Source organism: Apteryx mantelli, chromosome 21 (assembly GCF_036417845.1).
Source record: "Apteryx mantelli isolate bAptMan1 chromosome 21, bAptMan1.hap1, whole genome shotgun sequence".
Taxonomy (NCBI): domain Eukaryota; kingdom Metazoa; phylum Chordata; class Aves; order Apterygiformes; family Apterygidae; genus Apteryx; species Apteryx mantelli.
The window spans coordinates 2,770,269-3,006,256 of NC_089998.1; the positions used below are offsets into that span (position 1 = coordinate 2,770,269).

A 235,988-nucleotide genomic window follows, 5' to 3' on the forward strand; every position below is an offset into this window, starting at 1 on the left:
TCACTACCGCTGATCCCCTTCCTTCCCTGCTTCCCATGGCCATTTCCCCGCCGCTGCTCGCCCCCTGCCCCCCAGGCGCCGCCGCTGAGGGAAACCACCGCCCGGGCCGCCGCTGCCGCCATCGCCTCAGGGCCGCCCGGCTGCTCCGCGCGCGGGGAGAACGCGGGGGGAGGGGCAGCGGGGCGCCAACGGCTCTAACGGTTCCAACGGCTCCGGCCCAACGGCTGCCCGCGCGCCGCGCCGCGCTTCACCGCCCCCTTAGGGCAGAGCCACGACGGCGGCGCCGCGCCCGCCCCGGGCCGAGGGGGGCCGGGCCCGGCGGGGCGGGACAGCCAGGCTGGTGGCAGCCCTCGCTCGGCGGCGGGTGCTCTGAGGGGACAGCGGCAGCAGCCATGGCCGATAAAGAAGCAGGGATCGCGCCCAGGGCCCGCCGGGGGCCCAACGGCCACGACGGTAAGGGAGCAGCGGGGGGCGCGGGCGCCTCTGCCCGCCCGTCACGCGCGGCGGCAGGGAGCGGAGCGGCGCCGGCCCGGTCCGGTCCGGTCCTTCCCGCGGGGCCGCCGCCCGTGAGGCGGGCAGCCCTGCGCGGGGGCGGCGGCGCGGAGCCGGGCTCGGGGGCTCGCTGCTGCCGGGCGGCGCCGGCCCCTCGGCCCCGCTCACCGGCCGTCGGGGCTCCCGGCGCGCTGGCAGGCGGCTTTCTGCGCGCCCCCCCCCTTTTTTTTCCCTCTTCCCTGTCGCAGGGCGAAGTTTTCTGGTCCTTGAGCAAAGTTAACCCGGCAGAAAGAGCGAGAGCGGTTCCGCCTCGCCTGCCGAGCAGCCGCGTCCTCCCCCGAGGCCCGCAGCGAGCCCGCGGCAGGTCGCCGCTGCCCCGGGCCCCCCGCTCGCCCTCGGGCCGGGCGAAGCCCTGCGCTGGGCTGGGCTGGGGAAGCGGGGCCCGGCCACACGGGTGGTTGGAATCCCGTAACTTTCTGGTGTTGCCTGATAGATAGCGCCGCGGTTTCCTGTTTCAGAGCTAGCAGGAAAAGAAAGCGTAAGAGCAGCAACGTAATTTTGTTGTGCTTGTGTAACTTTGGGAATCGTTTTTTGTTTGGTTTGTTCTCCTCTGTGCAGTGACTCATGTGGATCACTATGATGCAGAACTAAACAAATAATTAAGAGCCTAGTCAACAGAAGTAACCCCGGAGGAACGGTATCTGTAAACGAGAACAGAAAGAGTTTGACGACTGATTGTTTACACCATTAGTGCCTTCGACTTGAGCAAAGTGTTAGATAGGTGTGACTGGAGGAAAAGATTATATTATTATTTTTCTCAAGTTGGGCAGTGAAGCTGTAGTTGGCTTTTACTTCTTAGATCTGTAGCAGTCGTTACGCTAGGCAGAAGTTAGTCTAGTGTTTATTGGCTTTTTGGTTAATAGATGTAAATGTAGTATCAGTCGAGAAGATTTGCAGAAGTGCACTAAAATAATGTAACTATTAGTTTCAACTTCAGTCATCACTCGAAGCTGCAGCATTTTTCTGTTTAATATGTGATATTCAGAAACAGATTACAGAAAAGCAATGATTTATTTTGCCTTTTGTCAGTTGCAACTGGAGAAGGAAATGTTTATGTAAGATTGCTTTATCTACAAAGGGTAATCTACTGATATTTATACAACTCAGATCTGTTTGGGCCCCATGCCAAACGGCACATGCTTAGTTCTGGTATCCTTGGAAAGGATCTACATTTCATTCTATAAGTATGTTAGTTATTAATATCTAGCAGTGGTCTCTCTGATCCTAACCTTCTTATCTGTGACTCTGCAAGCTTACATACTACTCGTCGTACTTTTTCTGTAGTTATTGTGTGATTTGTGTTGTTTTGGCAGCTAAAGCTGCTTGGCAATTATTTTTGACATAATAAAGTATCTACACCCTAAACAGGCATTAGACACAATAATTTGATTAATCAGACATCATAACTTTGGACATCTCCCATGTGAAATGCTTTGAGATACTCTGAAGAAACATTGAGTTCTCATCAAAAGTAGTATTCTGTACTAATATGACAGTTATTCAACTGTTTGCTAATAATTGCATCATTCTCTAACTGTCCTGGATTGGAGCTAGTGGCATGAAAGTGGAGATTTGTCCCTGCTACTGTCAGCCTTGTATTCAGTCCAGTCTAATCTCCCATATGTGTTTTGTTTTTATATCTGGTGGGTTATGCATGGTAGCGGAGGAAGGTTCTTTCCCACTGCAGCACCTAGGAGAAGAACATTCTTGCTATTGACAGTGAAGTATTTGTTCAGATTGTCTAATCTAACCTAGAAAAAACGATCTGTGAGTGAAGGATATGCCACACCTAAAGCAGTAATAAGATAACTTCCTGTTTATCTCAGCCCCCAGCACTAGGTGTTTGTTATAAATTGTTAATATTGTTGAATGAGCCAAGTGATAATTTCTTGCTAAAATAACAGCAACTGTTCCAGTCAGCCTTAAAGATGTCCAAGGCTAATTCAATTAAAATGTTTTTGATGTTCTCTCTCCTTGTGGTTTATTTTTTAAAGACAGACAGAATTTATTCTCCACAGACTCTCCACAAATAAAATTTCTCTGATTAAGTTCCAGCTGTGAGTTGTGAATCACAGAATGGTTGAGGTTGGAAGGGACCTCTGGAGATCATCTAGCCCAAGCCCCCTGCTCAAGCAGGGTCACCTAGAGCACATTGCACAGGATCGCGTCCAGGTGGGCTTTGAATATCTCCAGAGAAGGAGACTCCACAACCTCTCTGGGCAACCTGTTCCAGTGCTCTGTCACCCTCACAGAAAAGTTTTTCCCCATATTCAGAGGGAACTTTCTGTGTTTCGGTTTGTGCCCGTTGCCTCGCGTCCTGTCGCTGGGCACCACTGAAAAGAGTCTGGCTCCATCCTCTTGACACCCTCCCTTTAGATATTTGTGCACATTAATAAGATCTCCTCTCAGCCTTCTCTTCTCCAGGCTAAACAGGCCCAGCTCTCTCAGCCTTTCCTCATAAGAGAGATGCTCCAGTCCCCTAATCATCTTCGTAGCCCTCCACTGGACTCTCTCCAGTAGCTCCATGTCTCTCTTACATTGCGGAGCCCAGAATTGGATGTGTTAATAGTAAAGAGCAAGAACATTGCTAGAGGGTGAGAAAAGTGGGGAGTGGATGAATTTAAGCTTTGGAGTATATGACGGTGTTTAGCACTTTAGAGAATCAAGCTAGAGATAACTGAAGTTGAGAAGCCAGAGTTACTACTAGTTAAAAAACAGACTTCCTGCTCTTGGTGCCTCATCACCATCTGCTGCATGGAGAATTGCTACCACAACTTACTTTACAGAGCGGTTGCAAGGCTTAATTATGTTAATAGTTGCTTTGAAAACTTAGCTGTCCTTGATAGCTATAATAGCTAAGAGAAGTTATTAAGCATTTGTATTTATTAGAATAAAGTATTAGAATACTAATACTATTTATAGTCAAATAATTTTGATTTCTTCTTAGGCTCATCTTATTACTCATCTTCCTTTGTTGGTATGGCTACTTCAAATGCACATTTTCAGATTCAGAATCAGGGTTTTTTTTTATATTTAACTTAAAATCTCTCACTGTTATGGAAAAATTTTGATTTCATTCCACATATGCTGCCTTTAGCATACTATTCTGACAGCCAGTTATTATGCATATATCTGCTCAGTCAATCTTAAACTTGACATTGTTTCTAAGAGAAAAGATGAAAGCTGTGAATTGCTTGAGAGTAGAAACAATTCTTGCCCATTTTCAGAGGCCTAGGTCATCGCTGAATGACATCATATTTTGCAATTCTCTAAATTCTTTTTAAAATAAACTTAAAGCCTCTTAAGGAAACTAAACGTATGTAAATCTAAAACAAATTACCATTTCTGGAACTTTGAATATCAACATGGTAGTGTTGGGTAAATCTGTACCCTTATTTTGTAACTAAATTGACTTTTATTGAACTAAGTGAGTTCTAGGGTGTGGAGTTTTTTCCATTCTTTTTATTCTAGTAGTTAGAAAATTTTTTTGAACACTGGATCTCCAGACCTGAAGGGATCCTCTTCGTCTGTTAATGTCAAGTGATCCAAATTCATGTTGTACTGCTGTCCCTGCATGTGCATATGGCAGTGATGATGCCAGAGAGGATGACTGAGTTGTTGGAGGAATTAAACATAGGAGATCCGTCTTGTATGAAACAAACATTCCTTCCTATAAAGGAAGGAAATAAACTAGGAAATACTAGTGAAATTTTCTTTTAAAAATACATAAATTTCATAATATTCCAGGAGATGTGACAAGCAGGAATGCTAAAGAAGTGATTGTGGTACTGTGCAGAAAGCTTGAAGTTGCTCAAGAATTTTTGCATTTTTGCATTTTTGATAGGTTACCCTGATTTGCTTACCAGCAGCCTGCTGTAAGTTTAAGCTGTGTGTGTGGTGTGTGTGTGTGTGTGTGTGTGTGTGTGTGTTTGTTCGTTTATTTTACCTACGAGAAAATTCTAGTGGGATGGTTGGAGATGGTGGAGTTGAGCTTGTTCTGAGGTAAATGGAGCTTTGAGCATCTTTTCAGGACTGACATAATTAGTAGGAATGGAGCTGACTTTCATTAAAGGATGTAATTTCTTAATATACATGATTCCTGTGATAAATAGTTCTATGATTAATAGTAACTGCTGTAATGCAATCATTGATTTATTTTTTTGCTTTCGTTATTGCATTTTTGAGACCCTGTCTCTGAAAGTTGCAGTGCCTCTAAAATCAGGAACAGCTTCAACAGCAATAGGAATGGTGAAAACACAGTGCAATCTGCATATTTGTAACATCATCTGTGGTTTGGATGGTGTCTTTTTGAAGCCATTATCTTATGTCTTCTCATTGTTTTTTTCAGCAGCTGCATACGTTATAGTATATTAATATTTAAATATATATCAGCAATTATTGTTAATGATCATGCATCTGTTGTATGAATGAGATTTTGCTTTTTTTTTTTCTTGGGAGGAGTAAATTGGATTTCCTCTTTTTGAGTTTGATTATCAAAAATGTCACATGGAGAGTCTGGCTGAGGGAGAAGCAAAGCACAGTTCTCTAGAGTCTCCACATTCAACTCGCTACAAAAGCAATTTTCCTTATTTTCATTCTAGCTCTCCTGAGCTCATCTTGAATACTACAGAAACGGACAAGAAATTAAAGGCGGACCTTTTCGTTCATGCTTTGCCTCTGGATCACAAAATATGCTGCAAGTCTGTTCTCAGTAGTTCCCTAGTTGTTTGGGGGTTTAATAAAAGGAATATCTCTTAGAGCTGTTGTTTGCCAAGATCTGCCAAAAACAAAGATACTACATTTTTCCTCTGTTAAAAGATGCACAATATGAGGGGTGAAAGAGAGCTGGGAGGAGGTCTGCAGTAGCCAGCACTTAAGTACTGTGTAAACACTGAGTGGACAGGGATATGTATAATCCACAAGAGGTGCAGCGGAGGCTGTGTATTATACCTGCACTGTCTTTGCATTTATTTGCGAGGCTCACTTCAGTGCTGTTGAACTGGCTGCTGTTAGGGTCCAGTATCAATGAACCTGGCCAAGAGGTCTGATAAGAATGGCCAGTTGTTATAGAAGTTACTGAAAGAGATGTTCAAATTTGCAGTAATAAAAAAGCTCATTTCATATAGTTCAAGCATGTTTCTTGTATTCCATATGTGTTTTTTGAGAGAGCATCTCTAACATATCTTGTGAGTTATACTGTTTAATGGGAGAGTTATTGTTGCTAAATAAAGTGTGCATTTATTTGAAATTTTGACAATTTACGTTATTTGAGGTTTAACTTCCACCTTCATCTTCATCAGGGAATCGGATGTGTAAATAATACTTTTTAATGCTATAGCTCTACTAAGAGCAGAGAAATTGGTGGTGTTGAAGCCTTGACATTGAATTGTAGAGTGGATCTTTAACTCCTTTAGCTTTACAAAAGTTAGTGAAAGAGAGAGGGAGACTTTTCTTCCTTATCTGTGTACATTGTGAATACTTTTTATGATATTAGGTGGACTAATATCTTCTTGCAAAATGAAAAGAATGTGTTCTCCTCAGTAATGAGCCTACAAGTGTTGCTTAATGCTGGCAGTTGCTTAATACCGATATGTATGGGTATTACATTTCCTTGACTTTCACGGAAGACCTGGCTATTTGGTATTCCATTATGTAGCAGTAACTTTATGTGGCAATATCCTGAGTTAACTTTCCATAGAGAAACTTTAAAATGCTCTGATATGACACATTCTTGAGGGTTATTATAGTGAAGGATACAAATTACAGAAAAGATAGCCAACTGCCTTCAAAAGTCTTGAATAACTTTATGAAGTTCAAGATACCATGTGAGTCAAAACTTACTCTTCTCCTCCCTCTCCAAATTCACCCTTTCTTGAAAGGCTAGGCCCTCTAAGGCTCACCATCTGTGGAAAAGAGGACTGGAAGTTGGAATATTCGTTCCTAGTCCTCTTGCTGACTTTTATTACTTTAGTCAAATATCCTGGATGGAAATTTGCAAAGTATATACTATTACTTGCTTTCAAGGTTAGCAATATCTAGTGACTCAACTTTTGCCTCCCTCTTTATCCAAGGCATATATGCTCTTGCTCAATTCAGTTGTGGGTGCCCAGCCCCCCAGAATGCTCACTCATGTATTTGGAGCTGTTAAAATCAATGGATATTTTTCAAAATTGAGATTTTGCTCTACTATAAAAGGGGTTCTACTTAAAATAACTGTTAGGGTGAAGACTCAGAGACTTGTTTTGGCCTATATTGTTGTACAAATAATAAATGAATTATAAATGTCTAGTGAATGTAGAACACAGTCCATTATGTAACTCCAGGTGAAGCTGAACTGAAACTTGTAGATTCTTTAATGCAGTTTCTATTTTAAAGAAGTTACTGTACGCAGTTCACTAGATAATAAGGCTCCTGTCCTTTAAGTATTTGTGATGTTGATCAAGTTAAGGTAATGACTGTGTATTTGCAGTTCAGCAAAATCAGGAAGTGTGATCATAAAGAGACATTCTTTCATCTAAATGTGAAAATTGTGTTCTCCTAAGCTTTGCAGATGCTTCTTGGCATTTTGAGCTTTTTTTTTTTTTTTTAAGGATGGAGTGAAGAAAGATGGGTTTCAGTATCACTTTTCTAATCTCCCTACTAGGAATGAGATAATTGTGAGTGTTGTTTCAGTCTGGGATCTCCCTGCTTGACAGCGGGCTCTTGGCAGCTTGTTGGGAGTCTTAGCTGGCAGGATAAGAAACTTCCTTTTGCCTTATGAATGCTCGATGGCATGTCTGTATTTTCTCATGACACTCTGCTTTTTTCTAGCCCTGTAGTATTTGAAACCACTAGCTCTTGGGTTTTGTTGCTTCTGAAAATATCTTCATTTGGTATAGGTAAGAAATATCATTTAATGACAGAAAACTATTGCTTGCTACTAAGCATTCCAAGAAATTCTTATTATAGAGATCTTATTATAGAGGCCTTATTTTTGTGGCCAGCTAATCTTGTGCTGCATCTTATCTTGCTTCCTAGATAAAGCAGAATTGGGAATGGTGATTTTTCTCAGATCTTTCTATGACAGTTGGAACAGAAATCAAATTTTATGTGTACTATCACTAGAGTTTGATAGGCCATAGGGTATTTCCATCTTGCGCGTTATTTAGTAAATGTTGCTCTGACTTCTTTATACAGTGTGTTTAGAAAGAACAGGATTTCTACTATTGCTTATTGATCATTCTGCTGGAGAAAATTGGGGAAAAGGAGGTATTTGAGAGTCTGTGTATTTAAACCTGTTAGCTACAGGTGTGGCTATGAAAAAGCATACCGCAATTCTGCGTGAATATTATTTGGACCACATTCTGCCTTCAGCAACTTCTAGAGACTTCAGTGGAAACAAAGCAGAATTTGTCTTGTAATTTGACTTCTGACCTAACCTAGTGAGTTTGGCCAGAGTAGTAGTCCTAACAATGACTTATTTCAAGGGATATTCAACTTAGAAAAAGCAACTACATTGGTATATTTAACAGGAATGCTTAGTTTTAAAATCTTAATTTCTGCTTTTCTCTTCCAGATGACTCTAATACTGGCCTTGGTTTGTGTGGATGGATTCTGGTGATCGTTTCACTTTTTTTCACTATTATTACATTTCCTGTATCAATCTGGATGTGCATAAAGGTAATTGTTCACTGGCATGTTGGATTAAAACTAAACAATGCAGGATGCTTCTTAGTGGTTATTACTGTTCACCATCTTATTTATTTTTTTAAATACAAGTGAATCTAACTCTGTTCTTTCTTGGACTGTAGCAGAGAGTATATAGCAGTCCCAAACATTTCAGTGCATTAATCTTCAAACCAAAACCAAAAGTGTTATTACAGTATTTTAGTCATAATGATGTTTACACTGGCATCTTTACTGCTACACGGTTTTTATTAGTATATAAACTAGTTTGGAAGATCAGAATAATTGCAAGAACTAGTTATTAATCTTGGAGGACTGATTCTTGGGGGGGGAGGGTGTGTGTGTGTGTGTGTAAACATAAGGTATATAATATAAACATGTAAGTATATGTATGTGTGTTTGTGTGACAGATTCTTAGAAGAATGTGTCATCTGTAATCAACTTGAGCTTGATATTTTCCAGTTTTCAGAATGGAGGAAATAACTCCTGCTTTGTTTCAGCTAATATAACCCATCAGAATTAGAGCTGGAAAATCTCTGCTGGATCACATCCACTGCAATTTGTCATCTTGTTGCCAGGACATTCCTGATGGCTGTTTTTAGCGTTCGGTCCTGCCAAGATGAAGCTGCTGCTGCTTCTGTTCTTGACAGATGGTGCCTCAGTCCGAAGAATATTTTTTGGGGAAAATTCTCTTTACTGTTGCTTTTTTTTTTTTGTTTGCTTTTGACAATAGAGTTTAGGCTAAAATTCTCAGAAGCATCCAAAGTAGAAATGAAATATAATGCATGTTACATATGAGACTTGAGACTTTTTAGACTATTATATAGGTAGTTTGGAATCCATAATATGGCTTCTGGGCTTATGAAAACCCCTGCATGATATCTGACTTTTATTACAGATTATAAAGGAATATGAGCGAGCCATCATTTTCAGACTTGGACGCATCTTAAAAGGGGGAGCAAAGGGACCAGGTAGGTCCTGTACAGCATTCTTAATACTTGTTCTAATTAAGTGATTGGCAAAATAATAGCTGTGTAAAGATATTGTATTTAGACTAGTGAATGTATTTCTCAAGAATTTTGTAACTCCCAGTGAGAAGATACTATTGCTTTATATGGAGAAGATAGTAAACTAGTTGTCTGTGAGTCTTACCCAAATCTCCTTAGTTAATGCTTATTCTTGAGGTAGATTCAAAAGTGCAGAATGTGAAAAGAAAAATAATGACATCAAATGTGCCATTTTTAAAAAGAAGCTTAGTGCTTCAGTTAAAGTCCAAGTGGTTTGAAAGTCTCACTGTTCTTCAAAAGAAATAGAAGCCATTGTGTGATAGTTTTGAAAACTTGCCTTTGTATATTGGAAATTCTGATGAGGTCCGAAAGAATGTTACTTTCAGCTGTTGTTCCTGCAGCGCAAAGTAACTGAAAGGGGCAGTAAATTCTTCCATCATTTTCCTCAAAATTTTGGAATGTTTTCACATTGCTGTAGTGTTGAAGAAATACAGTGATACACCAGAACAAAAAGAGGTTGATAGTTCTGCCTGCCAGAATTAGGCGCCACCAGTTACTATGTGGGAGCTGATTTTCAAAATTAACTATAACACAGTTCTGGTTTTTCCTCAAATATTATAGCTCCCTAAATAAGTTAGACCTGAATAAAACACTTTCTCAGCAACAGTCTTAAATCTTATCCCAATGTGAAAGCCATTAAGACACATGCTGCTGAGCTTATGGCAGAGAGACCTATACAGCTGCAGTGGTTGGATTTAAGCTTACTTCAGTAGCAAGTTTTGTTTATCTTAATGAACCATTGTCACAGCCTGTTGGATGGATTTCGTGTACAGGTTTGTTCTTTATCCTGCCCTGCACAGACAGCTTCATCAAAGTGGATATGAGGACCATCTCTTTTGATATTCCACCCCAAGAGGTAAGTTTGCACTTGCCTTTGTATCTTCTAAAGCGTTTGCAGAATTTCTTGTATGTTCTTCTTCCTCTCCCCCTCTCAGTATTGGGTAGCATGTCGTTTTCATGTAGATTTCTTGCTTTCTATTTGTACAGGTTCAATGTATTGTGAAGAATATAACCTGTATTATGGTTCAATAAGACAAGATCCCTGAAGGAAAACAAATTATGTTGTCCTTTAAGGAACAAATAAGATAATACTGTCTAAAATTTGGAATGGGAGTGATTTGGAATCAAGTCTGCTGGACTTCATGCTTGATTCTGTCATTGTTTCTGTGAAATCTGGAAAAGAAGCAGTGATCTTTCTTATGTCAATTTATCTAGATATATAAACTAGCTAAAATAATGGGATGAAATTATTACCAAATGCTATTAATAGAAACGCATGTTAATGGCCCACTGTCTTACAGTTTACATGGGTTTAGTGTACATGCTTCTTCTGTGTCCTACTATGCACAGGAACGTTATGAAGGTATACTCCATCTAACATCCTCTGTTTTAGTTTGGAGGTCCTAAAGAAATACAGAAAAGGATTACCAATATTTCTAGTCTGTTTTTCTTGGAAACTAGTTTTTTAGCAGAATTTCTGAACGGCCTTAAGCTAGTTGAATTAAATGATGCCAACTCAACAGATAATAAAAAACAGCCTTCTAAAAAATAAGTTCTTGAACAATTGTGTGTTGATGACTATAACTGTATCCCCCATGTATCTAGTGCAAAAAGACAAAGCTGCTTGATGCAACCTGTCTGGTGCATCTGTTTCCTGTCATATTTGCCAGTCAGTTTATGGCTCATCATTAGCTGCAGATTTAGACAAATGGTAACTGTCATAGTATGGTCGAAAGGGTAATTGGTAGAAACCTAATCACTGGGAGACATAATGTGATTGCAGCTGCTGGTGTACCATTAGTGAACCCATCAGTTCTACAGTCTTTCTTTTGACTTGATTAAATTATACATATGGGTTTAGGTTTGTTTGTTGTTCAATAGGTAAAAGCAAAAATATATTTTTATTTGTACAATATGATTTCCAGCTTTCGCTCTTGTGAAAAGCCTGCTAAAACCAATAGGTTGGGGAAGCACAAAGCAAATAAGTCTTGAAGGTCAAGTAGCTCACATCCCTCTGTCTTGCCAAATACCTTTTTCACAAAATCTTCTGACATGGGATTAGGACACCTCTTCCCAGGGTCATATGGCATATTTTGGGACTTTTTTTTTTTTTTTTTTTTAAGTTAAGTCAAAAATATTAGTGATAGCTTCTTTCTAGTGTACCCTTCTTCTTCAGTCACTTTGCCTCTAAACATTCAAGAATATCTGTCTTTATCTTTGTAAGCGCATCTTCTGCTTAACATACAAGAGTTAAATTCAGTAAATCCCTTGAATCTAGCCCTGAGGTTGTTCACAAGTTGGATTTCCTTTGCAACTTGTCTAAGAAATCACCATATATTCAATTAATAGCATATAGTGACATTTAAATCAGAAGTATCTCAAAGAAGGACAATAAGCTCCTAGATCATAACAGAGATGTTTCTAATTAAACGCACAAGTAAGGCTGATACCCAGGCAGCTGAACTATACCAGACCTTTGGCTGGCAAAACCAATTTTGTAAATAGCTAAGTTATATTTCAGTGAAACCTTCCAGTCTTTTCTAGAATATCTCATGTGGGTGGCTCTTTATTTCTCTAAACTTCAAGGAGAAGTGAGAAGTGTTCTTGGTGCTAACAGTTTTTTTTTTTTTTTAATCTTTTGTTATAGCTAAAGCTTGTTATTAGTTTAGCTGACTTTTTACGTAATGCCATTTCATGCTTTTCCATATCTGAGGATGTACAGTGTTAAGGCTCTTAACTTGATGAACACTAGTATACTTCACACTTTGGGAAATATTTAAAAATTATATAAGCAGTTGAGGCTCAAGGCAGCAAAAGGACTTTTGCAAAGATACTAGTTAGATTGCTATATGAGCAGTTCCAGTTTTATGTTGTTTTTTATTGGAATGTAAAACAGTAGAAAAAACACAAAACCTCTTCAGCCAGCCAGTCAGGAAAGGTGCATCTCAGTAGCAAGCTGGACCTTCTTCTAATCCTAATCTTTCAAGGTGTCATGAAAGTAAATCTGCAAAATGTTTGTTTTTTGTTTTTTGTTTTTTAAGTTAAGATGTGGTCTTTATAAATGGATTCATGCAGCTGAGTGCTTCTTGCTTTATTTGGGTTGCTGTATCACACAGGATATAATTATCTGTGGATTGTAGTAAGCTTCCGACTGTAATATCCTGTAGTAATAAGAAAGGATTAGATGTTTTTATTCTGTACCTGCAAGCACTGTTCTTCTGAAATTGGGAAAGTACTTGCCAGATTTCAGTATTTCAGGGCATTAATTAGTCACAAGCTGGGAATTGAGCAGAAATCTCTGCGGTATAGCATTATATAGCAAGATCCCTTTTATAAAGTTTTTGCAATTCTAAAAAGCAACTTGCACAGCTACTGCTGTGGTAGAGTCTCTGGCACAGATCATTCCCATGTTACAGAATAAACAGCAACCGAGAACTGCCTCCAGTGACATTGGCACCTGCGGTATGGGAAACTCCTATCTGTGGCACTTCTTTGGAAGTGCAGCTGAAATACACTTCCTCTTTCCTCACCTGCTTTTTAAATAGGTTGCCTGTTTTGCTCTTGTTTTATAAACTGACACACCCAGACAGACACATCTTGTGTCACCAATAGTCTTGTGACTGAAGTTAAATGGAAGTGAGAATCTCAGGTGTCCTGTATTTGCAATGGTATTCATATTATTAGCCTTCTTTCTCTGTAGAAAACATTGAATTAGCCTTTCTTCAATGTTTCTACTGTGCATTTTTAACTAGGGAATGTCATTTAGCCCATTTTGAATGGAATGGTCCCATATCTCTGCATTTAAACAAAATAATTTTTGGTGTGTTAGTCCTTTCAATTTTTTTAACATTCTTGGAGCTTGGTCCTTAATTATGCAACCCTCTTGAATTCCTGTGCAGTCAACTTGCCCCTTAGATATCTGTCATTAGAAGCCTCACTGAAATGGACTATTTTTTTGCTACTTGGTTATGATACACTAACCTGTAATTATGAAGCTAGCAAAGTTTCCCAGATGAAAGACCATGTGTGATTTGGTGTGAATAATTTCTGAAGGTTTTTTTTCTTTTGTCACTTGCATGAATTGCAAATCCCTCTGTGAATTTGAAGTGAGTTATATATATCATATTATGGCAATGCTAATGGAATTTATTTTGCAATGAGAAGTGTTATTATCCCATATTTAGTCCTACTTTGTTTTTTTTTTCCAAGACAGTTGCTTTACCCTGGTAAAATTAGGACTGTGTCTACTGAGACAAGCATGTCACTATCATTAGATTCAATAATCATTCTGCTTAATTATTATATGCTTTCCTTACTGCTTTTTAGATCTTGACCAAGGACTCCGTGACCGTTAATGTAGATGGAGTGGTTTATTACAGAGTCCAGAATGCCACCCTTGCTGTAGCAAACATAACAAATGCTGACTCCGCCACTCGCCTGCTAGCACAGACTACTCTGAGGAATGTTCTGGGGACCAAAAACCTTTCTCAGATTCTCTCCGATCGTGAAGAAATTGCACACAGCATGCAGGTACGAGGAACCTTACCTTAGCAATCCACTGAATCATTAAGTTAAGCAGCATTCCCATGGGTAACTTACAGATCAGGACTTGGCGTATCACTTAGAAGCTAAAACAAGTTGGGGTGTGGAGCTTTAGGAAAAAAAGCTATTGAGAGCTATTGGAATGACATTCAATATAATAAACATAAGTGAATAGAGCAATTATGTACCAGTGAGACAAATAAGTGGGAAGAGGGATACAGGAGAGGAAGGCTTTCCTGGATCATTAAGTCAATACTCTGCTGTTGAAGGCAATGATGCTACAGAGTCCCTTTCTAATCAAGCTCTGTTTTAAAGTGTCAGTTTACAACAGTCATGCTTTGATAATTATAAAAGCGTAGTGCAAATATTAAAGCCCTTACATAGAGAATCCAAGAATTGTAAGGTAACTCACTTGTTTAGTCCTTCTTCAAATTTGGACATTTGTTTGCAGCTAGGTGAATGGTTTAATTTAATTGTCCTGCCTTAAATAGGCCACACTTGATGAGGCAACAGATGACTGGGGCATTAAGGTGGAACGTGTGGAAATCAAGGATGTGAAATTACCTGTCCAGCTGCAGAGAGCAATGGCTGCAGAAGCAGAAGCTGCCCGGGAGGCAAGAGCTAAGGTAATAACTTCAACATGTGGGGGTGGTATTTTTTTAACTTTTTTTTTTTCTTTCCCTCCCCCCCCTTCATGAATAATTTCATGTGGTGGTATTAAGGATAAAGATTCTCAGCCAGATTGTGTTGTGGTCAATAGGAATGCAGGACAAGATTTTCATGGATTTGTGTCTGGGTACTTGCTCGCTTTTATTTTGGATCACGCAGTTGGGCTTTCCTTAAGAAATTTAGATTCCTAAATTTTTACCCTGCTCCAAGAGCAAATCATAAACAGAATAATTTTGGGATTATTAGCTGGAGCCTGCAGTGAATTAAGAGCTAAACTATTTCCAGCTTTTCTTCTGACTTTACCTGACTTTAGGTAAGTACCTTGTTTTCTATTTCTGCATCTGAGAAGTAAAACAGAGGTAATACGTGGTTTCATCACCCTTCAGCTGACCAATGGCCAGTTTGGTCATGATACTGTTTTTCTCTTCTGGGGTGGGAGTGGGTGATGCTAAATACTCAAGACTAGGAGTAAAAATCCTCAGGAATAGTTCGAGCTATATTTTCTAGGACTAGCAAGGTAGCTTTCTCAGTTAAGGTGTTTTATGCCTTTGAATTTGTCTCCTCTGGTGGCTTGTTAATCCTATCTTGAAAGCTTATTTTGAATTCCACAGATGCAGCTATAGTGTCTGTTAAAATGCTAGTTGTCCAAAAAACCCTGGTAAATATTCTGTTTTTTTGGTAGACTAAGCTGATAAATTAGGATTTCTGGTAGATATTAATGATCTATTTTGAGGTTTCTGTCTGCAGAAAAATGGAATTTGCATTGTAAATATTAAAAATTTGTTTTGGCAAAGGGAGATTTATTATAGCTCATTTAATGCTGTGAAAAATTCATCTGATTTTATGATGTAACATAATCTCACCTACAAACACGTGTGTGATTTTATATATACACACACATAGATATCTAAGACTGATTTTTATGTCTTCTACTTAATTATAAGTTTCACTAACTAACATAATTTTAGGTTCTAAACATAAAATTTGTTTTATATTTTCATAGAAAAACAATATAAGCACTAAACTGAATTTCATTAGACTGAGGGGCTAGTGATTATGAACTTTGGGGTCCACCTAGGAAAAGGTCTTTAAGCCTATGTTAATGCTCCAAATACAAACTTCTGTGTCTTTTTTTTTTTTTTTTTTGAAGCTTAATTATTTTATGATTTTTTTCTTACAATTTATCCCGCTAGTTAAAAGAATATTGAGCCCTTGCAATAGAACTCTGTAGGGGAACGTTGCACTTGCCTCACTGATACCAGTACAATACTGCCTGTTAAAATAGTGCTACCTTTCTATCCAGGCTTACTTTATAGATACCCTAGAAACTATCTGTGTTGTCCTAACGTGGAAGGGCCCTACACATGAAAGAAATTAATGACCACAAATCTGTCCCTGCTCTAATGAGTTCATAATTTAAGAGTAAGGGAATAAAAAGGGATTTCCCAGTAAGAAATACAATGTTCATTTGTTGATTTTTTTTTTTTTAAGCTCTTCCTAGAGACAAAAAAAAAGCGTAACTTTGAGTAAAAAGTATTTGCAGGTATATATGGGGAATACCTTCTGTTTGTGAGAGGCAGTGCTGGAGGAATCACAAAAGCAGTTTTTTGAAAACAGAGTGAATGAGTCTTGAAAATGCAGTAAGTGAGTGAATTATGATGCCAGCTTTTGTAAACTGGCATCCTGATGCTGAATGTGAGGGAAAAATAGGTATACAGGGCCTTGAAAGCAAATAGAAGTAGCTTATATCTGAGTGAGAGAAAAGGCAGAACCAGTGAAAGGATATAGTAAAGGGAAGTCTCTTGATCAAAGTAGCGAGTGATATTTTTGGTTTATGACTTAAGACTGAAGGCATCAGAGAAACAGTTTACCATTGTGCCAGATATCTTCTATTTCATTCATTTTGTTTGACAGGTAATTGCAGCTGAGGGTGAAATGAATGCTTCCAGGGCCCTGAAAGAGGCATCCATGGTTATTACAGAGTCGCCTGCTGCTCTTCAGCTTCGTTATTTGCAGACCTTGACCACCATTGCTGCAGAAAAGAACTCCACCATCGTCTTTCCATTGCCCATAGATATGCTGCAGGGCGTTATAGGTGTAAATCGCTAGATAGATTGGAAAGAAGTGTTTTGTTCCCCCCACCCCACCCCGGCAGAGAGTGTCTGCAAAACTGAATTGTCTGCGTATTAAAGCTTAAGGCATTGTTAGCATAAATGGGTTTTCCGAGATAGATACCTTTTTGTTCTAGCGAGTGTATGATGAGGAAATTTGTATCTAATGTTTGTTAATATGGACAATCAAAATATTTAAAATTCAAATCTATCGGAATTAGTACAAGCAGATTGTGATCTTAACATGTGGTCATACTGTCCTGGATGACAAACCTATAATCTGTAACCTCCTATTTTCAAATAGTATATACAGCCACTTGGGTCAAGGATGAGGAGATGATCCAACATTTGGGAAGAGGTTACTTTCAAAAGCCATGCATACTCTGAGAGAAGTATTTCTTGTAATAAAAGGACCTGTGGCCCTGTAAGGGAAGGGGAACAGCCCCAACTATATTCTCTTGGATTGTAGCTACATGAGATGGAGTCTTCTGATCATTGTCATACGGATTGGTCCTTTAGCTTACACTAAGAAAATAACAAAAGTTGATGTTGAAGTGGGTACTAGCTACTTCTGAAAATCGGGCTCACAGCTTCCTAAAATGGTTTCCCATTTACAAGAAATAGTTATTAGCCAACATTACTGAACTGTAACTTTTCATCTCTGTTCTGAAGCACAGGGATGGCATGGACATGCTGTAGTTATGGATACAATATGCTTGCAGTCACTGATGTGCTATCCTGTTGTCATGGTGGTTTGTCCATATAGATTTGTGCCTCTTTAAAGCACTGAAAAGTCTCTGGGTATGCCTTTACTTGTACATCTTCTCTTTTAAATATGTTTTTTCTAAAAAAGAGAAAAGGGGACCAGAGTAATGACCCTTGTAAATAGGCTTCCTTTCTTAATTTTAGTCTTGCTTGAAAGACTACAGTTGAAATTCTCTATCAGAGTCTAAAAACTGGCAAATAAGAAATGTCTGAAATTAGTTGGAGGGGTGGTTAACAGAAGATGCTGTACTGCTTATTTATCTGTTCTAACAGATTGGGAATTATTTACGTGTTGATGCTGCTTCTCAGCACACTTGCGTTATTGGTTGTGATGCTAGGGATTTATACTTTGGTTTTACCAAAAATAGATAACTTCTCAGTTTCCATAGTCTTGATGTGCATCTCTGTTAAACTGCTGTCATACTCTGCATCTGTTTAGCAGACAAAATTACAGACTAAAGTGAGATAAGAACCAGAGTCCACACTGAGGGAAGGCTCAGGCTACCAGCATTGAGTGGGAGATGAGAATGAAAATGAAAAACCAAGACAGGTAATTAAGTGTCCTTGTTCTCACACTGGCCAGCATAAAGTTTGTATCTTGTTTTTAATCACCTCTCTGCCATGATCAGTTCTGTATTTACAGCTGTTATTTTTAGTAACCACAAGGTCCGTTTAAATGTATCTATCTTGATTAAAAGTGGCAAACTGACCCCAGATTTAGAAAAAAGATGCCTGAACACTGTAAGAGCCTGAGCTAATTGCTGCTGCTTCTTGTTTATCTGTGTGCTGTGAATTGATTTTATTTTTCTCTGCATCATAAAAGCAATACACCAGTCTGCATATGTGTGTCAGTATTTTAGTTAATATAAGTTTAGATTTTTTTTAAGGGGGAAAAATATGGCTAACCAAGGTGTAGTAACTAGTGTTTCTGTATTCACTCACTTGCAAAGGGAAACAAAGTAACAGCTTGACATTAATCCACAGGGACGAGAAGAGAATCTGTAACTCCCACTGCTGCTTTTGTAGCCGCCCATGTGAATTCTTGTTGACAACAGTGGCACACTTTTTGTTCTCATCTTGAATTAAAAAAAAAAAAAAAAAAAAAAAGCTCTTTACTATTGACTGACTTGCTGAAGAACTGGAACAGTGTTAATTTATCAGGGTCTCAAGTGCTTCTGATAATTTTGAGGTGGAAAAAAAAGCAAAAACAGAACCTAAAAACCAGAAGTATCCTTTCTGTGAACATTTGGTAGAAAGTACATTTTCAAAAATGGCACAAAGAAGGTACAGGTTTTTCTTAAGGTGTATTTGTTTCAAGAAACTTAAATTCTGGATCAATAGCTTTTATTTAACCTTTCCTCCTAGTAACAAAACCCAACATTTTTAGTCTTCACATATTCCATACAAGCTTTATTGTATTAAATATAATCAAAGCAAGGAGGGGGCAGTATGACTGGTCATGATTGTTTTTGGTAATTATTGCACAGCTAATTGGCTATTAAAATCACTGCCTTGTTAACGTGCATCCTGCAGGAGGAAGTAGCTCTTGAAGGCATTGAAGGCACTAGACTTGCTCTATTAAAAAAAAAAATTCACAAAACAACTGCCTTTTTACTTAGACGTCCACATCTGCCATTGCTCTCTGTAGAGGATCAACAGACCAGTAGTCATCATCCCAGCCCAGGAACCAGCCAGAGAAGGTGGGAGGCTCAAACCCTTGCTTAATGAGCGTGACTGGAGTTCTCTTATCTCGGCTGGCAGGATCAGTCTCAATGTACCGTTTAGCTGTAAATATACAAGGAGAAGGAAATCCCCTTGAGAACAATTCTTATGAAGCAACAGCTGAAAAACAATTATAGCTAAATGCATGCAGGAGATATCATTTCAGATCGTTCCTTTTGAAAAAATAAAACTTTCATTCTATGGTTTTATCTACATCTATTAAAAGACTGGTGCTGGTAGCTAGAAAGCTTACAATAAGACTATAAAATATTCTTTTCACATGCAAATTACATGAAAATATTTCTAATGACCATTACAATTTAAGCAGTAAAATGCCATCATATATGGTCAGAGGCAAAGTGAGCATTTAATTCATATCAGAGATTGAACTTTCCAGGATCAGTCCCCTGCCCCCTACAACACACACTGATGTAAGGAGACAGTGGCAATCTCTACCTGCTTACACACACAAGGATGCTTTTCCCTGTTGAGAGTTGAGCACAGTGTGTCTGACAACTGCACCTCTTTCTGCTGATCCTAGGGATCCTCCTTTCTAGACATATCTCATCTCTTTGGCTCATCGCAACATTTAATTTTACACTGTAATTAAGAGACGTTTCTCAGTGTATGAAACTGCCTGCCTTATGATCAGATGGTAGGAAAAGAAAAAAGAGGTTTATTTCAGAGAGGAAAATGTAATGGCATTACCAGATGCTAAGGCCTCAGTCTTTTCCTCTTCCTGGGCATCCTTTCCAATCCATACAAAGACCTATAGATAAAAAGTCATATGAATTGTTTCAGCAACAATTTCTATATGAAAGAAAGCATAAGTTAGGCAGAGGCTCAGTAAGCAAAGACAAGTATGATACAAAACTAGAATATTTGTACTGGTGTGCCTGCATTATTGATCAACTTATCATTGAATTAAGTGACTAGAGCTACTGGTAGCCAACAAGAAGCTTTTTGACTGCAGTTTATCTGCGTTAAATTCTAGATAAATGAACAAATTATATATTATTACAAATTACATATTATATTACAAATTATATATTAATATTATATATTAGGAAGAACTAGCTGATCTTTGAACATCATTTTTACATTTTTACATACATACATAAAAAATACAAAATTTTAAGTTACCTTTCAGCTGATTATGCACAGCCACTAATAAGCCCTCTGTTTTCAGTAATAGAAGATGTGTCATTATCTTAAGCTATTGAATCCCAACAACGGTTGTCAACTGTCTACAGACAGGACAGGACAAGGAGGCTGCTGTTAAGTTTACAGACATGGAGAGTACATAAAATACACAAAAGTCGGTTTTCTTCAGCCTATAAGCTAACCAAAAGAAGTGACAGGACACCAACTCTTTTCTCAAGTGTTGGTTGCGAGTTCTCTTTAATGTCGTTAGTGAGGTGATTTGTTCTCAGGCCTGAAGATGAAAGGATGCTAAGATGCAGTAATGCTTCTAGCTATTGTAATTTGGGTCTCTAGAGCCAACTATTGCTTATTCCTTGCTTCCCTCTTCTTTAGGTAAGTGTGACATACCTGGTCCCATGTGTCAAGGATCATAACATCATCTGTAGCAAGGTCATCCTGAATCAGATCTCCAGGAACTTCTTCAATCTGGAAAACAAGGTTAAAAGATGAGCACATACTCCAAGCACTATTTTACCTCAGCAGGGGAAATGCGATTCACACAGGTTCTAGTATCGCCTCCTGTGAATCTCATTAGTCTTTCACTCATGCACAAGACATTTAATGCTGCCTCTTCTTGAAAGATATCTGAGTCAAAATTAGAGTTTGAATGCTAGTTGTTAATGAAGGGAGGACCAGCTTGATGTTGCAGAAAGTTGTGTTGCTAACAGTGCCATAGAGCTAGCTGATATCTCTAAAATAAAAAATAAAAAAATGGTGCTGATGTTTCCTTCTAGAGGAAACACTGCAACAGAAGATAAGGTGTAACTGCCTACTGGTTGGCTCAGGAGCAGACTGGGACTGAGTTGCTCCCAGCCTTGTCAGATGGATGGCGAATTAATTAACTATCTATCTTCCCAGACACTCACAATGAAGCGCCCACTCTTGTTGGAGCATGCAAAAAGACGAGGGGGGTGAGCATCCATCTTCTTGTCCTTGAGCCGGGGAGAGGTACGGTAAGCAGTTTTTCCACCCAAAGCTGCCCAGAAATTATCTGCAAAAGAGAACAAGATACTGATGATCCAACTATACATGGAATCCAAAGTAGCAGTATGGCTTGGATAGGACCCGAAGGCTCCACACAGCAGAATGGTCTGTGTCATGCAGTTCTCTGTCTTAAGTTAGAAAGTATGGAGGGCCTATAAACATGAGGGTGCTGTTAAGCCTAATGAAGATAGTTTGGAGGAGCTGTTCTGTGCCTATGTCCACATTTCCTTGTTCTGGGAGATAAAAGAAAATATCCATAAAACAATCACTGATAAAGTGCAGCTATATGAAAATAATCTCAAACTCAGTCGTGCTTTCCTCACCTGGCTCTCTGCCCTCAGAAATCTGTACTGGGCGAGCTCCCAGAATCTTCAGCAGCTCTTGTGCTCCTGATTTTTCAGCATTGCTGGCTCCTTGGCCAACCCAAAGGTAAGCAGTAGAAGGAGTTTTCAGGACAAAGGCATCATTGGAGTTCAGCTCATTGGCAGCAGGATCCAGCTGAAAAGAAAGAACATTGCATGTGTCAGGTGTAACCATCCTCTACACAGAGCTCATTATTTCAAAATAATAATCAGTACCTACTGTTGAATAGATTTCAAACAAGATATTCAGTGCAAGCATGTAAAGTTACATGAGATGTTGTATATTTGTGTGTGTAATGAACAAGGACTAATCATATGAGAAAAGTAAATAAATGCATGTTCCTCTAATCTACACATACATATGACATATGGTGAGAATACCTGGGGCTGTCATTTTGCCAGATCTTAATGGTTATGACAGGAGATTTAAGAACTTGCTGGGGAGACCTTTGTAGAGCAATATTATCCCTGCCACTGAGGTTGATAAATTACTAATTAACATAATTTCCCCTACGTCAGCAAAGATATGCTATCATGAAGCTAGAAAATTAGGACGTTAGTGCAGACATAAAACAGTGCTCCTTGTCTCGCCTATCACTATTGACCAGGATTTCTTTATCTATTTTTTGTTACTATGTGTTTTTGTTTATTTTTAAGACACAGGGCAAAAGTTCTATTTGCATATAAGGTATTTAGCACTTTCTATCTTTCACTTGTAGCAGTGCTGTCACTTACACTTAGAACAGGTCCCGAAATTCCACACCAGATCTTGATTGTTTTCAACAGTGTTTTAAAAGTATCACTGTATACAGGGCACAACATTTATTGGGGACTTAAGAGAAAAGGGCTTAAATATAATCAAGGTGACACTAATAAACCAATGAAAACATAGTGATTACCACTATTAATCCATGGGAAAAGGGGAAGCTCTTAACAGTTTATAAAAGTTTCAAAGTGTGTTTCAGTTTACATCAGAAAGTGGAATTTGGCCTTTGTTCTATTCAAAGGGATCGTGTTCCTACCACCACCTATGCATACAACATGAAATTTGGCCCTCTTCCCACATACCTCTACTGCTCTGGTAGCTCCTGAGGTGCTGGATCGGACCTGGAACAGCCGTGTTTCTGCAGGTGCTGTCTGGCCTCCTTCCCTAGAGGTTCCACCCTTATAAACAATCAAGGGCTTTCCACCAAACATGCTCATCAGATGAGGTGGCTCTTTTCCTTGCACTACTCGTTTCTAAAGACAAAAAAACGCCTCACTGTCAGTTTTAAGCTGATAAAGGCTAGCACAAGATCTGCTGGAAATAGCCTTTACCACCATCTTTCCAGCTGGAATCTTCATACAGCACCTAGCTGGTCATGGCAGCTTAGTTATTACTTCCCACACAAAAACAGACTAGTGTTTAAACTGAGCTCTCAAAATTGCCATTTCATTTTAACTGAAGAGTGATGCATTGGCTTAGCGGCCAGCAAGTAACAGTCATAATATCCTCCTGTCACACACTGGCCACTTTCAAAGCCTTCTTGCAGAATAGCTAGAGCGTAGGTTTGGCACACAGCCTCTCCCCAACACCTCCACTGCAGCTGGCTGCTACCCCTATACGGCTGGGTTTGTCCACTACCATTTGGTATCATATAGCATACAAAGTGGATCCTAAACATCCTTTCCTTCTGATATGGTGGATGTCAGGATAGATCATGCATTTTGGTATGTTATTCATTTTTCTAAGAATTACAAATGCATCCTCTTCCATTTGCTAAAATGCATTGACCTTTCTCACTGTTTCTCAGCCCTTTAACCCTTTCAATGTCAGACCCTTTCTGGTTTCATTTTAGAAAATCTAACTGAAATATTTCATTCTCAGGAACTATTTGCTTGTTTCTCACTCCTCCCTCAAATGCCAAAGGCTTTCTAAGTCACATGCCTTTTCTCTCACTCCAATTTTAAATTAAGAATAAAAATAGACATCTTAGTTGATTCCAGGAGTTTGCAGTCTGCATCAATCCAGCTGCCCCTGCAAAGGGGAACTAAATATATCCAAGGTGTTTCCTCTCCTTTCTCCTAGCAAGCTCTGTTGGCTGACAACAATTTGCACTAATTGGTATAAAATGGTGATTGTTAACTCCTGAGCATTTGTAATGGTAGGTCACAGAAGGCCCACAACCACTTGTGAGGTATATGAAAGCAATGCATATCTAATTTATTCACACTGTTTTTATTTACCTGCACAGGGCTGCCTCCCAGCTCCTCATCCAGCTGTACTGTGAGGAATGCAGAGGTTGTAATTTCGTCTTGGGTGGAATCAGCACCCTGCCTGAAAGACAAGGCAAAATTTTAGAATCTTATTTTCAATATTTTTTCCTCACACCTTACAGAGATCAAGAAAATAAAGTAAGGAAAACCTTGATGTTACTAAATCTCTGCAGCATTGTACTGTCAGCATGATGGAGAAATCCACTATCTTATACAGTAACACAGTGATTAGAGGAGGAGATAGGGATGTTTTCCAGATAATAAGCACAGATTTCTTAGTATCTTCGTGCCTATCTCACATTAGTACTGTTAGCAGGAACTACATATGCAGCCCCTACGCAGACTGCACTCTTTTTTTGTTTCAGTTACACAGCTTGCCTGTGCCCTCTCTGCTTGCTGAAGAGCGTGACTGGAAGAAGACCACTGAGAGATTGCCTGCTGGAAGAGTCCCCTTAAAGGGTAGGATCTGGACACTAACAGTCACAAGCCATCAACTGAGGGGCAGAGTACCAAAAGTCAGATACAGTGTTCTCAAAGGATGTAGCAACTTTGCAAAAAGAACCAGAGCTTGGTCCAAAGACAAGAGTAAACAGTATTTAAAAATAATACTAATAATGCTAGCATAGTAACTCCCCACATTGTGCCACTTCAAACAAAACATTCCAGACCTTGGGCAGTGTTTTGTTTGCAAGAGAAGATTATCCAGGGTGAAATCTTATTCCCTGAGGATCCCCCATAAGTGGGAACCATCAGTGATCCATTCTCAAATAATTGGACTCTAGCCCCAGTGGGTGGTGGCCTTGCACCAGGAAAACTTTCTTACCAAGTGTAGATAATCTGTCCCTGTTTTCCAGCATGCTGGTAATTGTACAAGATAATATAGCTATCCCCGCCGTAGAACTGGCCATACTTCGACGGATCCACTGGCACTTTCTCTGAGCCTTCTATTCTCCAGATCTAGAAAAGGAGCAGCAAAGGAGAGGTGCAGAAATATCCTGAGTGAAGCGTGACAGAATAAGCAGTAAACAGAGCTCGTGTTCCGTTTTCTTCTCACATTCAGCCTCCTAAACTCGCAGTCCTACGGCACCACCTGCTGGGGAAATCTGGTAAAAAAATGGCGTTCCCACCCACCAACTACTTCCACAAACCTGGCAGCCAGGCCTGGAAGCAAGGCAAACTTAGCTGTTCTGTTGCTAGCTCCCAGACCTTGACCAGATTGATCAGAAGGGTCAGAATCATTGGAGAAAATGTGAGTCAGACTGCTAGCACTGCCAGCACTCATGCCAGTTTTTGTATCCGACATGATCATTTCAACTTCTCTCAGTTGGGCAGCCAGGAAGCTGTCAGCCTTACTAGGGACTTCTGAAAAGCCTAATGATACCTAGGGCCCCTATGGGCTAGGGGGATGAGACCCAGTACTCAGCCCTTTCAAATCCACCTCCAGCACAGCTTCTACGCACAAAGGCGTACATACAGGTGCACGAGACAGATGCTCTGAGACAATCATCCCCACATGCACAATGGCAAAAGCCGGAATATTGGGGAGGAGGAAGACTGAGAAAAATAAGTGGGGATCCACACTGTTTGGTGAAGCATCATCCCAGGACAATTTTAGGGTTAAGATAACAGTTCATCTACACCACTTGGCTGTAGGGCTCTCAAGAACCTGCTGGTGTTTCTGGTGTTAAAAAATATCCCATAGTTTATAAAACTGTAGCATTGATGAGTCTCAGGCCTCCATCTATCTCAGTGTTCTTGCAGGAATGCCATCAGGTAGTGAAGACATTTCTGGAACCCCTCCCAGAAGGATTCTGACACTGCTCAGCACAAGGGCAGGTAGCATTTGTAGGTGCCTGGAATTCAATTTGCTTACAAGTGATAATATAAAAGCAAAATGCCTTGTCTTGGGAGTACTGTTAAATTTGGAACACTCCTGGAACTGTTCTAACAGCTACAGTGTGGGTAAACCCAAGCGGTTCCCCAAGACATCATTGCTTCTGTGCTTTCTCCCTGACACCCCTTTACCTGTTTCCTGCCAGAGCCATCATCCTCCATTCCGTGCTGGGCAGCCATGGCTTTGGAGGTGTGCAGAGTGGCAGCATCGAAAGGTACCTTCTCAATCTTGGCAACGCGACCAGAAATGTAAGCCTGCCCCAGTCCTTCCGTCTGGTCCTTGTCCCGCCAGTTCTTGAAGAATTGCTTAAACAAAGGTGTCTCACCACTCTCAGGGAGGACTTGGACCTGAAACAAATGAGACAACCTATCAGGAACAGCCTTAACCCACATCATACATGGTTTGAGCTCTGGCTGCTCCTTGCCGTAGCATAAACTCTGGTTTCAGGCTGACAGAGAATTGCCTGGAACAACTCTTCAGAAGCTGCAGCAGTGAAGCGTTTGGTACCAAAAAGCAGTATTAACAGCAATGTCGAAGTGACTGGTGGGAAACACACCAAATGGGGCATGCAGGTCTTACTGGTGCCATGATGAGAGACACAGCAACCAATAGTTCCTCCAGCTATTACCATACGCAGCAGATCTTTACCAAGAGAAAAGATACATCACAAACCATATGTCTTCTGCTGCTTTAGAAGGGGTCTTTTGCTCCAAGCCAGTGTTATTCAACCTTTCTTAAGCCTTTCTGTAACTACACCTGAAAGGTCTATACCATTACAATCAACAACAGGGATCTCAGAATAGGCTATGGGATACAGACTCTGTCTAAGGTGAGTTTTGAGCAAGGCTGAAGAGGAGTTAAGCTCTTAGAATCATTGTCCCAAGAACAACAAAGGCAAGTTTCTTCATGCCCTCTCTTTTTCACTGTTTGGGGAGAAGTCATGGAAAAGGTAAAAAAATGTCTGAGAGAAAGAAATGTTACATATTAGTTGTGTTGGGATAAAATTACAAGAGGCAACGGGCACAAACTGAAACACAGGAAGTTCCATCTGAATCTAAGGAAAAACTTTTTTACTGTGAGGGTGCCAGAGCACTGGAACAGATTGCCCAGAGAAGTTGTGGAGTCTCCATCCTTGCAGATATTCAAAAACCATCTGAACATGGTCCTGGGCAGCCTGCTGTAGGTGACCCTGCTTGAGCAGGGTGCTTGGACTAGATGTTCTCTTCCAACCTCAAGCATTCTGTGAAATGCTCTTAGCCCAGGAGCTATACTGTTTAAAATGACCCTGCAGGAGAGCAGATCTTCCAAAACAGGAGCTGCTTGAAAGACTGCTAGGGACACTTCACAGTAGCTGTGCTCTTCAGTAAGTGGCCTGTGTGGCACAAAAGTGTTTTTAGTGATGTTTGGGGGTTGGTCATAGGTGGGCTGCACTTCCTTACCTGGGTATGTTTAGGATAACCCATTTTTTCAATGAACTCTGAAGCGGTTTTCAGGGCTGCCTTCTTCTCTTCAGAGTTGGCACTCTTTCCTTTAATGAAAGCAGAGAGAGAAGAGATCAACTTTTTAAAAGTTCCGTGTACCCAGAGGAGAAAGTGTCCCAGGCACTTCTACCTGTTGTTACAGTAGAAGGGTCCAGTCTTCCAGCTAGAAGATGATGCCAAATAGCAAATGACAATTTATTACTTGGATGCTCATCTGTGATGGCCATGAGAGCACAACTGCCTTTCTACTTACAACACAAATTTAATTTCTTCGCCCCAGGGAAGCAGTGGGAGAAAGCATTCCTGAGATCGTTAATGCTGTCTGTACTTACTTAGAAAAGCACCACCACCACCACCAAATACACCCTCCCCTACCCTGCTTGAAGGAAACAGGGATCAGTAATTGCATTTAGATCCTATGCATACATAACCGCCTTCACCTCCATCTCTGCGCTACCTTTCCAAACAAAGATCTTTCCATCTGTGCCATGGTCCAGAATGAAGCAGTCATCTGTATTCAGGGCTGCCTGAGAGAAGGGGTTCTCATCTGCCACCAGAGAGACTGCCATGTTCCCTGCCCCATTGGAGACCTGCAATAACACAGTACAGAGGTCAGATCAGGCATCATCTGTCCCCCTCCCACTCCACGGCAATAGTTCAAAACTCAGGGAGCAGAAGGAAAATCAACTTGAATGCATTGGCTGCTTTGAGCACTATTGTTTTCCAGACAGGATTCTTTGACACAGCAACAGTATGACAAAAACAGAACATCTACTATGGGGATTTCAAGAACTTCTAGCAAAGCAGATACTGCTGGGACCCAAGAAGGGTTGATCCAAAATAGTAATACCCTTGCTGCAAAAGTAGCCAAGAAATATCTTCTAAAGCAAAGCAACTGCACCCCAAACTGGAAAAGACTGCCTTGGTAAAACTATGACTAGGTCTCCCTGTATAAAGTGGGTTTAATGGTCTGAGTTCTGAACTTACTGATGGATAAAGGTCTACATCACAAACCACCTCAGCAGACATTCACTAAATCATTAGTAGAGACTGCTGTAGGAAAAGTTGCTCCTAAGACGACTTGGACATCCTCCTGCACTCATACTAGTTGGTGGCAAACATTACCTCGCAAACCATTGCTTCATCATGCTCACTGGATGCAGAAAGGGGTAGAGTCTGGCCCCAGGCTCACTGCTTCTAATTTATTCCTGTCATCTTCCTAACACAAAGCCTGATAACAAAACAGAAGACTCCCTTTCTTCATTTGTTTCACACTATTCCATTCCCTCAAAAATTCCTGAAAGTCCCAGCTGTCTTGCTGGAGTCAGCAATGCTGATAAAGACAACAGAAAGCATGTGGGTATGCAGTGTAAGTAACCAAGGCTCATATATAAAACTTAGTAAGAAACTAACAGTAGAACTAGGCTGAAGCAGGACTCAGATCAGATCAGCTCTTCTCCAATCCAGGTCCATCTAACTGTGCAAGGATCACCACCCTCCACAAGGTTATTTGTCAGGGTCCATCTGTTTCTCGTTACCTTATAGAGCTTAGCCAGCTTTCTATTGGCTGTATCAGTTTTGGTTTCATCAGAAACTCCCGGTGGCAAACTGGGCTTTGGTCCCAGAACCTGTGAGAGAGAGAGAAACAACATTGCTAGCTGATCCACAAGAATCTCTGTTCCTCAGATGCTCCAACCACAAGGAACATGTAGAAGAAACTTTCATATCAACAACAGCAAAAATAACACACACTGATCTCCCAATGATGCAGAGGCCCAAGCCTGCATCACTCTGAATTGAGCGTGTTTATGCTACTAACACTTGATATGTAAAGATACCCTGTACTGAGTCTGTCTACCCATCCCAACTCTTCTTCCACATACCACCCTTCCTATCCAGCAGAGAAATGGATGAAGTGAATAACCTGAAGCATTTCCTCCCGCTCTGATCCATCCTCTACAACATAGACTTTGGCCCGGCCGCTCCGCTCGTTGTCCCGAATTCCCTTGGCCAGCACAGTGGCCTTCAGCCGTTCATGGCGGTTGCTGTCGGAGCCACACCACTGATAGATGTCCTGGGGGGAAAGACAAAGACCATGCAGCGGCAGAGTGTCAGAGCCTAACAGCCCCCAAACTGGATGAGATGGCTGTATGGCCAGGCCTGAAAGATGTTAAAATACTGGCTGAACAATATTTCAGAATACTCAACACTTGACATCACTTCAGTTTTTCTTCGCACACTGATTTAATCAGACCTCTCTCCCAGCCCTGAAAGTTCACTAAACCTGTCTTTTACATGGTACTTACACTACCAAGGTCAAGGATGAAGCAGTCCCCAGTGTTGAAGCTCTCCCAGGTCACAGGGACCTCAGTTGCTCGGACTGTTCGCCTGCCTTTGACTTGAAGAAGCCTCTGGACAGTTACTTCATTGGGAACCACATGCCTGAAGCCAGAAGCCACACCACCAGCCTAAGGGAAGAAGAAGAAAATCAGTTCACACTTGTGCTTTTACTCCAGAAAAAAAAGAAAATCCTACTAACTTGCTATCTGTGAGCAGTTTTTGCCTCTCTCAGGAAAGAGGGTTACCAGTAGCTTCCAGAGGGAGCTAGTTTGCCCCAGTCTGAGCTTTCATATATTAATATATCCATCACTCTTCAAATTCCTGTGGTATCTATTCTATGGGATACTGATACGACACAGTTGGAGATCTCCAGATTCAAAGAGGATGATGATAAGTTGAGGTATTTGTAGGGTTTTGACTGCTGAGGTGAGGGGTGTATTTCCATGCGTATCTTGTCCTGCCTACCAGAAATTATCCCAGTCTCAGTATTCACTTTCCTGCTGATAAAGAGATACTTGCAAATTCCTTGTCAACTTAGGCAACGGGACTAATTTCAGTTATTCCCCCAAAAGCACTACATGTAAGTATTTTGCAAGAATTTGTCTTGATATCACTTTCCTTGTGCCACTGGATTTCTAACAAACATAACTATTCTTGACTATAAGTTTCTACTTCTTCTATTCCATTTTACTGCAATGGGATGAAAGAGTAATTCCCACAGCTATTCTCCTATTTTACTGAAATATTATGAATGCCAAGGAGGTGGGCTGAGCACAGAAAAAGAGACTGGAAAGGTCAAACTCTGTTAGGTAAGTGGGGAGAAATTATTAAATTACTGGGTAGGCGTTTCCCATTAACTCAGATTGCTGTTTCTTAAATTAATTCCAGACATCTTGAGACTGTTCTTTCCTCTACTTCTCAAAGGAAAACAAAACCTCAATTTCTAAAATTTCCTGGGGCTTTACTTGTGTATTATTAATTCAGCCAAAGCTATCCCCCTGGGATCTGCTGTTCTCCACCCTGTCAGTTCCAACACTGAAAACATCTGGTTGAGAGTGGGGTTTTTTTTTAGCAACTATCAAAATGGCAACTCTTCTTCTCCTGAGAAGAGGACAGGATGTCATTTCTTGCAGACTTGATTCAGTCTGGCAGTATAAAGACCCAGTGATTGCCTACCTTGTACTTGACGCCAGATTTGAAGTACCCCAGGAAAGTTGAGGACTCATGGCCTTGCACTTCGCGATGCTGGACAGCCTTCCCTTGAAGGTAGTCATCCATCTGGACAGTGAATATGGCAGCTGCCCCACGTTCATCTTGAGAGCTTTCATCTCCTAAGAAATGAAAAGGCAACAGCTTGGAGACAATGGGGGGTTTCTGCCTCTATGTTCAACCATGCAAAAGTACTAGGGAGAAAGGAGATCGCTGGAAAGCTTAGTTTACAGAAGGGTCTGCAAATTTTTCTATTAATGACCCCAAATAGCAGTACAAACTATGTATTTTTCTGGCAGGCTCATTATACCATCATAACTGCTGCAGTCCCGAGGAACCACTGCTTTACAGCTATGTCTTTGACAGGCATCATGAACTCTCCCACTGCCATTTCTTCTTGTCCTAGGAGAAAACCTGCTAGCAGCCAAATGCACGGACAGATGAAGCGGCAGCAAGGTGTTGTCATCAGGCTTTATGAGGGCTGTAGAGATTAGTAGGGCACCAGTTCCACAGCAGTTTGCCTCTCAGGTCTACCAGGCACTCTTTCTGGGGAAAAGCTACTGACACATAGCAGACACGACAAAACATCATACTTGTATCCTACATAGCTTTGACAATGATATGTTCCATGAGTCTTGGTTTTGCAAGATGTGGAGAAAGCCTTACCGTGTTACTCAGTGACATTTACTGAGAAGGCCAATTAGCAGGTCTAAACTTCAGGGGAAAAAAATCCACTCTGAGACAGGAGGATAATTACTGACTACTGATCTTTCAATAGAAAGATTTCAGTAGTCTCTTTCATCTGAGACCTCATCTTCTCTGTGGACCTGACAGTGTCTCTGGAGAATAGGGACTTCTGTCATCTTGACCAGAAAAGCCCTTCTTTCAGTGACGCAATACAACTTCTAGGTACAGAGATGGCTGCACTTACGATTGCAGAAACCACTTCAAATATTTAAGGTGAGTAGCACCATATTCACATAAAATTTCATTCTTTCTGTAGTCTCTTATTTCCTCTGGTAACCCTTACTGGACAATGCTACACTAGTGAGAGGAACAGAGTTCACTTTGGGCTCCTGGTTCAGCAAGGGAACTCCCATCAGACCTTACCTAACCAGAAATGCAAGTCGTACTGGAGGTTCCCATTCCGCTGTTTGATGGTATTCAGCACAAGATAGGAATCTCCTGTGAAGAAGTCTCCATACAGATTTTTTGGCACTGGTACCAAATCAAATTTCTCAATCCTCCAGATCTGAAGGCCAGGTTCCTTCCCAGCCTTCAAAAACTCGGCGTGTTCCACCATGCTGACAGGCTAGAGGTAAGACAGAGAATGTTGTTCAATACGCACAGTACACGGGAAGCCCTTGTTTAGATTATATTGCCTCTGATCTCTTAACTATTGTTCCAGGCAACAAGTGGAAAGTTTCCTATTTTCTCTTGCACTGAACTTTCCAAAATCTCTCAAATGATCACTGTTGAACTTCTGTTCAACTCTGCTTCCTGACTTACTCCTGACTTATTCCTTCCTAGACTTTCTTTTCTCCACTCTTTGTCAGTAAGTCTACCTCTATTGATTTTACTCTGTGTATTACATTTTCCTTCTTTTCTAATCTATTGCTTTTTAATAGGGCATATAAATAATAGACAAATTCCCTTGCTGGCTATTCTTTTCTCTAAATGTTGCATGAGTTCCAAGAATCTAGGAAATAAACATACTCCCTTTAACTATATATGTTGTATACCTAGCACAATCATTATTTAATGTTTCCTAAAACCCGGATAATCTTATCTGTCTCTCTCTGGAAAATGTTGTGAATATCATCACAGAGTTAGATTAACATGTTTCTTATAACTCTTCTGTTTATAATCCTGGGAGACATTACTTCAGTACTTCTACATAACTGTTCTCTTCTAGGAATTACACTAATATGGATAACATCCTGTCTTGAAGGACATTGCAATTTTGGTTTAAAACATATATTTTCATACTAATGCCGCATATTAACAATATGCTATCTATTCTTTTAACAAATGTCATGGGCAGTTTTATATAACTATACTTTAAAAGAATTCAGTCTGGTAACACTGAAAAGAAATAAAACACTTCTGTAGTATTGGCAAAGGGAGTTTGTCCACATATTATAGCATGCCTTTGAGTCATACCAGATAACAGGAAGGAAAAAATTAAAATGTTATTTTAGAAGCATCCAGTATTTTGACAAAGAAGATAGTTCATAGTAGCTGATGGAGAGAAGTACAATATGCTCGGCTTTCAAGGCAGAAATAAAGAATGTTACAAACTAGAAAGCAAAATAGCAAGTTAGCTACCAAACTGATCCCTAAACTGAAATCTGGTATCAAACAGATAAAGATGGAAAACAATGAACTTACTGTTTTGATTCCTGACAGCCTGACTTAATTTCTCCCAAATTCCCACCATAAATTTGGACAAACTCCTTACAAAGAGTTAGAAAAGAGTGTGACTCTTACAAGTAAAAACAAAAGTTTTTCAATGTTTATTTGTGATGTTATTCACTTACCACAGCTGAAAGCACAACAGCTGCTGTAACGATATATCCAAGCCCTGCAACAGACACGGAGCTAACACAGTTCAGCTTCAGAGCCATTGTGCAAAAAATGGTGAGAAATATATAATTGAAGTTTTGTTTGCACTGCAACTTAAATAGCATTTCTAACAGCAAATGGGCTTCTCCCTTCTTCTGCAGAAGCTGTAGGGAGTCCTTCCTTCCTTCTCTTGCTGTTAATGAAGATGCACTGCAGAAACCAGTCTTTTATCACATGCAAACACACCCACCCCCTCAGCAAAATAGGGGCGTAACATGTTTGTGCACACGGTCCTCTTGGAAGCCTCAGATACTAATTCTGCCATTTACAGAGGCTTAATCCCGACAGGCAATAATTCAGGACAATATGGTATCCATTACAGCTGACAGTGCAATTATGTTCAAACAAGCCAAATATCTAGTCATAAGGCCAAAAACAGAGGGAGAAATTAAGAGACATCAGCAACAGAGGCAACATTTTATCAGCTGAAAACTGCAGATAAGTGGAAAGCTGATGAGATGCAGAGGAACAGAAAGGCTGTTCCAGACGGCAAGGAATTCAGAGAAAAAGAGTTTGGCAATGAGAAAAAGAATAGAGAAGAACTAAAAGGATACAACAATACAACATAATCTATACAATACAATCTGAGGATGGAAGGAATATGCCCTCATCTCTCTGAACTCGTCAAGAGCAGCAAGAAGCAAACCTCACTATGTGCTTTGTGTGTCTTGCACCTGGATAACATCTCCACATAAGCTTGTATCAGAGCAGAGGGATTTGAGACAGACCAATGTATTTCAGCTCATGTGTTACCAAGAGAGCATTAGTAAGGCTAATAGGTAGGTGAAAGAACAAGAGCTAATTCAGTAATTTCACAACCCAGTGTTACCGGGCTGCAGCAAGACCTTGTGACATGACTCTAACAGCCATCAAATCCATTCGGTTCAATGGAATTACAACAGGATGGCTGATAGTAGCATGCTGATGATCTGCCACGAGCAACAGAGCCTGTAAAGAGCTTGCTCTGTCCCATCTCCATGCACTTCAGCAAGTGAATCTATCGCATTTTCCAAGGGTTTGGAGTAAACTGTGCAGAACAAGTTATATACCACGTTCCACTGTGGCACCTCACAAACAGATAGCCTTACACTCTTACCAGACAACGGAATTGCTCCTAGAGGTGCAAGCAGCAGATGCCTCTAATACCATGCCTGCCAAACACTGCCCAAGAGATTGCTGAGTCTTGGTTCAGACTTGCTCTATGGTGTGGGGCTCGTATATTCTAGAAGGTCAGACAAGAGTACCAGGAGGAATGTGACTAATGCCTGCACGTATTTGCATTGCTGGTTTCCCTTTTGCTCTTAACGCACATTGGAAAGAACTACTGACGGTCTGAGCTTCCTGCTTTCAAAATCTCTCAAAAGATGCTTAAATAAGGGGCCAAACCCTTCACCCACTTAAGACCATAACAAAGCTTCCACAAGGGAAAGATCAGACCCTTTTTTCTGTGCTTTCTCCCCTCTCCACGAGAATATTTTCTTTCTTTCATTGTCTCTCACTAGGACATACTGTTTCTTCCTGTTGTCCAAGCTCATGCATTTTGTTTTGAAATTTCATCTTGGCAAACTCTGTTCTAGTTAATGTACCTTTGACAAATTTCACTGCAAGTTCTCAAACTGCAAATAAATAATAAAAACAATGTCTTTGTCTTACTGGTATTTCTGATCTCTGCAAAGGAAGTTCAGAGAGTCATAGGTCTGAAAAGCAGTAAAAAATTTTGGAACCCTAACTGTGCACTGGGTCAGTTCTAGCAGTCCTCGGAAATCAGCTGTGAATGACTTCTGCAGCTGTAGTATACACAAACCAAGATCACTGGATTGCATAACATTATAAAGAGACAGGTCTCTTCCCAATGGAAAAATACTTTCGACTTTTTATTAATAAATATCTGTATAGTGCCAAACTTTGCAAAATTCACAGAGTGGGGGTGAAGACCTAGGATAACCTTCCCTGTTAGCATCCCATTTTAGAGTAACTTCAAATCCACAGATACATGCTCATAAGCATGTACGGTATTTCAGAAGAAATTGGATTTGGTCTTCTAATTAACTTGACATTTTGTAAGTTTTGCCTTCAATCCAAGCTTGCAATGTCCATTAGTTGCAGAATATAAATACAGGCAAAAGAAGGAAAGAGGCCTATGATGAATAAGTTGTTATATTATAGTATTCTTTGGTAACGATTCAGCTAAAGCATGTCAGGAGGGAGTAAGTGTAATATACTCCCACAGCTGGCATGGTCTATTACTGCTGTCAGCAAATGTTGTATTGTTAAATCAAGCCACAGAAATCTGTGCTCTGGATGTTTTATTGATGGCATACGCCAGATGTGATTACAAGGACCATACTGAAAAGGATGTCCTGTTGGAGATCATGGGAAAAAGGCAAATTTCAAGCTGATGTTAATAGAACTGTCCAGCTTAGTCATAGAAATGGTGCTATGCAGAGCCAACATCTTATGCAAAGGAAAGTTATTTAAGGAAAAGAAGAAAAGGCCTTGGAAAACAGGATTTCAGTGCAGATGGATCATCTGAAAGAAACTTGGCTGTATAGCAGTAAAAACAAGAATTTAAGAAAAAAAGTCCAATGTTTTGAGCAAACAGTGGAAGGCAACAACTTATTATGGTATCCAGATGTGTGGTTAACACAATCATGACAAGCCGATCTGAAAACACCTTATAATGGACATTAGCCTGTAGAAATAATTACAGGGATACACCCCCTACTTAGAATACACAACATGTCAGACATGATATGCAAGGGAAGCTGACAATGTGCAAGGGACTCTGGTTGTCTCATAGACCATTGGCAGAATTTACATACAGGTTTTTCAAGAAAGTACTAGATGATCCTCCTGAGGCTGGAAGCTGTTTGCTTCAGAGAAAAGGCCAGAAGAGTCAGAGAGACTTTCTGTTCTCTGGTCTCTCTGCTCAGCCAATGTGGTATTGCTGCCTTGCTGTATATCTTCTCTATTCTGGTGCTTTTAAAAGCCCTGGTAGAAGCCCCAGCAGATGCTTCTGCCGCCTCCTGTCTGAGACTTGGTAGTTTTCTCTCCCCGTATCCAATCCAAAATATCTTTCTTATTTCCACCCTGTCATCTGTAATAAACACTTCTCTTTGCCTCCCTCCTTAAATACTTCCATTTATGTTCTTTATATTTACCTATATGGCTGTGCCACCTGCTCTCCTGTCACAGAGCCACTCTACACAAGAGTTGTACTCTCCCCTCATAAACTGTTATCAGCACTTTCACCATTTGTCTTTACTCTTCTCTCAATTTGTTTCTGATAAGAAGGTGCCCAGTTTTGTACCTGATCAGGTGTGGCCCCACCTGAACTACAAAGAAAGAACCTGCCGTGTTCCATTTCCAGACATATCTGTGGACACAGAGCCCAGAGTCACTTACTCTTTCTGTTCCATCACACTGCAAAGTGAATTAGAAGGAACAACTAATGTCTAGTTCTCCACACCAAATATACTGTCACATCTTTGCACCTATCGCCATCTAAAGCTTCTAATAATGCCATCTAAAGTATCTTTTTAGGAGGCAATATCATCCAATACCAACAGAAAAGAAGAGAAAAATCTTTCTTCTATTAGGCTCCAGACTGATTCCTACTCAACCTCAAACATTCAGAGCAGCTTACCAAAGCCGAAGGAATGCATGCATTCTACCAGAACATCCTCAGATTTCTGACACTGCCAGAGCATTTCAGACCACAAAATGTACAAACCAGTATTGATAATATTTTAACATTTTTTTTATTAAAAATACATTAAAACAAGATTAAATACCCTGGAATGGATATAAATATTTATTAGCCATTTTATCTGGATGACATAGCAAATATTAGCATACAGCACTTTCCTTACAACACTTTGGACTCTGATGTCTCTAAGACTACAAAGAGAGTATATATATTTTAACCCATTCAATGAAGCTTCTGGATGCTTTTTCTGGATACTTACTGAAGATGTGCAATTGGAAAAGAAGAGGTGGAAAACTACTCATAAAAAGTGGATGAAAAACAAAACAATTGCAGTGGTTCATTTAAATAGATACATCTGAAAAAAGGCCTATGTGTTGAGGAGGAAAAAGATATTTTAAGCGAATCTCTACATGAAACAGAGAAATCTCTAAATGAAACAGACCCAGAGGTCTGATAATGTCACTAACAGCATCCTGATTTAAAGAAAGGGTGTGTTAGGGGGAGGAGGGCTTATTTTTGTTTGCCTGACAATGCACTGGAGAGAGAACTCAGTCTCCTTTACATTCAAAAAACCTGCTATACAATATTTTACTCTCCTTGTAGCTTTTATTCAGTAACTGACCACTTATGAGAGAAAAAATAAACATACATTTTCTTTGAGGATCTTTGGAGTTACAGTTAAACTGTGGCAATGCACATGTGTATATACCCACAGATATAGTACGGGCTTATCCACACAGGGCTTCTCAGGAAAGCTTGGCTGAATTAAATGAGACTGCGAAATAAATGGTTGTAGGACAAATCACCATATGGTTGTTCTCATTTACGACTCAAGTGTCCTTAGTTCACGATAGGTTCAGTTAATTTGTCTTAGCTTGCTACATAAACAAAGCCCACACAGGAAGGTCTGCAGCCAACTAGTATTACACCATGGAGTATCTAAAACACCTGCCGCTTACTTCTGGAACCATTTCTAGATGACAAAAGCTGTACTTTTTATTTTAATGGATTATACTTACAGAGCATCAAATAACTTTTTCAAATAAGGACTGAATTTCTAAAATATGGGGTGAAAAGCAAACCTTAGTATAGACTCTATCCAAACAGCGTTCATGCTGCAAAAATGCCTCTTGTGCACCAATCCTTCTTGTACCCTGGAGGCAAACGGTTGCATTTCCACCCAGCTAATTCTCTCTTCCCATCTGTTTCAGAGCAGGCCTAAATTTACAGCCCTTGATTTGCACTGTCCTGCCCTGGGCACAGGACAGAACTGCATATTCCCGGGTGTCCCGCTTCAAGGGGCTCCATGGGGCACATGCTCCTTGGGGCCCGACGCGCCACAGCTGCCCCAGGGAAGGCCTGGCTTCACTGCCTCCTCGTCCCCTCACCCGCAGCACCGGGAGTGCTCGGGTGCCAGCTCCAATGCCTGGGACAAGCTTTCCCCCTCACTCTATCACCGATAATACATAGTCACTATTCGCCAAAAATTGTCTGCAGAATACAGATTGCTCCAAAGGAATAATAGATCTCCTCAGGAAAAAAGAGACTCCATCGCCTGATAGTATCCAAGACCTCCTCTATCAAGCACCAGGAGGATAAGTAAGTTGCCACTGTATTACTGCTGCAACAACAGGAAAACCATAAGTCGCTGTGGTTTGCAAAGGGCAAAGTTAGACCATCCTACTACCACGATCAGCCCCAATGAAATCAACAGGTTGTACTTGTGGCAGTAACACACCCAGCCTAAGAGCTGTACACTCCAGACCGCTGCTCAAAATAATGCCAAAAAAGAGGTCAAGCATATCACAAATCAAGGAATTTGTTTGCTTTGGGTTTATCTATTTCTACACTTTGAAGTGAATCTACATTTTTTGACCCTAAGTTTTATGTAATTAAACATTATTTGAGTCTTAACTGGTAAACCTGTGGCACATGGAAAGTATGCCACCTAAGCAGACATTTCTTTCTTTCTCCAATCTTTTGTAGACCCATAAAAATTCTGATGAATTTACATAGATTGTGAGAATGAATATTACAGAATCATTCAAGTTCTGATACTAAAAAAATCGAGATGTAACATTGCATAAAATAGAGGTGGAAAGATAGTTCAGCACAGTGTTAACAGCTGATGGCAGTGCATACTGAAAAAGGAAATACTTCTCTGTTTCTTACAGCCTCCTTGCCAAAATAGTATATAATATGACTAACTCTTCAGTGAGCCACTGAAAATAAATTCCACTTTGTTGCCAAGGTGACAGGCATTGACAAATACCTAAAATGACAGACAAGATCAGACTTCAGTCTCCAGACAGCCCTGAATTCATATACACATAAAACTAAAGAAAAGCCCCTTTCCTTGTATCCCCCGAAGAAGCTAGTAAACAAAGTGTCTTTGGGATGAGAAAAATTGGCATGGAAAAGCCTCCTCCTACACTAAACATGGTGACCCCATAAGCTATTTCAGCTTTCTCTGTCTAGGAGGAACAGTATAGTTAATGGTATTCCTAGCAGCCACATCTTAACAGATGCAACCAGCCACAAATCCAAAAAATTCAAACTGGCATTGTCCCTTTAGCAGCTTCCTCCTTGATTTAAAATAGGTATCTGATTTCAAGAATAACTCAGATCAACAGTCCTGGACACAAAGTACACTATGTATTCAAAAATTCAAATTCCTTTATAAATTAAATTATTCATGAATTAAAATCACTTTAGCAAATTAAAACACTCAGATGACATAAGTATTGTTCACTTTTTCCAGCTGTTTGTTTGCGTTATAACTCAGGTCTGCTCTGTTCTGATCTCTCTACCACTGGTCATTTGAATATGATCCACTTAGTAAACACTGAGGATTCAGTCCAATGCACCAAGGGTGAAAACTTCAACACAAATCCTGACTTTCTCCTCGGTTCCAGTGATGTAAATCAGGAAGATTACTTCTTGTATGGGAGAAACTCTTGGATAACATATAGGTTTCCCATCTGATCAAAACATACGCAGCCGAGAATCTGCTGATACAATCAACTGTTTAAAAGCCCCCCCTTAAGAGCATACGTGAGAGCTGAATCATGCACTTAAATACACACAGTGTAAGATAAGTAGGGATCAGCAGAAACCACTGACTACTTTCCTTCAGTTGTGAGCAAAAATGAATCCTGAATTATATTCAAATACAAATCATTGTTCAGTGCTGAAAATATGTCTTAAAGGAGTGTTTGTGTAACCCATGAGACATAATCCAGGACATTAAAATCTGACTACCACGACATATTATGTTCCATAGAGACATCTGGTGGTGACAGCCAAAACACATTAATGCAGGCAGTGAAGACATGCTTGTGGTCAGCTGTAGGGAAAAGACACAGATGTTCTTCCTTCAGCCACCAGGTCCTGTGTATGTACAAGGAAAATGATCTGCAACTTCATGCAAACTACTTTTCCCTTGAGAACTAGCCAATATATTCCTCAGCAGTATGTAAGTCTGTTCAATACATTATCCTTGACCGAAAGAAGAACAGAGTAATACACTACAACTGGAGGAGAAGGGCTGGAAAACAAAAGCGAGGGGCCTAGAACAAGTCCAAAAGGAAGCACAAAACACAGCCTTGCACTGTAAGTTTAGCATCAGATGCAACATTTACTATTGAAGGTGTCCAGGTGGAAGGACTTACTACAAACCATTGCTATGCATATACCAAAGATAAGAGAAGTACATGCAAATAGTAGGGTTGCATTAAAAATACTTGTGATTAAATGCACATAGATGAAATTTTGTCTTATGCTACACTGATGTAGCATAGCACGTCCGAGTCCTACAGCAAGACCACAACGGGGCCTGTGCCTGGCCCTGCTGCAGCAGAAGCAGAAGATCCCTAGGTTTAGTGCACAGAAACTCACTGTATCAGTGAGCTCCTGGTTTCCAAATCAGCTCCACACCAGCTCAATTTATCTTTCCATTTCTTAACAACCTTCACCCAAGACATGAAGCCACTTGGAACTAACAGAAATTAGTTCACTTAATAGATTCATTCAAAACCAAAATGTTTCTTCTAGTTCAGGAAGAATGATCAGAATATGAGACATGGCTAAGAATTACAACCACTGTAGGCTTTTGATACCTGCATTCGCCTGCGGACAGGCAAAAGAGACGGACCTACTGCTATGATCAAAAAATTCCTCCAGTCCTACACCCAGCATGCACAAGCACAGGCAACACCTGCATCCTCCACCATCCCCCTTCTCAAGGGCACCAAAAAGAAACAGGACTCACGTACTTCATATGAAGAGATTTTCTTCAGAAGACTCACAAATACCTATTCCTGAGTAAATCTATGTGAAGACATACAGAGCTATTAGAGTTTCCCTTCTAAGTTTGCTATCAGTTCTCCTCTCATAACAAATGCAGATGTGGTCACTGCATTAATAACTCAGGCTTGAAGGGACAGAATTTCCCATAAACACTGTTTTTGGCTTGAAAACCAGCCTGCCACAATCTCTGCCCGAGGACCAAGGCCTCAGCAGCAGAATGCCGAGCTTCCGTCTCGACTGCATACAGCCACAGGAGGGCAATGCTATAAACAGACATGCCAAAATATTCCCTTCTTCCTCATAGCAAAGTGTTCACAGTTTTCCCTCTGGCAATTTACAGAGGTATTTTACTTTATTTTTTAACAGGCTTCAGACTTTTGGTGTTGAGGAACCACAAGCGTTCTCAGAGCAGACAGCCTGAGAGAAGGCAAAGTCCTAATGGTGATAGCTCTCAGCATGGCAAGCTTCATCCAGCCTGAAAGATTCTGGGATGATTCATTTCCTCCAGTGTTTTAAGGATGCTGTTTTGAATTGTAGCTGTATTTTTGCTGCGTGTGGAAACATTCAGTAAATAACATATGTTTAAACTTTGTTTTTGGATGGTGTCCCACTGACTGACTGGCTCCTAATACAGACAAACGGTTCTTTCTCCCTCTCTCCCGATTGTGCTGAGAGACCAGCTGAGATCAGCTTCAATTCTTTAGGTTCTCAATGGGAGATGAATGGTGGGCAAAAGAGCAGAAGAGGAAGAGAAAGATCAAAAACCCAACACAGCCTATAATCAGAAAAGAACACTTTGAAATGGGTAAAAGAAAAAAGAAAATAATTTTCTTCAGAGTCCATACTATCGAATCCTTCCACCCAGTCACCCTCATGTCCTAAATTTTGATTAAAAAGCTGATAACCTGGTTTGAATATCCTGCCTGAGGATGAAGTTACTAGCTATGTCACAGTTCACACCGAAATGAAAAAGAGTTATTCTCCAGAGAGAAGTGTGAACAGGCAAAACTCTGTTAAATACCCAGCAAATCAACCACTCCAACACCTCCAACATCATTGCACTCTGTTGAATACCAGTGATCCAACATGGCTATTCTAGTCTGGCCTTTTCGGGTCGTTTCATGAAGCTCTCCTGAGTGCCAAGCACTACAAGGCAGCCCAGAAAGAAGCACTTAGAGCTCTACTTAACAAATGTCAGAGCTCTATTTAACCTGGCAAATGCGTGGTCAGTGGATAATCAGGGATATGTATCTGGCAGTCTTGCTGATAGTTCACACAGGTTACTGTTAAAAGCTGCTACTTCCTTTTCCTAATTTTTCTGACCATACTTTCCTTCACTGAGCAGGTGCGAAATACTGAATGTTGACATTTTTGGAACACTGCCTGATCTAATTTCATCTATGATGGGATTTAACAGTGGTACATTATCAAAGCAGTTCCCTTCCAGTGGCCTAGATACACACCTGGATCAGCAGAATAAGTACCAAATGGCAAGCAGGCCGTGTCCAGCAGGATTCACAACTTTGAGTGGGTCTGTACAGTGACGGACATAATGGGACCTGTGTTACTGTAAGGGAAACATTAACTGCTGTGCTCAGTAAAGCACCAACAGTGTAGCCATGTCTGGAGGGTATGAACCAACATATTGGTATGTGTAAAAAAAAAAAACAAAAACCTGAGTGACCTAGCAGTGTGCCAAACAGCTATTAAGAGGCCTGATAAATCTGCTCTGGCAATCAGTGTAGTTCTGCTATCAGAGGACTGAGACCATATGATGTAGTGAAAGTATTATAAATTTGCCAGCATCCATGACCTTCTGGGAAGCAGAGACAAAGCAGAAGCATATTCTCTGAAATCCAGGCCTGTTGAGTATGCAGTCTGTTCAGATGCTTTTACCACCAGTTCATTTACTTTTATTTTTCTTATTAAACAAACAAACAAACAAACACCTTTCCTCGCCCATCTTTTCTAGGCCTGTAGCCCTGAGCAGACAAATAACCAGAGCAGTCCAAGCGGATGCCACAAACCATGTGGCATGGTCTCACCCTCCATTTTTACTTTTTTTCTATCCTTTTTCTTCAAAACGCTTCACTAAAGACAGTCTTCTACTTGGCAGTCTCTCTAGGAAGACAGGAGACCTTTCTATTGAACAAGCCCACAAAGGCTATGCAGTCTGCCTCTTTGCTTAGCAGCAACCTGATTACCCCTGTTTTGGATACAGAGGCAGGGGACAACCAGCTGTGACCTATTTCTACTGTGACAGTATTCTTCAGGGTAAATCCCCGCAGGATGCTCCTATGAGACAAGTTCTTGAAGGATGTGAGACAGAGTAGGCTCTGAATGAAACCCCGTTCTGGACTTCGGCTTGGGTATAGTTAATGACACAGGCAGCAGTGCAGGTTAAAAGCAGCAAGCGTTTATTTTCACGTATTTGCATTAAGGTGTTGTTTCTATGTGGACAGGTACAACCTAATTCTTATGTAGCAATTTCAAAGGAAACAAAAAGGAAGTACTTCTCTGCAGGCATAAAATTAAATTAATTTTCAGATGGTGCTATGGAGAACAAAACTACAAGTAGGATCAGAAAGATTAGAAAAATTCATGGGGGATGGGTTAATTCGTGGCTATTAAACATGATAATCTGAATGCCACCTTCAATTCAGGAAATCCCTAATCACGACAGTTCCCAACTGCCAAAAGCCGTAAGGATAGACCCAGGAAAAATCACCCATGCAAATTTTGTTCTCTTCTTTTGTCTAAACATCTGTTACGAGCTGCTGTCAGAGAAAAGGTACAGATGAACCAGTGTGACAGCTTCTCTGCTCCTGTGCCCTGAGCGCTGTATTCACCTATATTAGCTTTTTACTTTAGCATTGTTCTGTGGAGCCTCCTGCAGAAAAATACTTCAACAAAACCTGGCAGGCTCAACAGCTGCGCACCATCCCCACCTAGGGAGTTTCTGTCTGATATTGACAGAGTAGTTCAAGCATGGCTTGTAGCCAACAACTCGGGCAATTATACTGCTTTTACAGGAAAAGAATTAATCATGCAGAGCATTTCTTTCCAATTCTCTCAGTCGTCTTAGTGTCTGAAGTGATTAATTAATGATTAAGAGATTGAGAAGACCAGGACTTTAAGTAATGATGTGAGAAGCAGAAAAAATGACATAACAGAGATGCACAGAGCAATAAGCACAAAAAAATGATAACTAAGGTTTGTTTGTTTTTTTGTAATACAAAACATCAGTGTCCTTTGAAAGGTATTGCAGAAGTCATCTTTTGAGGCTCGAGTTTAAAAGGATTCAAAAGGGACTGCATATGAAATAAAAATATATGCAATTTTGTTTGCAGCTTAAATTTTTAGAAAGGCTATCAAATATCTGGTTTAGAGCATCAGTCAACCACTAATCAACAGAAATAATAATACATAACTTGTTACTGAAAAATTGCCCACATCAGAATTTTCTGCCTTTTCATGAAAAGCATTTGATAGCAATCAGGCAGAGACGTATTCAGAACTAGATTATTTACATGGCAATTCCTAGAGTGCTGTAAAAGCGAACAAAAAGCAAGAGCAGCTGCTTCTTCCTAGACAGTAGTTAGTTATTGTGCCCAAGCTACTTTATATCAGTGTTTAGCAGTGATCTGCTTTACTGCAATCAGTCTGCAACTTATTCACTTCAGCTCATATGAAAGAAAAAAACTGTTTCTTTAGGTTTAAGGATTCCAAAGCAAGACTGGAAATCTGTTGGCTTGTGGAGCTGTATATTTCTATCCAACATCCTCTTTCACAGCACTGCTACTGAGTAGCAACACCAATGTCTGAGCTCTGGAATTAAACTGGAAGGCTTGTATTTTGAATGCCAGTAAAAAGCAGATACAAATCCTGAACACTGAATACATCACAGTGCTATTTTAAGAATGATTTTGTTCTCACCAGGACTCTGTAAAACAACCAGACTACAAAAAAGTTATTTTATATCTGAACTTGGGGGGAAAAAAAGCACTGGCTCAGCACAGGTCTTTGAAAAAAAAATAGCTGTTGCTTCTGTGGGAAGATCTTACCATTCTCTTACCTTATCTCTTTCACAGAAGCAGCATCCACCTTAGTGACACTGCTGGCCACAGTGCTAACTCAAGAAGTGGCTGAAGCACTTCCTCACAAAAGCATATAAAGTGTCTACAAAAACAGCCTTGCAATGGAACATGTCAGGCAGTTGCCCTTTCAGCTGGAGCTGGCAGCAACCTCCCTCTTTGTAACATTATCACAAAACCAGTTTGCAGAATGCTATCTCATATCCCATGCTTTAGTGATGAAAAGAGAACATTCAAAAACTGGTTGGATTTGTGCCTGTAAAACCAAAGTTGAAACTAACAGTAGCATTTTTGCTTTGTCGCCATTTAGAAATGGCAAAGATTGATGGCTGGTTCAATTCTTCTCTATTTTCCCCTAAGTACTGGAATTCCAACAGGCTGGAAAAAATATCTAGTCTCTTGAGGACAGGAGACATTCTCCTGGGGACATTGCTGGTACTTAGTTTCCTCTAAAATGAATTGGTATCTAAACACTCAGACATCCACTGGAAAAATCTCTCCTGGTAATTTACATACATACCTATGTGATCGATGAAATGTAACTACAATTCCACACCCTGTCTCCATGCAGAATTCTAGTGAAAGCCATGGAGACCGGCTTCTCACCACTCCCACAAGTCAGCCCTGTGATGGGGCCCATCAGTGGTAATGCTGCCACTCAGTATTGGTGCGTAAGTGCAGAGGGAAGCATTCTCATTATGCGCTTGGAGATGAAAAGCCGAGCCCAATCCAGAGCATAAGACCATACCTAGCTCATGTACCACAGCGCTGTCAGGAAGGCAGCTGGAACGCCAGCAGCAGCCGTCCTGCGGAGCGGATGTTAAACTGGGCTGACTTCTGCTTCGTTCTGGTAGCTGTATGGGTTAAAATTAGATCTCTCACACTGTAGTGGGGACTAGGGAATTAATCTTATCCATGAGAAAGTTTAAGAAACTGGTTGTAATATCCAAGGTTGTGTGAGATCCTGGGTACTTGGATACCACTTCATTTGCCCGGACAAATGTTACAAAGAGAGCATATTAACTCAGTGTTTTGTAAAACAACTCGAGAAACCTAAAGGATGAAAGACGCTAAAGAAGTCTCCCCCCCCCCCATTCTATTTCAGAGTAGAAATACCCTAAGCTGAGCCATGCCATACCCCAGCAAAGGAATCTTTTTTGCCAATAAACTTGCATCATGCAGAAAGTTGGTAATGGAAAATTGAAAGAATTGTAATGATCAGTAAGAAAAATAAGAGACTTAATAAGAGACTTAAGGAAAAATGATGCTAGTATCATCCTTGTTAGCAAAGTTGGATTTTTCACATCCAAAAGCAAATAACATTCAAAATAGTTTTATTCAAAGAGGATCTACTTACTAATGAGGCCTCCTTGAAACAAGTCATCCCCATAACTTTTTTTTTAAACACTCTTCCTAGGAAACATTTTAAATACGTTTTAAATGTCTACATTTTTTGAATTTCTATTCAAACAGAGCTTTCAAACATTCTTACTTCAGGCAAAGAACAAAATAAACAAAACCCCCACTGTTCGCATCACATAATGACTCATACTATTTTTACCAGTGTTCGGCACACATCCTAAGTTAGCTGTAAAGCAGAGAAAGACAAGCCATTGCCAGCTGCTCTCCTCTGCACCTCCACTTCTGCCTTCCTCACAGGTTTCTCACAGTTAACTTCTCAAGAACAGCAGTGGGATGCAGCGGAGCGCAGACTCATCTGGGTTTTCTGCGTCCAATTATTTTGTGGTATTTTTACCCCGTGCAGCAAGACATTCTTCTTTGGGGTGTGCTAACAACATACTCTCTGATTTCATGAGACAACTTAGAAAATACAGTCAAACTCTTTGAAGGCCAGTAACTATTACATAGAGGCATCACAAAATATATGGTATTATGTTACCAAAAGTCACAATGCCAGATCAAATGCCAGGGTCGCTGCTGTAATCGCATATGCCACAATGAAATACATAGAGCCCGAACTTAAATGTGAGGCCGTTTCACTTGCCCCGGCGCTTTTTTTCTTATTACCAGGCTTCCAAAAGCTAGAGATTCGCAACCAGCCTAAAGCAACGTCCCCCACAGCTTTCGGCGCGCACCGAAAAGCGCCGAGCACCCTCCCGCGGAGCTGCCCGCCCCGGCCCGGCCCGCCCCGGCCCCGGGGCTGCGGGCGCCCCCGCGCCGCCCGCGCCCCCGCGGAGCGGGATTTCGCGGCCTCCCCCCCCTTCCCCCCGGAACCGGCGCGGACGCGGGGAGGAGAAAACCGGGGCGAGCCCCGCGCCCCCGCGGCGCTCCCCGCCCGGCCCTACCTGGCGCTGGCGCTGGCGCTGGCGGGCGGGAGGCAGCTGGCGGGAGCGGCGCCGGGAGCAGCGCCGAGCCGGGCCGGGCAGGGCAGGGCAGGGCAGGGCAGGGCAGAGCCGCGCCGTCCCGCCGGCCCCGCGGGGGCGGGCCGCGCCGCTCCCCCGCCACAGTGCCGCGGCGGGCCGCCAGGGGGCGCGGCGGCCGTTAGCGGCTCCGCGCGGCGGCCGTTAACGGCTCCCGGCTCCGCGCGGCGGCCGTTAGCGGCTCCCCGCCGCCGTGGCGCTGGGGCCCCCGGTGACACCCGCCGGGGTCCCGAACCGCCCTCGGCCTCCATTTTGTCTCACGTACTTCGCCTCCGTCTCCCGCGCGGCACGTCCTCCCCACTCCGTTACCGGGATGTTCCCGCTGGCTCCTCCGGGCCTTCCCGCCTGAGTCAGAGGCCTCTGCCGCAACTGATCCTTCCCCCGTCGGGGTGACTAGGAGGAGAAGTGGCTCCTACATTCCCCTTTTTCGCACGTCACGGGCGCATCGCCCCGAGGCGAGGGCGGCACGGGCCGGGCTGCCAGTTCCGAGGAACGATAACGGGCAAATCTGGGTAAAGCTGGGTGCTCCCACACCTGAGGCGTCTGATCTCCCTCGGGGCCGGCTGCGCTGTGCCTCCCCTCTGCTGCCGAAGGAACAAGGCCGCATTGAGCCTGGCGAACAAAGCCGCCCTTCACGTCCTCGCCGTGGGAGGCTCGGCGGCCGCGGGGCCCTGCAGCGAGGCGGGAGCGCTGCATTCGCGGCCCCAAACTGCGCCTAGAAGTGGAAAGGCCAGGAGAGAAACCAACAGACACATGAAGGCAAAGGAAGCGCTGCGAGGCCGGGGCTTTGCAGGAGCCTCCCGCTGAGCCGCTCGGAGCCACGTCTGTGACATTCGGCTGTGTGTACACATGGGGTCAAAGCCCCTTTGTCCCTGTGGCAGGACTGTTGCAGGATGATAAAGCAACTTGTCTCTCCACTCCGGTTCACCTCGCTTCAGCCCTCGACTGCCACAATCTCTCCCAACTCATCTTTTCCCCACGTTTCTTTCATAGCTTTACTTCAGTGTGTGAAGATACGCTGAGGTTCATTCTCTTCTCTGAATATATTTTTTTCCTGGCTTTATCCATATCTCATGAAATACACCCAAATCATTTTGCTTGCTTTTTTTGATTTAGCTGGGTTTTTGCCTTTGGTGCAGACAACTTTGCACTAATGGGCAAATGTTTTCCTGTTTCTCAATATACTACTCTAAGCTCTTCTAAATGGGTTACACATCTTCCCACCTCTTCAACCAATTCCAGATATTGTTTTAAAGATTAATTTGCTGTATGAATTTTCCTGTTTGCTTTTATATACCTTCACCTAAGTATTGGTATGTCTATACATGAGCATGCATAGAAGAACCTTGTAGTACAGTCTTCATATAGATCACACAGTCATTAATCAAACATCATTCTATGATCCAGTGGTTTAATAATGTCATAATAAGTTCTGTTGTGTGGTCTGAGATGCTTTATTACATGTGCACAGCACAGGATCCTTCCTGAGTGCCATGGTGGGAGGGAGGACCAGCAGGACTGTTAGGGCCAGAGCTGGCAATTGCCTTGAAAGACGGCTGCCACATCCTTCCTGCGATCTATTCACAGAAACCCACTTCCTCCTGCAAGTTCTCTAAGACATGCTATATACATATGTATATATATGCATATGTCTATACCTAGATGTCTTTTGGCTCTGGGTCATGTGAAGATAAATTTTTTAGGATTGCTTGCTCCAGTGTACCCCAGAATAGCTTCTCTGCAAGAGTGAGTGCCCCTGGGCATAGTGTATATATGAAGCTGGTATACAAATTGTGATTATTTGGGGGAAGAGGTGGGTAGCAGAAGTCATAATTATTGATTAGACAACCCATTTAAGCTCCTAAGAAGTTTAACATGGTGATTAACTTCTGAAGTGTATCAGTAGCAGATGAGGTATAACTGTACACACATGAAGACATTGACTTAACAACTCTCATACTTTGGTATGTATCATGCATGGCAGATTCATTCCTCTCATGGGTGTGTTGAAGCTCTAGAAAGGAACACGATCCTTAAAATTAATTTACTGTTAGCCAGCTTTTCATGAAACATTGAACCAGTAACATGTATGAGGGCTACTAATATATTTTCAACATCACTCAGAAATGATTTAAATTTGTAACTTACTGCGTTTCTATGTAGTTTTTCCTAGCTGCTCCAAGTGAGTTGTGGTAAATCTGACACAGGCAGGCAGACAGGCCGCAGATGGCTGTTGTTTTTCTTTCTCTCTCTAAATCTTGTCATCAGAGAACTGTCTTGTATTCCTGATAGAAGCATTGTGCTGACACAGTGCCACCCTGGTATTGGTATTTACAAAAACAGTTTATATTCTATCAACGATGCCTTCACTTGCTGCTGGAATTGCAAAGAAATGTAACAATGACATGGTTACTCATGAAAGCCAATAGTCAATGTTTTTGCTCTGTCATCACTGCAACTAAAGAAAAAGATTGCTTTATCATTTTGTTTTATAAGAACATTATTATACAGAATATTTTCCATGGGCTAAAAACTACCTAACTTTTTGATTCTACTATCCAGTAGAATTGTGCATAACCAGGGCAGTAGAAAACATTTTGTTAAATCAGGAACATATGTTACAAAGAGATAATAACACTGTTACACAGTCACGCAGATTCTCTTTCCATAACTGGAAATACCTACTTGATGTCCTACATCATGTTCATCTCAAGCAAAGATAGTATTTAATGCTATAAAGAGATAGGCTTCTCCTTAGAGCTAATAACTATGGGAAGTTCTGCTATTTCAAAATGTGTTTTCATTCCAAATATAAATGCTTAATTCTGTTTTTAATTAAAAATAGAGACATACAATAATATATATGAAAGGAATTTTTAATGTAATTGTTATACAACTATACCAAAATCCTTTGTCAGTCAGATATGGTAAGGGTTAAATGATTCAACCTTTTCAAAACACTCCTTTATTTTTTTGGGGGGGAGGGAGAAATGTGTTGTCAAAATTGACATGTTCCCATGGAAATTTTAGGCCCCAGTTTCCACAACAAACATGTTCCACTGGAAATGCAGCCACAACTGTGTTGTTGAACATACCAGCAAGTGAGCTGGCATGTTAAAACAGTTGAGGTAGTTGCTTTTTAGGAAGAAACCTCCCTCACTACAGAAAGGGTGAGATGTGGAATTATATTTGTATCAAAGATAGAATCAAGATGGCATATTGTTATCAGGAAGAGGCTTAGGATTCACAGTGAAAGAGAGGGGTACAAACTTTGTGAGACAAACTATTATCATTTGCCAGCCTTAAATTCTGCATCTGCAAAGTACTACATAACTGTCCTTCATCAAGAAAATACTTTGAAATCAGTGCGCAAATATCTATAGATATTCATTCTCAGCTTCAATCATTGCTTTCCACTCATAAGAAACTCTACATGGATCTTATCTTGATTTGTGCAAGACAATTGACTCATACCTTCTTTCACCATTGTTAAGATTGGGCCTGGAGGTATGTTGTCATACCAGCCGGAAAACCACACAACTTGCGTGCCTTTGAAAGGATGATGCTGGTATTTTGCAAGCAGTTGTATGCTGAAATGATGTTTTTTGGTGGCAAGATATAAACTACTTGCTAAATGACACATAGAAGCCTGAATGCAGTGTTGAGGATTAAGCTAAAAGAGGAGTGAACCAGCAATCAGAGATTAAATGTGATCTCCAAAATAAGTCAAATAAAGCCAATGCAGCTCAGCTTTATCTTTAGTCGAGATAAAGGGAGTCATGCTGAACACTGATGCTGTCAGCTGAAGTCATTGCTATATGTACCTGAAAGCCATGCTTAAAAGTTAGTGTTGAAAGAAAGAATGGAGGGCAAAGGTGTATATTTCTATTTCATACTTCCATTGACTGTCTTCAGTGGAAGTACATTATCAGAGAGAAGTTAGCTGACTTGCACCTACTTATACCAGAATTACTTTTGGCCCAAATGTTCTTAAACTATTATGAACTTTAATTTGAAGCTTTGAGATTGTATAAGAGCACATGAATACATGATTTTTAGGCTACCTATTTTCCAAGGGATGAAGGAACTAAAAAAAGTTAAAGAAGGAACTAAAAAAACTTGACCACAAAGACATTTCTACAGACACCACAAAGCTGAAATGGTAAGATATGAAAGAAGAAGGTAGCAACTTAAAATTAGAATGCAAGAAAACACCAATTAGTCATTTCAGACCAGTCTAGTGTTAAATGATCAATTCTCACAGAATAATAACTAACTACTTCAAAATAGTTCCTGAAATATCCCATGTTTCTTCTTCTTTTTCTACTTACCTACATAAAATGCACAAAACCAGAAAAAGAAGTTGGGGTTGGGGTTGAGGAAGAAGAAGAAAGAGAGAGAAACCACGTCTGAACAAATATATCTTACTTCAGCTGCTTTTTTATTGACTGTGTTTGTGAAGTGATAGTTTGAATTCTGACAATCTGGTCATTTTTGATGCTGGTTAACTTAGATTATTTCTAGCTTTTGCTGGCTGCTGCTTCCATGTTGCCCTACAAATGCCAGCATTGTTTGTTTTCTGTAGTTGTGCTTTATGGATCGTTTCTATTATAACAAGATTTCTAGCGCACTGTGCAATGTAATGTTTCCTGCAGGATAAGCAAACTTGTGTTAGTAACAGCAATATTGAGAACCTGGCTTATGACTTCACAGCAGCTGTTGTGACTGCAAATAAGGAACTAGTGACTAATTGTTTGACATCTCCTTCTATTCCAAGTTGCTGAGCTTTTCTGCCATGTCAGTATTCCACCCCCTAATTTTTCCATGCAAACAGCACAGTGGAAGTTCTACTTCCCCTGTGATTTCAAAGTCTGTGTATTTTTCCACACTGTTGTTTTCTGCATTTCTATGTTGTTGTCACCTCTTAGTGTTTTCAGATGCTGATGAGTGTGTGAATACTTCTGGGTGGCAATGGAAAGAAAAATGCTCACTGGTTTAGCAGAGCTTTGCTGTTACATTTATGCACATGCAGTCTAAGCAGTCAAGGAATTCTAGGTCTGTAGAACCAGGAAATAACTGAGTAAATTCCCTGCCTCACAGGGGCATGAACAGATCTTGTTCATGAAGTTTTTCAAGCTTCTTTTATGAACAGTGTTATAGGTTTTTGTGGTATTGTTCTTAATGCTTTTGCTATTTTCTTCATGAAAATCAGGCTGAATAAGGAAACCAAAAATTGTCTGAGATGCAATGATATCTGTTTAAAGCAACAGTATACCAAAGTGGGAATGTACTCATGTTTTGAACAGGGAGTTAGAAGTCAGAAATCCTGTCTCCTATTTTCATCTATTGGTTATGTTTCTGTTCTACGTCAAGGCCCCACAGTCACTCTGTTTTTCAGTTTCTCTATTTTACCATGGTGATTATAATACTTTTATTCTTCATAGGAATGTTGTGAGGATTATGTTTTGTTTTGAAAGCACTTAGAGAGCCTTGGAATTATATAACAATAAACCCTATTATTAGCAGAACTATTAATCATAGCATAGTAGGTAGATCCAATACACTTTATTATATCAAAGGTAGAGAACTTTGAAATAAAAGAAGTAATACTACGTTTTCAGAGAGTGTGTACAGCAATACTAGGAAATGAACTGACTGCAGGATTGAAATGTTACACTGCTGACAGTTTGTACCAGTAGGAATATGACATTCAGAAGAGCTTTGCAGAAAGAAATCAGTTGTTTAGCCTATTTTAAAGCAGTTTAAAGCAAAGGGGTCATTAAATGTTACTCTTAGGAACAGCAATAAACAGATACTGCAGTTCCCTTCTGCTCTGAAAGCTCACAATATGTTTTCTTAATTTTTCATTATCCATTGGTCCTTGGGCTAAACTATTTTAAAGGGAAGCGTTGGAGTCCTGAAAAAAGGTATGCTGACTCTTTTACTGCAATCTCAGAAAGGTGTGCAAAGTAAGCTGTTCAGTGCACCTCCAGTTGTTAAAAAATGTGGATGTCTGCATTTACTGGGGCCAACTTTATGGAATCAAAAGAGCTACATTTTGCTCCTGGTGATTTTGTGGGTAGCACAGTCATGCTAGGTCACTGACAGCAGACTTTGGCAAGAATTGAATAGATTGTGGGGGACTAAAACTCCTCAACCTGGAGGTGGCTTTGTCCAAGTGGAGTAGCTAAAGTAAGCCTCTCACTGCTGTCCTTGGTAAAAAAAAGTATTTGGGATAAAAAATGACTGTTACTCTCTGTACTGTTCAATTCCATGTTCTTCACAAATGCTAACATGTAATTTAATTATTATTTAAAAAATATTTTACATGGATACATTTTAAAACAAGGAGCAGCTATTACAGATCATTGTATATAATTTATTTGAAAAGAACAGAATCCTGAAATGTTCTACCAACTGTATTAACTATGAGCCTTTAATTTTCCTGGGTTTGTGGTAAAAAAAAATCCAAGAGCAATGCTCATGTGACCAGAGAATTTGGATGCAGTTCTTTCTTGTCAGAGACTTCAGAAAGAGACACTTAGGAAAGGATTTTCAAGAGCAGGCTGTATTGACCTAACAGAAATCCACAGAGAAGGGTGGGACAATATGCAGTGTTCCATCTCTAGCAATTTGGTATTGTTACCAATTTAGTGGGTTTTAATTACTGTTGTTAGGTTCTGCCCAGATGTTCAGAATGAATACGCTGAAGTCAGCCTTTTCTCAATAACTGTTGTTGAAATACTGCTGCAAGCTTTCAAGCATACAGAAGAATAAAAGAAGAAATACAGATGCTTATTACCCAATCTTCTATGTCTTGCTAAAATCTTTTTTGTGCTTTAAACTTTATAAGAATATTTGATAAAAGCACACAAAACAATTCAAAAACACAACCTTTAAAGCAAATCTGTACTGCATTTTACCTCATTTGAAAAATGATGACAGTTTTATATAAAATATGTTTGGGAGTAAATCACAGTGGTTCGAGTTTCAAATAAGAAAGACTGGTCTTGCTCATAGTTAGATAATGGCTTCTAATTTTCTTGCAAATAAGAAATAACAATGATTATATTCCAAAAGTGTTTTTCATTCTGTTCAGGATTAAAGCATGTCTCCATAACCCAGTCTTCAGATTTGAGTAATCTGGAGAGCTGTTGAGTAATCCTGAATATGTTGTATCTGCGGCCACTATAGGGGAGAAGTGTTTGTCCTGTTAAGAGTCACAGAAGAGGTGCAATGTTCTCTTTCTATAGTACGCAAGCAGTTTTGAACTCTGCAATGGTGTTAGTAGACTATAGGAAAGCCAGGGACACTCTTTGCAGTAACTTCAAGTATTTTTTTTACTCCTAGAGAGAACAGTTTCGAATTTTCACAGGAAAAGCAGATAAAACTCAAATAGGCTACTTACACCATCTCTAACTTTGTAGGCTTCATAATCTGTCATCCTTACTAGGGTATCTCTTATGAAGGCAGCTGTCATGAACTCCCTTTTGTAAAAAACAGAAAAGCTAACATTGTTCAACTAATTCTACCAAGAAGGAAACATAAATAAAATGTAGTGAATGGATTTTTATATGATATTTTAAGAATTTATTCTATATTTTTTAAAGTTGTTAAGGAAATGTTCTAGTATCTGTGCTAATATAATATTTGGGGAAAATACCAAATGCATAAAGGAACTGTAGACCAGACTGTAACTGGGTCAAAATATTCAGATCATTTTCCTTTGAAGACTCCCTCTTGTGGAAATCATTCGTACTGACTTGTCTTGACCTATTTTTCTAGTAAAAATCACTCTGCATAAGGTATTGCAAAACTTTAAAATGTTTCTGTTGCACAGTGTTTTCTATTTAAAAGTTAAAATCCTGACAACAACAACTGTGAAGAAAAAATTTTAACTGACAGTAGTCATACAACTATAATAGCTTGATTTTATATCTTTCTCAGGATCCTTGCTTTTTATTATTCTTAGATATCATGTACTTATTTTTTCGTGTAGATGTAGCCAGAAAAAGAAACAGGTTGTTTTTCCTGTAAGTTTTTCAGCCTGGTGAGAGCCTTCTGCCCAAATGATCTGGAGTTTAGCATTCCACTGTCTCTCTGGTAGGGGCTGGGTATTTATTAGGGAACAAATGATTCACCGAAAGCAGATACTTCAGAAAGCAAAGAATTCCCTATATATTGCTACATGGAGAAAATGGAACTAATAATGTCATAGTAGTTAGAGATGGAAAATGTCCATTCTGGAAACATATTTCCATAGGAACATCAATATCACTGGCATGGACAGAAACTGTTCCATGCTGTTTTATGTGAGAGTGCAATTTGCATCTTGGACACTGAGACACAACGGAAGTTGATGCTTTCCACGATGCATGAAATCCTTTAGTAATCTGTTAGGGGAGGAAATTAGTTTATTTAAATTCAGTGTCAAATATATATTTGGGCAGGAAGAACCATTAGCTCTTTTCAATTGCACTTAAGCCTTAATCAACTTTCAATTCTAAAATGAGTAAGTAGAATCCCTCCACTGGCTTTAATTGAAGCTCTTTGCTTTTGTTGCACTGAGGCTGACAAAGCATCCTGTTCATTTTCAAAACTGTAAATCATGCACTGAAAACATGCTGTGCGGCTGCCCTCTAGCAGCTCTTGTAATAATTTCTCTTTAAATAGAGTTGTAACCAGCTTTAACAGGTTTTCTAGGCCCTAAAGCTTTCCAAAAATACAATTTCAAAGGAGTTTCAATTAAACACAATGTAGAATAAAACTGAAAGTCTGGAAATTAGTCTGAAATACTGTTAGTCTTGATTTTGAATGTCTGAGGTTAAGTGTTTCTGTAATTTCTGTGTTCATATAAGTTTGTATGTTGAGCTGAGAATGTGGGTAAGTTTATTGAATTGAAGATGCACAGAATCCTTTGTAATGTTACTTTTATCTCATTTTTTCATCTCAGGAAACATGGATATTGTAATGCTCTCTAGCTAATGTGTTAAATATTTTGGAGTCTTTACGCTTTACTAATGGTCTTGGTTCCAGGATAAGACATTACCTAAAGCTTATTTATCTCAAAATTATACTTATTGGCTCTATCATTGGTGGAAATACACTGCAAGCACTTTTCTTTTGCTTTGTTCTACGAGCTTGAACTTTTACAAAAGTGTTAATCCTCAACATGACTGAGGAAAAAAAAACAAGAGTGAAGGTCTTTGTACTGCTTGCTTTGGGCACAGCTTGTGTTCCGAGGAAAGAACCTGATTTGTGCTTGTAGGTCAGACAGAAAAATAAATGTAGTAATTCGGAGGCAGTTACAATCGTGGCTTTAAAGTGGGAACACCAAGGGCCAAAGGGCACTATGATCTCCTGTCTGGTGGGGGGCTTACAGGAGTATCGCTTTTCCACAGTGGAAAACTGGAAAAGCTGAGATTTTCTTCAGTGTTAACACTTGTTCGCTCACCATTTGCACGTACAGTAGATCTAAGCAGCGTGTTTATTGCAGTCTGCATAAAAAAGGTGTTTTCATTTGTATCCCAGCTCATTTTTATTCAGTCATTTGTAATCTGTATTTTATTCGGTTAATTGTAATCTGTATTAGAACATAAAGCTGCATTACTATGCAGAGCTTTTTTTTTCGAGCGTTTTCTTTTGAGCGTATCGACGTTTTATCATCGATGTTGGCACTTTCACAACATACCGTATCCGGGAGGCCTGGACGTGGCAGTACCTTTGCCAGACCGAGGCTCCCTCCTGTTCTCTCACGTTTGTACAGGGTGAACGCGCGGGTCGCGCCACACGCCCGAACCCAAGCACAGCAGGACGCCGGGCGTCACCGGAGCGTACCTGGACTCAGGGCTGATTTTTACGGTGTTCCTCGGCCTCCCGGCCTATGTGTTTTTCTCGTAGCCCGCATTAATTTGGGGAGGGGGGAACGACACCCGCTAGGCACTCCTGCGGCAGGACCTCTCCTTGTGAGGCGGCGTCGCCGCCCGTTTCTCCGCTCGGGACGCTCACGGCAGCGCCTGGCGGGGCCGCAGCGCCCACGGCGCCTTCCTGAGGCGAGCGGAGGGGGGGGGGGGCGGGGCGGGGCCGCCGCCGTGAGGAGATCGCGCGCGACACCGCCCCGCCCGCCGCTTTCCCGCCCGCCCCTCGGCGCGCGCCAGAGAGGGCGCGCGGGCGGGGCGGGGCGGGGCGGCGAGGTCGCGCGCGCGCGCGCGCGCGGCCGCCTCGCCCCGAGGCCCGCCCCGCAGGGCGGCGGGGAGGCGGGCCCCGTCGGGCGCGCGGCCTCGGCGATTGGCTGCGGCGTGGGCTCTCGCGCCCACCTTTGTGCGGCCCCGGCGCCCGTCGAGAGTGGGAGGGGAAACCCCGTGCGAGGGGCGCCGCCATCTTGGATAAGGGGGGTGATGGGGGCGCAGTGGAGCCAGCGAAGCTGAGCCGAGCCGAGCCGAGCCGAGGCGGAGGGAGCCCGGAGAGAGGCGGAGACCCGGCCCGGCCGCTGCCCAGCCCGAAGCGGAGCGCTTGCAGGGCCCACACGGGGGGACCGGGCTGCCGCCGACAGAGCCAAGCTGCACAGCCACCCGCTCCCCGAGCCCAGGTGAGGAGGAGCCGGGGAGGGGCGCCCCCCCCCCCCCGCCCGGCCGGGCCTAGCGCGCTAGGCCCCGCGGCGGCGCCCGGCCGCCGGCGGGTTCCGCTCCCGACGGCGCCGCCCGGGCCCTCCCGGCGCTCGGCGGCGCCCTGCCGCAGCGGGGCCGGGGCAGGTTCCCTTCCGCCTCCCGGCCCGGGCGGGGGCCCTTCTTCCTGCCGCGGCCCGGGGCCTGGGCCTAGTCGGGGCCGTGCCCCCCGCGCCGCTGCCCGGCCCTCGCCCCCCGCCGCCGCGCCGGTAGGCGGAAAGGGGCCGCGGAGGGCGAGGCGGGCTGGGCAGCAGCTAGGCCTTGCTGCGCCGGTGCTGCTGGTCGCCGCCGCCTCCCCTTCCTCCTCTGCACTGCCCTGCCCGCTCCCCGCGGAGCACGCCGCCGCCGGCACCTGTGCACGGGCGGGGTGCGAGCGCGCCTCGCCCGCTGCAGTTGCACACAGGTGGCTCACGGTGTGCGTGTGTTATGCTGCGTCTGTGCCTGGTGTTACCTGCGCTCCGTGCTGACCCAGGCTGTCGTGAAGTTGGAGAGAAAAATAACTTCCATTAAAAAAAAAAAAAAAAAAGCAGCAAATCTTTGCCACTTCCTATTTGAGGAAGTGACAGAAGCGTTCTGGACTTGTTCTCTATTTTTCTTTTGTTAGTGTCTATTCTGTCCAAACGGAAAAATTGTCTTTTTTTTCCCCTCTTTCTTTCTGCCTAGCTGTGTATTGCCTATTTGCAGTACATTCTTAAGGATTCTGTGACACCCGTGGGTAGTTTTGTCTAGAATTGAAAATGTACTGGCTTCATCCTTGCAGTAAACCTAGGAAAAGGTGTCTGCGTTGGGGTCTTTCTGGCTACGGGTCTATTGCTCTTCAGGTTATTTAATGTGGACTGTGTTTTCTAGGTCCCCAAAAGGAATTGAATCTCTGAAGGAGAAAGGTGCTCTACAAATGTTTTCACAGATGTAGAAGTGCCTTTTTATGAACAAGATAGATTTCTGACTTGTGGGTTGAAATTACTCAAGTAGTCTTTGTCCTAAAATCAAACTCTTTCAATACCTAAAAGTTCTTGTATGGGATGCGTTTCTTTTGGGATCTGTTTCTATCTCAGTTTGGACTGAGGGCCTGTTGTACTTGGGCATTACTCGGGCATGAGCAAGAAAATCCCCCTCTGGAAGACTTCATACCTAAAGATCATACAGTTGAATATGGCTTAAAAAGGAAGTTGCTAGCTTCCTGTAGGATTTGAACCTGTCCTAGATCTGAGTTGTAGGAAGAAGCTTCTCTTTTCTCTTTCCATTTTGAGAGTTGCAAGAAAAAAAGATTATTGTGAAGGACAGCAGTCTGAAGACAAACCTGTTATACTGGAGGTACTAGGATTAAAAATGCAAAAAAAACTTTAAAATTACTTTCTTATTCCTATGTGTCTAATGGAATCTACTTATGACTGTTTCTCATTTTGCTATTTTTTTTTCCTGGAACAAAGGAAGTAGACCTTACTTAATTTTGTTCAAAAATGTACTTTTCCGAGCTGATGACTCTAAATAGTTTCATGTATTTCTGTATTGATTTATTAAACTGACAACAGAACTCTTCTAGCTTCCATATATACTGTCTCTAAGCTTATCTGATACCTGAAACTTAGTTCTTCTACAGCCTCAGACACATGATGCAGGCTGAACTAGACTTCCTTTTATAGGAAGAGGAAGGTGGGTAAATGAGAATATGTGAATGGATAAAGAACTCCTATGACTAAGAGAATGGACATCAGAGAGAGTGCTCTCATTGAGCACAGGTATGTCATATTTAATTTAGCTGTCGTGCTAGGTGTGGTTAGTAAGAAATGAGAGGTGTGTTTGTATATAAATACAAGAAGTTTCAGAAACAAAATGGAGCTTGATAGAGCAGGATGTAAAACCATTAAAAGGATAATGAACACAATGGGAGTATGACTGGATAACTGCTGAGGGAAATCAAAAGGTGAAGATGGTATGATATGTAGCCTTTTTTTTTTTTTTTTTTTAAAGTCAACATTCTCATATAGGAAGGGTGGTAAAACACTGTGGAATTTCTGGAAACACTTAATAGACCTCAGTCTGAGTTGGGGTGTTTACATGATTAAAGAGTATAGCAAATGCACTTCAAGAACAGCTTGAAATAAGGGTATGTACAGGTGCATGCTTGTTTGTTTAAGCCCAGTAGCATGAAAGCCTTGTGCTTTTTCAGAGAAAGAATAACTGAATGTGGAGATGATGGGGAAAACGCAGAGTGATCTTCAAAAGCGGATCATAAGAAGTTTGCCTGGCTGGTATCTCTGATTGTCACTAGTCATTTTACTTCCTACATGATGATCAGTTCAGCAAGTTTTACTGTCTTGTGCTGTACCGGGTGATTTATTGAAGCCCAAATGAGAAAACTAAATCAGAGAGGATGACTTCAGAAGAACTGAAGAATGAGTAAGGAACTGGCCAGCAAGAAGTAATGGTGTCAGATGTGAAGGGGAAAGTATTGGGCTGCTAACAAGCTTCTAATTAGATTCCTCAAGGATCAATCTTAGAGGACTCTTAAAAACAAGCTCCCCCCCCCCCCCAAAAAAAAAAAAAACAAACCTGGGGGAGGCTGTGGGGCTGCGCTCTCAGAGAGCTGATATATTATATAGAAAGACTTAAATGTCCTTGCCATGTGGAAGTAATAGAACCACAATGAGATTTAATGGTACTAGACCTTATAGCTTGATATGAACAACAGACTTGTGGGAATTCATTGCTTGGATGTATTAATTGATAACAAAATGGTTATTACCTTCTAGTGTGGTATGGCTTTACAGGAGGCCTTAACTGACGGAATTTTAGGCTCTATTTCTAGTAGCCTAACTGGTACCTTTAGAATACTGCATTCAGTTTTGTGCACTTGACAGAGGTCCCATCAGGGAAACGGTGCAGTTATCAGTTGAAGCCATTCTCCTACCTCTTCCCAGCCTCTGCCCTTGCTTTATTAATTTCTTCTTAGTCTTCATTGTTAATTAATGTCTATGTAAATATGAAGGAAAGAGAAGGAAGGTTATGCCCTGGGAAAGAAGATAACTACCCATTCATTTCTCTTAGGGACTTAGAAGCCCTTTTAAATAGTAGTAGTGGTTGTATACAGTTCTCCTTGTAACTGAATGTAATATTGTTCCAGATGAAAAAACTAACAGCTCTTAAATTGTTTCAGATTACAAAAGGGATGATATGGTAGTATTACCCGTTATAGAAGGGAATTGGACTTGATCTGTGGGAGTCTTTCCCATTGCATATCCTTGCTGAATGACTAATAAGATACCTGGATGGTTAGATGAAATGCAAAACATCTTTTGCTTCAGACTAGCTGTAAACAGTGGTTCTCTGGCTGGTGAGTGGTAAGTTTAAGGGGAACACATAATAATTGGCCTATCCTGAGTTTGAAGCTGGTAGCCATTTTTAAAGGTATCATCTCTGCGTGGGTTGGCCAGCTAAAGGTATGTAGCACATGTAGCATCTACTAAAACCTGTGCATACAGGTTCTAGTCTCTTCTAGTAGCATAGCTTTATGTTGAGCAAGAAACAATTATGAAAATTCTCTGTGTAATTATGATATCAGTGAAGAATTAAAATTGACTATGTCCTTGAGTTCAGCTAGAAGGAACTTCACAGGTCTCATCAAAGCTGGTATGGATGTGATGTTTGCAATTATGTTGTCTTGATAATGAATTTTACCACAGTGCACCTAGAACATCCTTATTTCTGTTATATACAAATAGGTGCTGATACTTGAAATAAGGCTTCAGTAAAATCAAAATACAGATGTAGTGCTTGTTGATTAGAGGAGGAAATACAGAAGATGTCACTAATATCTCATTAAGTTTTTTACCTTAAAGACTCTAGGGGAGAAGTTGGTATATGGAAAATGGATGTGGTGGCACTATTCACTGTAAAATTTCTAATCATAACTGCAGTGCAGAAACTAATTGTACAGGTTTTGAAACTAGCAAAGGTCTGTGTATAGTGAAGAATGATTCCCTCTGGCTAGCTGCCATCCTGAAATAATACTCTAATCCCTGGGGAAGTGTTTCCTCTGAAAAGAGAGCTAGAACTTGTTCTAAGTTGGCAGAATTTACCATGAGGAAGATGGCTGTGTATACCAGACTTCTTTTACTTTCTGTTACCAGTAAATTCATGGTTGGTTAACTTTGTTGTCATACTGGATAATGTCAGTGGTGGCTGAAGGTAAGTTGTGTATGCTTGTGTGCAACCTTTCCAGTCCTGCACTCTTCCCCGCCCCAAACTCCAGTATTGGACATGAAGATCCCGTATGCCTGTAACAGAAGGCTGTGAGCTGGGGGTAGAACTCCATTCTCTCCAGATGGCTGACACTATCAACATATATTAGCTACATAATAATGCAAGGGGTTAATAGTCTGTGATTAATGAATGCTGTTAAGCACTATTCTTGCCTAGCCTTCCTGCTTTCATCTGTAGATTGCTGAGATTGTAAGCTTTCCAAGACTGAATTCTCACCATGTCTTCAGTGTTTAGTTTGTCTCATTTATTTTTACTCCTACATCACAGAGCTGTTCTGATCCACCTGTGTCTGTTTTTAGAACCTGAGTGTCTTGCAGCAGGGGTTGTCATTCATGTCCACTTACTGGAATACTGAAAGGATGTAAAATGTTGAAACATGTAACTAGTAGGGAGATTCTGTTCTGTTAGGGAGATAAAAATGTTGCTAGCTGCAAGGTGGAATGATTTAAGCCCAGATGACTCCCTTAGAGCCTAGAACTCTCATTTAATTTGTTCATTTCTGTTGCATGATTTCTCTTTAAACAGGAAAAACCTGGAGTACTCAAATCTGGAATCTGAGTGTTAAAAGGGTGTGTGTGTTTAAAAGGTCTTCTCCAGAAGAGAATTCTCCAGAAGAGGGAACCTTCAATAATAATTTGGAGTATTTCAGAATCTTCTCTATATCGTGACCCTTAGAATAGATGTGCTGTAGCATAGCTTTACTTTTCAATTTGTTTACCTCTAAAAGCTGTGTTTAAATCTAGTATCCATGTTTGTGGAAGCATCTACCATATGCAATAACTTCTCAAGCAACTGTTTGTGACTTGAGACAAAGGTCTAGACTCACGATATGGGTGTGTTTCTGTATCATTATTGCTACTAATAATCTGTTAGTTGGTGTGTTAGCAAGCTGTGGAGAGAGCACTAGTTTTATGTGCTCGCAGTGGGGTCTCTAGTATCTTTTTCCTTTATTATGGGCCTAATGTTATTTTAAGCACAGTCTGTCAAGTAAACAGAACTGTATACTTGGGAGTAAAGACTGTGCTAAGAGACTTGTAGCAAATTCAGTTTGTAATATAACCGTTTCAGAGTTCAATTCGTCCATACTGAAAAATTCTTCCCCGTCTTCCAACAATGCTGCTTAGAAATTTAGGCAGTAAGAGATGCTTCCCTAAAGAACTTTTTTTTTATATATATATACACTAGTATTGTAAAGTCAGGTACTCAGAAAACATGAGACTCCTTTGAGTACTTCTGAGTATTTAGCATTTCTTAGCCAACTGGAATTGTGAGGGGAGAGACGGAAACCTAAGTTTCTACGGTGCAAATTTTATAGCCACAGGAGTACTTCTGTATCTTGGAGTTCACAGTGCTGAATTTTTTTTGAAGACCTATGTGAGTTACTAGATACTACCATCTTGAGAATAAAGCGAAGATCTTCCAAACTAGATGTGTATTAGGGCTTTTAGTGAAAATTACCCACCTGCTTTCAGTGAAAGTTAGTGCAGTTGATGCTATCCTCCTGAAGTACTTGCAAATATAAACTGTCCTATTTAAGCCATTTTTTTAAATCTCTACTTACATCATAATCTTCTGGTTTAACCTTTTCTGCTATCAAACAGCTTTGAGCCATAAACATAGTTCATCTAGCTTTTCTTAGGTTACTCTTAACTTGCTTTCTGTAAGTACTAGTGCATTGGATCAGAAGATGCTAGCAACCTGAATGTTACTGCTATTGGGACATGCTGGAGAAGAAGAACATAATGCATGAAGATGTATTCAGAAGACTTGAAGTATTGGGTGTTTCTGCAAATATACATTAATAGTAAACTCTGAAGAGCAATTACTTACCCTTATTTGCCAGTGTTGAAAATAGTCAGTGCATGTATTGAAGCTGGAAGATCTGCCACCTATATAGAAAATAGGACAGTAAAGTTGATGCTTGCCTGATGGCAGATAAAGGGCAGTGCATGTTCAGTCACACAGTTGAATTCCCACTCAAAATAGTGGTAAGACATGCTCTGTCTGTGGAGCAGTTATTTGTCAGGGACTGAGGATGACAAAAGCTGCATGGAATGGCTGCCTTAGACTCCCCTCTATTGCTCTAGAGGGGTTCCCTCCGAGATCTTCCTGATAAAAGGGCTGCTTTTGGTACCAGTGCAGCACTTAGTGGTGGAATTCTTGTATGTGTTGGCAAAATAGAATTAATCTCTAAAACTGTCTTTGGTTTACTAACTTGGTTAAAACTTGGTTTAATAGAGTGGTGTGTGTGTATATATAGGATTTAGTGTAGACATTTTGCTTACTGCTTGGGATAGAAGGATTTGATAGTTTCCATGTCTTAAGCAAATCATGAAGGAAAGGCAAGGTGCAGATCACTGACTGGCACACAGTAAACCCGTCTTACATGCCTGTTTGAGTTGTGCTCTTCTCCCCAAGGTCTAGATAAAAGTGTTTGCTTTAAAACTCAGTTCTGTGAACCACTGGCTGCTGGCAGTGTACCATGAATGAGATTTTTTTTGTTGTCAGTCACCTTCTTTCTTATGACTAGAGTTGACTATTATGGATTAATCTGGGTTGAAGAAACACTGCTTTGCTTTTGAGAAAGTTCCAGATTCATAAGCTTTCCTCTATTTTTATTTCTTGACAATGCTAGTTTCACTTGTCATGTGGCTAATGTGACTGAATGAATCTGTATTCCTTGGGTAGAGCCATCTTCTATAAAGAAGTGCCATGTTTTTTAATGGCTGGCTATCTGCTGAGCAGGAAAGGATATGGTGAATTCCTGATGCAAATCTTCAGTTTGCTTAACTGATCTTATAGTATGTAGTTTAACTTAACCTGGGATGTAAGCAGGCACTCTACATCCTTTTCATTAACTTGCAGTATCTGTGCAATACAGCCTTGTAATCCTCTTGACTGATGTATCAGTTGGTATGTCAACTATTACTCCTTGCAGGTTTAAACAGCTGAAATTGGTTCCAATTCTTCCTGTGTATAGGAAAGCATGTGAAAATTCTGAAATATTGGAAGTATTTACCCCAATATAATTTTGACAATATTGCATGAATACACTATAAAGCATAGATTAGTGAATAAATCTTATCAAATCAGTGAGGTGTATTCAGGGGAAAAAAAAGATGGAGAAACTGCTAAGCCTTGCTGTAATGCTACTAAACTGACAAAGCCACAGAAATATACTTGCCCACGTTGTCAGAAAACTGACAAGCCATAAGTCAGATGTTCGGGAAGGCAGTCAATAAGTTCAGACTCCATGTATGGCTAATTCAGCATTCCTGTGCTGTCGTTTTAAGTAGTTCTCAGCTGTTTGATGCAAACTGCACTGTCTGTTCCTTTTGCAAGTTTCAAATGAAGTGTGTGGTAATAGTTCCAAGTTCCTGGTTTAGTTAGACCTCTGAAATCTGACTCCAAAAGAAAAAAAAAAAATCTTATTTTCAGTTCACGTACCAGCTATTTTGCTAGCAAGTATGCTTGTCTGTTCTTTGACTGTGTACAAAGTGAGAAGCTACTGGAGCTTTTTAATAGGTTGAAGCTTTCCCTGATAAGAATGAATGAGTATCAGTATGACTCAGAGGATGTTTCTACTTACAGAGCTCTTATTGACAGAGGTTCAGAGCAAATGATATGGGATCTTTGGTGAATATCTCTGGTCACAAATTCAGTGACTGAAGGGAAATAAAACTGTGAAGGAAAGGATAGTTGGGGGGGGGGGAGGAGGGGAAATGCTCCCCCCCCTTTCTTTTTCTTATATGAACTAAATTGGATATATTTGGATGGTTGAGTGAATAAGTACCAGTTCTGATATATGTTGTTTCTCTCTTCATTTTAGTGCCACAATGGCAACTGCACCTTACAACTACTCCTACATCTTTAAGTACATCATTATTGGTAAGTATGAACTGGAAAACGTTTGCCTCAGCAGCACACATACCTATTTATGTCAGTAGCTGTATCCATGACAGCCTGCCTGCAGACCCTGTGGCTCAGCTGTTGTTGACTTCCTGTTACATGTTACTTGTTACATAGCAGTGATTTTTATTTCCCCCCCCCCCCCCAGTACAGTTACTTGTCGAGCCTCAGTTCCTCACCGATCAGCACACTTGCTCTAAAAGCTTTAGCAACTGACAATACAAAGGCAATAAGCTCTTGTGTGCTGCTTCGTAATTCTGTAGATCATTGGTGGCAGGTGGACTGGGAGTGGGGCAAATACCAAGGCCTTTGTAAGGTTCACCTTAATATAGTTATTACTTTTTTTTTTTTAACATACTGCAGTATTCTTGAACATCTTCACTGTCAGGGCCATAACATTTAGCCTTTTGCATAGCGTTAGGAAAACCTGCATGCTAAAAATTGGTGCATGCAGTCCCTTTCTCCCTAAACATAACCTTTACATTTGGGAAAACTGCGAAATCTGTGGGAAGTGTATGCGTGGGGGAACTATTACAAGGATGGCAATTTGGATGTTACTGTTGTATTGATTTGGATTTGCTGTAGCAATACTACTGCTGTTGCGTTGTTAACCTCAAAGGTCTTATAATCCATGCTCATGCAAGTATTAACTGGAATCAGTTGCTTTAGACAGGCTTTTAAACTTCTGTCAGGCTATATTTTTGTGTTTAAAAGTTGCTTTTATCTGCAATTTCCTTGGCTGATTAGAGAGTCAGGGGCTTGACTGGGTTTAATACTATCCTAGCAGAACTGGTCTTGTTAATTATTTAATTCCTAATGATCTTGTGTAGGTGTCAGTGGTCTGCAGTCTTATTCTAATGGTGTATAAGTCAGGCTGCTATGAGGGCCTCAGCCTGTGGAAAATCTGGTACTTGGAAGATCCTGCTATTTCTCACTGTTAGCACTGTTTAAGTGACTCAGTGGAAGTGAGATAATTTCTAGGTGTGTTCTGGTTGTTTGTCAGTATCCTGAAGTCCTTGCCAGCAATTGCAAGTAACACAGGAGCAGGGCAAGCCCTTGAATGTGTGTTTAACTTTGCTATTCTTCTGGAAATGGCCAGAAAATACATTAAGGTTACACTTTGGTTTCTAGCAGGCCAACTTTTCATGACCTTGTGGAAGAATAGTTGTAAAGTCAACAGTGCAGTTTATCTTTTGTGTTTTGCCTACAGTCCTTGCTTGCAGCTCTTTACCTGTAATCAAAGCTATATTGCAAAAATTGATAAGCCTAAGGACTGTAACTAGGTATAGGACATCACCTAATAGACCTGGGCCTGGGATGACTGCCTGTCTTGGTAGCATTTGTTGTGTGGGATTGTTAATGAGAAGATGTGCTTGCTGCAACACTTCTGTGAAGTCAATCATAACTATTCTTTCTATAACAGGGGACATGGGTGTAGGAAAGTCCTGCTTGCTTCATCAATTTACAGAAAAGAAATGTGAGTATTTCAGTTCACAAAGTTTATAAACTGATATGCTTCATCCTGCTTTTTGCCTTCTGCTTCTGTCGTGCGTGATCTTGAAGTGGTGTCTTTCATCTATATAGGGTTGTGGTGTACTTGCTTAGATTCTTGTTTTGGCACCTGCAGATATACAAACAAAACTGCTAATGTAGTAATGGGAAAGACTGCAGCTTCAGTCAGAGTCCTACCTGCGATAAGTGGGAAGGCTGTCCCCCTTGTTGCAGCTTTCTTCTGGGAATTGTGATGTGAAACAGCGAAATGTCTTGGCTAAAACTTGCATGCTTTTTAATATTGGTGTAGTTTGGACACAAACGTTTGGGGACTTTTAATGCTTTTAAACACTTGAAAAGGAAAAAAAGAGAAACAAACCAGGACTGATTGTTCTTTGACTCCCCGTTGTTTGCAGACTTGAGCAGCACTGAAGTTTTTCATAGCTTCTGTGACTCGTAACACTTAGACTACCCCTGGGTGATAGGCTTTAAGGCTTAAGCGTTCTGTCTTGACGCCAATATTCTTTGCATGTATGCCATCATCACTAAATAAGAACTAGCTTGAACTCTCTGTACTAATGCACATTGCATTGGAGTTTGCAGTGGCTGGTAAGAGCTCCTAAGTCTTTGCTTATTGCTCGCGCTCAGCGGGTATGTCTCTTAAGTATGTATTGGTACAAAGTTAAAGCCTTTACCCTGTGCTACTCTAGATGCAGTAGTAAGTGGGTACAAGCTACAGTTCAAGTATTCCCATTTTCTAATATTCCTATTTTCCAGTAAAAATTGGATACTTAACTGTTGCTTTTAAACAAAACCAAGTACCAAGCAATTGTTTAAAAGCTCCTTTGCATATGGCAAAGTTCTTGAAGAGGCTGTGTCTTGTTTTTAAAGTTCATGAGAAGTCCATTAATATTGAGCAGAAAGACTACAACAGAATGAAACTAATGTTAAATACCTGTACGATGAGACTATTACTGACTCTGGGCAACTCAAATAGATGCTCACTCTTTCTGTATTTTCTTGAGCTCTCCTAAGAATGAATTTATGGTAATTAGGAAGGTGCCATTTTGTTGTAATTTGCTATACTTATGGCTACTCATGAAACTGGCTTTTTCTTGTGGATAGTCAGGTTGTTTCAGTTGGGTAATAGCATGGATACTTGTTTTTTGAAGTTGTGTTATGGACTCTTTAACTGTGTCTTAGTAATTGTCTAAAAATTATCTTTTTTTACTACATTAAAATAGTTAACAGTTTCTGCAAAGGTAGACAGAGAATCAGCTGACTTGCTGCCTTCTGAGTTATATGGCCAAACAGCATCAGTAGTACCTGCATCAGAGAAGGCAAGGAATTTTATAACTCTGTTCTTAAACTAACGGCAATTCTGGAAGTAATCCATTTTATTCCTGGTTAAGTGATGCAATTTGGGTACTGTAACTGTAAAATGCTTTCTTAGCAGCTGAAAATATAGTCAAGATCACTGAAAGCTGGTGGTATTAAGATCTTTGCAGAAGGGAGACCTCATACTAGAAAGATCTAAACATACGTTTGTCTTTCATGACAGTTATGGCGGACTGTCCCCACACAATTGGTGTTGAATTTGGCACAAGAATAATTGAAGTTAGTGGCCAAAAAATTAAACTACAGATTTGGGATACAGCAGGACAAGAGCGATTCAGGGCTGTCACGCGAAGCTACTACAGAGGAGCAGCAGGGGCTCTCATGGTCTATGACATTACCAGGTAAGGTGCCGTTGACTGTTGCATCTTGTATCTTAGCTGCACGTGTACTTGACAAGCTGTGTGGATGCTGCAGCCTTGTACATAGCTGTCTTAAGTCTGTCCCCCAGACTTGTGTTTAACTGACTCAATGTCTGGATGGATTTGCATCCTGTTGTGCAAAATTTACCACACTTCATTTGAATAAATTAAAAAGTTAAAAAACTGAAAATGAAACATACAGAGTTTGAAGTGAGCTGCTCTTCTTGGAAGACTTCACTGCTGACAGACCTGAGAATCTTGCCATTTCAGGCCTTGACTGCTTGTGCTGAAGTTGTTTAAAGAACTGAATTCACCTTTAAAACATACCTTTTAGTACATGGATTTTTCTCTCCCTTGTGATGGAGAGAGGGAATGGATACTGCTGCTTACTTGGCAGGAATATTTTTAGTAGGCATAAAATAGAATATTATTTTTATTGTAGTGGGCTATACAAACATGCTTAATGGACTTTGTATATGTGAGAGAATTGGAAAACTCGCCAGTGAAGTGGCCTAGAAGTCAGACTTTTCAAACAAAAGGAGACTGCTTAGAAGCTATTCAGTTTCTCTTTTATAAGAGAAAAGTAATTATTCTTTTAGCAGCATCTTTAATCAGATGTGCAACATGAAATACTTCTGCTTTCAGATGTCTCCAGTCTTCTTCTGGGGCTGTTCTTGATGTTCTTTATGCACCTCTTGGTTTCTGTGTATGTGGGTATATCTCCCATTTGCTTAAATCTTGAGTAAAGCACAAATAATATTATGTGTTGTTTGTTACCTAAGTGGTATTCCACTGTACAGTGTTCCCTAAGAGTATTTGACAGGAAATCCTTTAATGTGTTTTATACAGCACCATGTAAATGTTGTCCTTGTGAAGAAAGCAATACTCCTCTGTACTGGAAGTGTGATTGGGTCTGTCTTTTCACCATGTTTTTGTGTTGTAAGGTGTATTCTCTGGATTGAAAGTTGACTTGTTGAAGTCTTGGTCTGAGTCCAAACAAGACGATACTGCTTTGTCTTGCTTGAGGTTGGGGAGACAAGCAGGGATGATGGATGTTAGTATTTCTAATGGCTGCTAACCATACTATTGGCACTTACATATTAAAACAAAACAAAAAAACCCACAAATCCATGTAGCTAAGACTCTACTCACTTAATTTTTTGCAGAAGAAGTACATATAATCACTTAAGCAGCTGGCTGACAGATGCAAGGAATCTCACCAATCCAAATACTGTAAGTCAGACTTTCTTTGCCTTGAAAGCAAGTTTTTCTTATCCCAAAGCAAGAAGTAGAAGGTTTAGGCCAAAGCATCTGCAGTGTGCTGGTGGCAACATTCTTTAAAAGAAGCCATCTCTTTTTCTAAACTACTTGGCTCTGAGATATCCTTAAGTCCTCACCTTTTGCAGCACATCAGTGAGTTCTTCTCTTTTCCTTCACACTTTTGCTGCAGTTGCGGTAGACTCCTGTGTTGGAAAGCAGAGGTTTCTGCCAAAAGGATTGCTCTCTCTTACCTTCTGGGGCCTATTTTCAGCAGTTGGAGGCAAAATTGTGGTTAACTCTGAACAAACCTTAACTTTGTTACTATCTCTTCTTGCCTTGTGGTGGTAACTAGGTGAAATACTAACTCCTCTTCTTAATTTGGAATAAATTAGATCTCAAGCAAAAGCTGTCCAGGTGTTCTGGAGGCATGGTGGGGGAGGAGGATCCTCTGTGTCTCTTTGAAAACCAGTGAAACTGTTGGTCTTTTGTATAGTTGGTCTCTTCTAAATACCCATAAAATACTTTAGAACCAAGATCATGGGAAGATTCTGCTATGATAAAAGGAAACTTGTAAAGATTCTAGCTGGATTAGCAGATGGCTAAACAAATACAGGAAACAGTTCTGAGCACAGCTTTCATGAACTTAAGAGTAGAACTACTGCCTTTTAGGACTTCATCTCATGAGAACAACCTGACAAATTTTATGTACCTGCTGAAGACTTTATTCCTGACTTTACAGAGGGGGCATCGCTATAGCAATGCTTTCCTGAAGATGCATATATATATATATATATATATATATATATATAAAATATATATTTTTTTTTTTTTGCAGGTTTTTTTCTCACCTCTTAATATAGAGGGTGGTAATGAAAAAGCTAGTAAGGCTCTTTTCTGGACTAATTTTCTCTCTTCTGAACCAGGTGATAATCCTCATAGGAAATAAAGCAGATCTGGAAGCACAGAGAGATGTTACATATGAAGAAGCCAAACAATTTGCTGAAGAAAATGGTGTGTTTTTTCTCTTGAGCTGTTACATTTCCTACAAGATAGCGATGTTAAAGTGAACCCTCAGCATTGATAGCTGCAAGTTTACACTTCCAAAGTAATGTAATTAAATATACAAACTTCTACTGTGCCTCAGATAGTCTGGCTTAATTCTAACTGTGCATAGTTCTAGAAATCAGCTTGCATATTGATGCTTTAACTTAATCATAAAATATTATTCAGTACTAAAATAGTCTTTTGCATGTAATCTAAAGACCAAAACATGACTGATTCATGGCTATTCAAAGTATTGTGTTAACTGACTGCTACGCTTCTGTTTCTAAACAGGTTTATTGTTCCTTGAAGCAAGTGCAAAAACGTAAGTGACTTGTCTAGAGGAATGTTTTAGATGGTATCTGTTTGAGTGGAATATATTTCTTACAACTAAATACTGCCATAGGGTTCAGGTATAGCAGGACTCTACAAGTGAAGAGGAAAAAAATATATTTTTAAGCCCTCGTAGAGGGTAAAGCATGCTTAGCGGTTTCAATTCCTGTTGGCTTTGACTTAAAGTTAACTCGGTAACATACTGAATTTCAGGCAAAGACTTGAACTGATTTAGTTTACGGCCTTGTGTCTGCCTAGAGTGTGGATGTAGGTAACTGGTTCCCCAAGCAGACTGAGTGTGTTACTTCCTTGGGATGTTTCAAGCTGTTCTGTAGCAGACATCTCATTCCTTGGGTCACCAAGAGGAATCATTGCACCCTATCTGCAGCAGGCTATGTTGGTTGCAGAGGCTAACACAGAACACAAGGGATTAGATCTCCTATGATCCTAGTAGGTGTGGTTCCAATTGGCACCTGTTTTAATGGAATTCTTAAATTTTTACTAAAGATTTCTTACAAACCTAGTAAGACTTTTGTGAGTCTGTCTTTCTGAGCTCTTCATAGCTGGAATCTGCCACCTCATCAGTAAGAATAATAATCCTGGACTGTGTTGTTTCAACCAGCTGTTGCTGAAATTGCCAGGAATCTGCTTGACTTCTCCACAGCTTCCCACCAACAACTGGGGAGGCTGTTTTCCAACTTGGGATTCTTGCCCAACTTGGGTTATCAGTTTGCTTGCAACACCCTGATACAAAACTAGAATCCTGCTAAAATATGTAATGAACAGTGTACTTCTAGTACTGTAAAACACTGTTCCAAACATCAATCCTTAAACAGTAGCTGTTCTGCCCAACTCCTTGCTAGTTTGACTGGATCTGCTGCTCCAAAGACCAAGTATGTAAATCTGATGGGGGGGGAGGCACTGCATGTTTAATGCAGGTGGCTCATTACATGCTGCAAAACTTCTAGAGAGCTCCGCTGTCTTTTAGCCTCTTTGAAAATGGCTCTGCGTAGGTAGCTCAGTGTCTTAGCTTATTTTTGAGACTGAATGTTTTGATGGGCAGTGGTATTAATGGCTAGGCCTAATAAATATAATGGCTAGGGAGTGAATTGCCATATCAAAAGCTGCTCTGGGGAAAGGTTATCAGACTGTCTGGTTAGCGTGCTATAAACTCCTCATGCATGTAAGAGAACAGGGCACCAATGGCTTTAAACCCGGTGACCCGTCCAATCTCAGCCGGGGTATCTAGCCAGCTGCCTCTGTAGCCTGCACTGCTTTCCTAAAGCACAGCCGAAATAACTGCCACTGCTCTCTTCATAGTGGAGAGAACGTGGAGGATGCATTCCTGGAGGCTGCCAAGAAAATATACCAGAATATCCAAGATGGAAGCCTGGATCTGAATGCTGCAGAGTCGGGCGTACAGCACAAACCGTCAGCCCCGCAGGGGGGGCGGCTAACCAGCGAACCCCAGCCCCAGAGAGAAGGCTGTGGCTGCTAGTGACCTCTGTTTCGTGGCTCCATTTCTGACGTTTCACCTCTCTGTTGGAAGCAGTGCTTTTGACTGCTTCACTGTCTTCTGTACATCTTATTGGGTTTAATTAAAACTCTGAGAAAACAATTTAACACAGTACTAAACTGCTAAACGACTTTAGATGTAATCAGGTTATCAAAGGCAAGTAGAGTAATAAAATCTCTCCTGCATGGTAAATCTAGAAGTTTTTTTTTCTTGATTGTCCTTGTGATAGTGTCACCAATACATAATTTAAACTGAGCACTGATGCTGGATTCTTGATTTTACACTTTTGCAGGGCTTTGTCTTGTACGGTTTAATTTTATGGTTCTTCAGCCTTTCTTCCCCACCTCTAACTGTTTAGAGCTGTCCATAGTAAAGGATAAGTTTTGCTGTGAAATGCCTTCCGATGGTAGAAAGGGGCTCTGTAACAATGTGCTTTTGTTGAAAGCATTCCCTGTGGTGTGTGTGTTGGGGGTAGGGGGTGGGCTGGTGCAGGAGTGTACAACTTACTTCCATCTTAGCCTAGCACAGGGAAACAATCCATTCATTCTTGTGCTCATAGCTTTACATCATTTTTTGCCACTTTTAATCCTTTACATTTTGTTAACAGAACGTAAATATGTATAAAATTTGAAGGAACTGAGCTAACAGTTAAATACATCCTGTGTATATGATTTTAATGAAGAAAATGATTACTGGCATTAGAACAGTATGTAAGAAAATATCAGTTTGTACAGTATGGACTTATATGTGACAACATTGCCCCATTAGTACTACAAAAATAGATGTAACTGCAGATCACTAACATAGGCTTAACTCCTTGGTGTTGACAGTGGACATTGTGCTGGGGGAACTCTAATCCCAAAGCAGAAATTAACACTAGTGGAATATGTCTTTCATCTTTGCACTGTGGTATATCTATGCCATTTTATTAATCCTGTTCTGTGCAATCAGCAGTGTGCTAACCTGCTTCTCTCTTCCGTAAGCATTTTGCATTATTGGGCTTCATTACCTGCCTTGCATTGTATCAAAGGCTGGTTCTCTTGCACATCTTATGCTTTTATACCTGTAACTCTTTGAATGGTCAGATACTGAACTGGACAGTCAACAAAATACGTGCTCTCTAGGGATTTTTAACTACTTCTGTATTTTTTTAACAATACAGTGTGAGGTTTTTCTTTTTTTTAAGACTTAGCTTTCCTCTTAAAGACTCAGAATATATCCTTCATGTGATGATACAAGGTATAATCCTGCTTGTATAAAGAGATTTCAAGTGGTGACCATGCACATGTGGATTCTGTTAAAGTACATGAGGGGGTTTCTATTTTGTTTGAAATTCAAATGTGTGCTCTACATGCAGTACCATACTTTACATGAAGCTTCACTTGGAAAACATCAAATGTGCTTTAAAATTTTAAGGGGGCAAGTGCTTAACAGTGATCAAATGTCTGACTTCTAGTCTTACTGCAGTGTTTAAAATACAAGGTAGTCTTAAAATCCCTGTCTAGACACTAAAACTCTACAATGTTCAGACTTGTAAGTAAACAGTGGTACCAGAGTATTGTACAGTCAATGTTAAATAAAAGCCAAAACTGGAATGTGCAAACAATAGGATTTGAGTAACTTGTACACGGTCCCTTTGTTTTGTCTGGTTAGTCTTTCTTTTTTTTTTTTTTAACTAATAGAGTGGTATGTTCAAGATCTATAGCTAATGCATCCTGCTTAAAAGAAGGTTGCACCACAAAGGGTTTGCCCAGGGACCATGACCTGCTGCTGAAATGAAATTTGGGTACAGCAAATGTTTTAATGACTACAGCTTGTTAAGGTGCAATACCTTTATTCCCAGAATAAGTTACAGTAGGTCTTATTGTTTCTGTCACAGAAAGGATTTGTTTGGACTGCTGTACTCATTTGATGTAACAATGCTATTAATCTAAATATTTGTAAATAAAGTACCTGTATCTAGATAAATTAGTGGGTTGTGTTATTTGCTCTCAGAATTGATCTGCTTGTACTCCTCTGGACCTGTTTACGTGTGCTGTGCTAGCTCCTTGGAGCTGTTCAGTGTGGACTGCTGCAGTTCACTTTCAAAGTCCTAGGCTGTTTTTCATCTACCACGTAGCTCCTAACTCCCCAAAGCTGCCTTTTCCACTTGCCTGCAGTAAGGCCTCTGGTTCTTGAGAAAAGCACCTTGCTAAATGGGTGAGTATGAGCTAGTGCCTAAAATTATGCAAGAAGCCCTTGTAGTGATGGTAACTGCTTTAAATACATGTGCTAACTTTTAAGAAGGAATTCTTAAATGATGACAACTTCACAGCTTTTTTTTCTTTTTCTTCTTCCCCCCCCTTTTTTCTTTTTGCCAGTCTCTCCTACAACCTGACTGTACCTTTTTTCTGAAAAAGGCAGGTATGTTAAGATCTAGCATGCCAGCTTCAAGTCCAAAACAAATTTCCAGAGAGATACTGTTGCATTTATTACTCCTGGTGAACTTTAACATATGTTGTGATACTTGCTGCATATCAAAAGTTATATTTTAATAGTTTAGATGAAAGGGACAGATTTAACACACTTTTAAAGAATATAAATGGAAAGGGGATAAGAGTTTTGGGAAAAACAGTCATTCTAGGTCCCTGCTCTCAGGCTGCAAGAGGCTTCTCTGGGAGGGTGGAATATGTTCTTCAGCACAGGCCTGCTTTGCCTGAAGGGGCCCTTGAGTAACTGCTAATGTGTCTTGCAGTCTTAGGGATTTACTGCTCCCTTACAAAGGGATAGTTCCAGTGCAAGTTTATTACAAAATTGGGAAGATCAGTAAGTATAACTATATACTGCAGACAAACAAGACAAGAAGCATCAGAACCAAAGCTTAACCAAACGCTTACAAACATTAGCCAGAAATTGTTACAGCTGAGTACATGTCAATGTTTTGACAAGTCTCACTTACTGCAAAGGGGAGGTACTGGAGTCAGAGCTTGCTACGGGATGAGGATGCTGTAGCCCTATAGGCTCACCCAGCAGTGAACCTTGAGAACAACATTTAGAAAAAAAAAAAGCCTCAGTCCCTGAGGTTTATTTAAGAAAATACTGTAAAATAATTGTATTTAAAACATTCATGCATTTGACAACAGGTAAGGGGCAACTTCATCCTTATTACAAGTTTTCTTTACAAAGTGAAAACTGACAAAAAATATGAACATTTAAATAGCAATAGTAGTTACTGGGGGTATTCTGAACTCCCTCTTTTAAAATAGTTAAAAGATTTTTCTTATATACATAAAGCTCAGTTAGTTAATCATATAGAAACTTCACAGTACTGAGTAGATCCTGTAGCCAGCTGTTTGTTATTGTTGGCAAAAAAGTGAGGTAGAAGTCTTCAAGGTGGTAGAAGGATGGCACAACTCCAAGGAGTACAGCTGCACGTGCAGCTCAGCACTTGTCTGAAAAACAGAGTAGTAATGGTTTGCCACAGAAGGGGAAGTTCAGTGTAGTGTGACCTGGTCTGGTTACTGCATGACACCAGCTTTTACATCGCAGTAGCAGCACTTAAAAATGCACAGAGACTTTGCATGCCTTCTGCACTACCAAATCCCTGCTGGCTGGCAGGTGCCTGGAGACCACTATGGATGGGCTTAAAGCTTTTCTTCTCTCTACTGAACACTAATGTATAGCAGCTCTTGCTAAAATATTTTAATCATTAGAAAAGAGCCATTAGCATAAAATCCCAGGCTTGCATGCCTGCCTCTTCTCACTTAGTAGCTGTAACCTGAAAGTTAGTTGCCACCCTGCATGTTTATTAAAATCAGAAAAATGGTACTGAAAAGATTTTGCATAGCAATGGCATAACATTATAAATCAGAGCAGTAATTTCTGTATGTCATTTGAAAGCTTAGAAGCAGCTCTCACACAAAACTTATTTTTAAATAATACACATTGAAGAGCCAGAATAACTTGAAAAGGCAGGACACAAATGAAACACTTTCTTTAGACAAAGTGGTTCTGTACCTGCTCCTGTCCCTGGGCTGACACCACATATAATCCACAAGCCTCACAGTTAAAGGCATATTTACAAATCAGTACAAAGTTCAAACCAGGATGAAGTCTGAGTAACAGATACTTAAGTATGTCTCTTACCTCTGTGCTCTACTGAGAAATTTCTTGTGAGTAAGATTGCAACGTTTGAGATGCCACTGAAATACCTGCTCGCCTACTATGAGAGTGAATAAGTCCTGTCAGAGCAGCCTAGAAAAAGCCATAATAAAGTCTGAGTAGTATGTTAATGTCTTCAATCAGCCAAATCCGTTTTTTTTTTTTTTTTTTTTTAAATTTGGACTTACCTAAAGGGAAGTTTAAAACTAACCTTTGAAAAAAATTACTATTTTCAGACAAAAGTTAGCTAACAGTCTGGTAAAGTAAATGAAGTGGTAAAGTAAATGAAGTGTACAGCATAATTTCCCCACTGTTAGCAACCCCCTGCAGTAGATACAGTTGCCTCAAACATTTAAGTATACGAGTGAAACACTATTAGTGAGCTAAAATATATTGTTAATTCAAAATCAGAATTTGTGTACACAGAGTATTTACCTGTGTTTTTGTTAAATTCAGAGCATCATGAAGAGAGAGACTTGATGAGCTTTGGGCTAGAAACAGCGAATCTGAAGAAGTACTGCTGACTAGGTCATCCAGTGCATCAACTTGTCTCTTCAAGCTATGAAGGGTGCCTTCTGTTTGCCGTTTTCCTCTGATTAATACTTCTACTTGCTTGGACATGCATTGCCGGAGTTGAGCCTAAATAAATTGTGGGTTCTATTTATATCCATCTAACATTATTTTAAAGACTATTTAAAAAAAAAAGTCTGATGACTTTAGAAGTCAAGCCCTAAGGGATTTAGTGTTAGATGCTCTTGTAAAACCACAACAAACTGGTAATGGTTTTGCAAATTAATTCTTTAAATAGTTCCTCTTCTGAAGTCAGAAATAGGCTGTATTTTTAAAGCCTTTAACATTACTGCTTGAATAAAGAGCAACAGATGTGCTCTAACTAAACTTAGCTGTCATCTCTACTTATAAGGATCATGGGTGCTCCTGAATTATAGTCTTGTCATGTTGCTAATATACTGTAATATATAAATGAGGGAATCTTGTTGGAATACTCATATAAAACCCATTTATGATGAACCGTTATCTTGATAGCGCCTGCAGTTTCTACACTTTCTTTTACCACCTAACAGAAAAGACCAAAGATACTCTGCAGCTAGTCATGATGTACAAAGTGGATACTCAAGAGCTGGAGAAGATTCTTCCACACTCCTGTGTTGTTTAAATTCTTTTTTAGAAGGGATCTAGTGGACACATTAGTATGACTGGGAAGAAAGATATGCCACCTTCAACCGATCTTCATGATGCCGCAGTTTTTCTCGGAGAGCTTCTCCACGCCACTGTTCATCCTTTTGAAAACAAAAGCACATTCAGCAATTGAGCAGCATTGCAAAGGATACTAATACTGACATGTCCAGTTGTAGCAGCAGTAGCAGCTACTTTTTAAAAGCATTTTACCATTAAGAAGACTTTAGAAAAATCCAGCTTTTCTTCCAGTGAGAGCAGTCTTTTGTCAGTAGCTGCAAATGGAGCAGTCTCATCTGATTCATCATGCAGACTTTCCCTTACTTCAAAAGTTGCTTCCAGATTTTCCAAGAGTTCTGGAGATGATGGGCTTAAAGATTTAAGCCCTGTACTAATTTCATCTTTAATCTCCAATTTAAGCATCTTTGCTGCATCCTTTATTTCCCTTTGTCTGTTTTTCAGGTCTTCTTGAGTTTTAACCTACACAGTAAAACACAATCTCACCGCTTTGCTATCATACTACAAATAGATCAAGGCAGAGGGATTTTCCTGTATTACTGAACAAGGCTTATTACTGAAATGTTTACATTTGGACCGTTACAATCAAGAATCACAGAACCTCTGAGCAGATGCATTCCCAATTCTGGTTTACTTTGTTTGCCTACAAAGCCCCTCTAGTATTAATAGAAGCAACTATGTAAGTTACCAAGAAGAAACTTTTTAACTCAAAACAAACTTATTCATACTCTGAGCCTGCAGAACCTTCCTGGAAGGCTTTGTAGCTGCTAACAACATTCTTCTCTGAAGAACCTTGTAAAATTAAAGGAATAGGAGGATTCAAACAATACGGAGTCACCTGTCAATTTAAAGTAACAAAACAAGAGAATGCTGACCCAGGTTGCCACTAACAAGTTAAGTACACAGTGAGTAGCTTTGAACTTAGATAACATTTAGTGATTTGCATAAACTATGACTCTAGTTATGCTAAGTTCCTATGAGCAAAGCTTAATGTAAAAAGGAGCCAGACTCCTAATTAATTCTTGACTCAGGCACTGCCTAAACTGAGCTGACAAGCAGATGCTAATTAGCAAATGCACTCATTTGCTAATTATCTTGGGAGTATCCAAATTCAATGGGCTCTAATAAATAGCTAGGATCCCCTCCCCCCCCGCTAAAACACACTGTCTGTTTTTACTGATTTTACTGGGGGAGAGGGGTTGATCTCCTCTATTTGAATTGGCCTAAACAGTGCCTGCAATTCCCCATCAAGTGATGGGAAAGTAACCATTCAGCTCTGCCTTGGCCTCTGAGATCTGGAAAATGAAATATTGCTTTAGAGCTTGACAGCCCTCGCTCAGAACTCAGCACACGACTGATTTGGGTTGGTTTGTTCATTTTTAAAACAGATTACTGAGCTGCCTGATCATTAACAAACCCTAACTTCCAGATCTGGAAAACTGCATGGCAATTGTAAATAGGTGCATTTCTGCCAATTGTGATACAATGAACTGAAGGAGATTCAAAACTAACACAGTATAAACCTGCCCAGAAGATGTACTTTCCCTTAAACCAACCTGTATTTGGCTTCTCAGTTATACCTGTGTTTGGAGATCCATATAGTCCCGTTGGATCTGGCCAAGCTCCTTAATGAGGCGTTTTGCTTGTTCATGGTTATTGTGTGCTACTTGTTCAACAGTTGCTATATCACTCTGCAAACAATTATTTTCATGCATTTTTTCCTAGGAAAATTGCAGAAAGATTGCCTTTTACTGTGAGCACCCACTTCAGAACAGGAATCCAGAGAATCCACATAGAACACAATTTCTTCAAGTTAAAACACACAACAACAGTATTAAATAGGAGTAACTAGGCATGTATTCTGAAACACACTTTAGAAATACCGGAGTTTGGTTGCTTCAAATTGTGTCTTGGAATTAATGCATTACTTTTGTTCCCCTGGCAATAAGAGTGGTGTTCTATCATTTTGCCATTAAAAATGAACAAATAAATAAATAAGAGACAGGACTTGCATGCAGTTCTTTTTCCAGCTGGGTCCTCTGCATTTTGATTGCTTCTTTCAGACTCAAGATTTGCTTTTGTGCTTTTTTCCTCTCTGATTCTAGCTGATCTTGGAGATGTTTTAGCTCAGACTTTGAAAGTTCCAGTTCTTTTTGAAGAGATGCAATTTCTCTATTTTTTTGTTGTAATTGTAGTTCTTTTTCTGAGACCTGATATTCTGCAATTGATTTTTTTAAAACAACTCTGGTTAGCAGAAATGTAAATATCTTGTCATATTTCATACACATTAGGTATTTTCAAAAACTTTAGTCTTCTGCTGAGCAACAGTTTGTAAAAACCATTGGGACACCGTGGAAAGGGAAGGAACAATCAGTTCACTATAGAATTTCAGTTATTTGAGTAAATCAATTTAAGGATCAAGACTCATTCCAGGTGCTCAATTAAAAACTAAGCAAGATTAACACAAACACTTCTGTTGGCTTTATTAGACTTAGGACCCATATGTGGTAACAATAACTATTTGTGTAATATATCTTACTGCTTTTTCTGACTGTTTCTTCAAGTGTTGCACACCAGGACTCCTCCTTTTCCAGCTTCCTGATCTTTTCTTCTGCCAGTCTTACTTTTGCTATTGCCTGTTCTAATTTCTTTTGTTGATCTGTTAGCTCCTTTTCCAATAGTAGTTTCTGATCTTGCAGTTTAGCAGTACATTCTTCCAGTTTTTTTCCTTCATACTCTGAATCTTGCTTGAGGCGATGAAGAATCTGCTCCCCCCCCAAAAACAACAAAAACCCACCACTTCAAGTTTTACCTAGTAGCAGCTCAATGAGAACAAATACTATCACCAAAAGACATTAGAGAGAAGTTAAAGCAGCAGAAATCTAAAAAGGAACTCAAATATCTTGATACTGAAAAATAAATAAATAAATCACTTTCTACATGCTTATCAATTTTTCTTTTTCTATATTTTTTTAATATAGTTCCCTCACTTTTTCCCTTGGTCAACACTTTGTGGAAACTGCTCAGCCAGCATAAGTTAGTTTTACTACTGAAATATATGATTAAACCCCGATTTTCATGAACACCTGATGGACTTGCCTAGAAATATAGTAGTAGGGAAAAAAAACAAACCAACAAACTAGCTGCAAAGAGTGATACACTCAAAAACAAAAGGAAACTTCAAAAAAAAACCCCTAAAATTGTTCTGTTTAGTTTTTGAATACTGAAATAATGCTGGAGTTAAATTTCAATTAGTTTCGCTTTCAATCCATTTTATCATTTCAGGTACACTACACAGTTCACTCATTTCCTGAGAGAAATCAAAAGTATGGAAAGAGGTTCTCTGAACTATATCCAGCTGTTGGCAGCTGACAAACTGAAAGTACAGAGAAATATTTGTACTAGCCCATTTCCTCACCCCCATCAGCCACACCAGCAGCCAAGATGCAACATTGCACAGTTGTGCTGTGCGAATTCTACACTAGCCCTTCTTGCACGCTGAGTGATCACTGCTGATTTTACAGCAGTTTTGTTACCGTTTCGGTATAAGATGGCCCTGCCAAGAAGCAAACCAACCAAACAAAAAACCCCAAACAGTTCTTTGTTGTGACATGCTAATTTTCAATTAAATATTCCTGAATGTTGAAGCTTTTCTTCTACCGCATTCCTCTAAAAATGAGGCTTCATGTTTCTTAAAGCACGAGTATATTATTCATAAACTCTCACCCAAAACTTTTTTGCCTACATTAATTTTCAGAAGTAAAGCAAAAGCAAGACAAGTCTGCAGACTCATTACCGCTTCTTGTTTGGCTAGTTCTGTCTCTTTCTCTTGAATCTCTTCCTGAAGCTGCTGCAATTGGTTCTCCCTCTTTTTCTGTCTCTCTTGGCAATCCTTACGTTTCTTTAAGCATTCCAGGATTTCTTCTTTCAGGGTTGCCTGCTCTCTAAGCAGCTCATCCTGATGCCTTGTATTATTTTTCAAATCCTGCAATATAAAATATATATTGAGTGACAAAACTAGCTGGTAAAAATAACAGTTCTCACCCCTATTCATATTGAATATTACCTTCTACTTAAACCAGCCATTGAAGAAATTAACACAGTAGGAGCTATCAAATAAAAAGCTACAAGATACCAAAGTAAAGGCTGTGCTTCCCCCCGCCCTCCAAGAACAATCCACATACAGGGTGGTTTTGCCCTTCCAGGATTCCTGGCATGAATTCCTCTACCACCACAGAGAGAAGAAAAAAAAAACCAAAACACAAAAACACCCCCTCAAACTCAGAAATAATACTCTGAATAGGAGCATCCATGACAGTTTGCCACTTCCCTCCACGTTTAAAAACAGAAAACCCAAAACAGAACTCATCTGAGTAAATGTCTACTGTACTTCACACTACTCCAAATTCAGGAAGAGGAAATAAACTTGCTATTGTTGATTAGCTCTGCAAATGTCCAATTCTGAGCTAGTATGCCTGGATGAAGAAGAGGTGATGTACTAGCACATGTAAATAGGCAAACTGCTGAGATAAAAATCATCCCTTCTTTTTGTGTTTCAGTCTACTCACTACATTAAAACAAGCATGTATTTCACCAAAACTAACCTGTTCTACCAGTTGAAGTTGTTGTCTGGAGTCATTTAATTCTCCTTTTGCAGCTTCCAATTCTTCCTTTTTTTCTAGAAAAATATTTATTTAGTGAAAGACAGCTGCAACCAGCCACATGTGAAATAACGATGCAAATATAATTCTTGCTTTTCACAAATAAACAATAGAAAAACAGTTTCAACTTGACTTGCTAAATACTGTCTGTCTTTAGATATTTGAGCATATCAGATCATTTAACTTCATGCAGGACAGTTATATACACTGTGACTTTTAATACAAATTGTTTTAAAATTATTATATCTTAAAGATATTAAAAATGATCTTTACCTTGAAGATGCTTCTTTATTACAACGATGTCTTCATTCAGTGATTTTTTGTGCTTGTTTAGTAGATCTATCTCCTGCTGCAGTTTTTTTATATCCATTTCCATTTTCTCTATATTGGACAATGCAGTTCTGCTGCTGTCTTCAGTAGCAGTCAAATCTCTAAAATGTGAATGCATATTCTCACTTTGTTGAAAATATTTGATGAGGATGCTTTAAAAACAACTACATTACAGTAATTTTTTGAGTTCAAGGAGATGCTATCTAGTAGTCATGAGAACAAGAAAGTTGTCCCATTCCAAGACTTAACATTTTGCTTCTCATAATATCTCTTATTGCATTGTCACAGTATTATAAATACTGTTGTGTTTATCAATTTCAGTTGCTAAATATCTTCTGTAAGTCCACTGTATAAGTGCTTAAAAGAAAATCTCCACAGGATATAAAAATACAGTATATTCCATATGATTGGGCACCACAAAGTTACAAATGTATTTTTATGGTAATTATGGTAATAAATAGACATTCAAGGCACTTCTGATCTTTGAAGTATGTGCGTGTGTGTGCACATCTATATATAGGTATACACACACACACACACGTATACACACCCCTACCTTCTAGTTTGTGACAACTTGTTTTCCAGACTCTGACAGCCTTCCTCAAGCTTTTGCTTTTCTTTATTCAAAGATTCAATGTTATTTTGCAGAGTGTGCATTTGAGAAACCAGGTGTTCATTTTCTTGACGGTCTTTCTCAAGTCGTTGTTTCTGCCAATCTACTTCCCCTTGCTGACGCTGAAATAATCTCTGAAGATTCTCCAGTTCTAGTTTTTCCTGTGAAAGAAGACAGTGTGTACAACAGATTTACACGGTCAAAAAGTAGAACGAGTTATTAACATCTTTAGATGCAGCAGTATAAATACCTTTCATTCACAAAGATCATAACGGGTACTACATAGCTTGCATATAACCAAACAGTTATCCCCTGTTACAACGCAGTAAAAAGTGCTAGAAATATGAATGCATTTATGATAAAGGTTCAGGCAGCAACCAGATACAAGCATGAAGCCTGGAAGATGAGGATTCAATTTCTTGTTACATCATAGCTTAACCTGTTGTTTTTTTCCCCCATCCACAAAAAAAGTAGCACATCCCTTCATCACACAGATTTTGAAAGACTCACTACATTAAGGGCTTTGAGATGTTCAGATAATGCATTAAGGAAACTACTTTAGGAGTGGTTATAGAAAGCACTAAACACATTAACTAGCTCCTTTTCACCGACCTTAACAGAAAGAGTGCAGAGAGAAGAGGTAGTCAGCTTACATGCTCTTCTAAATAGTCTCCTAGCAAAAGCATGGTAGGTTTTCTGGAGCTCACATATCTGAGTAAAGGAGGGTTTATCCTGGGCTCTTTGACCTAACAGTCCTTTAGTTCTTATGAGGCTGCTGAAGCGATTATGCTGATCTCTCTGCCTACATGTAGTAAAGTTGAGTGTCTGTTTTTACTTATCAAAAGGAGAAGAGACTATTGAGCTGAAATGTCTTTTTAGTAACAAGAAGGTCATCCAGCTGAGTCAACAAGTTGTCTTCTGGACTTACTATTTGTGTGAGGACAAGATGGAGTCTAGAATCTTTTATCTGGATTTTTAACATTCAGAAAGCAATATTCATCAGCCACAGATGAACCTTTCTGTCTGTGTTTTCCACCCTCCCTCCCTTATATGTACACAAAACCCCTATCAGTTTAAAGGACCTCAGCAGACATAAGACATTTCCATGATAAACTGAAATCAGACGGGAAAATGACTGATTTAAAAGTGTAGGGACTTTGTTACCACATCTTAATAGAATCACAGAAAATGCAGAGATCTCTTCTTCCAGTTAATATACTAACTATAAAAGAAATACTTACTTCTAGAACTGCAACCTGAATCTTTTCTAGTTCATTGATCTTTTGGTCATGTTGTAGTTTCAGACCTTGAAGTTCATTATTTTCAAGCTGCAGCATTTCCAGAACATGTTTCAGTTCTAATAAGAAGAAAGAAACCCAAAGCTATTATTACAAGCACATGAAATGCTTTCTAGTTGCCCCCCCCAAAAAAAAGGGGGGGGGGGAAATACAGATATTATCCCTGTAAGAGTGCCTCATGTTCTCAATTGCTGTGTGTCAGACGCACCAGGTGTTGTATCTAATGTTCTACTAGCAAGTTGCAGGTCCCTATGTCTCCTGCTCTTCCTGTTTCCTAGGCAGTCAGATATTCTGTCCCAAAACATGAAATTAAGTATTTCCAGAGAAAGTAAGTTGCAAGCTGCAGAAGATAATATTTTCCACCATCAGACAGGATATAATTCTTGGAAGGAGATTCCTCTGTATCCCCTTGCACCCAGAAGGTTAATTCTTCTGTGACTGGCACACCTGGCTAATGTCTTCTAACCACATAGCGCTAGAGTGTGCACCTAACTGAGCAGTTAGTTCCTACTGCTGATTTGTTTATGTTTCTCGGTGGGATGAAAAACTGCAGTCACAAATACAAAGCAGCGTGGAACACTGCCTCAGCACAAGCAAGAAGAACCAGTCAGCTCTGTGCGAGCTGTGAGAGTCCCAGCGATCACTCTTGCTCTGCAGTCATTCACAATATTTAAAAAGCGGTGAGGAAAGGCAGGCTGCAAAGACATGTAATGAAGAGTTTAAAGTGTCTTTCTTTTTGATCTGCACAGAATAATATATAAAAAAGCCATGATGTACCCATCTTATGCTTGGTAATTTGCCCAAATATTCCTTGAAGATTCTCCTCTTCTTTCCCAATATCCTTCTTTATGAAGGAAAGCTGTGCTCTTTTCTCATTAATCTGGACGTCCAGTTCTTTCCTCTCGACGTTCAGCTCTTCCAGAAGAGATCTTATTTCCTGTGTAAATATGCCAGTGTTGCAACAAATGCCATTATTTTCAGTCTGGTAAATACAGTTTTTCTTTAAACCTAAGTTCTAAAAATTTGTAGAATTAAAAAAAAAAAATCCACTATTGTCAACACTCTGATCAGTTTCATTCAAGGATTTATAGTTACAGTTAATTGTGTAAACAAAGTGATACAATATTTAGTTTAAAGCCTTTTATGTTGACAACCTAAAATAGTAAGCTAGTAAAGATTTTGATCTACAAGCCTGACTATGATGACATCCCTTCAAGTGAACCATAGCTAGGCCTTAAAAGAGAATGCCAGACAGTAAGAAAAAAGCAGTTAATCTTGATTCTTCATTTTTATTTCAGTGCTGAGAGTCTGGATCAAGTAAAAGCCTTCTTCCACAGCAAAGTGAGTAGATTCTCTTTTGAAGAAGTAAATGAGAATGAAGGAGAGAGACAGCTGACTTGTGCCACTTCTGTTGTGTCTTACGCAAACTGATCAAACTGATTTTCTTTAAAAGCTGCTTGTCTCAGCAACAGTAAGTCATAACTACATTCATCAGAGACTTCTACTTAATATAATTTAGTTCTCAAGTGCTCAAGGGGCCAATTCTGTAAGTATCACTGAAACTAGAGAGTTCTATTTCTTATATCTGCATCTGGTCAAGCTCTTGGGCACACCAAAGACTTTAGACTTGCTTGATCTCCTTTTTCAGTGGGTTTTAAGAGAGGTGGCAGAAAGCAAAACTGATTTTATAAAAACCTTGTGGGATCTTTTTGATACTTCTCTTCCATTCTTTTTGTTATTTTTAACAGAGGTATAATGAACCAAAAATTCATTTGGAAAAGTTACTCTTATTTGGCGTCGTTTTTCATTTGCTTCAGTCTCCCCATCTCGAAGAGCTTCTCTGAGGTCACCTTTCTTTTGAGAAATACAATCCTGAAGGACATTCAGCTCCTCTTTTCTTTGACTCAGCTGTTGCTCCAGAAGCAGCAGCTCTTGTTGCTGAGCAGTAATCTACAATGTAGAAATTTAACATAACAAGCATCAGAAGTCTTTTTCTGTAGCTACACAAGAGAAAAAACAAACAAAAGCACACACACATAAAACCCAAACCTCCCCTGCAACTATCCCACTGCCAAAGAGATTCCTGGTTAAAAAAAAAAAAAAAAGAAAAAAAAAAAAGTATTTGGTGTCACACATAAGGAACCCACCAGAGCAATGAACTTCAGTAGCTAGGCCTGTATAATAAGCCCAGCACTACAGACCAAGTTCTGACCTGGACCCTGCAGCCCTGTATCTCAAAGTGTTAAGTTTTTGACTCTGAAATGCAGCAAGAATTGTCAAGAGAACTCTGCAATAATATTTGTTATGCAGAAATGCTGCCAAGGCCGAGATCATACTTTTTACAAGACAAAACAAGGAGAAGCCAAATTACAGAGAGTAAAATAAACCTATGAATTAAATTCTTCAGACAAGGCAGTCCAGAACATAAGACTCTTCTCAGCATGTGATTAGGTCAAAACCAACAAAACTGAAAGTCTTGAGTTAATCAAATATGCCTTACCTGATCTTTCAGTCTTTCCAGTTCAATTTTCTTGCCTTGAAGAATGTTTTCTGCTTCCTTAAGGATTTGGAGGTGATGTTCTTCGTTACCTTCTGCAACTTGAATATCTCCTTGAAGCTTCTGAAGACTAGCAGTGAAGATAAAAACATGGTTCAGAAGAAACAAGAATACCTTAGGCAGTAACTTAATATTACATAAACTAAGATGTCCTCCTCCAGTAAGTGCTTAAGGTAAATTAAAAATAAATACTTACCTTTCAGTCAGCATTTCTATCTTCTGGTTTAATGACTGGAACTCGGAATCTCTTGCAGACACCACTTTGTTGATTTCCTTCAAGATACCTTCTTGTTCAATCTTATGCTGTTCTAAATCCCTTGTATCCGCCTGCAATAATCTAAAGAAGCATCTATGGCTTTTCAGATCAACATTTTTACAGCTCTTCCTCTCTGAAAGCAGTATCTTGGTATTTGAAAGCATGCTGCTTTTCTCCTCAACCCCATTCAATACAAATTCACAAAAGAGCCCCAAAACAGTGTACCTTAATTGCTGATCTGCTTTCACAAGTTTAATGGCCACTTCCCGAGCCCTTTGCTCTAGCTCCTCTGCCTCAGTTTCAGTACGGGACAAATGCTGTTTGGCACGATTGTACTTCTGAATAGTGTCTTTGGTCTAGGGCAAAAATTGAAGATTATTGAAACAACAGATTCCCATCAATCCTCTTACTCTTTCTATATCTATAACCTGCGGGTTAGCTGTCCAAAGACGACCTCCTCCCAGCTTGAATTCAATAGCTGCTTGAATATTCCAGCTGAGCCCTCTCTCTGCATACTAATGAGTTGGAACCTTTTCTTCTCTCCTCCCCTGGAACAGAAAAGGCTCCTTCTCTTTGGCAAGGATTGAAGCATTTCCTTCCAGCACAGGTCATTCAAGTGCTTATTTTCAAAGAAGGGTATTTAAAAGGAGGGGGGAAAAAAAAAGGTATGGGAGACACTTATCCAAAGAAAATGAACTTGTGTACTGGCATGACTGAAATTAAGAAGTGACAGGGAAAGTAGTTTTACTATACACAAAGTGTATTTTTTAATTCTTCACAAAAACATGCAACTCCTAGAACTTAAAATGATCTCCACCTGCCTTTCCCCTTAAAAACATGCATTTCCTCTGCCTAAAACAATCTTTATGTAACACAGAAATCCTTCTGCACTCAGAGTTATGGCATTACTTACCTTTCCCCGTGTGCTCTCAAGTTCTATTTCAGCTTCTGCAAGTAGCCTGTCTGCTTCTCTAAGTTCTGCTCGTCGTTTCAAAAGTGTCTTCTCTATACATTCAATTTCATTTGCAATATCTTCATGATGCTTAAGAGATTTTTCTAACTGTAGTTCTGCTATTAGATTGTCAGTATGCCCTTCAATAAAGTCCCTAGTAAGTCAGGAGGGGAAAGAAAAAAAAGAAAAAAGAAAAAAAAGAAAAACCCACAACACCAACAGAATTAAAATACAAAATGCTAGAGACCTAGGAGTCTCTTAAAGCTATAATAGTCTGTTACATATACTATACAAATGTGAACATTAACTGTACAGGTATCAAAACTGACTGTTACTGGAAAAAAGTTATTAAGAATTTCCACATGCTTGTTTTAAATGCAATCTAGTACAATATTCTTACTTCCGTTTGTTATGTTTCTGAGCTGCTCTTCGTAGCTCTGCTACTTCATGTTCCAGCTCTTCTCTTTCATGCACCAGATCTTCAATATTCTGATGTAATTTTTCCACCTCTTTCCTACGTTTGTGATCAGCTTCCCCTGACCATTTATCTCCATATTTCCGAGACTTTAAATGATACACAATGTCTTCTAGCCTCGAGACTTCATTCTCCTACATACAGAAAATACAATAGTTAAATCAAGACCAGTTTTCCACCTCAGTTCTCCAAAACAGCATATTTCAGACAAAACAGCAGCTACAGCTAGCAAAGACTGGACCATTAAAGATAGAGCATTCTCATTAGCAAGCACTCAGATCCAGGATCTTGCTAGAAGAGACTTTTTCATAACTAGATTAAGATTCCGCATAATCCTAAATTTGACTTCTTTGGGAGATTTTTTTTGTCTCCTTACATGGAGTCTGTGAAAGTGAGGATGTTTTCTGAGAAAGCACATTGTTAAAAAGTGTTCCTCACTCATTCATAAGTCAACTGCCTATGGCTAAATCTGCAGCCTACAGCTCTGTATCTTACCAATTCATGATGTTCAGGCACATTGCAGTGAAGCACTCCAACAGGAATGAGTGGGACAGAGAAATTAGCAGGAAGAGGGCCATAAACAACCTGGGCTCCCACAGGAGGTGGGCCATAGATAACTGTTCCAGGAGCAACTGAGCCTCCATTTGCTGGTGCAGAAGGAGGAGGGCCATAAACCACAGTTCCCTGAGGTACAGGGGCACCATCTGGAAGGACTGTGTAAATAACAGTACCAGGTGGTGGTACAAAGGGAGGGTCTTTTGGAACATGAATTTCCTCATTTTCTCCACCATCATCTTTCTCTCTTCTATCTTTAGGCAAAAAAAGAAAAAGAAAGTTACTTTTTCACTTTTTAAATAAAAGATATTCTTAAAATGCACATTTCAAAATAAAACACATTCTCTTAACTATGTAATGTACAAAAATGTAACAAACATTGCTTAAAATAAATGAGTTCAAGAGTAATAAACATTTATGATTCACTCAGGTATACCAGGAAAATTCACTGTGAACTCTACTCAAATCTATGTTTAGTATGTTCCTAAACATTCTGAGACCATGAGACTGATTTACCTTTAGCAGAATTTGTTTTGTACAACCTAGTTCTGACTGGTGAATAAATCCAACAGCCTCTTGGACTAGGCACGTCTTCCCTCCTGACTTGCTTGTCCTGAACATGCCCTCTTTTGGGTGGGGATGTGCCAGAACACAGTAAACCAACTCCAGAATCTTTTGTGCTGTGAGAAGCAGGAGTTGAGGCCTAAAGAAAAGAGAATGTGCATTAATATGAGATCCTGTATTCTAGAAACAACAAAGTAAATGAATTGTTCTAGACATTCCAAACACTGATTTTTCAAGAACAGGCTAGTCATACTGTGCCTTCTCTCATTCCCAAGCATTATGCTGCATTAAAAAGATCACTACATATACATTAACAATTTTTCTCTTAAGTCCAGACAAACACTGTTTTGAAAGGACTCTTTGGAAATCCCATATCATCAAGCAATACATAGTAACCTTTATAGAATGTTTGACCTGTGTGATGGAGAAATAAAAAATAAAAAAAGTGTGAGAACTTTTATCACATAGGACTCTTTTTTGGCCTATTACAATGCCTATTGTCTATGTTAGGGAAGAAAGAGCGATCAAAAATACAGATTTATTGAACGCAAACAACATATTTCCCCTTGCTGTCCCCTTTTTTACTTAAACTTTTTCCTAAATGATTTTACAATACTTCATTTTGTGTAGTTTCTCCAATTTGTATCTATACTAGATTTTTATTACTATAGGACTCTGCAAAGGCTTTATCAGAGAACATATTTGTACTTGTATTGTTTCAGTATTTCCTCTTCGTCTATGCCAGCCAACATTTTCTCTTTAGTTCCCCCAAATCTAGCAAGTTTACAATGTATTTTCCCATATCAAATTCCTCTCCACATAATAGGATTTTGATTTCTCACCTGTGATGATGGCATGTAATACCAGTATCCCCTTCTTTTGAATGGTTCTGTTATACTAGTGATGTAATCATTCTGGTAAGAAAGCACATTTCTGAGTGCTGCAATTTCATCTTGTAAGTCATCAATTTCATCCTTGTTACCTGTAAATTAAGTACATGGTTTTATAAGCACATATAGGAAATAATTAAGTCATAAATACTGCCTTTGCCTTTAATTAAAAAGGCAATTTAAAGCTTTTCCTCATTGCTATATTGTTAATCTGAAATAATACAAAAAATATATATATAAAGGGAAAAACACGCTCAGTTCATACTACAGATAACTGATGCTTGGTTTTTTTCCCTTATTTTTGAACAGCTCTCCGACAATGGTTGAGAGCAGTTGGAAAGTACACAGTACTAAACTGCTAAACAACTTTACATGTAGAACCCCAAGATGTACAGGAACTGTACCGGAAGGTAGAATTCCTAGAATAAACTGTTATCAGAGCTCTGAACAGCTTCTTAAAGTTAGGAAGCAAACAGTGAGAAATATGGTGAAGACAGTGAATTCTTCTATATCTATGCTTAACTGCAAGAAACAGAGATAGAAGAGGCACGTTACCTGTTCTGATGTTGTCCAACAATCGTCTTAAACGGTCAATTTCTGCTTTCTGTTGCTTCATAGCTCCATTTAATTTATCAATTTCAAACTTCTCAGAGCTTGACTCAACAGTCTTATCACCAGCTTTCCCCATTTCATGCTGAAACTATTTAAAATTAAGTTTAAAATCAAAGCACTTCAGTGAAAATCAGACTATGCTAGAACTTTTTCCAAACAGGCCTATCCATTACTACAAAAATGCTTATTAGCAAAAAAGCACATAACTGTTTTAACAAAATTGTTCTCCCCACCCCTTCAAATGACTGAATCTTACAGATGCATCCACAAAAAGATATTTATAAGTCAACAGGTGATAATTTTACTTAAAAGCAGCTGCCCTAGTCAGCAAGAGGTTTTTGTTTTGTTCTTTGAGGGGAGGGAGACATCGTGACTTGTAAAAACCTGAGAAAATGGGGGACAAAAACCCTAGGCATTTAAATTGTCAAATTTGGCAGTTTCAGAAAGCCACTGAAGCACTGTCCCTAAGTATTTTATCTCTAAATATTTTAATCCTTCTCTTATAACGTGGAGCAAACATCGCCACAACTTACTTGTTCTTCCTTGTCTTTTAGAAGTTGTTGTAACAATTCTATTTCTGCTTCTGCTCGGGCAAGATCTCGAGCTGCCTGAGCTGCCTGAATATAGAACTCTTCAGCTTCCTCAAATTCCTATAAATGAAATTTTAATTTGGGCTTTAGTTTGCAAGAGTACTTCACAGGCTTGCAGATGTCTCATGCAGCTTTGTGAAAAACAGACTAATAAGAAGCATCAGCACTAGCCTGTTCTGGGATTAGAGAAACTGGTAAAAGAATACATACCATTTACAAAAGATATTGTTCCTCCTTTAAGCTTTATAGTATTTCTAGAGAGTATATGTCTGTATATAGCCAAAAGTGGTTCCCAGTTTTAAAACTATAAGTGTTAAGAACAAAATTCTATGTTTCCTTCTTTTGCTTTTCTCTGTCTTAGGTAACAATAAATTATTTACTCTGTTTTCAACTGATAAAAGATTAAACTTGCCTCTCCCCTGCCTTCTAAAACACAGTAAGACAGTCCAAACCCAAGTTTTTTCAGACTCTTATCTATATATTTCAAAATGAGACATCCTCCAAAGCAAAAGCTCCTGGGTAGCAAGACAGTTCAGAATAAAGATTTAAAGTTGAATTTAAAAGGCAATACCAGGACTGCCCTCATTACAATGGTCATTAGAAAGCACTGCTTAACTAAAACAAGCAATTAATTATCAATCTGTTGATTTACCTCAGCTCGCTCCTGATTAATTCTGAGAACAGTACCATGAAGAGCCTTTAGCTGATTTTTAGTGATGGAGAGCTCTGTGGCTGCCAGTTTATCTGAAGTTATGATCGCTCTCTTTAATTTCTTCAGTTCTTTGTCTAGATTGACAAATTGCATTTCTGCCCTGGCATCATCTATTTTTTTCTGAAACCAGGAAAACAATAGGTTTTATGATAGGTTTTAAGTAAAAAACAACATAAGAGGAAGACTTACTCTTGGTATGACTTTTTCCAAACATTCTATCTTGTTTTGAATTGTGTGCATAAAGAGTCAGAAAATCCAAAATCAAGATGACCAATAAAATTTAGGGGGGGGGGGGAGTTATATTTAACCTTTTGAGTTCTTTCTGTATTTGATCTAGGTCTTCGAAAGCAAAATAATTTAAAAGCTTTAGAATCTTCTTCTCCTGAGCAATCAAATGCAGTGTATGATCTTGTTCTTACTCGTTCCTACCTTTTTCTCTAAGTCTTCCAGTTGGGCAAGAATAGTCTCTTTTTCCTCATCTGCCTCCTGGAGCTGTTGATCAGCAAGGCCCTGAATTTCTTCCATGCTCTTTATTTTTTCATGTAAATGTTGAATTTCATTCTCCAACTGATGGACCTTGTTCTCATTCTGCCTGTTTTCGGATTTAACCTGTAATTGAAATAAATTACAATGAACAGCCTGAAAAGTGCAATTATCAGTATACCTGGTACCAAAAGAGAAGGGAAAAAGAAATTTTGCCACTGTAACGATTATATTTTATAAGTGTCCAAGTTATTTTGGTAATAATATGCATCATGAATTTCTGAGGTTTCTGGCTGTATTTATTTTTCTATCTATATTTAGGCTCTCTTCATTGCCTGTGAGACATATAATTGAGTCAAAGTTCTAATTCACCAAATAATCAGGCAGAAATCATAAGAACTATTAAAAAAAAATTCACGACTCCACAGTTGTTACATAAATACCAGTAAGTGGGTCTCTCCTCGTTATCCTACAGCCCAAATTGAAGACTTCTTCTGGAAGTTTTAATGCACATAGAACTTTTCTCCTCCAAGCAGGATTCTTGTGCAAGCTTTATATAACAAAAGGCCCAAAAGGCCATGAAAGGTTACAAAGGAGCATATGACATATGCATCAAAATATCTGATTTAAACCACAGTCTAAGTATAAACATGCATTTTAATTTTTTGTCTTAAAAACACTGTCGGAAGCCTGTGAAGACAACAATAAGACTTATCAAAAGAAAGTGAGAATGACCCATGTATTTCACCACTTTGGCCAGAATTTCACAGTATACACAGTGTGGAAGTCATCAATTATTTGTCCTCCTTTTTCAAAAGCTTTTGCTTGTTTATAATAGTTTCTTTATCATGAAGCTACTATACGATATACACTTGTGCACAACCAAAAAAAAAAAAAAAAAAAAATCAAAACTCTAATGCTAATTATTGTTCCTGTTCTAATCACAAGTAATAGTGTCCTGCTCTGAAGCAAGGTGTCAAACCAATTTCTGACAAGCAAATGTGTTCTATTTTGCTTGCTTTTAGTAAGATTATACTTCTCTGAAAGATGGAGGGAAGCAAAGCTACATATGATGTAAAACTCAACCCTCAGATTACAAGTTACGTTTTTTGACTAAGCTGAAGTTGTCTTACTCTTGTTTTTGTAGTTTTGTTACGTGCCTGTCTATATTTTTCCTGTACATCTTCCAGCTTATCCTGTTGAGATGCCATTTCTTCCTGCAATTGTCTCTCTCTTGCCCATGCTTTCTCTCTTTCTCTCTGTGCATCAGCAAGGATGTTATTAAATTCCTTCTGCAAATTTGCAAGGCTTTTCCCTAAAACATCAGCTGAATTATGACATCTGAAAGAAAATCAATCCAGATTGCAAGACAGAAAATAGTGATAACAGTAAATAAAATAATGAAACCTGATACGTTAGTACAAGGGTTTAAGACATTCAGTATAAATGAGCTCAGGTGCAGCACTGAACAGTTTACACTGCACAGACAGGCCTCTCCCCAGCTCTGCTTATTCCATTCTTTGTCTTTGTTTATTCCCATTCTTTGTCTTTCTTTGTTTATTCCCATTCTTTGTGGCTGGAGGAAAAAAAAAAAAAAAAAAGCAAGCCCTGTCCCTGGTAGTGAAACCCAAGAGAAATGTATATTTCTCTCAATAATATAATTAGTGAGCTCAGGTGATGCTCTCCTAATTAACCACACAGTGCTAGAGGTCATGTTTGAGCTGCCCCAGGCTGCACTCAGTGGGACGCAGCACACATACACTATTACTTTTATGTACTTACTGAATTCATGTGCACAAATCCAATACTGTTTGTAAGGTTTTTACTCACTTAATCTCTCCAACTCCCATCTGAAGCTTTTGTTTGAGTTCATTTATACGAGCTAGGACTTCCTCAGGATGAATTAAGTTACCAACTGCATGGTTTAGCTGATTTTGTAGATCTTTAAGCTGTTGTTTGAGGAGATTATTGTCTCCCTAAAAAAACAAAACAAAAAACACCCCCCACAGATTTCAGTGTTAAAAATCCCATAAGAGTCCAACAAGCATTTTTCCAGTGTAAACGTACAAAAAAACCAGTATCAGTAACAAAACAGGAACACCCCAAATCGTCTTTGCTTTACTGTTTCCTCTGTGCTGAAAAGTATTTAAATGCCAGTCAGAAATGACCTTACCTTTTTCTTACATTAGTTAAAGAATGTCTTTATATACGCAAAGCCCATTGACATACACAAGCCTGTCACACTATCCATCCGTTACAGAACTGAGCAATCAGGGACACTGCACCAGCCACTAGCCCAACAAGTCATACTTGTCCTGGCTCTATTAATCTTGAATTCTTTTCTGCACATTGGCAAGTTTCAGCAAAAACGATAGTGCTAATGTCTGGCGAAGATCCTTTATAGGCTGGTGGTAAGGGCATCCTCTCATAAGGGGAGTACATGAGATGGGAAGAATGGATTTGACATCCAAAGAAGGACTGAAACCAGACTTCCAACAATGAGGGAAACTGCTCTAACCATTCAGATGCTTTACGGAAGGGGCTCCTCTACCAGTCATATTGTGAAGATCCTGATCCCAGTGTATTAAACTTGCCTAGAGAAATCCTGTTGACTGACCCTCTCAGAAGATGTAGGAAGAAGAACACTCAGTTTCTAATCCCAAGGTAAGGCACTGATCTGTGACAATTATCAAGTAAAGGTTTTTCTGTATACATATGCAGTTCAAATGTCCAAAGAGTTTAAGAAGCACAAGCTGTGTTGCCTGCTGTACTTGGGTGCCATTACTGTTTCATGGCAACCGAGCAAGATCTCAGGACCACAGCTTTAAAGAGATAAAATAGAAGTTTGTTTTAGGCATTGAACCAGTTTTTGGTTTTACACCCAAATAATTTTCTTACTGACAAGCACTGGATGAGGTTTGTGGGAAATTAAGATATAATTAAATGATTTATCAATTCCTCTGCAATATAACTGAGCAGCTCTGAAGTTATTTCAAAGGTCAGTCCAAATGTATAATATAGACAGATAAATGACAATGGTGTAGGGTCCCTGAACAAGAAAATTAAAATAAGTAAGAGTCATAAATACTACTGAGTATCAAAACAAGATTCAAAAGGAACCCTGCAAAGTCTTTATTCCTAAGAGGAGTAGAGAAATGTACCACATATCAAAAAGGCAACAAATACTTAACCTGCAATTGTTTGAACTGAGAAAGGAGTTTATAATTTTCTTGTTCCTTTTCTTCTGCTATTTGTGCTTTGGTCAGAGCATTCTCTAATGCTTGCCTTTCTTTTTCAAGTTCAGCTTGTAGGGCTGATCGTTCCATCTAAATACACAGAAAGATTTCAGATTAACCCTTTCTCCCCAATTCTCGCCCCAACCCCACCCCATCACTCCCCAGAAAACAGCTGTATTTCTTAAAATAACAACATGATAACTCCCCTTTAAAAAGCACCTGCCCAAAAACAATCAAAAACCCCGAACCTCCAGCACCAAAAAACATAACAGCAGTATTCCTGAAAACACCACCATCGCCAGGACTGGTGTTACACATTCTAATCTAGGCCCCTAGCGTGAACACATCCCACCCGTTATGGAACCTGACAGACCTTTAGTCAGTGTTTTACACAGAACTTCCAAGTTTTCCCTGACACACCAGAACTGAAAGACATGGGGGGCTGGGGAGAGGGGAAGGGGTAGAGAGAGAACACCACACTTTACAATTTTGCATTTTCTACTGCAATCCGGAACCCGTAGTTGGAATAAATCTCTCAGAAGAACCACCACCTTCATTTCTGATGAACAGATGAACAAATGGAAGCTGAACCAAAATAGTAGTTATTGTACATCACCACTGCACCTCAATCCAAATAAGGATCCCCAGCAGTAGGATGAAATGGGAAGGCACAAATTAAAAACATACATTGTTTTTCCCCAGCAGAAGGCTACTGCTTTATGTACAAAATAAAAGATTTGCTATAAACCTCAATTTCTAGTACAAAAAGCAACAAATACAAACTTTGTCTTTCTCCTGCTACTTTTCATAGGACTGTTTGTGTCACTCTTTTGATGTGTGTGCAATTTTCTCTTTCCAGAAACATGCTGATAATTATTTTTGTTTAAATAGGGTGAATATGCTCTACAGAGAGCCCTCAAATGAACTGTACCTTGGTTTGAATCTGAAGTTATAAATCCTAGTGAACTGATACCACCTTCCATTTTGGGCACATCTAAACCATCAACTATTTGTAAGTCAATGTTGGAGATGCTGTGTGGAGGAAAGCTTTTTTCTGCCCCCCCCACCCCCTTCCAGCTTGATTATCCCTTTGACAGCATAGAAGTCCTGTTCTTACCTGGCTAAGTTGCTTTAGTCTTTCCAATTCTTCCTTTTGCTGATTGGCTTCAGTGTCTCTGTCTCTTAACTGGGCTTCCAGTTCAGCCTCATAGGCACTGATGTCCCCTTGTGCATCTCTAAGCGATTCATTTATTTCTCGTTGCTCTTGGAGTGCACCTTCCAGCATTGCAATTTCCTAAAATTTTACATTCATTTCAGAAACATAAACACAGGACAGCCAGGATTTCTTAGAGTACATTGCCTTTCTTCCTCTATTACTCAGGAACTGATAGTTAATGTGGCAGCTGGTGGATCAAAATCAAGACACTATTCCTAATCACCAACCATAAAAGCTTTGAGCTAGTTAGAACAAACATATACTAAGGTCAGGTCAATGATGCTATTGTGACAGACTTTCCAGAAAATTTACACACAGATTAGCAAGATGTAACCTAGAGTGATATACATTTGTCTCTGATTTAAGGTTTAATTAAAACTCATCAGTATAATAAGACAGCTCTTTAAACAACTGGATGACAGGAGAGATGCAAGCAATAATATGCACATGCTGGACTAGTCACTAATTGTCACTAATGCAATTCACTAAGACACTGACTGCAAATCCATTTTTAGTCAGTCCTGAAAGGTAATGCCTGCCCTTCTAAGAGATCTTCCATGAAGTACACATTTACTGTATGCTTCTGGTTTTAAAGGCCAAATTCTGTTCTTAACAGGCATGGGAACATCTGACTGAAGTTATCATATCAGAAAATAATTTTGTCCAAGGAACTGTGGTCTGCCATTCCCGGTTCTGTCATTTACTTATATTTTCAAATTTATTCTTAAGTATCTGAATTTGGGAAGAAACATAGCATTAAGCCTTACTTTTCTCATATTTTCTGCATCCATGGCAACTATTTCCAGGTTGTTTCTTTCCTCCTCTAGCTCTGCCAATCTTTGTAGCAAAGATTCCTTATCCTTCTGCAACTCCTTACATTCATGACTGGCCTGTTTTGCCTGACCCTTCACACTTTCAAGGTATTCTTGTAATCCAACGATAATACCTTCTAAATCCCTTTTGAGTGCTTCATTTGTTGCTATTTGACCTGCAGAATGCAAAATAAATTCAACATAGTCAATAATTTACAACTATTTACAAGACAAACAAAATTGCCATTATCAATCTTCTTTAAACTGTTCTACTGAAATATGCGATAAACACAAGTAACTAGTATTCAACTAAAAAAAAAATATATCTGTACCGTGTTTTAAAGACTAGAACATAGGATTTGCTTATTACCATACTGACCTGACCACTGGAAAACTTCAGCAGTGCTAGATATTAAATAGGTGTAGGAAGTCTCTCAATTAATATTATTTCCATAATTTCTCCATAAAAAATGTCACCCTCCCCACCTCCAGTTCTTTGTTCCCTGTGCATCTCTCCCTCCCAACCCACCAAAAAAGATGACATTTGCTACCCTTGCACCTAAATCAATTTTGTTTCAATTGTTTTAAAAGCTAAATATACAGAGGGTGGACCTGGAATATTTACTTTCACATAAAATTCAGATGTATGGTAAGTTTATAGATAATAAAGTCAATGAACTAAATTTCTTAAGTCAGTTTTGAAAACTTAAAGATGACTAAACTGATGCATGTAAAAGACACCTCTATGCAGGCTAAAATGATATGAGTGAATCTCTTAACAATCAGCTTGAGTGCTAGCTGTGTAACTATTCTTTAGTATTTCTGATACGGACATGAACACATTTCAGACTACCACCTGAAGTAGAAGTGAAAAGTAGACATCATAATGGCATTAGACTATTAATACTTCACTCATACAGTAAAGAGCAGAATAGCCCTCTCCTCTGTTGTAGTAACAAAATTGCAGACCAGAAGGATATGTTAAATAACCAAAACGCCACTCAGCTCAGACTTGATTAAGGGCCTTCACATCCTGACTTTCTGATCCCCCACAGCAACAAAGCAGTCCTTTAATCAAAGCAGTTGGGTTTTTTTTGTTGTCGTTTTTAACTAACACATCACCCTCCCCCAATCATTCACAGTGAGGTGAACATACTAGAAAAATCACTCAAGATTACTGTACCTTTTTCCTTTTAGATCATCTAGGAATAGTTTTCAACTTTTTCCTGCACATTTTGTGCATCATTTAAGCAAATATACACAAAGTTGGATCTTCAATTCAATCGTGATGTTATCCAAAATACAAGAAATACTCCAAGACGAAAAGAAAAAATTACCATCAGTGAGCTGTTGCTCCAAGTCCTTGATTTCCTCAGTTTCCTTAGCAATCCTAGAAAGCATTTCATCCAAGCGACTCTCCAGCTGTTCATAATGTTTGTTCATTATATCAAGCTGCTGTTCTTTGCTTGTTTTTTGAGCTTTCATGTGTGCCTGTAAATTACAGTTGGAAAGGCAAAGTGGGAAAATGTCAATACGGATTAAAAACAAGTCAACTCAGTATTTTATCTCTGTTCTCCTGCTCTGCCTCACTACTGGCAGTACAAGTCACAAGTGCGGCGCACACCTTGTTGTGCTTGGCTTTTGTTTTTTTTTCTCCCCCTCATTACCACCCCACAAAGAATCCCAGATAGGTAAGCAATCTGCGTGAAAAACAATCATTAGAAACTTCTCCCTCTTGCCAGGGAAGATGAAAGCCCACGTTCATAAATTGGTTCTCACAGCTACTGCTTTTCTTCCTGACCTATTATTTCCTCTTTCAGTCAAGAATGAACATGATTTCCCCCAGAAGCTTTAATGCTGTCATCCTGCATTGTTTTCACCGCAGACCATGCTTCAGGACTTCTCAGGTCACCACCCAGGGAAAAATACCCCAGATAACCACAAAGTCAGGCCAATGTCATAACTAGTATTTACTTAAAGCAGAATTATTTTTGTATTTATTAGAAACCCACTGTGCCCACAGCTCACAGACTTTGGTCAGGATTTCACATGTTTACTAAGAATTTAGCTGATTGTTTCAATTGTATACAAAACCAGATTATCAACACAGTATAGGGCTACCTGTTTCTCACCAGTATGAAATTACTCACAAACAACTCAAATGACAAAAACTTGGAAACATACATAGTTTACACTGTCGCGATGAAAAATAAATAAATTTAACTACTCAAAAAAAACAAAAAAAAACAAAACAAAAAAAACTTCACAAATCAAGCTAATACTAGAAAATTTAAATTATAAGTTCTCAGAAAAATCACTAGTAAAGTTGCTTCTGTAACAAAAGTCTAAAAATACGTAGCTTCCTGTATTTTTAGCATATTAAAATAAAAAGTTATCTTTAAAATTCATACTAATACAATTCAGTTGTCACCTGTTAAAGACAAACTAACATCCGGCTTTCAAAAGTGTAATTTCAACAAGTAAAATCCAAGTACTGTGCTGCTGCTGAGTCATTTTGCTGCAGCTGCTGAATGTCACAAGAGTACTGTTTAAAAAAAACCCAAACACTTACAGCTTTGCCTTTGTCTTTTCTTCCTCGGATACTATATGCAAAACGTCCCACCCCCGATCAAGAATTCATTTAAATAAAGAACAGATATCTTCAGAATAGAAAGCAATAAAGCCTCATCTTCTGCCTTCTCCGAACACTTCTGTTTCCCCAACAGCAGGTTAGTTAAGACACAGCTGGAAAGCGCAGAAGGCGGCAGGCAGGCAGGCAGGCAGGCAGGCAGGCAGGCAGGGAGCCTCCCCGCAGCGGCCGCCGCTGACTGTTACCAGCTCCGGAGGCGATTGGCCCCGGCCGCCGCTTCCTGTGTTGTGATTTAAAGCGCGGAGGCAGCCGCGGGGACGGCGGGCCGCTCCCTCCAAAGGCCCGTCCGCTACCGGGAATCCTGCCTAACACACGCACGCGCCTTCTATTACTTAGCTGCTACTATATAAAAATGCCCCCTTGTCCCCCCTTTAAAAAAAAAAAAAGTGTTTCAGATCTTTACTACATCTCTCAGCACATGAATAAATGAAGTACAGAAAAACTTAAGATTTCATTTTACTTACATGTCTTGGATCTCTAGGATTTACCGAAGCAAGAGAACTCTGCAAGTCTTCAAGCTCTTTCTCTTTTTTCCCTATTTCTCTTTTCTCTTTCTCTATCTGTTTTTCCAGTTCTAAAGCTTCCTTGCGTAGCTGATGCAAGATTTGTATCTTGTTACTCAATTGCTGCTCAAGATCTTCCTTCTTGGCCTCTGATATCTGCAGGTTGGGTAAAATAGATATATTGGAAATATACAGCCAATTGAGAACATTTTTTAAAAAATTAAATCAGACTGCTGGTTTAGCAGGTTGTCTAAAAATATCTGTTGATTGTTCTGAATCCTGAGGGTTTTCTTTAGATAACAAAAACTCATAGGACTTTCTCAAAATGAACTGCAAAATAGAAAAGAAGTCAGCTTATGGCAACTGACAATTATATAACATTAGTCTGCCAAACCAGGAAACCCCAGAATCCATCACCTTGAAATATTTCATTTTTAAACAGGCTTTTGAAATCTCTTGTATAATTCCTTCTTGCAGTCCTAAGAAGGAAACCCGGAATGTCTTTTTTTCCCTTTCACTCCTTAGGTTGAGGTATGGAAGATTTTTAAGCAAGTTTAAAGACTAGGAATAGCAATAATTTATGATAATAGTTGAAGCAATGGAAGATACGATTTTAGTTTAAGGCTGATGGATTAATATAAATTATTGATTATACAGTATCAACGTTGATTATACAGCCGTTACACTACCAAACGTACACAGTATGAGTTCCCCTGAACGATCTTTTCTGATAAATCAGCATATATTCAACCCATACAAGTATACTGAAATGTCACGGCAAAACATCCTTTCTCATGAACGCTGACTTCAGGTCCTCAGCATTGCTTATGCTGTTGTTGCAATGTTATTTTATTTCTTTCTGCTCCCTCTAGTAAGCTTTTGAGAAGCTGTAAGATCACTGATTATTGGAACTGAGAAGGGGAAGTTAGGATTCAAATCAATGTCTCTTGCTGCGTAATGCAGTGACCCTTAACTGTCTACTTACTGCAATAGTCATACAGGTATCCTTTGAAAATGTGTTGGAGCAAGTTAACAATCAGTATCATCATCACCATCACACGAAACATGTAACAATGCAACTTACTATACTACAAGTCTCGTGGCTTTTACAAACAAATCACCCAAAAACTCTAATATTTTTTTCATGCATGACAAATGGATTTACATGCATATGATGGGCCCTTAAAAATAAATAATTAAATAAATAAATCACTTAGCGCTCTTCTTCACATACTTTTTTCTGAGCCAGAGCATCTTCCACTTGTTGCAGTTCCTCTGTTACTTTCAAAACTTGTTGCTCTGCATTTGTTATTGCACTTTGCAGTTCTTCTAATCTTCCTTGTGCTACAGACAAATAAAAATCAAAATACATTTTTATATTCCATGTAACACTGATACACATTTTCTTTCAATACTTTAACTAGAATGCATCTTCCTAAAACGATGACCATCAGAACTAATATATTCTGATGTCTCCAATGTATGCCCAATAAGCTTTTTTGTGGGTTGTATCCAATAAATTAAAGTATCATTGATAGGAGATTTCCCTAGCATTCTCTTTTCAATATAAAAATGTAATCCTTTTTTACTGAATTATCTTAAAATAACAACAAAGAGCAATTGTAACAATTTTGCATCAAATGCATCAAATACAGAGCTTAGAAGTTACAGCCTTTAATATACTTTTGGTATTCGCATGTCAAATATTTGTCAAGAGTTTCATCAGTGAAAGAAACATTGATGCACATATTTTATTTGATAAATTTAACATTTTACCTGAATTAATCTTTTTTTCTTTATCCTTCAGTTGTTCCTCTAGAGTTTGAAGCTGCAATTTTAGCTGGGGGTTCCTATATAAATCGTCTTCATCTAGTTGCATTTTTCCAATCTTCATCTGCTGAGCTTTATTACCAATAAAACTCTCTCTTATAAACATATTTCTTTTGTATCTGGCCTTACCAATATATGGACTTTCACCAGGTACATCATCAAGTTCAACATCCTGAAATGTATGAAGCAATGTTAGAAACATGGCTGCAGTCAACTCGGAAGATACATTTAACTCTCTTAATAAGCGTACAAAGGAAAAATCAGCTTGAAATCAGAATAATTTAAAAAAAGAAAAAAAAACAAGACTATGCTTGACTTTTTTGGCCTTGAACACTCTTGTGATTTTACAATGGAAATAAAAACAAACAGTCTAATGATACTGACAGCCACATTAGCAATTGGGGTATGATCAGTTTGCTAAATGCAAACAGGTATTTGACTGGAGGAGTTTTTCTTAATACTGCTGTAGACTTAACACTAATCTAGGTTATCCTTATACCACTCTACTAGCTGTACTTAAACTTACTCAAATATAATTTTTTTAAAAAACATTCACAGTTAATGATCACTGATCTTTACATACTTTTATTGTGCAGACTTCATTCAGGCATCTCTAAGAAGGTAATTTCAATATTGCAAGTACAACAGAGGCTAGCTCTATTGGTTAGCAAGAAGAAAAAAAAAAAGCCAGAAGTAAGGACAATCATGTGCTTCGTTCTTGATAGGAATGAAATGTTTATTCACTGGCTCTGCTCAGTTAAAGCTTATACATATATAGGTATCCATACTAATATTCAAGCATTAAATGTCACTTAGATTTAACAAATTATTCATTTTAACCTTCAGTAAGAAAATATGTTCAAGTTATGTAACTTGTGATTTTAAATAGAAATTTTCACATTTTATAACTAATAACTCTTTGCAAAGCAGTGTCTATCAAATTTATGGAAAATAAATTTCATAGTTTTTCTAAGTTGAAAAGCAAGAAAAACAAAAACTAAAAGAATTTTATTTTAAAATCATTACCTCTGATGGAAAATAACTTAATGGCTCAAATTTTGCATCAATCTTATAAAATGCCAGTTCCTGCTCCAATTCATACTGTTTCTGGCAAGCTCGTGTAAGCTCCATTGTTTTCTGCTTTAGCTAATAAACCAGTAAACAAAGTGAGTTGCACTCATGCAAAAGTCATCATTATCACATACATTTCAATACAGTAGAAAGTAAGGCACAGACATTAACTTTGAAACATTAAAGGACAGAAAAAAAAAATCTAAAAGCTAAGATTCTGTATTTTGGGCCAAAAATATAACAAAGCACAACCTCATTATGAGATAAATTATGATGAACAAGAGCAGACAAGAACCCCACAATTAACATAACACAAAAGATCACATGAAAGGCCTTTTAAATTTTTATCTTATACAAACACAGTTTCTGAGGCATCCCAAGTTTGAAAATAAATTTGTCCGTAACTTAGGAAAGAAAGTAATTTCAGTACAATTAATCCTTTAACAAAATCCACACCACATTATGAATATAATTGCTGCTACCAACAGGCAATGGTAACCAACTCTTAAACTCTTTGTTTGTAAGAGAAATTATCTCGACTGTGAAAAGTGTCTAAAGTCTATGCACTTCATTGTAGCTTAACCCTATGCTGGTTGTGTGGTTTTTTTTTTTTTTTTTTTTTTTAAACAAAGCTCCATCATGTGATTTTTTTTTTTAAATCACCTTTTCATGCTGAATATCTGAGGGAGAACATGCAGCAAAACTCCAATAGACAGTGGAATGCAGACTAATGGAGAGAAAAAAAAAAAGTGGAATAGACTGGAATACAGGAAAGGCTTAAAGAAAGACTTAAAACAAAATCAAAATATGTAGTGCCATGCAAAAATGAATGGTGTTTAAGAACAACAAAAAAAAAAACTTTGAGAAAACAGCATCCAGAAAACTCAGTGAATAAACAGTCTCAACAGAACAGTTTATGTAAGTGTTCTTAATCTATTAAACATGCAAAGAAATCCTAGAAATAAAAATAACCCTGCAGTCCAGGAGCACAGGGGGACTACCTTTAGTGAGGAATAAAGGCTCTGCAGAAAGGGAACTGTGACAAACCAAGATACCAGCTAAAGGAAGAAAGAAGCAAGCAAAGTTTGTCATCCAAAGGACAAGAGCGGGTTAAGTTGCAAAACATATACTGCTAAATCTCACTATACTGAAAACTAGATTTCAGAAATAGGCTGCTGGTTAGTAAGCATATTCACAGAAGAAACAGCTGTAGGAATAGTAGCTGTAGAGAATGCTAAGGATCATGTTGCAGAAGACAAGTCTAACAAGTAAGATATGAGGGGTATCACTGGCCTATAACTATTCAAACACCAAGTATGCATACACTTATTTAATTTTCCCCCTTGCTGCAGCAGCACTTCAAAGTCTGAACAATTCAGGAGCTTCAGTACACTGGCAATTTAGCAGCTACAAAATACTTAATCTTTCATCAACTGACAAAGCTTTAAACAAACAAACAAAAAAGACTAGAGACAAACATAAGTTACTAAAAATTATGTATTACAAGGATGATAGTAACTGCTGGTTCAGTATACTTACTTTTTTCCCCACAGAAAAAATATTAAAGAACTACTGGTGAAGGAATAATTCCTCTGGACAAAGTTGAAATGTCCTAAGCTTTGTGTCTTCCAAAATACTGATCTCTCAAATTTAAGCACAAAATCTCCAGTCATTTAAACTCTCCCATTGATAGCACTGTCTCTGATAACAAAACTAATCCTAGTATTTCCTTAGTGCAAGTGATTATCTTACCAACTCATTTTTGGTGTCTAGGTCCCTCTGTAGATCTTCATAGCTTTGTTTCTGTTGCAAAGTCTTTTCTTTTAATGATTTATTCACCTCATCTTGATGGTGAAGCTGCTCAAGCACTTTGGACTGTTTAACTTTAAGGTTCTCCATCTCCTTTACTGTGTTTTCCAACTCTTTTTCTAATTTTTCTATTTCTTCTGAAAAACAAAGTAATAGAAACATCCATATAGAAATCTTACCCATCTAAACTTAAATTTGGCGTCATTAATTATTGTTCTAGTATATTATTATTACCTAGATTAAACCTCTCTAGAGCTTCCTCCCTGTCATGATTTGTCACTGGCTGTCCCTCCAAGTTTTCCAGTGCTCGCAAGTGGAATATGGTGTACAAGCGATAGTGAGGCAGACTTGCAACCGGGTTATCAGCAAGGAATAGAGAAGTCAGATCTTGTAGAGGCTTTAGTTTAGCAATATCATGGAGCTAAATCAAAGACAAATGGTACAACAGTTAGACAACCTTCCAAGAACAATTAAACGCCCATTACTGAATTTCTGATTGTATAAAATATTTTACATTAGAGTCATATCAAAAGGTTTATTTTAATATTTATGCTAAATTAGAACCTCTAAAAACCTACCAAAATACACAGTACTATGGCTAAACTAGCTTTCTGAAATCAAATTGTTTCTTCTAGGAAAAAATACCAATGCAAAGAGAACAAACTTCATCAAGTTTGACCTTGGAAATTCCAAGATGGGAAGGGCTCTGGATATATATATATAAAACCTTAAATTCCCACAGACTAGTTCATAAGAAAAGGCAGCCCTTGTCATGAGGAGAACTCAAAGCTGGATCATCTCTCCTCCTAGTAGCCTGACTCCTTCAGGAATTGTACTATTAAGTGACTTCATTTCATAGATGCCCCTTTTGTAGCTACAAAACACAGAAATTAACCTGGGCCACAGAGGTAAATCTAATCAGGTCCTAAACACAAAATATAAGCAAATAGATTATTAGGGTCCCCAAAACATGTAATTAACTTATCATAAGGGAGAGCACTGAAAACATGCAAAAATCTTCATGCTTTCATTAAGTTTTTCCTAAGTTTGCAAAGTCTTTACTTTCCTGGTGAACTAACATAGGTTTATGCTTTGAATACCTGTCACAAAAGGGAGTTTTCCTGATAGAAAACTTTGTTAGACTCACAACAGCTGTATTTCAACACAAACTCTCTGGAAGGACATTTGGTAATTATTCACAATAAGCCTGCCATGTAAATTTATAAGTTCACCTCAGTGAAAAGATTTTGAACAATTACTGTTTCTAGCTATAATCACTTACCGATGATACTTTATTCTGTTCCAAATTAAGGATGCGCAGGGATCTCAATTTCTTCCCTACCCACAAAGGAATATGCTCAATCTCATTCCCTGCAAGGTTCAGCTTTTGTAGATTCTGCATATGTTCTATGCCTTCAATTTTACTGAAAATAAGAAGAGAAACATAACTCATTATGAAGCAAATCAATTTTACAGTGCAACTGAGGCACTATGGGCAAATTACAATAAAACCTGTCTCAACTACTTACCATCCAAGAAACAAGCAAAAAATAGTTTACTGCAATGGACTCACAATTCAAAAGAAAATTACACCAGATTTACTTTCAAGCATTACATTATGACAAAAACAAACAAACAAACAATAATTTTACAGCAAGACTCTGCTGTTTACTGTGGCAAAACCTTTACTTTTGCATCCTTTCATTTTAATACTGTAATTATTTTAGAAGTGTGGTAGTTTCATTCTAATATACAAATTTGGTCCTTTTCTCCTTAGTTACTGAAAACTCAGAGGACATAGCAAAACCACAATAAAGATGTCTATTTTTTCATACAAACACAAGAATCAACTGTAAACTGATAATGTGCAGAACTACATTTTTTAGTGTTTTCATTAAAATACTGAATACCTAATGAGGAAAACATACTAGGCTTCAGTTTGCCTCAGGGGTTATCTAAAGATATGATTATTCTAACAAAGTACCATAGAATGTGCCCTGGTGGCCATATTATTTTTTGAGTAGAAACAAATTGTATATAACTAGAGTCTGAAAACATACAGCATTAGCAAAAGCAAAAGCTACTCTGACCTTTTCAATTCCTGTTAAGAGAGGAAGTTGCGTGAATGCAATGTGTAAAAATGCTAGTGTCTTGCACACTTCCTATCATTAACTTCTTTACTGAAGTTGTGGCTTCTCTACTGCAAAGTCAGTCTCACATAAAAGGATCAGACATGACAAATAGAAAAATTAAAGGAAACAAAGCATTTTACTATTGCTTGAACCACTATTTTTCAGCATTTTTACACTACTCAGATAAGATACCCAACTCTCAAAACAATCAAAGTGAAAAAGCAATTCAGCAAGTTTACTGCCTGCCTGATCAGGCCCATTCATACAGCTCTTTCAGTCTTCTCTTCTAAAGGAAGAATTCTTGTATTACTTGCAACAATATGCAATAACAATTTAACTAAATAGCTAATGCATTTAATTAGGTTACTGTACAATCTTAATTCAGTATCTGGAACTTGCATTTCTGGCTTTGTTTCCCAGGAACACAAGTTTATTATAATCAGGCACTGCAGCCCTGACACACTGACAGCACTTCCCAGACTGATTTGCTCCTTTGGATTCCCTTTTGAGGATATTTAATAAGAGCTTGTGCTCTTTAATAGGAGCTCACCAAAGCCTGTTAGTCATGACATAAAAGTGATGGCAAATCCAGCTTCATTATTGTTCACACTTGTGGGAGATCTCACTTAATAAGAGAATGTCAGCTTCAGCTTTATAGTATCTGGGCTTATCAAAAGTATTCACGTTTCTGCTTACCTGATTTTGTTGTAAGACAAATTCAGTTCACGCAACTTCAACAGTTTATCTAACTTCTCAATCTTCTCTATTTGGTTGTTACTGATATTCAGTGTCTCTAGTTTAGAGCACTTTTCCAAATTTTCAATGTACTAAGGAACAGAAAAGCTATTGCTTAGCATTGCAACTTTATTGTTTTTTAATGAGAAAGGCAATTTCTATTTTTAACAACCACACATGAATTTAAAAAAACCCAAATATATATATATTTTTATCACAAGGTTTCACTGTTGATTCTAAAACTCTGCTTTTGGTAGATTCTAGACTTGCAGTGGACCAGCCTCATCTACCAAAAAAAAAAAAAAAAAAAAAAAAAAGCCAGCACCACCCAAAAGCTGAAAATTAAACAAACAGATGGCATTCTAAACTTTATTCTAATAAAAGTTTCATTTTTGTACAAGCCCCCACTCATGTTATGTAATTTTTAGTTTTACAAAAGTTGCTTGTAGAATTGGGTTAAGATAATTAGAATATAGCAGTTTACACCCACTTTAAAACAAATCTTACTTTAAAAAATTGAAATATATTTTAACTTTGGTTAATTACCAGTTATTTTCAATAACTTACCTTAAATTTCTTGTCCCCATCCTTTGTAAAAGAAAGATTCAATGAGCTTATACATGCCAAATTTTCCTGTTTTGATAGACCTTTTATAAGGGATTCTGTAATGTACCTAACTCCTGGATTAACACCACTTTCATCTGAAATTAAACAGAGAAACTGCCTTTAGTAGTGAAAGAATCAATGACCTTTATTTTATTTTTTTTGCATTGCACTGAATACAGGGAAAACTTTGAAAATTATTCCCCAACACAGGCTCTGAGAAGCAGCAGCACACCAGAAGCATTTCCAGGAACTGACATGGCAGAGTAAGTGGGTATTATCCTTCTGAAAAAGGCACAGTATGCATCTTCTTGAGCCAGTCTTCTCTCCTGGTGCAGAATATAAGGAGTAAAAGTCTCATTATTCTACACAGCTTTCTTTACTATCATTTCCACATCTTGAGTACCAAGAGATAAAAGCAAATTCCTCAAGTTTCTTTCCAACAGGTCATACATCTTTAAATTATGGAGATCACAGAAGATTGGCTTTTTATGCTTTTAGTATGTACTTTAATACCAGCAGTTATTTATACAATACCTTCATGAAACTGATTCTCAAAAGCAGCTTCTATATTTCTTGCTGTAATATGTTCTTGATGTCTCCGCTCCCTGCTTTTGTGAGTAGATGGAGATGCCTGTCGACTAAGAGGTGATGGTGATCTGGTACTTGAGCTGACAGTAGACATCGGACTAGGTGTCCGAGAGGCCAACATCTGCGTTTCCTTACATAATGCTTTGTGTGCTGAGCCTTTCTTCATTGCAAAAGGTACAGGCTATCATATGACCAATATCTGTAAGAACAGAAATAAACATTTGAGATTTTCAAAGTCTATACATAAACCTAACTCCTAACAGTTTGCATGCCAACATAGGTCATGTTGATTAAGGACTTCAGATGCTTGTTATTTCAGTATCTTTATGTTTAACTACATGGTTTATCACTTCAGATGGTACATAGTTCGGGGCACCACAGAAGCAATATATTAAAAGTTATTTTTTGACATAAGAATATATTTCTAGCAATGATCTGTTGCCAAAAAAAAAACACATTTAAGACAATTCTCTACTGGGTGATAGCTTCCAGTTTTCATGGACTAAAACATATTAGGACGGATGAACACTAGGAATTGGCTGAACTATTTTGCAGCACATCTTGGTAACTGTTCTGCAATTTATGGCTTAGACAAACTCTTTTCCTGTTCATAAGGACTCGGATCCAAACTCTGCTTTTACTAAAGCTAAAAATCACCAACTTTGCAGCTAAGAGAAGATACAAGCAAAAAAAGAAAGCAAAAGAAAAGTCAACTGGTATTTCTTCAACGTCCCCCTTTTTGCAAACAAGTTGTTCCACAACTGGCTGGGAAATTCCAGAGTTCCAGAGAATTTTAATACAAACTTCCCCCAAAGAATAATGCATTTCCCTAGAGGGTAAGCGTAGAAAGACCATGTTCTCATTCTGTACACAAAAACCCTTGTAGTAACCGTCTTCCAGGGACTGATTTTTACTAAAACCTAAACCAGTAGGCAGCAGCATATTTTGAGTCATTCTTCAAGATAAAAACATCTGCTTTTAATGGATTTTTTTTTTGATAGACAGTGCAATCGCTCACGTGGCACGAAGCTGAAATGATTTTCTTCATTAAAATGAAATTGCAACCATCTTAAAAAAAAAAAAAAAAAGAGAGAGACCGAGAAAGAGAATACCACTCTGGTCTCTCTCCATATTTAGAGACGCAACTTCTCTCATTCAGAGGCCGGAAAGTGAGATTTGTAGGGGGAGGCGAGGGGGAAGGTGGTGATGAACTAATGCAAAACCATTTTGGGACGTTTCTTAATGAGCTAAGGAAGGCAGCTGGGCATTTTAAAGCTATTTCCTGAGAAGAAATTGTGCTTTTATATGCAAAGGCACAATACAATTCTCAAGGGGGCGGGGGGGAAGGTAATTTGGCCGTGGCGGTGCGCCCGGGGTGTACCCCAGGCCGGGCAGGGGGAGCCGGGGCCGCGGTGCTGCCAGCCCCGACCGTTAACGGCCGCGCACCCGCGGGCGCCACAGCGGGGCCGCCGGCCCCGCCCCGCCCTGCCGCACCTGACGGGATGGCGACCCCCCGGCGGGGCGCGGGGCTCCGCTTCTCGGGGCCGGGCTGAATGGCGGGGCGCGGGGCAGCGCCCGCGGCGAGGAGCGGCCGTACGCGCTGAGGGGAGATCCCGGTAGCCGCTTACCGCGGTTCCCCTCAGGCCTCCGCTTTGATTACCTGCGTTGACATGGTAACGCCGTGTCACGGCTTCCGCCTCGCCGCCGCCAGAACGGACCGGGCTCCCGGCGACCCCCCGTGAAAGCCCCGGCTGGCGGCGCCCCCCTCTCCCGCCTTCCCTCCCTCCGCCGGGCGACCGCCGCCTCCTCCACGCGCGAGGTCTGAGGTGCTGCGGCTCCTTTAAGAGTCCAGCGCGAGGAGTTCCTCCGCCGCCGCCATTTTGTTTGGTTGTTGGCAGGCGGTGGGTGAGCCGGCCGGGGGGGGGGGGGGGGAGAGACCCAGAAGAGGCCACGCCCCCTCCCAACGGCCGCTTTCCCGCCGTTGGCGGCGCCTTCTGTGCGCGCGGTCGCCACCCCCTAAGGCTCTGCGCGGGCCCCTCGGTCCCTGTGGTGCTCGGCTCCGCCCGCGGCCGCCCGGCGGCGGGAGAACGGCGGGGGCTGGGACCGGAGCCGTGTGGGGCTGGAGCCGCTCTGGTGCAGCGCTCGCGGAGGTGACGCCGCCATCCCTGCGCGGGCCCTAGGCCCGTTCCGCTCGCAGAACAGATTCGCCTGATTTTAATGACGTCATTTCGTCCTTACTTTCCTGCGAGCTCTGCTAACTCACACCGCTACCAAGGGGAGATGAAAATTAGGCCCAGAGGCAGGGGTTTTTTTTGCCTTACTCACCTGTTTGCGCATACTGTGGTTTGGAGGAGATGGAAAAGCATTGTCCTCAGATGTGAAAGTGTGGATTCTTTGAGCTTTTGTCCAGAAATTTGCTTAATAAAAAGCTTTAATCACTATATGAAAGCATTTTACAAGAGTAGGGTTTTTTTTTGTCCATACTTTGTATGTATCTATCACATTTTAACCTGACTCCGTAAAACTGTCCTTAGACTGGTCTTTGTAAATAACATTGGGGATACATAGCATATTTGATCATGACAAGTTCAATGCAGTGGGCATAAATAAATTACCACTATTTTCATAAAAATAAACTCTTCCAACTTTTTTTTTTTATATATGCTAGTTTCAAATCTATGCAGCTAGGTGTGAGATGTAGGGTAGAAAGTTCAGTAGGCCAAAACAGGAAAAGAATTTAGGGCAGGGCTATAACTTGTAATTATAATTAGGTTAACAAAATTTTGGAATATTGTTAAACCTTTAAAATGTTTTCCAGTGTTCTTTATTGTTTCCTTAGTCACCCATGTAAATTCATTGTATGAATTCTCATAGTTTGGTATTGAATAATAGGTGTTTGGGCCATTATTTTTAATAGTATTCAGCAACGTACATTTTATAAGACTTCATTCTATATATTGTTGCTTCCCATGTAGTTTATTACCTATGTTTATTGAGAAGCCTACGTTGGCCTTTTTATAATTTAATTTTATATTGATCAGAAATGTTTTTGTAAATGTCTTTTCCCGTAAAGGTTGACTAGAGTATTTGTTTAAACTTGAAAGGTCTTGCACAACTTTAGTTTAACTATTTATAAATTTATTTGTTGAGGTACTATGCTTAGATATCAGGCATGCAAAGGTTCTGCTGCCAATGTTCCTTTTGCAAATGCTATTTAAAATAGTACATGTTATAGATATATAACTTTCATATTACAGTTTTATTTGTAATGTAAGTACTCAGAAAGTTGGCATAATCAGGAATGTAAATGACTAAAAGATATTTGCAGGTGAAGAATTATTTCAAAACAAAAAAAGGAAACTTCCGATCTAAAAAACATATTGTATTTGATATGGTTTGTTTTTTTTTCCTTAAAATCAAAAGCTTTGGTAAAATATTTTCTGAAGGAAAGATTGAATCTGTATTTTTTTAGCTACCTCTGAAAAGGATTTTATGTGTAGCTATAAAACAGAGAAGATTTGGAATGATATCATTGGGATTGCTTTGTACATATTAAAAAATTTAAATTCTAAATTCAAAAATTAATTCCTAAATTTACCTGTTCTGGATTCTCTGAAAGTTAATGAGTTGGGAGAGTGAAGTCACATTGTAATAAAACAAGATCTGCGATTAATTATTAACTATTAGTGAAATGTATTGGTGATATTTCCGTTCATCTGCAGTAAAAGCCAAATTCAATTTAATACATATTCACTAGCATTTATGGTTTGCTATTTGTGACGCTATGGCTATTTTAATATTTCTTTTTGTTTTGCTATTTTCTGGAACAAGTTTTAGTCAAGAGAAAACGTAAGTAAAATAAATATAGTATTTACTGGAAATGTTACTTGATTGTCAGCCACTATTTTAGGTAAATGGATACAGAATTTAAGCAGAGCCAATACAAAAGGCACTATGCAAATCTGATCTGTTTTCACACATAAAATTCTCAGTGGTGTATGTGGAACTTTGGTTTAATAAGGAACTGATGCTTCCGTAATCAATATATTTGCAGCCAAAGAAAGATAGCTTCATCTCATTTTGTGCCATGGATTCTGCATGTATCAACAAGATAAACTTGCAGAAAAATTAGGAAGTAAAGCTGATATTCGCTGTTTTTTTCTGTGGACACATACTTTGCTACGGGTTTGATGAAAGCTCTTATTTAAATATAGTTTTTCAGATTCTACTTAGTGGCACTTTTTTGGATTCTTATATCTATCAACAATAATATATAGAAAGCAGTCAATCAAAAGTGCCTTTGGAATTTCAGAAAAAGAAGATGCACATATACTGAACATTTTATTCAACATAACATACATATTTTTAGTCAGGTTTATTAAGCATTCAGGTACTAAAGCCTGGTCTGTAGCTTTGATGGAATAATGCATGCTTCAGTTTATAAAGTACTAAAGAAATGAGAGTAATCCTGTGAAAATTTATTCACAATTGCCTTTATTGTGAGTTGCTCCATTGATTTCAGTAAGAGCTTTGATGGTGGGAAAATTACACAAATGTACTACTATTTGGAGGATTAGCATTTCAGGGTTTAATTTGGCAAAAGGAGTAATTATTTCCATGTGAATAGCCTGTCATATTATGTATGCCTGTATGTGTCTGCAGAATCAAATCCATAAACATTAGCCTACCTAAGCTGTTATTTAGTAATGTTATGTTACAGTGTTCATAAAAACTGTTCCAATTAGGACTATATCGTTTTTAACTAGTGAGCTAGTATAACTAGACCAGATCTTTATCTTGTTTGCTTTAATAGTGTGTACATAAGTCAATTATAAATGGAAGTAATAAATACAAAAGAAAAAATATAGTTCCATTACCCTTTTACTATTTTATATTTTGTATGCAGATATGTCCTTACAGCACCAAAGGTCTTCCGAATTGGGGCATCTGAAAAAGTCGTAGTTCAGGCTTTTGGTTATGAGAAGGAATTTCCTGTCATTATTGCCATAAGAAGTTTTCCAGATAAGCTTGTTGATTATTCCTCTGGCCACGTTTCTTTAACTCCAGCCAAAAAATTCCAAGATGCTGTAACTTTAACAGTAAGGAATTCAGCCTTTTCTCATTTTGTTTTTATTGTTGCCATTTGGTCATAAGCATCAAAAAAACCATGGTGATGAGTCTCCAGTTATTTAAACTGGGAAGAGAACCCTGGGCCCTGATTCCTCAGTCTGCCACATGTAGTTTATTTCACTATAGTTTGTCTGAGATTGAAACGACATTGGATAAAATTAGTGTAATGGAGCGGCAACAAAGCTAAACATATAATTAAACTATTTTAGAAACATTATTATATTCACTTAACTTGTACAACTTGATGTTGTAATTTGATAATAATTAGCAACAGGATCGTAATTCCTATTCAGATACTCTTCTCAGCAAGAAATACTAGAGGAAAAGTACTTGAAAAACATTTTAATATTCCTTAAAATTCTGTATGTTTCGTCTCCACCAGCTTCAACCAGCAGATTTACCAAGAACAGCAAATTCAGTCCAATATGTTTATTTGGAAGCTGTTTCTCCACATTTTACAAGATTAAAAAAAATTCCAGTTTCCTATGAGAATGGATTTCTCTTTATTCAGACTGACAAACCTGTTTATACTCCCAATCAATCAGGTAAAATAATTCTTATTTCTATTGGCTGTTGGTTAATTTTTTAAATCTGTTGACATTGCTGAGGGGTTAGGATTTAAATGTACTTTAAACTTTGGTCATGTTGTATTGTCATTGGTTGCAATTTCATTTTTTTAATCAGTGGGATAATATTTTGAATTATTTTATCATTTTATAGAAATTAATCACTTCTCCCAGCATCCTCTCATCTCAGTCCCTGCCTTCTACAGCATAAATTGTTAATCTGAGGCACAAAGAGTGAAAGATTTTGATGGGAAGATGCCAAAAACATTCCTGAAGAAATAATGATGAGTCATTGGTTTAATGTATATTGAGCTCTCTTCCCATGAAAGTGATATGCTGGAATTGTGATGGTAAAAATTTATTTTGCACTGTGATGATTCAATCTGAAAGAGTGTTGGTGCAGGGTTTTTTTTGTTGTTGCCAGCGTCAATAGATGTTTATTGTTCAGACACCATGCTAACAAAAGGTCAAGAGCATTCTATAGATCCTAAAGGCTTAAGAAACTAGTATGGATAAAAGTGTTGGGGTTTTTTTTGTCTTTGTAAAAGTGTGACTTTGAAATTTATTGTAATGATTCTTACAGTGAAAGTCAGAGTTTACTCTTTGAATGAAGAACTGCAGCCAGCTCGGCGAGAAACTGTCCTAACTTTCGTGGTATGTTATAATTGATTTTAATATCGACATTCTATAGATCATGAAAACAATATACACAGTTTGTTAGTAAATCAATATTGCAGTGGATGTTTAATAAAACTATTAGATAGCTGCTTTTGCTGCTAACCAGACATCTTTTAAAAGATCTAAAAATGACTTTCCATGGTTGGGTAGAGCTTTCCAAGTTCCAGCTCACAAGTTGCTACAGAATGGGAAAAATATGAATTACCTTTTATATCTAGGGAAAGGATTTGTGAGGGAATTTTAATCATATATGGTTTACATGTTGTTATTTATTTCATTTAAGGTATAAAAACAAAGTGGTTCCTTTACTGTATTTTTTAGCCTTAATGATAAAGTTGTTATTGCAGTTACTTTCTAGCAATGTTAAGCACTGTGTAGTAACTGCTTTTAATTATTGGAACCTCAGTAAAATGTTTTATCAGAATTTCAGGGTCTGAATTGTTTCTAAAAATGTTTGGTTTGGTGCTGTGAAATGGGCAAAACTCTTAGGAAAAAAAAATATTTTTGTTGCCAGGCTATGACTAAAATCATTAAATAAAGATTTTCCTTTTAATAAGAATGATCTGTAACTTCTGATTCTTTTCTGTTATGATTTAAAGGATCCTGATGGAGTAAAAGTGGATATTACAGAAGAAGATGATTTTACTGGAATAGTTTCTTTTCCTGACTTCAAGATTCCTTCTAATCCTAAGTAGATTTATTTAGTGCTTTTTGTGAATAATTAAGATAACACTACCTTTTCTTAAAGGCTGTCAGAGTGTCTTTTGCTGGTACACAGAATATGCATAACTTATTTGAAACTTTGAGATTTCTAGCATTTGGCATAATGTGCAACCACAGTACAGATAAGGAACTTATGATCAGGTGTTCTCCTTTCAGTTGACTTCCAAACCAACATTTGTGTCCTAGAGCCAAACAGGAAGCTTACTGCCTGTATTTTCAAATATATGGAATGTTCTCACAATAATGAGAGAAAGTGAGGAGATGTAGTAAGTGATAAAACTGAAATTAGAGAACAGTTAGTGATGGGTTTGTCATACTCAACTGAAGGAGGAAAACTAAAAAAATAAAGAAACCTTTCTTCTGTAGAGATGGAAACAGTGTGAAAGATGTATTTATTTCAAGGAATGAAAACTTCTGTATTCATACAAATCACCAGCATTTTTCCAGTAATGGCAGCATACAAAATAAATGTGTCTTCAGTTCTCCTTTTAGCCTTGAGAGGGTGCTGAAGATTCACTGGCGTGGCAGAAGGACACTAGCAGGCATTTAAAAATGCTTTTTGACTGATATGCTTTCCATTAGGAAATTGAACAATAGTTCGATTCGTGTAAGAATTAATTTTGTATCCCTATTGAACCTGAGTGTCTTTTAACAGTAAACTTACATAATTTTAATTGTAGTGCCATAAAGCCAAAAGATTGTAGGAACTGGCTTTCTATAAATTATGTGATTTGCAGTCATGTCTCAGTGCTCCAGTCAAAGAGAAGGACCCTGATGGAAGTCTGCATGAGTCCTTAGGAGCATTGTCTTGACTAATACATATTACAAATATATTTTCAGTGTAGATAGGTGTACCTGCTCTCTCAGTCAAGATCTGATTGCTTGTAGGTTAACATAGTCTTCACTCAGGATGACCTTTCTGGTAGATTCAGTCACTGTAAACCAGTTGTTTTAGGCCAGAGTACAAAGTTTTGTTAGTAGAGCTTTGTTGGTTTGCTTTACATCATTTGAGATGGTAGTGCACTAGGGGACTCACTTTCTTTGTAAGCACAAGATACTGCATGTGAAAAATAGAACTTTGTCTATGCAAGAGGTTAACTAACATGCTTAAAATATCCTTTTTTATAGTAGAGCTATGTCAAGTTACTGTACGTTCTTTGATCCAGCTTGAACTCTAAATGTTTCTTTATCACAAACTTGTTTGCTTTTTTTTGTAGAATTTCTAAATTGTTTATAAATGTGCTAACTGCATCGAGTTAACTGGCTGGTATTTAACCAAATGATTGGCAATTGCTCATATCTTGGGGCCTGGGAAGAAGAATGTACTTTTCATTTACATTGAATGAGTGTTACTGTGTTAAAAAAACTGGCAAAGATGAAATGGGTGTAGTATGTAAATTAAAGCAAGCTGGATCAATTTTCTTTGAGTGGTAAGACAGTGATATAGACATTTAGCGAAGCTCTGCACATGTAAGTTGTATGGGTTTAAATAAAGCAATTTGAAATGAAACAAATGCCTTTTGAGTGCTTCTAGTGGCAGAGAAAAATCATCCAAATTATGTTAAATAGTGTAGGTGATGCACAGTAACCCTGCTGACTGCATTGAAACAGACTTGGAACCCCAAATGAGCATTTGTTTCATCTCAGGGGTGACAGCAGGCAGGTGAAAGATTATAGCAAATAACTTTTTAAGGATCCCAGTTACATTTGCAGTCTTCAGAATGAGTTTATGCTTGGAACCGTTAAACAAAAAATTCTGATGTTAGGCACAATATAAATAATGACATATTCTTTTCAAATTTATATCAACCCTTTAAAATAATTCTCAGACCATTTAATTTAAAATAACAAGCTAGCAGAATCTTCTAAAAATAGACATGAACGTGTATGAAAACTTGGTGCAGACTTTTTGTCTCTATTAACATGAAATATTGTTAAGTAGCTTAATTTTCGATCTTCAAAAGTAATATTGTGATTGTCGACCTTTTGTAGGTATGGAATTTGGAAGATTGAAGCCAAGTACAAGAAGAATTTCATAACCTCAGCTGTTGCAAAATTTGAAGTTAAGGAATATGGTAATGTGTGCACACAATATAGGATAGTTATGCTACGGAAATGTAGTTAATATACGCAGAAATGCCTGAGCTAGCACGTGGCCTTTTGGTACAACCATGAGATGCAGTGTAGTGCCATGTGGCAATGTCGGTTCAAGTTAATTAGTTATATCGGTATTAGACTGTATTAATACAACTTGCCTCTAAATAGAGTTGTTATTCTGTATGCTTGGTCATCTTGACACGGCCGCACTGTTGGAAAATCTGGAGCAGGGTTGACTGCAGATAGCTCAGCTGGTCAGCTTTATGACTTGTGCTTCGCTGTGGACAAACTGACAGTTTTATTTTGGGGCTGTGATATGTAATTCCAGTCACTTGCAACTGACATGATGCTTTGAAGCATATACAGTGGCATCTTTCTGAGTAGCTGCAGCTTAACATTTTAAAATATATCTAAATTGCTTTATTTTCTACTCAATTTTTAGCAATGCCAAGCTTTTCTGTCATCATAGAGCCAGAAAATAACTTCATTAGCTCTGAGAAATTTGAGAACTTCAGGATTACTGTGAGAGCTAGGTAAGAAGATTTGGATTTGATTTCTAGCTGTGTGCATCTTCTTCTTTTACCTCAAGAGCAATTCTCCTGTGTCCAGTTTTCCTCTTTTACTTTGTCAAGAAGCCCTATCATCGCAATCCTTTCTGCTTTGTAAGAGAACTAAGTGAACCTTTTCTTTTTAAATTCTTACCAAGATGATTTTTTTTTTTAAACAGAAGTGTTTGAAGCTACGTAGAATTTCGCTTTCTGTTCCTTGCCTAGGAAATGACTCCCCTTTGGAAATGAGTGCTTTGCTGTAGCCATTAGAATGGCCATGTTAAAAGTGTTTCTATTGTTCTTTTGTTCCCAGCTATTTTTATAATAAAAAGATTCCAAGTGGTGATGTTTTTGTTCGTTTTGGAATAATTGAAGAAACTGGGAAAAAAATGATGCCTCGTGCTATGCATGTAACTAAGGTAAGAAAAAACAAGCCCAATTTCTTTAGGCTTTGTATACTCAGTTCAGAATTGATCCAATTCCACTGAAGTTTTCCCATCAAGTTCAATGACAATGCATTCGAGCTTGTAGTTTGCATTGACAGCAATTGATTTTTACTCGCATAAGCAAAAGAAATCAAACACAGGATAAATGTCATAACACTGAATCATGGTAGTAGACAGACAGTTCGAAATTAGATTGATGTATTATGGGGGGGGTCTGTTCTCCACCAGTTCTCTTTCTCTCATTTAACCTGGCCTCTTTGGTTTAGTCATTGAAGAATGATAAAAGGCATTATCTTTCCTGAATTAGCAAAGATACATCTGTGTTGTTTCTATCTCTTGTTGGGCCTGTATGCAGAACGTGCAACGTATGGCATTGGTTGATTAATTATCAATAGTTCTAGGGAACAACGAATTCTTCTTTATTACAACATCTCTGCCTTTGGGTTCCTCTGAAAATAGATATCAAACAGAAACACATTTAAGATAGAATTTACTTACAGTATATTTATAGATTATTTCTAAATTATTGACTGTAAATTAATTATTTTTATTTCATTTCCAGATTGTAAATGGAGTTGCTGAAATCAATTTTAACAGTAAAAAAGCAGTTAGTTTTATAGGGTTTCAAAGTCTAGAAGAGCTGGATGGGTCACGCTTATATATTGTAGCATCAGTGCTGGAGTCTATGGGTAAGTTGCCTTTTAGCTGATTTTTTGAACATGCATGCACATGTAAACAAAACTGGAAAAACAAAACTATATAGGTAACGTTCTTAGTATCAGACTTCCTTTAGTATTCAGAAATCCTTTTTCCAAAAGCTTATAGGGAAGAAGAGCCCATTCATCAGTGTTAAAATTTTTAAGGGTTAAACTTATTTGCTCTTTGTTTTCACGCTGTTAAGAGTTGAATCTTTAGGTGCAAAGACTTCACTATAGCAAAGAGATTATTATTGTATTTATATTATATTACATATAAGTATGTTAATTCTTATTATATAATATATTATATATATTATATATAGTATATATAAAGCATATAAATATTATATATAATTTATCTTTATGTTATCATTATATTAATATTTTCAACTTGCCCTCTGAAGGTAAGTGGAGAAAATACAGGCCCTAGGATGTAATTCTTAAAGGGTCATAATATTTCATTAGGTGGCCTTAGTGGTGAAGCAGAGTTTGATGAAGTCAAGTATGCTGTATCTCCTTACAAACTGAACTTGATTGCCACTCCTCTCTTTGTGAAGCCTGGACTTCCATTCTTCATTAAGGTTAGCTAACATAAGCAATATCGTTGCATGTTATAACATATAACCTATAATGCAGAAGATTTGTTTTTCTTTGCATATGTTACCAAAGGTCTGTCTGCCTACCCTTAACATGCTTTTAATTTGACCTATTTTTTCATTTGCTATTGTTGAAGAAGTTTAGCAGCTAGAGGAAATGTTACTAACAGTGGTATCCTTTATCATATTTTTGCTTGAAAAATGCTGTCATTCACATAAGAAATTTTCTGTATTCCAATGAACAGGTGCAGGTGAAAGATACAGTAGATCACTTTGTTGGAAACCTCCCCATAACTGTCACTGCAAAATCATTTAGCGAGCAAATGGATGAGACTGAGCTGATACCTGAGGGTTCAGAGTCTGGGAGAACAAAAACAAGTGTGAATGATGGAACTGCTTTATTTGTTGTTAATATCCCATCTGATAACAAAATATTAGAGTTTCAAGTGAGTTAAATTCTCCCATTAATTTATTTCTTAAATGGTTTAATTGTGTAATTGTGTAATTTGTAATTTTTGGGAAGATTTTGCACTCAAAAATTTGTAGTTTCTAAACTTAGAGATTGATCAAAGTTATGAAATATAAGTGCTATAATGAAACATTACTTGTATATTAAATTGTTCTAAAACTATTTTTTTGCTGAGAATAAGAAAAAAGCAAATTAAGTGTATATCCTGATTTGTCACATTATTTCTTAATATTTTTAAATACAAAGTCTAAATGAATCGTGTAAGAATGAAATCTCTGAAAGTGCTTTTCTCACTATGTAGAGAGGTATATTATTGACCTTGTCTGCTCTATTTATTTATGTTCAATTTCTATACTAACATTTTAATTTGATTTGATGTTATAGATCTTTCTATTAAAGAAAACATGAAAGCCTTGAGCTGGCTTTTATTTTATTAATCCCTCTGAATAATATATTACAGAACATTTTTAATATTGTGCTAATTTGTTTTTGAAATATAATTTTGTACTTAAACTGTTCAGAAGTCAGGACACCCAGTTTTTGTTTCCTCTTTAACTACAAAACTTTTCCTGGTATTCATATCTATTTAGGTTAGAACTGCAGATCCAAATCTTTCAGATGAAAACCAAGCAACTAAAACCTATGAAGCAAAAACTTATTCATCATTAAGTCAGAGTTATCTGTATATTGACTGGGCTTCAAACCACAAAATACTGCAAGTAGGCGATTTCATAAATATTAATATATACCCACGTAGTCACTATATTCATAAAATACATCGCTACAGCTATTTGGTAAGTAACAGATGTTTCCATATGAAATATTGTATCGTGATTTAATAAATGGTCTAGGATGAAGAACCTCTACAATCAAAAGCTGTCCTCAGCATTAAATACATGCAGTTCAGACAACTATTGAGATTTTGTATACTGCTTTTGTCATATAAAATGATGACATGAGTAATTACTTAAAAAGCAGGGAAAAAAAGAGAGTGAGAGAGAAATCAGTCTTTATGTGAAAATATTCATCAGCCCTGTATTAATTAATTGTTACCAGTGCTTCTTTTTAGGGGATGAAGGAGAGAGTCCCCTTCCCTTGAACTAGACACACTAATCCCAGATGCATTTTTGTGGGTACTGAATTATATCTAAACACAAAATAGTTATTGCATGTAAGAAATACATTCAGTATAAAATTTAGCTTTTTTATTCTTCATCTTTCTGTCATAGATCATGTCAAAAGGGAAGATAGTAAGCTTTGGAACTCAAGAGAGAATTAAGGATTTGGAATATGAGCATCTAAGTTTTCAGATAACCCAAGAAATGGTTCCTTCAGCCCGTCTTATTGTTTACTATATTGTCATGGGAGAAGAAACTGCAGAGTTAGTAGCTGATTCAGTTTGGCTGAATGTGGAACAGAAATGTGGGAATAGTCTTGATGTGAGTAGTAAAATACACCCTAAAACTTGTAGGTGTACACTCATTTTATGATGAGATTTTTACTTGGAATTACTCAAGTTCTTTAACATTTCCGCACACATTAAGGTATCCACCTTCAGATGCATTTGTTTTGGAACAGGGTGCTTTTAAAATGACCAATATTTGTTTTCAATTTATAGATTAAGCTGCTGTCGAGCAAACAGATACTGAAGCCAGGAGAAGTTGCATCACTTAACATGAAAACACAATTCAGTTCCTTTGTTGCTTTGTCATCTATTGACAAAGCAGTGTATGGAGTCACAGGAAGAGGAAAGAGAGCTATGGAAAAGGTTAAGTAGTAGCCACAAAAGAAAAATAAATTGCTATTTGTGTCATGTTCATATTCAAATTGCTATTATGGTTCATGCATTCAATAAGCCTGAAAATAGGAAAAAGAGCAATTCAGTTCAGAGTAAAAATTGCTGTTTTAAATCTGACAGTTAAGAAACAATAAAAAGAATTCATTTGCGATGTTTTGTTTTCCAGTAAAAGTAAGTTGTGGTTTTGAAGCCAGATCTGAGCTGTCTCACCAGAACCATTCAGACTTGGCCAATATTAGGCTACTGTATTAGAGAGCTCCTTGTTCAAAGAAGCATGGTGCTTATTAGTACATCCTATAATCTTTTCAGGTTATATTTTTAAGGCATACTGGTAGAAAGGTATGGCAAAAGCTGTTATGTTCAGTGGGTTATAGAGGTTTTCAGTCTTTGCAGAATTTAACATAAATGTGTGTAGGTGTGTAAAGTATGAATATCATCTGTCACTGAAAGGTTTTCACTCTTGTGATAAAATGTTGCAGTTCTCAATAATTCTGATCAGATACAATATATATAGGAGAAAAATAGGAAAGTCCAACCTTGTATCGTTTGAATCTGTTTTATAGCACTATTCAATGCTAGATAAAGATACCTGAGTTAGTTTTAAACAAGCTAGTTTGAGTATTAGATGTGTTATAGCCACATGAGTGAAGCATTTCTGCCTGATTCAACAACATGACTTGTTAGCTCAGCTTTGTGCCACAGTGTCTGTGTTGGTTCTGGTGCTTGAGTTAGCTGAAGTATCACTAAATGGTACATTTTGGTGTGTTTGTGAAGACATCTTCTAGACAAAAATGGCCTTTTTGCAAAGCTGTAATTCTCTCATTCATCATATAATGTCATCCACATTTTTAATTAGCTGGTGATGTACTTTTTCCTCAGATAATGCTACATTTAGAAAAGAGTGACCTTGGATGTGGTGCTGGAGGAGGACGGAACAACGTTGATGTATTTCGAATGGCTGGGCTTACATTTTTAACTAATGCAAATGCTGATGATTCAAATGAAGCAGGTATATTATATACTTTTTAAACATGAAATTGTGGATTTTCTTTTCTGAAGTGTTCTGTTGTGGCTCACAGCTATGGTATTGGAACCTAATAAAATTATTAGAGAACACATATACTAAGAAATATGATTTTGAGGGAGGAAAACATCCTGGCTTGTGGATCAGTTATTGTAATTGAAATGAGCATAGTTTTTTTATAATTAAAATAGCAAATGAAAAATAACTTCCATATAGAATTGATTTTATACAATTATTTTAAAGTTATGCTATTACAAAAATATTACTGCTTTTGTATTTTTTTTTAACAGATGAAACTTGCAATGAAATTTTGAGAACCAAACGGTCTGATTTCAAGGAACGGATACTTCAGGAAGGTGCTTAAGACTTCTATTTAAATATATAATTATGAAAAAAGATCATGTTCCTTAGAAATCAAGATTCTAGGCGTTTACTTACTACTTCTAATTATTACTGCATTCAGTTAATGTAGGGGATAGAGAGTGTTTGACAAATATGGACAAATAAATATTGACAAATATGGAAGATGACATTGTAGAGGACCTCATCTATAAAAGCCTCTTAGCCATATGCTTAGTTTGAAGTTGCTGAGGTTTAAGCATATGCTTAAAATTTAGCATAATTTTAAATTCTTTTCTTCTTCTGAAGAGGCACAGCCCAAAAACTTAATACTACCATGTGGCAGTCTTTCCCAGTAACAGCCTGCCAGGGACCAAGCCTGTTAGAAGAACTTTTGTCTTTTAAGTCTTGAAGTGTAATAAAGCTCCTTTTTCTCTTATCTGTTTTATGTTTTTAATTCAGAATAGTGATTTAGACAGTTAAGGATGTGTCACCAGTATTTTAAAATTGGCAAGTTTATGTTTATCCTCAAATCTATGCCTTCATTGAAAGTCTGCAAGTTTTAAAAATAATTTCAGTATAACCAGTTAAAATTCATTTTAAAGTAAAAACTTCATCTCAAGGAAGGGATTAGGTGATTTATTTTTTATTATTTCAGCATCCAAATATAAACATCCAGAAATTCGAAAATGTTGTATGGCTGGAGTAAAAGCATATCCAGTCAGTGAGACTTGCAGTGATAGAGCTCGACGAATTCGGAGTAGTGAAAAGTGCATTTCGGCATTCAGAGATTGCTGTGAATTTGCAAACAAACTGCGGGAGGCAGAGCCTAATAAGCTCCTGATATTGGCAAGAATGCGTAAGTGCCAGAGTTTTAACTCTTGGGTGGACATGTGATGAAATACCTTGTGTAGAATATGAAAAGACGCAGTGTTGACAGCTTTATTAATCTGTTAACCCCTCTGTATTATGTCAGAGTTATTCCAGAAGGAATTTTGCCAGTCTCCAAAGATCTTGGCTGAATACCCCTGAGTGGGGTAGGAGAGCAATTCTTTATTTTGTTAGGGGTGCACTGGAGAGCTATATTTCATCCATACTTAAAACAAGCAGATATACAATAAGGAAGCATCACTGTCTATGAAGGCAATGCTAAACTTCAATACTGTGCAGAGGCTAAACTTGAATCCTGTTCCCAGGCCCAAAACAGCCAAATGGGTTTCTCAGGATCACTGGGAGCACAAAATTTCTCATCTCCCATTCTCTCCCTATAATTACTAGTTCACAAGTTATGTGAATACTCATCCATTAGCCAGACAGCATATGTAAATGGCTGAGATTGGAATGATCTTTTTTGTTGATTTTTGTTGAGGGTATTTAGCTACTTTTTTCTTTAATTAGGAATAACCTAAGGCAAATGGGCAGGATATAGTATCACAAAAAGAAAGGATGATGATTTTGAAGCCTTTGGCAGAAGGCTTTTGGCAGGTTTTTTACTTGCTTTTTTTATCTTAAGATTTTGAGGCTGTATTGGAATTGGATGAAGCAGACATACGAAGTTATTTCCCTGAAAGCTGGTTATGGGAAGTTCATCAAGTTTCTCCAAGGTACTGCTTTCTCAATCAGTTACTAACATTTGACTAAATCATCAGTTTTTTAGAAAGCAAATGCTAAAATTGAGGTAACCTGGGTAACCTTAATTGTACCCCTTGTGACATGCGCTAAAATGCAGTCTCGTACAGGTACGCTCTTTATGCCATGTTGTCCTGTATGCAGGAAAAGCTGTCTGGTGCTTCTAAGTCACTTTTCCTTTCACTTTTGACCTTGCTAAACACCAGCTTCTGTAAAGTCAGCCAAAAACAAAGTTATGCAAACAAAAATCCAGAGGTTCTGTTCTCTAAATATGCTATGTCATCGCTTGTCTCGTCTGAGTCTGTCTTAGATACGGGAGTTGCTCTGGGCACGTACTGTCTTTCTCTTGATTGGTTGTTGGTGTTAACAAATGACTATTGATAATGTATAAATGTGCTAACTGTAAAAGAAAAAAAACACTTCTAAACACAGGTCAAAGACTCTGTCTATCACTCTGCCTGATTCACTGACTACCTGGGAAGTACAAGGTGTTGGCATATCTGATAAAGGTAGGTACTGTAAACAAATCAGGTTGTAGACAAAGAATTAGGGAGCTTTTCTGTTTGGATTTTGCAGATATTCCCTTTTCCTTTGCCATGTATGTTCTAAAATATATTTTTTTGATTTTTTTGGTTGTTAATCAGGAAAAGAAAACATCAGAATATATTTTTATGGAAGGGAAATTACTTTACTTGTTATGAATGTAAGAATGGCTGTACTGGGCAAAACAAAAGTCTGTCTAGCCTGGTATTTTGTCTTTGATAGTGGCCCATAATAGATGACTAGAAGGAGGAGAAGAATAGCACAAATACTCAGTGACTCTTCCCTAGCACTACTTTACAGCGTCTTACTATCAATAGCTTAGGGACTTGAGGAACGGAAGAAACAATTTCTGATAGATATGGTAGTCCAAACAGAAGAGTTGCTTCTAGGTTTAGGAAGGAGCAGAAGCCCAATGGACCGGCATGTCTGCAAGTACGTTAGAAGAGTGGCAGATAGCAACTTGGAACAGAATGCAAGAGCCTGGTCGCTTTTGAAAAAGCCAAACAATTTCAAAGTACCTTTTGAAAACTGATAAGCCATCAATAAAGGCAGCAAGGATATGAAGAGTTTTTCAAACTTGTTTATCGGAAGAGTGGATAAGATAGTGTGCTTTTATGTTTTTCATTTTCTTAGGTATATGTGTTGCAGAGCCCCTGGAAGTGCATGTTTTAAAAGATATCTTCTTGAGCATTTATGTTCCTTATTCTGTGGTGCGAGGAGAACAAATTGAGTTAAAAGGATCAGTTTATAACTATGGAGATTCTGTAATTAAGGTAATTTGTGGTATTAGCGAGTTCTGTAGAAATAGTAACGTAATTAACTGAAAAGGTATTTTCTCTGTGAGCATTCAGTATAAATGGATCAGATTTTCAGATATTTCAGCCAGCTTTAGTCTACCTACCTATGTAACAATGAAGAGCAATCATTAAAACTTTCACCTCCAGCCATGCTGCTGATTACAATGCTGTTATGCTCTTGCCTAGCAACTTTGAACCTGATGCAATAGTAGTAGTGAAAAGGTAAGATACAATTTTTCTATTCCAAATGTTAGGACAGCATGTCAAATAAATGATGGGATTTTGGGAATGACCTGCTCCAGAACTAGTAGATTACATTATCTATGGATTTAATAAGAAAGCAGTATTTCTAGGGAAATGCATTCAAACAGAAGGGTGAAAAATAATTATTGAAATTTTTCAAAGAAAAGCATGCAAAGGTGTCTATATGACGACTAGTACAGTGGTTCCTTGGTTTTGCTAGTGAACATTTGTTAGTGTGTCTCTAGTGCCAGTAATAGTAATTCCAAAGTTAGTAACACTGGCCCACTGTAAACAGAAAAAAAGTATTACAGTAATAGAATGTTCATTATAATAGTTCAATGGATTCAATATTTCTCTGGTGTGGTACATGTCATGGAAGTGAACATTTTTAATCTTTCAATATTTCAGGTCTGTGTTAAAATAGCAGCTGGAGATGGAATCTGTTCTTTTGGAGATACTGCAACTACTGGAGTGATGATACGCAATTGTAATTTTAAGTATCTACATGGTGGTTCATCATTACCAGTTACATTCAGAATACTTCCTTTGGAATTAGGTCTTCATACTATCAACTTTACACTGCTGAGCGCCCGGAGTAGTGAAACTGTAGTTAAAACATTACGTGTAATGGTAAGGAGAAAAAATCAAAATGTTTAGAATGTTTTTGAATTTCATATTGATTCAGTCACAAGAAGTACAAAATATATGAAATCAAAATATAAATATTGCTATATCTTAATATTATCAGATTCCCAGATATCACATAATATCATTGACTTCGTTAGGAGATATGCAGTGAAAAAATGCATGATTGGATATTTAAGTGCTTATATTTTTAACCCTTGCATATAAGAATTTTCAGAATTTTTTATATATATATATATACACTTAATAAGCAAATAAAATACTGTATTCTAAGTTACTCTGAGTTTCCAACTGCTTAAACTTACTTCATGGAAAGATGTATTTTTTATAATTTTATATTTTTTGTAACTTTATATTTTTGTAAATTTATATTTTCCTAAGTTTTATATAAATCTTTTGTTAAATTTTATTTTAAGATTTTGGGAGCTATAGTACTAGCTAAATGTACATAGAATAGAAGCAGAAGAGTAAAATAAAAGTCAACCATAGAAAAAGATGTATATGGCTAAGATACTATAAACTGTTGTTTCAGCTAATATGTTTGATTAAACGAAAGTGTTTCCATTTTCTGCTTACTTCTTCCTTTTTAATGATTTTAGCCAGAAGGCATTAAGAGAGAAGTTCATGCCGGTTTTACTTTGGATCCACAAGGTGTTTATGGTATGAGAACTGATTATACGTGTACCTCATCTGCTTTGTTTATGTTTTCATTTTGTTGCTTCATGCAGTTATGACAATCAACTTTTCAGTAATAACAAAAAGCAGCAGTTCTCCTTCCTGACATGTCCTTTCATATGTCCTTTCCATGGATTTCTTGTCCTTTCATAGACTAACAAATCCATGTCAAAATAGCTAGTCTTTCAAAAATAGTTCAATTCAATTCTTAAAGGAACCTTTGTATGTATCTTTTAATATGGTACGAAGATGTAGTTTTCTCAGTGAGCCTGAAAACCAATTAGCCAGTCAATTTTAAATAGAATATGTTCTCATTTAACCAGAGACAAATCTGAAACCACAAACTCTAGGTCAAGATCATATATTCTCTTAACAACAACAACAACAACAACAACAACAACAACAAAGATAGATTAATAAGTGTTTGGATCTGATTTTTTTCAATAGTTGATATTGTTTGCATGTATATTTGGACATATTTCTGTATTTCAGTTGTGATCTTTAAATCTGGCTATTACATCTGAATCCTGTATTGATTTAGATCATGCCATATGCTGTATGTGCATTTTCCATTATAGGTTTAATCAAGAGACGACAAGAATTTCGATACAAAATCCCACTAAATCTGGTGCCTAAAACAAAAATTGATAGAAGTGTCAGTGTAAAAGGTAAATTGAATTGAAACTTTTAGCCTACTGCATATTTACTCTTTCTATACTTGTTCTTTTGCTCCTATTTCTTATTCCTTTGATTAAATTTGTCTGAATTTATTCCTAGGTTCTCCTTCTGTTGAGGTAAGACTCTAGAGATGACTTTTTCTTTAGAAGTTTAAATAACTAAATCTGAAGTTATTGTTCTTAAATATCAGTCTGATTCTGCCCTTGGATTCACTTTGAGTCACCCATTTAAATCTTTTTTTTTTTCCTTTCTTTCCACAGGGCATCTTATGGGTGAAGTGTTTGCCACAGTCCTCAGTCCTAGTGGTCTCGGTTTTCTTGCTAACCTGCCAAAGGGCAGTGCAGAGGCAGAGCTTATGAGTATTGCCCCAGTATTTTATGTGTTTCACTACCTGGAACAATCAAATAACTGGCATTTACTGGGTCCTAAAACCTTAGCTTCAAGAACTGAAATGAGGAGGAAGATGAAAGAAGGTAGAAAAATATATCTTCTTCTCTTGTTAAAGAGTTGTAGAGATGCATAGACTTTGCTGATAGAGGAAGATAATATATCTGAGTGAGCAAATATGATTTTAATATTAATCTTTTTTCATAACCACTAAGTCTGCCTAATATATTCCTTAGGAATTGTAAGCATCTTGTCATTCAGAAATTCTGACTTCTCATATAGCATGTGGAAGAACGGGCAAGCTAGCACATGGTGAGTTTAAAAGATCTTTTTATTAGAATGGATTGAAAAAACTTGATTCAGTTCTTTGCTTTCTTCTCATAACTGATTTTTAAAGGGTGATACTTTATAGTAAGCATGACAGGTGGGCTTGATGGTAGGTTTAAATGGTGCTTACAACTTTGAATAGCATCTTTTGATTCCTTGGTTTCACTTGCCAAATCCTTTATATGGGTCCACAGTACACACAGTTACTACCAAGTTGCACCAATGGTTAGGAGCAGACGTACCTGAGATGATCTCTAGGATTTTGCTCAGTTCTGAAACCTCTTCTTCTGGCTTGGAATTGTACAAAAGGACTATGTAGACCTTGGTTCCCTACAGAAGTCAGAAACCTGAGGAAAGGTCACACCCTGCATTTGAAGAATGAAAGCAAAGAGTAGGGATGTGGGCAGGGGGAAAAAGGTGATAGCCCTTGTTCACACAAATATGATATTTAGGAAATATCAAATAGGGAGGGGCTAATATTGTTTGTATAAAACAGAACTTGCCATTGCAAATGAGTAAAAATACCTAGTCGCTGTCTTGCTGTTCACAATGGCCAGTGCAACTGACTCATAAAAGGAAGGAATGAGATGCTCCAAGGCATCTTCCTTAAATTCTGTGCATAAAAAAATGAAATATTTCAGGCATATATCCTGAAACATGAGATTTGATCAACTTTATTTTAAATGCCTAGCTTAAAATTAATTATGAGTAATTATTGCATGTTAGTTATGTTAAATTAAAAATTCATCTACAATATTTCTTTCATGTGTGCAGGGGGTGGTACAGCTAAATCATAAGTAGTGCAAATCTGTGTCTAAGTATTCTCTAGAAATGTTGTTATTGTAAGGTTAAAAAAAAATTATATCTACTAGTCAAAAGAAATATATTCTGTTTGATTTCCTTGGCAGGTTGTCAGCTTTTGCTTTAAGGATTTTTGGACAAGTTAATCAATATATAAGTCTTGATCAAATTTCTGTTTGTAATTCACTTCTGTGGCTGATTGATAACTGTCAAATGCCAGATGGGTCATTCAATGAATTTTCAACTTATCAACCAGTGAAACTACAGGTATGGAAACTGAATGTTTTATGTGTGTATACACGAAAAGCTGAAGTTACCAGGAGGTACTGTGTTTTAGGAATGCAAGATATTTTGGGCTTCATTTTACCAGAACATCTACGCAAGACAATTTTGCTAATTTCCTGTAAAGTCATTTAAGAACAGCATAATCTTACATACTTTTCTGTCTTCCCACTAAAAATAGCTACTTGCCACTTCTTAGAATTTAGAAAAAATAAATACGTAGGTTGATTTTTTACAATATAATAATCTTTGCTTGCCAGTAACTTTTTTTTATATTTTGGTCTATTTTTACCAATAAGCTAATACTTTCAAAAGAGCCAACGTATTTTCAGGTAAAATCAAATTGATGTTTGTTACAGGAATTTCTATTCATTTCCTCACCTAAACGGTAAAAAGTTGTTTTTATTTGAAAGAACTGTTTTTTCTATTTAATTACATTTATGTATTTGATTTTGTAGGGTACTTTACCTACAGAAGCTAAAGAAAAATCTTTATATCTCACAGCATTTTCTGTTGTTGGAATTGAGAAGACAATTAAAATATGTCCTACTCAGGTAAATATTATTTTTATTTTTGCCGACAGTCATATTCTGGGATTCTCATTTGTTCTGGTTCTATTAACATTAGACCAGAGAATCAAGAGGCTTTTTTCAGTGTCAGATGTTAGGATTTATTTGCTTTACTAGTCTTTGGCTTTCAAAATAAATAAAAGAACAATAGCAAAATTCTGGAGTAGTTCATTCTGGAATTTATTGTAGAAGATACTGTATGTGCCTATATTGTCTTGATAGATGTATTTCTTTAAAAATATGTGAGTAACACGTGTAAATTGTAGACTGTTCATCTTGTCAGAGAATCCACGATGCTAGAAATAGAGCAGTAGATTATTTGTTGAGAAATGTGCAATCTGCTGAAAGCCCCTTTACGATGGCAATAACTACGTACGCTTTAGCTCTTGTGGACTTGAACCATCACTCTGCACAGTCAGCGTTCTCTGCACTGAAGAAGGAAGCGTTTGTCATAGGTACAACTTATTCCAATCTATTTTCAGATTATTTGAAAATTTTTTATTTTAAAATACTAATATAGCTATCTAATTTCTGTTTCATAGGAATTCTGTATGGGGATTTAGGTTAATAGTGTGACTGAAATATTTTAATCATTTTTATGCATATGATAGAAGGGATGTTTTACTTGAACAGGAGAAAGTAAGGTAGAGCTTTTCAGAACAGGTTATCTTCAACACCAAGAGATCTGATTTCAAAGGCGTGATTTCAGTCCACTAAAAATTGCTCATCTTAATGGTTTTACTTTTAGCTTGTGGTAATGTTTACTGACTGCAAGCATAATAAATATTCTGCTTGTCTTTGACCAAGAACAATAGAACTAAACCCCATCACTTTCAGTCACAGTAAAAATGACAATACAGGATGAGCTGTTACTTTTTCTATTAATTGTTTTTTTACCGTTTCATTCATGCAGCTTTCCCAACCCACTGTTAGTGCCTAAGGTGCAAACCAAATTATTTCAGTCCCCTTTTCATTTATTACTCCATATATCAGCTCAATGGTATTGTGATCAGATGCTCTTCCTCTTCTACATATTTCTGCTTAGACCTGATTTTGGGCCTTCCTCCTTTGCTAATACTAGTTTTTTGGTTTGGGTTTTTTTACAATGACTTCATCTGAAGTCTGTGGGCTAACGTCTGGACTAGATGGACAAAATATGTCTGGTCTTCCCTTCTGATTCTGATGAAACCGAATTGCTAAATGATGACTCCCAAAATCAGTTAATTAGTAATGGGATCCTACCATCAGATGCTCGTTTTTCATAGCTGTGTGTTTTTAAAAAAATGTTTAGTTCGCTGTCCAAAAGTTAACCCGATCTATAGGTCTTGCAGCCAAATGGTACCACTGGGATACTGATTTGTCACTGGTTGCTGAATGTCTTCACAGCCTCTTGTGAATGCTCTTCCTTTTTAGTGCTTTTTGTCACAAGCCAGAACCTCACAGTGTTCTCTCCCAGATAACTATTTCTTCTGGAATAGAATAGCTTTGTTCTGTCTCTGTCAAAAGTGGCTTTTTAAAAAAAGAAATTTCTTTATTTTCTTGGTTTGGCTTCCCAACTCTATCAGTGTTTAGGACCAGCAACTATCTGGAAATGCATCAGGTCTGTTTATCATCAGTTTCTAGAATAAATATCTGACTTACAAGCGTAAGCAAAGCACATCTTCATCTCCTGATAAAAGCAGGAAGAGTTCCTCCTTTTCTCCTTGACCTGTGTAGACAATAGTCCATCTTGTTTAGCCTGGATAGAGGTTATTGTCTTTCAATAAGAAACCTTTCTTTTATACTTTTGTAGGTGATCCACCTATTTATCGTTTTTGGAAAGATACTTTCAAAACGTTAGGCCAAGACACTCCACACGCTGTTACTGCACAAATGGTTGAAACTACTGCATATGCCTTGCTTACCACTTTGTTGAGCGGGGACAAAAACTATGCTAATCCAATTGTCAAATGGTTGTCTGAAGAACAAAGATATGGTGGAGGATTTCATTCGACTCAGGTAAGCTTTTAAGTATTTTGTTCCCACTCCTCAAATATAAAATTCTGAGAAGGCTTAAGAGAGTAATATCATTAGATGACCAAATTGGCAACTTGGATGTCCTGCATATAGGACTGGTATCAAATAACTCTGTTACCATGATTTTCTTTGTCTGTGGGAAACGTGACTTCTTTGCATGAAGTCCATTATAAATAGAAATCTGCAAGCTGATTCCACTGACTTCAAATATGCTGAATGTAAAGAATCATACCAGGAAAAGTGTTTTCCCCAAGTTTGTTATAAAACAGAATATTTCATTTCACAACATTGTTGTTTTCCGCAAAAATGGAACGCAGTGTTAGAAAGTACACGTTTTTCATTGTAAAAACTGTTAGTATACATGAGTAGATGAAAACAGTCAAGTGAAATTTGCCAGATTTCTAATATGCTTTCTGTAAACTAGTCATACTATATAAAATACTCTAATTCATGCAATGTCCCCACTTTTTTCAAGCTATAAAAATAAATCTATTAAAGAGAAACTGATGAATGCTTTGTTTGTTTATTACTCTTTGCTTACTTCTTTTTTAGTACTTGTATACATATTTTAAAATTGTCCAAGCATGCCTAGCAGTGTAGTATTAAATACCTTACCATGGTTTTAAGTGTATCACTGAGAAACTGCTAAGCTGATTAGATAGTAATGGTTATTGCTATGTGTCCTCCTGGTTAAGTGGCAGAAAATAAATTGCTTTTTAATAAATTATTACTTTTATTTTTAATTCCTGAAAGTAATTCTTTATAACTGATTTCTGACAGGATACAATTAATGCCCTTGAGGCCTTGACTGAATATTCACTTCTTGTCAAACGGCTTAATTTGGACATGAGTGTTAAGGTAGCATACAAAAACTATGGAGATCTTCATCTGTTTAAACTGACAGAAGATAATTTCGTGGGAAGAACTGTGACAGTGAGTGAATAATATTGCTTTTGAAAAGCGAAAGCAGAGTTCTTAGTAACTTGTTAAACAATTCTTTGAACTTTGAAATCGCTACTAAACCAGCTTTTTTGTTTTAATAAATGGGGATTGATTTGGTACAGCAAATGTTTGAGGACTTTGTTATTTAAAAATCCCATTCTGCTAATCTTAATACATTTGAATGCTCTCATTTAAATTTATTATCTCTGATTGTTCCTCTGAAGTTTTTTGTAGAAGCTGTTTGTAGTATCAGGCTTTAATTTGTATTAAAAATGTAGAAAAGACAAGTGGATCATCTGACTTGAATTCTTGTTACTAATAGTCCTATCTTTATTATTATAACTATTTTTATTTGACATCAATCCTTTAGGTACCTTTGGATGATGACATATATGTAAGCGCTGGCAGCAGCACTGGCTTAGCTACAGTAAATGTAAGTGTGCAGCCGTTTTTTTAAATGAAGTCTATGGTTTGTTAAAATGAATATTGAAAAGGAAACTGATATTTCTCATAAGGTATTCCTTTTGTTGCCCTTACCTTTAGACTGAAGTAATAGGTGTCATTTTGACTATATTCTGAATTAAATATGATTTATGGCTAATAATATAAGTTGTAAAGTTCATTCCTTTTTATCACAGGTTTTCTATTCCATAAATCTAAATAAGTGATCAACCTAATTTTAAAGACTGCTCACCAATTTTGAGTGCCTCTGCTTAGACAGCCAAACAGGGAAATCCCAAGTTAGTGACCAGTTTTGAAAAACTGCTTACTTCTCTGTTATTCTACTGTTTATATTTTGTTTATTAAGCGATGTCATTAAGGCATTGTTCTCTTACAGTATTTAAAGAAATAATTATTGTGTGTCTAAGTATTAAGTTGTCTCCATGGTATGTTTTCTTCTAATCTTTCACAGCTTCTTCTAGCATTGAACTTAACATCTAAAATTTAAATATTCTTGTGTACTAGTGTTTGCACTCATAAAATATCAGGAATTGTTGGATAATATTTTCAGTCTTCTAATCAGCCAGAGTGGTGGGCTTTTACTTAAGAATTCCATGTTTGCTTCTGTGCTGATCGTTTATTGTTCTGCTTTGTGTCATTCAAAATAATCATGCTGTACAGACTTGTTTTCACTTCTATCATATTCTCCTAATTCCATATTCTCAATTTGAATTTTTATGCCAGTTTTGAGGATTGTACACTGAGTGTTTTTATTTTTGTGTATTTTATTTCCATGTGTGTAGGTGAGGACAGTATATAATAAAATCGGTACTTCTGAAGAGTCATGTAACTTTGAATTGAAGATTGTTCCAAAGAAAGATGATGGTAAAGGGTCCAAATGATTTTAAATACTATTACTTAAGTCAGTGCAGGAAAAAAAACCTCACTTTGTTTAATAAAATGTTTCTTATTAAGAAGAAACTGTAAGAAATTCTTCCACTTTATAAATACAAAACTGGGAAAGAAATTGCTAAAAGACTTTCTTAGCCCTTCTTGAAACTATTGTCTGTCTTTCTGTGAAGAGAATTACTTTTTAATGTCTTTCTGTCAGTTGAATTTTTACATGTTTTTGGAAGAACCTTTGCAATTGGGGAGGGGGAACAAAAACTTCTTGCAGAAAAAAGTATTATGGGGTGGGGGAGGGAGTCTGTTTGGGGTGATTTCTGCAAGCTGCTGAGAGTTCTAGTCCAGATAAAACAAGGTACATAAGGCACATTTCCCCTGAAGTAGTTTCAGTAACATCAGTACCTGATAAAGCACATTAAGCATTAAAGCTGACATTTCACCTGAATTACAAAAGAACTGTAGTGCTGCTTGTTTGTGGCTAGGCAGTGAGTTCCTGGGAAAAACAGCTATCAAAACTAAGGAAGAATTCTCTTTCAATTATGAAAACGCTTTATAAGAATTTTGGGCTGCTGCTTCTGAGGAGTTATAAAATTACTTATTTGATTCTACTTGGTATGAAAAGGTTACAGAAGAGGAGATGGTGAGCCACTTGGGCGCTTAGAGGCTTGTGCAAAGTAAGTACAGCTGATTTTTTTTTTTTTACCCCTCTCCAGTGACTGAGCCTGTTTTGCATGTCAAGATTTCATTTAAATTAGATGCTGATTCTAAGTGTTCTGGATTTCCTAACCATGCCATTCAACATTCCTCCTTACAAAGGTGGAATTCCCAGTTGACCTGTTAAGGAATTGGAGCAGTGCCAGGGGGAATGCATTATTGCCCTCTGTGTGCATAATGAGAATATTACAAATGCTTTCTGGTCTTTTAATTTTTTCTTAATTATTGTCTTAATATTATATTGACTGACACTTTTGTATTGAATTTCTTTTATTTTTAAGAGATTAAAGTGTTTTTATTTGCCATCACTCATTTGTTAATAATTGCATCTAGTCTTGTGTTCTTGTTTTTTTCCTTTTTCTTCCCTTTTATATATGTGTATGAACAAAATTAGGGTCAAAGGTCCTGACTTCTTTGGGGGAGAGTTTTTCTTTAATTTATATCTGGGTACTCCTGGAACATAAGTATTAACAACACCTCCTTTATGCATTAGATTGCTATAAATCTGAAATAATTCATGGGAAATGTTTAGCTTAATTATGGGTTTACAATGGTCTAAATGTTGGTAAAAATTTTCCTCAGGATTTTCTGGGATCATGTTTCTGAAGATTGCTTTTAAATTTCAGTTATATTTAACTGCTTTTTAATTACAGTTATATGTAATTCATTTTACTTTTAATGTATTTTAGGTACAAGCCCACCATGAGAGAGCCACAGTCGGGGTCTGCACATGCTGTGATGGATATAGGTTTAGTTAGTGGACTGGAAGCAAATACAGAAGACTTATCTACTGTAAATATTAAAGAACATTTTTCTTTTTTGCATTTTTCTGACAAGACTATAATATTTCCTGTTCTTCCTCTTTCTCTCTTAGAGTAATGGTGCAAATCTGTCTTGTTATATCCTCATTGCTTCTAAACACTTCTCATACTAATGAGAATAGTCTGCCTAATTCTAGATGATGGGATTTGGATAGGAATCAGATCACCTCGTTTTAGCTGATCGGAAGCCAGACATCTAGTTAAAGCTTTCCTTTAGCCTCCCTCTGTAGTGAGTGGAGAGTGAAGAGCAGCTAGAGAATGGTTGCTTTCTGTGTTGGGACAGTGTGAATCAACTTCTGGAGATGCTGTTATCTGATAACTATAGAGGGAACACTGTTAGTCTATGCACCTAACTATTAATTGTCTGAAGTTTGTGAAATGAATCTTTGCTTTAGTTCTTGTGTTAGTCAGGCTCCTACTGAAAAATGTGAGTTTTATTTAGAGGCAATCAGAGTTATACTTCTGGATACTGGGCCTGGACTCAAGTTTGCCTTTAAAGATAATTGGCTTTTTAATTCTTTATTATCTTCATGCAATGAGTAAAAGGAAAATTTCCTTAAAAAAACAGGATAGGGTATGAACATTATAAAGAGGCAACACTAAAAATTTTGAGATTTTAATCTCAAAATCATGTTAAAACTGCTGAATACAAAACCTTAGAGATCATCCAAAAATTTTTACCTGTTGCATAAAAGTATTTCTCTGTTTTTCTCCCCTACAGCTTGCAAGTGGAGTTGATCAGTTGATAGCAGATTATGAGATTAAAGATGGGCATGTTGTTCTGCAGATAGACTCTGTATGTTATCCTTTCCATAACTATAAGCGCTACTTGGTCTCTTTGGAATCACCCTGTTTCCTTTTGGGCTCCTTCATTCATGTATCTGTTCAATAGGTGCCAGCTAATAATTTCCTCTGTGTTGGGTTCAGAATAAGTGAGCTTTTCCATGCTGGAATGATAAATCCTGCCACATTCACTGTCTATGAATATCATGCACCAGGTATGTGTTCCAGGTCTTGAAATTCATGATTTTTTTTTTTTTAAACTCTTTCTTCCTAATAAAAAACTCCATTGCTCCTTCTTCCACAGCTTTTTAAACCATGTTATTTTAATCTTAAGGAACTTCTGATTTACAAAGTTTCAGTGCTGTCTTCTTGGAATTTGATTTTTTTTTTTTAGTAAGAATTTAATATTCCTTTTTTGATCTTCTAGATAAACAGTGCACTGTATTATATAACCCGTATGGAGATGAAAAACTTGTGAGATTGTGTGAAGGAGATGAATGTAAATGCATGGAAGGTAAACTTTCTTTTTAAGATGTTTTCCCATTCCATTTGGTGGGAGAATGCAGTTTAATGCTTTGGACAAAAGCATGCTAATCCCAAGGAATAATCCTCATAAGAACACACCTGTTGCCCTATAAAAAAATTTATTACATTTTAAAAATTAAAAAAGATGTGTGCAGTTTAACCATGCATGTGTGACTAGATTAAGTTCAGGCAACTAAGGGTGTTATTTTGGCTTCTAAATATTCATTGTTGCAGCATGCAATCCCATCATTCCTGTGTTTCTCAGTTACAGCAGATTATCCCAGACAAGTAGAGGTTCATGATGTTTTACATGAGGACATATGATGATATTGTCTTAATACTGTCTCTCTTCTCTCTCAATGTAGCTGAGTGTAGTCGGGTACAAAAGAGACTAAATCTGTCAATAACTGCTGATAAACGGCGAGAAGCTGCATGCCACGATGACATTGCATATGGTAATATTTGAATTGGCACTACCTGTTTCTTATGTTCACACTTAAATGCTTGCTGCCTTTTTTTTTTTTTTTTTTTTTTACTGCTGTAAAACATTTTGCTCCAATTATTCCTTTAATGATTAAGATTGACTAGGCTTGACAGTGACATACAGTGTATGAAGTGACGTATTGGGGTAGAGAAGAATAAGTGCTGCCCATACCCTTTGCTGAACAAAAGTCACGTAACCAGGATTAGTGCACCACTGAGCGTGAGTTGGAGTTCTGCTAATAAGCGCTGTGTTTCTCTTACTTGGCACCATTCTAACGCAATCATGTGGCTTTGGGATCAGAGGAAGCTGTGTGCAACCAGATTAGAGCATGGGCAGAGCTTGTTAACATTTCTTAGCCATATACTGTATAGCCACGACCATAGTTTTCCCAGCAATTAATACTGTAAAGGGACATTATATTCTCCACCTGAGCATCTGTAGGGCATTTAGTTAGATGTATTGCAGAGAAAAACAATTAAAAAAAAGTTTTTCTGTTATTTTGCAGTTTATAAAGTGAGCATCTTGTCTCGCAGTGAAGAAGGTTATTTTGTTAAGTATTCTGCAGCTCTTCTAGATCTCTATAAAAGAGGTGAGTGTCCTTACTTTAATCCATGTAATTATTGCATTTACATTAAGAGCTGTCTGGTTGAGAACATTGAAGCAGCTGACAAAAACCAACAGTCAAACCTGGTCATTTCATGCAAGTGGAAAACCTTAGTACATTTGAGAATTCCTTTGGGAAGTGGTCTAAAAAAAGGCAGTCTTTGTTCAGTGTTTTTCAACAGCTTTTCTACATGATAGCTTTTGTTAACAAAACTAACCAGTAATCAGTTAAATGTCTGTTATGTGACAAAACAAGGTGAACGCATTCCATAATTCAGTTGTGAATTGTTGCTTAAATCTGTCCCATTCATTCCCCAGGGGACCCTCCCTTACTGTATATATAGTGATTGAAGTGGGACAGTATGCAGGGATATGCCTTGCCTTCACTCTTCTCAGATTTTTGTAGGTTGGACATATCTCTGCCCAGTGGAGAAAGGACTCCATTTGGAATGCTCTTGAGCACTCAGTATCTTATCTCTGGGAAAGGTAGCTGCTCACAGGCCATGCAGAACCAAAGCTGATATTCACCCATTTTTCCTCTGAATTTGATCACTGCATATGCCCTTATAATTATTTAGTGTGTACGAGGCTTATTTGCCATTCAGATTTCATTTCAAAATTCTTCAATACTAATTTCAAACAGCTGGAAACATATGTTTATCTTATCAAAATTTCCTGTTATTTAACTAGTAGCAAATGGATCACTTGGCTCTATTGTACTGTAGAACATGTTAGTTTTTTATGTACAATATATATAAGTGACTGGAAATTCTCTTTGTGGAATTTTCCAATTCTTGACATTCTACTTTATTCTACTGCAGGGAAGGCTTTTGCTCAAAAAAATAATGAAATAACCTTTGTTAAAAAGAAGACCTGTAGTGATGTTGAATTGAGCCCTGGAATGCAGTATTTGATCATGGGAAAAGAAGCCTTAAAGATAAATGTTGGTTATAATTTCAAGTAAGCGGATTATCATCAGAATATACTGAGTTTTAATCCTAATCTTAAAGTGTGCTAATTCTGATGTAATTATGTAATAGGTTAATTTTTAGTTTGACCAGGACTTGTTATCCAATGTGAGTTTTCAGCTGTGTAAATTTAAAACAGGATGATGAAGACAAAACAAGCTATTTCCTACTGTAATTTTTTTGTTTGGTGTTTTCCTCCCCAGATCTTATCAGTGAGTGAGCATTTTCTGTTGTCTTTTTAGATTCCAGTACCCTTTGGACTCCAGCACTTGGATTGAATGGTGGCCTTCAAATATAGCCTGTACCTTTTGTCAAGAGTTTTTAAATACAATGGAAGATTTTGCTGAAGATCTCATCATCAATGGCTGTTGATTTACTTAGAGAATTTTTAAATAAAAAGTATAGATCAAATTTCATTTGGTGGGGGGGAACTCAGTTCTTTAGTAATTCTTTCCAGAATTTAATATTCATAGCTAGTTCATCTTGGAAAATGCTTTTAGCTTGTATTTTTTATCCACTTTTTTATAAAATAAGAATGTTCAGATTATGATTTTTTAAGCTTGGATAGGAGAGTAATGCAGAATACTGCAAAGACATTTGAAGTCAGATGATGTGAAATGAAATGACCGTAAAAACAAACATGGGCGTACGGTACTGCCTTGTGCCAGAATAACACTTAGAAGCATTGAAATCCAATGTCTTATAAAAACATAACCCTTCCTTCAACAAAAAAATAAAACGAAAAATGAAATTATTTATCAGATAGTTTTGTTCCAACTTTAATTGCCAGGTAAATTGATTAAAAATGAGTGATGTATCTGTTTTACATTTGGAATGAAACAATATTTCTTGCTGATTTATTTGCTTAGGTTTTACAGCAAATCCTACCACAATAGCATCCAAGTATTTAGGATGAAGGGCTTGTCCAGCCCCATTTTCTTTATAATGAATATTTTCAAAGTTCAATTTCCAGCTAAAGTACCAAACTGTGAAAGACAACTCATAAAGCTATTTAGATTGTGCCAAGAGCCATACTGAAGCCAGGTAGTCCTTACTCCTTTGTGCTTTTTCAGCTCCCATAGTTCCTTATACCTTAGAACTGCGGGTGACAGAGTCTTGCTCTCTTTATCTAAGCTAGTATCCAGGTATCTATCATAACATTGTGAGTGACATTTTTCATTCACCATGTGGCTGGAATAGCAGATTTTTAAATTAAATAATCCTAAAGCTTTACTAAATTAATAAATCGTAGTTTCTTCCAGTTTGTATACTGGCAATATATGAAGAATCACTTCATCAGCCACTGAAAGGTAACCATCTGTTGTCTGAAATGCGAAGATTTGTTTTAACAGTGCACTGAAACACCACAAAGCATCTCAAAAACTCCTTCTACCCCCCCCACAATTGAAACAAAATATATCAGAAATGTACAGTTCATATTCTGTATGTTGAAACTGTTAGGGGCAACTTAACACTTTTTAAAAATAAACAAAATGAATTTATGATGTTAAAATCAGGAAGACCTTAAATACATCTGGCTGCATTTCAGTTATGAAGTGATTCTTGTCGGCACTGAGGATACTGTCATTTGTAAAGCATTTGGCAGGGAAAGTTTTCCATACAAGTAGAACTGTTAATAAGAAGCTTTTTAAAATCCTATTGGTGTGTGCGACAGAAAACTTTCATGAGAAATTTGTTGAATCTGCGCAGCCAGTTATTATTTACTTGTAAAGTGTCAAAAGTGTATTCAGAGGAATTCATAGTTTTATTTTCCTAAGGAATCTATTCCTTTTTCCGAAGAATTTGAACATACCATAACATTTTCTATGATGAGGCAAAAAGCATTTTTTCTGAAGTGCTGACTGGGTGTGCTGCAAGAACAAAGCTATTTTTCATGATAACCATGATATTTTACAAATAATAAACTCCCGTAATACTCATCTGAAACTTAGGAAGAAATACAGGAAGATCTTAAGGGGTATATTAGTTTAATTCGGAATTTTTAACCAAATCAGCCAAATTACATGTATTAACACGAGCTGGGCAGTCTACTACCTTGTCTTTCTTGCTTATGTTAGCTAGAAGAGCATAGATTTTTATGTTTATATATGTCATTTTCAAATGAAGCCTGGTATGCTGAGAAAATAAATGTTCCTGCTTTATAAGAGGTATGTTTTCATTGGTAGCAATATTCAAAATACAGCAGTAATTATTGTGCACTTTGCATGCTCACAAGAGTGTAAGTGCAGATGATGTATTTCTCTGCAAAACCTATCAAGAAATTTGATCTTTTCTTGATTCTTAGATTTCAAAAATAGAGATCATCCCCCCTTGCAGCCGATACAATCATTATTATGAGAAAATCCTCTTAAAATAATGTAAAAATTATTAGTCTAAGGATTCAAATAAGGTAGTGTTAAACCAAGGCAAAAAAAGAAAACAGTCATGCTACTACAGTGAAAAAAAACAAGCATGTGATATAGGGGAATCCCACTTCGAGAGAGATTAAATTTAGTGTTTCCCCTTGCTGATGATGTGCTGAGAATTTCAGTCGTTAACCACTTTGGTAAGTCCTCTGTCCATACACTGTTAATTGTTATTTGTTACATGAAATATTTTGAAAATTTTAAATACTTTTGATGTTTTTGCTTTTGCTGTTTCTTCTGATAGATAGTGTTGGTATCTCTTCTATCTTTGTAGAGAGAAAAAAAGACTTAAAACTAGTAGTATGTTTCTCACTGCTTGTATTTAAAAAAGACCATGCTTTGGATATTAATACTGTAGTCTAGCTAGCTAGCTAAAAACAGTTTAAACAATTGTGATAGAATAAATAAGAACAGTATAGCTTAAATCACAACAATATTCAGAACTCGTGTAGTACTAAGTTTTGTTCATAATCTTAGTAGAATAGACTTGATGTTAGTGTAAAGAATGCCCAAATATGTCTGTGCCATTGAATTTTGTGTGAAAGCTTCCTTTCCAGAGAGATAGTGCTGTTTACTCTTAAATTTTAAAACACATTTCTTTGTTTTTGAAGATCCTTTTGTCAGGAGGAATGACTCCCCTTTTTATTTAGGCATCAGTATTGCTTACAGAGTATGAAGGGATATACATCGCTCTTGAAACACTCCTAGTTTGCCAATTTGCCACTGTGACAAAAACAGTAGAGGGAGCACAAGAACATCATTTTCGTATAGGTCCTATAAAAATAAGAATTAGTACTTTTAACAAAAATATTTTTCAAAGACATTTTTAAATGGTCAGCTACTAAACATGCTGTACTCATTTCCTAGTGGATGAAAAAGAGAAATGTATTTTGGTGGATAGTGCCACAATTTTAATTTCACTTCTGCTGGTAAAATTTTTTTCTCCATCCCACCCAAATTCCTTTTTAGTCAATAAAATTCACCCGTAAGACAGGAAACCCCCCTTCAGCACTGACGTTCTCAGGCAAATTATAGATTTACCAGAGCTGATCCCATGGTGAGGGCTGTGTGATAAAGTGGCGTGTGCATGCCTGTCACTCGCGTAGGGTAGCGCGTGGGATGCAAAGTCTCTTCTGCTCAGTCCGGACTTCTGAGCATAAGAATGGCTGCAAATAGCGACACAGCTCTTGGGTCAGGATGCAGCACTTGCTTTAAGGATAGTAGAGTTACCCCATTCCTACCCCCGATAAATGCGGCCTTTGAGCACGGTGAATGGGAAATGTACTTCAGTGCTGCTTCCTGCTTTTTGCTGAGATAATGTAGTTTAAATGCAGTTTAAAACCACAGAAATCAGGAAATTCGGAGTTCAGCCTGAGAAAGCCCTCATTTTCTTGAACCATGTACGTGGTTGCAGGTACTGAGCAGGACTGAAGCTACAAGTTAAAACACATTATATCAAATAGGAGATTTTTAGTTTTAGAATTTCTTAAGCTTAGTGATTTTTAGCATAGACACTGGATGATATTTCAACAGACTAAGTTGCTCTGCGGTTTGATTTTATACAGTCAGCTCACTTCTAAATCTACCACTGTGTACATTGTGCTGGTAACAGCAGTGTGAATTTCTCAGACATGTTAGTCATGCAGTAAAAGAAACTGATCTAGAGAGACAGATAGGAATGCTTAGCGTAATCCCTTTGCATGAAGGGTTATTGGTACAAAATATGTGCAGAAGCAGGCCAGAGAAACATGTAAACTGATATAACCTGTATTAAATAGATACAGGAACAGAAATTAGGGAAATGAAAAACAATAAAGCAAAATCTAGAGCTGTAGAGGGACCACTCGTTTCTAAACCCAGAAGAGCCACATCATAGTAGCCTTCAGTTTGTGATGCTGTCATTTCACTTTTACTGCTACTTCATCCTGCACCTTCTGTCTTGAAATCTCTGTTTCTCCTGTAAACCTGTAACACTGGGGGATTTACACAGAACAAGAATTCTGAGGCAGCTTCCCTGGGACTGTATTTTTGGGGGCAACATATGGAAAGATGCTTATTAGGGAATGTCAATTACTGCCTTTTTCTTCTTTAATTTGGTTTCTGTTTTCACAACTCGAATTTGTGTGGTTTGAGAATGAAGGAGTCCTTGTTATTTTCCAACCTTCCTCTCATTGGTTTGGACTCTTACCACAGTCCTCAAATTTTTGATCGGTCCTTAAGTATGCTATTAGTGCATGTTGATTGACTGGCAGTTTATGTTAGTGTATTTTCAATGCTAAAGGAACTGCCTCCCATGCTGATGTATTTTTTTTTTTCTGCTTTTTTTTTTTTCAGGATTATCTCAGAGTTTGCAGTTTAACTGCACTTCTGAAAGCAAACAATAATGATGGCTTTAGTCTAAACTGTTCAGTTTATCTTCATAAGAGAACATACTACAGCATCTCTGTGCTTGGGAGATCTGGTGTCAAGCATTGGTTCAGGAGCCATGAATAGCCCACATGCTTCAGAAGAAGCTCGGGAAAAGCATGTGAATAACGCTGCTTCCATATATCTCTGTCCCCTGTGTAAGATGTTTCTGCGGAGTCCAGCACAGGTGCCATGTGGGCACACTTACTGCAAGGCCTGTGTTGCCTGGTTATTAAGGTAATCCGATGATACAAAATAGTGATATTAGATACTGTCAGTATTGATCAGTTACTGTTCTGGCAGACAAAACTGAGCTGTGCCTACATGTGATGTTTACACAATATTTGCAAAACTGGCTTTGCTGAAGTGGCTCTAACTTTATGGCTAGTGGCTCTTCGCACTGCAGTAGTCACCTTATCCTCAGTCCCAGGGGAGGAGGCAGAGATTAATAAAATGTGAAGAGAGTCTTGCTGTTCTGCTACTACAGATAATCTTTGTATGCTGGTATATATTTATGTTTGTTGAGTTTTGTAAATAAATGCAGCTAGTTCACATGCTGTCTATGAAAGAAAGGACTTTATTCCCCAGGTTTTCCTTTTGTATCCTTTTTAGAATTCCTGCAGGTATTCCATTGCTTTTTCATTACACTAACTGATGCTATTTTTATGCTTTGCTTTCTTGTAAAACAAAACAAAACAAATAACATGTGTGCCATTCCTTATTTGTATTTTAAGACATAGTAGACTAAATCAATGCCTACTGTAACTTAGGTAGATTTATAACAAATGTTACTTTGGCACTTGATGACTGAACTCAACAGTTAAAAAGTTTGCCTTGCCTCCAGGAAAGTGGCAGATGAAGGGCCAAATTTCCTTCTCACAGCTGCTGGCACAAATCTGCTTAGTTTTCAGTAAAACTGAGAAGAGAGTTTGGTCCAAAGTACAAAGTTGCACACATTTTTATTTTTATTGACTAGTTGCCCAAGAGCAGTACATCCAAGAACTTTAAAATTACTGTTTCCCCTCTCTCTTAGGAATATCCTTGATCCAGAGTGTTTAATTTGTGGAAAGAAGATAGTCACAGATGATGCAATTTTTAATTTTGGCTCTGTGAGTAATTTTCTTTTTAATCCTCCAAACTTTTCAAAGAAGCATGAGAAGATAACACTGTATCCAATAATAACTGGATAGGATGTCAAATTGCAGTGAGAAGTATGCTTAAATGCTTGGTGAGGTTTTGCAGGCAGTCTACCTATAAATATTTCTTTCTTTCTTCTGAACTACTCAGTATTGTTATATGAGAGTTACTGTGCATTACAAGACCTACTTTTCTCCTCAAAGTGGTACATCTTCGCATAAACACCTCTTCTGTTTCTCACGTCTGATTGTGAACTCGGACATACTGACTCAGCCATCCCTGCTAACACGGAGCCTGAGGATTTGTTTGAAGTGCAGTGATGTCATTGTATGGAAAAGATCAAATTGTATTCAAATGTCATTATGGCCATGGGTCACACTACTAAGATATCAGTTAATAAAAAGAATTCTTGTTCTTGTTGTATGGAGTAGCTAAGATGGGCTTTAGGAGTGGTGAGACAAATTCACCATTGTAGCAGAAGCTTTATAAATGTATCTATGCATATATGTATTATTATCGAAGCAGTCATGTAGGAACGTAAGTAATAATTATTAGGAATTATACATTTATATAAATGTGGTACATTGCACAGTCAGGTCAGCTAGACCCCGTATAATAAATATTAAGACCTTTTGACAAAGTTAATTTATAAAACAAAGTCGAAACATCCCACAATCAAAAATTAAGCATGAGGCAATCTGGAATATTATATCCATGGCTCTACCACAGACTGTTCTTCTAAACTTAAAGTTGATTTAAAATCTCCCTGTCCATTTCCAGTTTTGTGAAATATTTTCCTATTTCACAGTCTGTAAAGTGGATAATGGATGTAATCTTTGGGATTATCCCCCACAGCAAAGGCAGTATGATGGTTTCATTAACATTAACTTGAGATAATTACATAAATTCCTAAGAAAGTATAAATAATCTCTTTTTTTTAAACCTTAGAAGATTCCCTTTATTTTATTTATATCAGCATGTCCTACTGCTGCAGCAAAAATATTTACAGAATATTTGCATTATAAGTAGAAATGCTAGTGATTGATGACTATTCATGCCATATTATGTAGGAAAAACTAACTTCAGTTTCATTAGTGAAGTTGTCCTGGAACCAAAAGGCCAATTACTTACACTTCTTATCCTGTTAAAAGCTTTTACTTAAGCTCTACCTGTACCATCAGTATTCCTTTGCTGTTGTTGGTGCTTACAAGCGTTTACCAGATTTGTATTAATCTGTTTGCCAATTTTGTATTCACACTGTGTGTTAGATAAAGCCAGATGAAATCAAAAGCAAGGAGACTGAAAGACTTGCAGCCAAGGGTATGAACAAGAATTTCCTTCAGTCTGGACGATCAAATTCATATAAGGTAAGCGACGGTTAAAATCAAGAAAGGCAATGTAAGAGATAATACTTAGTACATATTGATAATAAGGAGCGAATTTCTAAGGCAAGAACTTTGTTATGGTCATATTCCTTAGTTAATATGTATATACAGCAGGGCCAATTCTGCATTGCATGGGAGAGTTTCATAAGACTAGTGGAAAGAAATCACCCCACAAGGCTGTTATTTCTACTGTAAATTTAGGGGTGCAAAGATTTTCTGTGTCTTCTCTGGCTGACACTCTAGAATACCTTGAACATCCTGTATGTTGAATATCGTACTGCTACACAGTATAATACTGCATAAAAGGACAGTGCTCTGTCTCTCTCTCCCTTCTACCCAGCAGGGATGGATTTTTTTTTTTTTTGTGTGAGTAGCATTTGACCTGAAAAAAAACTTAAAATATTCCAAAGTTGGAGCATGTCTTTTTTTGTTAACATCTGTAGATCTCAAATAGCTTCACAAAGACCAAAAAAGAATTATTAGTGCTGTGATGCACATAATATTTGGAAATATGAAACTAGAGCAAAGAAAATATTAAAAAGAGCTTATTCATAGCGGATTCATTTTATGGACCCAAAGCAGTTAATTACAGAGGAGCAAACTGTAGTACCAAGCAGTTAAATGACTTTTGCAAGGACACAGACAAGGTCAGTTGCAGAACTGGAAAATTAATTGAAGTATCTTGGCATTCAGTGTGAATTTATCAGACCACAGCAATTCCAGAGAGAAGAAAAAGGGAAAACAGCAAAGAAGATGGCTACATAAGCAAAGCAAACATGTTCTGCTATTTCCTCTCTGTTTCAGAGAGGCTCAAATAAATGTCAAGTAATATTTTAAGAACAGGCACCAAAATACATTTTCCTACTGATTGCTAATGGAAAAACAAAAAATGCTGAAAGAATGTTGCCTTTATCAAGCAGCCTTAAAATAGATAAAATCATAATGACAGATACAGTCTTGGAGTTGTATGAAACTGGAACCTTGGCTCCTTTTAGCTTATTCAGAAGTGTCATTTTTTAAATGTAAATTGCACTTTAAAACCTTTAAATGACATAGGAGCACATCTCATTTTCACCTATGACTTCTGAAATTTAAGTCCAATTGATTTTTGGTGAGACAAGCTGCAAAGAGCCTGTATTGCTCCTGAAGACCAATGAACCTAATTTGAAAATTATATATAAAAATGCTGCATTTCAGTATCAAATTGTCAATCACTAATTTAAAAAAAAATTAAAATCTTATTTGTTCTGTCTCTGTTTCTGTCCAGAATCCTCTATCGAGTAAATCATTGAGACCTTTAAAATATTTAAAATATATGTATTTTATACATATATATTTTTACATGTATTTAGATGTGTGTGGTGTGGAGGTGTGTGTATATGTATATATACACCAATGTAGGAAGATTTACCTTCCAAATGTGGCATAGCATGACTTTCATATCAAAACCACATGGGGGAAAGGTTCTAGTCAGTAAGACAGGAGAATACGGCTGAACGGCACGGGACTGATTTTAGAATCTACTGCCACGCTAACCTGAGCGACTTGTAGTCAGTGAGTTCTGAGGTGCTCAGCAATTCACAGGACTAAGCGCACAGAAAATGGAAATTCTTGGAAAAATCACTGTGCAGATGACTCATGTATTATGAAATGGAAATTATTTCAAAACACATTCTGTATTTATGTACTTACTGGGGATTCTGGACATCAGAAAGCCCCTTTTATATCTGAGTTGCACATAGTGTTTTTCTATTTCTTGGTTATTTATATACAGGCCTCCAAATGTTCCAGGCTTTGAATCACAGGCTAATAGCTTTAGTAGTTCCAAAGAAGTGCACGTTTGACTGCTACACTTTTGTATTCTGTCCAAGGGCCAGCCTCTGCATATGGGATTACGGGTCTGCTTACATATTAATGCACTTGCCCAGAGAGCTGTATGCTTTAGTCAAAATTTATTCTCACTTCCCTAGAATAGAGATGACTGGCCTTCAGTCTGTCGATTCTGGCAAGAAGCCAAGGACCATGTGTAAACAGGATTTTTCTGAAACTCATTTATTGCCATAATAGCACATTATAGTCAAGCTAGTCTCCAAGCTAGTCTCCAGAGTTGCTTCTACTGATGTGTGCAGATCACCTCTGAATGCAAGGCCCACCGAAGTCAATGAAAAGAGCTTGGCCATTATATTTGTAATCCTTTTTTATATATTTCCCAGATCAGCCTGTGACTAGGAAAATTCACCAGTTGCCATTCTAACTTGATTCTCCCTCAATTCTCCTGACAGATATGTAAGACCTGAATTGGTTGAATTTCTGAACTAACAGCAAATATAAAGGTTAATACTATGTAAGCCTCTTAGTTCTTTTTTATATCTTTTTAAAAGTTTCCACTTATATTTTACTGATTTTTTTAGATAGCTAAGTGTCACAAAATGAACTGATTTGCATCTTCATTTATTGCAACCAGAAACTCATCTAATTGATCCAACCTAATAAGTGCCTTGAACAGACCAGATTCCACCATATCATGCACAGAGACACATTAAACTCATGCTTTTATGGTCTAGTCATGAAAGTTGCTGTGCTGCATCTAACTACTGTGACTAATTCAGGGAGAGAAGCCAGATGTTCTCCCACTCTCTGGCCTTTGCTTTTCTAGCAGTGCAGAAATGATTTGTGTATATAATCTTTCTGGATATGCCACAAGCTCTAAGTAGCCTTAGCAGACTAGTGCTGTGTCAAAATTTCTTTTGAATTTGGAATATCCTATAGTTTTAGAAGAATAATAATTAACCTGTGGCAGGTTAATGTTCTTGCTTTTTAACACCTCAATATCTTTAAATGACTGTCATTCTTTCTTGGCTGACCTTAAAACATATCATACTGAACACCAGATGAAAGAGAAGATTGCTTATTAGAGACAGTAGGAAGCAATCCAAGCTACCACATCTTCTTTTTTTGTAATGATGGTACACTCAGAGTCTGAAATCATCTGAAAAAGGAAAAACATTCACTTCATCATGCTGAAGTGTTTCTTCAAGGTATTTGGGCAATGTAAAGCCAGGATATCACATGGAAATTATTTTCTATCTTTGTATAACAATGAAAATGTTCAATATAGGCACAGCCTGTCTTCTGAGTCCATGGCTGGGACCCTGCATTGCGTAGAGAAATATAAATTCTAGAATCTAATCCTGAGGAAGATTTCTCACAAGTTCAAAAATCTCTTTTCATAAGCAGTCTCAAACTGTCATTTTCACATCCCTGCCAGTACATTCGTTTATAGTATGGGTGTAAAAATGAGGAGAAGAGATAAGTGAACACAGACTAAGGAAGCTCATTTTTTGGTTTAACTGAATATTATTTTCTTATTTAAAAAATCACTCTTTTTTGAGGGCTGCCAATTTGGTGTTCATCCATCATGAGTTGTCTCATTTGACCCTACCTACAGAGGCTTATTTACAGTCTATGTAAATGTTAATGTTTATGTATGTCTCCTAGCAAAATGTGTTCTTAATCTCCTGCTGAATTCTTACATCAGAACACACTGAAATTTGGCATGGACTTCAGTTATTTTCCAGTAAGAAACCACCTTATAGGAGTTACATATGCTTTCAATTTTTAAGATATTTAATAATGTTTTCACCTCTAATTAGGAGAAATATCTGGTTTTGGCTCTTTCATTCTCCTGGGAACTAAGAGTTTGGTTTTGCCAATTGCTGGGTCATTACAAAATTCCATTCCTTGTGTTAAATTTTGCTTTTCAAGTTCTGAATGAATTTGGAATTTGGCTACATGTTTAAGCAATAACTGATTTCCTGGAAAATACTAAACTAAATTAAACTGTAACTGTCATAAAAAGAACATTCAAGTTTAGAGAACAATAGCAGAGAAATCTTAAGTAAAGGTTGCTATATTCAGCCCTCTCTTTTCTATTCCAGTCAATATTACTTTACACACAGGTGATTATTTAAAATAGTTATATTTATCCATGTTCATAGCTAGAAGTGGTGAAATGCAGATTATCCCTGGAGTGCTGTGGTTCAGACTTTATTTCCTTTATTTGTTTGCTTCTCAACAACTAAAATGCCAATTTACTTTGCAAGTTAAGCAAACAAAAAAGCTATATTTGATGCACTTTGAATCAGCTGAGATATTAAACCACAAAAATTGGGGTTTACAATGGAAAATCAATTTTTTCTTAATGACAGCAGCCCCACTGCCACCCATAAAAAGTACTCCAAAAGAAACAGAAAGAGACCAGGAGTCTGGATTTAGTACACTGTAAGCTGGTTTCAAAGAGCCCTGTCATGGGCTTGCGTTGTCTAAATTGGCTTAACAACAGCAACCTCAACAGTGCATTCTTTCCACCGGCTATTATATGTTCTCAGCAGCTTATACTGTGAGGTCGTGGAGCACATCCTCAGCTAATGCAAATCAGTGTTGTTACAATTACTTTACAGGAGCTATACTTTTTATACTTGATATCTAGATGTGTAGATATAATATTTTTCTTACACATTCACAAAAAAACAAATGTGGAAATCTCTTTTAAAAGAGAAAATATTTGTATAAACATCTCACACATCCTCTCACTAAAGGAGATTCACGTGTCACTATGGCAGTTTATACCAGCTGAAATGTAATTTACAATATATAGACATACAAACTAGTACTGGTGACAGACGGGGCATAATCTGCAGCAGAGTCTGAAGACTTGCTCTAACCACGTGCTTTCATGATCTGCCTGTGCCAGAGTCTGATTAGCCAGTTTTCCTTGATTATTTATGAAAAGCAATATGCTATAAAAATGTCATTTTCTTTACCCAAATCAGAAAATTTTCCACAGAAGTCCACTGCAGTGAGGTCTTGGTAGGTCCTAGAGAATATTTAGCCCCAGGCTCTGACAACTAGATTGAAGTAGTTATTAATTTTCACCGTTAGGGTAATTTCAAAAGTTTGGAGTCACCTGTCTTCACAATATTAGAAGGTGCTTTGTCAATTGGGATATATTAGAATGCATGTACTGAGTAACTGTTTTAAATAAAGTTTGTAGCTGCTTTCAGTGTAAGTGGGAGTGACCTCTGCAGATACAGTTATAAAACAGAACTGGAAGTCAAGAGGTCCGTTCTGGCCCTAATCTTCACTAAACTTCCATGACACATCCTTCATGCCATGTTCTCCAACAATGGTTTTGGGGTACCATCTTGGGTGATAATCACAGCTTGAATTTCCAGACTTTACTGTTTCCTACTGGATAAGTGCTTTCAAAGCAATCTATAAAAAGCATTAGCATGTTGAAGTTCAGGCTCTCTGAAGAACTGACTCCAAGGACCTGCTTTTGAAAGGTGCTGAGCATCTACAGTTCTGTTTTAATTTGGGGTACCTGCAAGTTCTTAGCACTTGTTCAAATCAAGTTATGCATGTCTTTTGTTGAGCACCTGAACCTAGACACTGAATATGAGTCTACTTTTGAAGACTGTAGCCTTTTTGATGTTTCTCTTCTTTCATTGTTTTGTGGAAACGTGCCTTGTCAGAGGTAACATTTTATTAATATTTGCAAAGTGCTTTGGGCTCTTTGGATGCTAGTCAATTACTGAAAGTGCTGTTATCACTCGAAGCGTAGTGGGAGGGACAGGAAAGGACACACTGGCAGCTACCATCTTGGGATGATTCTCTTTGAGGGGCCAGGGCGTATACCTTGTACAGGTGTATACTCCCATTGATAAGAGAAGTCTGGAGATGTATTTGCGGCAGAGATTTCAATTTCTGGAATGAATTTCTTTGTACATAGAGACTGAAAAGCCAGAGCATGTTTTCTCTTGCACCAAGCTCTCACACATAGTCGGAGCTATGAATATTTTCATGCTAAAACTTCAAACTCTGAAACTTGCCCAGCTTGTGGTTATGCAAAATTACTCAACCCAGGCTGATGGGGGAATCTTCTTGATGTCCCTGGTGTCATTTGTGGCTTCCTATCAAAGCTAAATAGCTTCACTATTTCACAGTTTCCATATGGTACTGAAGAAGCCTGGCAGGATCAGCTAAGCTTCTGTTTTAGTCAGGAATCTCAAAAATGAGTTAGGATCAAAAAAATCCCATGGAAACTTGAGGGATCAAATTAATCTGTGATGTAATTTAACAGGATTCAGTGGATTTATACCATAAATTATCTTGAGGGAAGGAATCTGAACCCACATGGATTTAAATCAAATACTTAGAAACCCATGCTATTGTGTGTCACCTAATTCTATTCACTGGCCCCATGTGTGTGGCTGGCAGTGCTGATTTCTGAACCATCTCTGGACTGAACAGCTCTGGAGTGAGTCCCGGCAGAGGGCACTCCAGCCCAGAAACTCACCCCAAGGCCCTGCCTTCCAGTCCTGGCCTTTGAAGCAAAAATTAATGATAAGGGAAAACATTAGATATGATTGTAAATAACCAGATTAAAAATTGCTGAATTTTCTTCCTGCACACATCTTGCCACAAGGAAAATACAACCTTAGCTTGTGAAAACTTGCCACAATTCTGAACTATTGCACTATGAAGCCTATCTTGTGATTTCTTCCAGGATGACGCATTGTTACTGAACCTGAACAGATGGGAGTGTTCATTTCCAAAGCACTTTGTGCCCCATTCACTTGGTTTGGGGTTTCAACATCCAATTTGTGATGCAGATGATCGACATGGAGTTTCAAGGTTTGTTTTCGTGGCTGAATTCCAAGGACGCTGCTGGGAACTTGTATGTGATGATGTGCTTGCAGAGTCCCATCACTGGCAAAGCTGCCAAGATTCTTGGCCTCATGAGAGGACTCTTTCTGTTCCGGAATTTCAACGCTAGGACTGTTTGCCTCTGTATATTCGGAATATAGATAATGTCTTTCTCTGTGCCTGCTTTCTCCCACTTCCAACTTTACTCTTTCATTCAGGCTTCACCTATGTTCAAAATATTTTTTCTTTCTCCTTCAGATTCCTCTTTAAAAACATCTTGGTTTGTGAACACTCAGGAGTTTGCTCACTTTAGCATGTTTTGTTGAGGGCTTTGGTTTTGTTTATAGTACCATTTTCCTCTTGTGAAACCTTGGATAATGCTTATAACTTCTGTGTTCCCCAGTCTTCCTGCCCATAAAATACAGGCAGTGGTGCTGTGGAGATTATTCAACCAGGTCTATGAACCTCGCTGAAAAGTCCCGTTGGAAAGATAAGCCTATTATTAAGACCAATGCTATTAGTCACTGCACAATAGCAAAGCGAATTTTGGTCTCAGTGGAAAAGATATGCAAGGTAGTGTATGTGTAGTCAGTCTCTTTCTACTTCTATCAACATCTATCTATGCAACAACATCATCTTCTAAACATTTCTTTTAGGATGAAAGTGCTCTTATCAGTAAAATGGATAATTTCTTGCAGCGTTCTTGGAGATTTACAACAGCCTTCACTCTCCTCTCAATTCTTGTCATTAATGAGAACTAATGATGACATTATTAATGTAATCTGCTATTTTCTTTTTCTCTGCTTCCACTAATCAGTCCCACTCAAATACACTGAGTTTACTGATAATCCTGTAGGTTTCTATAGCAAACTGTACAAGTGAACTGAGTTACCTATAGAATATCCATATTTTGCCATCAGTTTTCTTGCCAAAAGATGTGGAATCTTGTTTTTCCATGTTACATCCAGAACTTTGGAAGAGTGTTTTGGCAGGCTTCCCAATGGGCGTGGCTCACATTCCCAGAGTTCTCTCCAAAGCCGTAAGAATGGAAATGAACAGCTAAGAATTTTCCAGTTTAGATCAGGCTCTGTGTATGTTAAGAGAAACAGCAGCATAACCACAAGTACCAGCATAAGCTGCAACAGAAAGCAGAGCTTAATCTGGCAAACTGTTATAAACTGCCCTGTGTCAGCTTCACGTGTCTGTACCCGGTGTTTGTCTTGATACAGAGACTTAGTGACTGAGACAGGTATACCAAGTAGTATTGCTTGTAGGAAACTACCAAGGCCACCATGACAGAGAGAAACACTTCAGTTTTCTCTAGCCTCTTCTATTTAAGGTGATTCCTTGGCTTGTATTGTAGAAAGTGCTTTAGTGAGTGAAATAAGATAAATGGTATATAGCATCTATTTTATGGGTGGAGTTTCTTCTGGCAAACCTGAGGAGGTGCTCCAGAACATCTATTCTTTGCAGAAGGAAAAAAAAAAGTCCTAGGAAGCTGAGGATAATATTATGTTATAGAGAATATGATCTGGAAAGATTTTGAGGCAGAGTGGGGATAAAGGAAAAAAATTGATTCCGGATGTCTCTCTGAGGGTACAATCCGACTCTCATGGAAGTTAGTGGGAAACTTTCCATCTCCTGTAATATGATTTGGGTTGGGTCATCAGAATATCACCATAACAAAGCAGAGCTAAAACTGGTAGTAAGCACAGGCAGATACAATAAAAACATTTTAAAAGATTATACTGTAGACAGGAGATTGAATTGTGGCAAAGATGTCAAGTTTGCTGAAGATATTAGTAAATCAAATTTCACAGTTCTTCATGTTTTTATTTGAAAATATTGAACATGAATTGATGAAATCTCACAACAACTCTGCTGTAGCTCCTATTTTGTGGGTAAGTTAAGTCAGAAAACAAGTAATAGACTAGAAATTAAAGAACAACTTAGTATCGGGGTTGCGAACCAAGCAGGAATCTTGACTTGGAGCACTCTGCTCCAATTCCTGGAAATACTGCATCTTATGAGGACTGGATCTTCTTTTATTAACAAGTTTTCCTTTTTGAGTTTTACCAATTTTTCAGGGTTTTCTCAAACACATGCACATTTCAAGATCATTTATACTACCTGAAAATTATCTTCTCATAGGATGAGACATCCCTAGCTCACTCATTTTTTTCTGTCTCTGAAATGAGATTCTCAGCCCTGAAAATACTGTTTGCACTTCAACTAAAATTTTAAAAACACTTAGCATCTGAGCCTAAATTCCATTTTTAAATGTACTAAGCAACCTATGTTTCATCAAAAATCTTAAGCCTTTGGATGTTTTTAAAAAGACAACACTTAAATTAAAAATATTCCATCATAAGATTTGTTTTCTTGGATGTAAAAGTGATCATTCACCTTAAATAGTAACACAGTGCCCTGCAAAGCTAGCATTGGTGGAATGGCTCTACAATAAAGTCAAGCTTCAAATTTTAATCTCTCTCTGAGCCACATCCTGTTTTCGGTTAACTGATCTCATATGGGGGAAATTTACCAGAGGAAATATCTCGAGTTTGGAAAGTACCAAAAACTTATCTTTAGTTTCTTTGTGTAATTCAGCACCTTTTAAGATAGAGGTGTCATATTTTCGAGAACTCTCGAGGCAAAAGAAAAGGAATGAACTAACAACGCAGAAAGGAGACATATAGATTAATAGGATACTGTGTCCCTTCATTCAGAAGCAGAAGCTGACCCATCGGTGTAACACTGATCTTTCCGAGAGAATTAGCTTGTACCTCTTTATATTCCAATAGCTTAAATATGCCAAATCCAGACATATTTTTAAAACTTTTTCAAAAATTGTCACATCCTGGCAGAAACTTTCTGTGCCAGATTTTAACTTGCCACGACTTTTAACAACCCTAATCCTAAAACTCTGAAAGCAGAGGTTTCCAGCCATTAGAACTATTAAGACTGTATCACAGTTTCCACACAGACTTTTAACTTTGGTTAATGTGTGGCCCTGATGACACTGCTCTCAGAGAACAGAGCATCTACAAATAAGTTTACAGCAGACGGAGAAGCAGGGAGGAGGAAGTGGAAATGAAGAGAAATTAGATGTGATTCTGCAAGTATTAGTAGTGCAGGTCTTCCCACTCACTTAGGCGGACCTTGATATTTAAAATGGAAGCCTTAAAAATAGCTTTACTAAAACTGACATCATGCGTTCCTCTTTCACAATTTCATCATCAAGTATCTTATTAACATCCTGGCTTTTAAAAAGGTTACACATACAGGTACCATGGCTGTATACACGAAACAGATAACTGCACGCCCACGTTGCTAAATTAGCAATTTTCTTGTGCTCCAGCAGTATCACTGAACTGCATGTGGTGATTTTAATCTGGAGATATCAAAGGGTTTTACAAAGGGCAGCAGATGTTATTCCCTCTTTACAGAGAGGAAAGTGGAAGCATTTACTAGGGTAGTGGTTTATCCAACAACACTCCAGTGAGAATGGCAGTAAGCCAGATGGATACCCTAAAACTAACCCTTGGCTTCATCTTGCTTATGATGTTTACTTTCTTCTATAATGCCAATTTCCTTTTCATCATCATTTTTAAACTGCTAACGCGTTCAGAAAAAACCTTGCCACTTGTCTAAAGCCAGTCTAATTCAATGGGAAGTAAATAAAGGATTTTCTGACAAAGTGAAGGATCAAATTCTTTTCTTGGAAACAGTCTTGCATCCTGATTCCTGTGGGACTATGGGGTGGAACTGAAAGTAGTATTTGGCCCACAGATGGAATTTTTAATAAAGAGTTAAAGAAGCTGTGAACATAGATATAGAGAACTTTTTGGATCAGCTGCTTGAAAGAATTTGACTCTTATTATTAAAAGTGCCAGCCATGAGAAGATGGTCATTATTTGTCTCCAGGTTCCATGAATGAATTAGCTGGCAGCTCTGAAAAGACATTGTCCATGCAGCAAAGTAAGCTGAAATACATTGTTTTGGACAGTAGAGCTTGAAATGGTAAAGAAAGCCGAGCATCTGTCTGCTTTCCATAAGGAGAACATGTATATTTTTACTATGTTCCGAGTATACTTTTAATACTTCCTGTTATTTTCAGTTAACCACCACAAAGATTGAAAATAAAATTTGTGATCTCAATCACTTTGAACAAACATTTTTCATTCTGTTTTTCTTGTAATATTATGGGTTTACTTAGGCCCTATTCTGCAAACAGTGCCAGGCTTGGTGCTTATATTATTCTCACAGTAATGTATAATTACAAGATTAATTTCTCCTGTGTGCATGTATACCTCCAGTATATCAGCACTATAAAGGATAGACATATATCCTACCCATCAACCTGGCTATATTTTTGAGAATTTTTTTCCTATGTGTATTTGATTTTTAAACCAAACTGCCTTTTTGAAATCTAGAAAATGTTTTGTTTATTCTTGCATTGTTTGACATTGTCCTTTTAAGACAAGAAGGTAGAATTTTAATGGAAAAAAAATTGGGGAAATTTTCATCAAATATATACTATGATGTAATAGGGGAACATGTGAAAAAAAATATTGTTGCTATATCATGCAGACAAATATGCACACAAACAGCCATGTGAGCAGATTTGACGAATATTCTTTGTTTCTTCATGAATGCAGATGAACATAGCTCTTTATAACATAATGTGAGGAGAAAAAAAAATCAAGTTCAGGAACTAATTCCAGTATTTCTTCTAGCCATTCAACACAGCACTACAGAATATACTTCACTTCCCTGAATAAGGGCCAGGTCTTCTTCCCAGATGCTTCCCTCTTTCCAGTCTATTCTTTAATATAATTCTAATCTGTTTGGTATTCTATTTGGAAATCTGTAATGCTGTCATGGGTGCAGTCACCCATGCGCCTGTTCTGCATGTGGCTCTATTGTCTGAGCAAACACAATACATGAAGGTATCAGACCTCAGGCGGACACTCATCGATGAATAACCTCCTTGTCGTCTTTCATGCAGCCATTAGGTACCTGGAAGCGAAGACTCTTGTCAATGCAGCAGAGTAACAAGCCAGATGAAGAGCACCACCTCCTCTTTTTATTTTTAATTTTCCACTAGGACTCACTCCAGTGGCATTCCCCAAATTTCTTTCACAAGGACAAATTATTAGATTTATAGCTGAAACATCCTCTCTTCTGGCTGAATCCTAGTAGGACGGTTGGAGCATGGTGTTCCTTAGCGAACTCGCTGTCTAGGAAAAAAGAGAATCTTCTTCTGATAGAGAAACTGTCCTTTGTAGAAATCTCTCTCTTGCTTTACTGTGAGCATCTTAAAGGGACTTACATACATTAGTTAACTCCTCTCCTGTTAACCTGTTGTTGTAAATATTATCTGTGCTTGATAATAATTAGAGACATAGACTTGCTCAAGATATCCTAGTAGGGCTGGGAAGGAAACGCAAGTGTCCCGCTTCCTTACTGTAAGCACCGGATTTTCCCCAAGCATCAGAGATGCCCAGGGCATTTTTCACTACAATCACGCTCCGGGTGCAGAGGAGTTTCTGTCTGACTTACAGGGCCAGGTCACAGTGTCATACAGCCAGGTCACACATTGAATCATACTTTAACCAGTTTCAGGAACTAACCATGAAAGTAGATTCCCTGTTTCAGCTGTCTTGAAGCGACTTTGTTCCCTTGGGTCTTTCCTTAGCAAATTTTCATTTCCGGTCCCCGCAGGAATATTCCTGCTAGCCTGTTGTAGCATCGCAGAGAAGAGCAGATCCCAGCTCTTGGCTGGATGTCCCTGTTGGCTCGACCCCTTCCCGGGACATGGCTGGGGAAAGGTGTCGCGTGCTCTTGCTCCCGGGACCCTCGCGCAGCCTGCCCTGAGGGCTCACTGCTGCGGAGACACGGCTGAGCCCTGCCTGGAGCCCAGAGCTACGCTTTGGCAAGCTCTCAGCGACGGCAAGGCCTAGCTCCCCCGAGTCGCAGGGCGCTTTGCAAAGCCCTGCTGCCGCCCGCCTAACCGAGGCGGCAAACCGAACTCCGGGAACGCTGCTCCGCTGCGGCCCCTTTGCACCCAGGTGAGCAGCCGGCCGCGTCCCGCTCTCCGTGCCGGGGTCACCGCGGATGCCGCTGCGCACGGGCGAGGGGGGCTCTGCGCCGGCTTCCGCGGCGGCCAGCGCATCGCCATCATCATCGCCGGGGCCGCGGCCGCCTCCGCGCCGCCCCCGGGGCCCGGCGCCACGGAAGCGCAGGCGGCGGCAGGAGGCAGGAGGCCGCGGGGCGCAGGTAAGGGCAGCGCCGGCGAGGGGGAACCGCGCCGCGGCCCCAGCGCGGGGCTCGGAGCCCGCGGAGGGCGGCGGCGGCGGCGGCTGCTGCAGCCCCTCTCCGCGGCCCCGGCGCTTCCCGGCGCGCCGCCCTCCGCGTTTCTGCACGGCGGGATCCGCCCGGGGCCTGCTAACCTCCCCCCCCGCAGTGAGGCACTGTTTTTATTAAGCCTCGCTGATGCAAACCAGCTGGGCAGAGGGGCTTCCTGGCCCGTGGAAATTGCGGGCGGATCTGCTAAGGCGTCAGAGCTCCCACAGCAGCCGGCGGAGGGGTTTCCTGCGCCAACCTTCTCCTTCCCCCCCCCCCCGTGTCACCCAGCGGGTACCGGCCCGCTGCCCCCGCAGCGGGAGCGTGGGTCGCCCCGGAGCGTGGGTGCTGTGATGCTAAATGTGCAGGCCGTAACGTTTAGCGTCGCGATTTTGCATTTTCAGGTTCTGGGCAGATTTGACAGCCCCTGTAATCGGTTGCTGAATTGCCTTTCGGATGCCTAGAAAGAGTTAAATCCAGAGTGGCCATGCGAAGAGTCGCCTACACTAGCCAACAGCGAATGCTGTTAAAAGAGGCGTATTTTAAATGCTGCTCCAGTCTGTGGTTCAGGCACCTCATCAAGCAGGGCGGCAGCATCCCTTTCCCTGTCCCCTCCTCGGGGGATGCCCTAACCTCTGCGTTTTGGACGCAAGCCGCTGCTTCTGCTCTTGTTCTGCAAAAAAGTTTAGTTTTTTTCTACATAGCAAACAGCTTCAGCAGGAGGTGCAGAGTGTCTGCAGCAGTAACAGTCCCTGATGGGACGGTGGGAGACGTCTTTGGACGCTCTCCCGTGGGGGAAGGCACTGAACGTGGATCTCCTGGCATTAAGTTTTTTGTGCAAGACAGCCACCGAGGCCGCTCCCTTCCCGGCCCGTGGCCACGTGTGAGCACAACCAGCGTCGCGATGCCTCCTCAGCCGGACCGCCAACCCGTGGGGAGCTCGGCGGCGTAAGGCAGCCTGGCGCCTCTGGGCTCCGACAAAGAATCGGAGCCCTTCTCCAGATGTCGCTTTATAGGCCTGGCCCAAAGTATTGCGAGAACCTTGTCCTGCTTTCACGTGGTATTTAGTTTTTTATTTCTTAAGGCTTCTGTCTGTCACAGTGAGCTTAGAGCTTCAGATCTTTGCAGTAAGATGGAAACCTGAAGATGTCTAAAAACTTTTTAATATTGATTTCATTTTTTTCCCTGACATTTGCTAGTCAAAGCTAATTTTGATAATGTCACAGTTGGTCCTGCGATAGATTATTGTGTGTCAGTACCGTCATGGGAAAAAGCAGATTCATCAAGGCATCATTACGATCAGACTGCCAGGTCCCTTGTTAAAACCTGTCTTGAACTTCCCAAGCTCTGTGGGGACCACCAGAATCGGTTTTGGTTACGTTTCCAAAAATATTCAGCTGTGCAGCCCTCCTTAACTGAAACTGATACTGGCCGTGCTTGGCTCCTTTGCGTGCGTGGCTCTGCTTAGAGCACAAGCTTAGCTTGTTAAGTTAGCTTTTCCTGGGCTTGAGATTCCCTTTGCATTTTGCCACCAGTTTTATGATTTTGGGAAAGTCGCTGCAAACACATCAGTTGCCCAGTTTCTGCATCTATAAAGCATAATCACAAATTCTGGCTATGGGGAATTGAGGGCTACTGGGGATTTACTCTACAGGAAATAATTCTGTGCAATGTTGACCGCTGGGATTATAGCTGAAAGATGATGGGACTATTCACTTCATCTTTCTACAAACCAGAAAATTATGTGGGAAGAAAACCCCAAACCTTGATTTTGATACATTGTCCATTTTCATATTGTGTTTCAGGGGAATTTTAAATCTGTACAGTAATTTCCTGCTGGTACCTAGTCAAACCCCTCTGTGACATTTAGCCACGCATGTCAGCTACAGATTCAATTAAACATCACTAGATTACTACACAGGTCTGGAGTTGCTTTGGGGACTTTGATGCTTGATGTATTCTTTCACATCTAAGTGAGCGGGTGTCTGCTTGTTTCAGCACCTATTTTGTTCCTCATCTTTGGCAGTAGTTTGCTTCAGATGGCTGAGAAAACAAGCCGAGGCCCGGAGGATGTCCCCGGCTCTTCTCCCGATGAAAATGAGTTTCCTTTTGGATATCCCACCAGCATTTGTGAAGATCTGCCTGATCAGAAGTACCTGTGCAGCAACTGCAATAATATTCTGAAGAAAGCCCTGCAGACGCTGTGTGGGCATCGCTACTGCTCCGCTTGCCTGGCATGGATCGTACGGTAGGTCCTTTCTGCGGAGGGTCACATGGCTGGGACGGACTCTGTGGCTGCAAAGCACCCGAGAGCTGTGTTGCGCCGAGATACTCAGTAGATAAGAGGTCATGACTATCTGGCCCACTGTACAGTAGTCATTTTATCACCTTGGAATATTTAACTCTTGCAGACTGTAGGGGCACTCTGCACCCCTTCCTTCTTTCCAGCATGGGAGTCTCTATAGGATGGGAAAGGCAGGATTACTGGGACTGACAGATTTCAGCTTCCCTACGTGTAAGTGTGAGATAGAGGTGCTGATGTAACCTTGAAGAACTATTGTCAGGTTAACTTAATACTTGCATAAGACTCTACAGTCCTTTGACAAGTGATGTTATGGGAGTTTAACACCTGCTTTCTTAGAGTTTTAGTTTTAATAAACTCAGCTGGGTCCCTATAGAGTAGGGTGCTGCCATTAGTGACAATGACAGCCCTTTTCTTGGAGAACCTGAAAACCAGGAGCTAGGTGGGTATTTGCTGTGGTTGATTAGTTGCTTCTATCTTCCCCTTTCTTTTGGCACTTATGCCTTGATTCAGAGCCTTTGAAAAAGGTTACGTCTGCACTGCGGATGGGAGCTAAAACTGCAGTCCACGTACCTGAGCTAACTTTAATTTTGATGTTTTGGAAAACAGCAGCATTCAAGATTCAGTGACTGGAGCTTTAGCACTGGCTCAGTAAGTCTAAAGACGGTCGCTGTGCTTCCTGCTGGGTATCATTACTGTGAGCTGGGGTGTGCCCATGCTTGCAGCCCCAGCTCCGATCACAGTGCGAATGTCGCCTGGGAAGCTGAGGCCATGCACAGGCCACAGGTGATTTGAAGGGCAGCACTGTAGAATTGAATGTATTTAACCTACCGATGCAAATCCATTAAGATAAACCCAGAACAAAGCCTCTTAATGAAGCAACATGTATCTTAAGTTAAGAAAACTGATGTTAGAATGTAACCTGAATTGTTGTATCTTCCCACTGGAGCCTTGTGGCACAAACAGAAAACTGACTCAAACCAGGTGACTTGTACAGTCTGAAACCAGTTATGTTACGCTCTTCCCCTGGTCAGCTGGGCACTCTGCTGATGAGCCTCTTGGCCTGTGTTAGTGCATGATTCACCTGGATGATAAACTGCACTGGCAATGGAGTACATCTCCGTAACAAAGGTTTATTGTTCACTTTTCTTATGTGAAACTCTACAATAAATGTTTCGAGAGCAAGTCAAAACATTTTTTATCTGCGGTAGGATGTTTACCCTCTAGACCTCAGTTCTGCACCAATTTTACTATGTTTTGCAATTCAATATCTGTCACAGAAAAATGGGCGTTTCCTCCCTGTTTGAAAAGACTTCATTTTTCGCATTACCTTTCCTATATGGTGTTTTTGTGTAATTCATGAGATAAATTGTCTCCCAGCTTTATGCTTTTCCACAATCCTCGCTGCTCTCATTTTGCTGAAATACAGATCAGATTTATGGGCCTGGGCCTGGTCTTGGGGAAGAGAATAGCAGTTTTTCCTTTGACTTCAATGGATTCAAGAATTGGCCCTTTTAATGAGAAAGACTATGAATTTTGAATGGAATGATTACTTCCAGGTTTTTATTTGTGTTAATGTCCATACAAAGTTCTTGTAACCTACATTTCACCAACTAATTGTTATTTCATTGTTCTTTCTTTTTGTCAGAAACAATAAAAATCCAATCTGCCAGAAATGCAAAGAGGAGGATCCCAGCACTTTAAGTGAAGGAAGCCTATTGGCAGAAGAACGGGTAAGTCATAGCTCACAGTTCATTAGTTCATCATTAACCATTCTCTGGACTACTCTATAGTTGTCATAGGACTATGATTTAGAAAGGAATAATATAAAATATGAAGTGTTCCAGTTACACATTTTTACTTATGTTTGAGTCTTTCGAATTTCACAGTTTTTAATAAAAATGTATAATGGTAGGGTTAGGACCTTCTAAGACCATAAGGTTCTGGAATGTGAAATCCCATAGTCTTCCATATAATTATTTTTTATTGTCTTGAAGGAACCTGGGTTACTGCTTTCCTGTTTGTCAAAATATGCCTTAATCGTCACTGACTATTCTTAGTAAGTATCCTGGTGGATTCCCCAGTCTCAGGCAGCAGGGTTCTCTGGACCCTTTGAACACGTTACCAAAGTTTCAGGAAGAGAGTCTAGAAAAGAAGAAGCCAGGGTTTAGGCTAGTTGGCTGAATTGCCTAGAGAATACTTTGAGAGCCAACATGCACGGAGAAAATAGTGGAAAACTTCTAGCTGAAAATAATCATTGATAAAGATCACCCACTGGCAAATGCTTCCTCTGTTAATTTTTGCACTGTGTAGTGTTCAATGGTTTCATTCCGTTTTCCAGGTGATCCCAGAATATTCTTGCAGTGTTTTTGAGCGATTTGGCCATATGTCTCTTTCCTCGATGAGCCTGTGTGTGTGAAGGGCTGGTGTACAAACAGACCGAGTGGGTTTATAGTCGCACTTGGAGGCAGTAACATCTTAACAGAGTTCACCAGAGTGCAAACCAGACCGTAGGTCCCAGTCCCGGCCCAGGAGGCTTCCCTCCTTTCTGATTACCTGCCAGAATACTAAGAGATACACATTTCACCTAAATTTGTTAGGGGCAAATGAGTCCCAAGAGGCAGTCGGCAAAATTTAGGAACTGGCTGCAGCAAAATAATGATTCTGCGGTTACTGCTGAACTTGGTAGGATCTTGGAAAAAATGCTCAATTCTGCAATGAGTTTCCCAGTAACAGAGTCTGATCCATCGTGGGACCACAGATAGGTACAGCTAAACCATTGTGAGCTTGTTTGATGTTAACTGGCAATTCTCTTATGACTCTGGGATGTCTCTGGTGCTGGATTTTTACTAAATCTCCTGTGATTTTCTGCAAATCTGTGGGTGGGTCGCTGTAAACAGGGCCCCGCTCTTGCAAGCTGCTCTGCCTGGGCAGGCTCGTGTGTGTGTGCTGGGAGCCCGGATGAGGTCAGTCACCACAAAGGCATGAGGATCTGCCTGGATGGATCAGCTTACAGCGAGCGGCCCAGACTCTGTAAGCGGCGCGAACAGTGAAGGTCATTCAGCAGGTCCCTTCTTTGCTCCATATCTGTTCCCGAGAACCTCGGCTTTGCCTTTGCTGTGGCTTTGCTTTATGTTGATTCCCAGTGCCGCTTGTTTCTGTGTTTATATAAACACAAGGGGGGAAGAAAGCCCCGCTCAAGCCGTGCATTTGCCATAGCTTATCCCGTGACCTGTTTCTGCGGTAACCCTCATCCCTTCCCTGTTGCGGTCTGTGTGTATCATCCCGTGCTGTACTGCGTATGCGTCAGGCCTGGTCCTGCTGCTGCACATCTGTACCTGCACCCGAGCGTCTGCGTCTGCCGCTGGACTCGGCTGGAGGAGCGGAGGGCGTCCTGCCCTGCCTCTGCTCACCCCGTCTGCTGTTGTTCACGGGACTGGCTCAGGACCCAGCTCCCGGCTCTGCCGGGGGCCCAGAACCCTGCGTGGCTTTCTCCTGCCTTGCTTGCTCGAGCAATTGAAGATGCTGATTCAGAGGAAACGAGCTAGATTCGTCTTGTAAAGCTTTTGGGGCAGGTTGACCTGCTTGTTAAACGTGTTGCTGGCCGCTCTTCCTGACCGTGCGAGCCGTAGACCAAAGTCTTCCCTTAGCTAAAGGCCCCGAGACACGCGTCGTGTGGGTCAGGAGCCCAGGGGGAGCGGACCTGGCGGTGGCTCCTGGGTGGGACGTGGCAGTGGACCTCCAGTTGTCTCACGGCCGCTCTGGGACGGGGCTGGCCTGGGCGTGTGTCTGCGTCCTGCAACAGCCCCGTGTTATCAACCCTAGCAGCCCCTGCACCGGCACCTTCCTTTGAAACGGCCAGGATGACAGAGGGGAGATGTCCAGCTCCCGTATATGAAATGAGAGAGAAATATTTTCTGTTTCCTTCCGCTCCACCCCGAGCACCTTCTTGTCAGGGTGAGTCATTTCATTTACTGTACGAGGATCTGACTCAGGCCCCTATCAAAGTTTGGGGCAGACCGTCCGCTCCCGTTCCCGATACGAGGGCAAGACGTTCGGGTGAATCACCTGAAGCAGCGACCTGTGTGGACAAAGAGGAGCTGAGGATTTCCTGCTTTGCTTTTCACCTGAGTTGTGTCCATAGTGATTTGGCAATTTTAGGTGTGAAACAAAAAGCACAGGGAATGCACACGGCAGTCCCATGCGCTACTGGGACTGTCCCTGTAGTTAAATGCATTTTGAATGATCTGTTTTGTAATGTCAGGAAATTCCTTGAGTTTTTCTCTTATGACACGGGGGGAAAAAGCCACCATGTGCCTGATAACTTGAATTTCTTCTCTTTGATTTTGCTCATGAATCAGACTAGACTATTTTAGAGGCTGGGGCTGGTATGCTTTTGCTCACTGTTCATTGCCAGCTGATTACGCAAAATCTTCCATATATGCAGACGGAGCCACACATGTTATTGTACAACCTACATGACTTTTTTTTTTAATTCCTTGCTTATGAAGTTGTTTGCAGTTTGTGTGCAGAACTCCTCTTGGGGTGGACTTTGCTTGCAGGCTGAGGTTGCGGAAGCGGTTTCTATGAGACTCTCTGTTTAAATGAATCTCGGTTGTTACCAGTCATCAAATTGGCTGTACTTCTTCAAGTGATTTAATTTGACAAGTGTGGATAAGTCTAAAACATTTTGTATCTAGATTAAAAAACAAATTTAGGAATGTTGATCATGGTGATTTTGTTTTCGTGCTTTTCTTAGGTGACTGTGTAGAATTTGGGCAACCTTACCAAAGTGTGGGCATGATTTGTAAACACTTTCTCCCCCCGCCTCTGTTTGCTATTCCTGACTTGCTCTATGTTACTATCTATGAGAAATCTGAAGACCTCTCTATTTTCTTCTTAACACTGTCTTGGTCCTGTGTACCTTGTACCTTGTGTACCTTGGTACCTATTTTGATTGTGCGAGATGTGATACTAAAAGTGTGTAGTGTTTCATGATTTACATAATAATTGTACAATTCTTCACGGTTAATGCAAGAAAAGAAACCTATGCAGTGCAAAAAAATTTCTCACATGTGGTTTACATTTCTTTAATACACAGTGCCGTACTAAATGGAAACAGCCATGGTCTGAGAAATTTACTCTCACTGCGAAACAGTCTCAAGTCCTCTCTGCAGCATGTTTAGGAGGTGTTAATGGCCCCAGTAATGAAATGCATTCATTAGAGTGGCACACGGCAGCGCCCTGTAGCTGGGGTTCTGTCAGCACGTTCGTTGCACGTGATGTATTTTAGGCTTCTGTGAAAAAGAACTTAAAATAATAGCTGTCGTGGGCCAGGCATACTTTTCAATAAATTTATGTCATATCAAGTAGTTTATTTTTGAACCATAGGAAAGAAATGATTTGATAATTATTTGGGCTTCCACTAACTCCAGGCTATTTGTTAGATTAAATAATCTTATGGCAAGACAATAAATAAAAAAAAAAAAAAGAAGAGATTTATTAAGATCTGAAATCCTGACACAGTCACCTTATTCCTGTGTTGAAGATACATTCTGGAGTACTTTCTGACCAGTGTTTTTTTCCTTATTGTGTTTACTTTCCAGGCTTTCGGTGATGCTGCCATTAATAAAGAGATCTCTGAACTCAAAGTACATTGTGTGACCCTGGGATGCAGTTGGTCTGGTACCATGAAAAATTTCGAAGTATGTTTAAAGACAGTTTATTTAAGTTAACGTGCTCTTCCTTGAATAGGAACAAACCAGGAATGAAACTAGGTTCTCAGCAAACACAGATTCATGTAGCTTCATTAAAATCAGCAAACTTATGATGATATAAACCAACAGAGTGTCTAAAAACATACCGTTGATTTTAGTAGGACTTTGACCAGATCCAGAGCATCCTGAATGTTTGTGAAATTAATGTTGCAAAAACTTGCATCAATTACAATTTTTTTCCAACGGGTTTAATTATTAGTTAAATGCAAGGATGCTACAAGCATTTTTTGATGGATCAAAATACTCTGATCTCCAGGACATTGTTATGAGCAATATGCGTAGCATGTTTTTATAAGAGAAATAATTTTCCTCTGTGTAAATGTCTCCTGTTCATTGAATGTGTTACTTATTTTTTTCAGACTGATGTGAAATGTCCCAGGCAAAATATTTAGTTGGGCAAGATTTGGGAATCTGCCATGCAAATTAGAATCATGAAAAATATGCAGCTAATTCTCCTGGTGCCAAAGCAGCTCCGTTTTGGTCCGCGGGGGCAGGAGCAGAGGGCCTGGCTGCGTTTCGAAGGGGGATGTGCAGTGTCACATGTATGGCTGCATCTGATAAACTTCTGAGATGCTGCTGCCATTTCTTCTGTCGCCTCTGCTAATTTTGCATGTTTTCTATTTGAGTGTGTTCCTCTTCAAGGAAGAATCAGTTTGAGCCCAGTTTGCTCAGCTCCGAAGCGGTGAGGGATGGAGAGGTGCAAGAAGCCCCTCTCAGCGTGAATACGCCGCAAAATGGGTTTGAGAGTTCAGCGTGTGATCGAAATCGGCACTTCTGAGCCGGTTCTGTAGGGGACAGCCATCGCCTTTACAGGCAACAGCGGCTGTGACGCCGTGCCTGCGGGCACCTCAGGAGAAGCGACCAGAATAAGTAGTCTTCAGTGAAATATTGTGTTTTTAAGAATCTCAAAGCTGAACTGCTGGAGGCAGTAGTGAAAGGAACACGGTTGCCTTTTTTTCTTTTTCGGATGAGCGAATGCAAATTGTGAAGTGGAAGCATTTTAAAAGTTATTTTGAAGATAGCTAAGAGTTGCGTCCTAACTGTTGTAGAGGAGGTGACAGATGTCCATTCTGTTGTCCTGTGCAGAGACGTCGGCAGACGTCCTGCGTGGCAGATGGCCTGTGAATCCTGCCAGCCAGAGCTGCATGGCTGCAGTGCTGCACAAAAAGAAAGAAAAAGAAAAAAGAAAAAAAAGGCAAAAAGTTAGGGATCCTCTAAGACAAGGAAAGAAGCTGAAACCACCATCATGTTGTTTTTAAACAAAAGTATTAGTGAGAGGCAGTTCAAGAGAGAGCTCATGTCTGAATTTTTATAAAGTTTCCTTTTTTTTTTTTTAAGTTAAGAATTAACAAGAAAAAAAGCCTCAGTAAAGGAGGTGAATTTTTCAACAGTAATCACTGTAACATTGTGGAGTGGGTTTTTACCCAATCTTAGAAGAAATGCAAAGCCAAGATCTTTGCTGGAAGAACAGAGACAATTTATAGATAAACACGTACCTGCAGTTTACAGTTCGGTTTATAATTTTAACTTCCAGGAGCATCAGAGCCTGTGCGAATATGCTTTAATCCCCTGTCACACTGGCTGCGGACACATGGTGATGAGGCGGAAACTTGCAGATCATTTGGAAAATGGATGTGTTAATAACGTGACAGTGTGTCAGAAGTGCAAGCGGAGTTTATCCAGTAGTGAGTACCAAGTAAGAACATCTCTTTGTTTTAACTAAGGGCCTTATATTAATGGCTTAACTAATCTATCATGAGATTTTTTCATCCTGATTTCATGAACGCCGTTGCACCTGGACAACACATAATTTTTCTGTGCTTGCTAACTTTTCCGTGCAGGTTTTGGAGGGGCAAATGGACGGTGTTTGATAGTCTGCTTGTGATGTTACAACAGAAAGGAGGAAATCATATTTGCGTATTCATCCAGGGCTTGGGGGGCCCATGTTTTAGCTCCTGTCTCTAAGAGTATGTCCCGGAGTACGAGGTGGGTCAGAAGCAGAGGCACGCAAATGGTGGCAGAGAAGAGATCTTGAAAGCAGCTAGATTTTTCATCAAAATAAAGTTGCCAAGAAATTTGTAAGGCCGGCTTTTATCAGGTAGAATTCCTGAGCTGGTAGATGGTATCGATTAGACACCATCAGGCGTAACTCTCCAAGTGAGCCGCGGCGGCAGTAGAGACCAGGAGAGTGTACTGTGAATCTGCCAGAAATTTCTCTGTGGCTACTTAAACATATTTAATTTTATTTTTATGTTTAAATTGTTTTTCCACTGTTGTGACAAGGACTTGCAAATTGTATAATGCAAGGTAACGCTAGTCTGTTCCCAGCATTTGCTAAAAATCCTCTTTAAAAGAACAAACAAATTTTTTCACAAGATTCTAGTTGATCATCAAACCTCTAAGTTAATGTTACCAAAAGTATTGCGTTCTTACTTAAATGCAGTGGCTTTCTCAGTCAATGCTCACAGTTATTATAACAAGGCAACATTATGCATTACTGACTTGGTAGGTTGTAAGTGACTTTTTGCAATCATTTGAACTCAAAAAATGCTCTTGATTTTTCCCCATTTTTGATGGTGTGCAAGTTCTGGGAGTGGTCTGCGGGCATAGAATGAGCTAATAGAAAGTATTCCGCATTGCTGCAGGAGGAAATGGTGTCGTGGGGCAGATGAGCACAGAGACATTGCCAAGGATACAGCTTCAGCGGCGCACTTCTCGGCCTCCTGACGAAAGTGCATCATGCTGTGTTTTTGACATTTTGAGTTTAAAAACTCCTCGAACAGCACAATAGCAGCATGGATGCGGGATGCCCCTGCTAACGCTGCTATGTGTGTTTTGAGTTGGAAGCTCTGCAAATCGCCTCATCCCACCCTAACTTCTGGCCCCGTGGGCTCCGCTATCGCAGAAAACGTGGCTGGGGCGATGCTCGTTTGGGGTGTAGCACAGTGAATATTGAGCCCTCCGGATGATTTAGGGAGAATAATTGCCAGGCCTGGAGCTTGGTCCTTGAATGGGAGCGGAGTGATGTAAGACCTACCCAGCAGGAGGGCTTCGGTGAATATTTCAGAAAGATAGCCAGAAGGAAATAACGGGATAGTTTTATTGGCCATAACTGCCACAGGTTTGCACCTTTCAGAAAACTGAGCTGTGAGATTTACTTACCATGGGGAGAGCAGTCCCTCTGGGGTAAGAATGAGGCACCCTGGCGAAAACATGCTTCTTGGGAAGCTTTTGCAAGCGCTCTTGGTGTCATAACAACTCCGACCGAGGGAGGAGAAAACCTGGACCCAGACACGTTTTACCAGCGCTAAAGCCGGTGTGTTTTTCAGAGAAACTGCAAATGCCAGAAGGTGGCAACATTTAATCCCTTTCAGCCTTGGGAAAGTGCAGCAGGCAGGCTGCAGAAGGAAACCTGAGCTGCATGAGCCTGTTCCCAGAGTACCTTTCCCTTTTTCGGGGTCTGCGATACCGCACATCCACCTCAGTGGGCTTCATTTTCCTGCAGCCAAGAGTTGTTTCCCTTCCCCTCCTTCTGGTTAGCTATCATCTGATTAATTTTTTGGTCAGGAAACCTTGGCAACCAAGCAGGAGACTGGCCTTGAGATGTTGATTTTTCTCTGCCTGCCTTATTTAGTGTTCATAAAATTGGAATTTTGCTGGTTACATGATCTGCTTTATTAAATTTGCCGCCATGTGGCATATGAAATTTGCTTATTTATGTGTATTTCATGCATCCACAATCCTCTGGGAGCAGATAGGAAACTTTGGGCACTGCTCTCCCTCTCTCCATCCCGGCCAATCAGTTATTGGCCCCATAATTTTTGCATTCCCTTATGTTTTAAAGAAACCTCCCTGAAACCCCACTCCAGCTCAAGAAGTCAGTGATCTGTATGAGTGAAATGGCAGAAAGCAGAAGAAAATAAAAGCACACTTTGTGCAATACCTAAGATACAGAGTATTCAGAAATGAGTTAGGGAGTGGGAAAAACCTGTGGCTGTGTTTCTGAAGATCTAAACCAGAAACGTCAGGACTCTGCAGAGGAAAGCCTTGAGGACTGCTGGAATGGCTTTATCAAAAAAATTTCCAGTCTGCTTTAGGAAATGTACTGGCATGCAAAGGCGTTTATAAAGATTAAAGGCAAAACCCTTGAATAGTTTGAATTGAAAGCTGACAGTTGCTGTGTTAAATACACAAATTACAGTTGTAGTATGAACCAATGGCAGGAGGATTATTTTCCCCTTCTTCCTGGAGCCAGAAATGGCAGGAAGTCTCATGTTAGCACTAATGCATTTTGCATTAGCACATCATGATGGAAAATTTGGATTCCTGCCTTCAAAATGTTAATAAGCAGGATCTGAGAAAGGTCTGCACATTAAGCAAGCTATATGAAGCCAATACATGAAGAGTTTATATTTGGGTTTCCTGTATATTTGCTTTCTGTTCCATAATCTACCTGCATGTCATTGCATACATATGTGTGTGTACATATATATGTGCGTGTGTATATGTGTGCACATACTATAGTTTAAACTGGGTGAGACACGTCCATTGCCAGTCGCGTATCAGATTTCCCAGGATGACCTTGCAAAGCATCTGTAAGTAGTTTCCAAAAGCGCTGGGCCCCATAAGTGAAAGATCACACTTTGTACTTTCATTTAACAGGTATTGCATCTGGAGAGCCGTCACTGAAAATACCTGCTAGGCTGGGAAGACGAGTAATCAGCTTAGAGACTTAGCTTGAGAAGTCTCTGGGTCTGCAATTCCTTGTGTGGTGAACAGCAGCACTCGCTTTTAGCAGATATGCTTTAGTCCCAAATTTCTAAACATTATTTCCTGTAAAAAGAAGCCTGAGAAGACTGCAGTCTATTGAGTAGCGAGGCCCGAGCAGTCACTCTCTGCCCAGGGGTACAGGACTTTGCACCGTGTGTTGTGGAGCTTGCAGCGCTCCCGGGGAAGCCACCCTTCCTTCCTTTGCTCGCCCTTAAATCCACACCGTTCAGGAAGAGAGCAAGCAACTTACTGCAAACTCTTTCTTCCGCGACACAGAATAATACTTCTCATTTAGTTCTTGTCAAAAAGCCCCAACAAGCCTCAGTTCTCTATAAAATGGGAATAGCATTCCCTGAAAATGCAAGCTTTGGTTCAAAGAGTCCTGAGTAAAGATGGTCATTGGTTTTAGTAGTGTACTCAATTGTTTGCTTCTTGTTTTAATGATAGAAACATTCATGTGAAGGCAGTTTATATAAAGAAGAAAAACGCGTGCAAACAGAAACACCATCAAAGGAAAAGGTAGGTAAAACATGAGTGGATGCAATAGTTTTTGTTTCAATTCACTGAAGAGTCACTTGTTCATTTAGATTAAATGAACATCTAAGAACATCTTTGCATATGGCAGTGGTTTCTGGCTGCTTTTTAGATCCCAGCATAGCTCTGCTGACTACCTTCTCCTCGCTGCCCCTACAATTATCTTTATTAAATTAATCTTCTCTGTTCCTCTTATAAAACCAGGGAAATGTTTGTTTCCTTTCAAGTGTTCAGGGAGACCCAGATGAGCAAAACAGGAATATGCTGTGGCACAGGTGACCCTTTGAGAGCTACGTGCTTGTGGCCTGACGGAGCCGTTGGTTTGCAGGAGGAGCTGCAAGGCACAGCTCTCGCCTGCTTTCCCTGCGGCCAGGGAGAGGGTCACGGTGCCTGTGCGCACGGCGGTCTCCACCGCGACGGGCCACTTGGCGCGTTGGCGTGTTATTTATGAGGAGTTGTCACTGGAGGGTCACTGTGGCTTGTTAAATTCTGTTATATCATTATGGACTCTGTGTTAGAAGGACATTTACCTGCCAGACTGCGTGCAAGAAACTCGGCGATCCGCCACACTTGGCTGATTTATTAATGAGTTTTCAAAGCTGTTGGTAGTGTAAAGTCTTGACTTGAATTAGCCTGACTTATAGCTGCTGGGGATGTGGCCTAGTTGTTTGTAGGTAAATAAAAGAATGTCTTGAAAGTGGTATTTGATTATTTTCTTGCCTTTTTTTCAACAGAACCACTCTGCACCATTAATCAACAAGGATGGGTGTCGGTTTTCTGAAGTCGGCTGTTCGTTTAGGGTGAGTTAAATTGCTGCCTTCAGGAAAGCCTCAAATAGCATTCAATTCAGTGCTGTGCCTTTGGCCTAGGCCAGCCTATGTGTTCAGGGTAGTAGGCCTTGATTTAAATATATTTTTAAGAAAAGAGAGAAATGTACCAATTTTTAATAGACCAAGAGAGATGATATTGGAACTGCCGTGGATTCGCAGTGGGTAAAGGTGCAGTTCAGCCTGGGGTGCTCTGTGTCCTGCACTGTGCAGTCATTTCAGATATAAATTTTTGTTTCTTACAAATCTGCTGGTCTGTTCTTGTTTGGATATTCTCTTCGGGGTAATGCCTCTTAAAACAATGAATGGTTTCTAAAATCTGCTTTGGATTTTAGTTTGCACCTGCTGCCTTACGGGTATATCTCATCTTTTGTATACAAGATGTGTATTAAATATTGGCTTATTTGAGAATCATGCTGGGACTCTGCCTGGTGTCCTGTTTAATACAAGAATTGTCGACAATGGTTTTCTTTTAATGTAGCGTGTGTCCACATGTAAACACATCCCCTAAACTGACCATTAGTGAGCTTGTTGGTTTTCTTTTCTCCACGTCTCCCCCGAGAGTCTGCTAGACCTGTATCTTGCAGTTCTTCCATCTCTGTCTCTCCCAAGAAATTAAAGGGAGCGTTGCTTGATTTGGCTCCAGGCCAGTTATGGTAGTTGCATAGACAGCGTATTGACAGTGTCTTCTTACAGGGAAGCAAAGAGAAGATGAAGGAGCATGAAAAAAATGCAGTTGGGGCCCACATGCTGCTGCTGCTGCAGCACATAAAGGAACTGAAGGCGAGTTTGTGCCCTGCTGCCACAGCGGCAAACGGCTTCGTCCCGCAGCCAGAGCTGGGTGTGAACGGGGCAGAAAAAAGCATCTCTGATCTGCAGATCCCAGCAGGTCTGGAAGTCAATGGGGATCTGGAAGTAGACTGTTTTCCTGTACCTTCTGCTTCTGAAGATGATTCAATTCTGCAACAAATTGTGAGGGAGAAAGTGATTTCTGAGCTAGAAAATAAGCTGCATGTGTTTGAGAATATCGTGGCAGTGCTCAATAAAGAGGTGGAGACCTCTAACTTGGAAATCACAGCCTTTCGGAGACAGAGTGAACTCGATCAAAATATAATACGAGGCCTGGAACTGAAGGTAAATATTTATGGTAGGCACTGTTGGTGTGCTTGTTGTATAAAGAACAGTTGCATACACATACCCGAGGAAGGTGGTGTAGATTCGGGGACAGGGATGGAGCTGTGAGGTGTTAAGTTCTGGACACATCTGCAGGATCCTCTCATTGTTTTGGATAAATTTTCAAATGGGGAGCTCTAATATTTGTTATATACATCCATGTTTAGGCACCTAGAACTCCCTGGGAATTTTGAATGTCCGGAATTTGGCATGATCAGACTGAGCAAGCGAGACAGTTGTTTAATTGGCTGATCCTCTTAAAGCAGCATTTTGCCTGGAAAACCAAAAAAAGGTCTATCCAGCTGTGCCTTTTGATACATAACTGTCACTTAAAAAGAAATCAAAGGAGATCTTCCAGAACATTAGGACTCTTGAATGACTCTGCTGCTTCTGTAGCACAACCGCCTGGAGAGTGGCGTGGTCTGAGAGTTGATTTTTCTTCCAGATTGCCGAGTTGCACCGGTGCCTGACGCAGAAGGATGCAGGCCTGAGCAGCCTGCACAAGAGTCTCCTGTTCTCTGAGCAGGCTTCCTACGATGGGGTCTTTCTGTGGAAAATAACGGACGTGGGCAGGAAGTTACAAGACTCGGTGACTGGAAGAACAGTCAGTTTGTATTCACCAGGTAAAATGCACGGCGTATCCGTGTGTTAGCAAAACTCAGACCTTTGGAAAACCCACCGGCTCCTCCAGAACGGTGCCTCTTTCTGCTAATGTGGACAGAAGGTCCTTTAAAATAGCTCCTCAGACTAAGATGCTGTTCATGCAAAGACATCACACTCTCCTGCCTGTTATTAGGAGCGGTGCTGTGACTTACTCCTCCACAGAGCTGTAAAGGAGGGGTGCCGTGGGGCCAAATACAGCCGTAATTGCCTGATCCAAAAAGGCCTGTTCCGTGCAAGGCTGCCTGAGGGAACGGGGCTGGAGGGCCACTCTTCGCAGGCTGTTTCTGCTGCTGTTCTGGCCGTAGCCACCTCTCAGATAACCGTATGCTTCTCCAATGCTTTTGCATTTGCAGCTTTTCCTTCTAGTCCCAGAGATGCATACCTACATCTATACACAGAGAGCTGAGTTTTCTTTTTAATCTTTCTGGAAGAAATGGTAGCACATTTTGGACTCAGGTATCGGCAATAGGGTGGAACCAGGCTGCTTTGCAGGCATCAGACATCAGCACGCTGCTTATGACGCAGGTGCAGCACTGGCGGCCAAACCACTGCTCGGAAGAGGAAGGCTGGTCTCAAATCCGGCTGAATTGCTTGGTTTAAAGGTGTTTCAGCCTGGAAATAAAAGGGGAAAAAGCAGGCTCCTAAGTTAGCGCATGTAAAATAGCTGAGGAATGGTTGGGGATGCGGAATCGGCGCGGCCTGAAGACGGCATTTCTTCTCCTGCATTTCTCCTGCAGCGCCCTGCTGCTCTGGGCTCTCGGTCGGAGATTTGCCCTGGAGCACAGCTACCTGCAGTGACATCTGCTGGAGCCGGCTCGTCTCGTCCGCTGCCTCGGGGCCCGCTGCTGCCCCACTGCCTTCGGCGGCAGTTACCTCCCAGGCGGCAAGTAAATTGCTTTAGGTAAAATACGCTTGCGTGGAGAAGAACAGGGAATTTTCACCAAGGTATAAGGCACCGAAAGGGCTCCAACCCCTGGATTTTGGTTGCTTATAGCTGTAAATCTCCGGGGTATGCTGATTTGTCTGCTCTCTTCGTCCCTGTGATACCAGAGCGCGTCACGCTCTGACTCTTCTCCCGTACGTCAGGACACTATTTTTGCCTGTTTTTTAAAGGAGGCTTTGCTAACGGGGAGTTCTAATTTTCAGCTTTCTACACTGCAAAGTACGGCTACAAAGTCTGCCTGCGGATTTACCTGAATGGGGATGGGACCGGGAAAGGGACCCACGTGTCTCTGTTCTTCGTTGTCATGAAGGGGGACTACGATGCTCTGCTTCCTTGGCCCTTCAGACACAAGGTGAGCAGGATGGACTTCTCGAGCTCACGTTGCCGAAAAGCTTTTCCCCCCAAATCTTTTTCTCCTGTGGAGTCTCTTGCCGTCGCCTGTGATGTTTTTTGCATCCTGTGAAAGGGCAACCTTTTCAAATCTTGATCCTAGCATACAGCCAGTACTTCTCCCACTGAACTCAAGAGGACTTTTCCTGTTGAGTTGAGTGGAAGTTGGAGCGTTTTCCGGTTTTCCTCTCCGATGGCTATAAGCCATGCTCTGATCGTGGATAATAATTCCTCTCTGAATGGAGCGGGTTACCCGCAGGGGAAGCTGCTCCGACTGAGATCCCATGCTTTGCTTTGAAGGATATTCAAACGCCAGAATAGTGAAATAACCCTGCAGGTTCAAGGTTGATATATCCCAACCTGTGTCCACTTGGGACTAAGCCAGAAGCATAATTTTTCCTGGCTCTCCCTATATATGGAAATTATCAATTTATGATTTGCTGCCGGAAGCATAGGTGTTAGAAATGGGAGGTTAAAATTCCACTTACAGATGTGCCATAGATGTCTTACGTGATCCCAAGTAAGTCCCTCACCCTGCTCTTATTTTTTTTGTTACATAAATGCAATCTGATAATGGCAACAATAGTTAGAGAAACAGTGAAAATATGCATAAGGATCTGATCTCCGCATTTACCTTTACGTGGTAATAATTCTGTGAGCCTTTCATATAAATAGTCTTACTACTATTTAGTAGCCAAGGAAAATAGAAATCAAAGTTTGCAATCGTCATTATATTAAAAAGGTATTATACATATTTCACATTCCAAGCTAAAGAACAGTAAGTTAATAAAAGTGATAATGAGATGGGGAAATTCTAGACTGATATTTAGGTTGTGTCTGCTACATATTTGCATACAGAGAACTGAGCTATTTCTTTTGATTCCAAACCACACTAACAGAATGAATGTAATGACTGTAACCAAACTCGTGGTTTGTTTAAATTGTCAGGGGAGAGAGGAAAAAGTCTTTGCGCTGTGCAATTCTCTACCAAGAAATAATTTCTTACTTTATTTTATTTTATGGGTGGCATAGTTTTAAATATTTCATCTGGGAACGATTACAGTCTCCCTTGTTCACGTTAGCTGACCTTGCAGGTTGTGAAACATTCATTTTAGTTTGCATTTAATTATCGATCTCTACTGAATCTATCCAGCTGCTTTTGCAGCGTGTTTGTACTTTTGTCTCTGATATTTTCTAGTTTATTTTTTAAAGCAAGAACTCATCATTGCTGCATTTGCTCCATTACTGTTTTTCAGGTTACATTTATGTTGCTGGACCAAAACAACAGAGAACACATTATTGATGCATTTCGCCCAGACTTGACATCTGCTTCATTTCAGAGACCGGTGAATGACATGAATGTCGCAAGCGGTTGTCCTATGTTCCTTCCTCTGTCCAAATTACAGTCGCCTAAATATGCCTATGTGAAAGAAGACACACTTTTCCTTAAATGCATTATAGAAACAAATTAGTAAATCTCGAAATATGCGCGTCTGGTAAATCACCCACTGAATTTCATTAGTTTACAACAGAAGAACCATCAGCTCGAGACTTGGCGTTAGCTTCCATGCGCACACAAAACCCAGGAGGGCGCCTGAGCCTGTCCTCCGCCGAATCAGTTCACACCGGCTGAAGATCGGCCTGCTGGAGCTAGCTGCTGCCGAGGACGTTGCCCAGTGCCGCGTGACGGGTGCTATTGCCAATGGAAACTGCGATTATTTCGTAAAAACGGCCGATACTGCTCTTTGGGGTATAGATTGCAGTCCTTCCCCGTGCAGCTGCGCGGGGGGAAAGCGGAGCTGCTCTGTCTGCCGCCCCGCGCCGGGTGTGCGTGCGCCATCCCGGCCGGATGCTGGCGGGGGGCACAGCCCCAGCTCCTCCTCGCTTCCCGGGACCGACCCTCCGGGAACCCCCGCTGCCGGGGGCGCAGGGCACCTGCGAGGCTGCACCGGCTGCCAGCCCCCACGTGGGATTTTGGCTGCTCCCCCGCCGGCGACGAGGGCAGGTTCCTTTCCCCCAGGAAACCTGGTTTGCTGATCCAGGGTCTCCATTTGTGCTTCCCGACCACCTTGAAAGCAGGGAGTTGGGGGTAGCATTTGTAGCTTAATCCTGTATACTGGATGATTTATTTCTTGCTATTTACTTTAGACCTGTATTCTTGTGCTCTGTGCAGAGATGTTCTCTTGCATCAGCAGCACGGCCAGATTACGCTGCGCCGTGGCTAAATTACCCTCGTCTTTCTGAAAGGAGTAGTGTGACTTGTGTACCAGACGGGGAGCCGAGGGTTAACGCAGGGAATCCGGAGCTGCTGGCGCGAGCGGTGGTAAGGACCCCTCGGGAGCTTCGTTTTAAAGTGTTCAGTCACTTCCTGAAACTTCAGGGCAAGTGACTTGTTAGAAAGTATTTATTTGATCTTTTTCTTGCTTTATTCTTTTTATTACTGTGATGTTTAAGTCTTTTCACATGCTGGAATGGAAGTAACTACCAGAAATGTTTTTTTTTTCCTTTTTTTAAATAGAGCTAAGGAATGAATAAAAATTATTTTTACCATCCTGTCAGGCTTGGAAATGTCTGGAGGTGTGCAAAGCTCAAATGCTGCACCTTATCCCCCCAAAGCAACGAGTCTCAGTAGCTTCATTCTCCGCTTAACAACTGTTTGGCAGAATCAGTGAAATTGCGTCGGGTTTTGGTGCAGCAGTTTTTGAACCTGCAGCCGAGTCGTGCTAGCGGCGCGGCTCGCTTCTCCGGGACTGCAGGTCGTGCCGCAGGCACCAAGGCCTGATCGCAGCCAGGCACTGATGGGCGTTCAGGAGGCGAAAGGCCTTTATGAAATTATTTTACTCGTTTTTTTTCTCCTCCGTATTTCCTGCGTCTCACCTGAAAACATGACTCTGCAATGCTGTGCCCGCTGCGCGAGACGGGCACGGAGAAGCTGTTTGCCCGCTGGGTTCTGGGAGCCTGGAGGCTGCCGCCCCGCGTCGCGCGGCGCTGCTGAAACGCCCCGGGCTCCGACGAGCCGCCGGCCTCGCTGCTGACGCGCGAGCAGGTTGTTCAAATCTCTCATTTCTATCTTGACAGCATCCTTTTAAATAATTAGTTGTGGTGAAGCATCAAATTTCAAGAAAAAAACATAAACACGTATCCATCAAGGCTTGTTTGGGAAGGAACTGGATATTCTCTGCCGTCACATGCGCACCGGGTCTCGCTCTCCCTCCCCTCCCTCTCCCTCGCTCTCCTTCTCCCTTGCTCTTTCTCTCTTCCGTATTTAAAATGTTCTTTCTGAGACAGAAAGTTATTTTCCCAATAATGTGCCAGACCCTCTAACCACACTGGAGTATTATGCTTAGAAACATTATGCTTTTCATGGCTGTGTAATTCTGACAAGTGCTGTATTTATTACAATCATTCATATTTTCTTACCGTTTTATTTATTTCCTAAATAAAGCTCACTAACTTAAGAAAGGGCTCGTGTGTTGTTTTGACTGTAAGACAGGGAATAGCTCGGAGATATTATGACAGCAGTTTGCTGTAGGAACAGCTGAGCCGGTGCTGCAAAACTTACTTATTTCGGCAGCGGCGGCAGCACCGGGGAGGCGAGCGGGGCCGGCTGGGCTGCGCTGCCCGGTGAGCCGAGCCGAGCCGAGCCGAGCCGAGCCGCGCGGCCGCCCGCCGCTCCGGCCGGGGGAAGATGAGTCAAACCAAGCGCGGGGAAGAGCTGGGGAAGGAGAAAGCGCGTGGGGGAGAGAACGCAAACGCGCGTGTGCCCAAGCGGCTGTGTCGGGGAGAGCAAGCCGGCGCGAGCGCCCGTGGGCACGGAGCGAGCGGCCCGGCGTGTCCGTGCTTCTGCCTAGTGCAAGTCCATCGCGACCCTGAATTTCTTCAAATGCACCGAACAGCAAATATTTCCCTCTTGGCAGGATCCTAGCACTGCTCCAGACAGCAGAGCAAACCAAAATGAGGCACAACGGGTGACGGGAGCGGAGCGGCCCAAAGCGGCCGAACGAACAGACGCCCCGGTGATGGGCACGATGTGCTTGCGGCACTTGCCGAGCCGCTGCAGCCTAAAATCGCCCCCGGAGCCTGGTGCGGAGCCGGCTTTTGGGGGGACTCAGGCCTGGAGGGCAACACCTGCAGGGGGAGAGGAAATCAGGTCTTTAGTCCGCTTGCAGGGCAGCAGCTTGTTGGTGTAAAACCGTCCCGTGAGCCGACGCCGATGGCGCGCTGCTCGTCTGCTCCCTCTCGGAGTCAGCTTGGCCGAGCAGAGGCGCCCGGCGCTGCGGGGAAAGGCGCCGAAGCGGCACGTTTGCCCGGGGGTGCGTAATTAGTACAAAAGTCTCATCAGAGATTACTTGAGCCCCGAAACGCAGCCTGAAGCCTAGGGGGAAACTATGGTGCAAAAGCAAGAGGTTCGCCCTGCTCGGTCTCCTCTTTCTCCTTTCGTAATGGATTGCCGTTTTTTTTCTTCCTTATCAGCGTTAACCTCGCCAGGAGAGTTTGGTGGTTCCTGTAAAAGCGAAGGCTGGCAGCGGCGCGAGCCGCCTGGACTTTAGACGAGCCTTTGCTGCCCGGTCTTGCAAAATCTTTTTCCCTGGAAGTGGGCAAGGCAGCAAGCCGATGGCTCATAAACAGGGATGATAAACGGTGATGTCAGGAACTTCGGGGAGGCATCTGGAGTGAAGTCACTGCTCGATCCGGACGTGGATAAGATTTTTGTTAGCTTTCCCAAGCGAGCGGTAAAAGCACCTTACTGCAAGCGGTACGTGCCACCAGGCTGGCGGCGGCGGTGGCCCAGCTCCGGGCAGGTGAGGCCCCTTCTGTCCCGGCCCGGTTCCTTCCTCGAACACCGAACTACAACTACAGCAACGGGCATTTGCTTGCTGAAGCTTTATAACTGGGTGAGGAGCCCAAACATCCTCGAGCACATTGCCCCCCAGGAACAAGAGGGGCTTTTCTTTATTGTTTTTCTTTCTTATTGGAAATGTCTTTTCTGGGCCTTGCTCAGGAACTGCAGACGTGTACGTAACATATCTGTGTCAAAATTAGGTAATGGCTGCATTAATATAAACCTTGCACAGCTGTAGGAACACTTACAAGCTCCTCATGTCTCATGCAATTGCAGAGAAGCACGCAAAGAAAGTTAAGTTAAAAAAAAAACGGATAGGGATTAAATTCATATTAAATAAACAATAAAAAGACACGAAATCCAATGCCTAAACGCTCTTCCTTTTAAAGGCACGGCTGGCAAAAAACAGCTGAACGTCAGGTTTAACCACCCCGATTCCGACGACAAGCAGACCCCGCTCCAAGGTGCCCCTCGGCGCATCGCTTCCCTGCGAGAGGGCGCGAGCAGGCGGCGGCTCCGGGTTGCTGCCGGGCACTGGAGCGATGCCATCGGCACGGCACGGTGCTTCCCAGCCCCAGCCCCATGCAGGGCTGCCCCAGCCCCTGGCTTCGTCTGGGAGCCTCCGCACCAGCACGGGAACCGAAGCCGCAGCGAGAGCGAGGTTCGGCGAATGCAGCGGATGAATCACTTGTGCTGCGGAAGGCAACAGCTGAAAGGAATTTTGCTCGATCGGGGCCAAATCTAACACAGAAAAATCCAGGAGAGTTTTAGTGAGCTAAACCGGGACTGTTTGCTCCGGGTTTAAGGGCTAGGTGAGCACAGAGGAATAGCACTTATGCGGCTGGGGCGGTCTAAATAAACAACCAAGGCAAGGCGAGCAGGGAAAGATAACGGAGCTTTTTGGAGTCAGCCCCAGGGGAGCTGCTAGGTTTTCAGGCCCTCGTTCAGCTCCCTGCTTTGGCTGCCATCCGCGGTCCCGTGTGCCGTGGCTTTGGCCAGCTCAGGAGCACGCCGGGGCCACCAAGGTCTCCCAGCTGGGATGTGAGCGCTGCAAGTAAAAACCTTAAAACCCACGTGAATGTGGCCCGGGGCGTCCACGGTGCCGGGCCCTGGCACGAGGGTGCCGAGCCGCAAGGGCAACAAATAAGCTGCTTTTGGCCCAAACTAGCACGGGGAAGCGGCGCAGGGCTGGCAGCGGTGCTTGTCCGCGAGGAGCACGACGGTGCAAGGGTTATTTTAATCCTGCTGTGACTCACGCTAACAGATCATGACTCACCGCAAGTTTTGGTTGTTTGAGTGTTTGGAAGATGCGTCAGGTTCCCTGCGAACCCGGAGGATGAACGTCTCATGCAGAGGGAATGAGCTGCGTTCTGGGTTTTTTTTTTTTTTCCCCCTGCCTAAACCTCTGCGCGCGAGGTTCGCCCTGGCTGTTTGCCCAGTTGCTACGCGCGATTTGGGGGCTGGTTGGGTTCATTGCAGAGCAGCGGGTGCGTGGTCCCGGGGAGGCACGCAGCAGGATGTGGCCCCTGGGCTCAGCTGGCATGGCATTGCATGGCACGGCACAGCACAGCATGGCACGGCATTGCACGGCACGGTGCAGGATAGAACGGCACGGCATTGCACAGCATTGCACGGCACGGCACAGCATTGCACAGCGTAGCATTGCACGGCACGGTGCAGGATAGAACGGCACGGCATTGCACAGCACGGCATTGCACAGCACAGCGTAGCATTGCACGGCACGGCACGGCACAGCACGGGGGCTTTAGCATCACACATGGAGAGAAACGTGAAGCAAGGGAGAAAAACAGCCTCGCTGTGCCCCCTGCCCTGGGCACCCCCTTCCGCGCGGTGTCTCCAGAGGCGCTCGGGCGAGAAGGAGAAGGAGGTGCTCAGCGTCCAGCCGAGTTTCTTGCCTTAGGCCGCTTTGTGCCCGCTTCAAACCCCGCGAAGGCCTGTCCCGCAGCAGAAACGCGGCTTCTCCTGACTGCGGCGTCTCATCCCGCAGAGGGACAGAAAAGGAGCATTTGTGGGTTCCTTAGGAAGCCGGCGCTGGGGCCCGGCTGGGGCAGCGCCAAGCTCGCGTGCTCGCTACAGCTCGCTGCCCAGCCCAGCGCCTTCACACCCGTTCCGGTTAAAATGGGATTAATCACGAAGAATCTTGGATTTCATCTTCCCCCCTTCCCTGATACTGCCCTGCCAAGCTGTTTTGAGGCCTGCAATGTCGCTGGCGGGATGTTCAGTCGCGAGACGACGTAACTTTGGAAAGGAGTTGTTAGCATTTCCGAAATGATCCGTACTTTTAAAAACGCTGCAGCTTAGCATGCACAGCGTTACCTGCACGCAATAAAAATGCCACCCGCGGTAATGGATAATGTTTAGTCTGTGGAGAAGCTTGATTAAAAAAAAAAAAAAGCAATTCTGAGCTGACGGAATTATACAAAAACGTTTAAAAGGCATTTTTGCCACCGTGCCATTCGTTTTTGATGCTCATGTGCAGTGCTCCCTTCTTCACAGGCGTGCTGACAAACACCCCGAGCGGGGGGAAACGCGGCTCTGCCCCGAGCTCGGTGGTTACGGCCAGGAAAATCACCCGCGGCCCCGCAGCCAGGCGTTTGCCTTCCCGAAACGTCGCTCTCCTGGCAGCGCTTCGACCAAGCAGCAAACGCTTGCGCCTTCTCCCTGGCACCGAGCGGAGCATTGCTGCAGTGATTGATCCTCTCTGTGGCGATTCGCAGAAAAATCCCCCCATTTCTAGGAATCCCCAGGAGCAGGTTGTTCCCGCGCTGCCGGGGCGGGCGGACGCGGGGCCTCGCTGGGTGCATCCGGGGCCTGGCCGTACGCCGGGGGCAGCTGGGATGACCTGCACCAGGGCACGTGCAGGTGCCCCACACGGGGCAGTTGCAGGTACCCCAGGTGGGGCAGTTTGCAAGTCCTCCACTTGGGGCAGTTGGTGGGATGACCTGCACCAGGGCAGTTTGCAGATGCCCCACGCGGGGCAGTTGTGGGTGCCCCATGCAGGGCAGTTTGCAGATACCCCAAGGTGCCAGTTTGCAGGTGCCCCATGCAGGGCAGTTTGCAGGTGCCCCAAAGGGGCAGTTTGAAGGTTCCCCTGGTGGGGCAGCTGGCAGGATGATCTGCACCAGGGCAGTTGCAGGTACCCCAAGGGGACACTTTGCAGATACCCCACGCGGGGCAATTGTGGGTCCCCCAAGGGAGCACTTTGCAGGTCCCCCATGTGGGGCAGTTGCAGATGCCCCACGCGGGGCAGTTGCAGGTCCCCCACGGCCCCGCACGTGCAGAGGGCCCCGCTCTGCCCCGGGGCGGAGGCCCCGCGCTGCCGGCTGCGGCTGCGGGTGCGCGGGGCCGGGCGGCGGCGGCGGCGGAGCAGGACGGGGCGGCGCGGGGGGGGGGCGCGGGGCGGGGGGGGGGCGGCGGCGGCGGGGCCGCGCTCGGGGCCGGGCGGGGCGGCGCGGCCGCAGCCGCGGGAAGCGCGGGAAGATGGCGCCCCGCGCCCTGCCCCCGCCGCGCCGCGGCCCCGGCGGCCCCCGGGCGGGCGGGCCCTGACCCGGCCCCGGCCCCGGCCCCGGCCCCGGCTCGGCCCCGGCTCGGCCCGGCGGCGGCGGCGGCGCGGGCAGCGCGGGCAGCGCGGCGGCGGTAAGAGGGGGCGGGCGGGGGGCGCCGCGGCGGCGGCGGGCGGTTACCGGGAGCGGCGCGGCGGCGCCTTTGAATGAGCCAATGGCGGCGGCGGCGGCGGCGGCGGCGGCGGGGCTGCCCCGCTCCTGCCCCGCTCCTGCCCCGCGCTGCCGCCCGGCAGGTGCCGCCGGCGCCGCCGCTGCTGCCCCGCGCTGCCGCCCCGCGCTGCCATGTGCGCGGCGGCGGCGGCGGGGCCGGGCCGGGCCGGGGCGGCGGTGCGGGGCCGCGGGTCGGGGCTGCGCGTCCGCGCCCCTCCGCGGGTTGGGGTTGGGGGGTGGGGGGGGTTGCGCGGTGCGCGGGCTTCCCCAACGCTATTCCCGGGAAAGGCGAACGCTGGTAGCAGCGCGCCGCGGCCCGAGCCGGCGTCGCTCAGACTCCGCGCGGTTTCCCGCCGCGCTGCGCTGCGCTGCGCGGATCGGATCGGGGAAGCGGCGGCGGCGCCGGGCGAGGGCGGCTCGTTTCCCTGCGGCGCTCCAAGGCTTTGCGGGAGCGAAACCCGGCGGCCCCGTTTCGCTGCCTGTTTACAGCGCTCCCGCTTCCCGGCCCCGACGGGGCGCTCGCGCCGTCCGGGAGTTCAGGAAGCTGCAGGGAAATTCTGAATTAAATCTAGCGTTAAATTCAAAGCTACAAACCCTCTCGAGCGCACGCTTCGCGACGCCTGCCGGGCTCGGCTCGGCTCGGCTCGGCCCGCGGGCTGCACCAGCAACCGGCTCCTTGTGCCCAGGCGAAGCGCCCCGGGAGCATCGCTCGGCTAACGGGGGCTCTGCGCCCCTTGACACCCGCCCCTGCTCCCCCCCCCCCCAGGGCTGCCGGGGCTCATGGAGAGCGGCAAGCTGAACCCCATCATCCGGGATGTCTACGCGGCCGCCGGCCACGCGCAGCAGGCGCCGGGCGGCCCCGTGGCGCGCAGGGGCAGCGGCTGCCGCGACCTCATGGTCAAGCTGACGGAGGGGCAGTACGTGCTGTGCCGCTGGACCGACGGGCTCTACTACCTCGGGAAGATCAAACGGGTAACGCGGGGCGCGGGGTGCCAGCCGCCGCGGGGAGGGCGGTCGGGATCCCGCGCTGGGCGTCTCTCCGGGAGCGGCATCCCCCGGTCCCGGCCTCACGTATTCCCAGACTGCACCTTCGGTCCTTGGGCTCTCGGGTGAGCATCCTTCAGCAGGGTGCGACGCCCTGGACGCCGACTTCCCCCGGGCGCCGAGACAGTGGAGCCATCCGTCGGGCAAAACGGACGGGAAAGGGCTGGAAATGTGCGCCGAGCCGCACTGGCTCTTCCGCTGTCTCCCCACAGGTGAGCGGCTCCAAGCAGAGCTGCCTGGTGACCTTCGAAGATAACTCCAAGTACTGGGTGCTCTGGAAGGACATCCAGCATGGTGAGTGCCGCCGCCACCGCGTCCCCGCGGGCGTTTGGCTGCAGGCGCCCCCGGCTTCCTCCGTTTCTCCTTCCCGGCGCGGCCGAAGGGAAGGCTGCGGTGGCCCTTCGGACGCCTGACAGCAGTGTGGTCTGTGCCGGAGGTTCCCCGTGGGGGGAAAGGTGGAAGGGGGACTGTGCCGGGGAACCTGGCCTGGTCCCATGCCGGGATGCGGCTGGACCGCGCGCATCCCTGACCCTGCCGCCTTCGCTTCCCGTAGCCGGCGTCCCCGGCGAGGAGCCCAAGTGCAACATCTGCCTGGGAAAGACGTCGGGCCCCGCGAACGAGATCCTCATCTGTGGGAAATGCGGGCTAGGTGAGCGCGGCCGCGCGCGGCTCCCGCCCGGGGGGCTGCGCCCGCCGCTCCCGGCGCCCCCGCGCCCCGACTCCGGGCGGGAAGGAGCTGCGGCGCCCGGGAGGCTCCTCACGCTGCCCCTCTCCTAGGGTACCACCAGCAGTGCCACATCCCCGTGGCCAGCAGCGGCGAGGGCCCGCTGGGGACGCCGTGGTTCTGCCGCCGCTGCATCTTCGCCCTGGCCGTGCGGGTGAGCGAGGGCCGCCGGGGATGGGGGCGCCCGTGCCGGGGGCTGCTTTGGGCTGGGGGGGGGGGTCCCCGCTGGCAGGATGCTCTGGGACGGGGCTGCGGGAGCAGGGCGGCACGGGGGGAAGCCCCACGTTGGTCTCCAGCTCCTTCCAGGGTCCCGCGCTGGCGTCGTGCGGCGGGCGCGGGATGAGGCCCCTCGTCGCGGGCCGGCGCCGCTCACCCCCCGTCCCGCTCGGTCCCGCAGAAGGGGGGTGCCCTGAAGAAGGGAGCCATCGCCAAGACGCTGCAAGCCGTCAAGATGGTGCTGTCCTACAACCCCGACCTGCTCGAGTGGGACTCGCCGCACCGGACCAACCAGCAGCAGTGCTACTGCTACTGCGGGGGCCCCGGCGAGTAAGGCCGAAACCCGCGCCGCCGGCGTCCCGCGCCTGCCTGCCGCGGGGCAGGGAGGCAGCACAGGGGCCGCGGCGGCAGCCGGGGCGACCCGAGGCCGTGGGGAGCTCTGGGATTCGGGAATCCCCCGTGCAAAAATCGCAAGGCCGAGGGAACTCGCTGCCGATGCGGATTGCTGCCGAGGGCCGAGTCCCCCCTTGCGGTCGCGGGGCTCCGCGCGGCCCCCCCGCCGCCACGCTCACCCCCGTCCCCCTGCCAGGTGGTACCTGAAGATGCTGCAGTGCTACCGCTGCCGGCAGTGGTTCCACGAAGCCTGCACCCAGTGCCTCAGCGACCCCATGATGTTCGGGGACCGGTACGTGCTTTCCGGCTCGGGATGTCAGAGCGGGTTTCCCGGGGAGGGGGGCGGTCGCACACGTACGCGTCTCGATCTGGATCCGGGCAGCCCCCTCAACCTGCCCCCCCGGGCGCTGCGGTGCCCTGGCCCCCGGCTCTGCGCGGCTGCGCCCTCCGGCACGCTCCCCTTCCCTCCCTCATCCTCTTCATCCCGGCCGTTTTCCAGGTTCTACGTGTTTTTCTGCTCCGTGTGCAACCAGGGACCCGAGTACATCAAGCGCCTGCCCTTGCGGTGGTGAGAAAGGGGCCCTGCGACGGGGGGTTGGTGCCCGGGTCCCCGGCGGGGCGGGGAAGGGAGCCGAAGCCGGGGGGTCTCCTCGATCCCGGGGCTGCGTCCGGCTCGCCGGGTGCCGAGCTCCACGGCTGCAGACCACGGGCGGGAAAGCAGGTGTGTGAACGCCCCGTTATTCCCCCCGAGCTGTTCTCGCCCCCGGCTCTGCACCTCGGACGCCGTGGGAGCAGCCTGCTCCACGCCTGCAGCACCGCTTCCCGTTTCCAGTCTGGCTCGGCTTGTTTTAGAGTCTGAGGCTGGACGTCCCTCCGGTAGGGATGAAGAGGCGTCGTCGTGCTGGGGCAGGTCCTGCCCCGGGCCGGCAGCGCGGGCGGCCCCGGGCCTCGGGCGCCGTGGCAGGAGGTGTCGCCCTGCCGTCGGGCCTCCGCTCGCCCGCGGCCCCGGGCGCCTGCGGCTCCCCGTGCCCAGCCCTGGGGTGCCGCTTCCCAGGGAAGCGATTTCTTCATGAGCTCCAAGCCTGCTGTATTGCCCTGGAGCCAAAGTGCGTATTTGCCAGAAGATAATTGGAAAATGCACTTCGATGACAAGTCATTTATTTCTGTGATTAAATGCAAGCCTGCATGGTACCCGAAAGCGCTTTATAAAGATTTACTTTAAGAGTGCCGGCAGCCCGAACTCGCTTCGCTGTCGCCCTCAGCGGATGCGCTGCTGATGCGCTGCTGACGTGCGGCTGCCTCCGGGATGTCGCACGAAGCGACGCAGCGCAGCGGGCGGGAGGGAGAACTGGGGAAATCCTGCAGGATGTGCTGCCGGGCTAGGTGTCCGGCGATGCAAATGGAAAATCCTGCGGGATGTATCGGGGTTTGCAAATACAGACCTTTCCATTCCCGACGGGGTGCCCGCCTCCCGTTCGAGGCAGGTCAGCGGGGCACCCGGCTTCCCGGGAGAGGGGTTTTGTGAGCGCGGGAGGGCTCGGCCGGGAGGCGCTCCGAGCGGTGCTGGTGTGGCAGAGCGTCCTGGCTGTAGCGGTAGTTGCAATCCTGACCTTTTCCCGGGAGAAGGACGGGTGCCAACCCTCTCGCTTCGTTTGCTCCCGCAGGGTAGATGTTGTCCACCTGGCCCTCTACAATCTAGGCGTGCAGAGCAAAAAGAAGTACTTCGACTTTGAGGAAATCTTGGCCTTTGTAAATCACCACTGGGATCCGCTGCAGCTCGGAAAGGTAAATACGGGAGGGAGGGAGAGGCGCCGCCGGGGAGAGGAGCTGCGGGCCGGCTGTCCCGCAGAGCCGCCGCTCGGAGGAGTGCGAGCTTCCCGCTCTGCCGCCCCGGAGCGAGCGCAGAGCCGAGGGAGCCGACGGCGGTGCCGGGGGGACGGGGAGGGCTGTGACGGAGATGCTCCGTGGGGACGCGGCGCTGGCAGCTGCGGGGACGGGGACCGCGGGAGCGGCCGAGCCGTTCTGCCCCCTCGCGCGTCTGATTCTGTTTTAGCTATCCGATATGGTTTTGATAACGTCGTGAGAAAAACGCATCCGCTAACGCGCAGGCGCTGCGCTCTCCCGCCTTCAGGCCATCCGAGCGCCGTCCCGGAGCGCGGGGGGAGCCGGGGCGGCGCGGGGCGCTGGCAGAAGGGACGTGCCCGCGTCGGTAGGTCGCTCCGACGAGCTCGGGCGTCTCCGTGCAGCAAAGCCGCCGGTTCTTGCAGCTGCCCTGCCGGCTCGTGTCCCGGGAGCCTGCGGCCTTCCCTGTCCCCGGAGCGCTTGGCACGAGGCCCCGGGGACTCCTGCTCGAAACTCAGCCTGGCGCAGATTTTTCGTTTGTTCTGGTGTTATAGCTAATAATTTTCCCCGTCGGAGCTATAGCTATGGAACAGCGCACGGGAACTCTGTTCCCGCATTAGGATACCTCGCTTCCCCGCCGAGAGCAGCCAGGCGAACGCGCTCCCTTCTCCTCGCGAGGAGGGCGAGGTGTGGGCAGAGCTGCTCTGCCGCTTCAGGGGGTTCTGGTTTCCTGCCTTTCTGATCGAGCCGCTCAGGCAGGAGCTGGAAACCGGCGTTCGGGTTCCCCCGTCTGTTTAGTCGTTGAATAGCCGCCGGGCGGGCTGCGCCGCAAGCGGCCGGGCGCCGCGCCTGACTCTGCGCCTCTCTTCCCCAGCTGACGGGCACCCCCGTCTCCGAGCGCGGCCCGCACCTCCTCAACGCGCTCAACAGCTATAAAAGCAGGTGAGCCGGGGGAGGCCGGGGGGCACGGCGTGTTTTCCGGAGTCGGGAGGGACGGGATGGGGCTGGCCGGGGGCCGCGAGGGGCCGGGCGCTGCGTGGTTGGACCAAGAAGCCGGTGGGCTCAGGGCTGCTCTCCTCTTGCTCTCCCTCCTCTGCCGCTCAGATTTCTGTGCGGTAAAGAAATCAAAAAGAAGAAATGCATCTTTCGCCTGCGCATCCGCGTCCCGCCAAACCCCCCCAGCAAGGTCCTGCCGGAGAAGGCGCCGGGCACGGCTGAGAGCCGCTCCTGCGAGCTGAAGAAAAGAGGGAAAAGCAAATACGTCCATAAAAGCGGGTCAGTGACCGAACTCGCCCTCCTCTTCCCTCCACCCTGATTGCTCTCCCGGCGCTCCCCGTCCGTGCCCCGGGCTGCCGCGGCCCCGCGCTCCCCGCGGCCCGGCCGCCTTCGTCACCTCTGCTCCCCGCGTCCGCAGCCTGCTGCCTCGCGAGCTCCAGCAGCAGAAGCAGCGAGCTGCTCGGAGGAAAAGGGCCAAGTTCCTGCTGGAGGACGCCATTCCCAGCGTAAGCCTCCGCTCTCCTCTCTGTCGCCGCTCCGGGTTTCGCTGGGGACGGGGGAGGGCTCGCCGGGCGCCGCAGCCGGAGGCTCCCGACTCTCGGTTTCGCCGCCTCCGGCTCCTCCGCGGCGATGCCCTCGGCGCCGGCACGGCAAAGGGAAGGGATGGGCGCGGAGACGGAGGCGTCGGGGCGGGTGGTGCCGTCCGGCTCCGCGCGGGGCCGGAGGCTGCGGCGCCGGGGCCGCTTGCCGCCGCGGCCGAGCTCCTCAGCGCGTGTTTTCGCGGCGCAGAGCGACTTCACGTCGGCCTGGAGCACGAACCACCACCTGGCCAGCATATTCGACTTCACGCTGGACGAGATTCAGAGCCTGAAAAGGTAACGGGAGGCGGGCGGCCGCGGCGGGGCCCCGGCTCCGCGTGCCGGCGGCGCCCGCGGGTGGCTCAGTCCTTCGCCGCTGCCCGACGGGATGGGTTAAAAGCAGACGGGTGAGGGCAGGGGCTGGAAAACCCCCGGATCCTGGGTTGGGGCGAGGCGGGAGCCGCTCGGTGGGACGCGGGGGCAGCCGGGTTGACCTGCCCTCCGCTCCCCAGCGCCAGCTCGGGCCAGACTTTCCTCTCGGACGTGGACTCCACGGACGCGGCCAGCACCTCGGGCTCCGCCACCACCAGCCTCTCCTACGAATCCAGGTAGGGACGGCTCCGGCGGAGCGGCGCGGCGCGGCGCTCGGCCCCGCGGCCTCCCCTCATCCCCGTCTCTTCGCCCCCTCGCAGCCGGAGGACCGTGGGCAGCCGGAAGCGAAAGCTGGCGGTGACGGTGTACACGCCGGTGGGGGCCAAGCGGCGAGGCGGCGAGCGGGGCGGGCGCCCGCCCGGCGGCACCCCGGAGGGCGGCGAGGCGGCGGGCGGCGCCGAGCGCCCGGACGACGGCATCGACAGCCACACTTTCGAGAGCATCAGCGAGGACGACTCCTCGCTCTCGCACCTCAAGTCCTCCATCAGCAGCTACTTCGGGGCGGCGGGGCGGCTGGTGTGCGGGGAGAAGTACCAGGTGCTGGCCCGCAGGGTGACCCTGGAGGGCAAAGTCCAATACCTCGTGGAGTGGGAAGGCACGACCCCCTACTGAGCCCGGCCCGCCGCCGACACCTCTCCCGGAGGGGCGCGAGAGGCCCGGACGGACGCGAAGCCCTTGGCGCCCGGCGGAGGAGGAGGAGGAGGAGGAAGGGCGCCGGCGCTGGACGCGGCTGCGAGGAAGCACCCGGCCGCGCTCCCAGAGCCGCGACGGGCGCCCTCCTCCCTGGTCCGGCAGCCTGGGAAGAGCTCGGGGCCGAGGGGGTTAAACCTTGGCAGGCTTTTTTTATTTTTATTTTTATTCTATTGCGTTTTTTTTTTTTAACAATTGTTATTTTGTTGGCCGCGCGTGTCCGGACGGCATCACCCCGCTGCCTTTTCCTGATCGAGCCTTTGGCTAAGCCAGAGGCGCCGTCGCGATGGGAGCGGCGAGCGGATCGGGCTCTTCTCCTCGTGCCTCTCGGCTGCATCCCGGAGGCAGAACCGGCATCGCGGCTCCGGGCCGCCCGCGCTCCTGCGCCGACGGACTTCGCATCGGTGCCCCCGGGTGCTGCGGCCGCATCCGAGCCTTAAATAGCAGCCGCGCGCCGTCCCGTCGCTGAAGCGGAAAGCGGTTTCTCTCTCACACCGGAGAACCCGACCGCCGTGTCCTTGCGCTGATGGGAAACAGCGGGCAGGCCGGTGCTTGCCGCAGCCATTAGAGAGTATTTTCCTTCTCATCTTAAATCCGTTCGTTAATGGAATGCGGTTTGTTTTAAACGAGGGGAAGAAGCCCCGTAAGTAGGTCATAGGCAGCCAGCTTTCGCGGCCGCAGGGCAGTTTGGCAGGATGGTTGCCATCATCCCGCGACCTCAAAGGTGTAAGACGATGCACCAGCTTCGCTTCCGCGTTCTTCTGACAATCACGGTCTTGGAATGAATTAGACAAAACAGACAAACTTGCCTTAAAACGGTTGCAGGCACTTCGCGAGCAAGTGCCGCTCTGGCCATGATGGAGCCGGAGGCCTTTGTTTTCCCGGGAACCGTCGCGCCGAACGTGCCAAACGAGGAGGCAAAGCAAAGCCGCAGCGCGTTGTTGCCGCTTCCCGTGCGCGGCGAGGCCGGGAGCCGTGTTCCCCGCGCGGGGCCGGCTCGTCCCGGCGGCGGCAGCGCTGGCTTTGCCGAACGCGGGGGGCCCTTTTCCTGCCTGAAGCCGCCGCGCAGCCCCCTCGTCCGAACTAGAGCAATACTGTCAGGTGGGAACAAAATGCGGTTGTCTTAAAAAGCAAAACACGGACTGTTTACAAACTCTAATAGCATCAGACATGTTAGATGGTTTTCTTTTAAGATATATATATATATATTTAATATTGTCCTCCTCGTGTCTGCCCTGCCACCTCCGTGCCGCCCTCCGCGGCGGGCGCAGAGGAGCCAGGCGATGCCGACGGGATCCGGGCTGCTGAGGGTGATCCCGCGTGATGCTGCTCTCGCCTGCCTCCTCCATCCCTTCATCACCCTTAGTTTTTCATATACCTGCTTTCACGGTCTGGCAACCGAAGGCCGATTTGAAAAGCCTGTTTTATTGGAAAAAAATTTTTTTAAATTTTTCACCCCGTGGCAGAGAGGAGCACCAAAAAAGGGCGAGCGGGGCCCGGCGTGGGAGGGGGCTCGGCGTCGTGCCGTCGGGCAAAGCTCCCGCCGCCGTCAGCGTGAGCGGCAGCAGGGCTGCGGCGGAGCAGGTTGCGTTTGCAAACAGGAGGCCGGAGCGTAGTCCTTAAAAATGAACTTTTCTGCTTCGGTTACTTTTAAAATAACATAGCAAAATACCTGAGGTTGGGGGGGGTTGGGGGGTTTGCTGGTTTGTTTTAATTTATTTGATAGCACGAGGACTTGGCACGTCCGCAGCTGAGCGGGTGACGTTGGTGGCGCCCTGCGGCGCCTCGTGGGTGCTGAGACCCGACCGAGCCGTGGCAGCGGTGGGGAGCGGGCACCGCTCTTCATGGGCCGTACGGGGAACATGCCCACGGGGCCCGGGCCGGCCGCTGGGCTGCCTCGGCTGCTACAACAGAAGCGAGAGTAGCTGTGATGGCAGGTTTTAGTTTACCTTTTATTTCGCCTGTGCCGAATTTCCTTACCCCGTTGGGGTGTTCCCGTGGCCTGAGCCGGGACCTCTCGATAGGGATCCTTCCCGGGCGCGGGAGGCTTTGGTGGCTCTGCTGGACGGCTTGGGCGTCCGTCGGCTGGGGGTGCCGGCAGCGAGGGCGCCCGTCTTCGGAAAGTCTCATTTCGTAGCGGTTTGCATCTTCTGTCACATAATGCCTTTTGTTACACCTTCGTCGCCAGCCGGGCAATTTGGAGAAAAATCCTGTCTGCTGCCTGCTTCTGTTTTTATACCGAGACCCCGAAGGCTAGCTGAGAAGTGTCCGTGTTCCTGATTTCTGGGGGGAAACCAGCAGTTTTCTCCAGGGTTTCTGGAGCTGGCATTAGAGCCTGACCCCGTGCCTGGCGCTTTTTGGAAGCGAAGCCCCGCTTTGGGGGCGCCGGGCTGAGCCACGCGGAGAGGGAGCGATGCCTCCGGAGCACCATCGGGGTCCGTGTCCTGGCTCGTCTCCGGGAGAAGCCGCTACCAGGACTTTCCCAAACCACTCCGACCGGGACGGCTGCAAGGTTTTTCCACGTCCTTCTGCTTTGCTTTGCCTCCAAAGGATCACTTGAAGTATTGCCCTTCCGCCAGTGCCTGGAAAGCCCTGCTTCCCCACCGCCGTGAGCCCTGCCGAGCTGGGTTCCTGCCCCGCGCCGTGCCGAGGGCCGTCGCCGCTGCATCCCTGCGGAGCGGCTCGCAGCCCCTCTCTCCCCCCCCAGCCTGTGCCAGAGAGCTGAATGTGGAGCCTTGAAAAGTATTTTTGTTCCAGAATATATTTTGCATTACTCCTGATGAGATATTATAATGATTCTGTGCACCTTCTAAAGATTTATGATTTCAAGTTGCTGCTTGTAATAACCGACTTTTGTTATATCCAAGTTGTAATTAATATGTCTGACATACAATTAAAAAGTCTTTTTTTAACAGCACCGGCTCTTTACAGTACCCGGCTTGTCGGGGGAGAGCAGCCGGGGGCTCGGCTGTGCGGCTCCGGCGCAGCCCCGCGCGAGCACCCTGCCGCGGCGACGGCTCGCGCTCTCCGGCTGCGCGAGGGGGGCTGCCGCTGCGTCCGGCGCCGAGCGAGCGAGGGAGGAAGGAGCCCGGTGGGGAACCGCAGCCGGTGCCAGCTCCTGCTTACGAGCTGGAGGCAGGATTTGCTCTATTGAAAAGTTGGCGGCACTTTGGTGAGCGGTTCCTCTGGGCAGCGTTGCTGCTTGCTGAAATACAGCCCCAAAGCAGGTCTCACGCCTTCCTTCGGGGCGCTGCGCGTGCCCGGCGTTGCACGCGGCGCGACGGCCGCAGGAATCGTTCCTCGCCCGGCGCCGTGCTGCCGCCGTGCGTGAGGAGGGCAGCGCCGGCCCGGCAGGGATGTGCAGAGGTGAAGCATCAGTGCCATCCGGCTGAGCCCTGCGGGGTGACGTGGTGGGGACAGGGATGGGTCTCTCCTTTGGGAGGGACGGGGTTTTGTCCAGGGGTGTCCTGGCCGGGAGCCTGCAGCCTCCTGATCGGTGCCGTCCCACGTAGGGGCCGTGCAGGCTCCGTTTCTAGCTAGTGCTCAATCCTCAAGGCTGTGTTGAGGGGTCTGTTGTTATGTCCTTGCGGGACTGGGTCTTTCCGGGGCCAGAGTTGTTCCCCTGCCTTCTCCGAGGCAGTTCCCGTGGGCCGGTGACCCTCCAGCAGCGCCAAGGCTGCTGCCTTTTCCGTGTCCTCACCAGAAAAGTGTTTATGTCCTTATGCCCTCAAATGTTTTCCTTTAGTCAGAGTGTTAAATGGAGAACAACAACAATGAAAACAAATCCCTCTTGGTCCCCACCCATTTAATTTTAGCCTAAAACTTTCACATGGCACAGCGTAGCCCCGACGGGATAAATAAAGCTTCGTTTTGGGTGTGATACAGACCTGGCCTGCCAGGGCTTGCTTCGTGTGCTCCTTGCTCCTTTTTGCCAAAGTGCCCAGCTGGGATCCTGCTTGTTCCGATTTAGCACTAACAAGTTTGCTGCCCTCCGAGAACAACGTTGCTGGTAGAAAAGCAGAGTTCTGGGGGGAGTTCCCCTGCCACCCCCAAATGTGCTCCTGAACCTCTCTCTCTCCAGGCTGCCCTCCTGGTTCGAGGGGCCCGTGCGAGGCCCTGGCTCGCTGCAGCACGCTGCCTGGGAAGCTCTGGCGACTGCCGCCGTGCCCGCGGCCGACACTGGGCCCCCAAAGGCTGTGACAACACGAGAGGCTGTACAGGTTAGAAAAGCTCCTGTTTATTGGCTTCCCAATCACATAAATAACTCAATACTGTTTCATAACTTACATTATGTTAAACTATTAACAGGAGCATCTTTTTACAAGGTTCAGTTTGGTCTGGGTGGAAAGCAACCGTTCAGGTGTGGGTTGGGGGCGCTTGGGGCCGGGGCTGTGCTTTCCCGCAGGAGGGCGATGCCTGCCCTGGCCCCGCACACCCCAACGGGCAGTGGCACGGCTGGGCACGTCGCTCCTCTGCGGCGGCAGGGGGTATCACCAGCCTCAGCCCCGCTTTTGGCGTCTCAACGGGAGGGCACTGGCAGGGTGTGCACGTGCTGCGGATCTTGGCAAACGCCTGGCAGCCTCTGCTTAAATGTTTGCTGTTCCCTTGGATTTTTGTAAGACAAACCAGCAAGTTAGGCGACCACAGGAGGGAGCCCGAGCTGGCACATTGCAGGCTGCCCTGCCGCATCCTGCTCCCTCCTGGCCTGGGAAGCAGGAGACGGAGCTGTGCGGAGCGTGGGGACAGCTGCTGCGGAGGCAGGCCGCGGGGCTGGCTGTGCTGCCGGGTGCAGAGACGCGTGGAGCTGGACAGCCCTTCCCGCCGGTGCCGCCAGCCTGGCAGCGCGCCTGTCCGCACACCCCTTCCAGCCTGCAGCTGGGGACACGCCACGCTGGGGCCCACTGCCTTGCGCTTGCCACTGAACACCTGAAACAGCGCTGAATGCTGCGAGGTGGCAAGGTCTCGACTTGGGCGCCCCGTGCATCTTCTTCCATAATGCTGGAACAAGCTTCGGTGCGCTTTAGCCTTCTCCGCTTCAGCCTCTGCTGCCTCCATGCTGCTACACGCTCCGTGGGGCACAGGGTCAGGCAAAGGAGGGGATGTTTCAAGTACAAACAAAATTCCCAATCCCAAACTTCTGCGCTACTGCAAACCTGCGAAGTTCTGTGCTGCCTCCCTGTGTGTGTGTGTGTGTGTGTGTGTGTGTGTGTAACTGCTGCCCGCACAGGGAGGGGACCAGCACAGCAAAGCATGCTTCATCTGGTCTCCCCCAAAACAAAGTGGTTTTGCACATCTCAGTCTCTTGGGATGCTCTCTTCTAGCCATTTGAAGTAGAGTGGGTTTCCTTGGTCAATAGGCAGGCTGATGATTTCAGGAATTTCAAAGGGATGGATGGATCTAAAGTGGAAGCAGATGCACAGTAAGTGTCACTGATTCATCCCTGCGGCAGGAGCTCGCAGGCGCAGGAAACGGAGGGCTCTGCTTCCAGCGGTACGTATCAACCATGCCCCCAAACTTTCCACCGACTTCAAAGCACTCACATCATCTTTCTGCCATGTGAGAATTTTGCTTTGACTTTGGGTTTTACTACAGCCAGCAGCTGACTGCCAGGAGCCTGTGGCCCAAAACTGGCTGTGCTCAACACTCAGTGCTTGGGAAGATGCAGGAAATCCTGCCAGGAGGCAGTTAGGGAATAACCCGTATTAGCAGAAGGAGAATCCTTCCTTGTTCCCTATACTGAGAGCTGGTTTAAGCCTAGAAGCCCAATAGCTGATATTCCTTCCAACCTGTTTTGAGCTGATGCAGTGTCTGTTTTTTGGCTTACCGGGAATGTCCAGAAGCACTTAAAAACCCTATGGGTGGGCAATGGGATCGAGGAACCCAATTCACACCTGCCTGAGCATGAGATGGCAACGTACCTTGGATAGGAAACCCAGTGCTCTGCCTGAGCGAGAACCTCACCTGACGTAGCTGGACAATTCACCTATCTTCGATGTCCTTGTTTTCACTAACTGTAGAGAGTGAAAAAAGAAAAAGAGGAAGAAAACCCAAGGAGAGGTAAAGGGTAAGGAGCAATCTTGCACGCGCATTTCCACTCCACCCATCTAACACGGCCAGCGCGGGTGCCTGGCGGTGCTGCCGAGGCTGCTCCCCCGGGCCTGTTCCCCGTGGCGGCGGTACGAGGGGCCGAGCCGGGCTGGCCCCTCCGGCTGCGGCTGCTGTGCCCGCAGGTGGGCACTTGGGGAAGCTGTGGTGTGGGGTCCCCGAGTACCGTCCCAATCTCCAGCTGGCTGATGTCACATCCCCAGGATGGGTCAGTCCCTGGGCTCCAGAGCTCGCCCTCACTGACCCGTGGAGGTGGAGTGAAATGCATTAGGCAGTGCTGGACACTTACTAGCAGTATTTCTGTGGATTCTTCTATTTCGCCTTTCCAAAAATACCTAGATTTAAAAGAAAAAACAGTAGCAGCAAATATAGCTACAAAATGCAACGTTTTACCTAATGTCAGCACTCATACATGCATTTACAGACCAGAGCCTTCTTGGCCGTGCCAGGCGTGAGGGACCTGCAGGGCTGGGAATGAGCGGGACAAAGGCAAGGGGAGCTGCTGGGCGTCTGCAGAGACAGCGGCTTGGCAAAGCCAGGAGGCTGCGCCCAGCGCCACACTTTTTTCTCCCTTTCCATGCGGTAATGGAGATTTACTTCTTGTGAGTCAGATTTGACCTTCTGAAACATTCATCTTAACAGAAGGCCATCATGATTTCATCTGTGTGCTGGTTTCCTTGCAGGAGGAGTCATTTGGAGGCATCACCGCGTCTACTGAGCAGGAGGCAGTCTGAGAAGCGAGCTAAAGCAGGAGGAGTTTGTGCATCAGTAATTCGGCTCTGGTCATGATGTTCGGTAGGGAACTAAGAGGAAGCGAAGCAGAGGGGTTACTGGGTTTGCTGTGTGGGACCCCTGTTTCGGCAGCCTCAGCTGGGCTATGAGGGAGCCCCTCCAGCAGCGAGGCTGTGATGCAGGGACCTGTTCAGGGCCTGGGGCTGCTCAGGTCTCCCAGCGAGGCCAGGCAAGGAGTGCTCCCAGGTGTGAGCGAGCGAGGAGTGTGTTTCTGTGCTGGGAAGGACACTCGAACCTTTCTGGGTAGTTTGAAGAGCTGTTTTGGAACTTCCTTCCTTAACTTCCTTCCCCCTAAAACAAATCCAGTTCCTTTGCATGGATGGCCAAAGGTACCTGGCAGAGCATGGCTGCTCTTATTTCAAGGTCAAAGATACTGTCCTTCCTTACAAAAAGTGCTCCTTAATATTGCAAAAGCCTTTTTGGGTCCCTATCTTAGCTTCTGTTTAAGTCCTCTAAAAACAGGAGCCTTATCCCCAGGATTATAAATCACTTTGCTCTTTGCTAGATCTCTGTATCTAAGTAACCAATAAACAAATGGTCCTGACTGGCAGATAGAGCATCTGCACTCCTTTAATAAGCTTAAGGCACTTTGTGAGGGTGAGGATCATCTCTGTTATCCCTGAGAACAAACAGAACCAGCAGCCTCCTGGAGACAGTCTCCGCTCCCCACGGCCGAGGCGCATGGGCACTCGCCTCCGCCTCCCGCCGGGGCAGCCTGGCTTTGTTCCTCCTCTGGAGGAATATTCAGCACAACTTACAGGGCCGAGGACTTGGGCAGGATGTTCACGCAGGCAGCCAGCTTCTTATCCATAATGGCCCTGGATAAAACAAGGAGGGCGAGTTAGTGACTGCCCTGGCTCGCCGCGGCTCTGCCCTCTCCTCTCTCCGCAGGGAGTCAGCCCTGTGCTGCCTCCGACTGCAAGGAGCAGAGCTGACAGCAGCGGCCGGGGAGTTGTGGCTAATTATCACCCTGGGAAAGCAGAGCAAAAGGCGACCTCCAGCTGGAGCTGGTTCAGCTCAGGGCCTCCTGGCACGGCTGGGGACCATCCCTGCGAGCCCTCGCTGCTGAGCGGGAGGGCTCGGTGTCGCTCCTGCCCGGAGCGGCAGGCCGTACCTGTGCCGTGCGCAGCGCGAGGGGCAGCCTCCCCTTCCAGCGGGGGACCCTGCGAGGGTCAGTGCTGTGCCTGTTTCACTGGTGAGGATGGGGGCAGTTTCGGAGCTGCTGGGCCACAAAGAACCAGGGCTGGGATGAGCACGAAGGAGTTTGTCTCCCAGTCATATATTTACACTGTCAAACTGTGCTTCTTCCTCACACAGCAAACTAAACGTGGAACTTGTTAAATTAACAACATTAAGGTTTTCCTACATAAAACATCTTGGAAATCTGAAACCCAAATAAATTCTGTCCCTCAGGCTTCCTCCTTTGGTTGTGGGCTCATTTTTTATTGCAAAACTGCTTGCGTCTGCCAGCAGAAGTGATATTTAACTGATTAAAGAGTATTGAAGCAATTTCAGGGTGGATTTTTAGAAGACTAGGTCAAATGTTGTGTTTTCTGACCACAGCAATGTCTGGGCACTTCTTGCGGAGGCGACAGTCTCATCCCTCTGGCGGGCTGTAAGGGTGCTTTTAAAGGCGCTGCACTAGCAGCCTCACCTTTGTTTTTCTTTAACTCTAGCCTCTCCGGGCACTGTTGTGTACCAAGTGCTTTGACAGTGCAAACATTTAACTTCTAGCAATCACACCTAGGTCAAAGAGATGACCTTGAATTGCAGAGGAGGAGCAGGGAGTTATTAGATACTGAAAGGCTCAACACAGCAGCCTGTTAGAATTAACCCTTAGTAAGCTGAAGAAGTAAATCCATTCTGATATTTGTACTCAGTTAACTACTGCTCCAATCCAAAACTGTCAGCAGAACCCTTTTGGCTCTGAGCAAGTTAAAAATTTATTATCCTTACATCCAGCTTATTATACAAATTGGAAGTGATTATAAAGCAAACTGTAAGAACCTCTTACTTTTCAAAAAGACAAAGTTATGAATGAACGGTAAAAATACGATAGACTTGGTCGGTGGCCAAGATGTCACTGAAGATGAGCAAAATGAGCACCAAAGCTAACTCTTCCATGGCAGCAACCTGAAGATGTCCAAGCCAGGGTGCTACAATGCAACCGCACAATGGAATGTAATCTGGCCTCTGACCCATAAGGAAAGCTGGGCTCTTGCTTGAATATGTATAAGCTCCTTTGCACATCTTTATCATTAGGCCTGCTTTCTCTGGCTATTTATAGAAATTTGTACCTTGCAAAGACGCGCATGAGGTTGTCCCTGTGGGGCTGCACGGGCTCAGGGGTGCCGCGGGAAGGCCGTGCAGCGTTCACATCACCCTGCCTCCTCCCGAAGGAGAAACCCTACGGCAGCATGTAAGAAAGCAGCCGGGAGGGTTAAGCTTTCAGTAGTGCTCTCCAAACCACGCAGCACCCAGAAACGCCCTGGGGAGGGGACCCACGAGAGGACCACTGCATGGACCCAGATAACTCTCTGGATTGGGTTTAATGTTTAAACTCACCAAGGTGACAGAGATTGTCCTTATCTTGGCCAACGACTCAGAGGGAACGTGGGCCTGAGAGGACGGCTTTCCAAGGAGGTGCCGGGTTGATTTGCTCTAATCATGTGTAGCCAGTTCTAGTAATTTAATGCTCGTAAAGTATCTTGAGTTAATCTTTATACCAACAAACTGCAGCAGCATGAATGCAGATATTCCCACTGAGTTTATCATGTAAGACACGTGGTACAAATCACTTTGCTGTTGCTGTGTGCGATTCTCAAGTCCTCCTGTAGCACAGAAACCTTTAGACTTGGGTGAATACCTTCTAATTGCTTTTGCTCTGTCCTAATAAACTGTGATCCTAACTGATATCCTGAACTTTGTCCTAGAGAGCTGAGAAGAAACAGCCAGCCACCATGAGAACTGGAAGCATTACAAGAAGATGAACACGGTCAGTGGAAAACATCTGCATAATACATGATATCTTTGGGCTGGGTATTTAATGTGTGTTTCTTGTCCTTGCATCACTAAACGATAGCCTCTGAATTGAGACATGAAATATTAATAAGCAGAAAAGTAGAGAAAAACATGCACAAACATAAGGCAGAACCAAAGGTTTGAGGACTGTTCAGGTGTTAATTAAGTTTTGTGAGATGCAAACGGTCACAGCACCCAGCCCAAAGGACTCAACTTCTCATAGCAAACACAAGGGAGAAACTAGATCTCTGTGGACTAGAGGTTTCTCCTGAGGATTTTAGATTAATAGTAATCCAGATAAATTGGGTTAGAGCTGGTACGAATGAACAAGTCAGATGCTGAATTTTACCTGCAGCTAATCAGCTTTCAAAAAGTCTGAACTCCCTTTTTTCACAGAGAAATTCCTTGCAGTCTGAGCCTTGGAAGCGAGTGCTCCACTGAGCAACATAAAGAAAGAATAAACATGAGAGCACTAGGAAAAAGGTGGGAGGGAAAATAAATGTAGATGCCCTGTGTCAGCTGTTACAACCCTTGTTCATTCATCCAAATTCCTGAACAAAGGATTAATTACTCCACCAGTAAAATGCAACCAAAATACATATATCCCAGCAATGGGTATGGGGTACAGGGAGTGAGCTATTTCCTCACCCTTCACTGAAAGGAACAAAGAGTAGAAAACGTTTGCAAAGCTGTTAAGATGAAGCATTTTCAGGAACAAAATGATCTTTTCACCAGCAATGTACAGTTATTTCTTTTTTCAGAAGATATCAAGTGGTACAGATATCATTCTACTGGAATTTCTTATTACAGTTGCAGTATTTAAGATGACACAAACCTTCTTTCAGTAGCCTGTCAGTTCCTGAATGGATATTTGGGAACGCTCTGCTATTGCAGAAGACAGGCAGAGTTTTTGGCAAGCAGCGGGACAGCACAGAAAACAGCTCACAGGAGGTGTTGCAGGAAACTTAATGGTCCACCGTAAACACTTCCTCAGTCAACACAGTTCCAGTACATTGAACAAACCATCTATTGAGTCAGGGACCGAGGGAACTGTGAAAAAATGGCATGCAAAACAGCATGCAAAGCTTCTCGTACACTAAAAATAAATAAATAAGGGCAAAACCCTCATTCTCCTAAGTATGTTTGGTGAGCTGAGTGCAAGCTTTCAGGTGGTATCTCATGATGGCCTGTTTTGGGTTTTCTGTGGACCACTTTTGTCTTTGCTTTATTGTTATGTTAGTGCCACCGTGCTTTGTTCCTCTCCATAAACGCTTCTCCTGGAATTTACCTGTGCTGTTCCGAGAAGAGCGACCACAGCAGACCAGAGAGCATGGTGCTGGGGCTTAATCCATCTGAGGGCCATGAGATTTAGGGTCATAGCTTTAAAATGGATCTTGAAAATGAAAGCTAGCGGAATAAATTGAGAATTGACTTAATGTATACCATGGCATTGACTTCGGAGTCAATTGTTATCTTTCCTGTAGAAAGCAGAGCTCTTGGTGTGTGGATATGTGACAGAGAGAGAGAGAAAAAGAGAACATAAGAGAAAAGGAGCCCTGTTTGGACAGAAGTGCAAAACCCCTGAACCAGCAGAGAAGTACAACTGCTCTAATGGTGACAAGGAAAGGCTTTATTTATTCCATGAAAAGCCGCTTTGGAACAACTCGAGCAGACAAGCAGTGGAAGTGTCACTGTACCTTGCAATATCCTTGGCAATTTGCTCGTTGAGACAATTGATGAAGGCGATGGAATGGGTCCCAGGGATGTAACTGCCAGTGACAGCAGAGTGCAGCTGAAGAGCCAGACTTTTCAGCACTGGGTACATCAGTAAAGACAGAGCCATCGCCTAAAACGCAAAATATACGAGTGCTAATGTTAGGTAAAGTGTTGCATTTTGTAAAAAATAAGCATTTGCTTTATCTGTGACTCAAGAGAAGTCTCCATTCTTCTTTCTTTTGACATTACAGTAATGTTAGTTATAATTTAAGTGAAAACATGCTCATAGAGATATTCATTCTCCTGAAATGAGACCAATCTAATACCATGCCAAATGCTCAGGGCAGGAAAGGGTCAGTTTTAGAGCCTTTACCAGCTCGCAGGAGTCCAGGCCTCTGCTCCAGGAGGTCATACTACAAATTAATGGTGCGTATAGACCTCACTGCACAGCCCCAGAAGCCGCAACTGTTTTTCCAAAAGAAGACTAAGGAGGTAAGTCAGTGGTTGCCTCCATTAAAAAAAGGCAATAATAAGCTTCATGAATCCATAGCTCACATCCATATAAATAGTCTTTGTTAAAGGCAAGGGCTGAATAAAGCTATAAGGCTGAGACCTTAATAAAAACCATGATATTAATGCAAGCTTTCGTCAGGTGATCAGACTGTTGTATGAAAAATCGTAGAGAAACAACTGAAGGTACTCAGGTTCTTACAAATGCCTGATACCCAGTTTATTGCAAAAGGAACTGCTGCCATTCTGTCTCCAAATCTGAGAAGCACAGTCCAAACAGTCCAAACCTATTTACAGCAGGAAATCCCACAAAGTCTTCATGTATTAAGCCCCGAGCAGCCCAGCAGCCTCCTCTGTAAATGTGGGCATCTACCAGCTGGTGGGCCAGATCCGTCCTTGAGGCGAGTGCACCTGATCGCACGGCTGCTCGGTGGGTGCCAGTGGCTGCGCCTGGCTAGACTGAGAGTAACGAAAGTCGGGGGTCCCTGGCTCCGAGGTGTTTTTGAGCATCCTGGTACATACTCTGTCTTCAAAGGGGGCAGGGGGCAGCACCGTAAGGGCAAGGGAGGCTCGAAGTTTTGCTGCCCGTTCGGATGTTCGTGGGGAACGCTCAGAGGCAAACCCGAGACACAGGCAGGCATTCCTAGCTCGGTAAGTTACAGCTTAGCAGCTACCTGCTGCCAGGACTAGGGAATCCCTTCCCCAGACTATGCAGCCCTTCACAGGCATTTTCTTCTCCTCTTAGTGACGTCCCTGCTGTGTCATGTTTTGGGAGGCCAGGTCAGACCCATACTTAGAGCCAAGCCCGTTTCCCTAAATCCTGTGATTAGATCAAAAACTACATTTCTATTGGAAAAAACAAAAAAAAGGGCCCTGGTCTGCTTTAATGCAGCCCTGCTAGCCCAGGATGATTATTCTGTTCTGCTGACAGATGTTTCACAGTCTGTCCAGGCTATGGTACAAACCGTGCATAGCAGGTAAGGAAGGATAAGACTTAAATGCAGGCTTAGGTCTTGTTCCCTCTTAATTGTCTGGTACTAATAGTAAAGTCAAGTCTGATCCTTTTGGGCACAGAGATCCTCATCGACACAGCGCGGGTCTGTAGGGCTGTCCTTGTCTCACTGGCCTGCAGAAAACAATCACGCGCTCTCCCTGGACTGGCAGTGCGCTGGCAACAAGTCGGTTTTGTTGTACAGCAGATCCCAATTCCCAGAAAGTCCCTTAGCTTCCCGTTAACATGCCATCAACACAGTCACTTTAAATATTTATTCTGTAAAGCATCTCAGCTTGGGCTTTGCTGGGAGAGCAAAGTTTAATTCGGTGTGCTGAGTAACAGCAAAGGGATGGGTGTCTGCACCCTCTGCATGCAACACTCACTGCCTCTGCACAGCTGCTCTTCTCTTTGTCTTTTGTTTTGGTTTTTAAATAAACCGCATCTGGCCCTTATTCATCTACAGTGATAAAAATATTTTTATAAGACTCAGAATATATTCCTTTCCCCCTTTTTTCCACCCTCATTTGTCCTCTAAAAGACCTCCCATTACAGGGCAAATGTCACAGTGTTGTTTTTTTTAATTATTGATATCTCTCTTCTCACCACAAGCACAGGAACTCTTTTCTGTTTGGGAAATGACTGTTGTTTTATATGGGTTGTCTCCTTTTTTTCAGTCCATTTGAGGAAATGCTCTTTGTTATCATAAGGCTTCTCATAATAATTTTCAGAGCTTCTTTAGTGTTCTTTTTTCCCACTAAGCCGTTTAACAAGTATTATGCAACAAATCACAGAAGTTACCCAGATAGTTATAAGCCAAACAGGGATAGGCTGGTGTACCTATTTTTCCAGATTAGAATGTAATTATGTTCCCTGCTCAGGAAAAAAAAAATCCGTCCCATTCAGCATGGCAATCATTAATCTTCTTGGAAGATGTATGTGCATATGACGAGGAAAATCCCCATGAACATTTGTGAGTGAATACTAATGTAAGAGTGACCCACCTCTTGCATTTCTTTTTTTCTGAAGTGAAAAAAAAGAGAAAGAAAATTATGCTGTTTTTTTCAGCATAATTGTATTTGCCAAGGTGTGGTGCAGAAGTGAAGGAATAAAACTTGGGCATCCGTGCCTAATAATTTGAATAAGCTCAAAACTGCCAAAACATTAAAGTGACCGAAACTGAAAAATCCACCGTGAGGTTGTAACTAACGCACTGGAAAGCAGGCTGAGATCGCGTTTCTCCTGCAAGACCCCTCTTTTTCTGCAGAGGCTCCCTTGCGAAAAAGGAGGGGTGGCGGCGCTCCTGGGTCGCGTGCGCTCGGCTCGCCGGTGGGTCGCCCGCGTTGCCCCACGCGGAGACGGACGCCGTCACCGTTCCCAGCCGCGGGTCCACGCGTCCCGCGACGGGCTCCCACTTACCAGCAGCAGGGCCAGGCGGCCCGGCCGGGAGCAGCTGGGGGCGCCGGGCGGCTGGCAGCGCTGGCTCAGCCACTCCATCTTCATCGTGCTGGGCGAGAGCCGCCGTCCCGCTCCGTCCCGCCACCTGCTCTGCTGGGAGCACGGCCGGGAAGGCTGGCTGCAGTGAGAACAGACTCCTCCTCCTCTTCCTCCCTGGCTGGGCCCGCGGATGTCCCCCGGCATCACTGCTGCCTCCGCCACGGCCTGTCCCTGTCCCCTCCCTGCAGAGCTGGGCGAAGCAGGTGCCGGGGTCTGGCCCATAGTAAATCTGAACAAATATTCCTAATAGCGCCGGCGCTCTTCCCCAAACCATCTGCCCCAAAATCTGCTGGAGAAATAATCTGTTCCTCCCAGGGTAGGTGGAGGTGCTCGGAGACACGTGGCGATTGCCATTCAGCATCCCTGCCTTAATTTCCCATCCATAAAATCGCTTTTTTTCCTCAGACCTCATATTATCGGGGCTTTGTAACCTTTGTGTAGCAACTGCCAGCAAGCTGATAAACCCAGTGATGCTGTTCAGCCCTAAAACATTTAACAATACTCCTTTAAGCGATCCAGTGCGGAAGAACACAGAACACCATGCTTTCTCAAAATATAACTTGGTTACACCCCCGTCAGTTCTCGTAAGCTATTAGGAAGGTCTATTCACCATGGAATAGGGCATTTCTGGTGCCTGGATGTAGATCAAAACGTCTGATGGTCATATTTCTGCTCTGGGTCCCCATGGACCGCTGCCGCCAGGCAGTGGCAGAAGGCCAGAGCCGCGCCGCCTGCTTCGGTGGCCTCGGGGAGACATGAAGTGCCGCAGAGCGTCTGGAAGCGCCTTGCAGCACGGGAAGAGCCCGGCATGTGCGAAATTCAATCGTCCTCCTCGCTGTCCGCAGAGTGAAATTTTTTTCTTCTGCTGCTCTAAACCAAACCCGGTTGCTCCCGGCCGGCGCAGCCCACCCGTGCCGGGACCGAGCCGTCGCGGCGATGCTGCACCTCGAAGGCAGAGGCTCCGGAGCGGCGTTTGCGGTGAGGTGACCCGAGGGGCGGCGAGACATCTGCTTGCTGGGGGCAAACGGGGCGTCGGGAACGGTTTGGCTCCAGGCGAGGGAATTTTTCCAGAGCCTTCGGAGCTTTGCGGAGCAGATGAGGGCTGCTGCGAGCGTTGCTCGAGGGAAAACCTGGCAGCTCGCTGCCTAGCACGCCGCTGCCTGAGCTTCGAGGGCTCTTCCACCTCAGCGCCCGCCACCGAGCCCTGGCCCCGCTCCTCCAAAAAGCGGAACAGCCGCTCAGCCTGCGGGCTCGCCGGCGCAGGCCCGCGGTAGGTTTATCGTGCCTGGTGGAGGCAGGCCGCGGCCCGCCTGGCAGCGCTGCCCCGCTCCGCCCCGCCCCGCTCCGCTCCGCCCCGCTCCGCCCCCAAAACAACCGCCATTTTCCTGACGAAAAAGGCGGTTGAGGACAGGTTCCCCCCGCGCCCCGCCCCGCCCCGCCCCGCCCCTCCCGCGCGACGGGGGCGGGCCCCTTCTGCCACGCCCCTCGCGCGGCCCTTCCAATCAGAGCGGTGCCAAGGGAGGAGGGGGTGGGGCCCGGCCGCCATTTTGTTGGCGGCGTGGCGGACGCGAAAGGAACCCCCTGGTTACGGCGCGGCGGGCGGTTGCGCGGGGGCGGCGCTGCCAAGATGGCGGAAGCGGCGGCGGAGGCGGCGGCGGAGCTGCTGGAGCGGGCGTGCCGGCCCGAGGCGCCGCTGGAGGAGCTGCGGGCCCTGCGGCTGGCCGTGCAGGCCGTGCCGCCGGCCGCCCTCCGCCCCCGCCTGCGCGACGCCCACCTGGGCGCGCTCTTCGGCCTCCTCAGCGCCGGTGACCGGTGAGCGCGGCCCCGCCGCCGGCCTGGCCTAGCCCGGCCCTGCCGCCTCCCCTCTCCCTTCCCCCCGGCGCTCTTTCCCCTCCCCGCCATTCTCGGAGCGGGGGCTGGCGCGGCTGAGGGCCTCGGCCGTGTCCCCTCTCCTCAGGGTGTCCCTGTCCCTCGCAGGGAGCAGGTGTCTGCGTGCGTCGCCATCCTGGAGCGGCTGCTGCAGGCCCTGGACCCGCCCTACCTGATCCGGAACCTCCGAGAGGAGCTTCAGAAAGGCCTTTTCCATCCCGACGACTCCGTGAAAATCCTCACCATATCTCAGGTATGGCTTCCCACCCCTGGCCTTCCAGCTTGGCCAGAGTTCCATCTTGGGCCAGGCTGGGTTACTCTGATCTCTGACTGATAATTATTTTTGAGCTAAACTATGAGAAAAGCACTGTGCTAAGTGTTAACTGCAGGAGCGATGCTTGTATGGGCTCCTGCAATTTTGGACACTACTGTACAATATGTAGGTGTATAATACTTAATGATGTGGCTGTTAAATGTCATGCATAAAACTGTATCTTGACAGAGGTAACTTATAAATGAATCCTCTGTGTATTGGTGACTCTAATTGTTTTTGTGTACAGTGTTCTTAGCCAACACTGACAGCAGGTGCTACAGGAATTAAATACAGCAACAGTTTTGCTATTTGGGGTACTTTGAACAATATTGTGAAAATACTGTAGCGGATTAGACTGTTTGTAGTAACTTGGTATTTGTTGCGTTAACTTAAAAGAACAGAATCTGGGAATGATGTAGTTTAGAAGGGACCTCTGGAAGTGTTGGGTTCAACCCCCAGCTCAAAGCAGGGCCGGTTTACAGCAGGCTGCTCAGGGCATTATCCAGTTTTGAACACTAAAGAATGGAAATTCCACCTTTCTGGGTAGCTGTTCCACTGCTTGACTGTTCTCATGGTGGAAAAAAAAAAAATTGGTCCTAATAGACCTTACCGTGTTGCGATTTGTTGCTGTTGCAGTGCACCTTCAAATATGAGTCTGGTTGTGTCTTCTGTATACTCTCCCATTATGTAGTTGAAGATAGCAGCATGATTTCCTCTTAGCCTTCTCTTATTTACCCAGGTCTCTCGGCCTCTCCTAGTATGTGCTCCAGCCCCCTAATCATTCTGGTGACCCTCCACTAGGCTTGTTCCAGTTTGTCAATGTTTACTTGACTCTTTTATGCAACTGCATCTGGAGTACAAAATGTGCCCAGTTCTGTAGTCCCTGCTACAAGAAAAAAGTTGAGAAATTTGAAGAGTTGAGTCTTTCTCAAATTAAGAGAATATGAGTGTGTGTGTGTATATATATATGACTGTAACTAAACTAATAGTGTATTTAATCATCTTCTTAGGTTGGGAGGATTGTTGAAAATTCAGATGCTATTAGAGAAATTATCAACAGTCCTGAATTATTACGGCAAATAATCTGTTGCATTGGTGGAGAGAAAATAGCTGTGGCTAAAGAGGTAAGCATTGCTTTCTCTCCCCCTTCCCCCCCCCCCCCCCAACAAATTAACTGATGTAGAAAAGGTATTCTGTGTGGTGGGCACTGTCTGAGTAGTCTGTCATCTGAGATGACATCTCTCTTCCCCTTTGAAGAAAAGGGAGCTTATGTAGGTTGAAAGACTAGTATCAGTTATGTGGTAAAAAAACCTAGCAAGTAGGTGCCCTATGTCAAAAGTTAATTAAATGGGGTAGAAAATCTTACCCAGGATTGCCGTCTTCCAGTAGCTATTGACCCTGAAGTAAACTTGTAGATCTGAACTTAATGCCAGAGACTTGGTTCACAGTAACCATAACTAGCTTTCAGCAGAGATGTGAGTAATTGTCACTGAAAAATGAATAGAAGTTAGAATTTTAGCTGCATAACTATGATTTAATATGTTAGCAAAGAATGGTTTAAACTAACTCTGATTGGCCTGAGTTTTCTTCTGTTTATGTCTTATGATGAGCAACTGTTTTTTGTTTGCAGGCCATCAAATCTCTCTCAAGAATTGCACAGACACAAGAGGGCTTAGAGGCTTTATTTGTGAGCAGTTTGTTGAGTGACTTGAAAAATGTCATGGCAACAAATGACATTGTACGGTATAGAGTGTATGAGGTAAGAATGAGATAAATGTTAGCGTTTGAGTTGCAGGGTGTTGCAGTTCTCTTGGACTGTAGTTCTGAGTTAAATCTGCATTTTTACAGCTTTTAAAACAGCATTCAGTTTTAACTGCTATACAAACTTTTCTTCATTTCTACGTTTTTGTCAAGATTAAAAAAGAGTAAGAAGGTTAGAGCAATGTTGATGCTGAAGTAGCGTCTTAATTTTTTTCTCCCTTATGGTGCAAAGGTGTGAAGAACCCAAGCACTATTTACATCTTATATTTTCTAGTATGTTGTGCTTAGGGTATTGGAAAGGCTACACAGTGTTACATTAAAGATATAATAGAATGTTTGCTTCTCTGAAAGTAAAAACAAAATAGTTTCTGCAGTCTCATTACCTTGGGATGTGAAGGGGGAAGAAACAGAGATGCTGAATGTGTCATTCTGGATAAGTATGGAAAAGGAAAAATAATGTGATTTAGACGTTCTAGAGCTTAATAGGAATAGCAATGATGACTTTCTGAAGAAAGTGTGAAAAGAAAGCAAATGCACATGTTGTAAACCTGGAATTCTTTATGAACTTGTTCTTGGGCAAATGTTTAGATGTATTAAGCAACACTAAATCCCATCTTTAATATGCTTATAGGCTTAATTTGTAAGATAGGATTGTGAAGTGTTAACATTATAATGTTTTTACAAACCACTCTTTTTCCCCCCCCCCCCCATGCTTTTATTTAGTTAATTGTTGAGATCGCTTCAGTGTCAGCTGACTCGCTAAATTACTGTGCAAACAGTGGATTAATATCAGAATTAATTGGAGAGTTGACTGGAGATGATGTGCTGGTCAGGTATGTTGGTAGTGAGTTTGCCACATTGTTAAAACACAGGTGTTCACTCAGTAACCTTCTTCTAACACATTTGTGTGTGTTTCTTTTGGAACTCTCTTCAGGAAAACTATTTACTCCCCCACCCCCACCCCTCTCTTTAAATAGTCTTGTATGTAAAATACTGTTTACTTAAGTTTGAGAATGAAGATGAAGGTTTCCCCAATATGTTCCAATAGTTTTGATGTTGGGCTGCAACATCAGCACTTTTTGTGTGTTTCTTAAAGAAAGATAGCTGAGTGAGCTTGGAGGGATGTTGGACAGTTATATGGATTTTCTTTATTTTCTTTTTATACTTTAAGAAGAAAAATAGTTTCTCTAATCTTAATCTCTAGGTATTCTAAAAATGTATCTGAATAGGACAAATGAACTGTTTGTCTGTTGCAGAGCTACGTGTATAGAGATGGTAACCTCACTGGCTTATACTCCCCATGGACGCCAGTATCTTGCTCAACAAGGAGTTATTGATAAAATTTCCAATATTATCATTGGTGCAGAGTCTGATCCTTTCTCAGGCTTCTATTTACCAGGTGAAATTATGCATTTCTTGTTTCCAGTGTTAATTAATGCTTGCTTTTAATAATGTGTTAAATTGAGAGGACTGTTAAGCCTCAGTTTTGAAAGTTTATGTGAGTTTTTTGCATATTAGAACTCATCATGTATTGGGCATATACAAAAAAGGCTGAAGGACAGTCTAATATGTGAATAATGCTTTTTACTAAGTGGTAGAAAAGATAAGATTTGGACAGACTACTGTAAATGTGAAGTTTAAGTATTACTGTAGTCTTTGAACTCAACACCCCCCCACACCCCCCGCTAAAACCTGTTAAATAAAGAATTAAGAAGCTGCTAGACAAGTTCATCTTGTAGTCATAGAGAAAGTGTCGCCACCTGAGCTATGCAAAGGATATTTCTAGGTTATGTTGCTGCATTTCATATTCTTAAGTTTCCCTTGAGAGCCAAGGGAAACTTGCGTTTCCTCTGTATTATTGCTTCTTCAAAATACTGACTTGTTCCTTGGTGTTATCTGTATTCTGATGCATTTCGAAACAACAGTATTTGCATTTAACAATACCTGTTTAACAGTGGAAAAAAAATCTTAATTCTGGGATAGCCAAAATCATTGTTATTGTACCCTGAATATTTTTTGTCTTGTCAGGATTTGTTAAATTTTTTGGAAATCTGGCTGTGGTAGACAGCCCACAGCAGATCTGTGAACGATACCCTGTGTTTGTGGAGAAAGTCTTTGAAATGGCAGAAAGTCATGATCCAACCATGATCGGAGTGGCTGTCGACACGCTAGGAATCCTGGGATCAAATGTGGAAGGCAAACAGGTTTTGCAGAAAACTAGTTCGTATCGTTTTTTTCCTATAATAATACTCTCAGTATATCATGTGAGATTGACTTCACATGGTATAATAGGGGAAAAGAATTGAAAAATACATATATTTCTCTAATTCTCATAATCATGGGTGTCTGAATAGCTGTGGAACAGCTATTGGTTGTTGTTAACAATCTTGCCAGGCATGGCAGTGTGAAATACCTGGTAACTAGAATTCTGGTATTGCAAGCATGACTTGAGTGAGTCTTTTTTTCTAGTGAGTTGCATCATACAAATCCTCAGTGATGTTGTAATTTTAGATTCCTTTGGTCCTACTGATCTCATGGCCTTCTCCCCACTCAGGCAAAGAAAATACAAATGATCATCTAATGACACTTCTGTTGAGGACTGCATTGTTTCTCTTAATATAAAGTGGTCCTGAGTATTGAAATGAGGTGCTAGGCTTCTTGACACTAGTGCAAGTTTTCTTTTTTTTTATGTGAAAATCTGTGTTAGCAGATAGCTATTGAAGCATTGTAGAATGGGATTGAAGATTTCTAATCACAAATATACTTGTGTCCATACTTCCCAAGCTAACTCAATTATCTGTCATGTATAGCTTTCTTTTTGGAAGCTTTTGGATAGTCCAGGGATATGAATGAACATAAAGCTTTTGTGTTTTTTTTCCTTTACCTTAGAGCCACATGAAGCAAAAGAAATTTTGCACGGATTTAACTATAATAGATTAAGAAACTGCCTTTCTTGGGTTGTGTATCCAGTGCTCTTTCTACTAGTTTTAGTATGATGTCACTGATAGCAATTTTCTATTCCTGTAGAGATCTGTCCAAACTAAATGAAAGCATTTTGTTTTTTATTTTCAAAGGAAGTAGATTTCAAAATCTGTTAAACAGAATAGGGCACCAGGCAAAGAATGCCCCAACGGAGTTAAGACTTCGATGCTTGGACGCCATTTCCTCTCTTCTTTACTTGCCTGTAAGTAAGTGTGTGTGTGTGGGGGGGGAGGGGGTTGTTTTGTTTTGTTTTTTTAATCTGAGAACTAAATTATTGTGCATCTAACTAATGGTGTGAAGACCTTTTGCAGCATCTCAGGTGCCTATTCCTGAATATCCCAAATCATTAACTTTACTGTTTTGAAATTCACTGATTTGTTTGATGCTGAAGGTAAACATTTGAGTGTGTTTATAAGAAGCCACATGCTCGGAGTTTGTTTGTAAACCTTGAAATCAAGATAACATCGTCAAGGGAAGCAGAGTAAACAGTATAATATTCTTGTGCTTTAAAGGGATCATGGTACGCTGCTTAAGCCTTGTGTGTGTTGTTTAAGTCCAGTGACCTAGTTTTAATAGTGTAGTTTTGATTGTGCCATTTTCACTTATCTTGCAGGACTACACTCCAGCAGTAGTGTTCCAAAATAGATTAATTCTGTCCTTCAAGCTTAATGAAATACAGAAAGTTACTTATTCAGGAAATAAGTTTAAATTATTTCAGTTTAATCTGTTGGTGGTATGGTCCGTTTTCATTAACTTCCTTACCTATTGAAAAGATACTCAAAACTTGAAAGCTATTCATAATTCTAACCAAATTCTTTCATTTCTGTGCTTTTCTCTGTCCGTAGCCAGAGCAGCAGACGGAAGACCTTTTGAGAATGACCGAATCATGGTTCGCATCCTTGTCTAGCCAACCCTTGGAACTCTTCAGGAGTATCAGTACTCAGCCATTTCCTGATCTCCACTGTGGGGCTTTAAGAGTATTTACTGTAAGTTTACTTCTTTTTAAAGATGGGGTAGTGAATTCTATTGCCATTCAAAGTCAGATTGTGACAATGAGTGTCACAAACTTCTTGTTGAAATAAGGCCTCTTCCCCTGTGCTCCCGTTGCATTCACTGTTTGAATAATTCAACAGATGGGTCAGGTCTGCAGTGCTTATTTTCTTGTAAAGTTGGGAGGGGAACCCTCCAAACCTGGATTTTTAAGAGGCTACTTTGTCAGATACACTGCTTTAATAATTCATTTACAATGTGAAAGAGAAGCACTGAGCTCTGCTTGGTTTCCAGTGATGAGCACTGCTGTTTGGACAGGTTATATCACTATTGTGTAGTACGAATATCCCACTTCAGTTTTAATTTGTTCCTTGATTATAGCTTAAGTCTCCTGTGTTACTAGTTTAGGTTTTTCAAAATGAGTGTTTTTTTTTCTCTTCACGTTTAGGCTATTGCAAACCAACCATGGGCCCAGAAGTTGATGCTTGACAGTCCTGGGTTTGTGGAATATATTGTAGACAGATCTGTGGAACCTGATAAAGCTTCAAAGGATGCCAAATATGAACTGGTTAAGGCTCTTGTAAACTCTAAAACAATTGCGGAAATCTTTGGAAATCAATATTACTTGAGGCTTAGGGCTTACTTGCATGAAGGCCCTTACTATGTTAAGGCGGTTTCTACTACAGCTGTGGAAGGAGCAGAATAGTGTCATAACAGTAGCTTGTCTCAGTTCTCCTTCTTGCAAACTATATTACTGAAATAGCTGTTACGATTCTCCCACACTGGAGTCATTTTTAGATTGCCTTTTCAAAGAAACTTGAAGTATTTGACTCAATTTGAAGTAAGTCATGAGTGCAAGTTGTAACCCATAGGGCACAGTGTTATTTCCCTTAGTCTCATGGCATAAATCCTCTGTGTACTATCCTGAGACAAGTAACCAAGGTAAGCACTCTATCAACTGCAGACTCTGTGTTATTTTGCAGAAACTATCAGTGTTTAGTTAAACTGTTCTTGGGCTTGTAGTTCCTATCATGTTTTCTCAGTAGATTATACTTCAATTAAAAAACAAACACCAAAACACCTTGAGGTTCATTACCTCAGATGCTGCCGTGGTTTCTCTTACTCTTTTTTTTTCCTTCCTTATACCTGCCTAAGTTGGCACTCACGTGGAAAATGCTCCTTTAGCCAGTCATGTTCTGTCAGAAACCTAGTTGTTAAAAATAAACTAGTAACCTTCTAAAGGGTTTGTGCCCACATGAGGGAGTACAAACTGGATTATCTTTTATTATCAATTTGCTGGATGTAAGTCTTGTTTGAATAAAGTAATCCTAAATATTGTTTACATTTTATGCTGAGAATGACAAGAAAAACTTTTAGCCCTTAAAAAAAAAAAAAAAAGCAAACTATAATGTATAAAACCAAGCTTGGGAGCCTTGTCTCTCTTGTTAACTGCTACTTTGTATGGCAGTTCAGTTTACGTGCTCAAAAGGAGCATGAGCTATAGTGCTGTAAGTCTACTTCAGAACCAAATCTTAAATTGTTTACACTATTTTTTATCAAGCTTTTTAGTTTTGTGTTATTTAAAAAAAGCACAAGATTTTAGTTGCTTGAGTTGTAATAAATGGGGTAGGAACAAAAAGCTTTCATGTTTAAATGCTTAAATGGAATTGAGGAGGAAACAAATATAGTACCTCATGAGGCTTTATATCTCCCTCTGAAGATGGTTAGCTAGCATATGGGGTGTAAGGCTAGCTGTACCACTGGCCACATCAGTAAGTAGTGGTGATGTGTCTTAGTCTGTAAACAAAGACCACGATGTGCTTCATACCAAAAGCTTCTTATTTTTCTTGAGAGCGTAAGAAACAAATTTGAGGCCAAGCTGGAGGAAACAATAAAACACAAGGTTACTGAAATAACTCAAAAAGTAGTAGTGTGTGTCAAGTCAGGTGTGCCTCTGTGGAAAGTGCTTGCCTCTGTCCTCCCTCTGCCAAGTGACTTGGGATAATCTAGGCACGTGGTAACTCTTTTCTTGCTTGTAGTAACTTTGGGCTGCAGCAGAGGTGATAGTGTTTTCTGCCAAAAAAAAATTCCTGTCAAGGAATGGAAGGGGGCTCAGAGAAGCAGAGTGGGTAGGGAAGGGCCATTAATGTGTAATGAGCTATCTGAATGCAGGTGATCTGCCTTTTTACTGGTATATACAAAAAACTGTCAGCCGAAATTTTACTGCTGCTCTCACGTTCATCCTCAATGTGCTGAGTAAACATCTGCTAGTGAGAAATGCAGTACAAAGTGTCTCATTTGTAAACTGGGAGTACCAGCAGCTTCATGAGTCCTGTATCCAGAAAAGCATGAAAGTACTTAGAAATGAGGTGAAAGAATGTAGAAGTCCTTATTTTGCACTTGTATTGGACTGTTCAGCTTTGTTTTAGGTGGCTTTGTGTGCTGGTAGCTCTGTATGAGCCCTGTATGGAAATCTGTAAAAGAAATCAATATAAACAGTTTTTTGCAACTTATGAGTCTCTTCCCTGTGTGTTTTCAGCTGTTGCTTGTAAAAGTTACTCTGTGTGCCAAGACTTAAGCATCTGCTTTGCATGGTACATTTGCCTGATAAAATATTTTAGAATACAGGTGCCAAACAAAGGGTTTTTTTTATACATGCATAATGCTTTATTTTGTTGAGCTCAAAGCTTAAAGAAACATGGATTAATTGATCACTCTTATCCCTTATTATTCTCATAGCTCTTACCCCTCCTGTATAGAGCCATGTGGTTTACATGTTGCTCCTAGTATATCTTGTGTACAAAGGAATACTAGTTTCTTCCCCTGCCTGTAATGTTAACAGGTGGAGATAATTAAGGAAAAACAGAAATGAATGATGGAGAATGGGAATTGAGGAAGGGAACTTGGTTTAAAAAAATCTCATTGCTTGACTGGCTAACAAACTGCGTAACTTGTCATTTAAAAAGAGGAATTGTGGATCCTCTGGCGCACACATCTAACTCCTTCAGTCAGAGTGGGAAGAGCAGAGAGGGGACCATCAAAGGGACATGTGTCTCTTCCCATGTATCTCTATCACAATTGTAGAATGAATTTGTCCAGCTAATCTTCTTTCTTCTGAAAGAGCTGGTATGGAAAAGTTAATCTGGAGGACATAGGCGAGGGTGGGGTTGTGTGTTCTGTAACTGCTCCCTAATGTGGGGGGTTTTTGCATTCTGAGCAAGCTCACTGTTATCAGCTTGCTGATGAATTAGTTGGTGAATTTGTTCCGACTTTGCTGCTGGCTTCATTCAGAAGCTTGCTTCTGAGCTGCTTTTGTCAGTGTTTCTCTGATGCCATGACCGTGACAAAAGTACGGCGTTGTTCAGCCAGTCAGCTGAACTTCTTGTCCAAAGTCTCTGCAGGCTGATTATCTAAGCAAATTCCCAGTGATACTTCAGTGTTTGTTCCCGTTCTAAGCTGTCCTGTAACTTTATTGGTACTGTAAAATAGGGTGTTTAGAGGTAGATTCCTTTATTGAGGATGAAAAGATTCCTCTGTCACAAAATACTTTGGAAGTAGGTGATGCCTCAATTACTCAGATTGGATCAAAAATGCAGAAATAGTTTTGGCATAAGGTAGAGGCACTTAAATGGCTGGAAAACACTGGATACAGACCAACTTTCTTTAAATACTCTTTACTTCTGTGCATGCAGTTGTACATATTTAATATAGCTAGAGTACATCCAGTTCTTCTGCTATCGGAAACTAATCTGTGAAACAGGTTTTAGCATTAAGAATCCCTTTGCTCTTAAAGGGGAGAGCACTAACTTTGAGAGGAGATGCAGGTTTTTACCAGCTGTTTTATCTTGTTCACATTTAGTGAAAGAAAATGTAGGCTCTCTTTGCAGAAGTTAAGTCTTAATCAGCAAAATGAAGAGCCTCATTTTTTATTGTATCAATGTTAAACTGTTTGAACTTATCAAAGTAGGTCAAAACTCTGCAGGACACCAGACCATAGTAAGTTTCCAGTAGTGAGCAATCTTCTCCATCACTTACTTCCCTCCAGTCTTTAAATAGCTCATCCTCTTTCATGTTGGAAGAGGTGAAAATGAATTTATAGCAGCACCGATTGTATCTGATGTGCTTTTCCCCAGAAAACCGAGAGCTGTGAATAGGAGTGATGCCAGCTTTTTTAGCGCAGATTCCAACAAAGATATCAGGGGGCACCGAAACTGGCACTTCCTTGGCGGCTACGTACACCTTCCGAGCTACGTCCTGGGAAACGATGAAAGCTGTCCCACTGCAGTAATCTGGGTAAAAGTCTTCTGGATATTGACTGATGGGAACAAAGCCAGGGCTTTCAGGGTCTCTGTCAGGTACCGCTTGATGAATGACTCTCCCAATATAAATGTCCTCTAGTTGTGTTAAGCTAATCAAGTATCCAACCAAACTTGGAATACTGACAAACATTTCTTCGTTGGTTTTAAGAATGTACCTTGCATGGGGACAGAAAGTTACTGTCCATTCCATGCTCATCACAATCTTCTGTGTCTGAGTCGCAGGAGAATCAATGAAACTTCCTTCAATAATGTCTCTGTGCTCTTGAGACTCTTCATTGATCTCCAGCTGGGTGATTACTGAAGCTGGCTTTCCTAAAGCAAACAAGGTAAGGACAGCATAACCTCTGGTGTCTGTCACATTACCCCATGTCTGCCTGATCATGTTGCGCCTTGTCCTGTTTTCTGGGCTACTGCAGACAAGAACAAGCAAAAATACCTCTTGATCTGAGCATGCCCCTGCACTGCTGGTGGTATAAGACTTGGAGAGATTGGCCTTTAGAGGATCCGTGTCTAATTTCCTAGCCCTCTCCCTGATTTCAAGAACCTTCGCATCAGTGTAAGAAAGAGGTAATGACCGTAGGAAGTATTCCTCCAGTAAATCTGCTCCGAAAAGCAGTGCATGGAAAAGCAAGACATTAAATAGAATGAAGCACCACTGATGGGTCCGGAGCCTGCAGAATGTCAGCTGCGGAAGAGAAGAAATGGATGTTGAATTCTCTTTTTGCTAGACTGAAAAGGTTTTCATTCATCTTAGAACACATTTGGGCAAGACAATCTCCGCTTCTAGATCACAGTCTCTGTATTATTAATGTAAGGCTTTGAACAGCCTGTTTGTCCTTCTAGAAGCCTAAAGAATGAACCCCGCTTGGGGTACAGTGTGAGATCCCAAGATGAGGACATCACTGTGTCATAGTTCTAAAGGCTTCTTTCCATACATCCCCGCGTGGAAGTACTGAGGATAACACAATATTCAAATAATTTCTCACCATCTTTTAACCTGTTGCTGCTGATCTGAGATATTAGAGGACACATACTAACCTGTAGAGGATTTGTTAACTACCCATTAAGTGAATCTTTGATAGTTGTTTTTCTTGTTGTTTTTTTTACAATGCCTTGACAGGATAAGAAGTAAAAGGGAAAGTCAGTGTCACGCAGCATTTCAATTCAGTCGTTCAGAACTGAAGCCTTGTCTCTGCGTGGGGATTGTCCCCCTGCCAGTCCTGCTCCCTTTGCTGCGCCCTTGGTTCGGGCTTGCTCACTGCAGTGTTCAGCTGACTCCAGAAACAGGGCTCGGAAGGGCAGGCTAGAGCTCAGTCTCCCCTTCGTTGCTGTAATGCACAGTTGCACAGCCTGTGCATAGGAAGCAACTGTGATTTTTCTGCTCTATTGTCAGTGCTGCTAACTCAAATGATGGCTGCGAAATTAATGTTTGCCAGTTAGCGTTACTATCTGTGCATGCTGGGGGAAGGGAGCCCTAGAGCAGCCGTACTGTAGTTCATGGATAAGATGACTTGCAGTAAGTGGGCAGCCTCATCCTAGACTCCCTGCTGGGGTGGATTAAGGAGACAAAGCACTTACCTGCATGGCGGCAGGGAATGCGGGGTGCAGCTGGGTGGGTGTATGTTCCGGTTGGAAGCAAATTTTCCCTGTCTGAAGCTTAGGAGGCAACGCATGTATCTGGGTCTGCAGGATTGAGTTACTTCCTAATAGCCAAGCACACTGACTTCCACCTTACCTGGCTGCAGAGAGGAAAGATGATCCGAGAGGATGATCATATTGCAGCTGCCTAAAACACAAAGCAAGCAAAACTAGCCTTTCCCTTTATTTCTGATGCTTGGATGGGACTTGTGTTAAAGTCGTTGAGTCTCTGAGACGTAATGGTGTGAAGCAGCTGCTAGCAATAACTCTGTAAAGCAGGTTCCACTGTTGCTGCTGCGAAGCTATTGCATCTGCCTGTTTGCTGGGTGTTCTCTACAACTACGCAGTTTTCCTGGTTCCCGTGTCCAGGGGAATTGGCCTGTGCACTGTGCGCTCTGCCTTTCCTTTGAGGGAGATTTGGTGCATGAGCTCGCGGATTTGCCTTGTGCGAGGACTCTGCGATGGGACAGATGCTCTTTAATGACAAGGCTGCTGGGACCGGGCAAGAGGCTGCCAGCCAGCACGTGTAACCTCAGAGGCTTCCTTTGGCCAAGGGTTAAGGAAACACAAATGTGTGCCTGTGTCTTTCTTACCCAGTGGAAGATTTTCCAGCTTCTGTCACTGCTGATGTCTTCGCTCATTGCTTACAGACCCCCCAAGGGTGCCTGGAGCGCCTTGCTCTGCTCTACTGCTGTGTGCTGCTCCCTTGGTCAGGCCCGGGTGGGTGACAGCTCAGCGACTGGGAAATGCTGGTGAGCGAGATGACTTTGCCGTTCCCTATGAGCAGCACACGTGTGGTGTGTTGCCACATTCAGTTGCCTGGTAGCATTTTGCTAGGCAAAGAGCCGAGTGCTCTGGCACCCGGTGCCTTCCCTGCCCACGCGCAGGGTGAGCCAGGCCCCCCTCGGGCTCCCTTTCCTCCCCGGGGAGCCCCCAAAGCCCCTGTTGGCTGTTCCCATCAGAGGGTGGTGTTTGATGCCCCAGCGCAGCAGGGTGGAAGATGATGTGCCCTCGGCCCAGCTGCCTGGTGGCTCTCATCCTAATGGAGATGGAGGACGTCCAAGCGGGTCAGGGCCCTGAGGGCTGTCAGGCCAGGCTACCTGTCGCGCACTGAGCAGGCAGAGCAATATGAAGGCTTTTTCGCTGCATCCGGAGCTACTGCTGATGGAGCTGTACGTTTCCCTGCAGACAAAGTGCCTCGGTTTGCTCTCTTGGCTGAACCTAGAGCCAAGGAACTGCAGGGCTTCATTTAATTCAAGGCACGTTTTCAATGGGCTGCTTGGAGCAAGGCTCAAAGAAGTGGCCGCTCCTGATGATAGCTGATGGAGGCGCGTGCTGGTGGGCCCATGGCTTGGAGGCTGGAGATCTTCTGGTGAGTCTCACCCTGCCCCTCTTGACCATCCAGCATCCATTTAGCAGAGTGGGGATGTGAACTTTAACCAGCCAACTGCATTAGCAGGGCTTGGGCTTTCTGTCAGCCTCCCATTGCCCCGGGGTTTTACATGATTTTTTTTTTTTCTACTTTCGTGATAGTCACGTGTCCGGGTAGAGAGCTGCGAACTTCCACCTGCAGACAGGCTGCCTTCCCGCGATGGCCTCGGCCTCCCTGGCTGACGCATGGGCGCGCTGGAGCCTTTGCCGTGTTAATCTTGGCACTGCCGCGGGCTGCGCTCAAGTTAACTGGGGTGCAGAGCCACGGGGAATTGGAAGAGCTGCAGTGGGAAGTGCCAAAGGCACTACAAACAGGATGGAGGTGTCAGCAGGGGCGAGCGTTGGTTTTGGCAGCCTTTCTGCGAGCCATCGGTGTCCGCTTTATTAGCATGGAGCTCGCAAAAGCGCCGAGGAGTCGCGAAAGGCTTGCGGGTTCCCAGGCGCTGCCTGGAGAGGGGACGGAGGGCAGCGGAGGGAGCACGCGGCAGCTACAAATGCGTGCGATGGGCAGAGCGTGTCGGGAGGTGTCAGCCTTCACCAGCGCAAGTGGGGGAACTGCAGCCTCTGCGCGAGAGCAAAAAGACTTTCTTTTTTTTTTTTTCCTTAATGTAAGAAGACTTCTCTTAGGCAAGGAGGTGTTTCTGTTGCTGCAGAGCTGCTCAGGCACCCCGGCTGTCTGCTGCCGTTCCCACGGGGATCTCTGAGCATCTGTGAGCGGTGCGGAGATTCGGGATGAGTGGGGAAGAGTTAATGGAGTGACGGATGCGGTCTTGCAGCTGTCATTCCTCCCCCTGCCTCCCACCCCGTCCTCGGCAGTGCCGGTTTGAAGCCTGAGCTCGCAAGCCTGGCAGAAGCTGTTGCTCTGGGGGTTGTGACTATTTACTGCATTCCCCGGCAGCCTGGGGCGAGTTAGCAAGTGCTGGGTGGAAGTTGCCTCTCAGCAGCCCCTGGGGCCTTGGCCTGTCCCAGGAGATCCTCTCTGTGCCCTGAGAAGCCCCAAAACAGCGCTGCGGTGGCCGGTGCTGGTGCCCAGCCTGCTGGAGGTCTCACCAGGACAAGCAGCACTGCAGATTTAGAGCGCTTAGGAAAGTTGCGGTGCTGTCCTTTGCGCTTATCATCTGGGCCATATATTTTTAGTAAATGGTCTGCCTAGGAATACTGCTAGAGCTGAGATGGTCGCATCTCCCCTAGGAGGAAGCTGGGAGACTTCTGGCTGCAGTGTTTCTTCTCCTGCTCTTGCCCGCTGAAGACTAACTGTACCTGTTGGCATGAAAGATGGGGTATGTGGGTGACCCTTCCTTCTGCGGTGAATGGGTACAAGGACGAGGATCCATTGGTAGGGTTTGCCTTAGCCGCATGTCTTGCTAAGGCTCAGGATGTGATGCTCTGGCCTTTGCAATCCTCGCTGAAACATCCGTAGGGAAGCTGGAGTCAGCTGAATGTCCCAGAAAGGTTGAGAAGAGCTTTGATTTCTTGCTTGGGGCACCCAGGGGTTACTCCCCCTTGGCTCTGGCTGTTGCTGGCCCTCCTGACTTGCCCCCTCGAGGAACGCCTGGGTCTCCAGGAATGTGGGGAGATCTTTTCCCGCAGGTGCTGTGTATTTTTGATGTGCTGGGAGGCCGCAGTGATCTGCATTTTCCAACAGCTGTGCTGGGCATGGTGGCACTGGCAGGGACACTGCTGCTATTTTTTTTTTTAACATTATCCAGCCATGATGTTCCTTGTGGCTCAGCTGATAAACGAGTGGTGATGGCCCTGTCTGAAGATGACTTCAGATATAAGAAGACGATAGGCGAGAGCCGTTCCTGCTGTCACTTCCTGGGAGCTGCTGTAGTGCTGGGGTCACCTGAAAGCACCGGGTCAGGCCAGCGCTCTTCTCTCGGCCCTTGCCCAGTACCTGATTTAATCAAGGTCGCAGCACTTCTTAGCGTGCAATGGGAAATCGTGCAAGAACGGAGACCGTGCAGTGTGAAAAGAAGCGAATGTCTTAATACCTATGTTTTATTTTCTCTGGCTAGCGGGGATGGCTGCATCCCCCTGCAACGTCCTTTGCAGCGTGGGCGCCTTGTTCGCCGGATAGAAACGGGAAGGCTCCTGGTGTGCGCTTCCCAGCAGACGGGAAGAGGTGTTGTGCTGGGACACTGTAGACAACTTGATCCATCACATGAAGGGTGCCTCTTTAGATGGACAGATGTTCAGGGTTTGGGCTGGCTTTTTTTGGCGTGCTTTGGCATGCTCTCTTGGCCTGTGCTCTAGAAGGACAGATGTGCGGAAGCTGGAGGAGATGGGGACGCCGGCAGGCAGGAGCCACGCGACCAACACCATGGCCCTGCGCTGGACACTGCGGAGGTGGGCACCGAGGAGAGCAGAGTGGGCCACGGTGACGTGGCCCATCCACATGGGTTGGATCCATCCACGGCTCTGCAAAAAATCCTTCCGAAGCCCGCTGGCTCCCCTCCCGGGGCTGGGAGCGTTCGGAAAGGGGAAGCAAAGCCTGCTTGGTTTCAGCTCTGCTCGACTCTGGATGACGCACCGCTCAAGAGACGCGGGCAGCGCGGGGGAACGGGGCTTGCTGAGGAAGACCAACGGAAAGGAAACCAAGCCCAGCACTCAAACCCAAGCTGCAGCTCACATGCCTCCCCCCGCGGTCCCTCAGGGACTGTTACCCTTCCCCGCAGGCAAAGCTGCCTCCCTTCCCCATCGCCTCCGCACCCTTCCCCGTGCAGCTGCGGCCTCTTCCTGAGCGCCAGCTTGATTCATGCATGCAGCCTTCAAAAATCTTCCCTCGAATGATCCTTGCCAGCTTCTGTTTGTCTAAGCCATGTGTAGGCAGCCTGGTTTTCTCATGCATCAGCCTCTTCCCAGGATTTTATGGGGAATCGAGAGTTCCTGCCCTTTCTGCACCCTCCCCTCTAGAGCTTGGTGTGCAGGATGCTGGGGAAAGAGTGAATTTGGGGTGCTTTAGGAAAGTTTGAGATTCAGGCCCCCGGCTGGTGGCTGGCTGGTTTGTATTCCCTTGGCTTTTGCATGTGTTTGCAGGTTGCAGGATTTGAGCCTTTGCAGGCAGCTGGCTGCAGGCAGCCTGCAGGTCGGGCTGCGGTGGGTGCACGGCTCTCTGCCGGCACCCCGGTACCTTGCCGTTGGGCACCCTAATTTAAGGATTAGCAATCTGCCCGTGCCACAACCCACCTGGGACAACGCTGCGGCAGGTGGGTGCTGCTGGAAGGCTGAACAGGATGCTCCTGGCGAGGAGGCTGGCGGCGCCGGCTGGGGCAGCTGCATGTGGAAACACTCGTAGGGTTAATTTTTGCATGAGTTTGTCCTCTGCTAGTTATTGACCCCGGGTTATTAATCTGCCTTTTTGATTTATTACTGTGTTAATGTCTGGGCCCGCTTGCCCGGGTCCATGTCAGCATTGTAGCAGGGCCTTGAGATAGTCCAAAGCAAAATTTCTCTGAGTGTTTATCCTCTGCATTTTGCTGTGTTTTGCCAGTGCCTGTAAAATAGAGCAATGGGCTGGAAAGGGACGTGTCTGGTTTTTAATAACAGCATCAGTTGCAATAAATGAAGGAAGACAAATGTTTTGGTCTTAGTCACCTAATAGCAATGTTTTTGCTTAAAAATATGATTCAGCTCTTGTGAGCAATTCTTCATCCAAAATTCTCTGTCGGGACTGGGAGATGATGGAAGAGATGGCTCTATAAAACTTAGGCAGCGTGCATTTCATTTGGATTTTGATATTCAGCATTCCTCAGGGTGTTAAGTGTAAGCAGAAAACTTAAAACAACAAACCAAAGTGCTGATATGTTAGACAATAGATTAGCCGCTCTTGATATACAAATGAGGGTTTCATTTTTCTATTAAATGACTTGGTTGACTGAGCTAAAGGCATGTTTTTATAGCCAGATTCTTAGCATTCGTTTTCTCTTTGCATACATCAGTCTCGGAGTGACAGAGATCCATCATCTGGTACGTGTGTGTTTGATTATTACTTCTCGAGTTTAATGACAGCTTTGACAGCCAGTTACCACTCTTTCTTGATCAAGACAGCCTAAACCCTCTGTGCACGCCGTAAGTGCGACATTCAACATCAGCAACACGCAACTAAATACAAGGGGAATCGCGAGAGCGTCAGTGCGGGAATAACGTGCCGGTTGCAGGGCACGAGGCTGAGCCGGCTCCTCCGGAGCTGCCTCCCTGCCCAGACGTCAGCTGCACAGAAAAGCCGCCTGTTTTGTAGCAGACCAGAAGTTTTCCACTTGCTAAATTAATGGTTGTGGTACAGCATGTGGGCTACCTGGCCTTTTCCTTTCGTTCCCTTGAGTTAGATGTGTGCTGCGTTTGGGCCTCGGAAAACCATGCTTCCCATGGGATTCGCTTTGCGCGCAGAGCGTTCCAAGCGCCTGGAGCCTTGCGTGGAGCTTGGTAATCACCCCGAGCGCTGCGGCCCCTGGACTCCGAGAGGGGCTGGGCGCAGCCGGCGGCACCCTTTGCACGCGCCGTGGTGTTGCTGGCGGGCAGACGGGAAGCTTTCCTGCAATAAAACCCTAGGAACTGGTAAAAAGCTAAATTCCGTGTTTGGGCCCGGAGCCAGCATGTTCTCAAGCGCGAGGAGATCTGGCCCACTGGGAGCCACGAAAGCCGGTTCAAGAGACTGGGCTGAAGCTTTGCGTGGAGACGCTGGTGGGCAGGGAGGGCTCAGCGCGCCCTGGACATCCAACCACTTGCAGGACCTCAGGGCCACCTTGCGTCCATGAGCCTGCACCATCACGCAGGACACGCCGGCGTGCCGGGGGCTGCCTGGATCCATCTCTGGTGACAAATACGGGCAGGTGGAAGTGCCGGCTGCTCTGCTCTTCTTCCAGCGCTGCGAGGACGGCTGGGACGGGGAGGCAGGATGGGGCCGTGGGGAGCTCGGTTATCTAAAACACCCTAATCATGGCAGTGTGCGGGAGCGCCGTGCCACACCACGCAGGCCTGCCTCCGGCCGCGGCGGCTCTGCAGCGGGTGAACGCGGTCCCGCTGGTCCCTGACCGCCGCAAGACCCTGCAGTGTCTCCGAGGCCGAGGTGCTGCAGAGATGCCAAGCGCCTGCCAAACCATCAGCGATTAAAGAGGCCCTTAAACAACGGCTGCCGGGAAGCAGCACTCGTTATCACAAGGTATCGCTAGCTCGGACCCAAAAGACCTAAAAAAAGTTTCCAAAGACAAGTGGACTTTACTGCTTTTGATCTTGGAAAAGTTCTGGTGGGGGGAAGCACAGCATCTCTGGGGCAATATTCAGAGTGACCGGGTAAAAACTGGAGAGTGTGAAGAGAGCCACAAAAATCACTGGAAAGCTGGAGAAAATGCATTAGGGAGGAGGGAGAGCACTCGGCCTGCCTAGCTTCTCCTAAAGGAAAGGAAGAGGTGTTTTCCATTGCAAAATGTTTTCACAGGGAGAAAATGTAGGCTGAAGGGCCCCATGTCAGGGAAGGGCTGCACCTTGTGGGAGTGCAAATCCACCACGGACCTGGCCTGGATTTCCCAAATACACCCTGCTCCCAGGTACATCCGACAGGCTCGGCTTGGACTTTGAGCATAGAATAAGATCTATCCCTACGGTGCAAAACGGTCTGGGAAGAGCAGGCAGGCTCTGCAGGGGCAGAGCGGGTTTTCCAGGGGTGAGGCCAGAGCACGCTCCCAGAAGGATTCGGCTGCTGCAGGAGACCGATCCCTCAGCCCAGGCTCTGCCCCTTGCAGGCTTCTCCGAACGCTATTGATTGCTGCTGGAGCCGTGGCGCTCTCCCAGATTTTAATTTCCAGGATGCTGGGCAGCAGGAGCAGTGCCAGGCTGGGGCAGACCCACATGCACCCAGCCGCATGCTCTGATGCGGGTGAATGGCCATCCCGGCTCACGAGCCTGGGGGGACGGCACGCAGCCCTGCTGCCTCCGTGCGGGCAGTCGTGGCTTGCCGTCTCTGCGCTCCAGGCCGGTCGGCCCCTGCATCCGCCGTGAGCGGGAATTGTTCACCCGCAGCTGCCTCGGCTGATCCCGCTCCGGCCCGGCGTGCCGGGCTGCGTCTGCAGCCAGCTCCACCGAGACGCGGAGCCGGAGCTGCGCGGCCGGGGCGATGCAACCCTACCCCCTCCTCGTGCTCATCGCCATCCCTTAGCGCTTCTCATCTTCTAATAATCTCATTTAGGTCAGTGGGTGATTTCCCTTTGGGCTTCTAAATACGTTGTTTCTCTGAAATCTGGGCAGCAGCCGGTCCCTACCGCGAGGTTAACGGCGTGGGCCGTTGCCAGCCCCGGCGCCCTGCCGGGCAGCGCTGGAGTGCAAAGCAGGCGGGGACAGGGGGACTTTTCAACGTGAAATAAGGCAACATTTCAATAGGTAGAAAAGGGCTGTGTGCACATTCGCAGGCAATACTTACTGGTTTGGATGGCTAGTGCATTTTGTAATACCACTGTGCCCTGGAATCATTTCTGGAGTTAAGCAAAATCGGGGCAAGAAAAAATAACCACTGGGAAAGAGGAAGAAAACTTTTTGCTTTTTTTTTTTTTGCTTTTTGCTCTTCTAAGCACAGATTGTGAAATGGTTTGTTAGGCATGACCCTGTTATACCCATTTAGTGGCAGAGGAAGCAAAGACTGCAAGGACTGAGCGCTTTCTCCGGGGTAGGGCAGCTGGTCCGCGCCAGGGCTGGGAGCAGACCCTGGGCCTTCCTAGAGCAGGACCTAGCCAAGCCAAACGCAGTCGTGGGGACAGCTTGTAGCCGAGGGCACCCGTGTCCATGGGCTTCCACCTCTCTGTGTCCCCACAGAGCTCAGGGACTCGGTGCCCGGCCAGGCAGCCTCACTGCAGCTGGGACGGCTCGAGCACGCTGTCCAAGGGCAGCCGCCCGCGTGGTCTCCACCATGCTGGAGAAAACACACCGAAGAACTTGTTAGGAAGAACCCAACCGAACTTCTGGTACACCTCGTTCCTCTCCCTCCCTGACCACAGCGTGCGAGGTGCAGCATTTGGATGGGGATGTTTTGTTTTTCTGGCTTTTTCTCTTCCATTCTTCAGTTGTCTTTTCTTAACATCCCCTGCCCCCACCTTAACTGTTTTAAATAATTCCTCCTCCACTTCTGTGTTATCACCTAGCGTGTCAATAAGCTGCTATGCTACCCACCCCCTCTCCTTGCGGATCCGCACGTTAACATTTTGCACTTGATAATGTGAGGCAATTAGTGAATGAAGAATAACTTTCCTGCTTAAAAGCACGATGGGTTGGGAAGCGTCACATGGACGGATTGCAAAAGGAGTATTAATTGCTTTTCTCTCAAACGACTCCTGGTGTAGGAGAGCCCATATGGAGAGGGAGGAGGAGGAAGAGATGCTGCAAGAGAGACAAAGTCTGCAGTCGTAGCGAGAAGCGTAAACCCAAGAGCATTCGAGTGGGCACTTCCCTCGGAGCTGCGGGCCGAGGCACGGCGGGGGCTGCCTCGCCGGCAGCGTACGGCAGCGTATGACGATGCATCACTCCTAGGGGATGCGGCGCCCCGCGGCCAGCCTCGCTGGTGGGGCTGGGCTGGCACGGGGGTGCCCAGCTTGTGGGGGCCGCGGGGGGAGGCTGGTAGGTTCCCAGGCCCTTTCGCACAGAAACCTGCAGCTCTTGCAGCAGCTCATCGCTGGCCCCATGGGTTGTATAAACCTCCCTCGAGGTCTGATTCTCAAGCAGGCTTTTGCATCGCTGCCCTTCTCGGGCCGCTGCGCTCTCCAGGCCCCCCGGCGCCTGCCCCTTGCCGGCAGCAATTCCCCACTGCCATCTTCCCCCGCGCGCAGCCCTGCTGTTCCCCGTCCCTGCACGTCGCTCCAGACAGCCGCTGTCTGACTCACTGGCAGTTATCGGCGCTGGCCATGGGAGCGCAGCAGCTGCGCCTGGTGCGGCGGGGAGCCGGGGGGGCTGTGCTCTTCACAGCGGCTCGTGTCCAGCCGCGCTGCTCTCCCGCCATCTGAGGGGGCTTCAAATGCTTTGGGGCGAGCTGGAAACCACCAGGGCTTGGGCCTGGCGCTGGAGGTGGCACCTAGCGACCAGTGGTACGTGGCCTCCACAGGTCTGAACTTCAAAGGGCCAGAAGGAGCCTTTGACTTAGTCCCTTTAACCCTTTCTGGGAGACAGCCAGCGTGTTTTGGGGCCGTCTCTTCCCTCCCTCCGGCGGTGGGAATGCGTCCGTAAGGAGGCCGTGTTATTGCAGGAGGGCCCCTCTCTGGAAGATCAATGCTCCGCCGGCCCGGCCGCGCAGCACGGCAGAGGAATTCTGCAGCGGGCCCGCGCCCTTGGCCGGCCGGCCTGTTTTCTTTCAGCCGAAACCCCAGGCGCGGCGCTAAACACAAATATTTATATGACTATTATTAAAAAAAAAAAAAAAAAAGCCTCCACCACGAGGAGGAGGAGGAGGAGGAAGAGGAGGTGTGAGGGCAGCGCCCCAGGGGCTGCGTGGGCGCCCCGCGGCAGCGCACGGGGCAGCTCGGCCCCGCGCTCGTGCCCTCCTCGCCCGGAGCCGGGCCGGGGCGCCGGGACCCCCCGGACCCCCGCGGCGCCGGGGCGGCGGCGCCCCCCGCGGCCGGCAGGTGGCGCCGCGGCGCCGCGGGCG

The 235,988-nt window shown here is 42.4% G+C and overlaps 10 protein-coding genes across 16 annotated transcripts; 6 read left to right on the top strand and 4 right to left on the bottom strand.

The window, feature by feature from the left end:
• The first annotated feature begins 285 nt into the window (after positions 1–285).
• STOM (stomatin) lies at positions 286–18,211 on the top strand. The gene is made up of 7 exons (XM_067309060.1): positions 286–453; positions 8,108–8,211; positions 9,116–9,188; positions 10,058–10,140; positions 13,611–13,814; positions 14,318–14,452; positions 16,410–18,211. The coding sequence occupies exons 1-7, from the start codon at positions 393–395 to the stop codon at positions 16,602–16,604; spliced, it is 855 nt and encodes a 284-aa protein (XP_067165161.1). The 5' UTR covers positions 286–392; the 3' UTR covers positions 16,605–18,211.
• Positions 18,212–18,698: 487 nt separating this feature from the next.
• On the bottom strand, positions 18,699–47,940 carry GSN (gelsolin). Of its 3 annotated transcripts, none has more exons than XM_067309059.1 (17): positions 47,865–47,940; positions 31,933–32,134; positions 30,790–30,944; positions 29,580–29,741; positions 29,198–29,347; positions 28,812–28,901; positions 27,731–27,863; positions 27,232–27,320; positions 25,924–26,139; positions 24,722–24,855; positions 23,869–23,959; positions 22,711–22,881; positions 21,604–21,778; positions 21,163–21,287; positions 20,645–20,722; positions 19,802–19,862; positions 18,699–19,156 (listed from the first exon to the last, which is right to left on the bottom strand). In XM_067309059.1, exons 2-17 carry the CDS (start codon positions 32,123–32,125, stop codon positions 18,987–18,989), a joined length of 2,193 nt encoding a protein of 730 aa, XP_067165160.1. In that variant the 5' UTR covers positions 32,126–32,134; positions 47,865–47,940; the 3' UTR covers positions 18,699–18,986. The 3 variants fall into 3 exon arrangements, with proteins under 3 accessions (XP_067165160.1, XP_067165159.1, XP_013794963.2); XM_067309058.1 differs by lacking the exon at positions 47,865–47,940 and adding an exon at positions 46,916–46,957; XM_013939509.2 differs by lacking the exon at positions 47,865–47,940 and adding an exon at positions 33,363–33,579.
• Positions 47,941–58,284: 10,344 nt separating this feature from the next.
• RAB14 (RAB14, member RAS oncogene family) lies at positions 58,285–76,141 on the top strand. Of its 2 annotated transcripts, XM_067309004.1 has the most exons (8): positions 58,285–58,527; positions 66,696–66,754; positions 68,199–68,252; positions 69,828–70,005; positions 71,190–71,256; positions 72,207–72,294; positions 72,619–72,649; positions 73,978–76,141. In XM_067309004.1, exons 2-8 carry the CDS (start codon positions 66,703–66,705, stop codon positions 74,153–74,155), a joined length of 648 nt encoding a protein of 215 aa, XP_067165105.1. In that variant the 5' UTR covers positions 58,285–58,527; positions 66,696–66,702; the 3' UTR covers positions 74,156–76,141. The 2 variants fall into 2 exon arrangements, with proteins under 2 accessions (XP_067165105.1, XP_067165106.1); XM_067309005.1 differs by lacking the exons at positions 58,285–58,527; positions 66,696–66,754; positions 68,199–68,252 and adding an exon at positions 69,535–69,606.
• A 1,380-nt stretch (positions 76,142–77,521) lies between these two features.
• On the bottom strand, positions 77,522–114,113 carry CNTRL (centriolin). The gene is made up of 44 exons (XM_067309006.1): positions 113,922–114,113; positions 112,208–112,460; positions 111,635–111,768; positions 111,029–111,159; positions 109,483–109,624; positions 108,435–108,621; positions 108,144–108,337; positions 106,347–106,466; positions 105,267–105,492; positions 104,725–104,834; positions 103,452–103,646; positions 101,675–101,828; positions 100,293–100,513; positions 99,427–99,603; positions 98,265–98,399; positions 96,904–97,049; positions 96,234–96,414; positions 95,020–95,199; positions 94,531–94,710; positions 93,822–93,938; positions 93,232–93,376; positions 92,629–92,768; positions 91,739–91,925; positions 91,163–91,476; positions 90,593–90,801; positions 90,154–90,346; positions 89,466–89,596; positions 89,181–89,321; positions 88,928–89,054; positions 88,213–88,377; positions 87,205–87,364; positions 86,371–86,486; positions 85,073–85,290; positions 84,460–84,617; positions 84,130–84,203; positions 83,322–83,510; positions 82,065–82,290; positions 81,538–81,743; positions 81,106–81,246; positions 79,721–79,987; positions 79,549–79,611; positions 78,749–78,952; positions 78,299–78,406; positions 77,522–77,604 (listed from the first exon to the last, which is right to left on the bottom strand). The coding sequence occupies exons 2-43, from the start codon at positions 112,425–112,427 to the stop codon at positions 78,308–78,310; spliced, it is 7,023 nt and encodes a 2,340-aa protein (XP_067165107.1). The 5' UTR covers positions 112,428–112,460; positions 113,922–114,113; the 3' UTR covers positions 77,522–77,604; positions 78,299–78,307.
• A 1,932-nt stretch (positions 114,114–116,045) lies between these two features.
• C5 (complement C5) lies at positions 116,046–144,913 on the top strand. Its single transcript, XM_067308820.1, has 41 exons — positions 116,046–116,110; positions 117,168–117,360; positions 117,774–117,936; positions 118,541–118,611; positions 119,235–119,326; positions 121,351–121,433; positions 121,898–121,988; positions 122,317–122,422; positions 123,012–123,138; positions 123,613–123,728; positions 123,989–124,189; positions 124,803–125,006; positions 125,442–125,651; positions 125,831–125,980; positions 126,890–127,019; positions 127,325–127,390; positions 128,032–128,232; positions 128,887–128,977; positions 129,435–129,511; positions 130,179–130,318; positions 130,994–131,215; positions 131,830–131,890; positions 132,484–132,573; positions 132,844–133,056; positions 133,207–133,282; positions 134,206–134,365; positions 134,839–134,934; positions 135,233–135,404; positions 136,742–136,947; positions 137,746–137,898; positions 138,278–138,340; positions 139,152–139,233; positions 139,877–139,928; positions 140,658–140,760; positions 141,511–141,585; positions 141,682–141,787; positions 142,000–142,086; positions 142,463–142,552; positions 143,087–143,170; positions 144,006–144,144; positions 144,395–144,913. Exons 1-41 carry the CDS (start codon positions 116,046–116,048, stop codon positions 144,522–144,524), a joined length of 5,037 nt encoding a protein of 1,678 aa, XP_067164921.1. The 3' UTR covers positions 144,525–144,913.
• A 13,243-nt stretch (positions 144,914–158,156) lies between these two features.
• TRAF1 (TNF receptor associated factor 1) lies at positions 158,157–185,390 on the top strand. Its single transcript, XM_013939506.2, has 11 exons — positions 158,157–158,202; positions 166,589–166,807; positions 168,510–168,594; positions 172,468–172,566; positions 174,173–174,334; positions 177,856–177,927; positions 178,677–178,742; positions 179,466–179,903; positions 180,388–180,565; positions 181,752–181,900; positions 183,195–185,390. The coding sequence occupies exons 2-11, from the start codon at positions 166,599–166,601 to the stop codon at positions 183,408–183,410; spliced, it is 1,674 nt and encodes a 557-aa protein (XP_013794960.2). The 5' UTR covers positions 158,157–158,202; positions 166,589–166,598; the 3' UTR covers positions 183,411–185,390.
• A 5,515-nt stretch (positions 185,391–190,905) lies between these two features.
• PHF19 (PHD finger protein 19) lies at positions 190,906–200,342 on the top strand. Its single transcript, XM_067309088.1, has 14 exons — positions 190,906–191,487; positions 191,772–191,853; positions 192,113–192,208; positions 192,337–192,437; positions 192,681–192,829; positions 193,089–193,184; positions 193,392–193,460; positions 194,557–194,677; positions 195,609–195,676; positions 195,839–196,009; positions 196,149–196,236; positions 196,520–196,605; positions 196,821–196,916; positions 197,001–200,342. Exons 1-14 carry the CDS (start codon positions 191,296–191,298, stop codon positions 197,350–197,352), a joined length of 1,767 nt encoding a protein of 588 aa, XP_067165189.1. The 5' UTR covers positions 190,906–191,295; the 3' UTR covers positions 197,353–200,342.
• A 1,309-nt stretch (positions 200,343–201,651) lies between these two features.
• LOC106482015 (protein CutA homolog) lies at positions 201,652–213,350 on the bottom strand. 3 transcript variants are annotated; one of them, XM_067309147.1, is made up of 6 exons: positions 211,985–213,350; positions 209,046–209,194; positions 205,086–205,145; positions 203,825–203,870; positions 203,392–203,441; positions 201,652–202,827 (listed from the first exon to the last, which is right to left on the bottom strand). In XM_067309147.1, the coding sequence occupies exons 1-6, from the start codon at positions 212,282–212,284 to the stop codon at positions 202,725–202,727; spliced, it is 708 nt and encodes a 235-aa protein (XP_067165248.1). In that variant the 5' UTR covers positions 212,285–213,350; the 3' UTR covers positions 201,652–202,724. The 3 variants fall into 3 exon arrangements, 1 of the variants encoding a protein (XP_067165248.1); XR_010886150.1 differs by lacking the exon at positions 201,652–202,827 and adding an exon at positions 203,962–204,338 and having other exon boundaries at positions 203,403–203,441; XR_010886149.1 differs by lacking the exon at positions 201,652–202,827 and having other exon boundaries at positions 203,399–203,441; positions 203,825–204,338.
• A 324-nt stretch (positions 213,351–213,674) lies between these two features.
• On the top strand, positions 213,675–222,490 carry PSMD5 (proteasome 26S subunit, non-ATPase 5). Of its 2 annotated transcripts, XM_067309085.1 has the most exons (10): positions 213,675–213,874; positions 214,040–214,184; positions 215,255–215,368; positions 215,875–216,003; positions 216,729–216,838; positions 217,262–217,404; positions 218,034–218,225; positions 219,080–219,189; positions 219,833–219,973; positions 220,426–222,490. In XM_067309085.1, the coding sequence occupies exons 1-10, from the start codon at positions 213,690–213,692 to the stop codon at positions 220,681–220,683; spliced, it is 1,527 nt and encodes a 508-aa protein (XP_067165186.1). In that variant the 5' UTR covers positions 213,675–213,689; the 3' UTR covers positions 220,684–222,490. The 2 variants fall into 2 exon arrangements, with proteins under 2 accessions (XP_067165186.1, XP_067165187.1); XM_067309086.1 differs by lacking the exon at positions 218,034–218,225.
• A 1,384-nt stretch (positions 222,491–223,874) lies between these two features.
• On the bottom strand, positions 223,875–225,880 carry B3GALT9 (beta-1,3-galactosyltransferase 9). The gene is made up of 2 exons (XM_013939515.1): positions 225,875–225,880; positions 223,875–224,981 (listed from the first exon to the last, which is right to left on the bottom strand). Exons 1-2 carry the CDS (start codon positions 225,878–225,880, stop codon positions 223,875–223,877), a joined length of 1,113 nt encoding a protein of 370 aa, XP_013794969.1.
• Between the last annotated feature and the right edge of the window lie 10,108 nt (positions 225,881–235,988).

What these genes read in the sequence shown, in the direction of transcription:
- STOM (XM_067309060.1), top strand. Translation starts at nt 393, where the DNA reads ATGGCCGATAAAGAAGCAGGGATCGCGCCCAGGGCCCGCCGGGGGCCC. An exon ending in GGGGCCCAACGGCCACGACG is followed by an intron (nt 454 to 8,107) that starts GTAAGGGAGCAG and finishes TTTCTCTTCCAG; the next exon opens with ATGACTCTAATACTGGCCTT. An exon ending in CCCGGGAGGCAAGAGCTAAG is followed by an intron (nt 14,453 to 16,409) that starts GTAATAACTTCA and finishes TTTGTTTGACAG; the next exon opens with GTAATTGCAGCTGAGGGTGA.
- GSN (XM_013939509.2), bottom strand. Translation starts at nt 33,512, where the DNA reads ATGCTATTTAAGTTGCAGTGCAAACAAAACTTCAATTATATATTTCTC. An exon ending in TCATCCTTGACCTTGGTAGT is followed by an intron (nt 29,348 to 29,579) that starts GTAAGTACCATG and finishes CTTTCCCCCCAG; the next exon opens with GACATCTATCAGTGGTGTGG. An exon ending in GACTGAGGCCTTAGCATCTG is followed by an intron (nt 19,157 to 19,801) that starts GTAATGCCATTA and finishes GTATATTTACAG; the next exon opens with CTAAACGGTACATTGAGACT.
- RAB14 (XM_067309004.1), top strand. Translation starts at nt 66,703, where the DNA reads ATGGCAACTGCACCTTACAACTACTCCTACATCTTTAAGTACATCATT. An exon ending in ATGGTCTATGACATTACCAG is followed by an intron (nt 70,006 to 71,189) that starts GTAAGGTGCCGT and finishes AATTTTTTGCAG; the next exon opens with AAGAAGTACATATAATCACT. An exon ending in ACAATTTGCTGAAGAAAATG is followed by an intron (nt 72,295 to 72,618) that starts GTGTGTTTTTTC and finishes GTTTCTAAACAG; the next exon opens with GTTTATTGTTCCTTGAAGCA.
- CNTRL (XM_067309006.1), bottom strand. Translation starts at nt 112,427, where the DNA reads ATGAAGAAAGGCTCAGCACACAAAGCATTATGTAAGGAAACGCAGATG. An exon ending in AATTACCAAGCATAAGATGG is followed by an intron (nt 86,487 to 87,204) that starts GTACATCATGGC and finishes TCTTCTTATTAG; the next exon opens with AACTGAAACATGTTCTGGAA. An exon ending in AGAAACAGTCAGAAAAAGCA is followed by an intron (nt 81,744 to 82,064) that starts GTAAGATATATT and finishes AATCAATTGCAG; the next exon opens with AATATCAGGTCTCAGAAAAA.
- C5 (XM_067308820.1), top strand. Translation starts at nt 116,046, where the DNA reads ATGGCTATTTTAATATTTCTTTTTGTTTTGCTATTTTCTGGAACAAGT. An exon ending in ATACAGAAGACTTATCTACT is followed by an intron (nt 140,761 to 141,510) that starts GTAAATATTAAA and finishes TCTCCCCTACAG; the next exon opens with CTTGCAAGTGGAGTTGATCA. An exon ending in CCACGATGACATTGCATATG is followed by an intron (nt 142,553 to 143,086) that starts GTAATATTTGAA and finishes GTTATTTTGCAG; the next exon opens with TTTATAAAGTGAGCATCTTG.
- TRAF1 (XM_013939506.2), top strand. Translation starts at nt 166,599, where the DNA reads ATGGCTGAGAAAACAAGCCGAGGCCCGGAGGATGTCCCCGGCTCTTCT. An exon ending in AAACACCATCAAAGGAAAAG is followed by an intron (nt 177,928 to 178,676) that starts GTAGGTAAAACA and finishes TTTTTTCAACAG; the next exon opens with AACCACTCTGCACCATTAAT. An exon ending in TACGAGGCCTGGAACTGAAG is followed by an intron (nt 179,904 to 180,387) that starts GTAAATATTTAT and finishes TTTTTCTTCCAG; the next exon opens with ATTGCCGAGTTGCACCGGTG.
- PHF19 (XM_067309088.1), top strand. Translation starts at nt 191,296, where the DNA reads ATGGAGAGCGGCAAGCTGAACCCCATCATCCGGGATGTCTACGCGGCC. An exon ending in CCCATGATGTTCGGGGACCG is followed by an intron (nt 193,185 to 193,391) that starts GTACGTGCTTTC and finishes GCCGTTTTCCAG; the next exon opens with GTTCTACGTGTTTTTCTGCT. An exon ending in CTCAACAGCTATAAAAGCAG is followed by an intron (nt 195,677 to 195,838) that starts GTGAGCCGGGGG and finishes TCTGCCGCTCAG; the next exon opens with ATTTCTGTGCGGTAAAGAAA.
- LOC106482015 (XM_067309147.1), bottom strand. Translation starts at nt 212,284, where the DNA reads ATGGGCCAGACCCCGGCACCTGCTTCGCCCAGCTCTGCAGGGAGGGGA. An exon ending in ATTGCCAAGGATATTGCAAG is followed by an intron (nt 205,146 to 209,045) that starts GTACAGTGACAC and finishes TGTTTTATCCAG; the next exon opens with GGCCATTATGGATAAGAAGC. An exon ending in AATCCACAGAAATACTGCTA is followed by an intron (nt 203,442 to 203,824) that starts GTAAGTGTCCAG and finishes CACTCTCTACAG; the next exon opens with TTAGTGAAAACAAGGACATC.
- PSMD5 (XM_067309085.1), top strand. Translation starts at nt 213,690, where the DNA reads ATGGCGGAAGCGGCGGCGGAGGCGGCGGCGGAGCTGCTGGAGCGGGCG. An exon ending in ACAGGTTTTGCAGAAAACTA is followed by an intron (nt 218,226 to 219,079) that starts GTTCGTATCGTT and finishes TTATTTTCAAAG; the next exon opens with GAAGTAGATTTCAAAATCTG. An exon ending in CCTCTCTTCTTTACTTGCCT is followed by an intron (nt 219,190 to 219,832) that starts GTAAGTAAGTGT and finishes CTCTGTCCGTAG; the next exon opens with CCAGAGCAGCAGACGGAAGA.